This window comes from Heliconius melpomene, chromosome 20 (assembly GCF_056956725.1).
Source record: "Heliconius melpomene rosina isolate 202511_hmr_F chromosome 20, ASM5695672v1, whole genome shotgun sequence".
Taxonomy (NCBI): domain Eukaryota; kingdom Metazoa; phylum Arthropoda; class Insecta; order Lepidoptera; family Nymphalidae; genus Heliconius; species Heliconius melpomene.
Window position 1 is genome coordinate 11,916,141 of NC_140408.1, and position 288,358 is coordinate 12,204,498.

Consider the following 288,358-nt stretch of genomic DNA (forward strand, 5'->3'; position numbering starts at 1 on the left):
GGTTGTTCTCATCTTGCTAATGGCGAGTATTTGCATAGACACAATCAAGTAGCCAAGATAATACACCAGCAACTTGCTCTTCAATATGGCCTTGTAGAATTGGAGGTGCCTTACTACAGGTACAATCCCATGTCTGTTCTTGAAAATAGCTGTGCTTTGCTCTACTGGGATCGGTCTATTATTACTGACAGGTATATTGTTGCCAATAGACCTGATATAGTACTAGTAGACCGAGCGGCGCGCCGCGCAGTGATTGTTGACGTTACTATCCCACATGATGAAAATCTCGTGAAGGCCGAAAAAGAAAAACAATCTAAATATTTGGACCTAGCCCATGAGATTACCGCCATGTGGGATGTCAATGCGACTATCATTGTGCCGATAGTGGTTTCGGTTAACGGTTTAATAGCGAAAAGCCTCGACCAACACCTTAAGAGGCTATCGCTTAGCTGTTGGATCAAGAACCGGATACAGAAGGCAGTATTACTTGACGGCGCGTATTGTGCGGCGGTTCCTCTCTCTGGAGCCCTAGCCACCGATGGCTTGGACCCTTGTCCCGCCCTCGGAAGTGTGGTTTTTTATATTTTTAAATGTATCTTTTTTATAATAATTTATATTTAAAAATGTAAAATTGATTCGCTTATTTAATAAAAGTATATTCTGTATTAATTATTTTGTTTGAAAAAATAACTTTTTCATTTTTGGCACAATCTCTTTTATTTTAGTGATGTATTAGGCTTTTGATTGTTTTAGGCTTTTATAGAGTAGTAGTAAAATGTGTTCATTTAAAGCGGTGATGACAAAAATTGAATATACCTATATTTAAAACAGATTATTAAAAAAGGTTTTTTTTCAGCTTCACGCTGTATCCCGTATGTAGCAGATACTAGAGGGAGCCTAGTTTTAGGACATTTCGCTCCTCATTATTCGCCGAATTCATTGATTCATTGATTTGTGTGGCAGAACTCAACGCCGCCCGTGCCTTATTGTCAGAGAAAGGAAATGAAAATATTAAATATTTAATTCCCCCAAGTGGGAATCGAAACAACAACCGTTTACACTTACACTCTTGTGCCCCTTGGCCACGACGACGATCTGTGTTATTATCATGACATAATATGTATATTAGTAGCTGAGGCCAGTTAGTAGCCGAGGCAAATGGTTGTCGGTTCGATCCCCACTCGAAGAAATGAAATATATATATTTTTTTTTCCTTTCACGCTGATGTCGAGGAAAAGCGCGCGAAAACCACTCAATACACAATGCCTCCAGAATTCGGTGGTAAGTGGAGAACGGAGTGTTTTAACACTAGGTTTCCTCTGCCTAACCTGTGATACAGCTGTGTGCGTGATACAGTGTGAAGCTGGTTTTTTATTTTTTATTTAGTAGTTTTATATTTTATTCCTTATACAATGTAAATTACTTAAAAAATTTTACTCAATATAGTATTTCTTGAAATCTAAACAGATTATAAAATTTTAAAGATTTATATTGGCATTATTTGCATCGTAAGATCATTTCCCATTTTCACATATATCAGCAGTGTTGTCAAGAAACTTTGTGTTTTACTCTATTTACTTACCAAAAAATTATGCGGCGTTAAGTTCTGCCAAATAAGACAATACCGTCTTAATTTTAATACTACATTATCTCTGTCTACTTTGCTATCTGTGGAAAAAAATCAAGAGTCTATTAAGTTCCAGAACGTTTGGATTAGAGGTCAGAGCGATTCCAAGCAGCGCAGGTTCAAACTGCAGGTTTAACCTTATTTTTTCCTAAATGTAGAATTACACTTTAAAACATTATAAAAATATACTTTTAATATATCAATAACATTTAATCATATAGTATACACTATCCATACTATTATAAATATAAAAATATATATATTTAAATTATATTGACAATTTTCTTTCAAACACAATGATAATTGACGTCCAAGAGTTTGAACTGGTGACCATTACATGTCAAAATGTCAAATTAAAGTCTATTGAACATAAAGTATGTAAAGGAAATGATTTTAGATCGAAACGGTCAGTTAAACCCGCGTTTCGCTATAAGTCGGACGTATTTAGTGAATTATAATCTATAAGAAATATAATATAAAAGGTAAGATTTATTATTTTATAGGGTTATTCTTTTCTTTTTAGAAATTCTTTTTTTTTTGGTGAAATTCGCTTATAGATTTTTTTTTAGTAAAAAAAATATATTTTTTAATAAACCATCAAATAAATATGTAATTTTTAAACTATAATATAATAATCAATAAAAGTGTAATATATATCTATACAAAAATATATATTATTAATTCTAACAAAATACAAAAAAAGAAATAAGAATCATTGAAAAGTAATAAATGACAATATATATATATTTTTCTAAAATACTACATTAGATTACTTTATATTCAAATCCTTGATACATAAAAAAACGATTTTGGCATACCACTATCCTACATCTTGCCAAATTTATAATATATTTTTTTTATTTTCGGAATTTAAAAAAAAAAACGTTTTTTATGTAATACATTTTTTATAGAATATTTATAAACGCATAGTCATTAACGCGTGTTTTTTTAAATTGTAAATTATAACAAACATTAGCATTTGACTGAATGTTTAATAAATAACTTAGGTAAAATAATTAAAAAAAAGATTATAGAGTCGATAACTCAATAACAATTCGTTATTTGTTGATTTTATTTATTTTAACTTCTCGCTGTATCCCGCATATGGTAGAGTTGGCAGAGGGAACCCAATGTTAAGTCACTGCGTACTCATGTACCGCCAAATTTTTGAGATATTGTGTGTTGAGTGGTGAAACTCTACGCCGCGTTTTGTTAATAAGAACGAGAAAATGAAAATAATTCATTCCCTCGCGTAGAAATTGAAACCACAGCCGTCGCAATTAAATATTTTTAAATTATATAAACAATAATTAATTAAAAATATTATTTTATTTTTATTTTATTTCATTTTTATAATTATTTTTAGGAGGACCTAGTATTACATTTAGTTCTTTATATTTCTTTAAATTACTTTTGGAAAGGTCGGTATAGAGGAACATAACACCGCCTTTAATGGAATAAGAGGGAATATTAAGTTAAGGTATATGCACATATTAAAAATATTCTTTGAATATACTTGAATAGACAACCTTAATAACCAGAAAAGCTAACAACATAAAAAAGCTCTAAAAGTGTACAAATAATTAAAATACAGCTTTTTGTTTGAAAATAATAGTTTTGTTTAGCAGCAACGATTTTTTTTGTTTAAAAAAAATTATCCGTTTAAGAGCTACGGTGCTTTCTTTGCACGTGAATTACAAAGGAATCTTGAAACGAACACTCGTTGCCCCGAACGGGATCGAACCCACTGTCTCTTTTAATAGTCATACCCGTAACAAGTTATAACATTCTGTTATATTCCACTACATAATACTATTTGCATAATAAAATTTGATTAAACGAAAAACCTTGATCTAAGATCTTTTGTTTCCGCTTCAATACGTGATGTTGTTTTAAAACGTTTTTTTTAACTGTATGCAAAAAATTCAAGATTTTGCTAGAACTGTTTAAATGATCGAAGGTAGCGGATTCGATTTTGATGAGTTGGAAATTCTTTATAACTCAAAGGGATACGACGTGAAACAAAAGAAACGGTAAGATGATTATGTATGATGAATACATTTCTAAAGATTCCACATACGTTCATCAATATTATGTGTTTTCCATAAAACAATAATTGATAGTAATTAAATAATCTGAAGTGGACTTGTTTGAATTCGCTTTTTTTATAATCTGGTTTTTTAACATATCATGATGAAATGAATGATTCCTGTTTGTTATTTTCCATGTTTTTTTTTTCGTATTGGTTGATTCCTTATTTAACAACAGTCGGAACGGACAACAGTCCGTTCACGATTTTCGAGACATTTATTGAGTAGCGGACTTCAACGCCGTGTTTTTTATTTTGACGACGGCACCGTCTGATCAGTCATCAGAGACTGAAAAATTCCTTATTTATTTTAAAAAAGAAACACTATTTTCTTACATTCTTAATAAATTCTTTTTTTCGCAAGACCATCGCTGTGGGACGACGTTTGACTATAAACGTGATAATTGTGAGTTCGATTCCCTCTTGGGGCTAATTACTTTTCTTACTGTTTTTCTCCCGTCTGCCCTTCTACAGATTGAACCTACTACTGTCGCCGTTTAATCATATTCCAATGCTATGATACTAAAATATTTATAAACGTTTCTATAAAAAACATATACCTAACACATTGCATAATAACATTTAAATGTTTCTAAATAGATCTAAAGTGTTAAATCAACATCGCGTTTTTTATATACATTTACAAGTTTTTATATGAAGAAAAATTATTAATTTACTCGTACTATATATGACAAGTGTTGATTACGAGAAATATTTTTGATTTATTTATTATTCATGGTATGTATAACTGAAGGGTTTGTTTAGTCGTACGCGTTAATCTTAGGAACTATCTGGAGATTTACAGGATTTTTTTTAAATTGAACCAGAAATTGAAAAAAATCTTTTTGTATGAAATAATGTATTTTTCGTTTATTCCGCTTAGGTAGACAAAATGCGACGTTGAAAGCAGCTAGAAAAGACTAAATCCAAAGCGGGAATCGAACTCAATCCTCTGTCAAGTGTCCAAAGTCTAGAAGAATCTATAATATTGAAATCTACGTATTTAAAATTCTACCGGATGTCACACTCGCGGTTAAGTTTAAAAGTTAAATAAATTAAAATAAACTTAATATTGATTTTAATTAACGCCACTGAATGCAATTCGTTGCATATGGGCAGGGGTTGACTGTGAACGCGATGTTTGTGTGTTCGATTCCCGTTTGGTGGAACGCTTTTAATATTATTTTTTTTAGTTTATGATATTAATGGATATGATAAATTTAATTATAAGTTAATTTGTTACTAATGTCAATTTAGTTTTTTCCTATTTTCTTGCCTCTGGTGTCGAGGAAAAGCGGGGCGTAGAGTTCCACCATTCAATACGTGAAATGGTGAACATCAGAATTCGAAAAATGGGGAACGGATTGTATTAAAACCAGGTTCCCTCTACCTACCTTATGTGTGCGGGATACAGCGGGAAGTTAAAAAAATAATTCAAAATAATTGAAACGATCATTATAAAAAAAACGTTATTGAACTTTGATCGTGATGAAGGAAATAAATTACATACTTAATATATATAATATATTTTTTTACAATTCACATCGCAAACTCCAAGGTGGTTTACTTGTAGTAAATTAATATAAACATCTCTATAGCTCAGTCGACTGACTGACTAAAACCATCACTACAATGTCGTCAAGGCGCAGGGGCAGAGAAGTGTGATTGTTAACGCGACGATTGTGGGTTCGATTCACACTCGAGGGAATGAAGTATTTAATATTTTAATTTCCTTGCTCTGTTAACGAGAACGGAAACTGGGAACGGAAGTGCCTTAATGGGAAACGAAGTGTTTTGATACTAGGTTCCATCTGTCTAAATATTTCATTACCTCGAGTGAGAATCAAACCGACAACCTGTCGCATACAGTTATAGTCACACTTTGTACCTACCTGTCTGTGCCTCTGTTAATAATGTTAAAAATGTGAAGTTATTTTTGTGTTCTTAGAAACAGTCTAAAAGTCTACAGAAATAAAAATGCGGACGAGAATTATGAATACAAAATTTTTTGTAAGTCCGTAATATTGTACTTCTTTAGTATTTTTTACCTTATTAATTATTCTACCTTATAAATAACTAAATCAATAAATATCGTATAACAATAAAAATGCTTAGTAAGCATGATAACGTAATTAGCAATGTTTTTCTTATTGACGTCATTGTAGCGCAGTGGAACTGTGTTTGACTGTACGCGAGACGGTTGTGGATTCGATACACACTCGGGGGAATGTAAAAAATAAAGGGTTACCTGAGTGACTTTCATCATAAATATTTAACAGACAACGCACATACGAAACGCAATCTAAAATGTTGAAATTGTGAATGTGGGCACGTTTGGTCGACGAGGTCCTAGAGGAGCACTAAGAGCTATAGTGGCGCGGGGTTCATGCGTGCGATTGTGAACGCGATAGCTTGTGGGTTCGATTCTCACTCGAGACCTCGAAATATTTAATATTTTCATTTTCTCGCTCTGGTAAAGATTAAATAAGCAAAACGCTTTGTTCTCAATTGGATCAAATGGATCAAAAATAGCGAACGGATTGTCCTTATACTAGGTTCCCAAATTCTATCAGCTAGCTTAAAACTTATATAAAAAGAAAAAACACTTACAAATTAATATAAAAAGAAAAATAACTACAAGACTATATATAAATAGGGACCAGTTCTAATCTACTTACGGAAATATTGTTTTTATATGAATTAATGAATATCTGACAAAAACATGACGGTAGCCTTTGCTATGTACTTGTACGTTGCTTATAAAAAACCTATTAAATACTGTATCAATTCTATCTATATAGCGACGCGTTGGCAAAGGGAACCTAGTGGGAAGTGGGGTCCCAACAGCAACACTAATATTGTTGTTTTTATTTATATATAATACATAAGTACATATATTGTTTTGAACCCGTGACCTATGTAACCTATAGGTCTAATTTTATTAATATTTATTATTCACATCAAAGTCAAAAACGGCCCGCATAGTAGGGTAGGTAGAGAGAACCTAGTGCTACTACACTACGTTAATCACGCACCGTTATCGCCGAGTTTTTTTGTTGATTGGCGGAACTCAACGTCGAACTTTGTCGTACCTCTCCATAGCATGGTAAATGCAAATTATTTCTAGAATTTTCTTATTTATGTAGAAATAAAATTAAAAAATGATAAAACTTTGAATTTTGCGCAATGATGTTTATTATGTAAAACAAAAAATAATGTTGACTGAATTTTAATTAGAATCCAATATTTCTTCGATTTATTTATTCAGAAACAAGTTTTTATGATTTTGTTTTGAAGGTTAAAAGAGCAGGGTGTCAAAATTAAAATATTCTTTTATACTAATCATATAAGTAAAGCTAAAAAGTTCGTTTGGTTGAACGCGCTAATCTCAAGAATTGTTAATTAAATTTGAAAAAATATTTTAGTTTTTATATAGAGGAATGCTATACGTTTATAATGCTTTATTGTATTGCCTTAATCATTTCTATATAACCGACTGTACCTGGGGTCATATTTACAGTACGGTCAACAAGTCGCGGCCGCCCTGTAGATGATTGCGTGGATTTGGGCTTAGGATTTTTCTTACTTTTAATTATTTTCATTGCGAGTGAATAATGCTAAAAAGAAACTCTAACTTGAGGGCGACAACGACTTTTTGACCGTACTGTACCTCACACACTTAGAATACGTCCCGTGTCATAACAACACTGAACGAATAGATATTTCCATTTGACCACGGGATCTACTTATTTTTTTAAATGGACAACAACTGTGTGTTGAGTGATGGAGCTTAACGCCGCATTAGAAATAACATAGTAGGTATATATAATCGCTTAAAGACCTATTCTTGTTGGTTTACAAACTCTGTCATAAGTCATAAAGAATACTACTTATTGCATCAATAGAAGTACACTTAAAATAACTAACATTTTTCTCATATACATATTTATACTATAATTATCATAATATTATAATTTTATCACAAACTAGTTCGAAAGTATGGTTTTTCCTACGAAATAATGATTACAAATTTAAGGTTCCCCTAGGGCACCTAGTGTGAAATCATCGAGAGACTGTCCCACAACCAACGCACAGTTTTGAGACATTACAAGTTGAGTGGCGGTATACAACGCCGCGCTTTGTCTTGATAGCAGAATGATGAAAAGAAAATGTTAAAAATTTCATTGATTAGAAATCTTCATTACCTCGAGTGGGAATCAAACCCACAATCTGTCGCGTTTACTGTCCTACGTGCCGCTACGCTACGACTGGCATCAATTTAAAAACATAATAACTGTAGTAAAAAAATACAAAGAGCAATTTCATAAGCAAGTAGTTTGTAAGCATTGTGTGTGATCTGATATGGAACGCGTACCGACCTTACTCTACAGATGGACAGATGGACAGACATTGTTCGCGCTAATCTCATAAACTACTGGTTTTAATTGAAAATATTTTTTTGTATCAAATAATCCATTTATCGAGAACGTTCTATAACATTATGAGTTAGTTATTTAGTTTCGATGTAACCTACTGTACCTCTGTATAGGAGAAATCAAACAATAGGTATCTCTGTTTTACGTTGTATCCCTCATGGCAGGGTGGGCAGAGGGAACCTGAGAATCTATTACTAATACACTGGGTTCCCCATTCAGATACTTCTGTTCCCCATTTTTGACATTGCGTTGCAACACCGCGCTTTGCCTGGTCGTCAGAATCAAAAAATTAAACTATTAATTATTTAATTCTAACGAGTGAAAATCGAACCCACAATCGATACGTTTACTGTCCAAAGCTCGAGCACCTTCACTCATACATATGTATTAGACTATTTATTGCTTATTTTATAAAATTCATAATAATATTAGTAGAAAAAACAAAAAATAATTAGGTCAAGTATAATTCGCTTAGATTTCACAATGTGCACATTGCCGTGCGAATATTTTATATTTAGTGATGTGACGTCACACGTGCTTATGATACAGATTAAATATTTAAATGTCGTTTAGAAGCAAATCACATTTACATATATTGCATAGATTTATCATAATTTTATTTTCTTATACATTTTATAAGATAAATATAGTGAAAATCGGTTTGTTAAATAGCTTCATTCTTAATTTACGCGGCGTTGACTTTCGCCACTCAATGAACGGAGTGATTTAACTTTGTTTCTTCCGCCTATACGGGAAAACTAATGAAGCAGAAGCTGCTTTCTTCACCTTTCCCCATCAATTTTACATTGACCCTTCAATTCGATTTTCGCTTTATTTTTTTTAGCATCATGTTGTATCCCGTATATCACGGTAGACAGAGGCAACCTGGGAACCTAGTGTTAAGACACTCCGTTCTCCATTAAAAAAGTCCTGTTCACTACTTTCCGCGGAATTGTGTTCGTGTTAAATGGCAGAAGGTTGTGGGATCAATTATTACTCGTGGAAATGAATTATTTTCATATCCACGCTCAATAGAAGAAAATGTACGGCATTGAGGTATGCCATACAGACGCAATATCTAGAAAATTGGGCTTTGCGTGGGGAACAACTTGTCTAAACACTAAGTTTGTAGGAGGGGGAAGACCTTCTCTGTCCCCTCCCTCGAAATACAATATGAATCTAAAAAGTAAAATACTTTCATACTAATTACAAATAACTGTTTCAAGGCCATAATATCTAATGTAACATAGTATAATTAGCAAATTTACTACAATAAACTATATAAAACAATATAAATAGAGGAAATAATTAGACTAACGCAGCAATGTCTCAACTCCTAACCTTCTCTCTTCAATGTCGATAAAATCGACCTTGCTTGATTGTATTTGTATTGTAAAGGAAATGAGTAAAGACGAGTTTAACTTTAAATCCCATTTTAAGAAATTTTCCCTTGGGAATGATTTTTTTGATGTGTTCTTTTTGGTAACAAGACAAAACACTTGAGCAAGCGTTGAGTACCGCCACTTAACACGCAATGTCTCGGACAATTGTGCGTTGTGCACCGTGCGTCGTAACACTAGATTCCCGCTTGCCTACCCTGCTATATGCGGGAAACAGCGTGATTCTTAAAAAATAATTTAAAATATATTTCTGTTATAATATAATTATTAATGAAATACGTAGCACAATCTTAATAACATCAATATGTGGTCCACATATACAATGCACAGCGTAGAGTTCCGCCGCACAGCTCACAACATCTTCCTTATACATTGCAACAAAATATTCACCTATTATTTATTTCCTGTATTCATTCCAAACAAATTGAACCAGCGACCTTCGTCTTTAAAAGCTTGTCTAAACTCTAATGCCTTGCAGAAAACATATAATTAAATGATTTTATAGTTTAAATAGTGGGACCGGTTCTTCGGCCTTTGAGACTGATTACTTGTTAATGACCTAGATACTAACTTTGTTTTCTATAAGGAATCAATGATATCTAAAGTATTTAAGGATATTTCTTAATGCTGTTTTAGGATAAATGTTTATTATATATAGTAAAAAAACAACGAAATCAATCTCAAATATCTGTCCATTTTCTTTAGATTTACGCTGAATCCCCAAAATGGAAAGGTAGGCAGAGGGAACCTAATGTAAATATACTCTGTCCCCGATCACCCCACAATTTTCGTAAATAAACGTAAATAAAAACTATTATGAACTGATTTCTACGAAACTTGGACTACGTTTACTGAAAAATTATTTAAGTCTGCTTAATATGTAAATACGGTGATATTACGTTTCTTATCAAATAAAATATAAAATGAAGATCAATTTTTTCGATCGTGTCCATTTTTTATTATTTTAGTCATGGAATTTACATGACTCTTAATAAACCTAAAGAAAAAAAACCTATTAGCTTAGTATTAAAAAAGTATAATTAAAAAAGGTTTTTGACAGATAATTAAAAAAAATGATGATTATTTATTTTATGATTAATAATTTGTTTGTAAATAAATGTAAAGACTTAGCAGTAATTATTTTAATTATTATCATTATTTTTTAATTTCACGCTAAATTATTTAAGAAAACGCTTTTCTTTCGATATTTTTAGTTATAACAGCAGCTTCGTATCCGCATATAGCAGGATATGCCTAGAGTACATACTGTTCCCCACATTAAGTTGTATCTTCGAGAAATTGTCTGTTGAACGGCGGAATTCAACGCCGCTTTATCGGCCAGAGCGGAGATATGTAAATAATTTAAAATACAATTAATCCCATGAGTGTGATTGAACCCAACCTTCGCGAACCAAACGAGTCGGACAATGTCACACTGCGTCACGCTACAAACGACGCCCGCAAATATCAGTCTTAGTCCAAAATAGAACATTTAATAATCAGTTGCTAATAAGTACACCATACCCTCTATTACGTAATTGAATAACATAATATAATAAAATTGTAACTCGTCGCTGTCTGTACATGGAAAACATGAGAATGTATCCATCCATCCATCCATCAGCCTTTCAACGTCCACTGCTGGACATAGGCCCCCCTAATTCTCGCCACTCCGTCCGGTCCTGCGCCCTTTGAATCCAGCGGATTCCCGCTGTCTTCTTTCTTGTCTTCCACTCCCACTCTTCCCGTGGAGATCGTAGGAGGCGATGGAGGGATAATTACCAGAATATGTGCAGCAGCGTCTTCTTGTGCAACAAAAAAATAACTACTGCTGTCACCAACACGCAGTGCCAAGCGTGGTGACTATGGCAATAAGCCCCTATGAGAAAGTATACACAAAATTTTTTTTTTAAATTTTTTGGCTGTTTGTGGGTTTGTATGCGAAATATCAGAAACGAGTTAACACGTTCAGTGCGGCTTGAGAACGATTTTTGCTTACTTATAAACTTCACGCTGATGCGCGTTGTTACCTATGTATATAACATGGGGCCGCAAAGATCTCAAACGCACCAGCTGAAAGTTCTTAAAAATAGGTTCCACGGTGAACGTGGTCAGTAGTAATTTGACAAACTTCCCTTAACATTAGTGAAGTAGTGTTTGTTTTTTTTTTTTTTTTTAAATATCTCAATAAAAATAGTATCTCACATGACAATATTGTGTTATTGAATTGGCTCAAATTAAAGTTTTCAATATACATTTTCTTTAAATTATTACATTATTAGATCACGGAAGTAATTCAGATGGGAAGTGATTCAAATAATTTTCTGTACTAGTACCAGGAGATGAAAATATTTTAATCCTTTGAATCATTGTCATCATACTATTCAATGTAAATATAACTTTATCGCTAGAATGACATGCCGTGCCATAAAAACGTTAAAATATTGCTAAATTATAATTTATACTTCGACATAAATTATAAATACGAGTAGGAACACAATATGGCGAATCTGTTAAAACTAGTTTTTTTTACCGGTTATTCTTTAGTTTATCTCAATTAATGATGCCGGGTTGTGAATTCAATCCCCATATTTTATTTATTTTCCTGTCTTGGCTCTGGTAGACGAAGCACGGAGTTAAGTTCCGCCGCTCATCAATGAGCTCGACAACGGGGTGTCTTATGACAATCTGTTTCTCACATTCAGCAAAATTTTGCCTGGCTACTAGAGCGAGGAAATAAAACCCAATTGATTCCCCCGACTGGGAATTGAACCCACAATCAACGTGCTTATGACAATTGTATATTTGTATTATAATAATATCAATCTACAATGTGATCCGAGCATTTTATAATAATAATGCTAAATTAGTGTTCCATAGTTTACCACAACGAGCACGTACCGTATTCAAGTATGAGGAAAAAAAAATGTTTTAAACATGTTTTTTTTCTACACGCTCATATTTTTTTTTTATTGTACTAACACGATTATCATTTTATTATATGTTGTTTTTTTAAATGTTATTGTTAGGCCTTCATGTTGTTTATGTTTTTAATTTGAACCTATTATTTAGTGTCTACAATAGCGATCATATCCATATGTTCAATTTTTATTTGGGTAGAACAAAATAAGGCGTAAAGTTCCGCCACTCAAGCTGAGAATATCTTGAAATATGGTGGAAATTATAGAATGGACAAGGGAGAAGTGTCTTGTTTCAAGATTCTCTTTGCCTGTTCTACCACGAGTATATGCGAAGATGGGATGCTATACAGCTATCATCTTCAGCTTCAGCTTCAGCATCTTTCAACAAAGATTTTTTCATATTAGTTCATAAAAAAAATCTACCTTTCTCATCGGTATTGGCTATATGTAGCATGGACACAACTGACATTATATAACTTGATAATTAAAAAGTATTTACTTGCAATAACTTAATTGATTAAATAATATTTTTATTTAGATTTCTTATTTATTCAATTTCATAAAAATAGGTAGGTAAAGGTGATACAGAATGACAACACCTGTTTTTAACGAGTGTTTTTTTCCCGCATAGTTCTTGTAAACTGCTGAATATTTATACTTTTTAATACGTTTTTATTAGTATCGGTCATATGTATGTTTGTTTGTATATTTGTAATGGAAACGTCAGATTAATTTAAAACTTTGCTTAGGATTATCAAGGACTATTACTATTATTTATCAAGGACCGATGTCAATACAATAATATGAAAAAAATTGGCCAAGTGCGAGTCAGACTCGCCCACCGATGGTTCCGTACTAATTTACGTATCAGGGTATTTAATTCATGTATTGCAATATAATAAGGAAACTCAAATTCAAAATAAAAAATAGAAAATTCAAATTCAAATTAGATTTTTGACAAATTTTATTTTGAATTAGTGTTTTACGAAGTAGTTAAAACTGTGGTTTCATTAAAAGTGATGATGACAAAAACACAGTGCAGATACGCTGTAAGTGACGCTGGTAAAATCGTATTCAAAATAAGTATAACAATCATCATCATCATCATCAACAGCCATCTTATGTCCACAGTTGGACATAGGCCTTCCCCAATTCTCGCCACCACACTCGATCCTCAGATTTTCAGTATAACATATTACCAAATAATAAAACGATCCCTCAACCATCGCAAGAAGCATAGTACATCCCACATACGTCATAATGACGCAAAATCTAATAAATTTCCAGTTCTTTTTTTACATAAAAAAATAATTATGTGTATAAACCATTGTGGGTAGGAAGGTATCTATAGTCATTATAAAAACTTGCTGTCTCAAAGCGATTTTAACTAGTTTTGAAACAGGTATCGGAATGTGAATTCTAACGCGTTTTTTATACTTATTTATCTTCCTAACATTTTTCTATACAATCCTTTTTAAAAAGTCTCAGCGATTCTATTTGTAGTTAAAAAACCGGAGAAGCACGAGTTGGGCTCGCCTACCGAGGGTTCCGTACAATAATTGGTCATAAGAATTAACAAAATATGTATTGGAATATACACACCAATCCTTTTCTTTCTTGCTAGCTGCTAATTCAAGTCTACCAGAAGTATCCTATTTCATTCCTTTCATAGTGTCGAAATACGTGTTTTTGTAGTATATACGCTCATATCTTTTTTTAAGTAATTGTATAAATATGAATTATTCAGGAAATCAAGAGACCGTAGACTTGAGTATATAGTTTTAATTTAAACTCAATATCTCAAAGCGTTCCTGAGATAAAAGCTCTTGACAGATAGACAGACAGACAGGATGAACGGGTATAAGGGTAAGGGGAAGTAAGGTTATAAAGATTCCCTTTTTTGCTTAAGAGGTACGGAACCCTAAAAAATATGAATAAATATCTTTTTTTGGTTTTTAACTGACTAACTATTGAGGCGGTGAAGTCCTTAAGGAGTGTTATGTTTTTAGCGCTCTCCGCTTTTTATCGCGGTGTTATTTTCAATAATTTGAATTCAAAATTTATTTTTTCCTTATGGAAAGAAATTAATCGATTTTATATTAATTAAAAACTGAGAGATAAGTTAAGAATTTACTTTACTTTGTTTAAATTAATTATCCATATGATGATATCATTTGAGCAATAATTAACAATATCTAAAATACTAGCGATTTTAAAAGCTATACGATTTTTTATGATTTTAAATTATAATAAAAATTTTGAACGTTCTTATTTATATAAATATATAATTTTAAAATCTAATAATATTTAATAATAGTAGATTGATTGACAGACAACGCACAGACGAAACTACAAGACTTAAAAACGTTCACATTTGTCATGTAAGTTAGGCAGTGTAGGGAAACACTAATGAAGGAGAGTTCGAAGTGAGAACAAAGTGTTTTAGCACTAGCTTACTTCTGCCTAGGACAGACACTTGATATGTCCAGTCTGGTCCACCGTACCGACCACGGCGGATCCTCGCTTCAGTACGTTTACCTTGTACTTTGTTTGTATAAAATTTAAATTAAATATTAATATGTATGCGTGTAAATACACTCTTAGATCGTTTACCTCAATATTTATATTATTACACATATTTTAAGTTATGATATTTCCTTGAAATACTTTAACCCTAGATTACTAACTTTAAGTGGTTTAGAGGCTGTTTAAGAGTGTTTATTGTTAATATTTATATTTATATCAACTGCTGGCAGGCCAGTCGTGGCGCAGGACATCAGCTGCGACTGTAACACTTACTATTGAAGGCCTCTGCGCCACGACTGGCTCGGTCTTCAACAACATGGTTCACTTAGTCGCTATTTGATGGATTTTTATCTGATGAACTGTGTAATCAATAATAAATAACATTAAATATAAATAAAATAATAATATAGACGAAAAATGTACAAGCCACGAATTACCAAAGTTGGTTTGGATGGCGACGGCGCTCATGGAGGCATTGCGTGTTGAGTGGCGGAACTCGACGCCGCGTTTTGCCTCGACACGACACCACAGCGAAGAAATGAAGAAATATATATTACACAGATATGGCCTATATTTAATTATATAATGTTTTGGTTCACAGAAAAATGAATTATTCACTAGAAGAGTCACCGTTAACTCGAACAGATCTAACAAAAAACAAAATGAACAAGTGGTTAGACGCGCAACGCAACGGCGGCGCTTCTGAGGTGGACGTCTACGGGAAAGCCTCAGATAAGCAGATGAAGGAACTTGACAATGTTAGGAAACTAAGCAAGGAACTGCAGGATAATTTACATGTAAGTTCAGATTTTTTTTGTAGCTTCACACTGTATTCCGCACATAGCAGTAGGCAAAAGGAACCTAGTGTTACGACACTCCGATACGATGGCGAGGAAACGAAAACAATTCATTCGCCTAGTGAAGGTTCCCTCTACCTACCCTGTTATGTGGAAACAGGCGTAAAACGACTGTTTTTTATTTATTCAATTATTGTACTAAATGAATAATAATTTAAAATATATCTACATGTATTATGCAATACATAAAAGAATAATATTGTAACTCGTATATTATTTTTTTTTACTGCATGCTAGTTATTACGTTTTAAATTTAAAAACTATTATATTTCATGAAACTTTAAAGTCTCATTGATTTCGGTGTCATTCATTGTAAAGATTGAATAAAGATACGTAGTAGACGGTGAAGGAACGTTGGTATTTGCCAATGATTGGATGGCTAATAAGTGGGGGTGAATTCAATATTATGTTATTTTTTATTGGGATTGTCAAAGCTGCAATTTGTCTTTTTGGAGAGAGAAAATTAAGAATTTTGTGTGTATTGTTGGTTGTGCTGTGTGCGGGATACAGCGTGAAGGTAATTTGATATGTCCTTAAGAAACTATTAATAATTTTGTAACACAAAAAATTCCAGGAGCTAGAAAACTCAGTCCGAGTAGCTGATTTGGAGAACCAGGCAATGAATCCCACCGCCCCACTGCTGGACTTCTCCGAGGATCACGAATTCGTATCCGCTAACCATCTCGACGATTACTATTCACAAGAAGACCAAAACGACGCTAAGGAAGCCGAAAAGCAAAGACTGACAAAGGGTAAAGCGGCTAAGACAGACATACAAAAGTTTTATAAGGATCAGTGTATATTTTTGACTGGTGGTACTGGGTTCTTGGGGAAAGGTGAGTGCATGGTTTAATTGGTTGATTCATTTGTTGTTTTTTTTTTAATTTAGGATATTTTTTTTCCATTTTATATTTAGGAAGTCTCATAAGAATTACTATGCGTATTCAAATGGAATTTAGGTATTTATTTTTTTTTTTTTATATTAATCCAATTTATGATATGAAGATCAAAAAAATTACGTAAAAAGACCTTATTACCTGTTATTAGACAAATGCTAAAACATCGGATATTAACGGAAAAATTTAGAACAATCTAAAAGTATTATCGAGATTACATTGAATTTGTTTTACTTAACCACTTAAGTAGTTAGTGAGTCAATTTATCTAAATAAACATGTGTTTATAATTATTTATGTATGAGTTGATCCGCGCGCCTTCGCCCGCTTGAAATACACGAAGATTTTTTAATATATGTATTTATAAAATTATTTTTTCAATATTATTAGAAAGAAAATATAAACCTAAATTATTAAAATTAGCCGATAAAGAATAATAAGTAGGCATAAGTAAGGGAAATAAAATTCTTAATATATAAGCAAGCGTAACTAAAGGAAACGATTTTCCAGCGGCTTCGCCCGCTTGCACTACATGATTATTCATTTAATAAACAGAGCTGACTGTTGAAATCAAATGTCAAATTGTCAAATGTGTTGATGTCAATGAATAATTATTTAATTTACTCCTCAGAAACACCCTTAAACGTTAAATTATTATCTTACCTAAATTAACCTAATTATCTTTATAAATTATCATTAAAATATATTTTTTTTCTTTTTACTGTCTTAACGAGATGAGCTTCATATTTTTCAGTACTTGACGGAAACACAGCGGAATACTAGGGATATTTTTTAATATTTTTTTACACACAGTAGGGTAGGCCGAGGGAACCTAGTGCTAAGACACTTCGTTCCCCATGTTCCATCGGTTTCCGGTACCATTGCGTGTTGAGCGGTGGCACTCAACACCTCGTTTTGCCTCGACACCAGAACGAAGAAATGAAAATATTAAATATTTCATTTCCTTGAGTGGGAATCGAACTTACAACCTGTCGCCTTGACAGTTACATGCTTGTGCGCCTGCTCTACGACTCTGCCTAATATTATATTATAATACCATATATTATATATGAATGAGTAAAATGGTTTGGAAAATTGTGTTTTTTTTTGTTCTACGAAACTCAACAACCTCCTAAGTAAGGAGGCTGCATGTGTTTGAAATTGTTTTTTTTTTGAAATTTGCGTTGTTTGCCTTTTTTTTAATTTGTGTGTGTGTGTAAAAAAACACGAAGTTTGGTTTTGCTGTTATTATTTTAAAGCTTTAACAGCAAAGTGGTCTAACTTACAAAAAAAATATCGCGTTAGTTTTAGTAATAGTTTTGGTATTTAATCTTTTTTCAACATATCGATCTGATGATATGATACTTTGCGTTTTATTCTGATATTCTTTTAAAATGTATGATTTTATCATATTTATTAACGAATTTCATTTAAGAAATGAACAGGTTTCAATATATCGCCAACCACTAGAACTTCAATAAACTTTAAATGCCGCTTAAATTTTCTAAACTACTCTATTCATTTAGTTTTACTTCTATCACCATTGTTCATGTCGATTATATACAGTTATTCAGAAAAAAAGTAAGGGGTCATTTTAACTAAAAAAAGGTTTTTGTTAAAAAAATATATAAATAAATATAAATTATTTGAAAATGTAAAGTTACGCCACTTTAGCTAAATATTATCGAGTGTTTTTGTGTTTGTGTTTCTCTATTTTGGGGGGTAAGTTTATTTTATTATATTTCTTAATATATGTATATGTACACATATATACATATATTTCCTATAAAATGAAGTTTAAGAGAGAGGGGCTTTATTCTTTATTTTCTTTACTATCTATATACCGCTTTATAATATCTAATAAACTGTTGCACATGTTAACCAATTTTTTTTATTTTTAACATATCTGAATTTGAACCTATACTTTCCGGTCCATTTGAATAAAAGGATCAAGAGTATTAACTAAATAAGATATACGAGTATATGTCTGTAAAAAACGTATCTAAAAGAATGTCGTCGTTGGCATAATAACGTATACCTTAGTAGCGTAGTGGTAGCCTATCGACATGAAGTACAGGTTCGAATACCGATATGCTTAAAGAATTATATGCATGTTATTGGTGATTGTTTTTTATGTATATTTATATATATAGTACTAAAGTGCCCTTAATTTTTTTTTCAGATGGAAGAATAAGCTTGAAGGCTAGTCGTGTCGTGGAAAAGGTGCTTCTGTAATGTTTTTTGTCTATTTTTAATTTAAAAATATTTATACAAGGTGTTTGTTAAGAATAAATTATGATTATATTTTAATGTTTTCTGTTTTATTTACTGTATTAAAAAATATGAATCCATTATTTCTTATATAGTGTTGTACTCATTTTTTATTCCTGCCCTAAACTGATAACTTAAAACCCTAACAAATAAAAATTTCAAAAGTATGATAAATGTAGTATTTAATGTTTTTGTTTTATTTCAATCGTATAAAAAGACTAAAAAGCAGGTAAAGAAAGCCTAGACTTTTTTTTTAACATAATAAGATACATTCATAGATTAATTCAGTTACTATATTATCTTTATAAATTCCATAAAGAAAAAACATAAAAATCCTATAGAACTTGAACATGGATTATGATCCATATTAGCGTTGTTGATGATATTTTCCGTCCCTAACGGCATCTATGGAGCTCATGAAAATAGTTTCTAAATAATAGACCGCTGGTCCCTGCTTTTCAAAGATTGACATAGCAGAGCAGGCAAAGGAAACCTGGAAAACTAGTGTTAAGACACTCCGTTACCCACTTTCCGCCAAATTCGAGGCAGTACATGGTGAGTGGTGGAACTGAACGCCGCGCTTTGCCTCGTTACCACAGCGAGGAAATTAAAATATTATTAATTTCATTCGCCTCTGTGAGACACGAAACGAATCCACAACCGTCGAGTTTAAGACCTGCGCTACGATGGCAACAAATACCTTAGTTCAAATTCAATTATTTAAATGTATTTTATATTTCGATAGTTGAAAATTTCACGATAAAATTTATGAAGTAACGGTTTTTATAGTCTTGCGGTGACATATACAATTGAAAAAAAAAACATAAAATTAAATAATTTGACGTTTTATAGTCAAAAAGGGAAGTAAGAAAAAAGTACTTCAGACGGTGAAAAATAAATTGGTAAAGTAAAAATGTATGATTCCGGCCAGGAACGAACTGGCGGCCTTCTGCGTGTAAAGCAGATGTGATAACCACTACACCACGGAACCCCATATATAGTACTTTAAAAAGATAATAGTCATTTCAATAATAACAATGAGTAAAAAATATTTTTAGTTTTTATTATTTTTGCCGAGAGGAAAAGTAAGATGACAGTGATAAGAGTGGAGTTTCGTAATTCTTTTATCAAGCAAACATACGTATATGTACCTACATAACCTTTAAAAAAATATTAAAAAACTAAACTTATTAATTTAAAACTATTAAATTATTATATATATTTATTATTATTTAGTTTTTTTTAAACTTAAGCAAAAATTTCATCTGCGGGTGCGGCGGGTGGAGCTGAGCGAAGCTATGTTGCGCAAAATTTTGCGAAATTTCTGCGAAGATTTTGCGAAATTTTCTGTTACTTGGAATATATGTCAGTATAAATTCTCATTTTTCGAGATTTTTCCTTTATTTTTACTGCAACTTTACTTTTTCTCACTTTTGAAAAAATCCAAATTTCATAACTAGTTAGGTCTACGGGAATTACCCATCAGTTTCGATTAGGTACGCAGTGAATAAACTTGGCAAACTTAAAATAGCGGGAGTATGCATTCATTTTGTATGAAATTAATTACAGAGGTATAGAGTGTACAAATAACCAATTAAAATATTATAAATTATTATTGTTACAGTTATCATAGAGAAATTATTAAGGGCATGCGGAGAGATCGACACTATATATGTATTGGTCAGATCTAAAAAGGGTAAAGATCCTATGACAAGGATTCATGAGATGTTGGATGACTTTGTAAGTATAGCGATATATTCTACCTATCTTATCTTACCTTATCTTATCCTATATCATACAGGTAAAAGTTTTGGGGGATGGATATCCGTTCCATTTTCACGCAAAATCCACTGAACAGATCTAAATTTAACTTTACCAGCTGGTAAAGCCACCCCTGGCTTCTAGGGACTGTAGATATATGATATTTCAGCTTAATACCTCCACATCCTCCTCAACCTCCACTCCATATCTTGAGATAAATGCTCTTGACACACAGTCAGATAGAAAAACTGACTGACGGACAACGATATAATGGTGCGGCTTATTTTTTGAGGTACTGACAACGTTTGTAATTTAGTACCTTTTTTCTATTTTCCAGATCTTCCACGCGGCACACAAAATCAATCCAAAAGGTATACACAAAGTGGTGCCAATTGTAGGTGATATGGAGCTTCCCGGTATTGGTTTAAGCGATGAAGATAGAAGATTACTTGTTTCCAGAGTAAGATAACTTACATGCTAATCTCATAAGCGGGTTAACCGATTTAAATGTAGTTTTCACTATTTTATTTTGTCAAATTTCTCTTAACATTGATGTTGGTTTTATTTCAATCATATCTTTGTAGGTTATTTAATAAATTTATGATAACTTAATAACACTAAGTGCCCATGAGACTGTCTCCATTCCAGGTAACAATAATAATAAATTCAGCGGCCACTGTGAAATTTGATGAGAAACTATCAATAGCAACGGGGATAAACGTGAAAGGCACGAAGGAAGTGATAAAACTAGCTAAAGAGTGCAAGAATTTGATAGCCATTACCCACGTGTCGACCGCATTTTCCAATACGCACGTTGACTTTATTGAAGAAAAGTAAGTATTTTACAAGCAATATTATGTTTATTATTAAGTAGGAATAAGTATGTAGTGATAAAACACTGTTTTGTATGTTTTTCTTATTTTGAGTGGCAAAACATCACGTTTTATATGTTCGCTGTGATAAACCACCTTCACGCTTCTTCAACATGCAATATGTTGAGTGGCGCAACTAGACCTTCTGGTCTTGACGGACGGATCGACAGACAGACATTCGGACAGATAAACAAAGTAAATCCATAATAGTTCTGTATTTTTCTTTCTAGGTACGGAACACAAAAAAATATTTAAAGTAATACATAATAAAAAATATTCTACATTTTTCAGATTCTATGAATCTCCTATGTCAGTCGAAGCATTGGAAGCTGTGTCACAGTTAGATGATAATGTTATAGAATCCATCTTACCAGCGTAAGTTTTTTATATTATTATAAACATAAATCGAACCCAAAACGTCTTTTTTTATAGCTTTACGCTTTGCCTCATAGCAGAGTAGGCAGATGGAACACGGAACCTAGTGCAGAGATACTGCGTTTTTCATTAAGATACTTCCGTTCCTCAATTTCCGGTGAATTCCTGAAACATTGTGTGTTGAATGATGGAACTCATTGCGTTTTGCCTTGTTACCAGAGCAAGGAAATGAAAATATTAAATGTTTCATTCCCTCGAGTGGGAACCGAACCCACAATCCCCGTATTTAAAGTCACATCCTTATGCTCCTGCGCCCCCCACATTTTCTAACATATCTATACTTATTTTTATTCATATTTTTCAGTCTCTTAGGTAATCGTCCAAACACATACTGTTTCACCAAGGCAGTGGCTGAAGAAGCAATTAGGACGTATGGAGAGGGAATGCCCATATGCATCATTAGACCTTCTATAGGTATTTTTTAAAAATTTCATATTAATATATATACATATGTTTAGATTTTTTTTGAGGTTGTTGTGGCGCTGAGGCACGAGCGAGAGAATGCAAGCGCGACTGGCTGTGGACTCGATTCCCACTTGGAGAAATGAAATCTATACATATAATAAAATTATAAATAATCGCTATCTGTACATAGAAAACATGAAAAATCTGTTTTTATGGCATTCATTTATGAATGTTTTTCTGTGCATTTGTGCAAGCTAATCTCAGAAACGGCTTAACCGATTTAAATTCAGTTTTCATTATTGTGTTTTTGCTAATTTCTCACAACATTTAGTGTGCGTTTCATGTCAATCGGATGCCATATATGCAAACAAGTAATATCAATTGAAAATATATTGTTTGACAAACTTGCAACAAACATTTCATTAAATTGGCCGAAACTTTAGTTTTCAATCAGTTCAATTTATAAGTTAATAAAGTATATAAATATTATAATTATATTAGATAGGCAAATGTAATAACGAAATATATATATTTGTTATAGTAATATCTACATATGAAGAGCCGGTGCGAGGATGGACGGATAGCGTGTACGGCCCCACTGGATTAGTTGTTGGGATAGGAACAGGGGTACGAGTTTAATGATTATTTTTTGTTTATTAAATTAAAAAAACACACATACATCTTCAGTGTGAATCTAGTGTTTGAACTACGTTTTGCATGCAATTCTCTTTGTCTTATTACCAGAGGAAGGAAATGAGAACAATTAATTCCCCTGAGTGGGAATCGTCTAACAGAGAATTTTTTTTTAATCAATTTTTTTCCTGTATTTTATGAATTGTATAGAGAATACAGTGATGAGTCACTCCATTCAGCAAATTTAGTCTCGAACATTGTGTGATAGTATAACAAAATGCAAAAGTAATCTGGCGAGAAAAAAATAATTTATTAATTATTGACTTACTTTACATGTTTATTATTTATTTATTTGCCTTTCTTTGTGTTTCTTCCAGGTGTTGCGTACCATGTATTTTGATGTCAATAAGGTGGCTGATATGGTGCCCGTAGATCTAACTGTCAACGCTATCATAGTCTCCGCTTATCAGACCGCTATGAATTTTAAAGAGAAGTTAGTATTATAAATGTTTTAGGTATTTTTTTTTCAACTTCACACTGTATCCCGCATGTAGCAGGGTAGGCAGAGGGAGGCAGAGGGAGACAAGTGCTAAGAAACTTCGCTCCCCCCTTTTCGCCGAATTCTGGTGGTATTGCATGTTGAGTGGCGGAACTCAACAATGCTTTGCCTCGACAGTAGGAAATAAAAATATTACATATTCAATTTTCTCGAATGGGAAGTTAAAAATATATAAGTATATTTTTTTTATTTTCAGTCAAACATCTGACATCCCAATTTACAATTTCGTGTCAGGAGCACAAAATCCACTAAAATGGGGTGAATTCATAAAATACAACATGAAATATGGCATGGACAACCCTACAATAAAGGCTGTGTGGTAAGAAGTTTGTAATCACTTGTTTAAATAAAAGAACAGACTAAGTAGTGTTACTTTCTGTCTAGTCTGCTATTTGCGGGATAGAGCGTGATAATAAAAAAACGAAACAGATTAGCGCAGGAAGTATTCCGTGCCGTTATCAACTAACATGGGAAAAAAAATAGGTTTTTTAGTATTTTTTATTGCTATATTATAAGCGCCATTAAAAATGCATTATCTGTTGTCAAAATTTCTACTGTCCAACTATCACTGTTCATGAGATACACTTGGTGACCGACGGGCAGACAGACAGGCAGACGGACCGACGGGCAGCGGAATCTTAGAAATAGTTCGTTTTACTGCTTGAGTACGGAACCCTAAAAATGGCGTTGACAAGTCCTACAATACAGGCTGTGTATCACTTGCTTAAATAATAAAAAACGGAGAGATGTTTCCTCTACCGTGATTTTGTAGCTGACAAATGTGTATACTGTACATGGTTTAAAAGTCTTATGGTACGTTTAGACTACAACAGAAATTCCGACATTACTGTCTGACAATAATGTAAGACATTAATGTACGATCCGTTTACACTTGAAAAGGTTTTCTAACGTAAATAACGGAAATATTGTCGGAGCTGTCAGCAACATTGATTTTTTTAAAAGCCAGTTTTAAAATAAAGCTAATTCATATGTAAATATAATTTCAGGTACTACGGTTTGACACCAACAAATAATTTCTATATTTTCGTATTTTTGGATTTCTTCCTACATTACTTGCCTGCGCTGTTGATGGATGTGTTCAGTGCTGTCACGGGAAAGAGACGAGTGTGAGTATAAATCTACGGGATTGAGTTTCACGCAGTATCCCGCATATAGCAAGGTAGGCTGAGGGGAGTATTAAGACACGCCGTTCCCCACGAGCTGCCAAATTTCCGAGACATTTCGCGGAAGAAAATTACACTGTAAGAATATCGTGGAAGATGGTTTGATTTTTTTTTCGGAAAATGAATGATTTTCACTTTCTTCCTCTGGCAATAAGACAAGCGGTGTTGAATTCCGCAACAGGGCGTCTTGACACCTTGTATATGCGGGATACAACTCAACCTTATATTCATATAAGTAGAGAATTATAAGAGATGAATTTATAACTATTTTAGCTAAAATGATAAATAAATAAATTAAAAATATGGTTTTTTTTTTCAGAATGCTAAAATTCTATACAAAACTAAGAAAATTAGCCAACATCATGTTTTACTTCTCGACCCAACATTGGAAGTTTAGCGACGAGAACGTCAAAGATATGTGGAGTTCGATTTCTGCGCAGGACAGAGCGGTGTTCCCTTTTAGTATTGGTGAAATTTCATGGGATTATATGGCGGAGACTTTCTTGTTAGGTAAGAATACTATCAGATTTTCTATTCGTAATAAATAGAAAAAACTGTTGAGCTTCGCCACTCAACGCGTTGTCTCGAAAACATGTCCAAAGATGATATATTAACATTTTCATATGTAATGTTCACTATAATGTTTTGTTTTACAGGTTTACGAGTATATTTGGTGAAAGACGATCTATCAACGATGCCTGAAGCAAGGAAGAAGTGGAGAAGGTATGTGTAGCTCCACGCTACAGACAGAGAGAACTTAATGGAAACTTAAATAAACGTACATCCTGGTCCCCAAGAATCATATGGTCCAGTGAACTTTCGTGTTGCATGAAACTGCAATATAACACCGTGATCTATCAGAGCGGGAAAACGAAAATAATTTATACATAATCTTATTTAAGGTTGTCGTAGTGCAGAGGTACACTGACCTCAAAACTAACTAGACTTGTAAATTGTAATTAGGGGCTGTCCATTAATCACCTGATGTTTTTTTTAATTAAGTAATTAAACTACAGCTCGAAGTTAAAAGTAATTTAATGTTTTTTTTTATTTCAGGCTATACTATCTTCATCAGTTGGTGAAAATCACAACTTTATGCTTAGTATTATATTTAGGTTATTTATTATTTAAAACATTGTTCAGTCTTGTTTTGGGCTAGATATAAGTAAAATATGTAAATATATATAAATGCTTCGTATAAGGCTTCGTCTGCTTGAATTTATTGTTATCATAGCCAAATTACCTATACAAAATCTTTTCATAAATTGTATATTTCTGGAAATTTCACCGAAATTCGTTCAGTACTTTTCGAGTGAAAGTGGAACAAACGTTCATCCTGATAAAATTTCACATTTATAATATTAGTGGTATTAGAAGTATTTCTAAGCTAAAATAATTTTCTTTAAAATATTTGTAAATTTAATTTCAACATATTATGTTATAAATATGCTCATTTTGCCTATTATATAGTTAACTTAGCTGTAATTGTATAATAATTACATATGTAAATAAGTTATTAAGAGGGAAGGATATAAGGTAAATTATAATAGTCGCCCTATAGGGTATTATAGCCTATATATTATGTAAGTTTGTATGAAACCCACATAAAGCAGGGTAGACCTCTGTCCTCCTCTGATGATGGGCGATACTTGAAGAACGGAGTATCTTAACTCTAAGACAGTCGGTTTTTCAAGTATCGCCCATGTTCGAGACGCTGAGTGATAGGCCTCAACGCCGCGCCGTCTTCTTACCAGGGCGAAGAAATGTATTTTTTTCACTCTCCGGAGTAGTAATAGAATCCACCACTGTCGCGCTTACAGTCATTTCTTTTATATTTTAAATATTCATTTATACATTAACACAATAATTTTTATATACATATATGTATTTAATTACACAGCGTTTTGTGTAGATATTATATTTTTGTATCATAAATTTAGATAATTGAACGGGTAAAGTTATTATTTGAAGTAGTAATATTTAGTAACACAGTTCTCCTGTCATTTTTTTGTAAAAATAGAATGGTCATTTTACATACGATTTTCTGAATTCTTAGACATACTTAAATGTGTATAGCTATTGAAATTTGTGTAATATAAAGTGTGATGCTAAATGTTTTTTATTTGTACAGATGTAATTTATTTTCCATTTCTTTATAATAAGTCTCGTTAGGTGGCGGACACTCATTTCTGCACTTTCCAAGGAAATATCGAAGCAAAATTAAATATTGATGCGTGTTGAGAGGCGGAACTCAACGCCGCGCTTTGCCTAGTTACAAGAGCGAGGATTAAATAAAATATTAAATATTTCATTCCCTCGACTGGGAATCGAACCTTACAATCGTCATCTTTATCCCTGCGCCAAAAAATATTTATTAAAAACTATACTTTTTTTTTGACATTATTTAAAAAAAAAAACACTTATTTCATTTATAAAAGCACTATATTACCTAATATACAAATACAACACATTTTCATACATTCACTATCAATATTTATAACATCGATAATAATAAATTATCTAAAATGTCTAAAAAAATCTTATATTATACATTTATAGGGAAAAGAGCTATTATTTACACACTTACCCACTTTTCGCAAAATTCTGGAAGGATTGCATATTTGCGCCAGAATTCGGCGGAAACTAGGAAACGGGAGTGTCTTAATAGGAACGGATTCTCCTAATACTAGGTTCCCAGGATCCCTCTGCCTACCTGGCTGTGTGCGTAATATAGAGTGTAGCTAAAAAACACAAAAAAAAAGAAAAATAATCACACAGGATTAAATATTTTTTTTTATTTTCATTTATTTTTTTTATTAAAACATCTTTAGTTTCATTTTCACACTTTCTTACGCATACAGCGCGGTAGGTAGAGAGATAGTAGTATCAAGCCACTCCGTTCTCCGCTTTTAACCCGAATTCGAGATATTGTGTGTTGATTGGCGGAACTCAACAAAAAAAGTTTATACTCTTTTTCCATTAAATAATTAAAATTTTTAATAATCTTACTACAAATACAAATTATATTATTTATATTATATTATACATCTATGTATAAATTCTCACATAAAAATCACATTTTATAAATCAATCAACTAATTGTAAAGAAATGTCAAAGGTAAAATAAAATAAAATAACATAAAAAACTAATATTACTAAACTGAAAAGTTAGTTTGGTATTTATTATAGTCTTTTATTCATACATAAATTATTTTACTACATGTTAAACATCTTATAATACAATGTACCTACATATATCATAGTAACGATATATACATATGCTATATGCTATATTATGATTACACTTGCATACACTTAAAAAATATAGGATAAAAGGAAGACGACACTATTAGTTATTTATAAAAATGTCAAGTCTTTTATTTTTCAAATATTCTATTAAAACTTAAAATTAGACTTTTTATATGAGAAAGACTTAAAATAAGACTTTTTGAGCAAAGAAAAACGATTAAATGGAATAATAGGATATCGTGTCTTCATAGACATACTTGAAAGTAACAATGAAATTTTTTTTTTTTAAATTCTTTCAAATACCGCTGTACAAAATTATTAATGACTAGCGGCCGACTCTTTCGGTACTATATTCATTTTAAAATCACAGACAATTCCTTCAATTGTATTTATGTGCATATATATTGCATTTCTTTTTCACAGAAATGTTTTTCTTTAAAAAAAAAATATCTTTTCATACGAATGCATTAAATACAAATACATTATAGAGTGGTGTCTCGCTCTCTTGATGTCAAAATAAACACTAGGTGTTAAGTACTATTTTTTTTAAGGTTTACATAATTTTATAATATGACTTATTGTAATATTTACTTCTTCAAAAGTAATACTAATTTGTTTCATAATTTGTAGTAGTAGCTGTCAAACTGATATTTTTTCTCCTTTTTTTTCTATAAATAAAAATATATACAAAAAAATTGTACTAACGTACTTTATAGTAATTGGACCTTGATACCAAATACATTAAATATTAACTAAATAAATGTACAACAAGTAAATTATAAACTAAAAAGCCGTCTGCATAAACTATATTAATATATTCAGTAACACTCGCACCAAGACAAATCCAACGACGTATTAGTTATCAGGAAAAGTTACAAGGAAACAACAGAACGGAGATACATACATACGCACCTATCACATAACTCTCCTCTTGGGCTTCGATGTAGTCGGTTAAAAAAATTGTTCGACATGTTCTTTATGTTTTTTAAATTATAATTTCTTGAACCCCACGTGATGATAAAAAAGCTATTAATTATTTTTGTGCTATTATTTGACAATTTTATATTTTTTTTATTATTGCCAATTCAAAAAAAATGCCAGTTAAAATTATTGGTATAAAAAAAATTAAAACTAATGAAACAACAAAAATCCACAACATACATTCTTTTTTCTTCCTTCAATTTAATATTGCCATTTAAAAATTCTCAATGTTTTTGACGACATATTTTTTTATTAAAACAACCTCAAATTTTAAAATTCCTTTACCATTATAGAATCAATGCTCATGGCCCATTGTCAGTAATACCGGCAACATCGCACCTACAGCTAAAATAACGACCTCACATAACGCTAGCCCGCCAAAACCCGCAATTTTGTTTGGGACACCATCTTGTATTGGCAAGAGTGTGTGTGTATGTGAGTGCGCGTGGGCGTTTGTGTGAGTGAGCTCTGGTAAAACGTGAACTGTTGCTACGTATAGAAACGTACCTGCTGAGAATAACATGGCGATACCTGTAAGGAAAGTTGTGTAATTAGTAAATATTTTATTTCAATAGTGTGTAAACGCGACGGTTGCAGGTTCATTACCACTTGAGGGAATTAATTATTTCATTTCTACGTTCTAGTAGATAAAGGATCTTTGTGACTCAACACGCAGTGTTTCTAAACACTTAGTTTCTTAACGCTAGGTTTTTACAGCGTGACATTTAAAATAAAGAATCAATGTGAAAAACCTTTAAAATGGAATAAATTGTATAGAACAGAGATAACGGTAAAATTATTTTATTCACTCCACTCTGATATGTAAGAGTAACGCATAATTTTTATTGTCACGCTGTATCTCGCCTATACCAAGAATAGGAATTTAAATAAATAATTGCATTAAATATCTTCATTACATTAGAAATCACTCTATATATTTTCAAAATTAAGACATTGAAAGTGTATTGATATAAATTAAGTTTTTTTTCCAAATCTAACCATACCATTACATACCATAATCTCCAAAAAAAAAGTATCAAAAATCCATATTAAAACACTAAAAATATAGAAAAATATTTCTAAAATAACAAGTCCAGCTCAAAGGACCAACATTTTTTATACAAAAATAATTAACAAAAATTACCTGTAGCATTAAAATCGCTCAGGGTCTGCTTACTTTCGTTACCTATACCAAAATAGGTGAGCAACGCTAATAATGGCGCCGAACACGAGAACACTAAAAGGTGTTTACGGATACGATTCCTGAAATTACAAAAAATAATTAGCTTTTTAGTAGGCAGATAGAAACTTGGGTTAAGACATTTCGTACCCCACACAACACCCAATTGTTGAGACATTGCGTATTGAGCTCAACGCGAAACTCAACGCCGCCCTTTGAACAGTTACCACAGCGAGGAAATTAAAATAATTCATTTCCCCGTGTGAGAAACGAAGCCACAACCGTTTACCATTTACACGCTTGTTCTATTGGGTCACGACGGCCTCTTTTATATATATTTTTTAAAGTAATTCAACATTTATTACTTTTAGAAAGCAGATAAAACTTGGCCATTAACACCTTGCGATGCCATTTTCATTCATAGATAAATTAAAACGGCATCTCATCGATCTCAGAGTTAAGAGCGATTTATAAATACGTGCCTTAGCCATTTCACTTTCAGCATACTTTTTTGTGATAAATTATTAAGTAGGTTATGTAAACGAAATATACAAAAAAGAAATCCATAATGTCCTGATTATATAATTTTTTGTAAAATAGCGAACCGCCACTAACCTCTCAAGACCGGCGTGCATCAAGAACGTGACAAGGCCGAAAGCTGCGGGTGCTTTATGTAGCATTATAGCTAGAAATACTATCATTTCTACATCAGCATGAGACGTTGTAGCTGCGGCGCCTAGGGCGATACCATCGGCTGAAAATTATAAAATTAGTAATATTATGTTACGTTGTTATTATATATTTAAATTAGTAATGTTATTATTATGTTTGTTCCAATTTCACGTAAACACTACTTAACAGATTACTCATACATCGAAATAACATATAGGCTAAAGTTTACAAAAGCCAAATTATACAAAAGTTTTTTTATAATTTGGTTATAGTATTACAATAAGTTTAAGCGGGCGAAGCCGTGAGTGGATCGCTAGCATGATAATATAATATACAAGTAATATATCTTTTCACTCACCAGCAGCGTGTACTACAAGACCAACTGTTGCAGTGATATTTTTCTCTGCTGGATTACTCGCGTCGTTGTATCTTGATGACATTTGATCTACCAATAACATGAATACAAAACCTGAAAAAAATATATAAAAAATATGGGTCATGTGTTCACATGCGATTTGTTATTTGAGTTACTTCCCGCTCTTTTAACACATTTTCAGACATTGCTTAATAAATGGAAGAATTTAACACCGCACTTTGTCTTATTAGATCGAGGAAAGAAAATATAAATAGTAACATTATCTCGGGCGGGGATTTAAACAATACAGCGGAGACTCAAATATCTAAGATCCAATTTTACGGATTCTGTATTATCCAGACCGTCAATAAGGTATAGGTACATGTACAGTTGATGCGGGACATTGGATTAACACTATAAGTATTAGGGGTGTTCATTTTTTTATTATATAGCTGATAAAATCACTAATTTGTTTAGAGAGCATATTTATTTGTTCATTATTTATAACAACTAAGTGTTGTTTTTGCGCTTTGAACACGACTAGCGATCTAATAGTACTAATTACGATCGTAAATTCATATAATTAAATATGGCCGCTGCGGACATGTTGCTATATAAACATATTGTACTAATAAGAAGACATATAGGGTAAAATACAAGTTGTATAAAAAGAGCATATTGTTCATTCACATTCACAAAATAAAAATATTTGCAAATACTCCTTGTAAATATTACAAAAAATATCAGTGTTTCACCACTAGAAATGGACACGGAGGTGAGGACACCAAGTTCCAACCAACCAAATACCAAACATGACTTTCAGCACTTTCAGCCCCCGTGTATGCAATTTACTTTTATGTATCTATAGTCAATTTGCCTTGTTACCAGGGCCAGGAAATGAAAATATAAATCAATAAGTTATTATTATTATTAATTAACCAAAGACAAGCTCAGAGACAAAAATGGCATGGATTATCAAAATCTATGATGGAATAAAATTAATTAAAATAAAACAATAGAAATTAGTACTTACCTAAAACTAAAGAAATTCCAATGACTGAATGAAGGTCATCATGTCCACTCGGTTCAGGAGTATAATCCTTTGTCACCATAACAGTTCTTTCTGAGAAAAGAGCTCTCACTCCTTCAGGTATTATAACTGCTAACGCTGTACCAACTAAAAGGCCTGCACCAAATACCGTCACTTTTTGGAGTTTATCCTAGAAAAAAAACAGATCAATTGAAATATATTTAAAAAAGGCAACTCCTGCATAGCAGGGTGGGCAAAGGGAACTCACTGTCAAGGCAAGAACCACCCAATTTTCGAGAAATGCGTGACGAGTGACGGAACTCAAATCCGCGCTTTGTCTGCCAGAGGGAGGAAATGAATATAGTTAAAGATCAAGCTCAAACCATCGCGTTTATACTGAGGTTTACATTTATAACTTATAACTTGGTTAAAAAAATATTTTATAATTGGGCTTAAAGAAAATATTACATAAAACAGGTTCATGACAAGTTACAAAAGTAATAATTACTAAACACTATATAACTTCTAAGATAAAGAGAATACATGTAATAATTGTTTACACAATACAAAACAGCTGTTAAATACAATATTATATTTATATATTATTAGGTGTTATATATATAGAACTTTTGCTTACCTCCGACATATTCACATTTAAAGGAATACTTCCGGCTACGTAGGAGCCGATGAGCATAACTAAAGCAAGTAAAACCAGGACCCAAGTACCATCCATTTTAATTATATGAAAAACACCAAATTATAACAAAAAGTACAATCTTAAACAGCTAGACAGTTAAAATAGACATACAATTCATATATTATTCATGATTTCTCAAATGTTTTTGTATGTTTATTAGGTTTTTCAATATATTTATTGTGTAGATAAACTCGAAACTAGAAAGTGTCCAACATTTGACAACACGACAAATATGTTCTAATGACAATTTGTCAAGATGACAGCTGTTCTGTATTTTTCTTCTTAGTATGCGTGCAATACAAGTATAAAAAAATTATAATATTGTCTATGATTAGTTAACAAGGTATTATGTATAGGACATGTTGTAATAAGTAAAACGGGAATTTAAAAAATATAATATATTTAATTTAATTAAATAATGGAAAAGCATTTTTTATGAAATTTAACCAGCCATATATTGTGATTTTAAAAAAATATATAAAATTTATAAAATTCAAATGTATGAATCCGCTATCATTACATAAAACACAGGGATAGTTATGCTATGTAAATAAATTATAAGTTTCATACGTATTTAATAAAATTTAATGAGGTTAAATATTTCTTCAAATGTAAAAGCTTTTTAATGTAATATATTAATACAAATGACTCACAAATCACTATTAAAGTCGAATTTTCCTTCCCTCTAAAATTATTAAATCGTAACAACGTGCATTACCAAAGGCGATTCATTTAAAATGTTCTGGCGTGTTACTTTGTGTGTTTTTTTTATGATCAGTACTGGTAAGAGAATATGTACTGTTAATTATAACATTTTTTATTTTTTTTTAATAATACTAAAATATTATCACTATAATAGAAATTGTTAATCTCACCTATGTGTAGTAGGTACATACATGTGTAACTAAACATTTTATAAGAATTTTAATTTTATTTATAACAAAATGCAAAACATTTATGCATGAATGAATCTTATTTTTTTATTCTTAATTCGAAAAAATCTTTTCCCCGCAGCTATAATATGATTGCTTTACAATATGTTAATGATGAGAAAGTAAAAGTTTTACCTACTCCTACCTCTTTTTCGTACTCTAAAATGTAATGTAATACATAACATATGTCCTTTTAGGTTCTAGTAATATGGAATTCACAAAGACATTACAAATAAACTATAAAGATAATGAAAGCCTTCAAGTCACAGTTAAATTTCAAAATCCTGTAAACTATGTCAAAAATGCGGTAATAAAATATGCAAGTAAGTGAAATTTATATTTAATCGTAATAATGATAAAGCCGACCTGGGCGGCTTCGCTCGCTTGAACTGTATGAATATTTATAAAATAACGCCGAATAAGTAATTCGCCGAATAAGAAATATTTATAATTCAACGTCGCGTTTTACCTCGACACTATTTTTTTTTATATTGGTGAGCGTTGATGCGATCTACGGTGGTGCATGCTTGCCTAGCAGATACCTATTCACTCTGGTTTTGAAGACCCTCATATTGTATGTCATAGGAAATACAGATGCCGGCAATGAGTTCCAATCTCTCGCAGTGCGGATGAAGAATGTAGCCTCAAAGCGTTTCGTTCGTACGGTAGGAATTTCTACCATGTACGGATGGCGTGAAGCTGTATTCCTAGAAGTTCTTAGGTAAAAAGGGGGAATGGAGGGAATTAAGCTATGCAAATCAAGGGCACACTCTACACTAGTCTACACTAGTAATATAAATTTAAATAAACATTTCATTTCCCTGAGTGGGGATCGAACCCACAACCTGTAAACGCTACAGTCATCATTTGTGCCATTGCACCATGAGTGACCTCACAAATTAATTAATCTGACTATTATTACTTTCCAGGTACTATTGCTACCTGCAAATTAGATTCGGGAGGCCAAAGACATCTTAGCTTCAATTTGTCGAAACTTATATATAACGAAACAGAGGTCATAGTTAATTTTAATGATAACAATAACAACAAAATACAATCCAAAATTTTAATACAACTTATTTATAATCCTAAAAGAAGTAGTAAGTTTTCTTCGATTTAATTTAAAAAGTATAATTATTTCGTTCCTTCATTTAGGGGACAATGTTTGACTGTAAACTCGTAAACTCGACGTTGTGGCTAATCCACATAAGATGAGTAATGAGGATTTTCATCTTGAGTAATGAGTTACTTTCATTTCCTCGCCCTCATAACAAGACAAAGCGCAACGTTGAGTCCAATATAAATTACTCGAAAATTTGAAGGGGAGAAGGAGAAGTTGGTCCATCCATTTCTCCTCTTCAAATTTAATTTAAAGAATTTAAAGAAATGTTTAATTACTTCAGTATTTTGTTATAACGGTGGCAGTGACAGCGCTTCTTTTACGGGTCCAGCATATAGGCTACTTCAATCTCTTACTTAACTTAATTTTTAAAAATAATCAAGATTGAGATTGCTTCAGAAAAGAAAGAAATTATCGTTGAAAAACACAACGCATTTGTAAAAATACACACTCTTACGCATCCTCTTTAATTAAAACGAAGAAATAAATATATTTTGATTATTTGCATTCCTCCCACTCAGAATCGATCCAGTACGGTTGCTTGTAATTATTCAATTTCTTCGCTTCCTTTTTAATTGTAACATATATTTTTTTGTTTAGAAGAACCACATGAATGTTTAGTGCACTGCATAATCAATTTTGACATAGAAAACGTTTTACATGATAGTCAATCGACACAAGAAGGTAAACAAAATGAAGAATATGTAAAATATAACGTTAATACGAATTTTATAGGTTGGTGTATATTTCAAACTATTTTTATCATCTTTTTTATTAACTTAACAATAGGTTCTCATGTTCCCTCTGCCCTCCCTGCTATGTGCGGGATACAAGTGAAGCTAAAAAAATATATTTTAAAAATATAAATATTTCTCCTTTTACCTATTATGATTCTGTTTTGGTGGAGCCTAATGGCAAAATTATGGGTTCAAATAAAGTGTGAGACGATTTTTTATATATAGTATAGTATATATATAGTATAGTAGTATATATAGTATAGTAGTAGTATATAGTTAAGAATATCCTTCAAGCAATCAGCAGAAATGAATAAGTTCTCACTTTGTATTTTGCAAGCCTAGGTCACAGTTGTATAGATTAAAATAAGAATATAATCAAAGTCAAGTAATTTTATTTATAAAAAGTTACATGCTTAATTTTTTTTGTCTTCAAACATAATTTCCCACCGGCTCACTAAAGTTAATGCCTCAGACCTGAGAAATGCCGGCGAAAAAAATTTAGCGGGACTTTTTTAAATCAATTATATACAAATTCAAATGACGAGCTACCAATTATAATTCTTATTTTTATATATCAGGTAATCTATTCTTATTTGTTCTTATATTTCACAGAAACTGAAAAATCCAATAATCGGCAAACCGGGTTGCCTCGTATAATAAAATTATTTCCAGACATACGTACATATTATTACTTTCCCAATACAAATTTAACTTTAACGTGTAATGCTTCTAATTTTCCATTGGGAAATTCAAGTCTTGTTTTATACAAAGGTGAGTTGAATTTTTTTGAAAAAGTTTTAAACAATTGTAGGTGCAATTTTCACTGGTGGAAATATATTTTTTAATATTTTCTTTTCCGCTCTGGTAACAAGGCAAAGCGCGGCGTTGAGTTCCGCCACTCAACACGCAGTGTTTCGAGATTTTCGCAGAAAGTAGAGTACGTTTTGTGTTAACACTATTTTACCTCTGGCTACTCTGCTGTATGCGGGTTCAATTTCCATTTCAATCAAATTTATTTATGTATAGGTATCTACCCACTTATATAAAAATATTTGTAAAAATAAAAAAAAATACACAAACAAATGTAGGTACACAAAGGTGGTCTTTGGTGGCTAAGTTTGATAAATATTTTCAGATTATATGAACAAAAATTATATGAAGATAATCCTTAGCCGTACTTTAAAAAATACATTGGAGTATAATTTAGATTTAAAAGAAGAGAACAATTACTTTAGTTTGTTTTGCGCAAAAGAGGAGTATAAATCGAATAACATTATATTTCAATTAAACGGTAAACCATCATTTATATATTTTCATTGCTTTAGATAATTTCATTTATTTTTAACAATTTTAAAGTGTTATTCTATACTTATGAAAGAAGAATACTTTTTAGAAAATGTATGAAAATTTGAACGTAGCGAGAGAATGGCTTAGCGGTCAGAGCGCTTGGATGGTTTCCAGGAGGCTTCATATCCCGCTACTTTCAAATTTTAATGTTTTCTAAAAAGTAAGCTAATTTATTTATAAAAAAAAAAGTTAAAAAACAGTGTGACGGATTTACTTCTTATTTGCTTTGCCAATGTAATCTCGCGATCAATCCAAATATAATAAAAAAATCGGAGAATTTAACATGAATCCACAATCGTTAAGTTTAGACGACAATATTAATTAAACATTTTTAGAAACATATATTGCTAGTACGACCATAACTGAAGATAACGAAGACATCAAGAAGTACCTCGCATATGCCTTAGAAGCGTTGCTAGCAGTGATTGGAATATTATTATTATCTAATATATTATTGTACTGGCGAAAGTCACGCGCCGCGCATAGTGCTACACCGGAAAATGATGTTTATACCTACGTAAGTTTTAGAATCTGTTCCCCTGTTCTCTTTTCGTATTTAGAAAAATCATATGAGTAAGCAGAGGGAACCGATATTTTTGTCTTAATTTTTCTGTTGAAATGAGTTTCTTGCAAGTATTTATGCTTGATTTAATAATGGAAGAATCTATAATTATAGCTTACAGTCAAACGTATTCAAACTTTGTGCTTGTTGGTATTTATTGTTCTATCAGCATTGTTTTGTATATATAGTATTCAAATATATACTGTACATTTGAATGTACAGCAGCCCATCTCATCGTCCTAGGGCAGACACACGCCATCTTTAACTACTTTTCGTATCAATCTTATCTAAAAAATATTTATATATAAGTACTTCACAAATATTTCACTTTATTAATATAATTATAACAAGGACTAGATAGCCGCTGCATTTGACTAACAACTCTTTTGAACAACTTTAATTATGGTAATGATATTCTCAATAAATTAAAAAAAAGAACAAGAACAATAAAGGGAACAGACGACATAATATGTCCGTCGTAAACCGTGTGTTTAAAATATATATAATAATATATTATATTTTTCAGGCTACTTCTCAATTGACGTATGCTCAACTGCAACTCAACGCACATGAAGGAAGGAATAGGCAGGTGACTAGGAACGTACCATACGCAACAATAGTTGGTGTTCTTAAACCTAAGACTTAAATGTGAAATATGACAACATGGACCTACCTACGTATATGAAAATAGCTTTTTAGAACAGATTTATATAAAAAAAATTTCATAAAATAAACAAGCCAGACAGAAACCAAGACACTGACTGATAGCTGCTTAGTTCTATTTTTGACATTTTAAGGTGGTATTCCACACTTAGGCAAAAAATAAATTTTAATGTAGTTGGAAGTGAGGCCGTAGCTCCTTGGAAATCATTGTACATAATCAACTTCTAATTTCGTGATGATGACCTCTTGTTACTATTTCAGTAATAAACTAAATAAAGAGAAAATCAAATTAAATTAAATCAGCTTCACGCTGTATCCCGCAGCTGCATAGGCAGAGGAAACCTCCTAGAATGCTGGAGATATATATTAAATAAAGAGATTTATGTTAATTCCTTTTTATATTCGATAACTATTGTAATATAAGAACTTTGTAAGTAGGTAATATATATTTTAATATACTAATATATAGTTTTACATAATTATACAGTGTTTTGTCATCACCAATTTAAATGAAACTACAGTTTTAACTACTCTATAAAAGCCTAATACAATTAAAATAAAAGAGATTTTACCAAATAAGCAAAATAAATAATAAAATTATCGTTGTAATACACCGACGTTGTCAAGGACGACGCACGCAGACAAACCTATCACAGGGAAACCGCCGCACACGCCTCGTTCACGAAATAGAGTCGTGGTCGTCTATTGGCAGAGAAGTTCAAAGTTGTTTAATATTTAGTAGTATTTTTGTAGTAGTATTTACTTATTGGTATCTATTTGTATCTGTGTCACACATACAGTAGGAATAAACATCGTGAAATGGAATAAAAAATCCTACGTCTAAATTGTTGACGTATTTTAATTTTTTTTTTTTTGGTATGGGTTTGAAATATTTTTCCCTATATCCTGCAACTGTAAAAGAAACGCAGACGCTTCCACGTGTACACTGCCGCTTTCGTAGAGCTAGTATAATAAATATGCATTTTCAAGAGGCAATAAATATAAGACATATTTTATTTATTTAGAATGATCTAATTCTATTAAGGCATTAAATATATTTTTAGGACCACTGTCTCTCTTCTTTTCCTATACATTCTGTGGGCCTTAAAAGTTAGAAAATAGTAGCATTAAGAAAAAATATAAAAATACTCAAAAAAACATTAATAATAAAAAAATATAAATAAAAAAATATAAATAATCGGAAGCAGAACGTTACGCAGTGCACGCAAAAAAAAAATCATAACGATTTTGATTCCCATTCATGAGGAAGAATTACTTTCATTTCCTTTCCCTGGTAACAAGAAAAGCGCAGATGAATATTTTCCCACTCTACACGCAATGTCTCGGAAATTAAGTGGAAAGTGGATAACGGTGTTCTAACATTAGGTTCCATCTCCTTACCCTGCTATATCCGGGTATGCATCGTAAAATTAAAAAAAAAAAACAAAATGTTGTGGCAACATTAACATTGAAAACGAACCGTCAATGTCAAATTGTCAATTCAAAATTGTCTATGGGAGAATTTTGACGCACGCGGAAGTGATCATAACCAGTTTCCTTTTCCTAAAACATTTTCAAATATATTATTATATAGAACTACAAAACTTTTACTTAATAAATTTATTATACCACAATTGTATTTCAAAAGAAGAAGTAAAGGCGTGTAAAAATGGAAGTTACAGATATCAATGATTTATTAAACGTAAGAGGAATTAAAATGGAAACAGGTGATGGTAATTTTCCAGAAGACTCTGAATGCGTTGAAACTGATCCTTTATCAATAATGCCGCAGTATGTAACTGAATCAGATTTAGGTAATAATTAACTTGTATTAATTGATTATATATAAATGTAATTTTTTAGGTAAAATAAACACTGGCAGATTTGTTATGAAAGTTTGTTAACATGTAAACTTTAATGTTTACATGTTAACAAACTTTCATAGCAATAGGAAAAATATTAAGTTCATTATATTGCAAAGGCTTTTGACTTTGTAGTTTGAAATTAAATGTATGTTATTATTTATTTTTTATTAAAACTATATAAAATTCAAATAAAAGGACTTTTTTATGATAATATTATTAAAAATATGAACTATTTGCTTTCTAAAAGATTATATGCTATTAACCTGAAACGCTTCTTAAGTTATGTTTAATGTTTAAAAAAACCAATTACATCAGAGAGAATCTAATCATAAAATAATTTTGTCCCTATTTTTCCCCAAATTTTGGAGACATTGCACTTAGAGTGGTAAAATGCGCAACTACAAAGGGGGCCGAGCCCAAATGAGGATTGAACCCACAAACATTGCATTTACATTTTAAATATTATTGTTATTAAAGAAGAACAATTAAGATTAGTAAATAAATAATACTAGGTGCAAGGAGGTCACTAATTATAAAATTTATTAAATTTTTCAAGGGCTTTTGCAAGGGGGTACGGAAATTCTAGAAGCTCCTCTAGCAGTCTTCACAGATACACCTGATGATGATGATACTATGCAAAGTACTGATTCCAGTGGTAGGTATTAGTTTTTTTCTATTTTTGAGTTAGATATAGAGACATCTACTGTTATATATTCAAGTTTTAGCTATGTTTCAGGTTTTCATAGTTTTTCGTTTAAATATAATTATCATCATTCCCTTAAATGAATAAGAAGTATGAACACATAACCATTGTATGTAAAGGTTAACACTTAATGATTAAAATTATGTATTACGTATCAACACTGATAACATATGATTATTACTATATTATGCAATGCATTTCTTTTTCAATTTCTCCTTTGTTGTTTATAAAAAAAAATCCCCCTAGTAGTAATGAGGTTGTAGAATCCACACCATCATATATACAGGCAGACAGTGCCCTACTGCACTATGATGGTATCATCAACTTTTATATATTAAAAGCTAGTGATGCTACATTCCTATAAAATAAAGAATTAGCAGAGACTGCTAAATACATGCTTACAAATAAATCTATAGGATTCAATTGTTTCTAGAAGAAGTTATAGTGCAATTGATGGATATAAGGACAAGATTGTCTCGACTAAGATCAATGTTAGAGAGAAGATTGAATCTGGACCTATCGGACTATACCTTTTGGTTGCAAGATGCTAAAATGGTGAGGTTTATCACATTTTAATATAATACATTTTTTTTCTATATTATCCTTTTTTTTATTCTCCTGAGTGGGAATTGGAGCCATAACCATTGTGTAACCACAGCCAGGCCTGACAGTTAAACCTTTGATTTGCTGATGTTTACTATTTAATACTAATTTAATTCTCATGTACTATATATGATTATGTTTTCTTTATCTAATTAAAGAATAAAAAAACTAGAAACATATTAGAAAAAAGATGAATGTTTGTTCCACTCTCACACAAAAACTATTAAACAGATGTAGGTGAAACTTTACAGTAATTTAGCTTGCACTTTAGAATAACACATGGACTGCAATTTATCTAAAAATTTTTTTATAGTTTGACTATAATGTAATTGTTTTTTTAAATATATGTATGTATTCTTTTTAATTACAGTTGGAAAACCACAAAACATTAGTGGAACAATGTATCCGTGGTTCGGGAGTGGTTCAAGTGAATATCCAAATAAGAGCATCTCAAAAGAAAATCAACATAATGGATGTGCTCAAACCCGACGAAGAACTGCTACAATTACCACCAGAGGATGACTGTGAGTTAATTAGTGGCAGCCTAAAAATTCTTATTTCTCTAATTACCTGCGTTTTTCTGGTTAACACTGAAATTATTAAGGTTGTAGGTACTGAACCTGGAGAAACTATAATCTAATAAATAATACAAAATAACCCCAAAGTATACAGGGTGGAAGAGGCACCGCTCCTTTTACTGAAACTGCATATAGGGTACAAAATTTCAAATCCAGAACTAAAGAAATTAATCAAGGTACCTCAATTGTTTGGACATAGGATTTTTTTAAATTTCACGATTTTTATCCATACCTGTATTTCGTGTGACCCATACATACGTGTGCGACGTTGCCGCTTTGACAGGTAAGTGTGTGCGTGCTTATGGTATACTTTACAAATGGCGTTTTATTTTAAAACGATAATTTTATTATTTATTTTGTTTGAAAAAATTCCTTTGTCATTTTTGGGAATTATTTTTTCCTGAATTATATTAGCCTTTTATAGAGTAGTTAAACTGTGGTTTCATTTAAAGTGGTGCTAACAATTCCACCCTGTATAATGTTTGTAAATGTTTAATTAATAATTTATTTGCAAAATTAACAAACGACGCCATTGTGATGTAGTGCCACAGTGTATGACGACGCGGTTGACGACGAATTTCTTTATTTATATACAGATTAGTGTTTTAAACTAAAAAAATACACATTTTTTCCTCCGTATTTCCTTTCAGACCCAGAAGACAATGGTCACCTACCACTACCGCTACCGCTGCCGCAGTCAGACACGGAGCAGCCGCACGCGGCCGCGGTCAAGTGGGTGGTGGACGCGGCGTTCCGCGCGGATCACAGCCGCGCCAGGGTGCCCGACGACCCATCTCAGTGGTAAGACACGCGGCTTCGCCCGCTTCAACTTTTTTTGTTTTATTTAATGGAAAAGACAACGGCGTGGAAGGAACTTATTATATTATTGCCAAATCATACATAATGCTTGTAAACGTTTACTTCTGGTGTATAAGATATATTACTGTAGGGTTTCAGCTAAATTTCATTGGTCTGTTGTTTTAGTCTGAAAATGCAACAAACATCCATACTCGTAAATTTTCATATTTATAGTATTGGTAGGAAATTTATTTAAATTGAAAGTAGATGTCACGTTACATAGAATGTTATATGTAAAGATTGATATAAAAAATAACGTTCTTAGCAATAGTTTTAGTGTATTTATTAAAAATAAATATAAATATTTTATAAAATAGAAAATAATTAAAAGCTCTGGCTATCAACGCGATGATTGTAGGTCGATTCCCACTCAAAGAATTATTATTTAATATTTTCATTTCTTCGTTCTAGTAACAAGGCACAGTGCGGAGTTAGCTCCGCCGCACATAGTTCCTTGCAATTGGCGGTACGTGTAAAACACTAGGTTTCTTCTGCCTTCGCTTTTATACGTGAGATACAGTGTAAAGCTATTTTATTTTATTATTATTATTTTTTCAGGTCAGTGCAACACGTAAAACTCTGGATACAATGGGCGGTACGCCAGTTCAATCTCATCGGTATTAAATTATCCGATTGGAATATTAGTGGTACAGAACTGTGTAACATCACTAATGTTGATTTTAAGTGAGTATTATTTTGTATGTTGTTTGAGTAGGTAGTGATTTGACACGCCAGTTTTTTTGTATAATGTTGGATTTTTTTTTTGTTAAATATATATTTTTTTAATTGCAGAGATAAGGTACCCTCAGATCCAGGTGACTTATTCTGGACACATTTTGAGTTGCTCAGAAAATGTAAATTTATAGGTAGGTAGAATAATAATATTATTATTATAATAATAATATTATAAAGTTAAATGTGCTAATCTCCACAACTAATGGTTCAGATAGAAAATAAAAGTGTTGTTAGATAGTCCATTGTTTTTGAACTTTACTGTGTTACAGCTGTGTGTTTACACAGCTGTAATATTACTCAGGATAATATTTTAATTTTAGTATTTGTAATTTAATCTATACGAAGATAGTATTTTTTATCTTTTTCTTTACAGCCGTAGTACAAAACGAAGAACAACAAGGTATATTAGAGAAAGATACGTTAGTGTTGCCACAATCTGCCATTAAAAAGAAACCGAAACAGGTAAATATTACTTACGCAAACAGCAGGGTAGGCAGAGGGAACCCAGTGTTAAGATATTCTGTTTCCCACTTTCTGCCGAATTCTGGAGGTATTGCGTGTTAAGTGGCAGAACTCAACGCCACGCTTTGCCTCGCCTCCAGTCACATCCTTGTGCAGCGGCGCCATGACGGCCTCATATAATTAATTAGTTAATCAAAATTCTTGTTAATCCGATTTTTAATAAATTCATTATATAATAAATATTTTAATGTATTTGTTTCTGAAGGATTACATTATATAAATTATTTCATTAATTTATTATTATGAATAATTTAAGTAATTTAAATTGTGGCTAATAATAAATTTATCTATCATATTTTGAATCATTCTTCAAATCAGCTTGTAAAAAGGTTGTTTTATATAGATTATTTTAATTTAAAATATATAAAGAATAAATATATATAAATAAATCTAAATTTATATATATACTAGCGGCCCGCTCGCGGTTTCACCCGCGTGAACTATGTTATTATTAATTTCTGTCTCCATGACTACGTCCTAGTGACGTCTATGCAAAATTTGACACTCCTAGCATTTGTAGTAACGAAGTTTCATACAAACTTTCGACCCCAAAAACAACCCCTTAGAAGTCGAATATTGCAAATTCCCGTCTTAGCGAGCACCTACGTCCTATAAATAACTCCTATGCAAAATTTGAGGTTCCTAGGACTTGTAGTTCCTGAGATTTCGTGATGAGTGAGTGACCTTTCCATTTTATATATATATATATATATATATATTGTGAAATTTATATATATTGTTAGAAACTATTGGAAATATTAAATAAAGTGGGAAAGGTAATGAATTAAAACAAGGCTTCAAATAATTATTAAACAACCAAAGGAAATTATCTAGCTGTCTAATAATAATATCTGGTTCTAAAGAATCCATCGGGCAGAGTCGTTCTTATATAACCTCTATGGTCATTATTTGATTATTTCTAACAAAATATATTGTGAATAATAATAAACCGAATAAATCTCGATTCCAGTTAATAATAAGACCATCCAATGACGAAGATAACTATCAATACGTGACATCGCGCAACGGCAACAACGGACAAATACAATTGTGGCAATTCTTATTGGAATTGTTGACGAGCGCCGAATATTTTGATGTTATCAGATGGCATGGTTGGTAGTGGGTTCATTTATTATTAGTTAAATAGTTAAAAAAAGTATGGCAATGGTTACGGGTTCGACGATCACTCGGGGGTATGTTTATGTATAGATTGTTTCATTTGCTCGTGCCTACAGACAATTATGTCTAGTTCCAAACCTACTTTACGTAGCAGCATAAAAGAAAATACAGTTATAAGTAATAAATAATTTTACAAAAGTTGAATATTTATATAAAAAACTAGATCCAGCAACATTTATATAAAAAAATATAACATTTTTACTTACAGTCAATGTGAGATATACACATAAACAAATAAAAAAATCCTAATAAGTCTACTTACATACAAAATTAATGTTTATTCTCAAAAAAACCTTTTTTTTGCTTATATGTGATTGTTTTTGCTTATATGTATTTTTTTTATATTTTAAGGTACAGAAGGTGAATTCAAACTTCTAGAACCAGAAAGAGTGGCGAGGCTATGGGGCAAGAGGAAACACAAGCCCGCCATGAATTATGAAAAACTATCGAGGGCCCTACGTTACTATTACGACGGTGATATGATTGCCAAAGTTGCTGGGAAACGGTATATCTGTTTATATCATATATCAGCTTCGCACTGTGTCCCGCATACAGCAGGGTAGACAGAGAGAACGTAGTGTTAAGACACTCTGTTCATCACTTTTCAGAAAAATCAGAAAGTCAGTAACTGTGCAATAAGATGAATAAATATATGATCAAATTGAAAGTATATATTCATATCATTCATCTTCTATCTTATTTTACAGGTTTGTATATAAGTTCGTGTGTGATTTGCGGCAATTGCTCGGTTACGGTGCGGGGGAGTTGGCTGAGTTAGTCAAGGAGGTCTATGATGAAATGCAACACGAGAATGTTATTGTGCATTAACGTTTAATTTACCACTGTGAGTGAGAGATAATGATAGAAACAAAATATATTTAGCTTAGCCATACATCAGAGTATCTAGTATTAAGATACTCCGTTACTCAAACGCTGTGGCAAAGCGTGTGATTGTAAATGCGGCAGTTGCGAGTTTTTAATTTTTCTATCTGAAACAGGCGACGAAGATGAGAAGCGCGGCGTTGAGTTCCGCCACTTAACACGCAACGCTTCAAAAATTCGGTAGAAAGTGGGAAACTTTTTCGGGATTGGAAATGAAGTCTTTTGTCACAAGGTTCCCAGGTTCCCTTCTTTTTAAGGTTCCGTATCTCAAAAGGAAAAAATGGAACCCTCTTAGGATCACTTTGTTGTCTGTTTGTTAAGACCATCTAGAGACCGCGTGGTGGCACCAAGCTTACATTAATTCAAATATTGAAGTCTACTTCTAATTGAGTTGAGAGAAAAAATCAAAATTCTAAGTCAACGCAAGAAAAGATAAGGGCGTTCATGCATCGTTTTTGTTGCATTTTATGTGAATATTTTTCTCGTAAACCTACAGCTTTCTCGTAAACCTACAGCTATGATATTTGGCACAATGTAAGATCTTATAACACAAATAAAGGAAATAAATCCGAAAAGTGAAAAATTTAGATTAAATAAAAACTATTACAAATTTATAATTGTACTTAATTTCATACAAAATGAATGCATACGCCCCTAAAGATTGCCAACATTTTTAAGTTATACTTCCTCTTTACCAAAAATTGATGCCTTCAGTGGACGAGTCCGACTCATATTTGATCGATTCTTTTTTTTAAATTTTCACATATTATTGTTATGAAGGGTTAAAGTAGTTGTTTTTTTTTTAAATAATCTAGTTCAGTCTGTGCATTGTCTATCAATGACTCGGTGCTCGATTCACACTTGAGGGAATATATTTAAATTTAGTGCATGGAAGAGTAAGTCTTTATTTAACTCTAAAAGAAAGTGTTTATATTTTGTATTACAATTAGAAGAAAATATTATATTAAAATTTTGTATAAAGTTTATTATTGTTGTTAAATTATTGTTTTTTATTTACTTTCCTTTTCCTTTCTATTACATAGTTATATAGTATACTAGCATACTCAGGCGGCTTGTCCCTGCTTGAATCATACGAATATTTATTAAATATATTTATAAATTATTTTCAGACTGGGGGGTAAATCACATGTGCGGGATGTGAGATCGTATGTATGAATGTGTGATTGTATGTGTGGATGTGAGATCACATGTGTGAATTTTTGTTGTCATTTTTCCATGGGATATTTTATCATTTTTTTATTAGGTCCAGTTGTATTAACTTAGCTTTGTAACTATGTAATAAAATCTAAGAAATTAAATTTGGCCCAATTGTATCATCAAGTTTAATACTTGCCAGGTATTTGTAGCTTAATATAATAATGGTGGTGGCATTGCGCAGATTGATCAAGTTTAAGCCATTATAATTAAAATTGTATGATTAATAATTCATGCAATTAAAAATTTTATAGCTCCAGGTACATTCCATAACATTTGCAGCAATTGGTGTAGAAAAGCAAGTTTTTATTTTTTTTTATGTTCTATTTAGAAAAAATAGTTTTACAACATAAATTGTTACCTAAAACATATTTTTTGTGTGCACTAAAAAGCCTTTTAATTATAATTTGAATATTTGAAACACATAATAAATATGTATGAATAAAATATTAATTACTTAAGGCCGTATTTTTTGTCTTATTTTTTTATATTGAAGCCTTAAGTTTGACCTACGGTGGTGCACGCTTGCCTAGTATGTACCTGTTGAATCTGTTTTTGAAGACCAAAATAAACGTGAACAAACTAATTTAAATCATAAAATTCAGAAACTATTCCATTTCATAGTTAATAAACCACGTTTTGAGTTGTGTGTTGAGATTGGGTGTTCAAAACCGCGCTTGCTTAGTGGGTAAATGAAAATAATTTTCGATTTGACATCGATACTACAACTTTTTAATTAAACAATTATAGATATAATAAATGAAAATATAACGTATGCTTTTTTTGTATTATAGAGGCCATCGTGCCGCAAGGACACAAGAGTGTGACTGTAACGTGACGGTTGTGGATCTGATCCCCACTCGAAGGAATAAATGATTATTTATTAATATTTACACTTCTTTGCTCTGGCGGCAGGGCAAAATGCCGGCGTCGCCGTCGTCGGCGCCTCCAAAAAAAATTCAGCGGAAAGTTGGGATCGGAGTATCTTAACACCAGGTTCCCTCTGCCTACCCTGCTACATGCGGGAGACAGCGTGAAGCCGATTTAATTTAATTATTATTAATGTAACTCTTGAACCGGATTAGTAATCGCGTATGTAATTAGTATTCAGTATACATTTATGCAGTGGCGGACTAACCCCGTCGGAGGCCCGGGGCGGTGTCGCTGAATGAGGCCCCCTCAACACCCCCCCCCCCCCGTGTAAAAAATTTTTATATATAATTTTTTTTTCATGTACAAATTAGTGTGTATGCTTACTTCGTTTACATTTTGTAATGAATGTTTCCAATATAGATAATAATTTGTCATCATGAGCTAGTTCACACGCTATAGTAATATTAGTTCCGCGTAAATAAACTGACATCCCAGGACCTCCAGACCTACGTCATTTTAGTAAAGCTGAAATTTTGAAGATTATACTACTACTTGAAAATGAGGCCCTTTCAAAGATAGCGCCAATTTAAGGTACACACTCACCTACGTTAAAGTAACGACGCTCGTATTTAAATATGTTTTTGAAAATAATGTAAAAAAATTTTATTATAACCAAGCCCATTACGTTGGCTTTACTCTTGCCAGACGTCCTAAAGATTGATTAATATTGTGACAAAATACGTATACTTCTACTTCTTCTTGGCATTAATCCCGGCTATTTCCAGGGTCTGCCTTCCTACTCTACCTACTCCGTTTTGCAAGGTGTTAAGTGCCTCGGTGGTGAGTCCATTGGCTCTCATGTCCTGCATAACAATATCCAACCAGCGCTTCCTTCGGCGTTCGATAGGTCTCACTCCAGGGGCTGAGATACCATGGCACTTGCATCCGCGTAACGTCAGGCGATGCTCTTGGAGTTTATCCGCTACGTCACGGACTCCAAGACTATCTCGAATTAATGTGTTACGATTGCGGTCATACCGTGTTACGCCGTACATCCACCATCTATAGCATCTTCATTTCCGTGATGTGAAGCTCCTGAATGTGCCGAGATAGTACTGGCCAGCATTCTTTACCGTATAAAATAACAGATATGCTCTTGTATATCAGCCGTCACCTCTGCTAGGAAGTCAGTCTGCATCGGTCCATTCGGCTACTTTTTTCTTCGGGGTGACGTTAAAGTCCAGAAGAAGACGATGTTGGGCCGTCAGACTTTCGCCTGGAATTATTTTACAGTTAGTTACTTTGCCCATATGACACCGTCTGGTCAATAAGTAGTCAATTTGAGTTGAGTGGGACCCAATTTATACGTAATAAGGTGCTGAAAGTTCTTTTGGAAGAACGTATTCGCGACGGCCAGATCAGACGCAATATAGGTTCTCAGATTATTTTCTCCCTCTGTATTACGAAAATCCAGTAAGAAAAGTCGAAAGTCCGTATCTAAAACCCCCGTGAACACGTTCATACGGCTCAGCAGCCTTACTGACGTGACCGTTCAAGTCTTCCCCAACAACAAACAACCATTTCGGTAGACGGTATAGCAAGTAGAACCTCTTCATTCTGCTTTCAGAATGACTCTTTTTTGGACACGCTACAGCCGGCCTGCGGCACATAGGCACTATTTTAGTTTGTAGTTACGTCTTCAACCAGCACCCTTATACGCAACAAGCTATTGCAGAGACCATCAGCTTCAAGAATCCAGTTCTGAAGCTCTTCAGAAAGAGCTACAGCCACACCGTTTTTACCTGAGGGGGACCCGGTGTATATAAGCTGGCAAACCTGTCCGTTATTGCGGGACTTATTGCCCTTCCAGCAAGCTTCCTGGAGGAAAGCACAGTGGACCCGAAGTTTTATAAGTGCATCTGCGAGTTCTCTGCATCATCCGGTTAGAAAGCCAATATTCCACGTTGCAAAGCGGAGTTTCTGTTTGGATACTAGCGTTTTAAGCAGTGTTCGTACTTGACACGTTGTTGCGTTCCATATTAGAGGCGGATGGCGCTTTTTAAATGGAGCAACTGCCATTTGACTTCTAAAACCACTTTGAGAAAGTACGCTATAATTTTACATATATTATTTATGGACTATTTTAAGACCCCTTATAAGCACCCAAACCGATCTGATGGCTCAAACATCCTCCCAGACAGAGCAGAGATGTACCTTTATTTTGCGCTACTTGTGGAAGGGCCCCACTTTCAGGCTAGTGAGTACACAAACTTTTATAAAATGACGTCGGTTTGGAGGCCCTAGGAACTTGAAGTAAAAAAATACGAAACTGGATCCACAAGCAAACTAAATTATTTACATTACACACAGGCTGCACTAATCCTTGTACCTTTTTGTTTATTTGAGGCCCCCTCCAACTTCAAACTTCCTCTTAAGTAGATACTATGCGTTTTTTCAAAGGCTTATTTAGGATTTGATCAAGGGAATTTGTACCATTTGGAGGCCCCCCAGGACCTGAGGCCCGGGGCGGACCGCCCCCGCCGCCCCCCCCTTAGTCCGCCACTGCATTTATGCAAACCCGACGCGACGTGTGGAATACTTCGCAGTAGGCACTCAGCGGGTACAGTTAGACTGACAGATATAAGAATGACTGACGAGAGGCCTACTGTAAAACTTTAATAAAAAATTGGCCAAAGGCGAGTAGGACTCGCATACCGAGGGTTTCGTACCAATTTCAGCGTCAGCTTCATTTATACTGCAAGTTGTGCCTTTTCACTAAATTTTATTATTGTACGTACGTACGGAAAGAATCCTATAATTTTTGATTTCACGGAGAATTTCATACAAAAAGTTGCAAATTCGAGGCATAAACCCTCGTATCTTTTGATTGCGATGACTTAAAGCTTGATTTTTCCTTTGATTGAAGACCGTAAATCGTATTTGCTACTTCCACGCGATCTCGAGATAAATGCTCTTGACTGACGGAAATAAAGTTACATAGTTTATTAGTTTAGTTTTTTTACCTTTGAGGTACGGAACCTTAAAAAATCTTTTTTTCAAACGTTTAAAACTAAATATTTGCAATTAATTCCATTAAAGAGTTTCATTTAAAATATTTAAAGATCGAACATCGAGGATCTTATAATTTATGTATGTACATATAGCTTTGTATGTCTCATCCAAACCACTTTAACCGTACTTTACTTTCAAGAGTCCTTCACATTCTTTCCTCGTTTCAAAAAGCTTACGTAAAACAGTCATTTCTGTTACTACAATACTAAGTTTATATTTCCTTAAAAAAATTGACAAAAATAAATAAATAATTGTATTAATAACAAGAGATATATTTATCACAGTTTATTATGCAATAATAATTATTTAACCGAAACGACACACCTCACGGCTGTCATGGCGTAGCGGCGTCGGGTTATTGGTACGATTCCCATTCGAGGATTCTCGATTTTCTTAATATTTAATATTTCATTTTCTCGCTCTGGCGAGGCAAAATAAGAAGCTGAGGGTTCCGTACGAAATTGGAGGTCTCGAGCTTTTTCATGAAATTCGGGCTAAGCTTAGCCAGAGCTGGCGACTTTCATACCAAATGTTGCCCCCCCTTTTAAAGCTATTATGTTTCAAAATTTAACCATAAATGTATAGTTTTTAGATCTTTTCCGGACTAGTACTATCTGTAGTTGCTAGCAGCCAACTTTCATAATTATAGGTCAATCGGAAGTAGGCTATGAGTTTTGATTTCTTTTATAATGTGGATATACGTGTTTTTTACTATTTGAGGCTATTATTTTTTACAACAACAACAAATGTATAGTTTTCAGATTTTTTCCTGAACTCAAGTTCCCTTTATAGTGTCGAAATACGCGTTTTTGTGATAGAAACGGCCATATCTTTTTTTAAGTATATATATCTACTTGAATTTCAACTTGATATGTCTAAGCGTTCCTAAGGTAAATAAAGGTCTTGACGGAGAGACGGACGGACTACAGAGTGATCTTATAAGGATTCCTTTTTTTTCAAAAAGGTAAGGTAAGGTATTTCCAATTGCGTAAATGCAATGCATAGTAAACAAGTTTTATTTTTTTTTGTTTTGAACATGATTGACTTCACCGAAGTGGATTTTTTGTAATTATAACTACCTACCAATCTATAACTATAAAAAGTCCACGCGTCAGAACTTTTTTTTTTTTTTTTTATAAATATACTACTTGCATTGCATTGTTATACAGGGTGGAATTGTCAGCACCACTTTAAATGAAACCACAGTTTTAACTACTCTATAAAAGCCTAATATAATTCGGAAAAAAAATAATTCCCAAAAATGAAAAAGTTATTTTTTCAAACAAAATAAATAATAAAATTATCGTTTTAAAATAAAACGTCATTTGTAAAGTATAACATAGGCACGCACACACTTACCTGTCAAATTGGAAACGTCGCACACGTATGTGTGCGTCACACGAAGTACAGGTATGGATAAAAATCGTAAAATGAAAAAAAAATCGTACGTCCAAACTGTTGAGGTACCTTGATTAATTTCTTAGGTGTGGGTTTGCCCTATATGCAGTTTCAATAAAAGAAGCGCTGCCTCTTCCACCCTGTATATGTGACTTCATTAAAAAAATAGAGTATTCCCCGCATACAGCAGGGTAGGCGGAACCTAATGTTAACACACTCCGTTCTCCACTTTCCGCGCAAATTTGAGACATTGCCTTGATGCCAAAGCGAATGTGAATGTTTCCTGTTGTCAAACGATGAGCCGCTGATCCACGACAGAATTAAATTTTTATTACACGTATAATTTATTTAACTCTATATAATTGACTTATCTTTGTATTTATTATTTTTTTAACTATTTATTATTTAATATGACGTTATTAGCTTCTACGAAAACATATATCTACCCGTTCAAAGGAAAATTCCGTTAGGATTGCCGTACATTGTGTAAATAAAATTGTCGTGGCAAAACGTTCTGTAAACGCGACGGATCTGGGTTTGATTCATCGGGACAATGAATCATTTTAATTTCCCTTGCTCTGTTAACAACACAAAACACAGCGTTTAGTTCCGCCTCTCAACATTGCGTATGTCTCAAAATTGGATATCAACGCCTCGACTTGCCTTGACACCAGGGTGAAGAAATGAAAATTTTTATATATTTCATTTTCTGGAATGGAAATCGATTACACATTTGTGCCAAGAGTGGCCTTTTCCCATTTATAATTAACATAAATTTATACAAAACATCATTCATTCATAATTAATCTGTAGTTAATACCATATTTATACGTCTTTATATAATTAAAGAATTTAAATATGCTAATACATATACATCTGTATAATACATGTACGAAGGTCCTGACATTTTACTATAAATTTTTATAGTAAAGAGTTTTGTCATTCCTCCGCTTGCTTGATATCGTACTCTGCAAATACCAGCGACGATGTATCCCGTTTATAGCAGGGTATACAGAGGGAACCTAGTGTTAAAACACTCCGTCTCTCACGCCCAATTTGAGGAACATTGGAGTTGGGTGACCGAACTCAACGTCTGTTTTGTTTTGTTATTAGGGTGAGGGACGTCCAGACTGCAACATTAAATATATACAACATTAATATGTATAAACGTAAAATTTGTATAATTTCTAAGTCAAAAACCCCTAAACACAGGCTACAAATTACACTAATTTAATATTCTGTTGCATATAAAATAGAAACAAAGGGGAAAAAAGCAATTCATTCTATTTAACATGCAAAGGTCGACGATAGTTCCAGAAACTGAAATAAATTAAAAATAATTTAAATCGTGATAGGTGCGTTTATATTTTACATATTTGTTTTAGTTTTAAATTTTATCCTGTATTTAGCAGAATAGGAAGGTAGGCAGGCACCTGGCTCTCTTACACCATGGACCGCTTCGCTTTGACCGGTTTTTATTTTTTTTCGAACCTGAGGTACCCGAACCTGTTGACCCTGTTGACTTTTACAGCAACACCGGGTGGGTAAGGAAGAGGGTATTCTATCCCTGAAAAAATTAGCAAGCACTGGCTCCTTGAGACGATGTCTACGACGGCATCGACGACAACTACTTGCATAGTTTGTTTATTTTCTAAATCTTTTTGTGGAGGTTTCAAATTATCAATAATGTACATATAGGTAATTATTTAATCAGATCGGGAACATGGATATAATATAAATAAAAATAAACATTCTTGTTATTTAATAAATTATTCTACGAATGGAATGTAACCCTACATCTTTGATATTTACAATAAAAAATAAACTTGAAACAACTAAAAAGCTGCAGGGAATTCCCTTATTGAGTTAACTCACTTCTTTATCTAAAAATAATCTTTTATATCGTTAACCGCAAATGTAAATTATATTCGTGTACAATATACCTTTTGTTATTTGCATGTAATAAATTATATATACTGTAAGAAACTATTGGAAATATTAAATAAAGTGGGAAAGGTAATGAATTAAAACAAGGCTTCAAATAATTATTAAGCAACTAAAGGGAATTATCTAGCAGTCTAATAACAATATCCGATTCTAAAGAAATCATCGGGCAGAGTGACGTTAGCGATCCTTTTCTTTAGGTCGCCGTTGACAGCCCATAAAGGTGCCAGCCAGTAATTAGCGTTTATATTGGCGTGACGAAGGGGCACAAGTGTAGGCCTGTAACCGCGACGGTAACGGGGTTGATTCCAAATTGGGGGATGATATTTATTTAAATTATTTTCATCTTGTATCTTTGTCTTATACAAAGCACTTGGCGGCGTTGAGTTCTGTGAATAAATTTGCAATGTCGCTGTGGAAAACGGGTAAATAATAAAGAGCGGATCTACAACGGATATATCTATACGGATAACGGAGGTAATAATATAATAACCTTCAAACGTTGGTTTGATTAAGTGAAAAACAATATGATTAATCAAATATGAGCCGTAGTGGTGTTAAGGTCCATCGGATGACTAAAAACGCGAAGGTTGTTTGTTCGAATCCCATTTATTATTCGAGGCCTTATTATTTACCTTTCTCGTCCCGTTTACAAGAAAAAGCGTGACATTGATATCTCCTCTCAATGTCACGAAATTTGGATGGTGGGTGTAGAACGGAGTGTCTTAACATTAGGTTCCCTCTCCTTACCCTGTTATATGCAAGTCGAGCGTGAAGCTGTTATTTTTTTATGTAAAATTATATATATTACATAAGAAGCCGTCGTGGTGCAGGCGCACAAGCATGCGACTGTAAATGCGATAGTTTGTGGGTTCGATTTCCACTCAAGGAAAAAAAAAGGAATGAAATGTTCAATATTTTCGTTTCTTCGCTCTAGTAATGAGGCAAAGGGCGGCGTCGAATTCCGTTATTTAACGTAATGTCTCGAGATTTATCAAAGATTTGATACAAAACTGAAAATAACGAGAACTCATGTAGTTCACATACACGGGATAAAGCCGCGCGCAGCACTAGTTTTATAACAAACTAGCTTTTACTGGCGCCTTCACCGCCATGGTTTGGTATAAAATGGAAATAGCATGACATGATGTAAGTGTGGGAGGTAACTTATCACAGGTACCTACAGTGGCTTACAGCGAAACGATTAACGTCATATTAAATATACTTAGCTTTTCTTAATAAATTGCTATTTAAAACAAAAGCAAGTTTTAATTCGAACCAACATTAAAAAAAAAACAAAGTCGTCAGCTTTATAATATTAAGCATAGACATACCTATATATATTATATTAACATTATATCTTACAATATTTTTACTTTTTTTTTATAAATAAATAGAAAAACTTTAATCTAATGAACATATCGGCCTTTGCTGTAATTAGTTAAATATTAAATGCCATTTCGGCCTTAGAATAAATAATTTAGTCCGTCAAGGTCCGCGATGATAGTGGGTTAGTATCAATATCAATATTATAAAGCTGAAGAGTTTGTTCGGTTGAACGCAGTAATCTCAGGAACTATTGGTTGAAAATATGAAACTATTGAAAATATTCGTTTTCTCTAAATTCATTTGTCAAGGATGGTTGTAGGTTATTTTTTTGTTAAAGTTTCGATTGTCACTCGTAAGAAAGAAATATTTTCATTTTCTGCGCTTTTCATACGCACTGGTAACGAAACAGATCGCGGCGTTGAGTTACGCCACTCTACATGCAATGCTTTCAGAATACGGCGGAAAGTTAACATTATATCAAAATTACTTTTACTTCATCATGTGTAAAAATATTATATTATCTATAGATATTTATTACATATATTTTGTTTTACTTATCTAAGTTTGATAAGACACGTTAAAGTTAACGTATTTTTGTAACTACCTTATTATACCGTGATAAGAAAATCTCATCCAAGCTCCCTTTTTTTTCTCCAGTGGGAAACAAATGTTAAGAAACTACGTACTCGACTGTCGAATTTTTGAGACATTTGCGTGTTGGGTGGCGTAACTCAACGCCGCATTTTGTCTATCAGAGTAGGACAAATGAAAATAATTTAAAATGTAGCTGTGAATCGAACCTGCCACTGCGTCATAATGACGTCGTATAATTAATTTTAGTATTTAAATAACAATATTGTCCATTATATTACCTGTTACTTTTATAAACTGGTTTCATTAAAAGTTATTGAACTTATAAAAATTGTATATCACTTCCTGATACAATGCATGACTGTCTAGATTTATTAATTTACACATTCTACACTTTCTACGAAAAAAAAGGAGAGTTTGTTTGGTTGAACGTGGTAATCTCACGAACTATTGGTCGAATTGAGAAATTCTTTTTGTATCTAGTGTAGTAGTCCACGTACCAAGGAATGTTATAGGCTATAATCGATATTTAGATATTATGGTGGATTTGGAATATCAATTTCAAATGTTGTAAATACGGAACAGCTTCCGTTGTTTTTCATGTAGGAAGTCACTGTAAGCGACACTTAATGGCACGAAAATTGGAGGGCGTCTGGGGAATAGAGTGTTTTAACATTAGGGTCTCTGTGTCAACTCTGCTATGCATATAAGGAAGTTATTTTTAATTATACATATTTACTGTATAAACTGAAAAATTTATTTATATTGATTTTTTTATTATTGTTTTTTTAAATTACTTTAAATGTTAAAATTACCGGTAAGTTTTACTGACCTAATTACAATTAATACATTTGCAATTAAATAATTAATTAATATATTATTGCTACCTTATAATTTCATTGTTTTGGCTATATGATGATTAATTAACAATAAATTACAATTAAAGGCGAAGATTGTGGATTGGACTCCCCATTGGGAGAAATAATTATATTCATTTCTCTTCTTTTCTCACTCTGATAGACGAAGCTCGTCGTTGAGCTATTATTTAGGTATTCACTGGTCAATATCTCTCACATTATTAAATATTAACTTAAACTTAATAACTTATTTAAAAAAAATATGCAGCAGAAAAAAATATAGAAAAAATCTTGAACGTTTATTGGATTAAAATTCTAGAATAAAGAAAAAAAACCCAGAGAATAAATAGCTAAATACAAGTCCAATAGAAAGGTGAATTGAAACTATTATGTTATGAAAAGTGCTTATTTATATACATTTTAAATTTTAAAATCAATATCCCCATTGTATTTAAATTATATATTTATACATAAACATATTATAGTCTATTTATTTTGAACTTTTATTTATGTAGGGGAAAATCGGGATAGATGTGCCATTGGAACACACGCTCCACTCTCTAAAGTCCTATTCACAAAAAATAAAATTGCAAATTGTAAATACGTTATTTACTAAATATTATGTACATTCGTCCTCTTTTAAAACATTTTCTACCTTAGTGCAAAAGAGAAGAAATGAATATATTATTAAATAGTAATTCTTTCTCAGTAGGCATAAAACCACAACCTTCGCGTTAGGTTGTTTAGCGTTAGTATTAATGTAATAAATGTTGATAATTATTGCTTCCTATCACTAGGCACCTAGTGTTAAGAGATTCCGTTCCTATAATATATACAGTATTCAAGAAGTGAACCATCTATCCCAGTTTTACCCTAATTATAAAAATATACTAACATTTACCTGCGACATAAACAACATCAATTTCAACTATCAGTTCCTGAGATTGGCGTGTTTAACCAAACAAATTCTTCATCTTTATATTATTAGTTCATAATTTACCCCCTTTATAGTTGCTCTTTATATTCGTAATGACATTATAATACGGTATTAACAATATTTCCTGGTTCAAAACAATTTTTTAATTATATATTTTTAATTGTATAGCTTAAAATTGTTTATTTTAATTCTTTTTAATATGGATCGTCGCAGTGCAGCGGAATAGCGTCTGGCGGTAAACGAGACGGTTGTGGTTTCTATTCCACTCAGGGTCTGAATGTTTGACGGTGCCTTGGGAACGGAGTGTCTCAACACTTGGTTTCCTCTGCCTACTCTACTGTGCAGGCTACTGCGTGATTCTATTTCATTTGAAAAAGTTTATTTTGCTACAATAATAAGTATATACGTTGTCTTTTAAATAATTAAGTCATAGGTCGGGGTTGTATTTACTGAAGTAACAGTATTTATTATAATTTATTTGTTAATTGTTTAAATAAATAAGTAGGTAATAGTAAGAAAACATAAATTTTATTATCGTGATAATGTTTTGACTCAAAGCTTTTAAGGCCGTTTTGGCACAGTGGCTCAAGCGTGCGACTGCAAACACGAAGATTGTGAGTTCAGTCCCATTTGGGGGAATGAAATATTTAATAATAAACATATTATATATATTGATGTATCGTATATAATAGTAGGAAGAAGGAAGTAAAGAAAACGATGTACATAGAATATACTTTGATGATTTTAAAATGATAACAATTTCGATGATACATTATTTTACTATTACTGTCGCTAGAAACCTATACGTAACGACATTGTTGTTATACATCTTCACACTTTTTCCGCATAGGCAAAGGGAGCTTAGTGATAAATCTCTCCGTTCTCCACGACCCGATTTTTATATCAATGTCAGATACATCGAATATTGAGTGGTGAAACTCAATATCGCAATTGGCTTCTTACCATAGCAACGAAATGAAAATGAAATCATTCCGAGAGTGGTAATCGAACCCGTAGCCGTCGCGTTTACACGGATTGCCATATACGGGATACACCATGAAACTAAACAGTGATAGTTTCCGAGGCAAAAGAGGTACGTAGAGACCGTAGCGTATAGCGCTCCGCTGTGCTTGTTTATCCCGCTAGGGATGAAGCGGGAAGCGAAAAAAGGGATAAATCATGAAATAAGACTAACAATTTAACTTTCTATTGTTTTTTTAACATGGTAAATGGACATTGGCGGTGGTTTGTGGGTTGTGGTTAGTTTTTTTTTGTAAAGACGCTCCCTAACCCACTAGTCGGTAAATTTTCTAGACATTGCGTAAAAATCCATATATTTCAATGAATTGACACATACGTGGTCTTACCTCTACAATAATGTACCCACACGCCGCCGTTTAAAACTTTATAGTGAAAGTTGCACCATATTATGTTTAATCATTAATATTAAGATATTGTAGATTACATACGATATAAAGAAATTTCCATATAATAAATTTTCCATCTATGGAGTAATTTTCAAGACATTGCTTTTTGTGTGGCGTAAAAGAAAAAACGATACTAAAGCCATTTTAAAATATAAACGAGATAAATCACCCGTTTACCTTCTCTTCCTTGTATTTTTTTAATGTACGTACTTTTTTTAGTATTTATTTTTTTTACTTAATTGTATTAATATTTAGATAAAAAGAATCAATAAATAAAAGCCTTTAAGGCGAGTCAGTTTGGAATTTTGTTAATTGTCATATAAGGCATACAACCTTGATACAATTATGTTAAAATTTTAGAGGTTGATACTCAAACTGAGTTCTGTATGTTAAAAATATCCTATACCTAGGTTCCCTTTACCTACCGTAGTAGAGTAGGCAAAGGGAAACTTAAGACACTCCGTCGTCGACATTGCATGTTCAGTGGCTGAACTCAACGACCCTCATTGCCTCGACACCAGAGCGAAGAAATGAAAATATAAATGTAAATAAATATTTTATTTCCTCGAGTGGGAACCGAACCCAGAACCATTGTGTTACAGTCACACCCTTCTGCCGTTGCCGGCCTCAACGGAGCATCTTAACACTAGGTTTCCTATGACTAACCTGTTATTTACGAAATACAACGTGATGAGAAGTAAAGATAAAACATAATGCTATCAAATCTTGTATCATATTAAAAGAAATAAGTACCTATTCAATTTTTTCAGAAGCTTCACGCACAGATGATTTTAAAAGTTTTTTTTTATTTATAACAGTTTAATTGTATAATTATTGTTTTAAGGTTATTAACTTACAGTGTTCTATTTATATGTATTTTTGTATCTTTTTATACCTTCACGCTATAACCCACATTTCTATAGCAGGGTATGCAAACGGAACCTGATGTGGAGACAATACGTTCCTCAATTTCCATCCAAAAGAGATATTATGAAGTCGCGGAGATAAACGCTGTTTTATTGTCTTATTACCAGAGAGAGTAAATGAAAGAATTGCTTATTCTTCCCTCGAGAGGGCATTTCTATGTTAACCTACTCTATGCTGAGTTTTAAGTTAAAATATTTTATGAATCATTTCAAGAACTTTAGTTGCAAGCATTATAGAAAAATCCTTCAGAAATGAACGTCTTTGGAACAAAATTTTGGTAAATAATTTTTTAAAGGATTAATATTAACAATTAATTGCTTTTTTTTGTTTTTATAATCATATTACCATAAATTATGGAAAATTTTAATATAACTCATACGTTAGTTTAATACACCCATTAATATAAGAGCATTATCAATTGCAGCACGCACGTTTTCTATGAGAAAATTAGAAAATTATAAAATAGAGAAAGAAACAAAAAAAAACTAAATTTAAAATGTTATGACGTTATAAATAGGGAGAGAGGGAGAAAATGATATAATCCTACAAAAGAAATGTTTCTTCATTAGCTCCAAGGGAGGCACTCTAGTGTTAAGAAACTCCGTTAAAAAGTTTTTTATTTAAAGAAATATACTTAATTTTTTATGTTGTATTGTTTTTATGTTTATGGAAAAAATATATACTTGTAAATTATCGTAAAAATATGTAATTGCCTAATTTATTGATGATATTTTTGCACAAAACAAAACAATTTAATATCCTTTATTTAATTATATGATAATTATGTGATTAATTATTTTTGATATTCGTAATTTTATTTTTTTTAACAAAATTAGGTACATTCATTACTTTTCACGAATGTTCTTCGCTTAGTTGGGTAGTACAAAATTTTATCAAGAAAAAAGCAAGCGTTAAATTTTACATGGCTGTCTTCCGTCTGATGGCAAAGATGATAGTAGCGGATTCGATTTCCATTTCGAGAAAATGAATTATTTTTATTTTCTTGCTCTATTAAATTGAGTTTCGCCACTCAACCCGCAACCTCTCGAAAATTGGCCTCTGCCTACCGCATAATGCGGAAAAAGAGTCCAATCCCTCCGCACTTCACTTCTTCATCCATTTAGTGACTTATCCTGTTGGTGGACCTAGAAAGTAACCAACACTACTTTAAGAAGGAAGAGTTTGTACTCCACCGCTACCTCGTACGTCACACTCACAATGCAATATGCAAAGGAATTATATAATTATTATTAATTAACAAAATATATACTATTATGACGTTAATGAAATATTCCTTTCTGTATACATAAAGGTCGTGAAATTAAGAAATATAGGTGTTTATGATACAATTGTACAGTAGTTGACGGTAAACCGTCGGTAACGGACGCGTGACCGGCACCCTTGACAATTTTACGTGTAAAGTGATCTTTTTATACTCATTTATATAAATTTATAGTGATTTACAGTGTCTCGTGTGCCAGTTGTTTTACGGGAATTCATTTATGAATAAGGTAAAATATTATATATATATTTTTTAATATTTCTTTTGTATAATTTATTTATTTTAAAAAAAATTATAATGTTATATAAATTATATATATTTTTTATATAAATAAAATTAAATTTTTTATTTATATTTAATGCTTAAAATGTATATATTATCATAAAATTATTAAAAATATTTAACTTAATTTTTTTTTATAAAACTGGTATATATACATTTAATTATTTTATTATTTTGGTGGGATTATATTATTTTATAATTCTGGTGAAATATACATTTAATTATTTTATAATTTTTGTAAGCAATATTTTTTAAAATGTATATTATATCTTGATAAAAATAAACGTAACAACATTTATTTTCGAAAATAAAACGTTAATACTCGTATTTCCATTTTCCTCGCTCTGGTGTAGAGGCAAAGCCCGACGTTCTGCCACTCAACACGCAATGCCTCCAGAATTCGCCAGAAAGTGGGGAACGGAATGTCTTAACACTAGGTTTCCTCTGAATTTTGATTTTTAATATTTATGAACCGATGATAATAAAATAAACCCCATAGATAAGCTTGCCAGAATACAACAGTGAAAACCGCATTTAAATCGGTTAAGCCAATTCTGAGATTAGCCATAACAAACGCATAGACGAAGAGTAAAAAAATTAAAAAAAATGTTTTGGGTTCTATTATGTTAATAGAGGTCCCCAATAACATTTCTTTTTTAAATATCTTCCAAGTACAGACCCGCCTTTTTACGACTTTTTTATAATCTGTAGATAATTACTTACGACAATTTATTGTTTAATACAATGTCTTAACCTTAGTGTTCGTTACGACTTCGTAAAGTTCATAATTTTCCATAAATATAAAATAAATAAAAATTTATCGTGTAATAAAAAAAAACATAATATATTCTACAAATATTTACATTGTATAAATAAAACATTTTTGAATGAACACAAATTTATATTCAATAAAAAAATCTATTTAGCATAAAAAACTATTAAAAAAAATAGTGTTACGTATTTTTGATTAGTGATCCGTAATATTTTTAAAGCCAGCACATTACTAGGAGCGACGGTTGAGATTTCAATTAGGTACCATATACATATAGCACTACGCAGATTGGGCAAAGGGAACCTAGTGTTACGACACTTCGTTTCCAACGTGTTATTTTATTACCAGAACGAGGAAATGAAACTAATTAATTATTCCAAATGGAAATCGAACCTACAAACGTTGCGTTTGCAGCAAGACGTCGCGTCGGCGCGTCGGAAGCTAGTTATATGAATTAAATTTACCATTTAATTACTAAAAACATTTAGAAATGACAAACAAATGAATTATGTAAGAAAATTAAATGTAGCCTAAGTTGAAATATATTTAAATCAAAAGGATCTAAATATTAATGTTAGTAGATAACGTTAGCGTGCTTGAAAGCCTAAATCGATGGAATCTTTTTGAAGTTAGTAAATTATATCTTTTTCCCGTAAATATATTAGGTACATACCTACATATATATCTTTCAAAGATGACATATGCATATTTTTTTTTTCCAACCATTAATCTTCTAAGAAAATGAACTCGTGACCCGTGTTATAATGAGATTGGTGTTACCTATTTACGATAGATAAATATTAAATTAAAATACGTAGTCATCAGGTATATTTTATTATTATCTTTTGTAAAGTTAGTAATTTAAAATTGTTAATAGGAATATATATATGTAAATTTATTACTAGCTATCCATCACCCGCAACTTTGTTGTTGAGACGTAAAATGGAAATTCCCATTATTTTCCGTACCCCTTAAGTAAGTAAGTGCTCCCTTACACTCCCTGACCTACCTGCAAATAATTTTCAATTTTTCTAAGTCTGTTCTGAAATTCCTGAAATGATTCCATTTATTTATTTTGATTAACATTAAATGAGGCAAGAAGAAATAGTCATTCGTCACTTTCCGTTCAATTTAAATGACAAAATTAATTAAACTCAACGTCGGGTTTTATCTTATCAGTTTTTCCTATTTTCACATAGTCGGAACTAGATTTTATTATGTACAAGCATATGCTTTTCATTTACATAAATGATTATACATAATTAAATGATAAACTATTTTTTAAGAAATAAATAATAGTTATATTAAATTGAATATATTTAAATATTGCTGAAAAAGATATCACTGTTTAGTGTTTAAAACTGATTCCTAGATCCAAGTGAGCTTAGCAAAACGGAATCCAATAAATGATATATGAAGATGTAGAAATTTTGTATATAACTTGTAATTTCACCTCAGGCGTCACCACTTAACACGCAATGTCTGCAGAATTTGGTGAACATGAGGAGCAGAGGGAACCTAGAATAAATACTAGGTTCCCTCTGCCATATGCGATATAGAGCGAAAAGCTGAAATAAAAATACAAAAAAACGTAATTACGTAAAAAAAAATACATTATTTGAATTATCAACATACAGTGAGTTTCATTTGTGGTTTTTAAATACATCCTAACGATCTGGTCGAGATAAGAAAGTATTGCAAAATTGGTTAGAGACCTTAAACTCATTCTCAAAGACAGCGTCGTATCCTGTTACTTGAAATTTTTCGTACGATCTTTTATCAGTCATTTTATTACACAATTTTCAATAGTCGATTGATTAACTAGTGATTAAAAAAAACAATAAGTTTCACGCGTCCTGCATAGCAATTCTGCTATTTTGCCTATTCAGGCAGAAAGTTAGAGCCAATACACTAATTCGTTCACGTTCTCCACTTTTGTAATGATGATGACTCATTCCCTTAAGTGAGGATTGGACGTACAACCATCGAGTTTGCAGTATGATGTGTTCCTACTGCGCAACGATTACTACTATACTTACTACTATAAAGTATTTCATTAGTAATTTTATTACTCGATTTTGATTTATGAGGCCGTAAACGCGACGCACTCTAGGGAATTTAATATTCTCATTTCCTTGCTCTGATAACGAACAAAGCGTGACGTTAAGTTCCATCACTCCACACGCTATGTGATCAACGGAAGAAGTGAATGGAGTGTCCCAACACTAGGTTCCTATGTTCCCTCTGCCTACTCACCCTATGTGCGGGTTACGACGTGAAGCTAAAAAAATATTACCTATTCCATTTTCGTTTATTAATCAATTTAGTTAATAAAAAAAGTTCTATAACTAGACAAAGTAAACATTTATTTGTTTTAGTTTTACTCGTGATAATAGGAAAGTTGTTAAGAGCTTTAGCCTCGATAAAGCATTCTTGAACATAAGGAAAACTAACAATTAACTTAAATATGTCTATGATTTAAATCAAACATAAATAAAATGGGTAAATATTTATGTTTATTTATATGTATTTATTATATATTTTTTACGTTAGTAAAAGTTGTAGCCTTAGTATTAAAATTACAATAACCCACATATAAGCAGGGAGAATAGAGTTGAGACACTCCGTTCCCTATTTTCCGGCCAATTTTCAACCAAATTTGTAGATACTGCTTTTAGTCTGGTTTTAAGGCACTTTAAGTAACATTTTTGTTATAAGCTTCACGTAAACCGTAATATGTACCGTATAGGCATGGTAGGGAGAGGGAACCTAGTTTTAAGCTGCGTATTCAGTGGCAGAACTCAACGCCGCGTTATGTTAAGGAAAAATTTATTTTCTCTTTCTATATTATTAGATTCGAATTCAAACCATAAGGTATTTCAAGACATAGACTGCGTCACAATGGTGTAAATATTAAACTATTTATTAGTATTTATTATTTAAATACTACCGGTCTAGATGTCTAATATATTCATACATCTACATCTAGTTTCTAACTAATATAGCAAGAATGCAATAGTTCCGTCTGCCTATTATGTGCAATATGTATTTTATAAACATATACTAATATTATTAAACTGAACTGTTTGTTCGTATTTTGACATTATAAACGGACTTAAAATTATTACGGTACTTCCGGTTAACCTAAAATTCTAAAATTGACAACTAGCATCTATAGGTAGCTTAGAAATTTCTGAAACTATACATTTGTGGTTAAATCCTAAAAAATAATAGCCTTAAAACGGGGACAAAATTTGGTATTAAAGCCGCTAGTTCAAGTGAATACCTCCACACAAAATGAAAGGGCTCTAGCTAAGCTAAGCCTGAAGTTCAAAAAAAGCTCGAGACATCTAATTTTTGTACGGAACCCTCAGTGTGCGTGCCCTACTCGAGCTTGTCCGGTTTTTTGACATAGGTCACTATTATTCTATTTAGGTCACAAATGCAAATTAATAAAAAAAATACATAGAACTAACAATATGTTTCTTTTTAGTTTCACGCTGTATCCTGCACATAGCAGGTTAGGCAGAGGGAACCTGGAAACCTGTTATGACACTCTGTTTTAATTAAGATACTTTGTGATAATATCAAATATTTCATTCCCCTGTGCGGGAAGCAACCACGATGTTTGCTCTCCTATGTCACGACGCCCTCTTCATCAATATGGTGAATTATAAATATATATATATATAATACAGTTCCATATCTTTAGGATGTAAACCTTGATATTTGATGAAACCAGATTGAAAATAAACAACTTTTTTTGTATTTAATTGGGCAAGGACAGGTCATTACATAATAAATGTTTTAATGAACGCCCTGTAACGCACTTGATGGGATGTCTGTGGGTTCGAATTTACATTGGATTTTTTAACCGTAATTTCAAAAAAAGGAAGTTATTAGTTTGACATTGCGTGCCTATGACATATTTTGCGGCATATAAAGGCTATCGTGGCATAGGGGCACAAATGTGTGATGGGTGTGGACTCGATTCCCACTCACTAGCATTTACCTACAGCTTCGCCCGCGTGGTCCAATGGAAACAACCAAGAGATTTGTAGGTCATATGATACCTTTTAAGTGCTACGTCATGTAATATTTCCAACAACCTTCCTCGATAAATAATTTATTAATTTGTATCATAAATAATTAATTTCGAGACAATTCCTGAGATTAGCGTGTTCAACCAAACAAACACTTTTAGCTTAGCTTAGTTTTATAGTATTACTATAGAAGTAGAGAAGTGGAATGGAATTCGAAGCCATAATAATCGAGAAGTCCTCGATGTCTTATTACTTATTAGTAATTAATGCATATAAGACCTAATTAAAAAATCATTATATAGTATTCCTATATATTTTTATTTATCGTCACGTAGGCAGTTAGACATTGGTATGATATACGTCACGCTATTCAATTATACTATGAAAGCCTCTTCTTTATAGTTTAATTAAGTAGCAAACTATTAATGTGATGGGTGTGGATTCGATTCCCACTTGGGAGGATTCATAAATTTTTATTTTCCATTTTTTTCGTTGAGTTCGGCCATTTAACAGACGTTATCTAGAAAGGTTACGTTTTTTTAACTTCGCACTAAGGAATTAAATATTTAAACGAAAGAAAACTTTTCTTACTAGCTTTTATCTACTGTTTTGCCCACCTAATCATACAGGTTATGCAGAGGGAACTCGGGAACCTAATGTTAAGACATATACATTTTCCATTTCCATTAAAACCCTTTCGTTTCCCACTTTCCGCCGAATTCTGGAGGCATTGCCTATTGACTGGCGGAACGTAACGCCGCGCTTACCCTTTAACCAAAAGCGAGAAAATGACAATATTACATATTTAATGCCTTCAAACGGAAATCGAACCACAACCTGTCTCATTTAGAGTCACATTTGTACCTCTGCGCCTTGAATGTTCTTAAGTAATAATTTAAATAAGTTATTATCGTGTCAGTCTCATACTATTTACTATTTGCATGCACAGTTCTAGATTTCTAAATCAATATCTTAGTAGATCATCTAATATTAATACATTCACTATTGGTAATACAAATTTACATCATTCTCGGTTATAATAGTTTTGACATGCAGTTTTGCTTTACTAACTACTAGCGACCCGATCGCGGCTTCGCCCACTTGAACTATACAAATATCTTCGTTCTTGAGAGAGATCTCAAGAACGAAGACGCAGGTACAAAGTAGTTATTTGTAAAGAAAATATCACGATTCTACAACTGATTTAATTATTTACGTCAGCAAATATTCTCGAGTGCATGTATTTTGCATAATTCCTTTTAACGCGTGTTTTATTAACCTTGTTTAAGTTCTTTATTATAAACACCCTTATGGCGCAGTGGTACAGTGTTTGACTAAACGCGACGGTTGTAGGTTTGATACAAATCAGGGAATCATTTTTTAAGGATTCCGCACCCAAAAAGGTAAATCGGGAACCTAGGAATTCTAATATTCCGCTTATCCGTCCCTCTGTCTATCACCAGGCTGACCACCACTACCACCACCATGCATCTCATGAATCGTGATAGTTGGTGTGTTGAAATTTTCACAGAAAATTGTGTCACAAGCGCACAACCCAACATGGAGATATTGCCTGTTGATTTTCGAGACATTGCGGAACTCTACACTGCGGATTGTCTTGTTATCAGAGTGAGGAACTGAAAGTAATTCGTTCCCATGATTCTGCGTGACGACTGGCTCCACTCCTGCATATTGTATTTTTCTTGAAGTGGAAGCTCTTTGTTCACATCTCACGACATCGCCCCCATACAAGTATAACAACGTTTCATAATTAGTAATTACCATCTCTGTGGAAAAATTGTTGCCAAGAACGATTACTTCATCGATGATACACAGCAGGATAGGCAGAGGTAACCTAGTTTAAACTACTTTTCGTTCCCCACTGTTTGCCGAATTTTGGAGGCACTTCGTGTTGAGTCGCGGAACTCAACGCTGTGTCTTGATATTATTCTTTTATATTCTAAAGAGTTATTTAGTAAAAATAATAAAAAAGCATAATAATCCCTCTACAATTATCTCATCTCGATCGGCGTAGATTTAAGAAATGTTTATAATTAAAAATATTTGAAATGCACATACAATTATTATAAAATACCTTTGTAGTGTAGCGGCACGTATACGCGAAGGTAATAGATTCGATTCTAACTTGGTAGAATCAATTGTTTTCATTTCCTCGCTCTGGTAAGAACCAAAAAGACCTAACCTACTTTCTAGTAACTTAGAAAAATTTAGAATACCTAATATTTATTTAGTATCTAATTAAGCAGCAATTTCTGTTGAAATGCATAATCTGTTACCTTACCTCATACTATGAAGTAAACGCTATTAACCATTGCAAAGAACTTTCGCTTATAAATATTAAATTAGAGTAATTTTGTTACAACTTACCGATAGATAGAAACAGCTAGTTAATAATTGGGTATGACATGACAAACTCTACCTACCAGAGGTAACTGCAGAAATTCAAGATCCACATCTTGGAAAAGTGGACTATCTAAGACGGAAATAGAACTTTATTTCAACTAGTAGTTCCTGAGATTAGTACGTCCGAACAAACAAACTCTTCAGCTTTATAATATCAGTATAGAGTGTAGATATAGTCCATCGTAGCTCGCGTTCCTGCTGCGTGGAAAATAAGGTAAAAAGCATAAGCTTAATTTCATCCCAAAAAAAAGCTTTCCTCTGTTACTCCATTTCCCATTTTCGAGGAAACGGAAATTTATTTGCCCAAATGGAAATCGAACCCACAATTACGTTTTCGATTTTTTCTTTATTCACACAGTTCCAATAAACATATTTTTTGCACTAACAACATACATATATTGATTATATTATTGTCACCTAAGAATTGACTGACTGATTGACCTTGCGTGTTCTAGTTTTATTTGGTCACGGCCGAGGTCGACACCTTACACGTTGGTGGAATTGTAATTATCTAATATATATATATAAACTTTTGTTTATATTTTTTCTAAATAACAATTATGCAAGGTTACGATACCTTGAATTTTAAGGATACATTTAGATTGGCGTAGTAATGTGGAAAGCAGTTGGTCTGTGGCTATTCGAAAAATCTTATGCCTATCCCAGAATTTTAAGTAATAAAAAACTACTCATATAGAAAACATATAAAAATTTGAACGTAGCAGGACTAAAACCCGCGCCACCTGGAAATCGACCAGGCGCTTTGACCATACGTTCTCATCAAGTTACGTCGAAATTATTATACGTTTGTTACAACTTATTTTATGTTGAACAGAGATGCTCTGTAGGGAGATTTTTACAATCAACACTCCTGCTGCCGACGACGTCCTCTCAAGCAGCAGAGTACCTTCTTCTTCTCTTAACCGGTATCGATGTAAAAGTCCATACGTACTAATAGCCTTAACCTCAAATTCGAAAAAAAATGAATAAAATGACCTAATTTTTGTCCCCCAGATGGAAGTACATACAAAAACAGACATCAAAAGTGACAAGCACATCATGGACAATATAGAAGATTCACAGATACAGAAGACGTTTGCAGGCTCGACCATCTTCTTGACCGGAGGTACTGGCTTCTTGGGAAAACTTATGGTGGATAAACTACTGAGGTTAGTATTCCAAAAATATTTACTTTCATAATACGTTTACAATTACAAAAAAGATTCCCGCTGTATCCCATATAGCACGGTAGGCTAATGGTATAGGGAACTTAGTGTTAAGACATTCCGTTGCCCACTTTCCGCTTGTTGAGTGGCGGAACTTAACGCTGCGCTTTCCCTTGTTTTCATCATTGTTACAGGAACGAAAAAAAAAAGAAAGATAGATGCTAAAACTAAATAGCTCCCAATTTTCTTTTTTATTCTCTATGGCTTACTAGTCTAAAAAGTTCCACTATGCAGGTTTTAGCTCCTTCATAAGACCATTTCCATGATTTCATATACTTGTATTATCACTTAAGTTACACATTAAGCTAACTTTCATATGTTTATTAAAAATTAATTATTTTTTTTACATTTTATTGTAAAAGTCGACGTATAAATAACATGTTAATTAATAATATAGAAAAACCAGCTTCAAGCTGCTTAAGACACTCCGGTCCTCACTTTCCGCCGATTCTTTCGAGACGTTGCGTGATGAATTGCGGAACTCTGCTGGTTTCTGCCTTGGTGCCAGAGCGAAGAAATGAAAATATTAATAAATAATATATTCTGACTATTTACAACTGTCGCGTTACAGTCACACCTTTGTGCCTCTACGCAACAACGGCCACATTATATTTATATTACCAGAATTAAATAAAAGTTTTTATAATTGTACAAAAAAACGAAGCGGATATAGTCATTTAATAATATTTATAGAGTTTGGTTGACGAGTTGTGGCCTCTCTGCTAGGCATTTTAAATATTTGCGCATTGGCCACTTGCGCTTGGAAAGGAATGGAATCGTTAGGGTACATGGAAATCGTAATCTTACTCAGTAAATCTTAGTCGTGGTTTAATAAAAATTAAGAAGTATCCATACGCTTTCATTAAAACATGGAAATCGCTTAATCGTTTACGGAGCCAGATTGGCCGATGCAAAGAGCATCTCGTGAAATGGGAGTAGGCACTGAAGGATGAATCAACCTGTGACTGTGGCGCCACAGACGATGGCACATTTACTCTCCTGCCCCAAATGCCCATTCACCTGCTCATATGACGACTTGATTAAGGCAACAGATACCGCAGTCAACATGACTAAAAAATACTGGCAAAATATGATCTGAATTGTCCAAGCATTGACACGAAGAAGAAGATTATAGATTATAATATGGTATCAATTCTTGTCATAAAAGGGAAGAGCACTATTATATTTCTAGTAATAGTATATATCTAGTAGTAGCATGCTATGCTGTCATACAATAATGGACTTAAATGGACAGAATGTGAAGAAACTTGTCTTTACACTATGTTTATTCTACTTCCAACCGGATGAAAAATAAATGTCCTTCAACTTAGGGACAATTAATTATATTCTTAAAAAAAATATTAATTTCATTTGCTATATATATGATAATCTTAACATATTTACGTCATAGAATGACAAAAATAATTTTTTTTATAATTTTATGTACATACCAGATGAGTATCGTGGCGCTAGGGCACAAGTATGCCACTGTAAGTGTGACAGTTGTGAGTTCAATTCCCATTCGGGGAAATGAGATATTTAATATTTTCATTTTAACGCTTTCATAACGAGTCAAAGTACGGCGTTGAGTTCCGCCACTCAACTCCTATATGTGTCTACATATGTTTCATATATCCCTGATTAAAAAGTATACACGTCCAAGCGTACAATTAATAAATAATGTACGTTTTGACCCCCAATTAACCTGCTTTAGAAATTAGTAAGCAAAAAATAATTAAAACCTGTATAAGTAATTGTTTACGTAAATGTATATAAAATACTAGCGGCCCGCTCGCGGTTTCACCCGCGTGAACTATGTTATTAATAATTTCTGTCTCCATGGCTACGTCCTAGTGACGTCTATGCAAAATTTGAGACTCCTAGCATTTGTAGTAACGAAGTTTCATACAAACTTTCGACCCCAAAACCAACCCTCAGAAATCGAATATTGCAAATTCCCGTCTTAGCGAGCACCTACGTCCTATAAGTAACTCATATGCAAAATTTGAGATTCCTAGCACATGTAGTTTCTGAGATTTCGTGATGAGTGAGTGACCTTTCGACTTTATATATATAGACTAGCGGACCCGGACGCGGCTACGCCTGCTTCAACTATAAGAATATTTATTAAATATATTCATGAAATTGTTTTCAATTTTCAATAGAATTAGTAAGAAAATATAAGCTTAAATAATCGAAAAGAAAAATAAGTAGAGACATATTATTAGAAAAAAATATCTGAGTTATTGGAATGAATCAACAAAAGGATTAAATGTAACGAAAGGATAGGTTATTCTTAATATTAGAAAAAGTACCTAAAGTTTTCCGTGTGTGCGTACATATCGACTCTATGAAATAAAACATTTCTCTCTATTAAATAGGATAATTTTAGCGGGCAATATCAAATACAATAAGAAGAGAACCAAAGTGTAGTTTAAATTAATTATAAATAGCAAATAATTACATAAAAATTAATAGTTCGAAAATGTATGAAAATTTATAAAACCGTCAACGTTATCAGCCCGTTCGCGTCGGTCATACTATAGCGCCCGTAGGCTAGGTCATTTGGAATCAGTGACATCTCCTTAATTATTTATTAAAATTTTATACAGTAAACTATAATTTCAATCAAGGTTAAATGCTAAAAGTGACTATTATATTTATTTTCATAAGGATCAATATCAAAATGACGCGGTAACGGTTGCGTAGCGACGCGACGGTTGTTATTAACATGGCAGAATAAATTGCACGTCAATTTAGAAAGTACTTTAAAATATATTAGTATATATGTGTAATGTAATGTTATATAGCCTATAGCACTTCTGAAGAATGTAGCTTTCATACAAAACAAAAACATAGTAAATCGGACCAGTAGATCCAGAGATCTTAGCGTTCAAACAAACAAACAAACAAACAAACAAACAAACAAACAAACAAACAAACTCTTCCGCTTTATTATATTAGTATAGAAGTATAGATAAACTGTCTTGGCGGCGGGGTTACTGTAACGCGACAGTTGTGGGTTCGGTCCCCACTCGAGGAAGTGAAATATTTATTTACATCTATATTTCCATCTATATTTCCAAACGGAGTGCCTTAACACTACGTTTCCTCTAACTACTTGTTGAAAAAAAAAAAATGGATTAATCCAGAATCTTTATAAACTAGTGTCGTAGGTACGCAACAAGTACACTACGTACGTCGGTTAACCGAACTATTAATAAAAAAAAACACAAATATTCACATCCTATTACAAGTCCTAGAATAGTCGATACTATAATATAATTAATGGTAATTAATAAAAACATAATTATATTTAACGTTAAATGTAATTTTATATTATGGAATGTTTTTTTAATTATAATAAGAATTGAGGCAGACGCGACGTGGCGCTATAGAGCTGTTTCCAGGGTTTATATCCACTCGAGAAAATTAATTATTTTCATTTATAATGCACAGCGTTAGGTTCTGCGAATTAAATTAACCACGTGATGTGTTGAATTAACCACGTGATGTGTTGAAAGTGGGCGGAAAGTGGCGAATGGTCACACCTTAGCAGAAAGCTTAGGCTTTTCAGTGAAGAGGACAAGAGATGGGATTTACAGAAATTTCTACAGAACGAAAGGCAATGGGGTTTTATGTTTTTGGACAAAGTTATATCTTGGTTTTACCTACGGCTTCGACCATAGGGTAGCCGCAGCTATCATAAAAGCTAGTTCCTTTTAGGTACGAGTATATATGACAAACTTACGAATGCCTATAAAATATTTGTTTACATGTCCAAGGCGAAACTTGTATTGTTGATGTATGATGTCATACATCCTTTAGATATTTGCTATCCTTTAGATATCGTGGCGAAGTGGACTCTAGACGCGATGGTTGTGCTAAACAATAAGCTTTTCTTCTCTGAATCTAATGTTAAGAAGGCGTTCCCATTCAGACCGTTCCCCACTTTCCGCGGAATTCTGGAGGAGGAGAAATTGTTTACCTACTGACCAGAATCGAATACAGAATCCATGTCGCCACGATTGGTCTTAATGAAATATATTATAAATTTTAGCTCTCCACACTAAGTCTTAACACAATTAGTGTTCCTTTCCTTTCCTTTTCCTGTGATAAATCAATGGTTTAGTTAATGCGGTGTTTAGTTCCGCTAATCAACAAATAATGTATAGAACTCCATTTGAAACAAAAGAATAGATAGGATAGATTAATAAAAAAAAATACTTTCAAATACCAGTAATAAGTATCTACTTCTTTAAGTCATAAAATAAATATGACAATTGTGTGTGAAATGTGGCAGTTGATATAAAACTGTCATTGGTTCTTAAAATATTTGAGTTTTACTCGTGCCACGGAATATAAAGGAGAAAATGAAAAAAATAGAAAAAAATAGAGATACAATAAAATACTATGAATTTTAAAAATATTGTTATATTGTGTATCTTCACGCTGAATCCCGCATATATCAGGATAGGTAGAGGAAACCTAATCAAAACACTCTGTTCTCCACGCACCACCCAATCATGGCGATGTTGCGTATTTATCTTGTTAACAGCAGTTTACCTTGTTAACAGAACGGTAATATGTAAATCGAATGCGGAACCTTCGCGTTTCTATTCCAACGTTTGTGCCGCTGCGCTATGACGGCCTCGATTATATATTTTTTTACCAATTAATCAATATTATTATGTACTTTTACATATTTTATATAATCATTTTTATTATATACACACTATTTTTAATGTATAAAAATATATTTTATATTGGTTTTTACTTTAATGTTTATATTATTAAATATTTACATAAGCTCAGCATTGAGTTCAGCCACTCAACACCCAAACCCTCAAGAATTCAGTGGAAAGTGGGATATGGAAGTGTCTTAATGGAGGTTCTCAGGTTCGCAGGCATACAGCGAAAGCAAAAAAACTCTTCAGTAACAGAGTGACTGGTGTAGGGTAGGTATATTAGAAGAGTAGGGAAACAATAAGAGATCCCTAAATTCCGACGGGAATAGGAAAAAAGAGAATGTGTTACAGTTCAAGCAAACAGAAGTCGCGGGCTACAAATGGTCTAGTAATAAAATGTTAGAATCATTTCAATTCTATTCAAGTGTAACCACACGTGTAGAATAGTAATGTTACATGATGAAATCGAAGAAATAGGGCCATCGACCTTCAACGCTTTTTTATTTATAAACATCTCCCGCATATAGCAGGGTAAACAGAGGGAACCTAGTGTTAAGACACTCGGTTCGCCTCGCGCCGCCTACATATATTCGAGACATTACGGAACGGGTTTCAACGGGAAAACAGAGGATTGAAGCAGTATATACAGTAAAAAGTAATAACTGTAATGCGTGATTGGGTTGGCGTCACTGTTCCACTGCATCCAGACGAAAAATGGAGAAAGGAGTGTTCTAATAAATGGATTATCCCTGCCTACCGTGCTGTGTTATTATAATGTGTTACGAAAATTGAAAAATAAAATCCCGATCTTCGATAGCATATCTATATATTTTAATTGACACATTCATAAAATTTCCATAATGGCAAAATAGTTTGAAAACCTTTAAAAATTCCTTCAATTCTTCTTCATTCTTCATTCTAAAAATATTTTATTTTTGTTGCCCAAGTTGGTGAAAATAGTGATGCAAGATTTTTTTACATAGGCACAGGTAAAGTTAAAAAAACCTATGAAGAATTATACTTAATCAGTTACACGCTCTATCCCGCACACAGAAAGGTAGGTAGAGGGAACCTAGTGTTAAGACGCTCCGTTCCCCTGAATTCTGGAGGCATTGGGTGTTGAGTGGCGCAAATCAACGCCTCGCTTTGCCTCGACACTAAAACGAGGAAATGAATATAAATTTAAATAAATATCCACACCAAACGACCACCCATCCTCAAACCTCCTTGATCCACCGTCACTAACCTATTACGTTACATTTACATTACATTTAATATAACGTACACAATGAGCTAACTCAATGCCATAATTGTAGGAGGAAAAAAAATCATTTATACTACAACAATTAAAATACTACTATACATTACAATACTACAATAGTAAACAATAGACAACTATGACGTCACTTTTGTTACTCATATCTGATCTGAGCGAACTGTGGTTCGTTCCTCATTTTCGCCGAATTCTACACACACTTCACTCTAGTCTCACTCAACACAAAGCCGCTCTTTGTGTTGAGTGAGACTAGAGTGAAGAAATGAGAATATAAATTTAAATATGAAAATAAAAATAAAATATGAAAATAAAAATAAAATATGAAAATAAAAAGAGGATTTTATTGATACTGCTTTTTTTGCTCCCCATTCATTGTTTTTTCAAATCATGGCCATTAGAGCGAAGTTGATCAGGTCCAGTGTAACGGCGTCTAACTGTTAGGAAAATGGTAAAATGCTTAGGTATATTTTAACTATTTTGATATCTTCAAAATAGCAAAGCAAGGTTTTGACAGGGATCGCAACCAACAAACATTCGTATTCTTTCAAACAGTATTCGTTCTGGGGTGGGTACGGACCACCCGGCTCCCCCCCTTTCTATGCCCATGCTGTTTACCTTTTAAATGTGACGCTGAAAAAAATCTTACTATTAAGCTTTATCTACTTACAAAAAAATACGTGTGACAGTTTGTTTTTCATAACGTGTAAAATGATTTTCTTTCTGTGGAATAACAATTAAATAAATAAAATAAAATGATTATCAAATAATTTTATTTTGCAATATTTTGTATAAAAAAACCACTTAGCGTTTTAATAAAAGTTTATTCTTCATTTTCGGATATTAGCGGGTCTATAATAATCCTCTTTTATAGGTGTTAACTAAAGAATATTTTAATAACTAATTATTATGAGGCCCTCGTGGTGTAGTGGCATACCCGTGTGGCTGTAAACACGATGGTTGAGGGTTTGATTCCCGATCGAGGGAATGGAGTGTCTTAACACTAGTTTCCCTCTGCCTACCACACTATATTCCACAGCGTGACACTGAAAGAAAAATAGTACGTAGCGCAATGGAACGGCGTAGCATGATGAGAGTAATTTATTTTCATTCTTCAATTTTTTCCCGCATATAGCTAGCGGGCACAGAATATGACTGTAGACGGTTCTAGGTTCGATTCCAACGTGAAGAAATAAGTTATTTTTCAAATTGCGGTATCGAGTTTTGCTCAACAAGCAATAATTCGAAAATTTCAGCAGAAAGTAAGGATAGGAGTGCCGTTAATATTGGGTCCCCTCTGCTTAACCTGCTATGTACGTGAAGCTTCAAAAAATACAATGTTTTTTATTATTTATTTATATTACGTCGTTAACTTCTGTACGATATTGTTGCAATAATTCCAAACATGTTCCATTGTATTATAATTTATTATCTTTTAAGTATTACTTGTGTTTAGAAGTCGGTTTTATTATTTTTACGTTATATTTATTTATATTGTATTATTTTAAAATATTACATATCTTTTGTAGCCTCAACCTCCACCCTGCATTTTCGCCTACCAGTCTATTTCAGTATAGCATAATGATTCCTCCCAGAAAACCGAACCCATAACCAGTAGTAAAGATTGTTGCCGACTCTTTCAGCAGAACTACCTTCCGAAATAGTGGAGAAACGTGTTCATTCGATAATTCAAAAATGCTTGCAAATTTAAAATACTTATTTAATCAAATACACTTTATTTTATTAAATAAATATTTTAAACTTAAATTTAAATACAAAACAGGTCGCCCATCCACTCAGCCTATCTTAACTTAACTGTGAAAGTAACCTATCGAGTCCATGTTTAGAATATTTATTAAATCACGTATTATTACATGTATGTACGTACACACATAAATATTGTAACTTGCGGTTAAAATCTTTCTAAGGAATGTAGAGAAAAGCTATTTCTATAAATATGATCCTCCTCAAGGTTCGCCTCTAGACTAAACGCGGCGTTAAGTTATGCCACTTAACACGGAAATTTGAAAATTGGGCGGACACTTCGTAGTGCTATCCTATCCTAGAGATAGTAATCCTGTCCTGCTATAGGAGAGATGCAGTTTGAAACTATTAATGCGTTTATTTTATTTTTTATTTTACAGATGCTGTCCGAAAATAAAAAAGCTGTATTTATTGACGCGACCAAAGAAAAATAAAGAAATAATGAAGAGATTGCAAGAACAGTTCGATGATGTTGTAAGTATTAACTAGATTAGTGATTTAGTGCCAATACACTCCGTTCTTCGTTGTTGAAAGGAAATTGTATGTTGACGTTACAATCATCCTCTGAGTGAAGATCGACCCCACAACCTTCGCATCGTAACATAACTAAAGTTTCAGCCAATTCAATAAAACGTTTATTTTATATTTACAGGAATTTTATTGAAGAAAAAGTTAATATGGGTTTAATTTTTTATTATATAAATAAATTTAAATAAAACAATCACTAAATTTGAATGGAAGTTTGTCAAAATAAAATAGTCAAAATTATACTTAAAAAAATAGGTTAAGCTTATTCTGAGGCCCAGTCAAATAGATAAATAAGGCTTTCTGCAGGCAGGTTTGCCAGTAAATTTCAATTTATTTAAAACATATTTCGTCAGGGTAAAAAATATCTACAATCACATTGACCCTATATCAATTTTTTTAGCTTCACGCTGAACCCCACATATAGTAGTGTATGTTCTCCAAATATTAAGTTTAAAATAAATACTTTTTTTAAAAAAAATATGTATTTTATTTTAAGCAAAAGCATTTCTTTTACAGCTCTACGACAAGTTAAGAAAGCAAATGCCAGATTTCATGGAAAAAATTGGCATCATCCAAGGAGATATGGGACAACCTGATTTGGGTATAAGCGAAGAGGATCGAAATAAGATTATTAACGAGGTATGTTGTACTAATTTTACTAAATTTCTCCGCGCTACGCTCTCCGCATCCGCCGGAGGAGTCGCGTCCGGTTCTCGAAAGTGAACCTAGGTCTCGTTCTGCCTCTCTTACCCACTCTTGCCTTATTAATCCTTTTTTTGTCATTCTCTGGACGTGTCAACCGTCGTGCCACCTGAGCAAGTTCTTCTTTATTCTCACCGTAACATCCTCGCTAGAACCTGCCATTCTGTTTCTTCATTTCGAATTCGATCGGGTAGCTCCTCTTGCTCCAGGTGACACTCTCTCCCTCTTTTAATAAGATCCCGGCGTTGAGTTCCGCCACTTAATAAGTAACGTTTTGAAAATTGGATGGAAAGTGGGGAACGGAGGCTTCCTCTGCATACCTTGCTGTATGTGGAATACTGCGTGTATATTTATGTATATGAGTGACAAATAACTATTCTTCCGACGATTAATTAATATCCACTTAGATAATATAATAGCAATAATTAATATTCACTTAGAACTTGATTGTTGCAGTAATTTGTTTATTATTGCAATTTTGTATTATTACGTTTTTTTTCTAAATATAAAAAAGTTGCACTTTTTGTTTGATTCTCACATATAATTAACGTCAAACGCAATCTATCTTGTTGGAATGTCTAATTTATTATAAAATTGAATGTAATATATGAGTAGGTACCTATAGCTTTTTTATATCATAAAGTTATTTATATGAGGCCCTTGCTTCTTGTGGCGCAGCGACACAGAGAGCGGCACTGTCTATAAGCGCGACGGTTTCCGCTTCGATTTCTACTCGGGGAATTGAATAATTTAATATTTTCACTGTGGTTGTTACCAGAAAATGAAACGTTCAGTTCCGCAATGCCAAAGTTTGGACGGAAAGCGAAGAATGGAGTGTCGTGACACTAACTTCTATGGAGGATACAGCGTGAAACTAAAACAAACAAATATTAATATTTATATCAATATTTGGGGGGCCTTGTATAGCAGATGGTAAACGGATATAATGATTTGGTGCAACATTGATTGTCGAGGTCGGAATGCTGAGAGTTGATCGAAAGGTATAGATTCTGTTCTTGCGTCATGCAGAATAAAAGAACTGAGTGTTTATTTTTTGTTTTTTAATTAAACATCCTTTCACTAAAATTAGTAGACCTGGCATTGAGACAGCAAATAATACTATACTTTTGTAGATTAATTTGTCTTAACTCACAGTTAGCCTTTGTTTCACAGCTTCACGTTTTTTCCCTCATACTCATAGCAGGTTAGGCAGAAATAATCTAGTGTTTAGACACTCCGTTCTCCGTATTCTGAGTGGCGGAATTTAACCGCGGTTTGTCTTCCGACGGACAAATATCCGTCCCCACGACTGACAAGAAATCTAGACAAGATCATATTATTTCATACAAAAATATTTAAATTACAGGTAGAATTCATCTTTCACGGAGCAGCAACAGTACGTTTTGATGAAGCACTGAAGACAGCTGTGGCCATCAACGTGCGGGGAACTAGGGAAATTTTACTATTGGCACGTTCTTGTACCAAATTGCGTGCCCATGTGCATATTTCTACGGCTTACAGGTAAAAGTTTTAAAAAAATAGGCTTCACGCTGGATCCCGCATATAGCGAGATAGGCAGAAGTAATTCAGTGTTAAAATACTCCATTCCCCAAGCACCGCTAAACTTTAGAGACATTGCTTGTTGAGTGGCACCACGATGGTATGGGTTAGGTCATGTGGTAAACATAAAGTTTCTATGCTCTTTTAAATCGTAGAATTTACTTGGACACCATACAAATGAGTTTGAATTCATCCATTCCACCATGTTCAATTTTTTTTTCTTACAGAGGACGCATTAAAAAATTTTTAAATTCTTTTTTTTCTCTATTTAAACAGAAAGTAAATAAATATTTCATATATTTTATTTTATTATAGCAATTGCCCGTTGAGAGAAATTGATGAGAAATTCTACGATAGTAACTTCTCCGGAGACAAGCTCATCGATCTTGTGGAGAACATAGATGAGAAGACCTTGGACAGTATTACACCGGGGTTAGTATGAATTCTTACTTCACCCTTGGCACCCTTAAAGGATCCCTTTTCATCTGTTTGTCCGTCTGTCATGCAGCCAACAGTACTTGCTACAGACGGCTGAAATTTGGTTACTTTCTTAAGGTACAAGAAAAAACACAGGATTTAGCCTTTGTAGTTAAAGCTAATGAAAATTAAAGTATAAATTAACTTTGCATAAGCTTTCTATGTACCTACAATCATATTGAAAAATCATCATCGGTGTGTATTCGCTATTTTATTAAGACAGGGTCTTTTGCAGGAATTCCATTTAAAATTTTGAAGATTCCTCCTTTTTATATTGGGTTTTTTATTCATATAAAAAAAAATTCCGTCCGAATGCCGTCTTAATGCAGCGGGTTAATGTGTGTCTACAGGGTGGAAGAGGCAGCGCTCCTTTTACTGAAACTGCATATAGGTTAAAATATTTCAAACCCAGAACTAAAAAAAATTAATCAAGATACCTCAACAGTTTGGACGTAGGACTTTTTTTTCATTTCACGATTTTTAACCATACCTGTATTTCGTATGACGCACACATACGTATGCGACGTTGCCGGTTTGACAGGTAAGTGTGTGCGTGCCTATGTTATACTTTACAAATGGCGTTTTATTTTAAAACCATAATTTTATTATTTATTTTGTTTGAAAAAATAACTTTTTCATTTTTGGGAATTATTTTTGTTTCTGAATTATATTAGACTTTTATAGAGTAGTTAAAACTGTGGTTTCATTTAAAGTGGTGCTGACAATTCCACCCTGTATAGATACAGCATTTCTCTCCCGTATATAACAAGTATATGCGACGTCAAGCTAAAAAAATATATAAATTAATATAAATTACGCATTATTTCCAGGTTGTTAGGCGAATACCCTAACACATACGCGTACACGAAATCGGCAGCCGAGGATATCGTACAGAAATATTCTCAAGGTCTGCCCGTCGCTGTGTTCCGACCATCTATAGGTATCTATATATTATGCAAATCTTTAGTAATATTTTATAGCTGAAAAGTTTGTTTAGCTGAACGCGCTAATCTCAAGAACTACCTACTATATGTACTGTTTCAATTATTTATTTGCTGGGTGCAGTGGAGGGTGTATAATATTATATTTATAATATTATATAATTATACATACATTATATGCTGACATATATATGTTCAAATAGATTTTGTTTTTTTTTTTAGTGATCTCAACAGCACAAGAACCCGTTCCAGGTTGGATAGATAATGTGTATGGACCTACTGGAGTAAGTATTTTATATGCATTACAAACATATAAAAAATACGTTTCATTAAAAAAAAATAACAAAAAAGTAATAATTCACGCTGTATCCCACACAGTAGGGTAGGCAGAAGTAACCTAGTGTTACGACACTTCGTTCCCCACTTTCTGCCGAATTCCGGAGGCATAGCGTGCATTTCTTTTGATGATTTGTTTTACGTATAAAAAATCTATATAAATTGTCTAAAGAACTTGAGAGGTTTAAGGCCATCGTGGTGGTAGATTCAAACACCATTTGTGGAAATTTAACTTATTTTTATTTAACCACTGCGTTACGTCAGGATAACAGAGAAGATAACCTATTTTTTTTTTATTTTCCAGGCAGTAGTAGGCGCAGCGGCAGGCCTTCTCCATGTGTTACTCTGCAACCCATCGGTTATAGCAGATTTGGTTCCCGGAGACTTCGTAGTGAATGGCTGTATAGCAACCGCTTGGAAAACAGCAAGAGACTATCCGGGAAACCATGAAGAAGCTCCAGTGGATAACTTGCCAATGACTTATAATTATGTTTCTTCGGAGCAAAATCCTTTGACTTGGGGTAAGGAAAAATGTAATTTAAATTCCAAAGATTTTTTGGGACAATATTTTGTTTATATAAATAACCATACAGAGACTAGTAATATAACTAAAGATTATAAAACCAAATAAGGAGTAAAAAAAACAGACAAACGGTTAAACTGAACCGAGTGAGGGATATAAGCAAAATCTATAAAAATAAATAATAAATTCTCAAAATCAGTCAAAATCCCTCAATATAGGAAAACATCTTTTATTTCAGAAATGTTCATGAAATATTCAGAAGTGTACGGACTGAGAGTGCCGTCGATGCAAGCGATATGGATGTACCTATTATGGCTAACACCCTCCACCGTTATGTACAATTTCTACTTTTTCCTCCTCCACTGGATACCGGCGTATATCATAGATTTCTTTCTTATGATTATTGGGAAGAAACCAATGTAAGTATAGAGGGAACGGGTTAAAAATGTTGTCTTTTAAGTAATGATTTTTCTACTTCATTTTATTATTGAGTTACTTGTTCTTTCAACGTTCAACATAGAACCAGTATTTGTGATGTATAAATAAAATTTTCTAAAGAATCATTTAATTCATACAAATTCACTCTAAATTTTTATTTAGACCAAGATGACGTAACTTTTAATCCCATTATACAAATTTACACTTTTTAATTTCAGTTTAAAAAAAGCATACGTCAAAATAAAGAAATTCTCCGCTGTCATCGGTTACTTCGCTCAACGGGAATGGAAATTTCACAACGGAAATACTCTAAAACTGTACAAAGAAATGGATGAAACGGATAAGCAAATGTTCAACTTTGATATGGAATCTTTAGTTTGGGAAGAATATTTCCAAGACTATGTAAAGGGCGTTAGAATATATTTATTGAAAGATCCCTTAGACACAATACCTCAAAGTCGTAGAAAGCATTTTAAATTAATGTTAATACATTACTTTTTACTTTCTCTAATATGTTTTGGACTATTTAAATTTGTATGGTTTATCGCGAAATTGTTTATATAAGCATTACGTTTACTTATTTTTAGGCTCCAGTGTGACTTTTTTCAATCGGTACAAAGGGTATGTTGTATGACAGTGTTAGCAGGTTCAATTTGAAACCCGTATATAATGGTGTGTTTTGGTTTTATTTATACAAAGATGTACTCGTATAATTTAAGTAATTATGTTAATTAAGTGATGACATAGTTGTGTATATTTTTAGTATAGCTCAATAGGTTAGTGTTGTCAAAGAAGCGAGAATTTTATAAAGAATTATGATGAAGAAGTTCAAGGGGCTGATATACAAGAGCATCATCCGACCGGTTATTTTATACGGCAGCGAATGTTGGTAAGCACTACCTCGGCACACTCGGGAGTCTCACGTCACGGAAATGAAGATGCAGAGATGGATGTGTTGGATGTCGTGATGCAGGACATGCGAACCAATGGTCTAACCACTGAGGACGTCACAGAGAGTGCAAAGGAAGATAATAACGTTATGGTCAATGGTCATGGTGGCTTCAATCCCCACTCAGGCAGATAAAATGTTAGGATAGTCTATAGATATATTTGCAATGACTGCATTAAGTTAGGTTCGAAATTATTTATCATTTTTTATGTGTAAATACAATATTTTTTAAATATAATCATTTACTACATTTTAATAATTTTTCTGTATGTTTGTTTTGTTTTTATTATTATTATACACGAGTAAATCATTTCTCTGTATTTTAATAACGATTGGTATAAAAAATGTAATGTCATGTCAATATATATTTTTTTAAATTTCTAAGTGTTTTTTTTTCTAATAATAATCACAAGTAAGACAATGTCTCGGTCTTAATAATTTTTTGTCATAGATAGAATAATATTTCTGTATAAATGTAGGTAATAAAGTGTATCGGAAGAGTTTTTCTTTTTTTTTTTATTTTATGTATAAATGCTCGGCCACTCGCAATCTGTTTGACTGAAAATGCAACTTGGATTTAAGTTCACTCATTTTCATGTCCTTGCTCAGGTCAGAAGACAAGGTACCGCGTTGATTTTTGCAACTCAATACGCAATGTCTTGAAAATTGGGTGGAGCGTACGGAGTGTCTTAATATAGGTTTCCACGTTCTGTTCTGTTAAACGCGGGATGTAGTGTAAAATTAAAAAAAATCCATTATTTTCCAATTCGTCACTTACTATAAATTTAGAGCAATTGTATATTTGTCTAACCGTACTATAAAAACCCATAAACTACGTCAAACATTACCTATCACTTTCCAGCACGACAGCGTCAAGAGATCGCATGTCCACGGCATTCATCTTTCTTTCATCAATATAAAACATTTTTGTGTTGTATCAATGTAAAACTAAATTGACTGACTGGTTATTAAACTTAGATTATGATCAGACAGAGAACCTATTGATCGTATAGCTTGATACCGATGAAGCCATCATACGTACGCACAAACACATTACCACACGCACACACACATCCACACACGCACACACACGTCCACACACGCACACACACATCCACACACGCAAACTCACACACCACACATAAACATCATGTACATCGATCACTCTAATAATGTTTTGTTTCTTGTATACCTTTTTATTTTATTTTTTCTTTTAATTAATTATTTTTTAATACTATTATTGCATGCTTTTTTAATTATTACTTTTATCATTTGTTATATTTTAAAGTTTTTTTTTTTTTTTGTAATTGAACTCATATTGATGATAGTAATTTGTGAATGGATGCTTGTGAGGCGGGCGTTAATAACTGCCACACAGTTTGTAACTAATGCGGTTATTATCGTTACAAATTGTTTTTTTGTAATTTTGTTTATGAATAAATTATATTATTATTATTATTTCATTCTTCTTCTGTAATACCCACGTTATGAAAATAACAGCGTCGCGTCGGTACCAAAATCAAAATCTAGTTTCAAAGTAATAAAAAAAAATCAAAATAAATAGACTTATGTTTATGTATATATATATAATTTGAATACAATGAGAATATTGTCTTTAAATTTTAAAATACTAGTATATAATATGCGATTTTTAACGTAATTTTTCTTTATTCTAGAATTTTAATTAAATAAACCTCACCTTGAACTATTTGTTGTTGCATATTTTTGTTAAAATAAATTGTGTTTATATTCCCGATAAGTGTAGGTGTTTTGGTCTTCGATAATTATGGCCGCCATTATGAATGCCCCAAAATGGTATATTAAGGCCTCGGCCAATATAACTCCTGTGAGCCTTTCCGCAACACTGTTTATGTTAACACTGTTCATTGTGGAATTTGATCTTATCGTTTCTTGTGCAATTAAAAGTGATCTTACTCCAGTTATCAGATCACCGTCGGGGACGAACTTGTAGATCACCCAGGTGCATTTACCGCAGCCAGGAACACCATTCATCCATTAGATGCTCGGTGGCTCCCAATGCTCCTAGATGCGTGTTGAACTGTTGGAGGTTTGAATGGTGTGTGCTAAGTATTTCCTATAAAAAGGACAAATTATTGATATATATTTTAGGATAATTTTGACATAAAAATATTTTTTTATTAATATTTGTTCGTCTTGTACTCACAAAACACAGGTAGTGAAATTAAGAAATATAGATACTAATGCACAATTGAATCATAAGCACTGCCTTTGATACAATTGTATATTAGTTGGCGGTAAACTGTCGGTACAGGACGCGTGAACGGCTGTCTTGATAATTTTACGTGTAAAGTAATGTTTTTATACACTTTTATATATATTTATAGCAATTTACGTTGTCTCGTATGCAAGTTTGTGAATTAATTTACGAATAAGGTAAAATATTATATATATTTTTATTTGCTTTCTATTATAAATATTTATTGTAAAAATTAAAAATAAATGTTCATAAATTATATATATTTTTTAAATATTTAAAAAAAATATATATATATTTTTTATTTATCTTGTCATTATTTTTATGCTTTTAAAAAAATCATTAATTTATACATATACAGAATATACCATTTACATTTTTTTTATTTAAAATATTTAACCCAAAAAAATTTATATAACTGAAAAAAAAAATTGAAAATAGTAATATTTTTTAAAATATATATTATTCACATTTTGTTTTTTACCTTCACGCTGTATGCCACATATAACAGGGTAGGCAGAGGGAACCTAATATTAAGACACTTCATTCCCCACTTTCCATTATATTTGTGGCGGAACTCAACCCTGTCTTATTAGCTGAACGAGGAAATATAGTAAGTAGTGTCTAATATTGAAATGAATCTCTCGTCAGCAACGTAGTGCTTGCAATTTCTCATTGACAAAATATCTCTTTCCTGCCCAACCGGTGTTGCTGTAAAGGCCACTGGGCTAACAGCATTAAAGTACGAAACATAAATTAAATAAAATGACCTTATTTTTGTCCATTAGCTGGAGGTACTACAAAGTAAATCAGATATCAAAAGTGACAAGCACATCATGGACAATATAGAGGATTCACAGATACAGAAAACGTTTGCGGCATCTACCATCTTCTTGACCGGAGGTACTGGCTTCTTGGGGAAGCTTATGGTGGAAAAATTGTTACGGTTAGTTTCCCAAAAATATTTACTTTACATAGTATAAAATAATTACAAATGATGCTTCACGCTGAATCCCGCATATAGCACGGTAGGCAGAGGGAACCTAATGTTAAGACACTCCAATAATTTTACTATACGTGTATGGTTCGTTCGAGTCGTGGCAGCCCTGAAGTTAACCACGCTCCTAAGCCACGCTCCTAAGCTAACGATAAAGTAACTTTTATATTGCAAAGAACAACTCTTAAGATGTTCTTTTCAGCAGAACTGCCTTCCGAGCTAGTGGTAACCTATTACAAAATGCTTGCAATATGGTATTTGAATAAATAGTATATTTGAATTTAAATACAAGGTCACTTATGCTATCCTATCCCAGAAATAGGAGTCCTATCCTGCTATATACGGGCGTGAAGCTTCTTTTTTATTTTGTGCAGATGCTGTCCGAAAATTAAAAAACTATATCTCCTGACGCGACCAAAGAAAAATAAAGAAATAATGAAGAGATTGCAAGAACAGCTCGATGATGTTGTAAGTTTTAATGACTTACTGTCAACACACTCCGTTCTTCGTTATTGAAGAACATTTATTGAAGAGAAATTGTATGTTCAACATAACGTAATAGCGTAACTCACCACTGCATTTTGTTCTAGTAAAATGAAGAAATATTAAGGGTTTGCCAAAATACGATATTAAATATAAAACTGTACTTAAATAAAAGTCTAATCAAATCAAATTAGCTTCACGCTGTATGCCGTACTCGGCAGGGTAGGCAGAGGGAACCTGGTGTTAAGATACTTCATTCCCCATTTTCCGATGAATTTTGGAGGCAGGACCAGGAGTTTCGCCGCTCAATACGAGTGGCGAAACTCAATGTCGCGCTTTGCCTGGATACCAAAACGAAGAAAAGGAAACAAATTTAAATAAATATTTCATTTCCTCGAGTGGGGATCGAACCCACAACCAATCGCGTTTACAGTCACATTTTGTGCCTACTTTTGAGATTAGCGTGCATAAACTCACATACAAATAGACATACGTACAAAAATAAAAAAATCTATTACATTGATACATTTCCTAGTATTAGGTTTTCTTAGATATCTTCCATGTACAGACGACGATGCCAAGCCAAAAAGAATCCAACCAAAAAACAAACAAAGATTATTGCAATTGCCTATTTGCGACCTCTCGGACGCCCAAGGAAGCGCTGGTTGGATGTCGTGATGCAGGACATAAGAGCTAATGGTCTAACCACCGAGGACGCAAAAGACCGTGCAAAGTGGAGTAGGTTGAGTAGGAAGGCAGACCCTGGTAATAGCCGGGATTAATGCCAGGAAGAAGAAGACTAATTGTTTACCTTAGCATTTAGCATAATCGTTTCATTTACAGCTCTACGACAAATTAAGGAAGCAAATGCCGAATTTCATACAAAAAATTAGCATCATCCAAGGAGATATAGAACAGCCTTATTTGGGTATAAGCGAAGAGGATCGACACAAGATTATTAACGAGGTATGTTATACTTATTATATTATTAGCTATTAAAGCTAACAGCTTTTACCCCACATGGGGTAGCGAAAGAGAAGGAGCGTTAAACCTTATGGTATGCAGCTACACCTTTTCGCCTCGTCCATCATCACTGACGTCCATCGTCCGCCGTGTCATCAATCTCTTCCTATACGTCTTCCAGGGGACCTCTCTCTAGTATCAACGATTCCGAGTTGTCAAAGGTCAACCTAGGTCTCCTTCGATTTATCAACCATCTGAACAAGTTCTTCTTCATCCTCACCGTGACACCCGCGTTAGTAACTGCCCTTCTGTAAGGATTCGGTCGGATAACTCCGCCTGCTTCAGGCGACTCTGTATATCCTACGTCTTGGTCAATTCAATTGTTTGGTTGCATCTCCACAATTTGTAATTATAATTATTACAATATTATTTACACGTATGCAAAGGCGGTCTTATTGCTTTAAGCAATCTCTACCAGACAACCTTTGAAACATTACGGATAAATTGTAATGAGGAGAAAGGGGACAACGTCTCAGTGCAAATTTTATGAAATATAATTAAATATTATATAATATATAATAAACTAAGTCAATAATATAAAATAAACTTACACAAAATGTGTTTAATGTTTATATACTTTACACATACATAAATACATACATATATTGAAAAACAATATATACTTACACATATATACATACATACATAAAACGTACTGAGTATATATTTGTAGTATAATTTATCTTTACTCATAAATCATAATATCCTTTTGCTTCACAAGAAACTCCCTCTCTGCTTTGCGCCCGTATTTGAAACTTTGCGTATTAAGTAGCAGAACTCATCGCCACGATTTGTTTATTGAAATCGAGACCAAACTATATTATTAAAGACAAAAATATCGAAATTTCAGGTAGAATTCATTTTTCACGGAGCAGCAACAGTTCGTTTTGATGAAGCATTGAAGACAGCTGTGGCCATCAACGTGCGGGGAACCAGGGAAATTTTACTATTGGCACGTTCTTGTACCAAATTGCGTGCCCATGTGCATATTTCCACGGCTTACAGGTAAAACTTAAAAAAAAAATAGCTTCACGCTGAATCTCGCATATAGCGGGGTAGGTACTTACAGGGAATCTAGTACTAAAACATCCTATGCACCTCCAAAGAGACATTGCGTGTTAAATGGTGGACCTCAATGGCGCTTTGTGTTGTTACCAGAGCAAGGAAATGTAAATAATTTATTCCTCCGAGTGGAAATCGAACCCACAACTCTCATATTTACACCACGACGATATAAGTTAGGTTAAATTTTAGGTAAAAATAGAGTTTCTGTAGTTTAGTATTTACTTCCCTTCCATTCGTCACGGAAACTCTTTTCATTTGTTTTTTTTTCTGTATTAAAATAGCTTGCTATATAACTATCTATATAATTTTCAGCTTTAGGTGTATATAATATACCCATAGTCATATTATGTATTTTTCATTTAGCAACTGTCCATTGACAGAAATCGATGAGAAATTCTATGATAGAAACCTCTCCGGCGATAAACTCATTGATCTTGTGGAGAGCCTAGACGAAAAGACCTTGGACAGCATTACACCGGGGTTAGTACGAACTTTTACTGGTTTTCATAATTTATTATTCCCCTGGTAGTGTATGCATATTTTATATACGCATACACTACCAGCATAAAGAGTGCACGAAAATGTGATCATCATACAGTTATTTAATAATAGAATCTGTTTACGTAGTAGTAAATTAATGAATTAGTAATAAATAAAAACAACTAAACCGATTTAAGATACTAATGCTTAATTTTACAACATTTATATCAACAAGTATGTGACCACAATAACTCACGTACAAGGGTGTGACTGTAACGCAACGGTTGTGGGTCCGATCTCCACTCGAGGAAGTGAAATATTTATCTATTATTATAATATTTATCTAAAATTTTTATTTCCATTTCTTCGCTCTGGTGTCGAGGCAAAGCACCACTCAACGCCTTCCGTCCAGTGGCCGTCTTATCCCAGCGGGAAAATATGTGACTGTAAATACAGCGGGATGCAGCATGAAGACAACTAAATATAATTTAATATAAATTACACACTTTTTCCAGGTTATTAGGTGAATTCCCTAACACATACGCTTACACAAAATCGGCAGCTGAGGATATTGTACGGAAATATTCTCAAGGTCTGCCCGTCGCTGTATTTCGACCGTCTATAGGTAAATTTATTTATTTAATACTTAATTTACCTAATTTATTTATTTTATACCAAATAATACATTAAAAATAGAACTTTTTTCAGATGATTCTTCCAGGTAAACTTTACAATAAAAAAAAACAAAACACGCATGGGTATTGGTTGGTATTTAATCCATCCAAAAAATGATAAATTATTTATATATGGAGGCCGTCGTGGCGCAGCGGCGGAAGGGTGTGACTGTAACACGACGGTTGTGGGTACGATCCCCACTCCAGGAAGTTAAATATTTATTTACGTCTGGTGCCGAGGCCAAGCGCGGCGTTGAGTTCTGCCACTCAACACGCAATGCCTCCAGAATTCGGCAGCGAGTGGGGAACGAACTCTTAACGTCTTAACACTAGGTTCCCTTTGCTTACCCTGCTGTGTGCGAGATACAGCGTGAAGCTGATTTTTTTTTAAATTATATATATTAAAAACAGAAAAGTACCAAGAATATACCCCTGTGGGGACCCCTATACTGACTAATGACTCGGGAGATTTATTGCTATTCAAATCAACCCACAGAACCGTGTTAGATTAATAAGAGATCAGAAGATTTAGCGCACGTTCAAACGAAAATTACGCTGTTCCCTGTTTCCATCCCTTTTAAAGAACCTTCCTTCGGCCTTCCCTGTTCGTCCGTTCTTTTATAATATACATAATATGTATAATATATGCTCAAATTGATTTTGATTTCAGTGATCTCAACGGCACATGAACCCGTACCAGGTTGGATAGATAATGTGTACGGACCTACTGGAGTAAGTATTTTATATGCATGACGATTATAGAAAAATTCGATTAATTTAAAAAAAAAGTGTTTTAACCTATTAGATTAGATCTCCTTGTAGCGACATAGCATCTGTCTATAAATACAACAGTTGTGATTTCGATTCCCACTCGAGAAAATTAATTATTTAATATTTTCATTTCCCCCAACATGACAAAACGCAACATGCAACTACTATATATGGACCATTTATTTTGAAAGTGGTGTAAGTCCATTTTTGAGAAAAATGAGCTATCACGTAATTCATGCTTAATTTAATGTAATTTTTTTATATATAACTAGTCCGTGTTTAAACACGGACTAGTTATATATAAAAAAAAGAAATTAATTTCTCAAAAAAAAACCCACATTTTGAACAACTTAAAATCGGTCGGTAAATGAAATTGCATAATCATCGACATACTAACCTTTAATTTTCTCGAAACAAAAGAAAATGGACTTACACCACCTTTAAAATAAACGGTCCATATGTATGTACTTATTAATAGTAATAAATGTATAAAAGAACGATATAAATTAATCGAGGTTTTATAATTATTAGAAAATTAAATAAAAGGTGTATAGGGATACATGGGATGTTACTTTATTTTATTCCCCAGGTAGTTGTAGGCGGATCGGTAGGCCTTCTCCGTGTGTTACTTTGCAACCCATCATTGATAGCAGATTTAGTTCCCGGAGACTTCGTAGTAAACGGCTGTATAGCAACCGCTTGGAAGACAGCAAGAGACTATCCGGAAGAAGGAGCTCCAGTGGATAACTTGCCAATCACTTATAATTATGTTTCTTCGGAGCAGAATCCTTTGACTTGGGGTAAGGAACAATTATTTGGGCAGTTCGAGACTAGTAATAAAACCAAATAAGGAGTAAATAAAAAAACATTAAATAGACAAACGGATCGGAGATCGATAATTGTGGGCTAAATTTTAGGAAAAAATGTTTCTTATATGTCGGTATATCAGCAAGCTACCTATAGATTTCTATACGGCACCTGCCGGTTACGCCACTGTTAGGCGCGTCATCAATTCTTATTCATTCTACCCTATAACTTATTTGTTAATGAATATATAAAAGGCCGCACGGGCATTGTACGAGCACCGGGCAGTTTTGGTTCTGGTGTACCTCGGAGCACTACTCGTGCTCTGACACTGGCTGTCCTCGACAATTTGGATAATTAATAAACTATATCTCTATTTTCAGAAAGTTTCACGAACTATTCTGAAATGAACAGACGGAAAATGCCATTGATGCAAGCGACATGGATGTGCATATTTTGGCTAGAGCCTTCCAAGTTTCTATACAATTTCTATTTTGTCATCCTCCACTGGATACCGGCGTATATTATAGATTTCTTTCTTGTGATTATTGGGAAGAAGCCCATGTAAGTATATAGGGAACCGTACAGTATATAACAAAGTCAACTACAAATATACGAGGTGTGTTCAAAAAGTAAGGTGACTTTGTATTTTTAAGAAAAAATATTCATTTATTTATCAATATTTATGATGTCCCCTTCAAAGTAATCCCCCTCAGATACAATACACTTATGCCAACGGTTCTTCCAATCGTCAAAGCACTTCTCATAAGCACTTTTCGGTATAGCCTTGAGCTCTTCCAGCGATGCAGTCTTTAGCTCTTCAATCGTTGCAAATCTCCGTCCTTTCATAGGTCTCTTTAGTTTTGGGGACAAGAAAAAGTCACAAGAAAAAGTTATGACCCTTTTGAGTAAATCTGGGTCGTCGTTGACGTCATTCAACAGTTCTTGAGCGATGCTCATGCGACGGTTCTTTTGGTTAAAATTTAGCAATTTCGGAACAAACTTCGCTGACACACGTCTCATGCCCAAAACGTTAGAAAAAATTTCATGGCACGAGCCAAGCGATATACCAACATCCTCAGCAACTTCTCTGATAGTGATTCGACGATTTTCCAGAACAATTTTCTTCACTGCTTGAACGTTTTCATCAGTTGTTGACGTGCTTGGGCGTCCAGAGCGAGGCTCGTCATTGGCATCTTCCCGGCCATCTTGGAAGAGTTTGTACCACTTGTAAACATTTTTTTTACTCAGAACAGTTTCACCGTATGCCACTGTCAACATTTTAAGTGTTTCGGAGCACTTTATTTTATTTTTTACACAAAATTTGATGCAAATCCTTTGATCCATATTTTTCGATAGCAAGAAATCGCCGAGCACGCAAAACACTTATAACCTTTACGCCTCTCCCAACCAAACAAAAAATGCTATACACTTGAAACTTGGTACAGATGTTCGGGAAGAGTGTACCAACATAACAAAATAAAAAAATCGATAATCGAAAGTACGTTGCCCGCCAAATTTGAAAAGTCACCTTACTTTTTGAACACACCTCGTATATATAAAACAGAACACGATAAATACAAATTTGGAAAGAAATATTAAGTAAAACAAAGGAAGTGGAAAGCATCGACTGTTAGTTTTATAATATGACAACAAGGCGGTAGGTATAAATATTACGACACCCTACCGGTTCAGTCGACGGCAGCGAGCCCTTTCATATAAATAAACTAAATACGAATAATTACTACAAAATATATAAATCTATTAAATGTATGTATATAAATGATAAATAAATAAATTAAAATATTGAAATATATAAATGTCACATATTAAATAAACTATAAATATAAATAATAGTTCCCTAGTTCAATCTAGGAAATGAATTATTAGTTATTAATATTTTAATTTCGTCGCAACAAGGCAAAAGCCCGGCATTGAGTTCCGCCACTCTACACGCAATGTTTCGAAAAATTTGGCGGAAATAGGCGACTAGGTCTATTTGGTTCCCTCTGCCTACCCTGCTGTGTGCGGGGTACAGCGTGAAGCTAAAGGCTATTCTAGGCGTCTAACTTAGCTATGATCAAGATGACGTTACTTTAAATCTCGTTTAAGATTGACACACTTTAATTTCAGATTAAAAAAAACATACGTTAAAATAAAGATATTCTCCGCTGTCTACACTTACTTCACTCAACGGGAATGGAAATTTCACAACGGAAACACATTAAAACTGTACAAAGAAATGAATAAAACGGATAAGCAACTATTCAATTTTGATATGGAATCTTTAGTATGGGAAGAATATTTCTATGAATATGTAAAGGGCATTAGAATATATTTAATCAAAGATCCCTTAGACACAATACCTCAAAGTCGTAAAAAGCATTTTAAGTTAATGTTAATACATTATTTTTTACTTTCTGTAATATGTTTTGGACTATTTAAATTTGTATGGTTTATCGCGAAATTGTTTATTTAAGTTAATCCGTTAAGTTAATTTTTAGGCTCCAGTGTGATTTTTTCAATGATGAAAATGATGTTGTATGACAGTGTTAGCAGGTTCTATATGAAACCCGTATATAATGGTGTGTTTTGGTTTTGTTTATACATACATGTACTCGTATAATTTAAGTAATTATGTTTATTAAGTGATGACATAGTTGTGTATATTTTTAGTATAGCTCAATAGGTTAGTGTTGTCAAAGAAGCGAGAATTTTATACAGAATTATGACGAAGAAGTTCAAGGGGCTGATATACAAGAGCATCATCCGACCGGTTATTTTATACGGCAGCGAATATTGGTCGGCATTACCTCGGCACACTCAGGAGTTTCACGTCACGGAAATGAAGATGCAGAGATGGATTTGTTGGATGTCGTGATGCAGGACATGCGAACCAATGGTCTAACCACTGAGGACATCACAGAGAGTGCAAAGGAAGATAATAACATTATGGTCAATGGTCATGCATGTAGTGGGACAGCGCCTGACTGTAAGCACGATTGTTGTGGGTTCAATCCCCACTCCGGCAGATAAAATGTTAGGATAGTCTATAGATATATTTGCAATGACTGCATTAAGTTAGGTTCGAAATTATTTATCATTTTTTATGTGTAAATGCAATATTTTTTAAATATAAATATTTACTACATGGTAATAATTTTTCTGTACGTTTGTTTTGTTTTATTATTTTTATATACGAGTAAATCATTTCTCTGTATTTTTATAACGATTGGTATAAAAAATGTTATGTCATGTCAATATATATTTTTAATTTTTAAGTGTTTTTTTTAATAATGAGCACAAGCAAGACAATGTCTCGGTCTTAATAAATTCTTGTCATAGATAGAATAATATTTTTGTATAAATCAATATGTTAGAGTTTTGGAAGAAGCGAGTTCCAATCCTACTATGCTCAAATTTTTATACGGAATTATATTTTTTTTTTCAACTATACATTGAATTTTGAATTAACAATGTTGTTTAACCAAACGTGGTTTAGCTACCATGCTAAAACAATAATATTTAACTGAACTGAACTCATAATTCATTATAGTGTAGGTTACCCTTAAGAGATACACATATACTGACTTTTTTATATTCCTTACGAGTAAAGGCTATGTAACATTGCAGTGTATTTCTTAGTGACCCTTACGTAACAGAATGACAATAATAATCGACGATGTCCTTTTGTGATTTCAAAATAACCATGTTGTTCAAGTTTATATGGTACACACGATACTAAAATATAAAAAACTTTATAATTTTTGTCCTTCTATTTCATTAAATTTTTTTAATAAATAAAAATTTAAAAATATGATTTATTAAGTACAACAGTATAGATAACCATATTTTCCAAATTACACTTAAATAACATTAAATTAAAAAGAGGCAGTCGTGCCGAAACTAGGGAACGGAGTGTCTTATCACAAAGTTCCCTGCCTACCCTGCTGTGTGCGGGATCCCGCGTGAAGCTATTTAATTAATTATTATTTGCACTTAGGTATGTTTTTTTTTATATTATATATATATTTTTTTATATTTAATTTTTTTTCTCTACACTGTGGTTGCCAGAAAAATAAGTGACTCAGGCTGAGGTTGTCATCATTACAATTATTTTTTTTGATTCCGGATGACTGTAAGCAAAAGAGGCGAAATGCGCGCGCTTCTTTGTGTTATAAAAATACTATAATGTAATGTAGTTAAAGTCAATCTATAAACTACGTAATTAAATGTACTATTGAATTGTTTACAGGAATAGTCAACTGTATACTGTATCTTCCTGGTGTGGCGTCAACCATGTTAACTACTGTATTAAATATAAATGAATTCTGATTTTTGAACTATTGTATTATCCACAATAGATGAATTAATTTATAGCATTAGCGTCACATTATAATTTAATTTAAAAGAATATTCAGAAACAAAGAGTTCAATGTGAGGAAGTGCAAAATAAAAATCTAAATCACAATAAGTGTATATTATAATTTTTAAATTGTAGTCAATATCCCTATTGTATTCAAATTATTCATTTAAAAAAAATAAAAAAATGTAGTCTATTTTTTTAGGTCTAAGTAGGTCGTGAAATTAAGAAATATAGATAGATGTTTAGGACACTACAGTAGCTGACGGTAAACCGTCGCGTCGCGTCGGTAGTCGATGCGTGACCGGCTGCCTTGACAATTTTTCGTGTAAAGTGATATATTCATTTATATACATTTACAGTGATTTACTGTGTCTCGTATGCAATTTTCGGGTTCGGTTCTTTATTTAGCAATTTTTATACGAGATTTTTTTTATGAATAAGGTAAAATAGTATACATATATATATATAATTTTATTCGTTTTAACAAAATAATTATTGTAAAAAAAAATTAAATAAATAAATTAAATAAATGAATTTATTTAATCTATTTTTTTCTATATTGCCTATAAAAAATCATGAATACAAGATTTATGCTATTTACAATATTTTATATGCAGTTCTTTAAAATATTTACCAAAATTTAAAAAATATATCGTTTTTGAAATTATTATTTTTTTAATTATATATTATATATTTTTTTTCTACAGCTTCATGCTGTATCCCGCACACAGTAGGGAAGGCTAAGACCTCCGTTCCCCATTTTCCACCGAATTTACAACTGTCGCGATACAGTCACACCCTTGTGCCCAAGCGTTACGACTTCCTCAAATCGGCCGCCTAATAAAAAGGATAGTGAATGCCAAAATTATTTATAAATATATTTAATTTATTATAACGATAATAATTTGTATATGCATCTTTATAAATTGTTATATTTATTTTCGAAAATAAAACTTATTGTATTATAATAATTTACAATTATTGTAAAATAATTACTTACGACTACATATATATTATTTAATACAATATCTTAACCTAAGGCATTGACTAATAGTCCTCAACATTTCAGATTTGCTAAAATAATGTAAGTCTGGGATGTTGTGATGTTGGGATATTAGTAGTAGAACGAAAATGTATGAAAATGTATATAAATTCAAATATTATATTTCATTTCCTCGGGTGGGGATCGAACTTCACGAATTGTTCCGTATATTGTATGGTAGGTACAGTAAGTGTTCAGACACTCCGTTTCCTACTCTCCGCCCAATTTTCCGAGATATTGAGTGTTGAGTGGTAAAACTCGCCGCTACGCTTTGAGGATTTGAAAATGTTTCATTTTCTTGAAAATTAAAATAATCGGACCCACAATCATTGTAGGTTAAAACTAAAACGACCATCTCCCAGGGACTCAGTATCCTCTTCCCTACCTAACCGGTGTCGCCGTAGGGTTAACAACATTAACCTGAAGTATGAAAAAATACCTTATTTTTGTCCACCAGATGGAGGTACAAATTAAAACAGACATCAAAAGTGACAAGCACATCATGGACAATATAGAGGATTCACAGATACAGGCAATGTTTGCGGGATCGACCATCTTCTTGACCGGAGGTACTGGTTTCTTGGGAAAACTTATGGTGGAAAAATTGTTGAGGTTAGCTTGCAAAAATATTTACTTGACATAACATGAATCAATTACAAATAAAGCGTCATGCTGTATGCCGCATAAAGCATGGTAGGCAGAGGGAACCTAGTGTTAAAATACTCCCTTCCTCCATCCATCCATCAGCCTTTTAAGGTCCACTGCTGGACATAGGCCTCCCCCAATGCTCGCCACTCCGTCCGGTCCTGCGCCCTTTGAATCTAGCGGGTTCCCGCTGTCTTCTTAAATTCGTCGGTTCACCTGGTTGGAGGGCGGCCTGTACTCCTTTTGCCGAGACGTGGTCGCCATTCGAGGACCTTTCTTCCCCATCGGTTGTCGGTCCTCCTGACAATATGGCCTGCCCCTTGCCACTTCGAATTCTGTCGCGTAGAGAAATACCTAGCATAGCTCTTTCCATCGCTCGCTGAGCGACTTTTAGCCTGTGGATAAGGCTTGCGGTGAAAGACCACGTCTCAACGCCATACGTTAACACTGGCAACATACACTGATTGAACATTTTGACTTCAGGCACTGAGGTATACTGGACAAGAAGATATTTTGCAGTTTCGCAAACGCTGCCCAGCCGAGTTGGATTCTACGAGTGACCTCTCTCTGAAAGTTGGACTTACCCATTCGGATCACTTGTCCCAGGTAGATGTACTCGTCAACAACTTCCAGAGGTACGCCTTCAACAACGACCGGTATGGGTGTAACATGGACGTTAGACATGATCTTTGTCTTGTCCATGTTCATCTTAAGACCCACCCGTTGTGAGGCGGTATGGAGGTCCCCTAGCATGGTACTGAGTTCCTCCAGAGACTCTGCCAAGATTACTATATCATCGGCAAATCGAAGGTGTGTTAAGTGTTCGCCATTGACGTTAATACCATGGCTGTTCCACTCCATCAGCTTAAACACGTCTTCCAGTGCAGCGTTAAACAGTTTCGGGGATATTACATTCCCCTGTCGTACTCCGCGCTGCAGTGGAATAGGTGCTGTTCTTCCGTCGTGGACACGGACTGACATGGTCGCGGCTTTGTATACACACTTCAATACTTCGATGTATCGATAGTCAATCTAGCATCGTTGGAGAGATTCTAGTACCGCCCAGATCTCGATAGAATCGAAGGCTTTCTCATAGTCCACATACGCAACACATAGCGGCAGGTTATACTCCTCGGTCTTCTGTATGACCTGCCGTAGCGTATGTATGTGGTCCATGGTACTCTAGCCTTTTCGGAAACCGGCTTGTTCGGGAGGCTGGAAGTCGTCAAGTCTGCGCGCGATACGATTTGTAAGAACCGTTGAAAAAAGCTTATAAATGTGGCTCAAAAGCGCGATAGGTCTGTAGTTCTTTAAAAGAGCTCTATCGCCTTTTTTGAAGAACAAGACCACCACGCTGCTACTCCAATCTTCCGGAACAGTTCCGCTACTGATGACGGTATCGAATAATTTTTGTAGCACCACTAGGAGGGGTTTACCTCCAGCTTTTAGTAGCTCTGCTGTAATACCGTCATCACCCGGTGCTTTGTTGTTCTTAAGCTGATTAAGGGCTCCTCTAATTTCGTACAGGCTGACGTCCGGAATATCTTCGGTATAGCGTCGGGTCAATTTGGCTCTCTTGTCATTCACCAATTTGGGAACAAGAGGTTTCGTGGATTTATATAGGAATCTCCCTTCCTCAATTTGCGCCAAATGTCGATCGAAAATTGCTACAACGGGGTGCAGCGTGAAACTAAGTGTCTATTTTATTTTTCAGATGCTGTCCAAAAATAAAAAAGCTGTATCTACTGTCGCGGCCAAAGAAAAATAAAGAAATAATGACGAGATTGCAAGAACAGTTCGAGGACGTTGTAAGTAACCACTGCTAACACACTAGGTTCTTCGTTATTGTAAAGCGGAGAAATTAACATTTTAAAGAGACACAATCATTTACAGTAACTAATTTTCAAAGGAAATTTGAACAGCAATGACAACAAGTATGGGCAGACTCGACCGGATTATTACCGCCCGGCATTTAAAACTCGCGTTAAGTAGTGACTTTATGCCACTGCGTTTCGCATTAGAGAATTCCGGGTTCCGGCGCCCACTCAGGAATATGATAGCGGCATTTGGAAAAACCTACCCCAGATGGGTACCAGCATCTCTGATGCTGGAGAATTCCTCCTTGAATCTTCAAGATCAGGCTGTTCTTCGAATTCTGGGTTGGGCACAGTACTGTGCTACACACAAGGCAAACAAAGTGTACGCTACATGGCAACCGCTACCATGCTTAACGTGGACTTTCTAACGTCAGGGGTCTAGTTCCAACCTGAATGCCGGCCACCACCACATTGAGGTGGCATGACTGGCCTTGTTATTTCTGACGGAGACTCAGATTTTCCCGACCGAGCGACACAGCCAATCTTCAATACAAAATAGAACATAATTTACACCTCATGCCGGGGTCAATCTCCAATTCTGAAGGTTGGGCGCTGTCAACTATTTAACTCTCTATTGGCTCGAACGATCGTGTCCGAGTCTACTCTTGCCTGTACAGTTCCTACAGTAGTAATGCAGAAACGGGTCGACTCGCGGAGCACATGCAATCGGCTATAGACTATATATGCTCTCACTGGTTCCCTCCATCTAGGTCTTGATACTTGTCGTTTTTTATGCGCACTACTTGTGTTACACGGGGTCGTGTGCGGCGTTGATTATTAACCGTCGGCTGCCTTGTCTTTTTGTATAAAAATATTTTCCATGTACAGGCAGCGATCAGTCACAATTTTATGTGTAATGCGTAGTATGTACTTGTATAGATTAGAAATTGGCAATAATCTTTATTTTCAAATACATATTATAATAAGTATTAAATTTCGCATTTAACATTTATAGAAAAACTGGCTTTCATCACGCGGGTTGGCCAACATATTCCCAACCTTTCTATATTATAGTGGCCCTAATTCTATTATTTTAGCTCTATTTCTTCACGCTGTATTCCGCATAAACTAGTGGAGGCGGAAAATAATTAGTACTAAGTCACTCTAAATAATTCATTCGTTTTCTATACTATATATTATGTTTAAAATATAATTATAATATAACACTAATTGTTTACTTTATATATTTCATGTTAAGCAAAATCATTTCATTTACAGCTCTACGACAAATTAAGGAAGCAAATGCCGGACTTCATGGAAAAAATTGGCATCATCCAAGGAGATATGGGAAAGCCTGATTTAGATATAAGCGAAGAAGATCGAAATAAAATTATGAACGAAGTATGTATACTTATTTTCAAAACTTATAGCTTTGATCCTACTTGGGGTGGTCAGAGACAAGGAGCGTCAAACGTTACAGTCTCTACATATCTCTTTAGTCTCATCCACTGACGTCTAACTTCCTAATGTCTTTCGGAGTTCCTCATGTTTTTGATGTGATCTTCGTCCAATATTATCGATTCTGTGTTCTCAAAGGTCAACCTGGGTCTGTGAAGAGGGCTAGGTTGACGCAATTAATTGCGGATTCGGTCGGGAAATCCTCTTGCTTCAGGCGACTCTGCACATTCTATGTCTTTGTCAATTCAAGCGTTTGATTCACACGTTGTAATTATAATTATTACAATATTATTTACAACAGCAAAAGTGTCATTGGTTAGAACCTAACGTTGCAATTTGTCTAGGGAAGCGGACAAATATTGCAGTGCGCACGACGGATGATAATGACAAAAAATCTAGACAAAACCATATTATTTAATACATAAATCTAAATTTCAGGTAGAATTCATCTTTCACGGAGCAGCAACAGTTCGTTTTGATGAAGCACTAAAGACAGCTGTCACCATCAACGTGCGGGGAACTAGAGAAATTTTACTATTGGCACGTTCTTGTACCAAATTGCGTGCCCATGTGCATATTTCTACGGCTTACAGGTAAAAGTAAAAAAAGATTCACACTGTAAGTTGTGCTTTCAGATTCAGTGCTTGTAACTTAAGATAATTATTGTTAACATTAATTGTAATTACAAAATTTTAAAAATTTAAAAAATTGTAATTACAAAACTTACATGAGTTTTGTATTTTAAATGAAGTGTTATTCTTATTTGGTTCATACTACGAGTATAATAATATATACAGGGTGGAAGAGGTAGCGCTTCTTTTGTTGAAACTGCATATTGGGTAATATATTTCAAACCCACACCTAAGAAATTAATCAAGGTACCTCAACAGTTTGGACGTAGGATTTTTTTTTCATTTCACGATTTTTATCCATACCTGTATTTCGTGTGACGCACACATACGTGTGCGACGTTTCCGATTTGACAGGTAAGTGTGTGCGTGCCTATGTTATACTTTACAAATGGCGTTTTATTTTAAAACGATAATTTTATTATTTATTTTGTTTGAAAAAATAACTTTTTCATTTTTGGGAATTATTTTTTTTCCGAATTATATTAGGCTTTTATAGAGTAGTTAAAACTGTGGTTTCATTTAAAGTGGTGCTGACAATTCCACCCTGTATATCTCACTTTTTTAGAGAATTTTTTTTCAAAATTAGAACTTAGGGCAATTCTAATTACCGTTCATGTGAATTCAAATCCCGCTATGTTCAAATTTTAATATTTTTCTTTCCTTAGTGAAGACAAAAAGCATTTAAAAAAAATAAAGTTCTATTCGGTTGCTTTTTTTTCTTTATTTAAATACTTCAAACAGACTCTTCTCATCTTTGATTTTAGATAATGTAATATATTCGTTATTCAATATTTAATACGATTTTTATTTTAGCAACTGCCCATTAAGAGAAATCGATGAAAAATTCTACGACAGTAACCTCCCTGGCGACAAACTTATTGATCTTGTGGAGAACATAAATGAGGAAACCTTAGCCAGTATTACACCTGGGTTAGTATAGACTTTTAGTGCATCCATCTGTCTGTCAAGATAATTTATCTCGTATCGTATGGAAATATCGTAAGTTTAAATTTACAACGAATGTTCTAGCTTCTAGTTTATGCATCGTTATAGCTGCATTTTGCATGAAATTCGGCGCACGATCTAAATCTATAGGGCACTATCCCGTTTATAAACAATTTTGAAATTTGGCCACGTGACAACTTGCAATTCAAATAAAGGAAAAATCCAAATAGTGAATATCTGTAGATATTTCATAGAAAGCAAATTACAAATTTACAATTGTAGTTCACTTCATACACTTCCCGTTAAGAATATATCTTCTCTATCTTGAGATTATATTTTTTAGTAAGTCCGATTAAACTAATTACGCTATCGACAAATGTATCCTTTGTCGAAACACTTGATATTACTATGACTTTGTCAGGCAGTCTTGTGGGATAATTGGTCTCTCTCTCTTTGAAATACATAAGATGGTCTGTCTCTATAGTTACTTTATCCTCTCCTTCTGGTCGGATTTACATAAGCCCCGAGATGTGATTCTTCTCCTCAAGCTACGCTTGATGTTCGCCAAGCCGTAGCATGCGTCCGTTATACGTAGCCAGAAACAATTGGTGTCGATGGCCTACCATAGACAGGAGATTGTTAGCACGCTCTGTCCCACTCTTACCAGAGTCGACACCTGGACTTGGAATAGCGGAGCGACCGGCAACAGAGGGCCATTGTGTGTGTACCCTTGAGGATATTGCCCGTAATCACCACGAGGAGCAGGAGTATTCTTCTTCACCCAGCGGAACGTGAACATGTTCTTCTTGACTATAGACGCAGTGTTCCACATACAGCGTATGGTTAGAACATATATCATTTAATATAAATTACGCACCTTTTCAGGTTATTAGGCGAATTCCCCAATACATACTCGTACACGAAATCGGCAGCCGAGGATATTGTACGGAAATATTCTCAAGGTCTGCCCGTTGCTGTATTCCGTCCGTCTATAGGTAAATTTATTTATTACGTCATTACCCGACAATACATACATAAAAATAGATGTAATGATTTTCATTTTGTGCAAATGCGGCCTTATCACAGATGATTCGTCCAAGCAAGCATCATTTCATAATTACGTGGAACCTCTTTCCGAGTACGTTGGAAACATATAGACGGTATGTTTTTATATCGTATTTGTTTTAAAAACGTTAACCGCTTCCGATTTCTAACAATATTATATTTATTTTATATTTGTTACGAGTCTTAGTCTTACGGATGCAGGGGGCCAAAATATCTAAGTGCCCTCAAACTGTCAACCTCACCTGCCCGTGGTGCATCATGCTGATCTACGAATGAGGCTCTGACGACCGAACGATGGCGGTATAACCATCCCATCAGCCAGGCTTCAAATTAGGCTGGTGACGGGTAGTGTGACCAGTGTAAGTGGGCCAGGCCCTGCGCTCGCCAATACGCATTTACAAAGCGTGGCGAGTAAGGGCAACACTTCCCATGTCAGCACATAGAAAGAAACGGCCCCTACTATTCCCTACTATCGTGGTGGGATGAATCGTAAATTTAAAATAACTTATAATATTATCGTCCCTTCGTCTTATACATATAATATATGTTCAAACTGATTCTGTTTTCAGTAATCTCAACGGCGCAAGAACCCGTACCAGGTTGGATAGATAATGTGTATGGACCTACTGGAGTAAGTATTTTATATACTCGTACGTATGAAAAATATATCAAAAATACGTTTAAATAAAACAAGTGTTTTAAACTTATTAGATTAAGGCCGTCGTGGCGTCACAGCGTCTGATTGTAGACGTGCCGGTTGTAGGTTCGACTTTTACTCAAGAGAATGAATAATTTTTAACATGACATCGGCGTTGAGTCCACGCCACTCGACGTACAATATCTCGAAAATAGATAGAAAGTATTGGAAAGGAAAAATGAAAAAAAAAAACGTGAAGCTAAAAAATATATATTAGGTATCTTTATCACCTATAATGAAAATAATAGAAACTATTTTTGAGTCCAAAGTTCAAATCAATGTTTATTTTTGCGAAATTTTAAAAAATATTATTTCTATGAAAATGAGGCATGCAGACAGATTGTGATATAAGCACGACAGAGAATGTGGGTTCAATTCCCAATGGAGGATAGGAAATATTTTATATTATATTAATTTCTTTTCTCTTGTTACAAGGCAAAACGCGGTTTTGAATTCCGCTACTCGACACGTAATACTTTCAGAATCCGGGGAAAAGTAGGGAATGGGAGCGGAGTGCTTTAACATTAATTTCCTTGTGCCATTTGCTGACAGTCTGAGTCCTTTATGGTTTTGCCTAGCTCTGAATCCTCTTAGCACTATGTTAGAAGATTCAGGTTTAGGCTTTCGTCTTCGCCGGGGGGGTAAGGTCATATCTCACTTGCTGTACATGGATGATCTGAAATTATTTGCGTCAAAACGTTCTGATCTTATGCGGCTACTAAAGGTAACTCAAACTTTTAGTAGTGATATAAGAATGGATTTTGGCGTCGATAAATGTGCTAGCATGCATGTAGTGCGGGGGAGTGTGATAAGATCTGATAATATTTGCATTTCAGATTCTGTTTCCTTCAGAACTCTTGGTGAAGGTGAGACTTATAAATATCTTGGAATGTCTGAAGCATTGGGTATTGATGAGCGGAGCATAAAGCAATTGGTGAAGGAGCGTTTCTTTAGTCGCCTGAAAAAAGTGCTTGGCAGCCTTTTATCTGGTGGCAACAAGGTGCGTGCTTTCAACGGTTGGGTTATGCCGCTTTTAGCCTATACTTTTGGCATTGTAAGATGGACGCAGACTGAGTTAGACTCCGTAGATCGCCAAATACGTAAATTGTTGACGACATACCGAATGCACCATCCGCGTTCGTCTGTAATGAGACTGTATATCCCGCGTGAGTGTGGAGGTCGTGGCTTTTTGAATGTCAAGAACCTCCATAACCACGAGGTATGCAGTCTTAGAGAATATATTCTCAAGATTGACGTGGATATGCACAAGGATGTGGTAACAGTTGACAAAGGCCTTACTCCTCTTTCCTTGGGCAAAGAGAACTGGCGTCGGCCTGTAGTACTTACTACTTCTGATCGCATGGCTGTATGGAAGAGCAAGGAGTTGCATGGTAGATTCCATAGAGCCCTAGTGGGCCAGGACGTGGATACTGCTTCATCATTATCTTGGTTACAGTTCGGGGATCTTTTCGGAGAAACTGAAGGTTTTGTCTGTGCAATTATGGACGAAGTTATCAAGACACGGAACTACCAGAGACATATTATGAAAGATGGCACTATCGACATCTGCCGGGCGTGTCATCGACCTGGGGAGTCCCTCAGACATATTGTCTCTGGTTGTTCTCATGTTGCTAATGGTGAGTATTTGCATAGACACAATCAAGTAGCCAAGATAATACACCAGCAACTTGCTCTTCAGTATGGCCTTGTAGAATTGGAAGTGCCTTACTACAGGTACAATCCCATGTCAGTTCTTGAAAATAGCTGTGCTTTGCTCTACTGGGATCGGTCTATTATTACTGACAGGTATATTGTTGCCAATAGACCTGATATAGTACTAGTAGACCGAGTGGCGCGCCGCGCAGTGATTGTTGACGTTACTATCCCACATGATGAAAATCTCGTGAAGGCCGAAAAAGAAAAACAATCTAAATATTTGGACCTAGCCCATGAGATTACCGCCATGTGGGATGTCAATGCGACTATCATTGTGCTGATAGTGGTTTCGGTTAACGGTTTAATAGCGAAAAGCCTCGACCAACACCTTAAGAGGCTATCGCTTAGCTGTTGGATCGAGAACCGGATACAGAAGGCAGTATTACTTGAGACGGCACGTATTGTGCGGAGGTTCCTCTCTCTGGAGCCCTAGCCACCGATGGCTTGGACCCTTGTCCCGCCCTCGGAAGAGTGGTTTTTTTATATTTTTAAATGTATCTTTTTTTTTTATATAATAATTTATATTTAAAAATGTAAAATTGATTCACTAATTTAATAAAAGTATATGCTGTATAACGTATAAAAAATCGACATAAATTGTCTAAATAATTTGAACACATTAAGACCATCGTGATGGTACGAGATTGAATTGGGGAAATTAAGCTTATTTTAATATAACCGCGGTGTTAAATTAGGATAAAAGATGTTTTTTTTTATGTCCCAGGTAGCAGTAGGCGCAGGGGTAGGCCTCCTCCACGTGTTACTCTGCAACCCATCAGCAATAGCTGATCTGGTTCCCGGCGACTTCGTAGTGAACGGCTGTATAGCAATCGCTTGGAAGACAGCAAGAGACTATCCGGGAAACCATGAAGAAGCTCCAGTGGATAACTTACCGATCATTTATAATTATGTTTCTTCGGAGCAGAATCCTATGACTTGGGGTAAGGAATAATTTAATGCAATTTTTTAGGATAATTTGTTTTGTATAGGGTAATGTTGGATACAGAGTCTAGTAATATAACTAAAGTCAATAAAACCAAAGAGGGAGTAAAATAAAGAAAAAAAATAGACTAACAGTTGAACTGAAGCGAAAAACTCATTATGTTTATCTAATATCTCATAATTTGAAGTTTTGAGTGGTATTATTTATTTAATCGTTAATTATATACACGGGGGAAAAATTGTATTAGACTTTTATAGAGTTAAAACTGTGGTTTCATTTAAAATGGTGCTGACAAAAACACTCTGTATATGTATCCCGGTCTTACGAATAAATAGACAATTGATATTTTTCAACTTCAATTTAAGTCAAAAATATAGAGGCTGCCATGACACAATAGTACTGCGTCTTACTGTAAACGCAACGTTGTGAGTTCGATTCCCACTTGAGGAAATAAATTATTTCTTCGTTCTGGTACCAAGAGCAAAACAAAACGCGGCATTGAGTCCCGGCAGTCAACACGCAATTTCTCGAAAATTTGGCATAAATTGAGGAATGTAGTGTCTTATTACTAAGTTCCCTTTACCTACGCTCGTAGTTACGCACGGGATACAGCGAGAAGCTAAAAACAATAGTCAAAATCCTCCAAAATAACACAATATCTCTAATTGCAGAATTATTCTTGAAAAAGTGTGAAGTGCACAGAGCGAGAGCGCCATTGATGCAAGCTACGTGGATGTACCTATTTTGGCTAACATCTTCTGAATTTATGTACAATTTCTATTTTTTCGTCCTCCACTGGATACCGGCGTATATAACAGATTTCTTTCTTGTGATCATTGGGAAAAAGCCAATGTAAGTATAGAGGGAACCATATCGAATTTTGAATATATTTTTTTATGAATTTAAAACGCGCGGAGCGCGTGCCAAGTTCTGGGTTTCAGAACTGGCGAGCAGCACCGTGTGTTATTTTACACGAACCATTTGAAGCCACTTTTTACCTATTCGTAACTCAAAAACTATTCCACCTAAACCTATTATATTTGGCTCAAATATTTAGACCCCCTACCTGTATACGTGCATAAAATTTCATAAACACAGCTCAAACAGTTATTCAGATAATAACGTCCAAAAATCGTTAATTTTTAGGGGGGTGACTGACCTATAGACCTTAATGTTAACCAAGTTCCAGATGACCTGGAATGGTGAAATTTAGCATCCGGTTAAGTAATTGGGTGTATGTAAAGGAAAAAATCCGAAACTAGTATTTTTTTAATATTTTCTTATAATTTTTCAATAAATAGATTTAATTAGGAACATTTACTTATAGCGCCTGTAGTGAAAGCATAGCAATCAAAGTTCATGATAATTGATTTTTAGGCTTAGCGCCTGCCAACAAAATAAGAGCAATGCATTATTTATATATGTTACTTTAATTTATGTCACACGTTAGTAAATATTTTATTTGTTTTGTAGACTAACTTCACTTTTACTTACGTAAGCCATCTAAAACAACACGATGCTTTCAAGTATATTCTAAGATAAGATATGTCTCCATTTGTAGCTAAAAATGACACTAATTTATTTCCTGAGAAAGCCTGCCATCATGTGGACTTCAAGGGATTCACGTAAAAATATACAAATATAATAAATGGATTAACATCCTTTATTATTATTTATTATAATTTAAACATATGTTTTAGTACTTATTATACTAAGAGTATTTGCATATTCGATTAACGTATTTGATATTAAATTATTATTACAATATTTAAGTACTAAGTCCTATATAAGATCCTATAAGGGTTCTGTTTTATTGCTTTCGAGGTACAGAATCCGAAAACAGAAAAAAAATTACACTAAAAAATAAATATAAAAAAAAATAATTATATTGATAGAAATATAAATAGAATCTGAATAGAATAGAATTTGAATACATCCATTTATATCGATGTAAATTAATTTGAAAACTAGCCAAGTCAGATATTACACATAAATAAAGTCTCCAAGTTGTAAGAAGAATGGGCATTTTCAGTTGTTATAAAATAATTTATATTGTTAAAAATAAATTTCAGGACTGACCATTGAACTTGGCATACATTTACATCTCACTTCTTTTATCGCTGAAAGCATACGTTTTATTACAGAACTTGGCTTTCATTTTACATTTATGTTTTTGATGGGATTATTATTTTACATATAGACTTTTTCTACTTTATTTTAAAATTAAATTTACTTGTTTTCCGTTGTTCCGAAAATAATTAGTACCAGTGTTGTATCTATAAATAAAAAGTTTTAAAGCATCATTTCAAAAATTTGAGAATCATTTCTTAAAGTAATTTAAGTAATTACTAACTAAATAAAAAAGAAGCAAAATGAATCATAGTCATTTCATTTTTTTTATTAGTAATTAGTTACTAATTAACATTAAATTATTCAAAAAATATATTATCCTAGTCTAACTTAATTATGACGTAATTAACGTCCCGTTACAAAGGTTGACACTTTAATTTCAGATTACAAAAAACATACGTCAAAATAAAGAAATTCTCCGCTGTCATCGCTTACTTCGCTCAGCGGGAATGGAAATTTCACAACGGAAACATTTTAAATCTGTACAAAGAAATGAATGAAACGGATAAGCAAATGTTCAATTTTGATATTGAATCTTTTGTATGGGAAGAATATTTCTATGAATATGTAAAGGGCATTAGATTATATTTAATGAAAGATTCCTTAGACACAATACCTCAAAGTCGTAAAAAGCATTTTAAACTAATGTTAATACATTACCTCCTACTTTCTTTAATTTGCATTGGACTATTTAAATTTGTATGGTGTATCGCGATTTTTTTTATGTAAGTTATTCCGTTAAGTTAATTTTCAAGCTCCAGTGTGATTTTTGTGATTGGTATAAAGGGCTTGATGTTGTGTTAGCACGTTCAATATAAAAGATGTTTGTCATATATAGTATATGTAGGTAATTATGCTAATTTAGTGATAAAATAGTTCATTTTTAGTTAGTATAGTTCAATAAGTTAGAATTTTGGAAGAAGCGAGTTCCAATCCTGCTTTGCTAAAATTTTTATACGGAATTATAATCATTTTTCCAACGTTGAATTTTAATATAATATATTATTTTAACAAAGTATATTATACTTTTTAAATTATATAAATATTCATTTAAACTTCAATTAATCCAGTTACTTTTAGCTGTTCACTAAATCTTGGTGTTTTATTTAAATTATTGAAATTATTGAAATCTTGTAATTAATGTTCAAATCGTCACTACTATTGCATGTCATAGCTCCTAAATTACACAGTACCTATATCGTATTTCTCTCGAGATGCTTATCATCTATTATAAACTTTACTTCTACAAGGGTACTAAGAAACATTTTGTAATCTATTTTACATATTTAGAAATGAATTCAATTATTTTTAATAATAAAATGCGTCTATACTTTGTGTTTAATTTTATTCGTCATTCCTGTCACCAATGATTCAAAGTTCTTGTAAATTCAAATCTAATTCCTCGATCAGTCTCTGGTACTATGTAGTGAAATTATTTACAGATATTAAATTTGTTAAGCCGCCAGCTTAAAAACAGTGTGCGTGCTCAGTTGGTATGGGTATGTCGAATGAATGATTGACGAAAAAATAGCAAAAGAGATTTATGGTGGAAAAGTGAGTAAAAGAGGTAAGGGAGAGAGGTTGAAATTCGAAAACATAGTATCAAAGATACTGGAGGGAGGTCACTTAAAAAGCACCCGGAGGCACTAGGGGCGTTAGGGTAGGGCGAGGCTGGGCGACCGCCCAGGGGCGCCGGATAGAAAGGGCGCCGTAGACGCTCGTTTAGGGCGCTTTGAGCAAAGATGTATTGGGTATTTGCTGCCCGGTGCGGCTTAGGGGACTTGATGTCCTTTAAAATGGCCTAAGATCTAAAAAAAAAAAACAAAGTCATCGTCGTCTTTGATATCTAAAAAAAAAAACAAAGTGATCTTAACAACTTTGAAAATAAAATTGCAGAAAACATAGACTTTGAATGCCTAATAAAAGAGTTCGCAGATAGAAAGGCTAGAAGAATAATAATAATAATAATAATATAATACTTTATTGCACAAATAAGAAGAGAAAAAAAAAATACAAATCATTAGAAACACGATTAACAAGTGTGCAATGGCGGCCTTATCACTAAAAGCGATTTCTTACAGGCAACCAAAGAAAAACGGAAGGATTAAATTTAGAAAAGAAGGCAGAAAGGTGCAAAAAGTACATAAAATATATAAAAACCAATATTCAGAGAACACAAAATAGTTTAATACATTTATACATACATATCTACATATATACATACATATCTACACAAATGCCTACATATATACATATATACATACATACAACAATTAAAGATAAATACATATATAATTATAATATTGTCGTTTTATGAATTGAGTTGGAGATAGTAAAGTTTAAGACGTCGTTTAAAAATCCCAATTGACTGAGACCGTCTTACTTCCAGCGGCAACTTATTCCATAGCTTTACTGTTTTAACCGTAAAAGAGTCACTATAGCATTTCGTGTGGCATAGAGGAATTTCGAGGATATGGTTAAGGTGGGAACGGAGGTTTTGGGAATCGAAGGTGTCTGACCCCAGGAACTTAAAACGCTCCTTGAGGTAGGATGGTGTAACAGGATTGAAAAGGATGCTATAAAGAAGAGTGAGGGCATGCAAGTTACGCCTGTATTCTATTGGCAGCCATTTCAGTTGACTACGATACTGAGACACATGGTCATGTTTCCTTAACCCAAAAATAAATCTAATTATAAGATTTTGCAGACGCTCAAGTTTATTTAGTAGTTGCTGGGACAGATCTAAGTAGCATGTATCAGCATAGTCTAGGATAGGTAGAAGGAGAGCGTGGGCAAGAGAGATTTTAGTCTTTAACGGTAAGACGTTCTTCCATCTTCTCAATCTACCTATGGTACAAAAGACTTTACGACTAAGCTCAGATACCTGAGACGACCAGCAAAAAGAACCATCCATCCTGATTCCCAGATTCCTAACACTCTCACTAACCTCCAAACAAACATTATCATAAAAAATTGAGGGTAAAGGAGAACGTAATTTAGACAATTGTTTAGAGCTACCAAATATACACACCTGAGACTTGTTGGGATTGACAGAGAGCCCAAACGATTTACTCCAGGAACTAATGATTTGTAAATCTGAATTAATTTCACTAACCGCATTTGGTATATCGTTTACAGCTGCAGTTGTGTAAATTTGCAAGTCATCAGCGTAAAGGTGGTACGATGACGATATGAGTTGAGTGAGAGTGTTAATGAAAATGGAAAAGAGTAATGGTGATAGTACACTACCTTGTGGGACGCCAGCGTTTATACTGCAAATTGATGAAGCTTTTCCATCAAGCTTGATACTTTGTCTGCGTCCGTGTAGGTAAGAGGAAAACCATTCAGTAGCTTTCGAGGAGAAGTTAATAGATTTTAAAATAGATAATAGAACATCGAAGTCAACTGTGTTAAATGCATTAGAGAAATCCAGCAGAACAAGTAAAGTCACTTGCTGGTGTTCAAAACCGCATCTTATATCGTCGCAGACTTTATTTAGAGCTGTAACTGTGCTGTGCCCAGGACGGAAACCAGATTGGAAAGGAGATAGTATGTTGTTATTGTGTAGGAAAAGATAGATTTGTTCGTGTACAATGCGTTCAAGAACCTTAGATAGGAAAGGCAGTATGGATATAGGACGATAGTTTGAGAAAGATGCTGGGTTAGGTACTTTAGGAATAGGGATCACAATTGCATGACGCCAAGCATCAGGGAATTCGTTATGAAAGGGAAAAGTTATAAATATGGCACAGGACAGGAAGAATTGAGTTAAGTGTAAGAAGAATCATGCGTCGACTAATATTATCAAACCCAGTAGCGTCGGATTTAATTGACAACACATGCTTGCGAACCTCCGCTTGTGAAATAGGAGAGAAAAGGAAAGGTTTTGTTGCAGGATTAGATTTTGATGACAAGGAGTGAAGGGTTCTTGCTTTAGTATTATCAGCTAATACATTGACAGAGGTAAAAAATTTATTCAGCGAGTCCAAATCCGTACAGTTGTTTAAGGTAGCTGAATCATTGGTGCGCCGGTCCCCTATTCCCATCGCGTTCAGAAATTTCCAAGTTTTTGCGGGATTGCTATTGTCAATAGACGAGAGAATAAAATTACGTCGTGCGTCTCTGCAAGCCTTGTTACATCGGTTCCGTAGTGTTTTGTACCTTTGCAGATTTGCGTCCGTAGGATTTTTCTTGTATTTTGACTTTGCAGTATTACGTTTGGACATAAGCAACTTGATATCTGAAGTTAACCAAGGAGCGGGGAGATGTTTTATTTTAACAGGCCGGAGCGGTGCGTGACTATCAAAAAGCTCTGTCAAAATTGAATTAAAAATATTCAATTTGTCATTGATATTACCGGCACTAAATATACAATCCCAGTCAATACAAGCAAGATCGTTCATCGTTCAACTGTCGGCTTCCGTTTTGGTGGACGTATTTTATATGACAGGTAGACAAGGTCGTGGTACGAAAACGCATCAGCTGACATTTGACCAAAGCTTGCAACACGTTCTGTTGATGATACAATCATGAGGTCTAACAAGGAAGGCGCACAGCCAGGAAAGAAGTGGGTAGCGTTCGTAGGAAAAATATTTAAGTTGGCACTGTTGATAATATTTTTTAATCTATTCGTACGAAAGTCACTCTTAATCAAGCATGTGTTGAAGTCACCCATTATAATGGAGTGATCAGCCCCTGGGGCATATCTATCTAACAGATCCTCAAAGTCATCAAAGTAGTTTATATGTAGGTTGGGACTGTAAAATACACCAAGTAAGACTTTGAGAGTGCCAAAAAGGACTTCTATTAGGATATGCTCCGATGAGTTTGAGTAGGCAGAAGGAGATTTGTGTAATATTGAGAAAGGAATGTGACTGCGGAGGTAAATGGCTACTCCCCCTCCACCCTTCTCAGTCCTATCATTGCGTATTAGGTGAAAACCAGGCAGGGGAAATGCAGTAGATGGCAAACCTGGCTTAAGAAATGTTTCAGATATTAGAATAGCGTGGATATTTTTTAAATTAAATGAGTCGAGCAAATCTGTATAATGCGCCGGTAAGCTTTGCGCATTGATGTGCACAACATTAAAATTTTTAGGGAAATTATTAAACTTGTTTTCAAGGATGGAGCTAAGAGGATCCGAAATGCTATAGAGACTGCAATCGGAAGCTGTCGAATCACAGTGGCGAAATGAATCATTATTTGTACCACTGAAGCTGCTATTACTATCCATAACGAACAATAAATAAATAATTAAAATATAGATGCGCAATATATATATATATATATATATATAATTGTAAAATATATAATTATAAAATATAGAAATATAATATATATCAGTATAATAAATAATTTAAATTGTTAAAAAATTATATAAAAATACTTATACTATATTGATATAGATAAAAAACAAAATAAAAAATAAATAAAGTTTAAGTACGTTGATAAAATAAATAAATTTATATATCCAAAAACTTAATTCACCTGTCAGCAGTGTTTTGATATTCAGAAAAACAAGAGAAGAATATATATATATATATATAAAATCCAATTATTAGCGTGTAAAGAACCGGATTTTAGTGAGAATGCTTGCTACATAATCTGTGGTGACAACACTGTCAGCTGTCATAACAGCGTTTGTTTACAAAGAAGTGACATTTTATTAGTTTTTGTCATTGTTTATTTTTTTAATAGATGGTTATTTCGTTGTACCCATTCCCTTTTTTGTATATTATTAAAATGTAGTTAGGGGGCGCCGAAAAAATTTCGCCCAGGGCGCCGGTAGTGCTAAAACCGGCACTGCCCGGAGGGCATGTATGACAGTGGACGAGGCGCAAGAGGTATGTAAAGACCGTAGCGTTTGGCGCTCCGTTCTCTATGACTACCGCGCTAAGTATGTAAAAAAGAAAGGAGTAAAGTCACGCATGGGCCACTAGTACTTAATATTTTCATGTGTATTTTCGTATTTTCATGTGTTGCGTCAATCATGTTAATTAGTGAATTAAATATAAATGAATTTTTAGTTTTGAACTATTGTGGATGATTTAGCGTCACAATATAATTTATTTTAACCAAAATATTCAGGAACAAAGAGTTCAATGTGAGGTTTATATAAATAAAATTCTAAAATATAAAAAGAAATACAGAAAATAAATAACTAAATCCAAATTACAATAAGCGCATATTATACGTTTTAAAATGTAGTCAATATACCCATTGTATTCAAATTATATATTTACGTGAACTACGTTATTATTTATTTCTGACTCCCTGAGTACTTATGTCCTATAAATGACGTTCATGCAAAAATTTGAGACTCCTAGCATTTAGTAACGAATGACAAAGACAAATGTCATTAGTAACGAAGTTTCATACAAACTTTCAACCCCAAAAACAAACCCTTAGAAGTTGAATATTGCAAATTCCCGTCTTAGCGAGCACCTATGTCCTATAAATAACTCCTAAGCAAAATTTGAGATTCCTAGCACGTGTAATTTCTGAGAATTCGTGATGAGTGAGTGACCTTTCGATTTTATATATATAGATAACTAGCGGCCCGCTCGCGGTTTCATCCGCGTCAACTATGTTATTATTAATTTCTGTCTCCATGACTACGTCCTAGTGACGTCTCTGCAAAATTTGAGACTCCTATCATTTGTAGTAACAAAGTTTCATACAAACTTTCGACCCCAAAAACAACCCCTTAGAAGTCGAATATTGCAAATTCCCGTCTTAGCGGGCACCTACGTCCTATAAGTAACTCCTATGCAAAATTTGAGATTCCTAGCACATGTAGTTTCTGAGATTTCGTGATGAGTGAGTGACCTTTCGATTTGATATATATAGATAGGCTGGGGCAGAAGTATTTTCGTATTTTGAATGTATTATTAGAAAAAATCAAACCTCTTTGGCTGTATTGAATGTAACGGGCTGGTTCCCGCCAATTTTAAAATCTTTTATTTAACTTGCAATGTATGTATGTGTGCTGAGGTGAAATCTTTGAGCTCAATTTTAAACTAGATATCTTCAACTGATTGAGCTGAAGCTTTGTATATACGTTTAGTTTTTTTTAAGCTTACATTTGCACGCTTATGTCCTACTATACTATATATACTATACACTTAACAATGGGGTGTATGCACTAATTTTGTAAGAAATCAACTATAAATATAAATAGTTTGTTTCGTTGTGACATCTAAAGTTCTAAAGTATACGATAATTAAGTAGACCAAGTAGTAAGACTAAGTATACGAAAAATATTCGGCCATTAAAATAGTTTTAAGGTATACGCACAAATTTAGAAATAAAAGAACGCCCGACCATTGTTACATCGTAAATTTTATAAGAGTCTATCGCGACGATGAATCTTAATTGGGTCGTGAAATTGAGAAATATAGGTGTTTAGGACACAATTGTACAGTAGTTGACGATAAGCCGTCGGTAGCCGATGCGAGACCGGCTGCCTTGACAATTTTACGTGTAAAGTGATCTTTTTATATACATAACACATTCCTCATAATTTATGAAGAAGGTAAAATAGTATATATATTTTTATTTGTTTTTACATAATATTCATAGTAAAACAAAATAATTAATCTTTTTTTAAACATTTTTTAGATAATTATTATTTTTTATTTTATTTTTTGCTTACAAAAAATACAAGATATGTCATTTACAATATTTTATATGCAGTTTTTTTAAATATTTAACCCAATTGAAAAAAATATAATATTTATAATATATTAAATATATTTTTATTATCATTTTTGAAATTATTATTTTCTTAAATTATCAATCTATAGATATATATAAAATCGAAAGGTCACTCACTCATCACGAAATCTCAGAAACCACATGTGCCACATCTCAAATTTTGCATAGGAATTATTTATAGGACGTAGATGCTCGCTAAGATGGGAATTTTCAATATTCGACTCCCAAGAGGTTGTTTTTGGGGTTGAGAGTTTGTATGAAACTTCGTTACTAGGAGTGTAAAATTTTGCAAGGACATTTCTTATAGGCCGCAAGTGCTTACTAAGATGAGAATTTCCAATATTGTTCTCCTGAGGGGATGAAATAGGGGTTGAAAGTTTGTATGGAATTTTTTTTAAATCGCCAACGATTTTTATAAGGTTTGAAATTTAGACTCTTAAAAATATTTCATTGAACACGTGTTTCATTGTTTATTAGGATTCACCCTCTAAATTGACAATATTTTCATAAATGTATTAAATAAGTGTTCATATAGTTCAAGCGGGCGAAGCCGCCGAAGTTCACTAGTACATTATTAAATAAAACGTATTCTATTATAATAATTTGGAATTATTCTATAATATTTACTTACGACTATTTATAATTTAACACAATGTCTTAACCTAAAGCGTTGACTAATAGTCCTCAAAATTTCAGCTTTGCTAAGATAGCGTAGGTCTGAAATGGTATGAAAATTGAAAAACGTCAATTAAACGTCGTCTGCTCGTTCGGACTTGTCATTGCGTAACCTCCTGAACCATGCGGTTCGTACTCAATGCGTACCATCAGTGCTATCTCCAAAAGTTTTTATTATAAAGTTCAAAATATTAAATTTAGACTTTATAATAAATATGTGAATCAGCTTAATGCCGTCTCCCGCACACCGGAAGGTGTGTGGCAGTGGGAACCTAGTGTTAAGGCACTCCGTTCCCCACTTGCCGCCAAATTCTGAGGTATTGAGTGTTGAATGGCGGAACTCAACGCCGCACTTTGCCCCTACACCAGAGCAAAGAAATGAAAATATAAATTTAAATAACTAGGTATTTCTTTTCTTCTAGTGGAGATCGAACACACAACCAGTCATTTGACATACATTCACACTTTGTGTCCCTGCGCGCGCTATGACTGTCCTCTACTGACTAATAAATATAAACCTAAATAAATAACTTCACGATTTGTCCCGCATATTGTATGGTAGGTACAGTAAGTGTTCAGACAGTCCGTTTCTTACTCCCCGCCCAATTTTCCGAACCGAACTTTGAGGATTTGAAAATGTTTCATTTTCTTGAAAATTAAAGTAATCGGACCCACAATCATTGTAAGTAAAAACTAAAAAGACCATGTCCCAGGCACACCGTATCCTCTTACCTACCTAACCGGTGTCGCCGTAGAGTTAACAACATTAACCTGAAGTATGAAAAAAACTTACCTTATTTTTGTCCACCAGATGGAGGTACAAAGTAAAACAGACATCAAAAGTGACAAGCACATCATGGACAATATAGAGGATTCACAGATACAGGCGATGTTTTCGGGGTCGACCATCTTCTTGACCGGAGGTACTGGTTTCTTGGGGAAACTTATGGTAGAAAAATTGTTGAGGTTAGTTTGCAAAAATATTTACTTGTCATAACATAAAGTAATTACAAATAAAGCTTCATGCTGTATGCCGCGTAGAGCATGATAGGCAGAGGGAACCTAGTGTTAAAACACTCCTTTCCTCACTTTGCGCCAAATGTCGATCGAAAACTGCCTCAACGGGGTGCAGCGTGAAACTAAGTATCTATTTTATTTTTCAGATGCTGTCCAAAAATAAAAAGCTGTATCTACTGACGCGGCCAAAGAAAAATAAAGAAATAATGACGAGATTGCAAGAACAGTTCGAGGACGTTGTAAGTAACTACTGTCAACACATTAGGTTCTTCGTTATTGTAGAGCGGAGAAATTACATATTTTAAACAGGTACAATCATTTACAATAACTAATTGTCAAGGGAAATTTGAACAGCAATTACAACAAGTATGGGCAGAATCGACCGGATTATTACCACCCCTGGTATTTAAAACTCGCGTTAAGTAGTGACTTTATGCCACGCGTTTCGCATTAGAGAATGCCGGGCTCCGGCGCCCAACTCCACTCCTCTTAGGAATATGATAGTGGCACTTGGAAAAACCTACCCCAGGAGCGTACCAGCTCCTCTGATGGTGGAGGATTCCTCCATGCATCTTGAAGATCAGGTCGTCCTTCGAATTTTGGGGTGGGCATAGTATAGTACAGGCAAGGCAAACAAAATGTACGCTACACGGTAACCCTTGCCATGCTTAACTTGGGCTTTCTAACATCAGGGGTCTAGTTCCAACCTGAATGCCGTCCACCACTATCTTGAGGTGGCACGACGGGCCTTGTTATTTCTGACGGAGGCTCAGATTTCCCCGACCGAGCGACACAGCCTATCTTTAATACCCCAGCTACAGAATAGGACATAATTTTATACCTCATGCCGGGGTCAATTTCCAATTTTGAAGGACAACTATTTAACTTTCTCTGTGACTCGAACGATCGTGTCCGACTCTACTCTTGCCTGTAAAGTACAGTAGTAATGCAGAAACGGATCGAGTCTCGGAGTACATGCAATCGGCTATAGACTATATGCTCTCACTGAGGTCTTGATACTTGTCGTTTTTCGTGCGCACTACTTCTGGTATTACACGGGGTTATGTGCAGCGGTGATTATTAACCATCGGGTGTTTGCCTTGTCTTTTTCTATAAACATATTTTCCATGTACAGGCAGCAATTTAGCATTTAACATTTATAGAAAAACGGGCTTTTTGCACGCGGGTTTGCCATCACATTCCCAACCTTCCTAAATTATAGTGGCCCTAATTCAATTTTTTTGCTCTATTTTTTCACGCTGTATCCCGCAAAAAGTGGTGTAGACGGAAGATAATTAGTGCTAACTCACTCTAAATAATTCATTCGTTCTCTGTTCTATATGTTTGTTTGTATCTATTATATTATGTTTAAAATATAATTATAATATAACACTAATTGTTGACAGCTCTACGACAAATTGAGGAAGCAAATGCCGGACTTCATGGAAAAAATTGGCATCATCCAAGGAGATATGGGAAAGCCTGATTTAGGTATAAGCGAAGACGATCGAAATAAAATTATTAACGAAGTATGTATACTTATTTTGATAACTTATAGCTTTTATCATACTCGGAGTGGTCAGAGACAAGGAGCGTCAAACGTTACAGTCTCATCCACTAACGTCTAACATCCTAATGTCTTCCGGAGTTCCTCATGTTTTTGACGTGACCTTCGTCCAGTATTATCGATTCTGTGTTCTCAAAGGTCAACCTAGGTCTCTTCATTGCGGATTCGGTCTGAAATCCTCTTTGGAACCCAACGCTGTAATTTGTCTACGGAAGCGGACAAATGTCCTATTATGCACGACGGACAAGCATGACAAAAATACAAAATCATATTATTTAATACAAAAATCTAAATTTAAGGTAGAATTCATCTTTCACGGAGCAGCAACAGTTCGTTTTGATGAAGCACTAAAGACAGCTGTCGCCATCAACGTGCGGGGAACTAGAGAAATTTTACTATTGGCTCGTTCTTGTACCAAATTGCGTGCCCATCTACATATTTCTACGGCTTACAGGTAAAAGTAAAAGAAAGGTTCACGATGTGCGCATGAGTAGGTATGTACCTTTAGATTATGCAGTATACTCAATAGTTATTCATTGTTTAATATGATTTTTATTTTAGCAACTGCCCATTAAGAGAAATTGATGAGAAATTCTACGACAGTAACCTCCCTGGCGACAAGCTTATTGATCTTGTGGACAACATAAATGAGGAAACCTTAGCCAGTATTACACCTGGGTTAGTATAGACTTTTACTGTATCCATCTGTCTATCAAGAGCATCTATCGCATCAGCATCGTGTGGAAATATCAAGTTGAAATTAGCAACAAATATTCTAGATCACAGTCCCTTGGAGCACAGATAAAAATAAGCTTCTAGTTTATGCAAAAATTCGGCGCGCGATCTGAATCTATAGGGTACTTACTATCCTGTTTATCATCAATTTTGAAATTTGGCGGCGTGACAATTTGCAATTTAAATAAAGGAAAAATCCAAAACCTAATATTAAATTTGCCGACAAATGTAGCCCTTGTCGACACACTTGATATTTCTATAACTTTGTCAGGTAGTCTTATGCACCACAAACCTAACCAATTATCTCAAGTCAGTACTTGAGATAATTGGTCTCTCTCTCTCTCTCTCTGAAATACATAAGATGGCCTGTGTCTAAAGTTACTTTAACCTCTCCTTCTTTTCGGATTTAAATAACCCTAAGACGTGACTCAGAAGGGGAATTCGAGGAAGGAGTGATCTTCTTGACCCAGCGGAACGTGAACATGTTCTTCTTGACTATAGACGCAGTGTTCCACATACAGCGTATGGTTAGAAAATATATCATTTAATATAAATTACGCACCTTTTCAGGTTATTAGGCGAATTCCCCAATACATACTCGTACACGAAATCGGCAGCCGAGGATATTGTGCGGAAATATTCTCAAGGTCTGCCCGTCGCTGTGTTCCGTCCGTCTATAGGTAAATTTTTTTATGACGTCATTAAACCCCACAATATATACATAAAAATACAAGTAAAGATTTTTAATGTGTGCATATGCGGCCTTATCACAGATGATTCTTCCAAGCAAACTTTAAAAAAATTAAAAAGGTGGCTAATGACTTTACCAAAATTGGTGATGATTATAATAAAATGAAGAAAGCGTAAGACCACCGCCCCGCCCCTACACCCTGTATTTCTACCAGACCGCTTCTTCAGCAGTATTTGTTGAGCCCTCCGGGACGTTTGTGTATGGTTATTTTAAGGTACTTGTTACGCTTGTAAATATTAAAATGATATTAGAATGGTGATTCTTGATATTGATTGATTGGTGAGATCTATATCCTCGTTGGATCGAGCTCACCACCGCAAATTGACCTATATGTTAGTAAAACGCGTGCCACACACCCGCAGTAGCGTCTCGAGTGTTTTCTGTGTTCAAACAAGGAACCATAGGCAGAGACTACAACATATACCGGAGTTCCAGGACATAAAACCCCCATACCCGTACGAGACGAACGGACATACACCAGAGCTGGCACATAAAATACACACTTACTAATCTCAGAACCATAGTTGTATACATTATGTCAACGACCAACGCTATACAAGCATAGTTTACGCACCGCGAGCGCACCACGAGACGACTTCAGTCACGACATACTTAGATAAGGTCGTTATAACAGTTTGCATAAGCACATCATGTCAGCCTCCGTAACGTCCAATAACATTCAATATTGTCATTTTGGTCAAAGCTTATTCTAATAGCATAAACAAGACAGCTATGGGGTTTGAATTTCACTCAATAGATGTTTTTTTTAACATATTGAATTCCACCACTCCACACCTAATGTTTCGAAAATTAGGCGGTGCCTGGGGGACGTTTTAAGGAACTTTCCTTCTGTCTACCCTAGTATATGCGGAATACAGCGTGGAGCTAAAAGTTATATTATAATATGTATACCGTATAATATGTGTTCAAATTGATTTTGTTTTCAGTAATCTCAACTGCGCAGGAACCCGTACCAGGTTGGGTAGATAATGTGTACGGACCTACTGGAGTAAGTATTTTTTATGTATGACAAATATTTGGGAAAAAAAATATTTAGCGGCGTTAGGTTAAGATAACAGAAAAGAGATTTTTTTTTATTTTCCAGGTAGTTGTAGGCGCAGGTGTAGGCATTCTCCACGTGGTGCTCTGCAATCCATCAGTGATAGCGGATATGGTTCCCGGCGATTTCGTAGTAAACGGATGTATAGCAACCGCTTGGAAGACGGCAAGAGACTATCCGGGAAACCATGAAGAAGCTCCAGTGGATAACTTGCCGATTACTTATAATTATGTTTCTTCGGAGCAGAATCCTATGACTTGGAGTAAGGAATATTTAATGCAATTTTTTAGGACAACTTACTTTGTATAAGCAATGTTGGATACAGAGTCTAGTCTAGTAAAGTCTATAAACTCAAATAGGGAGTAAAAGAAAATAAATAAATAGAGGAACAGTTGAACTGAGGCGACTACTCAGTCCAGTATGCTCATCTAACATCTCATAATTATTTTAAGGTTTTAAGTGGCCAACGACGAGTTCGATTCCCACTTGGGTGAATAAATTATTTCCTCGTTCTGGTAACAAGAGCAAGGCAAAACGTGACGTTGAGTCCCGGCAGTCAACACGTAATGTCTCGAAAATTTGACATAAATTAAGGGAACGAAATGCATTATTACTAGGTTCCCTCTGCCTACGCTCGTAGCTATGGACGGGATACAGCGCGAAGCTAAAAAATAATCAAAAGTCAAAATCCCCCAAAATAACACAATATCTCTCATTTCAGAATTATTCATGAAATACATTGAAGTGTACGGAATGAGAGTGCCATCGATTCAAGCTATATGGATGTGCCTATGCCTGATAACACCTTATGAATTTATATACAATTTCTATTTTCTCGTCCTCCACTGGATACCGGCGTATATAACAGATTTCTTTCTTGTGATCATTGGGAAAAAGCCCATGTAAGTATAAAAGTACGGTTCGATACGGTTCGTATCGAATTTTGAATCTTTTTTTTAATTATTATTTTACATATAGACTTATAAATAAAATATTTTCTACTTTATTTTACAACTAAACTTACAACTAAATTTATTAGTTTTTTGTTGTTCCGGAAACAATTAGCACCAGTTATTTGTGTTGTAACTTGTACCTATGCAAACCTATGCAAAGTTTTAAAGCATCATTTCATAATTTAAGAATCATTTCTTGAGCAAAATGAATCATAGTTATTTTACAATTTTTTCTTTTATTAGTAATTAGCATTAAATTATTCAAAAAATGAGGCCGTTGTGGCGCAGCGGCACAAGGTGTGACTGTAACGCGACGGTTGTGGGTTCGATCTCCACTCGAGGAATTTACATTTATATTTCCATTTTCTTCGCTCTGGTGTCGAGGCAAAGCGCGACGTTGACTTGTGCCCCTCAATACGCAATGCCTCCAGAATTCAGAAAGTGTTGAACGGAGTGTTTTAACACTAGGCAAAGGGAATGCCTACCCTGCTGGTGCTGTGTGCGAGATACAGCGTGAAGCTGATTTGATTTGATTTTTTATTCAAAAAATTTATTATTCTAGTAGTCTAACTTAATTATGACAAAGATGACGTTGAAGATTGACACTTTAATTTCAGATTAAAAAAAGCATACGCCAAAATAAAGAAATTCTCCGCTGTCATCGCTTACTTCGCTCAGCGGGAATGGAAATTTCACAACGGAAACACATTAAATTTGTACAAAGAAATGGATGAAACGGATAAGCAAATGTTCAATTTTGATATGGAATCTTTAATATGGGAAGAATATATGGAAAAATACGTAATGGGCGTTAGAATATATTTATTGAAAGATCCCGTAGACACAATACCTCAAGGTCGTAAAAAGCAGTTTAAACTAATGTTAATACATTACTTCCTACTTTCATTAATTTACATTGGACTATTTAAATTTGTAGCGTTTGTCGCGAAATTTTTAATATAAGTTTTCTGTTAAGTTAATTTTTAGAATCCAGTGCGAATTCCTCAATTGGTATGAAGGGTTTGATCTAGTATGACAGTGTTAGCAGGTTCAATATGAAAAACGTTTGTCACGGTGTGTTTGATTTTATTTATACACATATACCTATTATAAGTCATTATAATAGTTAGTGATAAATTAGTTGTGTATATTTTTAGATAGTCTACCTCAATAGATTAGCGTTTTGAAAGCGAGTTTAATGAGGAATAACCACTAAATTTAAGTTTACTAATGACCTAGCTTAGTTAGAGTTTTTGTTATATTGTTTTTTTTATATTTTAACATTTGAGTAAACCTGGACTAAATAAAAAAGTTACATAAAAGTTTTAGAAACAGTATGTCTTTGTTTACATTTTGTCTAATGCCAAATGAATAGGGTTTAAGATTATTAGGGAGTAAGATTCAAACATAATTGAATTCAAAAATTTTCATTTTTTTATATGTATATCCAATATTTTTTAAATATAGGTACATCGACATATTTCTTTTATATACATACATAGCTTCACGCTTTATCTCTAGTCGGGTAGTCGCAAAACGCTACAGCCTCTACACACCTCTTTCACCTCGTGTACTGTTATCAAACTCTTCATACGCTACCTAAAATGTCCCTGACACTCTCCCTAATCTCCTCGAGTTCGCCTAATGGAGCTGAGGATACTGGCTCGTATGCCGCTAACAAGAATACTCTTGTTATCCCCAGCTTGCAGCGAACCCAAACCAGCCTCGGGTGATCACTAACGGTTGATCCAACCGCTGCACTATTGCTTATACTATTGTCATATAAAATATTTTTCTCTATTTTTTCCAATAATTGGAATAAAAACTGTCATTTTGAATATTAAGCAGAAGACAGTGTATCGGTCTGAATAAATTCTTGTGATACATGGATATTTTTGTATTAATGTAGATAATAGTGTTTGCAGAGATTTTCTTTTTTATGTATAACAACAGGTCGCTTTTGGAGTAGCGGCGTAGTTCTGCCACTCAATATGCAATTGGGCAAAGTGAACGGAGTGTCTTAACATTGGCATTAAAACAAAAAAAAAATGCTTTCCAATTATTTCCTTAGTGTGCTGTGAAAAATTGTATACTTGTCTAGCCTGAATAAAAATTCATAAACTACAGTTAAAATTTCATTTTCCGCCACGATAGCGTCAAGAAGAAAAATATACTAATCTATATATATAAAAGGACTTGTCCTCACCGACTGAGGTAAGACGCACGCACAGCCGTAACCGCTGTGCGTAGAAACTTGAAATTTGGACAGATGTTTTCTTTCGTAATCTGGACATCCACTAAGAAGGGATTTTGAAAAATTTTAACCCTAAAGGGGTGAAATAGGGGTTCAAAGTTTGTATGGAAAAAAAATTAAATCGGCACCGATTTTTATAAAATTTGAAAATTAGATTTTTAAAAGTATTTAATTGAACACGTATTTCATAGTTTTCTAGAATTCTCCCCCTAAGGGTGCAAATAAGGGGTTGAAAGTTTGTATGGAAAAATCTTTAAATGGCCACCGATTTTTATAAAATTTAAAACTTAGACTCTTAAAAGTATTTAATTGAACACATGTTCTATGGTTTTCTAGAATTATCCCCCTAAGGGTGCAAATAAAGGGTTGAAAGTTAGTATGGACAAATTCTTAAATCGCCACCGATTTTTATGAAATTAGAAATTTAGACTCTTAAAAATATTTAATTGAATATGTGTTTCATGGTTTTCTAGAATTCACCCCCTAAGGGCGCAAATAAGGGGTTGAAAGTTTATATGGAAAAATCTTTAAATCGCTACCGATTTTTATAAAATTAGAAATTTAGACTATTAAAAATATTTCTTTGAACATGTGTTTCATGGTTTTCTAGAATTCACCCCCTAAGTGAGCTAGCAAAGCTGCACGCGTCCGCTAGTCATATTATATAAGATTTTTTTAATAAAAGCAACCACGAGTCCGTTTCAAAAAACCGAAGTAAAAATGTATTAAAATCAATTTAAAACAAAAAAATCATAACCTAATAAATAATAGAAAGCAAAAAAAAAATCAAATCAACTAAAACATAATTTTATTAACATAAGTTATTTTAACACAGTCTAATAAAAGACATACATATAAATAAAATGATAAAAAAAAACAATATTTTCTTCCATTTAATTATTCACTGTATCATTCAATTCAAATTTTGTTTTATGTACTTGGGTAAATTGATTTTTTTTTTCAATATTAAATAATTTTCTGACTGAAATATCTGAAAAATATTCCATAAAATATAACTTTCATTATTATACGCATAGACAATTATCAAAATTAAAATAAAATTCTAAGTTACTATAAGAAAGTAGTAAAGAATAATGATAAATAGTATTGTAATAATAATAATTAAAATAAGCATAAGTTACAAGAAAGAAATAAATTACATTATCAAAACAATTGAATTTGTAGTTATTTTTTTTAATAATTGCATTCACTTTTTTCCTTTTACTTTATTTGTTTATAGTTTCTGACTTTTCTTTACATTCTGTCAAACATGACAAATAATACTAACGAAAGACGAAATTAACAAAAAAAATATTCTTTCTACTACTCAAATATATTATATCGTATTACAAATCTATTAAAAAAATTACAACCTAAAATATCAACAAATCGGTATAATCATTAAAATCAATAAGTAATGATATATCATTATATAATTCATTAATTATATACAAAGCATCAGTTAGTAAAAATTGGCAAATAAAAGAAGTATTAATATGTACATGTATTAAGAAATACATTATTTAATCAATTTATTCCAACAAATTCCAATAAATAAAGTTTTTGTGCAAAAAAATCATAAAATCATCAGGAAACGATCACACTTTGGTATTCTTTTTTCATCAACAATAATCACATCATTTTATTATTATTTATTTATTCAGTACAATCATAAAATAATATAACTATTTTGTTTCGATCAAAACATTTATTCCGTATATATTAATATACATATACTTGTTTTTAGAATTTTTATGACAAAATATATTAATTATTAAATACTAAAACAACTCACTTTTTCATTTTCCGATAAAAAACGGAGTGTAAATTTACCGAAATATTCTCATGTTTGCAATATACACTACACTGCATTAGATGTAATTTTATTATAATAAAAGATTATTATAATAAAATTACATCTAATGATAGTTGAACCATGAACCTACAACCACTGTGTTAACCAGACTAAAAAAAACAAATTAATCAATATATTTTGTCATATTAAAACTAAAAACAATTGTAGTCATTCACTAACGGTTATAGCCAGTCAACCGTTTAGATACGGTGTATATTATAATCTATTAAAACAGTTATAATCTTTTAAAATCTGTTTTAACCGTTCTTAATCGGCTATAATCAGTTATAATCGCTCCCAAAGGCTGTAACTGGTTATAACCTACTATAAACATTCATAATAATTAATCAATTGATAGGTTATAACTGTGCCTAGTCAGTGATAATGATTAATAACCAATTATAACCACTTCTGATCGTACTACATAACCGAACATTGCGAATCCTGTGCGGGGGGTGCGGTAAACCCTTCAGGGGGTACAGAAATGTCTCCCACTAATTCTGTGGGGGGTTGACCTAGGTCTTGCATCTGAAATAAATAAAACAACTATATTGAATTAATGAAAAAAATATTGTGTTCTTTAATTTCATGCTGTTTTTAGATTTGCAGGAGCAAATCTAAAAACAAACACTGTTCTAAACTATATAAAGCGGCAGTTCTGGTTTCGATTCCCACTCGGGGAAACTAATTATTTAACATTTTCGATTTCTCACTCTCTAACAAGACAAATATAGGTAACATACATATAGTATGAAGCTAAAAAATATGTATATTCTTCACACCTGTTGCATCATTTTCAATACAGATTCGAATCTTTTCCTTTTCACATCTTCTGGATCACTTTCTTGTTCCGGTTCTAATTCTGCGCATACTTTCTTCATTAAGTCTTGTTGTTTTTCAAACCTATAATTAAAGTGGATAATTATTCCATATATGATTTTCTGTTATGGATAAAATGAATAATCATTTTACTATTAAATTAATGGAATAAATTTTAAAATCATTTTCTATAGGTATAATATAATTATAATCTTTAGGCACGCACAGCCGTAACCGTTAATGGTAGAAACGTAAAATATAGACAAATGTTTATTTTCATAATGTGAACATCCTCTAAGAAGGGATTTTGAAAAATGTTAACCCTAAAGGAATGAAATAGGGGTTGGAAGTTTGTATCAGTAAATCTTTAAATCGCCACAGATTTTTTTATAAAAAAATAAATTCAGACTTCTAAAAATATTTCATTGAACATGTGTTTAATGGTTTTTTAGAATTCACCCCCTGAAATTAATTTCATAAGCATATTTAATAAATATTCGTATAGTTCAAGTGGGCGAAGCAGCATAGGTCGGCTAATGAATATATTGGCCAAGTTAAAAAAAATGGAGGCTGCCGTGGCACATGGTTCGTTCCCCACTCAGAAGAATGAAATATTTCACATTTCCAATTCATGCCTCTGGTAACTACCTAACTAACTAACTAACTAACATTATACAAAGAGTAGTTTCACCGCTCAAAAATAACTGAAAAGAAATTGTTAATGAATGCGGAACTGAGTGTCTTAACACTAGGTTTCCTCTGCCCACCTTGCCATACGGCGGATAGAGCGTGAAGCTGAAAAAAAAAACTACTTACCTTTCATATTCACTCTGTTCTATTTTCCCTTTATTATCTTCCAGCCATTTTGGATACTTATCTACTAATTCCTTCAAAGATGGATACAAAACTTCCTTCGATAGAAGCGATTGCATCATACCTTGCATGAATGGCAAAAACATGTTGCCTTCCTGTAAAAAGAAATAAAAAAATAAAGTCACAAAAATTCTGCAATGAGTGTGCTTAAATGCAATTTTTAATAAATAACAAGGAAAAAATTATATTTTTATTAACCTCATGCTATACCCCGCAAACAGCAGGGTAGACAGAGGGTAACTAGTGTTTGTTCCTCTCACATTGCCAAATAGAGGCATTACATGTTAAGTGGCGGAACACAACTTTGTCTTGTTACCAGAGCGAGGGGTTTTTTCATATATTTAATTATATATTTACATAAAACAAGTATTAAACAAACAATTAGTCCACAGTGTTAAACAAAAACAGTGTTAAACTTAAAAATACTTCAAATACCTGATTCCCTTCACCAAGATTAAAATTATTGAACATGTTCGCTAAGTCCGCTTCAGAAAATGGCGTCTGTAGATTTTCCGAATTTGTGTTCAAATTTTGTAGCGTTTGTGATATGGCTGCGGAAACCTGAAGAAAATAATGATAGTTAAATATAAAAGCTGTTGTTCGCAGTAGCATAGCATGTGACTAAAACTTACTTACTGAGTAAAATATTTAACATTTTAAATTCCCCGTTTTGGTCACACTAAACAACTCAGCGGTAAATGGGGAGCAGAGTGTTTTAACACTAGTTATGGAACCTAGTGCTATGTGCAGGATACAGCGTCAAATTATAAAAAAGTATACATACCTCGTCTATCTTTTCCTGTGAAGCAGGATCGGTAGGTGTAGGTTCATTGACATTATCTGAAGGCTTCAATACTTGGGCCGCTGCCTCTGAGAAATTAAAGAAATATGTTATTAAAAACTTCAATCAAATGGGAATAGTTAGTGTTACACATTATCTATTTCTTTCATTTATCTTAACATGACGTTGCATTTTCTCATAGTTGGAATAAGGGCCATGAAAACAGAATAACAATTTTGGAGGAATTTAGATGAACAAAATACCATATAGATACAACTTTATTTATGAACCGATTTAAATAAAACAAAAATTAAATATTAAGGAAAGCTTGCAAAAATATAATAGTGTAAACAGGAATTAAACAGTTAACTTGTTTCTGAGATAAATGTGAACAAACATACAAATTAATTTGACTGAATGGGAATCAATACAGTGAGGTGACGATGGCCTCCATAAATAATTTTAAAATAATCATATAATTTAAAAAAAATATATTAAAAAAAATTATACATACCTGCCATTTTTGAAAATGTTTGTGCTATTTGCTCTTGACTAATTTGATCCTCTGAAAATAAAGAAAACAAATATTTATTTATAACATAATTTATCATGTTACTATTAATGACCCACATGCAGCTTCACCTATTTAAACTTGTATATTATAGCCAGATTATACAAATTATTCACATAAATTGTAGCCCTTGTGTTACATTCACGCTTACGTTTTTTTTTATTTTAGCTTTATGCTGTATCCCCAATGGAACAGGGTAGGCAGAGGGAGCCTAGTGTTAGTAACTTAAGACACTTTTTGCCAAATTCTGGAGGCATTGCGTATTGCGGGCTGCGGCGAAACTTAGCGAGGCCCCAAGAATTACTTTGAATTTATATTTATGTTCTGGCGCTCTGATAGACGACATGCGGCACCTAATATATGTACTCGTTTTTTACCTGGAACACCACTAAATCCACCCAATATGGCTGCCATATTACTTTCAAACTGTGCGGCGGCCTCCTTAATAAACTCTTCACTCCACATATTTTGTTGTCCACTGTCTTCTGGTTTAGAATCTTGGTCCTTTTTAGTCATGTCTTGTAAGGCACCTGTAGGAAGAAATATCGGGAGAAATTAATGCTGTATGCAGTATGCCACATACAGCAAGGTAGGCAGGAGGAACCTTGTGTTAGGACATTTCTTCTCATTCTCCATAAACTGTCCAATTTTGAAGGCATGTGTGGCGTAAATTAACACCTCACTTTAATAATTCATTTTCACTCAACTGGGAATCAAACCCACAACCATTGCTTACAGCTAAACAATCTCATATCACAAAATTCTTTCTGAATGCTTAATAATGGAAGGAAAGAGGATAAAAAATATATATTTTGAACAAATTACTAAGTGATAAGCCTCATTAGACTTTAGGCATTTTATCAATATAAAATGTTATCAAATTTGTAAATAAATATTATTATTATTGTAAAAGGAAATTATAAATTTGTGTATTTAGATAGGACTTTTTATTCTTTTTATTATAGATAATTTGCTCTATTTCAGTGAAAGAAAGAAAACACAATATTTAAAAAACAACTTTATGCTTCATCTCCTTATAGCAAAGTAGACAGAGGGGACCTAATGTTAAGATACTTCACCATATATCACCCAATTTCCAGATATTTAATTCAATAGAGTTCTGTCACTCAACACTAAACACCATATCATACTTCGTTTTATTACCAGAGTGATGAAAATGAATTTATTCCACCAAGTGGGAATGAAACACATAACTGTCATGTTAACCATCAGACAAAGTTTACAGTATGTTATAATACTGTGGTTTCATTGAATTCAGTTTAGTTGTTCTTGCATGAAAGTGCCACAAACACAATCAAATATTTATTATTAGTAGCTAAGAGCATAGCGTTAAACAGAGAAAATTTTGTTATATATCACTGTAGGATAGTATCTGACTGTAAGTTGGTTGCAGGTTCGATTTCCATAGATGAGATATTAATATTTTTTTTATTGTGATTGAATAAAATAAAAACGACAAATAAATAACACAATATGAGTGTCAAAGAGGAACTTTGTTTTTATCTATTATTTTAAAGACACAAAAACAAAAGAATATAACAAAATAATATCTTATATGTTTAGCAACAAAACTAAAGATTTTTTATTTAAAGTATAAATAAATATAAAATATAGCTTTTAAAATAATTCAAACACAATAATAATTTAGATTCAATACAAGAAATATACTATGTAAATTGTTACTTTTCTCTTCTTTAATTTTTTACTTATCATCATAGAGTTCAAAGTTTACATAATTTAAATACTTTAAATTTATTAATAGTACAGAACAAGTAGTGAACTAAATATATGATATATAATCTTTTTTGGAACCAAAGTGGTTGATATTAAGTTCTTTCTCGTATATGTAAATAATGGTAAAGAAGGACAATTATAATATTAATAATAGAATAAGTTGTGTAACATATTTATTTAGGTTATTTTAAACTTACTATCCAATAAGTCGTCGAGTTCGGGGTCTGCGTCGTTTTTCTTATTGTCAACATCTTTATTTTCCGACATTATTTAATATTAATTAAATAATTTATACTACAAATTAAGTTATTTAAAAATAAGCCCCGAAATACGTACTCTTTGATTAGTAAAATTTAATTGACATTGATGATTAATGACTATTGTTGCTAGATAGAAAAAATGTCACAAGACTATAAGCACAGATAACAAACTTCTATTTGTTTTAAAACATATATACGTTTTCTTTATATTAATATAAAGAGTGATGTAAATATTCTGTATAGTGATCTTTTTCCCGACTGCTAAGGAAGGGTTATGTTTTTCGCGCGTTTCTTGTATATATGTATGTATGTAATATTCTTTATTAAAATATTTTTATTTTTTTTTATTTATTTATTATAAATTTATATACATTTTTTAAATATATTTATAATTCTAAGGTAATGAAAATTTGGGAAAATTAATTAAAAAATCTAATAAATCTTAATTATAGAGATATTTTTTGGTTTGGTGGCTGGACTTTACCTTTGAACTATTCTCTATAAGTTCGTGTAAACGGTGTTTTTTTTTATTTTTCGGGGTAATTTTAATGTTTGTAAATATTCTGAGCACCAGAATATTCTGGGATGAGCACGGTCCACCCGGCTTCTCTTTTCCTATATTCATACGTGCACTAGTAGTGGTGCGTGTTATTAAAATGGCAAAAAGAAAGTCGCGATAAGAAACCTCTTTTGATTAAAATTAAGAGCTGCTCTTTTTACACGTTTATTAAATACTTATTTCATATTATCGACTAGAAATCACACGCTTAGTTCCATGCGCTACGATTGCCCATTTACCTTAAGCGGCTGACATTCAGTAAAAATACGATAGGCGTGGTACATCGAGTTGCTTTTCTATAACATAACAGTGTTTAATAAAGATCATCTTATATTTCGATCTATTTCTATGACACAGAATCAGAAGCACATGCGTGTGACTATCAACACCACATTTATTGGTCCAATTCCTACTCGAGGATTACAATATTAAATATTTTCATTTCTTTGCCCTAGTAACGAGGCAAAACGAGGCTTTAAAGTACAAAAGTAATGTAAGCGGAAGGATTTTATGAGACGAATCATTTTTATACTTTATATTATTTCAATATGAAAGTAAAAATCTCAAATGTGAGCTAAAAAAGTTGTAAATGCTAAAAAAATTACATAATTGTCCTTTAAAGTTTTATTTTTTCTACGTTCCCTACCCTTTTACAGGTAAAATATGAAATAAGGTTTTTTAATGTGAAATAAAACAATTTTTTAAATATATCATTACATTTATCTTGTATTACACTTAAATGTAGGTATTTATCTATTTGTTTATTATAATTAAAACTAGTTTTGGTAAGTTATGGTCATGACAATGTCTCTCCAGGGATTGTAAGTTTTTACAAAATTATTGTTTATACTTATAGATGAAATATTAATAAAATCATAACCGTAGTCAGAGTAAAATTATGATTTTTTTATAGTAAAAGTCTTAATATTTTACTTGATAATTATGTGTAAACAACATTCAATATCATTTTAATGTCTAGAAATAGTGTATTGCAAGAACAACTTTAAAGTTAAAATATGTAATTTTGAATGTAAAAATATTTGACTGAGTAGGAATTCAATTGACAACTGTATTAACTTGTACTAATATCTAAAATCTGGCAATATTATTGTGCTAATATTAATGCAACCTAATATTTTCGTATAATTTTCTTATCATTTTACAATGTTGTTCTTGCAAAGCTCTAAGTGATATAATTATGTGTTCTAGACTAGAAATTGAAGGTTTTATATATCTATTATTTTTAAAAGGAATACTTTTCTTTCATTTAGACGAGAGGCCAGATTTAGAAATAAAAATATGGATCACTAAAATTACACCTTTTTGAGCATTCTTACGCGTCGTGCATTTAAAAATAAATATTTCTACTAAAATTTTTACACAGATAAAATTACTATTTGATTTAGTTATACGCGAGAAAACATACGAGTACATTTCATACTACTAACATATATTATTTTATCATAATAAGTAGCTTTTGATAGGTACATATTTTTAAATCAATTCTCGTCAATATTAAACGACAATATAATTTTTATTATATGGCAATATTTTACATACTTTATTTAAAATGTATGGCCGTTGGCGATTTTAATTTAGAAGTGACTGTTACGATATTATATATCTTTTGGAATATATTAGGTATGTTTTGCTTATAATTTGGTAAAACTTACATTAAATTTCGTGATTTCAAATACGTATAAAGATTACTTATATTTTTTCAAAAAACACTTCGTTTTTCATACGTGTAAAATTGAGTATTTACAAGGTTATCTTTCATTTATTTTATTAATATTTAACATTGAGGTCTTGTGTGCAATGACAAAATTCCTATCGCAGACGCCCAGCTAGGAATCTAAAGATATAATATCCTGTGGCCATTTGGAATAATTTGTGCACCCAATATAATCTGAAAAGAAAAAGTACAGGAATTTAATTTAATTAAAATATTTTACGGTATTCTTAATTAATAAAATCTATCTACTTTTTTTTTGTTTCTATATTCTATTCTATTCTATCTATTTTTTGTTTCTTTATTCACGCATCTGCCTACTCTATTATATACGGCACACTGCAGACAGTATGTTAAGCAGAGGAAATCTAATATTAAGATATTCCGTTCCCCAATTGACACAAAGAGAGATAATTTCTAATTTCCGAGATAATGCGTGTTGTGTATCTTCAACGAACAATACGGGTAAGTTAAAAAATATATAATATTATAAAAAAGCCTTAATGTTCTCCAAGTTTGTATCAAATCTACAACAAACACGATTTCTCTAATTGGAAAGGAAATAAAAATTTCATATTGGATTGAAATTAAATTAATTTAGTAAAAGAAAATATTTTATATGAACTTTCTCATTGTGAATATGAACGTCTCATTGCGTTTAATGTAGATGAATCCTAAGACATTCATATTAAAATTGCAAAAGTGAAACAAAAAAAACAAACAATTATTTAGTAATATTTAAAAATACCTTTTCAACTTATTCCTAGCTTGCGGCAAAGATTCAGTACTATCCTTCAATATAAATCGTCTTATACCAAGCATATAAGACCCTATATAGGACTCCCAATTAAACTCTCCCGGCCAATGAGCAAATGTGCTGGCATCACTGGCAACACTCGCCTCGTTGTGTAGAGACGTCAATTCTGAGACACCGAATTGCCATTCATGATTGGCAAAATACTCTCCTGTGGCTGCCGCCATTTTGAAACGTCTTGCCAGTTTCATCATGCTGAAAAAAATTATATTCTAAAACTTCTATTGTTTATTACTTATTTCCTGGGTAGTAAGTAAGTGGTAGTCTTTTGTTTTTCAATTTCTGCCAAAAATACTATTGTGCTATATTATATTTATAGTTGGTGTAAATTAATATCTCTTGTAATCTGCATATCGTAATTATATTCAAATAAGTACTTAGGACTACTAATTATACAAAATGTTTATAGACATTATAGCTTACGTGTTGTAAATTGAAGTAACATTTTATTAATTTCCATCTTTGGTTATAATAAAGATATAACATAATAAAGAAAATGAGAAACTAATTGGACTTACATAGCTTTCCTTCCTTGAGCCCTCAATAGTAAGTCGTAGAAGAAAGCTGGCAGGAAATGGCAAAAGATCTCCCAAAATGTATTAACAAATCTCGATTCCGTGAAAGCGAAATTTGGATACCACATGACGTATCTGTAAAATAAGTTTTTAATTAGCAAAAAAATATTTTAACTTGTTAATTTTAGATGTACTTAGTAAGTCAAATTTCATTAAGGAATATTTAAGTATACGTATATTTTTTTAATTTCACGTTACCTGGGAAGCTAATGTTAAGGCACTTCGTTCCAATTACGATACTGTCGTTCCCAACTTATCGCCAAATTCTAGAGCCAACGCGTGTTGAGTGACCGAACTCAACCCCGCGATTTGCCACATTACCAGAGCGAAGAAATGACAATATTAATTTTCTCGAGTGGGAATCGAACTCACAACCAATAGCTTGTGCACCAAGACTGGCTTCAATATAGAAAATATTTTTATTCAATAAAAAGTCACGCGTTTCCCCGCATAGAATGGTTAGGCAGAGGAAAGCAACACTGAAGCAGCTGTCAATGATTAAAAACTTACTTTGTAGGATTTTCTCTTGCCCATTTTAAACAAAGCTGAGTGAAATGACCCCACTGTAGCGGGTTTATAGAACCTGACGTTACATTGTACACGGGACAACGGCCTGGCCTGTAATAGACAAAGAAAAAAATACTGTAATAGTTCAAATATTTATTAATACAAATTAAAAAAAATACATAGTGCAACTTGAACTTAAGCCTCTTGGAATCCGTCCAAGCGCTCGGCTCTCTGAGCCATACGTTCTTCTCGAGTATAATATATATAATTTTCAAGTTCCATTTCTTTTATTTCAATAACATTGTTAATTTTATTTTCTTTAAATTAATAGTAAAAAGAAATAATTGCTAAATGGCATAGATACCGTATTTGACTGAGCTATAAAGTCTTATTCCGTACGTGCCTTTATAAATAACTAGTGGACTCGGACGCGGCTACGCCTGCTTGAACTATAAGAATATTTTCGCGTCGGTCATACTCATACTATGCCGCCCGAAGGCTATGTCATTTCGAATCAGTGACATCTCCTTATTTATTTATTAGAATGTTATACAGCAAACTATAACTACATCTATATAAAATGCTAAAAGTGACTGTAACATTTATTTTCATAAGGATGAATATCAAAATGTCGCGGTAACGGTTGCGTAGCGACGCGACGGTTGTTATTAACATGGCAGAATAAATTGCTTGTCAAATTAGAAAGTACTTTAAAATATATTCGTTTATATGTGTAATGTAATGTTATATAGCCTATGGCACTTTGAAGAATGCAGCTTTCATACAAAACACAAACAAAGTAAATCGGACCAGTAGATCCAGAGATCTTAGCGTTCAAACAAACAAACAAACAAACTCTTCCGCTTTATTATATTAGTATAGATAAAAATTTGTACTCGCATTTTAAATTAAAGTGGTTTAAATATTACTAGATATTTTTTTTGAATAATTTTAGTCTTCTTTTTCATAATGTCCGAATATTCACTTACTTCTTCGAACCCTGTCTCCAAGCAGCCAAGATACAGCTGTTCACCACCATGTCAACAGGCACCAAGTCCACTACATACCGCTCGCGACAATACCCCGAACGGTAGGTGCCACGAGATATTTCCATTATAATACCTATAACATTTAAAATTAGATGTTTCACGATTATTATATTTAGAAGGTTAGTACGAGTTCGAATGCGTATTCTGAATTTCACTAAAAATAAGGAACAGACTCTCTTCTACGCTATTATTTTTAAAAACTGTATTAAATGACAATTATTTAAATATAACTGATATTTGAAAAATCACTATACAAAAAGTTGTATAAAGTAAACAAGCAAATAGAAAGGAGCTGATTACCATACAGATACACCGAGTGGGAATCGAACCTACAACCAAACGTTCACACTTACTCCAACTACACTGTGGTTTATACTTGACCGTAGTAAATACTAAATAATAATTAAATCTAAATTACCTGTAACGCCATAAATATTATCTATCCATCCTGGGAACGGCTCTTGGAAAGCAGCTGTCACTGTAAATATAAAATAGTAAGTAGGTATGTTATATATATATTGAAAAATATATTTTTGTCGATTTGTTTTTTCTTTTAACTTCACAATTTATTCCTAGCAGTGTAGCCAGAGAGAACGGAGCGCCGAATGTTGCAGTCTCTGCATACCTCTTTCGCCTCGTCCACGTCTGCATGCCTTCTGGGAAGTCATCATGCTTTACATGACCTTATTCCAGTATCTTCAATACTGTATCGAAGGTCAACTAAGAGCTTTCCCAGAGCGTTTCACCTTACTATTACTATTTCCGACATTCTAAAAGTCACTTTTAAAAGAAAATTAAATTAAATTTTCAAGTAAAAACACAAAATAAACCTAGTTTCTAAAAATACATATAGTTAAATGACCTCGCTGTATTTCATTTTATGGGAATCGGTCCATATGTCGATGATCAATACTTATGCATATTTAAATACTTTTGTTACTTTGTTACGAAGTAGCTTAGTTTTATACTAAAGAAACTAGTTACCAATGACTTTGGGTTAAAATGCCCTGAAAACTTCATTTAAAAAATATTTTTACTCTTCTTCATTTAATATAACAAAAAAAAATACAGTCGAATTGATAACCTCCTTTTCTTACAGAAGTCGGTTAAAAACAGGCTACATCATATAAATTTAAATATATTGATTCATACCAATATATTAAAAAAACACCATCTATTCATATAGATGCTTGAGTAAGACTAGCGATGCCAGATGTCACAATAAGAATGAAGAAGAATATGTTTGGGTTAGATTTGGCAGATTGAAGAATTGGCGAAAGAATGGCTACTACCCCGATAGGAATAAATCATGAACAAAAAATAAACTACTTACCAATAGAAGGTCTTACTATGCAGATGGGTAGTTCCGTGTGGCTGTAAACTATTGACTCTGCTAACGCCTTCGTCAATGTATAGGGGTTGGGATGTTCACCCTAGAAGAAAATAAAAATCGTAAAATTAAATCAGCTTTACACAGTATCCTGTACATAACAGGATGTTAAGCAATCCGTTTCTCCCTTTCCGAGGAATGTAGCATCTACAGGTAGTAAGTACTAGTTCAGGAACAAATCTAAAAACTATACATTTGTTGTTAAATCCTTAAAAAATATAGCCTTAAATGGGGGGCAAAATTTTGTATTAAAGCCGCGAGTTCTAGTGAGGTATCAAATGAAAAGCCTAAGCTAAGCCTGAATTTCAGAAAAATCTCGAGATCTCCAATTTTTGTACGGAACCCATGCTGGGCAATTTCGAATCGGATTTGTCCAATTTTTTATATACCTACTTCATATGTAAGAGAACAATGACTTTACTTTTTACTCATTTAATTGAATTGACCTATATAACGTTTCTTATAAAATTTGATTGGTAGTTCACGGACGGTATTTAACAATAATTGTATCGGGAGACAGTACAAATAAAATGCGTCAGCAGTCTGGATTCCGAGTGAGTTCCTTGCTTTTTTCTTTATAATATTATGAAATATTAATTTGCCTGACGGAGAATAAGAAGAAGCGGTCGTAACTTTTACTATAGAGGATAAATTATTTCTAAATATATAATTATTCCAGATGCAAACATTATTCAGCTTCACCATGTTTCCCACACAGCAGGCAGAGAGAACCTTGAGTTAAGACCCTCCGTTCCCCACTTTCTCCCGAATTCTGGATACATTGCGTGTTGATTGGCAGAATTAAACGCCGCGTTTTGCCTCGACACCAGAGCGAAGAAATGGAAATATAAATTTAAATAAATATGCATCTCCTCGAGTGGGGATCGAACCCACAACCAGTCGGTTTTACAGTCACACTTTGTGCCCCTGCGCCACGACTGACCCCTTATTATTAATATTTCAAAATTTTAGTTTTAGTTTCGATGTAAAAATTCAAAACTCTATAAAAATATCGATACCAACTAAAGTTGGCTTCCTTAGGTGTTTGGTCGCTATTTCAGATACAATAATAGTAAAGTAATAATTGAAACAAAATTTGTTTGCAATTGAACAATTTATCTAATAGTTATATTTCCTAATCTCGAACTGATTAAACATAAAATTAAATGCAACAAAAAATAAACAACCTTATCGTAGATTTGACATGCTTTCTATTATTTATAATTAGAATTTAAAAAGTTACAAATAGATCTTAGCGAAGTCGTACTTTGTATAGTGTATATAGTATATTGGGTTCGATTCCCAATTGGAAATTATTTATTTTCATTTTTTAACTTCAATTAGAACGATTTCGCCACTCAACTCGTAATTTCTCGAAAACCAGATTGTCATAACTCTAGGTTCGCACTGCCTACCGGTTACAGGAAAAACTGCTTTTTGTAACGTGAAGCTAATAATTTTCTATATATAGTATGAAAGAAAACTATACAAAAGTTAGTCCCTATCAAGAAACTCTCTCACTCGGGCAATATATATATTTAATATTTACATTTTCGTTACACTTAACATGCACTATCTCAGAATTCAGTGGAAATTGGGTAATATAAGTTTCTTAATAAAGCGATTCAAAATCATTGATTTGAAAAAAATTAACATATAAAGAACACATATCTTAATTTTTTTCAAATCAGTAATTTTCAGCACCAAACGCTATGGTCTTCGCATTCCTCTGTCACTTCGTCCACTGTCAGAAACCTGTGCCACCAATGTCATTTACCATAAATGCCCTTATAAAGATCCTAATAAACAGTCGCTTACAAAAGTTGAGTGGAGTGGAGAATAAAAAATAAAAGATACTCCTTAAAGCAGAAGAAAACAAAGACTTTGCCATTTTACCTGTAAAGATTCAGCAATTATATCAACAGTTTCAGCGGGCAGCATCTTCGCGCATCTCACTATACTTTCAGGGTCATAAGGAGGTGGGTACACTCGTTCTTCAATATAGCTCTTGGGCGCGTTGCTGTATGCTGTGGATACATGGACTAGTGCCTGGAAGATAAAAAATAGTTTAAAATTGTAGTTTTGATGGTAATATTATAAAGAAAAAAGTAGCAGAGAAAGAGAAAAACGGGAAAACGTGAGGTATACAGGTCGTAAGTTGAGTTTGTTTATATACGTGGAATCAGTGAGTGTATGATAATATGAGAATTTTTATAGAGGAGTGCCCGAATGACAGCCATTGTAGTCATTTGTAAAATGTTGAATAATGAATGCTTTCACCGGACAACGTACTTTCCCCACGTAATCAAAACCTACAGGGTATTTCCCGATGACCTAGTTTATGAAATTTGTCAAAAAATAAGAAATTATTTTACTTATTTATTTTACAAAAAAAAAAAAAACGATTACAAACTTATATTTATAGTTCAAGACATACATAACTAATGTATATGCCTTAAGTTAGTCAACTTTTATAAGTCGTACTTCCCTCTGCTCATTAAATTGAGACAGAATCTCCGGTGGGCGAGTCCAATTTGAATACGACGGGTTTTTAGTTAGTAAGTTTTACCTGTAGAAAAGGCATGTCTCCAGCTAATTTTAACAGTGTAGCTGTGCCCTGGACGTTTAAAGTGGCTGCAGCGTGCAGTGGCTCAGTAAATTTCACAGTGGCAGCTGAGTGGAACACTGTATGACATCTCTTCAGCAGCAGTTGCTGTCCTGGACTAACGCCAAGATTTGGGGCAGAGACGTCTCCAGTTATTGGATACAATTTGCTTAACCGTTCTGGCCATCTAGATCTTATACGATCGAATACCTATAGAATAATTGGTATTAATAAATGTTGTTGTAATGATCAGATTATGACGAAAGAAAAAACAGTTGGAAGTTAAAATGTGTGGACAATCGATTTTTCCCACGATTGCTTAGAAATTCATGAATTCCCTACCGTACTGGACGTTACTTAGTCAAAATACAATTACTATTCTTGTGCTCGAGAATTTTTGTTTTTTTTAAAGAAATAACTTGTTTTTTCCTATTTTTTCGTAAATCATTAATAGAAAGAAGGACGGGATAAAAACATATACATAGGAAGAAAGCTTTTAATTAAATTTAGCTTTTAATGAAAAATTATACAAACCTCCCGATTAGGAGAAGACTTACCTGATTTTTTAAAAGTTCCTTATACCTTTGATCCACAGAAAGACCACGTTTGGGGCGCATCAGGACATAAATGGTATCAATTCCTGGACAGCTCCTGAGGAGTTTCTCCAAAAGAGCTTTTCCAACGAAACCGGTGCCACCTGTCACAAGTATGACGGAGCCCTTGAAGTAGTCAGCTATCTTCTCTTCTTGAAAATTCTGATTGAGATCTCCAAGATCATTGAAATTCGGTAGCATTGGATTATTACCATTCAGATATTCCATGTTTTTCCTGAAATTATATTATAGTTTGAATAAAGCACAGAGATTGTGTATAAGTATGTCGCGACGGTTTCCCATTTTTCTCGGTTTGGTAAGAAGACAAAAGCGTGGCGTTGAGTTTTGCCACTCAACACGCCAAAAATTTGTGTTGCTCGGAAAACGACTTATCTCAAAACTACCCTTTGACAGCCAATAAAAAATGCATAAGTGATATTTCAGTATTCTAATTGATTTTGGAATAGAATCTTTAAATATATTTAAAAAATTAGTTAAACATTATTATTTGAAGGATGATTCACCTTGAAATGACATCAATATGTACAACTCATTGTTATAAATAGTATTATTATATATATTAGTATATTATAATGGTATGTATTTTTTCAAATATATATGTATTATGTTTATGTATTAGAATTTACTATGACATGTAAGTTTATTTACACCACCCACTCTATTTTATCACAGATTTCCTAACCCAAAGGTTGTCTGGTAGAAATCGCTGATTAGCGATAAGGCCGCCTTTTGTGTGTCAATTGTTATATTTTTGTCGTTTTTATACTCTTCTTTTTCTTCTTAATATGTAATTGTGCACAGTAAAGTGTAAATAAATAAATAAATAAATCATAAAAGTTATTAATACTTACAAGTTCTCTATATTCTCGCACATTTTGCTGTTTTCTTTGTTGCTTCCAGTTAAAATTGTTTAACACAATATTCAATTCTGTAAAAAAATATTAAACTATTATAAATATTTGAATAAAAAATAAATAGAAGATTAACTTCACGCTAGTTATTCGTCTATGAATGAACTATTCAATAGAAAAATATATTTTCCATTGGAACCAGCAGTGCCTGAGATTTGCACGTTCTACCAAATTAAATGCAGATTTATAATATTAGCATAGAAGTATAAATACAAAAGGAATAATCTATGAAACATTACTATTATGAATTATTAGAAAATCGTAAATAATTAAGTTATATAATTATTTCGACATATCCATCTCTACTTGCCTTGGCTCATATATAAAGTTTCGAACGAAAGTAGAGTAAGTAAATAAGTATATGACATATAATATTACGTCTAGTAATTATGTAATTAATACAGTTAATAAATACGTAATATTTACATACACATCATTAATCTATACTAATATTATTAATTTTAAGAAATAAATCTTAGAAACTAATGGTTCGAGTGAAAAATGTAATTTTAAGTTGGATAGCACCATTTATCGAGGTAGGCTATAGGTTACCTAGGGTATTACTAGACTATAGGTATTTTAACCCTGTGGTCAAAGTTACCTCATGGTTATGTAGGGACATAACCGTACTACTGTAAGCTGTCGTGGGTTCGATTCACGCTCAAAAAGACTTAATATTTTCATTTTCTTGTTCTAACAACAAGTTAAAGCGCAGTGTTGACTTCCATCACTCAACACGCAATGCGTCAAGAATTCCGCGGAAAGTGAGGGAGGAATATATTAACACTAGGTGCCCGGGTTCCCAGCGATATGATACAGCGTGAAATTAAAAGAGAGAAAGTTACCAGACACTTCGTTATAGACATTAAGGAAAAATGTAAAAAAAGAAATAAACGAATCTAATATAGGCACTTGCTGTATAATTTGAATTATTAAAGCACGTGATGGTCAGTCAGTCAATTATGAAACGTCGTGTTCATTATTTACATCAATGATTTTCAACCTTTTATTTCTTTTTGTGGCACACTTTCATTGATTTCAAAACTTGATGGCATACAAGGAAAATATTGTTAAGTTACATGTTTAATTTCACGCTGTATCTTGCACATAGCAGGGTAGCCGGTAGGCAAAGGGAACCTGGGTACCTAATGCTAAGATACTTCCGTTCCCAACCTTCCGCCAATTTTTATTGTGTGTTGAGTAATGGAAGTCAAGGACACGCTTTCCCTTGTTAATAGAGCGAGGAAATGAAAATATTAAATATTTCATTCCCCCGAATGGGAATCGACCCTACAGCCACATGACGTTCTTATTTTTTTGTAATTTGAATTCGATAATTTATCTATAAATATTGAAATTAAATACACAACCTTTAAGATTTTAAGAAATTAAAAAGGGGAACTATTAATTTTATCAAAAGTATTTTAATTTAACGCAAACAAAAGATACGATTATTTATGCATAGATTGTGTACATTTTACATGAAATTCGCCCCGTAATAACAACCTATAGGGTACTTCCCGTGGACCTATAGTTATGAAATTTAGCATGAAGTGAAGTGAACAATTTCATAGAGGCAAACATAAACTTAGTAGGTGTATTAATATGGTAAAACAATATTCATACAAAAGGTATAATATTCATATAAATAATATAGGTTTATGAAATATATAAAAAAGAGTGCATACGCCCGCAAACTTAAATTTGTCAACTTTTATAAGTTGTAGGTACTTCCAGTTGAAAATCTTGATTGTAACGAAATCCTTGGTCGTCAATTCCGACTTGCACTTAATCAGTTTTTTTCTATTGATATTAAATATATCTATAATTAGGAATTTTTTCATGATTTAATTAATAAAAAACTCACCTGCATTTTTGCGACAGTTTTACAAACACAAAATAATAATAATATTAATTTCATTAGAAAAAATGGCATACTTTATAAATTATTTTTACTCAATTTATTTTGAATAATTTTAATAATATATCTAATATATATTTTTTAAACACAAATCCTGTCCGAAAAATAAACAAAAAAAAAAAGAAAAAACTTACCAAAAAATACTGAGAAAAAAACTTCTTTTCAATGCAATTATAATATATTTAAAATATATTATATTTTTTAATAATATAATTATTTATATACAAAAATCGCGTTAGAGCATACCGGCGGCGTACCGCCCTGCGTCGCGCTTGGGCTTTCACTACGGTAAAACATTCACGTAATGCGTTACAGAGCTGCCCGGAATGTACATCTCTAGAAACGGGTAAAAAACGCAGCGTTTTTTACTTTGAGGCTAAATACTTATAGCTTTTACATGTTTAATCTGCGTAGTCAAATAGGAATAATTAAAAGCATATATGTCCGGATTGTTGCAGCACCCAGTGTCCCAATTTCTAGCCCAAAACACAAAGGGACATTCACAAGATTTCTTACACACTCAAGATTTGTAATGTGAAAAATATTAAAACTTGAAGTTACATTATAGTACTTCTCATAAAAATATTCAATTGAATATTTGAAAAAAAAACAGCTTATCGTGAAGCATGGCCTCCGACGCCCCGGCCGGCCGGTACCACCGCGTTATGCTCCACATTTTAAATCTGAAATATCGTCGAAAATGTTCATTTAATTATATAAAATTGCTTTGAAAATAAGCCTTTATTTCTTGTAAAAATTAAATGACAAAAAAGTGTTAGTGTTTACCATTGCGGAGTTTTCTATAGATCTTTTCAAAGTGTACAATACTAAGTATATTAATTTGATAAAGCTCGTAGAGTTCAGTCTGCGTTTGTAATGTAAGCGGAAAAAATGTATATACATACGATATCACATTAGAAACCTCAAAAATAACAGTATTTCTTTACAATTTAATGGATGATATTATACATATAAACCTTTATCTTGAATCACTCTATCTATTAAAAAGAACAGCATCAAAGTACATTGCGTGGTTTTGAAGATCTAAGCATACATGCGAAAGATAAGATAAGAGACAGCGGAAAGTGACTTTGTTTTATAGTATGTAGTGATGTTTGTTATTTTAGCAACTTTACGCTGTATCCCGCACACAGTAGAGTAGGCAGAGAGATTCTAGTGTTAAGACACTCCATTCCACATTTTTTTTACCGAAGTTTTCGCGCAATGCGCGTGTAGTTTTGGAACTCAATGGCGGGCTTTTCCTTAGTACTAGAGCGATGAATATTAATCAAAATCAACAATAATTCATTTCCTCGAGTGAGAATCGAACCCACAACCATCGCAGTTATACTTTTGTACCCCTCCGTCACGACATTTTCATTTTATTTTTATTTGTATCTTTAACGCAGCGAGCGGGTCGCCACAAAATTATCACCCGTGTATATACAAACGTAATGCGTAACATTTAGCAAGCAATAAATTACTAAATAAGAGAGACATGTCATAGTTTGCGTTAAGAGTACTTAAAAATTAAGAAAAAATATAAAAACTAAAATAATATGTTTTTTATCAATATCCCAATCTTTAATTTGACTAATATTACACATATTTTTTTTATATTATAAATTGAACAGCTCTTTTATTTTAGTTTTATTTTGAAACGTAAAATTACGTTAAGAATATTACACAACTTTTATCTGATTCTGTAATCCCGCACAGAACAGGGTAGGCAGAGAAAACCTGGGAACTAAGAGTTAATTCACTCCGTTCTCATTAAGATGCTTCTTTTCCCCATTTTGCGCCGATTTCTGGAGGCGGAATAAAGAAGAATTCAACGCCACTAGTTAATACCCTCTGCCTATAGAAAATTAAATTTAACACTGCTCGGGATGCTTATATATGTTAGTTTTATACGCTCACGCTATATTCCGCAAATAGCAGGAAAGACAGAGGGCATATTCTCCCGAGCGGAAAACCCACAACCGCCACGGTTACAGTCGTACGTTCTTTTTTCTTTTTTTTTTATGGAAAAAACCAGGCAAACGAGCGTACAGGACACCTCATAAGGATGCCATCGCAAATGATCACCGCCGCCCACGACCACGTGCAGAGGAGCTACAGGTGCATTGCCGGCCTTTAAGGTGGAGATAGACGCGCTTTAAGAAGGTACCCATGTCGTAACGACCTGGACTGCAGGTAAGCCATTCCACAGTTGTGTGTCACGTGGAAGGAAGTTCGAGGAAATTAAATATTTATTTAAATTTATATTTCCATTTCTTTACCGGGTGTCGAGGCAAAGCGCGGCCTTTAGTACTATTGGAAAAGAGCGCGTATAAACAAACAAATAAACTGATTAATAATTATATATCGTACTCTTTACATTTACCCCAGAAATTTTACTTACAACAAAATTTGCCCCGAAAAATTTAAAAAACAATATTTATATAATAAATAACAAATTGCATCAATAACTTTCGTATGAGCGGGGAACGGAGTGTCTCAACACTAGGTTCCACTGTCCACCATGTTATGGGGGATACATCGCTAAGCTAAAAAAATATGTTGGCTATCTAATATAAGCAGTCGCTTTCGTTTCAATAACATTATTTACTTCTCACAACATATTATTTAATACTTAATGTAGCTATTATGAAAATTTCCAAATTCCTTTATAATATTATGTTTAGGTAAGTAGGTGGGTATATAAGATTTTGTCACACCGGATTTGAATCTGGGTCATCTCACTTAAAGACGTCAGGCTGTCTACGTATTTGTTATGTAAAAAAAAATATCTGCCGCCTGACACAGTGGTAGCTTTTGTGGCATTTTGTTACATTGAGGTAGATATAAGTTTGATTTTAAAATAAGATACGTTGAAAAGTATTAGTATTACAGCAGTGTTTGACTGTTGCGACTGAGCGTGATGATCGTGGGTTCGACGGTCGTTCGGGGTAATGTTTATGATAAAAAAAATATATAAATAAGCTCTTCAAAGTATTAGGTACTTATGAACAAACAATTTTACTTATAAAAATCCAGTAAGATGGCGAGTGGGACTCTACCATCGAGGGTCCCTTTTCAATTTCAGGATTGTAGGTCAACGGAAAATACAATTACAAAAGTTGACAGTTGAAAAGTTGAGTTAAGTTGTTTTATTTGTACTTGTTTTTTATTGTTTTGTTTGTTTTTTATCTATAATATAAATTTTATCTTGGCGTTTTTTTCTACTGCAAGTTCTCACTTAATTTTTGGGTACGGAACCCTAAAAAGGCGGAGGCAACTTAATATTAAGGCATTTTGTCCACCACTTTCGTTTCCATTCAATTTCGAGACAGCATAATTGTCGGAACCCAACGCCGCTACGTCTTATCAGAGTTAAAAAATTAATTAAATATAAATATAATCGAACCGACATCCAACGTGTGTCAGTTACAATGAATGACCTTTTTTAATTGAAAAGTTTATTATAACTGTAGGCTTTCATAAGCTTAATGCTTTATCCTGCTTTTAGCAGGGTAAACGACGGAGTGACTTGCTCCGTTCTTCACACAATTTAAGAGACATTGCCCTTTAAGTGATAGAGTTTAGTGCTTTATCTTGATAGCACAGCGAGGAAATGAAATAAAAATATAATTCCTTCAAGTGGATATCGAATCCGTAACTGTTATTTTTACGCTCAGACGGTGTAATACGGTGCGTCTCTGTAAATGGACATAGTTGCTGAGATTTGCGGCTTCAACTTATCAAATTCTGGAGCTTTATAATTTTACTATTTCTACAGTACTTATATTTCTATAGTATACTTCTGTATAGATATAGATAATAAGTCTTAAGATACTCATTTTTCCACTTTTCATTTTATTTACATGCATAATATGTATATATAAATAGATATATTAACACGGTTATAGTAGTTAGCAATGTTTGTAGGAAACACGCTAGGGCGGTGAAAGTGGTTGTGCTTCATTACTTTATTTGGCTGCGTGTTTTTTGGTTATCGATATCGATAGATAGATTTTAAATATTTTCAGTAAGCGTACAAAAATGTACGCTTTTGTAAATTTTCTTTCCTATTTACGGAATAACAATATGTTAAGACGTTTTTTTAGCTTCACGTTGTATCCCGCACATAGCAAGATAACTTCACTCTTGAAGGTGCGCTGCTCGGTCAATTTCCACTGTAGTGTTTACTGCTTGTACAAGCCTATCTATGGATTGTCTTATTTTTAGCATAGCTAGTTAATATTTTACATATAAATAAATACCACTCATTCAATTATTACTTCCACGAAAAAAAAAGAAACTCATTAATATATATAGTTATTAGTATGCGGTAATGTAATTGATAACAAGACAAAATGTGGCGTCGATTCTGTCACTTTCTTTGTTGTGAACTTCACGCTGAATCCTGATTATAGCAAGAAAGGCATCGAAAACACAACCGCCTCAACATAAAATATCTTGACAATTGAGCATTAAATAGAATACGAATCGTCATATATAAAAAAAATATCGATATTCGACCAATCATACGCACAACACTAACAAACAAGTCCGCTTATGACCAATTATGTAGGTAATGTTACGTCACATTACGCTGCTATTCGTGCCATCGTCGATACACGTTTACACGATATCTAATTAAGTAATCATTTTATATATGTATGCATTTATATTTGAGAATGAGGCCGTCGTGATGCAGTGGGCCAGCGTGATCTTGTCTTGGTGGTTGTGAGTTCGATTCCAACTCGGGAGAATTTAAATTTTTATTTCAATTTCCTCGTTCTGATAGCAAATCAAAAATCAAGCAATGAGTTCCACCACTCAAGACACAATTCTCGAAAATTGGACGATGATAAACGGAGTGTGTCAACACTAGGTTCGGCTGAGCATTGTTTGTTTTTTGTGATTAAATGATTACTTAGTTAGTCAAGCAAGAGTATCAAGTTTAAAAAAACAATTTCACATTTTCTCGCATGTATCTCATCATCTACCGTCGTGGGGCCGTCGTGGCGCAGAACCAGAGCGTTTGACGGTGACGGTGATGGGTTCGATTACTACTAGGGGAAATAAATTACTTTCATCATTCATGGTTCTGGTAAAAAAACAATAATTGAGCGGTGCATAGTATCTTATGCTTAGTATCTTAACACTTAGTGTTTAGACATTTTTCCATTGCTCGCTTGTCGAGATATTGCATGTCATATGGCCGAACTTAGCAGTGCGCTTAATTTTATTATCAGAGCGAGGAAATGAAAATAATTCATTATCTCAAGTGGGAATTGTACCCACTGACCGTTTGATACCACCTCTTTTATATAAAATAACTTTATTGAGAACGTAAAATAAACTTTCAGAAAGATCATTTTTCCAAGAGAGAGTTCATTTTTTGGGGTTCACTTTAAAAACAACGCCATCTAGTTTAATATAACTGTACTTTATATATCTAACCATAACTGATAAAAATTATATTTGTTTATTTTTTACACTAGATGGCGCTGCGTTCGTAATTAGTACTTTGAAATTTAGTTACATTTATTCTTTTTTTCTATGTTTTTTTTTTTATTATATATAGCATTTTGAGATGGAAATTGAATTTAAAAGTAAAGTTGAAAATTGTAATAATATTTTAAACATAATATTAGCGCCATCTACTGACGAGTAGAACTGAAGTTATAAAATTGAGCAATGCCTAATAGTAATTTGCGTAATAACAATAGTATTGTGTGTATTGACACTATTTTACATTATTATAAATTAGCTAAAAATGTAAAAAAAACGTAACAAACGAGTTAAGCGATTTATATACCGTTTTCACAATTATCTTTTGGCAAAATTTCCTTAATAATAATTAGTTTCAAAGTTTTGTAACAATTTAAAAAAAATGCTCGACTAAGTTGCTACAAAACTACAGTGTTATTGAAATGGCTGAAATTTTAGCCTTCAGTGTAAAGATCGGAGAATCCTTAAAATTATTAGAATTACACAATTATAGGTAGGAAAGAAGAACATCCTCATCAGGTGATTTGGATACGTCGAGATCAATGATGGAAGGAAGGCTAAAAATAATTGTATTTTCATTGAAAACTCGATTTTTGTGGAGCCGTAATTAAAAAATAGTACTTTGCTAAGCGCGGCGTAGAGTTCCGCCACTTAACAAGCAATTACCCCGAATTCGACAGAAAGTGATAGCATAGAAAGTGATAGGATAGCAGAGTGTCTTAACACTAGATTCCGAGGTTGTTTGAGTGTTTAATCTCATAAGGAAATGAAAAGATATAAGAAATAAAGCTAATCTAACATTAACTAATGTTGAAATTAAATTACAAAGTAGAAAAAAATAATCAAATCACAATCAAAAAAGATAATTTATTTGTTTATTATGTTTCGTTTCAGTATAATAATTATATTACAACAGTAAAAAGTATATTAAGTAATAACATTTATATTATTTATAATTGCCCCGGTAATGAAGCAAAACCAAAGAATTCGGCGGAAAATAGAGAACGAAAGGTTCTTAATGGGAATAGCGGCTTATAAGTCTAACATTAGGAGGGAACTCCGTGTTTAGGGCACTCCGTTCCCCACTAAAATGTTTTCCGTGTATGTTAACGAACAAAGGCAGAAACTCTGGTGCAAACTCCCGCAGCCAAGGTCAGTTGTACTGTTAACATTTGTTCAAAAAGTTTAACATAAATTAAAATAACTTAAGATTTAAATAAGTTTGTTTTATATTAAAAATATTTTTTGTTATACTTTTTCTACAAATTAACAGTATTTAACCGACTCCATAAAAAGAGGGGATTCAAAATCCGACAACCGTCATTCACAAGGCGATTTTTTTTAACTGAAAAAACGTAGGTACTTTCGTGATACACTGTTGCCAACAAGTCAGGATCTAGCGACAGAATAATGATGACAATAGAAGACAGCTGTTCAAGGATCACGTAATCGTAAGTGTGTTTTCTAAATATTATATTCACTTAGCTGCTGCGGAACTATAAAATTATTGTAGTAAGCTGCTAAAGTTATCTATCTATCTATCTAGTCTATTTTCGATATATTTTCGTCGGTACTAATTATCCCCGGCACTTTCCCATATCATCTTAATATATGTAACCCACTGTATCTGTAGAAGAGTAATGTGTTATTAAGAAACTGTTATTTATTGTTATTTGAATACGCGGCCAAAGCCGCCGGTAAAAGATAGTATTACGATGTCCATAATTTTATACTCAATGATTAATAACTTTAATCTTATCATTTAAAATATTTTTTTAACATACAACAAAATTTTTAAGGTTCCGTACCTCAAAAGATAAAAAGTGAATCACCTACCTGGAAAATTTAATTTAATTTCGCCTGTATGTGCGACTGTTAAGATAATTTTCCTCTAGATCGCGTGCAGGTAACTAGTTGAAATTAAATCAAATATCTAGATTTACAATCTCTTAGTGCAAAACACGTGAAACTCCTAAGTTCAAGGCAAGCAAAAGATAATATTGTTAATGTAGTGTTAATGCCGCATTTCATAAACCAAAACCTATATAGGGCTTAAAATTATGAAATATGCCAAGATTGAAATTTTTCAGTACAGTTAAACAGAAATATCTAAAAATAGAAATTTATAGGTACATCACAGAAAAAACCTACATAAAAACTTCAATTTGCAGTCAATTTCATACACAATAAGTATTTACCTGCAAATCTAATTATGTGAACTTTGTTATAAGTACTACTCGTTGATCTTACTTGACTTACTTACGTGCGATTGGTACAAAACCCTCAGTGGGCGAACCCAACTCGCACTTGACTGATTTTTTACATTTTATAATTAAAGTAGCTTCCTTTAAATTTTTTAGTTTCCGTATGAAATTTTGAAACCAAATGTATAAAAGGGTTCTATTATTATTCTTAAGTTACGTAAAAATAATGTCAAGGCAGTTTTATAATAATAGTTTTTTCACCTTCATGCATTTCCCTTAGTTGTAGTATGATCCGGTGGGCTCCTTAGTAAGTACCTTTTGAGTGATATTGGCGGAACTTAACCCTGTGATTTATTTACATTACACGATTGCACGACAACGTCAATCGATATACGATAAACCTAGTTGAAACGTCTGAAATTAATAAGTGCGACCACCGATATAGAACAAGCAAAGTAACGTTCCAAGATAGTTATAATTTTTAACAAATAAAATCGACATTCCATAATATCACCCCTTTCGATAAAAAAAGAATCATCAAAATTGGTCCCGCGCGAGTTGGGCACGCTCATCGAGGGTTCGAACCGATTTTTAATTTCGAGAAAATACTTCAATCCTGACATACAGACGGACACTATCACCCACGATATCATATTCAAACAAGTTTGTAAATAATATTATTATACATATCCAAGAAAGTTGCAAAAGATACGCTTTTATGCTTTCGACATATGACACTATAAAAATAACTATTACTATTCATTATTTATTTATGTACTAATTTATATCTAATTGCATACTAAAAAACTGTTATGAATAAAGATATTGTAGCTTGTAGACTTGTAACTGCTGCCGATCCACGCGCGGCTTCGCCCGCTTAAACTTATTGTATTTATTGTAACCAAATTGTACAATTTTTTTACTTAAATTATAGTTTATATAGAGATAGTAGAGATAACAGATTGCAATATATACTAAATCTAACAATCAATTTACCAATTGAATTGTATGTTAATAAATAAGATTAAGTACACATTTTGAAATTCATCATTGTTAGAAATTACCTAAATTGCCTACTGAAAATTGATTATTTTACTAACTTCGCGCATGCCAGTAGGAGGAGGCTAAACAGAGGAACCTTTTTTTAATTAGACCTCGTATTCTGTATACAGCAGAGTAGCAAAAGGGAACCTAGTGTCAGGTTCTAAGGTTCCGTTCCTCACGCACCGAGAAACTCAATACCACGGAGAAATGCAATTAATTTGAGTATATTTACTCATAAATATAACAACCTGCTTATATTTTTATTGTTATGTCTTATACTTTATTTAGTTTTTTTTTTTACACTGAATTGCACACATAGTAGAGTAGGCAAAGGGAATCTGGTGCTAAGATAGTCAATTCTCCATTTTTCTCTATATATTCAAGATATTACGTGATGAGTGGTGGAACTGAACGCTGTTATAACTACGATAATGACACTTTATTCACAATTCAAATACTTATAATTGACAAAATACTTGTTCACATGATTTATTGACCCTTCGTACTGTTAATAATTTGTTTGTGGTTTTTTCTTGTGTCCTTCCCTAAAAGCATAAGCTATAACTGTATAAGTACATACATTGCTTAACAATCACAGGTCGTAAAATGTAATTAACTATTGCTCAAATCGCTAAGCCGTCGAGTAATTGAGCGAATTGTGGCTTTTAATTTACATGTAAATATGGTTTGTATGTTTGTTTGTATGTATATTAATCGTTTAATTAACTTTGTAGTGGATAAATATATTGAAAAATAATTCATAACATTTTTTTATTTATTCCACAATCATAGGCAGATAGATACCATTATGTGTTGAGTGGCGAAACTCAACGCCTCACTTTACTTCACTACTAGAGCGAGGAAACGAAAATATGAAAAATATAATTCTCTTCAGTGGGAATCGAACTGAAGGCTATCGAACCGCTACGACGGTTTCTAATAACTTAATAAGTAATAACCGAACTACGTACATACATAATGACAATGAAACTACGTATACATAAAAAGGCGATTAGTGACGTGACTCAAACGTCTTTAACGGAAAACCCCCCGTCATTAGGCTATGAGGCCATCGTGGCGCAGTAAGCTGTAAATACGACGGTTGTGAGTTCGATTCCCGCTCGGGGATAAGAATTATTTAATATTTTCATTCCCTCGCTCTGTCAACAACGTAAAATGCACCATTGTATCCCATTGTATATAGCAGGATAAACAGAAGGAAGTAGTGTTAAAACACTCTATTCCACATCCGCTGTCCAATTTTGGAGATATCGCGTGCTAATTGGTGGAACTTAACGCCGCGCTTATCATATTAGTTTCATTTACAGTCAGACGCTTTGCTGCTGCGTTACGACGGCCTGATTCAAGATCTGTTATACAAAGAAAACATTAATAAATATTAATCATATAAGGATTTCATATTAGATTTTTTTGTCGTATTTCGCAGCAGGATAGGCAGAGGAAACCTAGTGTCAAGGTAGTCCCTATTTTCGTATCATTGCGTGTTGGTAGAACTCAACGCCGCAGTTAGTCAATTTACCAGAGCGAAAGAATAAAAATTATTCATTCCCTCAAATAGGAATCGAACCTATAATCGCCGCAGTTAGCCGCTGTCCCGCTGCACCATAACGGCTTCGGGCTACGTATTAATACTTTCTGTTGTTGAATCATAGTATAAATGCATTAAAATAATTTACCATAAAGGTATTTTCCCTATAAATAAACCAATTGCGACATTAACTTCCGTTACCTAACATGCAATATATTTCTTTTTATTCAGCTTCACGCTGTATCCCGTATATCGCAGGGTAGGCAAAGATAATCTAGCGGGAAAACATTCCGTTCTTCATGCATCGTCAGAATTCAAGATACATAGAACACAGAACAGAGGCAGAGTACTGGAATGCAGATTGAACCAACCGTTCCATTGAACGACAACTGCCTGATACATGTTTAATTAATAAAATAACAAAAATTGCTTACAATTATATTATCTTAGCCTAATACATGGTTAAAAACATTACGCTTTCATATACCAAGTGATACAAATGTTATAGATTTTGCTAGGAGGTATCAATTACACGAGTCTAATCTCAAGTGGTTTACTAGTAATCTCCGAAAAAGATCCACTATTCAGATCCTGGCTCCATCATCACACCAGATCGATGATACCATATATCTAAGCTACGTATAACTGTGATGAAGATTAAAGAGATTCATGAAGATACAATCATTATTATATAGCAAGGTAGGCTGAGGGAACATAATCCCACTCCATTCCCCACTTTCTGTCAAATTTCCTAGATATTGAATGTGGAGTTGCGGAATTTAACAATTTGCAGACAGAATTGAAAATAATTTCCCCCGAGTGGGAATCGAACCCACTGCCTCTGCGCCACGACGGTTTCAAGGAAAAAGAATATAATGTAGGTAAACCTATTTTATATAGCTAGTCTTAAACGTCAGTCATATCGTGTTAAGTATGCTAAAGTATCACTTATTAGTTCAGGTCATTCTGCCTCCAGACACTGCACGTTGCGGACGAATAAAATTATAATTATAATAATTATTATAGAATTATAGAATCATCGTCGTATTCAAATATTATATTATAGTCATAATAAAAAAAGATTATAGTGAAAAAATAGTGTCGATTTCTTTTATAATTTTGTATGTGGTTTGTGATATAGTTGTAATTCTGAGGGTAAGTAGATTTTTTTATTTTTTTATATTATTATATATTTCTTTTGATATGTGAAATTATTTTTAAAAATCTTATTAAAATACTCGTATGTAGTACGTTCAAAATCTATAGATATTATTTAGATGATGCCAGCATATTATTATCTTTATAAATATAAAAACACCTTCTTTTACTTACCTTCTTTCAATACATTTTTCATATATTTTTTTAATTATTAATCAAATTAAATATAATTGTAAAAAAAAAAACAATCTTGTATAAATTACGCACTTTCCATTATTACATTAAATTTTAAACTTTTGAAAGTCACCTTATTATTAATTAGTTAATTAACATCTTAATTATATTATAATTATTGAGTTACTTCACAGTCATTATAATCATATATAATATATCAACTTGAAATGTTTGTTAATAGGTTTTTTGCCTACTTTTTGTAATAGTGTACAATTTATATTTTTTTATTAATATCATTGAGGTAAAATTATTAAGATTAAAATTATAATTATTATATTATACATTTAATGACGGTATATAAAAAAATTAAGTTAACCTTGAAATATGGTGAAATTTTGATCGTATAATATTTGTTTTGGTAAACCATTTAAAAGTATACGTATGCATTCACGTTGATTGAGATATGTTACGAAATTTCATATCGAGTGAGTTGGGGATAGTGCGATCAGTTTCAAAATTAAAATAAATAAATATAAAAATATAGAATTGTGTTTTAAGTAAACGAAATAGACTTTCGGTATCTAAACAAAGCACAAAACAGTTTCAGGTTTTCCTGTGTAACACTCTAAACTGAGGGCATCTAGATCTGAGCACCATAATTTTTTTTAGACATTCCATGTTTAATGACGGAATTCAACGCCGCATTACGTCTACCAGAGGGGGAAATGTAAACAAATTAATTGTTATCATGCCTCCGAATAAGGATTTAATCAATGAAAAATTAATATTAAAATTAAGAAAAAAAGCAAAACAAAATTAAATTTATCAAAATAACGCTAATATTACCTCCTTTCCTATAAAATATAAATTAAAGTAATTAATTTCAAGTGTCCAAATAGCCCCGTTGTTCCCATCGGCGATGGTCTCAAGGCGGATCAGTTTATTGCGTAAAAACACGTTACAATATTTTAGTCATGACTTAACAATAAGTTGGGCCACCAGCAGAAATACCCATACATGTTGTTGCCCTTGATTTTGCCTATCTGTTGGCACACTAAAGCTTAGATTTCAATTTAATTACGTTACATCGTGGGATAGAAAAACATCGTGTTAATTAATCTGATATTTCTGTACGTTTCCAAGATTTAGCGAGTTTAGTGGTGGTTGAGTGGGTTCACGCTTTACACCGCGCATAGCAGAGTCGGCAGAGGGAACCTGGGAACCTAGTGTTAAGACACTGCGTTCCCATTGAGATACTTACGTTCCTCACTTTACGCCGAATTGTGAAGGCATTGTTTATTTAGTGGCTGAAGTCTACGACACACTTTGTGTCGTTATCAGAGCGAGGAAATGTAAAATAAATAAATATTTCAGTTCCGCATATTTATTGTCATTGTTATTTCATTAATTAAAAAATATAAAAATCTATAATTAATTTAAAAATATAATAATATCAAAATAATCTATACAAGTATAGTATATACATATCATTAAATTGTAACTGATCGCAGCTGTGCATTGAAGATATATGAGAAAATTAATAGAAAAGAAAATATTATTGGGGGCATTTAAACATGTAATACAACACAAAACAATGATTTTCATCATTTTTGTTTGTTTTTCAGTTTTCCTTTTAGTTTCCTTTGTGATTTAAATCCAATAATTTAAGACATTTCCCTTCCCCGGTGTTTGTTTTATTTATTTCGGTTCGTAAATAAAAAAGCTTTACTAATATAAAGTATTTTGTTCGAAAAAATTGCTGCAAAATAATTATTTGTACGAATACTGTCTGTTCAATAATTAATTAGAGTTCAAAGGTAATTCAAATTAATATGCATTATACAAATAATTCTGTAATTCTGTATTTTTAATATAAGCACCTAAATGAAGTCATTGTTGCCGTGTCTGAAAACGCGATGGTTCAAGGTTCGATCCTCGCTCGGGGTTACAATTATATTTTACGCTAGTTTTGACCCATCGTTTCTCCCCTCTAGTCGCATGGAAATAATTAAGAATTGTTTTTGTCACATAATTCATTTTAAGTGTAATATTTATCGATAAATCCAAGACAATTCAAACCACTAGTTCCTGAGATGAATGCGTTAAGACAAGCAAACTATTAAGCTTTACAATATTTTAATAGATAGATTATTTTAATTTCTCCGAATGTAATACAAATCTAGGTTAATTCATAACCGGATGACCTTAGCTGCGTCACGTGTAAAAACATATAACTATCTAACATCGCGCTATTGATTGCGAAAGTTTGAAATTTGCTGTTAAGGTGAAACTACCTGCCCTCAAGCCTCTAGGCTTAGATGACCTTGTTGAAGTGTTGAGGTCGTAGGTTCAATTCCATTATGTACATTTCTATTTTTTATATATTATACTAACCTCCCGCTCGCGGTTTCACCCGCGTGAACTATGCTATTATTAATTTCTGTCTTCATGGCTACGTCCTAGTGACGTCCGTGCAAAAACTCCTAGCATTTGTAGTAACGAAGTTTCATACAAAGTTTCGACCCCAAAAACAATCCCTTAGAAATTGAATATTGCAAATTCCCGTCTTAGCGATCACCTACGTCCTATAAGTAACTCCTATGCAAAAATTGAGATTCCTAGCACTTGTAGTTTCTGAGATTTCGTGATGAGTGAGTGACCTTTCGATTTTATATATATAGATATATATAGATATTCTTATACAGAGATAACCGAAGCGTTATTTGTTGTTGTATACAATATTTTTTAATGTATAAAAAAATGTTTGAATGAAAGATAGATGTAATTTATGAGATGTAATTTATGTAATTTATGAGATTCTTTCTGTCTTTTGTTATTACAAATATTTTTAGATTAAAGAGATACTGCGGCGTTGTGCTCCGTTATTGAATATTGTCGAAAAATGGGAGAACGGCGTATCTTAAAAAAAATTTTCGGACGTTCAAATTAAAAAATAAATAATACGTAAGGGCGTTAGAGGTTAATGGATAAGCATATAAATTATTTAAGTAAATAATAAAGAAACTAATGGACGTGACAATTTTTGTTTACTGTGGAAATATTTACTTGAATAAGATAAAATGATACTTATACGAGTTAAGTATTATAGTGTTTTACATAGTAAGTCAGTCAGTCATTTAAGTTACAATGGAACACGTAACCTAACGCCTGTCTTTGTCATTCCGTATTGGAATTATACAAATAATTTAAATATGAGGCCGCGAAACACGACGGTTGTGAGTTCGATTTCCACCTAAGGATAACGTCATTCAAACAAGCACGTCGAGGAACAAAGTGTCTTATTTTTCAATTTTTCAAAGTTTTCTACACAATTTGGTTTTAAACTAGACCTGCATTATTATGTCTATACTGAAATCTTCAAAAATATTAAAATTTTGCCTAGCAGCGACAATATGCGAAAAATTCTAGAAAAATCTTCCAATTTAAAGTCAACGCACGTTTGGACAGACGAACAAACAGCCAATGTAAATATACACATAGGATTTACACTGTCATGGTCACTATATTATATAATACCTACTTCTTTATTTAACTTAATAATTTGGATTGTATCATATTACGTTTTTTTTGCTTCACGCTGTATCCCGCATATAGCAGGGTAGATAGAGGGAACCTAGTGTTAAGATACTCCATTTTCACGCACCGCTATTGCAAGTTAAATGGTGGAACCAAAGCGAGCAAGTGAAATTATGAATTCCTCCCAGTCCTCGCTTACAGTCCGAGGCTGCCACTGCCACAGGATGGCCCTCATACGGCGGGGGTCACTCAACACGCAATGCCTCCTGAATTCGGTGGAAAGTGGGGACAGGAAGTGTCTTCTAACACTGGGCTCTCAGGTTCCCTCTGCCTACCCCGCTTTAAAAAACCTATCGCAAGCACGAACACTTTGAATCGTTGCTTTTTGATAGTTAATACGTATCGTAATTATAATACGAAAATGACCGTAAGTTTCAATAAAATTTACATTTTGTTTTTCGTTGTGTTTACATAAATTACGGGGTTAAGTCCCGTCATTAAAAAAACAATAATTCAGCTTAAATAAAAAGCGAAAAAAAATGTATGAATATTCCACAAGTTGATCTATTTAACATTAAATTAAAGGATAAATAACTAAAGACCGGGTTCAGGGGCACCAGCGTGTCTATACAAAATACGACATGCCTTTAAATAAATTTAACCCAGCGGGATTTGATATAGCGCCGGCTGGTACCATCTAAGATTTGGACAGTTCTCTTTCAAAATTTTGTTTCAAAAATACTCTTTTGATTCGAAGCCGCTACTTTCGTAATACATGACAGTGACATTCATACGTAACCCGCTATTACATACAAAATTGGGCAACGAACTGGTATTTTTGATGAATTAACGAATTTAGTTACTACATATTAAACATATGTGTGTCAAGATCAGAATTTATATTAAAGGGTTTGCACAATATCTCTCGTTTTAAATTTAAAAAAGCAATTTCACGCTGTATCTCGCAAATAGCGGGATAGTTAAGGATAGGTTTTACCTGCGACTTCCCGCACATAGTAGAATAACTAAGAAAAGTGAAAACACTAGTCACTGTTGTTTGATTGTTTGTATAGTGGTTTACAGCCTTTTCGATAAATGGACTATGTAAATCCAAAATATTTATTCACTTCAAACCAATACTTCCTGAGATTAAAGTGCTCAACCAATTAAACTATTAAATTAATTTTTTCCCATAAATATGTTTAAAATATTTTATTATTCCATTTATATAAGATCTTGATAGCGGACAGTATTTTTATCAAAAATACGGAAATACTGTGGTTTTGAACCCCATTTTATATTAAAAATAAGTCAATTTAAACTACGCCACTATGACTTTTCATACTTGTATGCGCTCTAAATGGACAGAAAGAGTGTCACATCACTAGTCAGTATTTCATCATTAAATGAAATGCAACATTCTAATAAACTATGACACGTGAGTAACAAAATCAAAAGATATTAATAACACATTAATATTTAATATTAGAAAAAATATTTTAATGTGTTATTAACTATTTATTTAATTATTTTCTAGTAATAAGATATTCCTTATCCCACTTTTCGACGCATTGAGTGAGTGGCGAAACTCAACCTTGTTACCAGCGAATAATACATTAATAAATAATAATCATCACTCTGATGGGGAATCGAACCCGCAATCATCGCATTTACACACTTGTATCACTGCGCTACTACGGCCTAATAGATTATTTATTTTTTACAATAATAAATCACGATGACGCTTCAAAATAATTTATTATTGAAGAATGACCTACATAACTGTATGAACTGTGAAGTTATTGAAATGTAAGCTTATTAGTACAGTGGTGAGTTCTAAATTTATATAGATATATAATTTAATTAAATAAAAAATAAATACCTACAATAATTAAATTAATTTAGTTAAATAGTTATAAGAAAATGTTTCTAATTAAACTAAAATATAAAGAAACATTAAATCTACGGCGTTAAGTTCCACCATTCAAATATAAATTACAAATATAACTCCCCCGTGTGTGTATTGAACCTGTAACCATGTCATTTACAGTCAAACAACTTATACTGGGCCGCGATAAAGTTTTATATATTATTTTTATAGCTTCACCTATATACTATATATAGCAGGCTCTATTAAGGCATAATTAAGTGGCGGAACTCAACGCCGCGGCGGTTCACTACGCCGCGGTCAACTTATATATTTAGAAGTTGTCATAATTGAACTTGTATTACTTCTATTGTATTAACATAGAAGTACAAAAGTACTAGTAACAGTATATAACTATTACGGCAAATTCCCACGCCCTACTACCGCTACCGTTTTGTAAGCAATGCTAAGGAAAAAACATGACTGTATGAATGTAAATCTATGTAGGTATAGATTAATATACTAATATAATAAAGCAGAACAGTTTGTTTGGTTTATCGAGCTAATCTCAGGAACTGTTGGTTCGAATTGAAATATTATTTTTGTCAATTTATTAAGGAAAGCTATATCAAATTATAATAATCATTACCTGGGGTACTAAGAAAGTTTGATACCTACATTACGTACTCTTAATAATTTTTATTGGACAACGCACACAAACCACATACTTATACGCATAGATTCACGCCTTATCCCTAGCAGGGTAGCCAGAGAGAAAAGAGCGCCAAACGCTCTTCATCAACCTCCTTCATACATGCCCTCCGGCTATCATGCTTTTTCTTCCTTCCTACCTTTCTCCAGTATTCCTACCTTCCTACCTTCCTCCACTGTGTGTTCGATGTTCAGTCCAGATCTAACTCTGCCTCTCTTGAAACTCTTTTTTCCTTCTTAAATCTTTTTCGCTATTCTTTCATCACAGCTAAGGCACAGTTAACTCTGTTATCAGTAGAAATATGCCTAGCACATCCACAACACTGATTCTAATATCTTTCCACTTTGCATTCCGTCCTTTCTTCGTTTCCTTCAGATACCTAAACCTTTATTTTATTCGCGTTCAGGCTTACACCATCATTTTCATACCCGCCTTTCAAGCCACAGGTAAAATATAGTAATATAACAAGGCTGAAGAATTTGATTGTTTTAACGCGCTAATCTCAGAAACTCTTGGTTCAAATATTTTTTTAATGTATTGGATAGTTCATTTATCGAGGAAGTTCATTCAGTCCACCATTATCATCCAGTCCATTTATAGGGTATATGGGAGCATAACAACGATTAACATAGCGTTTACCGTTGCTATGTAACCAACTGCACCTGCGGTCGGAGGTATTTCCGGAATTTAGAATGTCTTGAGTCATACACCATTTATCGTTAATTCCTTTTGATGAAGGGGACGAAGCCCGCTGGTGAAGAATGATAGAGAAACAATAATAAATATTTTTATTGTAGTTCGTAGGAGGATGTTAAAATTTTGTGAGAAGGGTACAACTGTTAATATAAAGGAACAGCATCGCTGTCAGTTGCAAATACAAAGTGCGGCGTTAAGTTACGTCAATTAAGAAGGAATGTTTTCTATTGGTGCGCCATCTCTCAGCCATGTGGATAAATAATGAAATGTTTTTAGGGGGACATAATTTTAACAGATTTTCATGAAATTCACGAATATTATATTATACTGTTTAGCCCATAGCAGGGTGGGCAGACAACCTGGGAACCTAATGTTTAGAACACATTCCCCAGTATCGTTGAGATTGACCTTTACCTACTTTCCGCGGAATTCTGGTGTATCCAACGCCACGCTTTGCCTCGTTACCAGAATGGAAAAATGGAAATATTTAATGTTACATTTCCTCGAGTGGGAGTCGAGCCCAGAAGCCTTGCAAATTTGAATCTATGCTTGCTTCTATTCGTCTGGCGATTCAGTTAACTTAGTGTCTCCTATATAATTATATTCACATTCCATCGCTAGATCATTAATTGTCTCATACGAGTAGTTTTATAGGTAACACCTCTATAGAAAGACTGTTATAAAGTAACTACATAAAAATGTTTTTGCTCAGTATGTATACATTTTATTTAATAGTATAGAACTTAAGATTTGGTTTGGTTTAATTTTAAGAACTATTGATTCGAATTTAATTTTTTTTTGGATTATAGTCAATTTGTCCAAGGAAGAGGCCGTCGAGGCGCAGTGGTAAAAGGGTGTGACTGCAACGCAACGGTTGTGGGTTTGATCCCCACTCGAGAAAATGAAATATTTATTTACATTTATATTTTCATTTCTTCGCCCTGCTATCGAGGCAAAGCTCAGCGTTGATTTCCACCACTGAACACGTAATATCTCCAGAATTTGCCGGAAAGTTGGTAACGGAGTGTCTTAACACTAGGTTTACTCTGCCTATCCTACTGTGTGCGGGATACAGCGTGAAGCTGATTTAATTTAAAAAACGTATTAATTGAAATTTAATGCCTATCATGGCTCAGGGTAACAGCGTTTCACTGTAAAGACGATGATTATTATTTATTACTAGGTTCAATTTCCAAATGAGGAAAGTTTAATTAGTATTAAAAATAATTTCCCCAATCAGGCTAAATTAATTTTTAGACCTTAAATTGCACTCAACACACAGTATTTCGGCATAAAATGGAGAACAGTATCCTAACACTAGCTTTTTTATCCTTTCCTGCTCTACGGGATGCAGCGTGAATATGACGTCTTTAATAATAAGTCGTTGCAACTCAGCTGCCATACTTGATTCTTTGTTTACTTAGATATACGTACTCATACATACATACAATACAGTTGTCATGTATCAAGGGTGTTGTTCTCATAAAACGTGTTTAACATGTCAATACGATTTTATAAATCATATATATATATATATATATATATATATATATAAATTTAAATTTAGAAAAATTATTTATTTCTTCAATATAGAATAGGGAAAATTCTCCGATAGATTCTCCGGAGACTGACATGCAGTGACGATTCACTGTATGTGATTACTACATAACGATGTGCAGATGTTAAAATAAACATAAAAAATATATATATTCATTGGTAATGACGCAACTTTTAATAGTTATCTAACGTAATGCCTCTCTTGTTTGCATAAATAAACGATTTAAACGTACGTACGCCCATATATACATATTATATTTTTTATATATATATATATAGGTAGATAGACGATTATTGTGGTCAGTGTTGCTCAGTTAGCCAAACAAAACAATGTTTAAAATGTTCGGACGTTGGAAGCGAAGTGTCTCAACACTATGTTTTCTCTGACTACGCTGCTGTATTCTTTTTTTTCCCGCCCAATAACAGCAGTGTGGCAAAGCGCGGTGCTAAGTTCCGTGACTCAAGTCGCGATTTCTCGGATTGCGGCGATGCGTGGAGAACGGATTGTCTTAAATTAAAAGAACTGCTGTTAAGACTCTTAACACTTTTTATTGAAACTTATATAGAAAATGGTATGATAGATGTTTTTGTTAGCTTCAAACTCTATCCCACGCATATCAAAGTAGGCAGAGGGAACCTAGTGTATTTTTGTTGGTGTGTTGAAATAAAAATATTAATTATTTCAGTGCCCTGAGTGCGTCATGACAGGCAGTGTGATAGATATATAGCAAAAACATTAATTTAAGCAAAAATTATAAATAATTACCTACTTTAATGACAGTGTAAAGTAATATAAAAACTTTATTATACTTATCATTATAATTCCGTTTCTTTCATCATATTTCATTATTTTCGATTAATGATAAAAGTCATTTGAATAATTGAACCAATATAAAACAAAATATATTCCTTATAATATTAATATATACCTACTATATATATTCTATACTAATATTATAAAATTAAACTTTGCTTTGGTTGAACGCGTTTAATCTCAGGAACTAATGTATTGGAATTGAAAGATTATTTTTTTGTTGAATAGTCTATTTGTCAAGGGAAGCTATGCAAATTATATGGCTTAAATTGTTTCGAACCGATTGTATGTACGGTCGGAGTCTCTCTCTATCTCAACTCTTATTTACTTTTACTTTTAACCTTTACTTTTTCTTTAGGTAAAACTATTCTTGTCATCAAAGTCAAAAGTTAAATGCTAATTTGTGCTAATAATTAATATTAACACTTTTAACTTTACTCGATTTTTTGCTTACTAATTAAACGATTGTTGTTAAAAAACAACAAATCATCATTAAAAAAGTCATCTTTTAATTAATAAAAATATTAATTAAAAGATTACTTTTAGAAATAGGCCCTCGTGTCGCAGTCGGATAGCGCATGAGTGTAGCGTTGATTCTGGGTGAGGAAACGAAAAAAGAATCGAACCCAGAACCGTTGTATTTAGGGAACCTTGTAGAACGTATATACGATAATAAAAACTTCACGATGTAGGCAAAGGGAATCTACTATTACGACACTCCGTTCCCCACTTACTTCCGAATTGTGGAGGCATTGCCATTACCAGAGCGAAGAAATAGGAATATATATACCTAATAGACGTAAATAAATATTTTACTTTCTCGAGTGGGGATCGAGCCCACAACTGTCTCGTTACAGTCACAGCCTTGTGCCATACTCGATAATAAATTAATATATTTATGTAAAAAAAGTTAATTACTTGTTTCTTTAAGTATTTTTTTATAGGATTAAATATATAATATAATTAATAAAATAAGTTTAGTATAAATTAATGGAATATTTATTTTTTCTTAAGATTACAAAAAAAAATTCTTCGCACGTCATTGTATGGCGTAGTGATTATTTACCGTTCGCCAGTTTGTTAATGAAATATTACCGCCTACCAGAACTCTTCTTCTTCCTCCTGGCATTAATCCCGGCTATTGCCAGGGTTTGCCTTCCTACTCAACCTACTCCACTTTGCACGGTCTTTTGCGTCCTCGGTGGTTAGACCATTGGCTCTCATGTCCTGCATCACGACATCTAAGCAGCGCTTCCTTGGGCGTCTCCGGGTGACCTAGCCGGGAGGTCTCACTTACCGCCTACCGGAACGAGCAAAATAAAAAAAAATAATACAATAAATAATAATTATTCCCACGAGTGGAAATTGAACCCCTAACCACCGCATCTAAGTCACTGTCACTGGTTTATTACCTCATGGTTTCGTCATTTCTCATTTCAATATTTGTAAACTAAGCGACAAAGTATTGTAATATGAGTTGCTACATAGTATATCCGTTATTGGTTAATATAAATAAACATAAATAATCATAAAATGCTTGTAAAATTGTGTGAAATTCAAATAAAATATATATTCTATAGTTCTATACTAATATTATAACGTTGAAGTTTGTTTTGCTGAACACGTTTATGTCAGGAACTTCTGAATGGAATTGAAAAAATATTTCTGAGTTAGAAAGAAGGTACCCAAGGGTTCCCTTTGCCTACCCTGCTGTCTGCGGGATCCAGTGAGAAGCTGATTTTTTTTTGAGACATAGAACTATATATAAATGCAATGTGTCGAAAATTGGGTCTTGTTAACCGAGCGAAGAAATAAAAAAAAAATTCCCAGAACGGGTGTCGAATTCACAACCATCGCACTTAGAGTCCGACTCTGTGCCGCTACGCCACGATGTTATAGAACCCACTACAACTTTAATAGTCTATTTAAATACCATGTAATCATATATATTATATCTTTGCAATGTGAATGTGGAAATTTAGGAAAGAAATGCCAAGGCTTTTTGTTCTTACAACATATTTTGATACACACGTAGTAATGTTGGCCCTGGTGTTTATATTTTGGTTAGATTGGTTTTTGGTAAGATAGAGCTTGCAGATTCAGTTCCCATCCAGTACAGAAGCAGAGTATGCTACTCAGCAGGCAATGACTCAACACTACATTCCTTCTTCTATATGCTGAAATTCACACTTTTAAACTTCATATTTTTATGTAGAAAAAGATATCATGCATAATTATGACGTATGTTTTATTTGACCATAGATAGAATTATCGTCCATTAATATCCGTTTTTATGTAATATATGTACAAATAATAAAAAAGTACAGATAATTAATATAAACTTATTTATTTTTTAGCAAAAAATAACCTTAAACCTCTTCTATACATTATGAAAAACTTATAAAATTTATATATTCATCATGCAATATCTTGACAATAAGGCGATGTGTGTATAACGAAGTGTCTTATCACTACATTCTCTCTGTCTAATTTGGAAACGAATTGGCTACATACATACGCAGATACAGAGTGAAGCTAATTAAAAATAATAATTTGTTTGTTTCAGAACACAAAATGGCGCCATCTATTGGCGTACCAGAGTATTATGTTGGGAAAAACATCTTTATAACTGGAGCTACAGGTTTTATGGGAAAAATTTTAATAGAAAAATTACTAAGATCGTGTCCAGATTTGAATAAAATATATTTTTTGATGCGACCGAAGAGAGGACAGAGTGTTAAAGAACGACTTGATGATTTTATTAACTGTAAGGTAAGTTTAAACTGTTCAAAGTCAAAGTTAAAGTCATAGTCAGATTTAGGATCAGAGTCAAAATTGAACTCAGATTCAGATTCAGAGTCAAAGTCAAAGTAGAGTTAAAATAATTTTCTTCAAAATAAAAGTTACATGATTTTTTAATGTTAACATTTGACCATTTGATGGTAAAACAATGTTACTTATTTCTGCTAGTCAACGATAGATGGCGCTAATAGACCACACAATAAATATAACAAATTGCAGAAGAGTCCATCGTGGCGCAGAGGTCCTTCACTCTGAAAAATAAAGCCACAACACGGTGTTGAGTTCCGCTGCTTATGACGCAATGTCTTGAAGTGTCAAGCCTCCCTCAGTGTACACTATTGCGGGATGAAGCGTGAATCTAGAAATAAAAAATATTATTATTTAAATTGCAGGTTTTCGACAGCCTCCACGACAAATCACCCAAATGTTTCGACAAGTTACACGTAATATCTGGAGATATACTTCAAGATGACCTCGGTATTTCCATAGAAGACTGGGATTTACTCCAGAAGGAAATACAGATTGTCTATCATTGCGCTGCTTGTGTACGGTAAGTTGTATTTCAATTTTATATTTATTATTGTCAGAATTTTCATTTTCTCCGTCTACAACACTTCATATATGTACAATGTCTCGAAACTTAGCGCAAAAAGTTAAGAATAAAACACCTAGGTTTCCTCTGCCATGCTATACTAAATGCAGGATATAGCGTAACGGTAATTTAATTTAATTTTTAATGTAAATTAGAAGATTGACCATAAATTTGGGAAGGAGAGAGCAGAGTACGTCAAACCCACCTCAAAATAATCTGATACCTTAGAGCTTTTAATAAACATTAATAAGCCCAAACAGCGAGTAAATGAATATAAGTTATTTCGTATTATAGTAATATTTTACATATTTCCTTTTTAGGTTTGATATGTTTATACGAGATGCGGTAAACATGAACACGCTGGGCACTATGAAAGTATTGAAGTTGACTGATGGAATGAAAAAACTTGAGGTAATTGTTAAAACTAATATTTACAAATGTATGAAAAACTAGCGACAAGTAGCCTAAATAATTAAAATGTATAGTCTTTCAACTTCCTAATTTTTAGTATAATTTATTTTTAAAATATTTTTTTCTACCCACATTTTTATATGTTTGCAAAGTACCAACATTTTAGGGATAGGCGAGTTGGAGCCGCCATAGTCACTGTGTTATACAGTCAAATACTGTATTATTGCTGAGTTAAAACTAACATTTTTTATTAAAGAAATAGTGTTATATATTAAAATAGATTAATAGTGGAGAACGGAGTGTTTTAGCCTCCGTCCAGCCTGTTTACCCCAAATACCTAACTAAAAATATACTTATTAATATTCTTTCTTCCACTCAGGTATTTGTCCACGTCTCCACAGCGTACTGCCGATGTGAAGTGCATACGTTAGAAGAAAGGTTATATCCGGCGAATCACAGACCGCAAAATGTCATGGAATGTATCAAATGGATGGACGATGACTTGCTTAGTTATTTACAACCGAAGTAAGTTAATATATTCATATATAAACAAAGGATTTTTTGTAGGATTATTTTATAGGATTTATCCTCAGTCTGTCTATATGCTTGTTCGTATACGTGCGTATCTGTAAGTTTTTTTTTTTTTTCAAGAACGTGGTTGTTACTCTATACCTTATAAGTATTTTTGATAGATAGATAGATAGATCTTATTGTATAACTAACGGAAAAAGCCGAAAATTGGTAGTATGTAGGAAAATCGGTAATAATACCTTTAGCTTCAGTAGAAACATAGTGCTAAGACACTCCGTTGTTCATTTATTTTTTTAAGAAAAGAAAATATTTAAAGTTCTAGACTGGGAGTTGCCAAGACAGCCTCAAAAATAAACTTTATAATTTTTTTTATTTTATAATTAATTTCATTGTTAATTATTTATTTCTCTATTTTACAGACTAATAGAGCCTCAACCTAACACGTATGCATACACAAAATCTCTGACAGAGGACCTTGTATCACAGCACGTTGGAAAATACCCCATAGTGATCGCGAGACCATCTATTGGTAACTATTATTTTAAAAGAAGTTGTATTACCCTAATTTTTCTGTAGACCATAAAGGGTTAAATCACGTTACCGTTCCCCTAGAAATTTTGGGACATCCTATGGGATCAACATCCATTTGGGAGAATGAATTACTCTTATTTCTCCGCTCTTTATTGAATTTCGTCGCTTAATAGACAATGTCTCGAAAATTGGGCAGGCAGGATGCGTCATCAAACTAAGTTCCTCTGACCTATCCTGCTAGTTGCGGGATACAGCGTGAATTTGAAAAAATCAAAAAATTGCATCATGGTTCACTTAGTATGTCTGATTTCAATAGATGTGGGTCCAAATTTGTTTAAGAGAATTAATAATATTTCTTTATATCTATATTTTTATTTTATTCCAGTGATTGCTTCACATAAAGAACCTCTACCTGGATGGGTGGACAATATGAACGGTCCTACTGGTCTGTTAATTGGAGCTGGCAAAGGTAAGTTCAAATGAACCTTGCTTCATTAGTGTTTTCTTAGTTTTACGCTATTTATCCCGCACATAGCAGGATAGGCAGAAGGACCATGGGGACCTAGTATCAAGAAACTCTGTTGAATTCTGAAAGTATTCTGTGCTGAGTCGTGAAACTCAACGCCGCGTCGTTGCCAGAGGATATGGAAACTGGAATATAATCTCAGGAATGACTAGTTTAATTTGGACATCTTTTCGTGTAAGCTAGATCATTTATCGCCATAATCTATATGATAAACCTGAATTTTTTTTTTTTCCAGGTGTAATACGCAGTATGCACTGTAACGACAGCTACTTGGCGGACGTGGTGCCGGTCGACATTGTGGTCAACGCGTGTATACTACTATCATTTATTACAGCTATGGAAAAGTAAGCTATTTTGTCATTTTTGTAAAATCTTAGTCAAATAGCTTAATGAATAAAAATGGCTTAATTAAATTAAGAAGATTTAATTAAGCCATTTTTTTACTCAAAATTCATAAAATGTTGGTAGTTGACCCTACGTCCTATAACTAAGCTATCACCAGCTCTGAAGGCATTTCAGCTGAGAAGAACACCAACTCAATTTATGTAACCTATATATTATAGTTTTAAAAAAATAAATATTTTTCTGGAATAGGACCGAAAGGAAACAGTTGAATGATGAAAAAAATCCTTTTGTTTACTTTAGAAAACAGCTTGAGAGCTGTAAATTAATAGTCGACGAAGTATATGTATAAGACTAAATATATTTTTAAAAGAAGCCACAACGGCACAGCATCTGACTGTGAACGCGACCGTCCTGAAGTCTTTTCCCATTCGGGGATTGGTTTTCAATTATCATTGACTTACACTGATAAGACGAAACATGTTGAGTTTCGCCAAACAACATGTAATTACTATAATGTTGGGAGATGCGTGAGGAAGTGATTTTCTTAGCAAGAGGTTCCCTCGGTTTCCCTGCCCTGTTACTGAACATAGATTAAAGCGAAAAAATAAAAAATATATATTTATATTTTTTCAGACCGAAGGAAATCAAAATTTGTAATATAACGCAGTCCGGATACAACCCAATAACTTGGGGAGAAGCGTTAGATATGGGTATGTACTATTATAAATTAAATATTTAATATTAAATTAATAAATTAGTTATAATTAAATTTAATTATAATTAATTTATATAAAAATTTAATTATAATTAAATTATATTTATTGTTAATAGTTAAAAGTAATATTAGGGAGCAATTCATACAAAAAAGTCACATTTGTTATATGGGAGCCTCCTTAAATATTTATTTTATTCGTAATTCTCAGTAAATATATCATCTGTGAAAATCTGTGAAAGTAAATTATTATAATTTCTATCAAGTGATGTGAATAATTTAGTTTCTTGTAAAATAGAATGTAAAAATAATGATTTATATCATTTATTCAAAGGTCGTGTCCACGTCCAGGAATTCCCCTTCTCCGTCTGTCTATGGTATCCTGGGGGATCCCCTAAAAGTTCTAAGGTTCATCATTTAATAGCTGCCTTCTTCTTTCACCTGTTACCAGCTTACCTTGTGGATATGATGTGCGTTTTAATGGGGAAGAAGACTTTGTAAGTTTTTTTTGATTTATTAAGAAATAGTTATAAATTAAACTAAAAAAAATATTTTAAAAAGATATTTAGATGAAATTCGATGAATTTATTATAAAGTAACATATTTCAATTTCAATGCCTAACTGATTATAAACACGACGGTTACGGATTCGATTTCCCCTCCGGCGAATGAGATATTTTCATTTCCTCATTCTACTCATTTGTTACTTGCCTTGAAAAACCGCGGTGTCTTCAAAAGTTTACTGCAATTTTTTTAAAAGTTTGTATATAATTGTAAATACTGTTCATTCCATAATAAATGATTATAATAAACTATAATAAAAAACTGTAGTTACATAAATGAATAATCTTTTTTTATTCTAGAATAACTTACAAATACTTAATTGAAATTAAAATAAATTAATTATTCACAGAATAAAACATGAAGTGTTAGTTTCAATGTCAGTTTTCAAATAATATCCTACTAATATTATAAATGTGAAAATGTGAGGGCGGATGTTTGTTCCAATCGCACGCAAAAACTACTGAACTAATTTGGAAGAAACTTTACAGTTTAGTATATAACTATATATTTTTTATAGCATGATCAAAATTCAAAAGCGAGTGAACTACGGTCTAGAAGTACTTCAATACTACACAACCAAAGAATGGTTCTTCAAGAACGACTACTTTAGATCGTTACCGAGCTTAGTGTCGAAGGCTGATAATGAAACTTTTTATACGGATGTCCATGTGAGTGTTTCTTTTTTAATTATAAAAATAAGTTAATAATCTGTCATTTTTTTAGCTACACGCTGTATGCTGTATACAGCAGGGTATTTTTAGGTTCCCTATCCCTATAGGGAACCCAGAAACACCCATCACACCAACGAAAATTAGGCGTTGCATGAGAAACAGTGTGTCTTAGGTAACACTAGGTTCGTTCTGCTTTTCTTGTTATGCGAGAAAAAAACGTTACCCCCAACGAAAATACCCATATGTTATTATTGTGTGGATATGCGCACAAAATTACTATAAAAATTTGTATCGATTTTTTTTCCTTCGAAAGGTGACTTAATCGAGTGTTCTTAGCTATGATTCAAGAAAATATGTTCAGCCGTTTGAAGATTGTCGACGTTTTTCTAAGTGTATATTTACTTTTTAGAGCTTTTTTGTGTCGCAAGTTTTTAATAATCAATTATTATTCCTCAGGATATCAATTGGAATTCCTACCTAAGAAATTATATAAAAGGAGCTCGAGAATATTGCTGTAAGGAAGATCCCGCTACTTTGCCACAGGCCAGGCGATTGCAAAACCAGTAAGATTTTTTATCAGGCTGATCGACTGATTGATCTTAGAATCAAATTTACACGCTGTATCCCGCACAAAGTGGGGTAGCCATAACCTGGAAACCTAGTGTTAATATACTCGGTTCCCATTAACACACTTCCCTCCCTTATTTTCCACCGAATTCTGGAGACATTGCGTGTTGAGTGACGAAACTTACTGCCGCGCTTTGCCTTGTTACCAAACATTTCGCTCCCTCCAGTGGGAATCGAACCCACAATCTATCGAGTTGACAATCACACGCTTGCGTCCGGCACCACGACAGGGCCATACGAATTTATTATATAAATGCAAAGGGATTTAACTCACTATTACCAACTACCGCTTACTGTACTACAAGCAAAACAACAGGTTTTACAACTATTTATTCACCAATTAAGTCTGACTGAATTACACACTGTATTATAATTTGTTAACTGCTAATAATATACCCCAGATTCCACCGTTTATTTTTAGGGTTCCGTAGTTTTTAAGGAAAAAATGAAACTCTTATAAATTCACTCTGTTGTCCATCTGGCTGTCAAGACTCTTCATCTCAGGAACTTCCAGTTGACCTAGAATTATGAAATTTAGTAGCCAGCATCTATAGGTAGTAGAGTTCAGGAAAAAAATTAAAACCCATAAATTTGTGGTTAAATCCTAAAAAATAAAACCCTTAAAAGGGAAGCAAAATTTGGTATTAAAGCCGCTAGTTCAAGTGAGATATCAGATGAAGGGTCTTTGGCTAAGCTAAGCCTGAATTTCAAAAAGCTTTTTGTACGGAACTCTCGGTGGGCAGACCTACTCGCGCTTGTCCGGTTTGTTTTATTAGACAAAAAAAACCTAGAAATACATATTATTATCATTCTCCTCAGTGGATCGAACCTACAACCATCGTGTATACAGCCTACTAATATGATAAATTTCTATATTATAAAATAATATATTTCATACTAAGGATTTTTTTTTGTTACAGATTATACTATATCGACAAAACAGTACAGTTCGTCGTCTACACTTTGATCGCTTATTTTATATATTATTATATTATAAGATTTTTTAGTTAATTTTAATATTATAAGCTAGATCAATAAAATAAAATAAATTTAATTAAGGGCTATATTACTAGCTGATAAATTTCTGTTAATTTATATGATATTTATATTATAGAAATTCATTAAAGAAAGGTTATGATTATGTATTCATTGATTTAACAGGAAGTTATCAGACGGTTGTAAAAAAAAGGGTTTTACTCATTTAATTGTATTTTTTTAGTGTTTCGGTGTAATTTGTATCTATGTATATAAACACAAACTAATATTCTTTGTTCTTGTTATTCTGTTCATAAAATATATATCAATATTGTGTAAAAAAAAATCTCCTTTTTTATTTGTTTTACTGATTTTTTTTTGTATTTTCAAAGCTGCTATACTCAATTGTCTATTTATATACGTATATTTTAAAACATAAATATGATTTCCATGCGGGCTTCTTTGATTTTAGAATAGCACTTTTTAAAACAACTTTAGCTTCCTTCCTTTTTTGAAACACACTGTACATATAAAAATAAAAACAATAATAAACTATAAATTAATAAAAAATCTTTACTTTATAATTATTTATGAAATAAGTATTTTATTCACACACTTAAGTAATAATTTATATTTTCATGTACAAGTCCTATAAAACTGTATAACAAATTCAATACATCTTGATAAGAACGTATAGCTTAATTGTCTTGTCAACTCTTAGACATAAACAAGAGGCCCAGGTTCATATTCTAGTATGTTACATTATAAATAATATTAATTTTATTAAATAACTTTAAATAAGAAAAATCAATCGAGTTTGTTAAATATTAATTTCTTTTCTCATTTTAAATGAAACTTTAAATGAATGGCGCCGTAAATGTAATGTCAAAGTAAATGAATGTAAAAATAAATATAATTATGACATGTGGACATGTTCAAACCTTGTTGTTAAAAACTTTAAAAATGTGTTTTGGTTTGTTAAATAATATAATTCAGATTTTTTTTATTTTAAATAATAAATTTAATAATTGAAGTCATAATTAATATAAATATCGATATGACATGTGGACATCTATGTTATGTATAAAATATAGTTGCTTATACAGATGTAAACAAATAATTAATAAAATAATTTGGCTTGATTACTGTCTTGAGGTAGCAGACGAAGTCACGGCCAAAGATTAGTTTTAGTAATAAATATGAGTTACTACAAACATTTTTTTTTTGAAATAATAATAATATGTAAAAAAAATTATATATATGATAATGGTATTTTTGTGTTACAAATATATAATATGATGACTTTTTATAAAGTTTTATTTTTTAATTTTAAATCATCCAAACATTTTTAGTACCAACTTCACCCTTTACCTATAGCTGGATAGTCAGAGAAGAATGGAGTGCCAAACACTACGGTTTCTGCATATACATGTACGTCTTTCGCCTCATCCACCAAATAAACCCACATGTATATGCATGTGGCATGCATGCATGCCCTCCAAATGGCGGGGATCTTGCTTTACGTGACTTTTCTCCAGTATAATTGATAGTGTACTCTCATAGGTCAACCGAGTCAACCTACCTCTTTCCACTTACTCTTTCTTCATAAATCTTTCTTCACTCATTCTCTCGAAGTGAAAAAAAAGGTATATACCCCGACATATTCTGCCAAACGAACGAACATACTATATCAAAAATGTTTCTTATACATATCTACATATGTATATAATTTTATGCAATAAAACGTGAAATAGATGTTCATTAAAAGTTCACGTTATTGTTAGTATCATCAATAGATCGGTCAAATAAAGACGCGTTTTGTTGTAACGGTGAGTTTTTAAATTGATTATAAAAAATAAGAATTTAATTATTTATTTTTTAATTAAATTTTTTTGGTCGCAAAAAACTAATATTTTTATTGTTTTTTAAGCTTCTTAACGTAGCTATCATTGTTCGTCATCATCATTTAAGTTAATTTCGTAACTTTCGTAATTTCGTTCCGCCGCTCAACAAGTAATGTCTCAAAAATTGGGCGACGACTGGGAACGAAGTGTCTTAACTCTATGTTCCCTTCGCGCCTTCCTTCCTTCTAAATACGAAATACAGCATAAAATTGTATATGCTTATGTATAAGTATAATAAATAATTTAATGTAATTTCCACATAATGAAAATAAGTTTTAATAATAATCCTCATTTGGAATCGAATCCGCTACCTTACATTAACATTGTATCAAAACCACATATTATAATCGCTAAAGGCAAGTTTCTTTATATAATATCTAGAATTCATCGTAATAGTTTGCAATTAACGTTAACGTTGAAAGTTATACTATACTAGTATATTTTACTTTAAAGTGTATGAACGGTATGGCTTTCTTTACTATGTCAACGATCGTGGGTTCTAATTTGGGGCGATTTTTTTTTGGATTAGAAAAAAGAAAAAGAGAAGACGGAGTGGTACAATGTCTGACTGTATTTTTTTTTGTCTTGAAAATTCTGCAGAGATTGGGGTAGTTAGTGTCTTAGTGTCTTGACACTAGGTTCCCTCTGCCTACCCTTCCTTAAGATACATACATACATAGCTTCACGCTTTATCCCTAACGGAGTAGTCAGAGTGAACGGAACGCCAAACGCTACGGTCCTTAAGATACTCAACTATCCTTCCGTTTTCATTAAGACAATTCCGTACCAACTTTACGCTGAATTCTTGAGGCATTACGTGTTCACTGGTGGAATTCTACTCACCGCTTGCCTGAAAATAAAAATATTAAATATTTCATTTCCTCGAATGGGAATCGAACCCATAACCTGTCGTGTATACAGTTTACACGCTTGTGACACTGTACCATGATGGCCTCAAGAAAACGGGAAAACGAAAACTATTTATTACTTCGAATAAAAATCGAATCTCTCTATCTAATTAGAAAAACTCTAATTAAATCAAAAACTTTAATTAAAGTTGTATACATTTAACAAGTATTATATGAACAAAAAGGGTCAATGATTGATAAAAAAATGTAGTCATTTTTGATAATTTCACTGAAGCGTTGAATGATATTGCCGCACTTGGGAGAATGATAATTTAAATTATTTTCATTGCCTCAAACCGGAGTAGCATTACGGGAACGGAGTGACATAACGGGAACAGAGTGACTTAGCACTAGGTTCTCTCATAAAACACTCGGTTCTTCGCTCTCTCCCCATTTTAGAAGCATTTTTGCTTTGCCGTGATACCAGAGCAAGGTATTAAAAATAATAAATATTTCATTTCCTCGAGTAGGAATCGAATCCACAACCTGTTAACAGTCGCACGCTTGTGCCCTTATGGGCACGACTGGCCTCGACAAATACATAAATCCTGCTATTTTCATATTACTATTACTATTTATGTTTCAAAGCCTTATTCATTTTGCCCTAATAAAAAATACGTAAAGTAATTTAAAATGAGAACAGAAGGTAGGAAGGCTGAAACTCTTATTTTTCTGAGGTGGACTCTTCTAGAGTATTATAATATATCTCAACTAATAGTAATAATAATTAATTTAATATAGCAAAAATGTCTGATTACACTTTAAGTATATTTTTTGCTCAAATTACTCGTACGATATTATGTTCCATTTTTTGTAAGGCCTGTTTTGCTTTGTGAAAACAAATTACAGCGTTGAGTTCCGCCACTCAACACGCAATGCCTCTAGAATCTGGCGAGAAGAGAGCAGTGGAGTGTCTTAACACTAGGCTCCCTCACCAAGTTATATGCAGGATACCGTGTGAACCTAAAAATAAATACATAAATATTGCAACTTTAATTAGGGCCGAACTAATTTTGACAGTAATTTTTGTCAGCACAGACGTCATCTACCGCTTTCAAACAACGTTTAAATTTGCAATTTAAATTTGAAAACATCCGTTGTCTATTATTTGGTAATTAAAACAATAAAATACATATTCAATTTGACAATGTCCTTAAAGATTATTTAATGAAACTCTTTAACTCGATTAATCGCTTATAAAGTAAATATTAATCCCGCATACAACAGTTCCTAACTTTCCGTCTTATTCTTTGAATAATTGCGCTTTGTAACAGAGCGAGGAAAGGAAAATATATAATTATTTTCCCCGAGTAGGATTCGAACACAACAGCTGTGTGCAGTTACTATACTGTGCCGTTGCACTATGACAGCTTTATTTCTTTTTAGCATTATATATTCTTGATATCACACTGCTATATAAAAGTCACTTATAGAAAACTGTATTACGGTTAAGCGGGCGAAGCCGTGTGCATGTTGCTACTGTAATGTACATGTTATATTACATGTTTATATTATATCTTGATCCATATCGTCGTCCATAATAGAGGTCGCTACATCGCAGTAGACACAGGATTGACTGTGAGCGCGATGGTTGTGGGTTGGATTCCCACTAAAGGAAATATTTTTTTAATTTCCTCGCCCTAGTAAGTTGGCGTTGAAGTCCGCTATGAAACGAAATGTCTCAACTCGTGGTCTCTTGTCTCTGTCTGAACCCACCATCGCTAGTAACGCTAACCCATAATCAGGCGAAGTACCGCTGTATGAAAAGTGATTTCGGCGTTCAGACGACCAGAAGCACGGAGTGTTTTAACACTGTTGGCAGGCTCTCTCTATCTACCTTATTATGTAAGAAAAAAAAAAACGAAACTAATTAACTAAACAAATATATTTGAAACTTTTACATTCTTAAGTGTCAACTTACGAAAGAAAAAAAAAATATGTAGCACTAACTTTAAATTCCAACAAGCAAGGGTTCTATTTCCATTTCATTCAAATTTTATTAATTATACATTTTCTAAAAAAATACATATAAAAACAGCAAAAGTTCAAAGAGTTCATTCTCGTACATAACCCCCGAACTGAAATGCTTACAAAAAAATGGACATACGTCGAACGGACATACCTATGAAATATTTGTTGTATTGCGAAAAATTGGCTCGTCACGGTGATTGAAAGCGATTACACTGATATATAATTGAAATGTGTCGATATATTTTTTTTCCTGTACTATTTAACAAACACCGACGTTTATATTATAGATGCTAATGCCGATTACAAAATTCTTAGCGTATTTTCTACAAATAATGTCGAAGTAAGGCCTATAATTACGCAGGGCCATAATGGAAGTGTATTTAGGAGAATAGGTTAAAAACTAGGTTCCCAGGTTTCCTCTGCCTACTCTGTTTTATATAAATCAAATATAGATACGCCAAGTTAATAAATATGAGATAAAGTTATTCATAGAAAAAGAAACTATTCGTACAGTTAATTAGTGCTATCGATTGCAGATGGAAATAATTTAAAACTTTTATACATTAATAATTTCGTTGACTGTTCGTAAAACCAGTGTTTTAAAGCATGATCTCTTGTATCTCGCGAAGTAAGCAGAGAAACCACTTTGGAGACTCTTTTCTGCACTTTCCGGATCCCTTTAGACTGATGAATTAATTATTTTCTTTTTATTAAATTTAAACAACTCTTTGACTGGAGATCAAATCTTTAATATGATATATTTATATTAATATTATAAATGAGGTCTTCGTGGCATAGGAGCATAAGCATATAACTGTAAATAAAACTCTGGCACCGGCCCAAAGCTGGTTATTGAGTTTCGCCACTGTACCAAATGCCTCCAGAATCCGGTGGAAAGTTAAGAATAGAAGTGTCTTAATGAGTGCCTTAACATTAGGTTTGCAGGTTTTCGCGTGAAGCTTAAAAAATACAAAAATTGTTACTATACAGAGGTAATATACGTTTATTATTATTGTTTAATTTCAGTTCAAAATGCAACCCTCCGTCACGGAATACTACGAGGGGAAATCTGTTTTGATAACAGGTGCTACTGGATTCGTTGGAAAGGTATCTTATCAGACTATAAAATAACTTGACAGTATTTTAATGTATTACTTACTCTCTTACCAAAAATTATCAATTTCTAAGAGATTCTTTTTATAAACGTATTTTTCTTTGGAACAATACCATATTTATATTTCACAGACCTTAGTCGAAAAGTTACTGAGATCCTGTCCTGGAGTAAAAACGATATACCTGTTGATGAGAAAAAAGAAGGGAGTGTCCAGTCAAGAGAGAATCAGGGATCTTTGCAGTAATATAGTAAGTGCAATAGTTTCTATAAATTCGGCGGAATTTTTTAATAAGGAAATGGAATGTCTTAACACTAAATTCCTTCTGCCTATCCTGCTATGTGCGGGATACAGTATGAGGCTATAAACGTTAGATTAAAATTAAATCTAAATTCCCCAGATCTTCGACCACCTACGTGAAAAGCAACCTGAAGCTTTTGAGAAAATTAAGCTGGTTGCTGGAGACATATTAGAAGAAGGGTTGGGCATATCCAATGATGATCGACAGGAACTACAGAAAAATTGCAATATTGTCTATCATAGTGCTGCCTGCGTAAGGTGATTTATTTGTTTTTTTTTTATGTTAGTACTTGGTGCTCTATGTGTTATTTTATTTTTCCTACTAGTGGGCCCGGACGCGACTACGCCCGCGAAAATATAAGCCTAAATAACTAAAATAAGTTAAAAAATAATAATAAGTGGAGATTTATTATTAAAAAATATCTGAGTAACCGAAATGAACAAACAAAAGAAGTAAAAGTACCTAAAGTTTGCTGTGCGCGCGTACTAAACATTTTTTTATAAATCATCTGCCCGTTCGCGTCGGTCATACTATACCACTCGTAGGCTAGGTCATTTGGAATCAGTGACATCTTAATTATTTATTAGAATGTTATACAGTAAACTATAATTTCAATCTAGTTGAAATGCTAAAAGTGACTATTATATTTATTTTCATAAGGATGAATATCAAATTATAGAAATCATCTAAATTTTGTTAATGTATACAAATCTATATCGGCGCGCGCCATGTATGGATTAAGCAAACTCACTTTGGGTGACGTTTTCTTAAAACAACAAACTTTGCAAGCTGTTGCTTAGCAACGCGTAGCGACGATTGTTTCTAACATGGCGGAATAAATTGTTTCTCAAATTAATTATTTTAATATATTGGTATATATCGAAAATATTACAAATATGAGAAAAAAAAGTATCCTATATTCATCCCGGGACCCTCAAGTATCTCTATATGAGTATTTTATCACAATTTAATTAGCGGTTTGGCCCTGATTGCGTAAAGGACAGACAGACAGACAGACAGACAGACAGAGTTACTTTCGAATTTATAATATAGGTATGGATTACATTTTTTTCCGCGAAATAAAAGTAATTCGTTTCCCTGATTCTTTTTTCTAAATTAACCAATAACCGTCGCGTTTACAATGAAACTTTGCCACCGCGCCACTACGGAATATAAAAAATAAGTTATGGCCCAACTGGGTGAATTATCACGAATTTTAATGTTTTTTTTTATCATTTTCAAATTTGCAACAGCGTTAACTTAATTTTAATATGTTTTTTAAATTTTTTATTTGGCATTGGTTTTTTTTCTACAAATCATGTTGACACTTTCCAAGGACGTCTTAAAAAAAAATATACGTAGTGATGTGCAAATATAAATATATTTACATGCGTAATATATCTATTTACATTTTTTTTCTTTTTTGTATAACAAATTGATGATCTTTGCTTGAATAGTGAAGGGGATTTGTTTGTTTGTTGTGATTTTACGTGTAAGCCGATCATTATTAAAAATATTTTAAATATTTATTGTTATATTTTTCAGATTTGACCAAAAATTAAAAATTGCTATTCACATAAACACCGTTGGAACTGAAAGAGTTCTTAAATTAGCTGAAACAATGGAAAATCTAGAGGTAAATACTTTTTTAGGGTACCGGAGTCAAATGACAAAAAAATCTGCCTTTAAAATTCCGTCAAGTCCGTCCGTTCGTCCATCCGTATGTCACAGTCATTTTACTGACAATAACTGACTATAACTGGTGTTGTATGCTGGTGTTGGACAACGGAGAGTAAAATTGCAAAAAATTAGAATATAGAAATTAATGAAAATTTTAAACGGAACTCTTCGTAGACGAGTCTGGCTCTTGGCCGGGTTTTTTTATAATAAACTGTAATCCCATAATATTTGTTATCTCCTTAGAAGCCCCCAATTATCCACAAAATATTTAACCAGCCATTTTTAAATTGATCACTTAAATGATATATAGAGTGACAAGTCACTACAATTTTCATAAATATATGTTTTTATCATTTCAGTCATTCCTACACCTTTCGACAGCGTACTGTCGATGCGATTTGCCAGTGCTAGACGAGTTCCTCTATCCTGCAGTCCACGATCCTAACAAGATTATGGAGTTAGTGGAATGGATGGACGATGATACTCTCGATTTTTTGGAGCCTAGGTATTTTTTTTAACTTACCCCTCAGATTTAGATAGGTGATTTTTTTTTTACAAAAATGAAAAAATTACAATAAAATTCACTTATCAATGTCTAATAAATGTTAAATATGTGATAAGTGACAGCCAGGTAGGAGTTTGTACTATTGCGATTTGTTTTAAGCTATAGTGTAATAGAAGACCTCGCTTAGGAATATGTCACTCAAACTGCTATAAGCGGGATAGAACGAGAAGATTTTGAGACATTTTATAGAATTTTTTATACCTATAGATTATTAATTATTTTGTAATCTTACAGGTTAATTTCTTCAGAGCCAAATACCTACTCTTACACAAAAGCAATAACTGAAGATTTGGTAGCCGAATACAGCCCCAAATTGCCCATCGCTATTGGACGACCTTCAATTGGTAATTCATTCACATTAATATAGGCTAACCTGACAACAAAGGCAACGATCGTGGGCTCATTTCTCCGCTCTCTGCAACAAAGCGGGTTGTTATAATCAGGGATTACTATTATTAGTAATCTCAACTTTGAAACCTGATTTAAGTCACATAGTAAAAAATCTAAAACCATTTTTTGAATACGTCCTTTCTATTTATAGTAACTGCATCCTGGAAGGAGCCCATGCCAGGGTGGGTGGACAATCTAAATGGACCTACAGGCCTGTTAACTGCTAGTGGAAAAGGTATATGTTATATATAAGTGGGTTACATTAAAACGATCATCGTGATGTAAATTAATATAGCCTACTATTTCAACTAGTATTTCCTGAGATGAGCGCGTTTAAACATACAAACTCTTTATTACATTAATAACTGACTTTGTACGCATTTAAAGATATGTATAACATAGGTAACTAACGAATATGTATTCAAAGTCAGTTTAATTTTCTACAATAACTTTTTTAATACACATTTTTGTCATATTTCCTTTATAACGAAAGTATGACAAGAAGACTTTATTTACTAAAGTTATAATTTTGTTTCAGGTGTCCTACGTACTATGCTCTGCAATCCGTCTTATACTGCAGACGCTGTTCCCGTAGATGTGGTGGTCAACGGATGCATATTGATCGCTTATTTGACAGCTATTGATAAGTAAGGTTTAAATAAAAATACCTTTAAGTTAATAAAAATACGAGTACTACACAGAATTCCGCCGTGATTATAAGCGCGACAGTTATGAATTGAATTCTTACTCGAATTAATTGTTTTCTTTTCTTCGTTCTGCTAACGGAAAAAGTGCAGTGTTAAAAAAATATTTTTAAAAACATATATATAGTATTCTTATTATATAACCACCCGTACCCAATGGCAAATAAATAAGGTTATCACTGTTTTTATGGTACTAGATAATACGAATATGTATAGATTAATATGTTATTGATAGTATATTATATATTTAAAGCTTACAGTCATAAATTTTCATTCTGAACGTTAAAATGTATATTATTAAAAGATTCCATCCACATTTGTTTATTTCAGACCAAAGAAAATGCCGATCTACAATATAACCCTGTCAGGAGTACAAAGGTTAACTTGGGGAGAAATTATTGAATTAGGTGAGTTCTTTTATTTATACTTTAACATTTAGGTAAGACGATATCACGATACGCGGGATAATGCGTGAAACAGATTTTTTTTAATATATATTTTTTCTTTTTCTATTCTTCAGGTAAGCACTGGGTTTTGAAATATCCTTACACAGTGGCTCTGTGGTATCCCGGCGGAAATATCAAGTCGAATCGTCTATACCATTATACAATGGTATTTTTAACTCATTTGATACCGGCTTATTTGATAGATATGCTCCTGTTTTTATTGGGAAGGAAGACGTTGTAAGTATTTCTTGAAAGATTAACAAAGTCAAAAGCTCGACATAGATTTCTTTTAATCAAAAATAGAGCGAATATTTTGGGAACGTAGTATCTTAAAATAAGGTTCCCTCTGCCTACCCTTAAAAAATATTATTAACGAAACAAAATTAACATTATCGTTATGCATGTTGGATGGCGAGGTTTAGCTCGTTACCAGAGAAAGGAAATGAAAATATTCAATGTTTTAATTGTCCGTGATGGAAACAAACTCAAATTTTATTTATACATTTTTGGGAACCTGGCATTCTGGGCACTTTACATTATGCACTAGTCCGTGGTCACGGGTAGTCTAGTCCAATTTTAGTGGTTCATCTAAAATAATTACATTTGTGTTTTGTTCTCAGTATGGTCAACGTATACAAACGTATCAGCCACGGTATGAAAGTACTCCAATTCTACACAACCAAGGAATGGCACTTCAGAAATAGTAACTTCCTCTCATTAAAGAACAGAATAAATAAAAATGAGAATGAGATATTCTATACAGATTTATCGGAATTAAACCTCGATGCATATTTGAAGGATTATATATTGGGCACAAGGAAGTATATTGTTAAGGAAGACGAATCAACCTTGCCTAGAGCTAGAAAATTGCTTAAAATGTAAGTATTTTTTCAATCTATATCTATTAATATTATAAAGTTGAATTTTTAATGGTTGCTTGCGCTAATATCAGTTAATATCAGGAATATTGTTGAAATTGTGTGTCTTAGTTCGAGGTTCCCTCTGCCTACCTTGTTATACCCAGTGTGAAGCTAAAAAATATATAAATATAATAAATAGTTAATATAAATATTTTAAAAATGTATTTTTTCCCTTCCAGACGTTTCGTAGTCCACGTGATAACAATAATGATAACGCTATCACTGATGGCGTGGTTCTTCTTTTCAATATACAAGAAGTTTACCATCGCATACTGAAATATGGGACCTTATTTAAGAGTTCGATTATTTTTTTTTACGTAACAAGTATATAAGGAATAATGGATGACTAAATTTAAATTTTCATATGATAATAAAAAACACAAAAATACTTTTTTTGTTAATTATTTTTATAATTTAAACATATTAATTACCCTGTCAAAGTATGAAACTTGACTGCAAACGCGTCAGTTGTGTGTTCGATTCCCACACCGGAGAATGGATCGTTTTTATCCCCTTGCTCCTTTTTTTAAGTTTATCCCGCATATAGCAGGTTATACAACACCTATATGAATTGTATGTATGTGAATTATTTTAATTTCTCCGCTCTAATAGACAAAGCGCGGCATTGAGTTGTCTCGAAGATTGAGTGGTCCATAGTAAACAAAAACTATATATAAAATTAAATCAAGAATAGTAATAGAACCGCGTTGGGCTCTAACTCGCCAGTCTCTCGTTTGTGTCGCATAGAAAACGAATATTCAGCAACAATTGATATTTTTTGGGAATCACTCCATAAAATTAGGAGTAAACTGGCTTATAAAGTTAAATAATAGTATTATATCGAATCTTGTTGTCACTTTTTGCAATTTAGAATTTACTTTTATGCAGTTTTAGTTGTAAGGACAAAATTTTTATTTTTTTTTTAGAATGTGATTGTTATTAGATAATCTTTTTCTCACACATAAATATTTGCATTTGGAGTTTATCGTAATAAACATATGTATAGTTCTTATTTTTTTTAAGTATATATATACCAAACTTACAAAGCTATACTACCTACCTACCTACCTACCTGTACCTATGTGATAAACCAAATAAATAAATAAATCAATCAAAATCAGGTTGACGCTGTATACTGCACATAGGAGGGTAGGCAGAGGGAACCTAAGTAGAGTAAACACACTACGTTTCTCACTTTCCGCCGAATAATAGAGGCATTGCCTGTTGAATAGCGCCACCACCATAGAAAAGAATAAAAAGTCACATTTTGTACCCTAGCACCACGACTGGCCTCAATTATATAATAATTTAAAATTCAAAATTCAAAATATTCTTTATTCAAATAGGCAATTATTATAAGCACTTTTGAATCGTCGAATGAACATATGAACAAAAAGCTACCACCGGTTCGGAAGGCAGTTCTGCTGAGAAGAGCCGGCAAGAAACTCAACAGTTGCTCTTTTCAAAGTCAATGGTATATTTTACTATTACATTTGCTGGCAGCTATCGAAAATCCTTTAAATGTATATATTAAAATTATTTTCAATTGCCAGCTCTAGTAAAGCCCGATAGCCACTGCAAGCGGAGAGGGACCATTAATGACTACGTTGAACTCGCAAAAGATATATATTTTCACTTTATTTATATTTATATTTTCACACATACAACATTGTTAAGATAATCCCACTGGGTTCCCTCTGCCTACTCTGCTGTGTGCTATATATATATATATATATATATATATATATATATATATATATATATATATATATATATATATATAAACAAACAATTATATTTATATATATATATATATATATATAAATACATTATATAAATATAATTGTTTGTTTTGTGTCTGTTGAAGTTTTCAACTGAAACCATCATGGTTAATGAAATACAACCTGGTGACAGACGGACAGATAGACAGACGGGTGAACAGCGGGATCTTAGTAATTGGGTCTCGTTTTACTCTTTGGATACGGAACCCTAAAAAACAACAAAAGTTCAGAACAATCTTTTATTAAAAACTTAATATAAAATATAAAACGTTAAAGCTACAGCCATTACAAAAATTTACAATAACATACAAAGCTTATTACAGAATACACTATAACAATCTCTTACATATTTTAAATGTCATTCCACACTATAAAATAAACGTTTCCCATTTGAATGTAATAGCTAGTTTAGTTATATACAATTAATATTCTTTATATTTTCAAAGAAATATGAGAATAAAATATAAGTAGAGCCATTTCTCCATTTTGATTTAATATATGTTTTTATTTAAAAATTAAAACACATAATACTGTTTATATTTAAAATAAAGTTTAAAATTAAAGGCTCTTTTAAAGTTAGAGGCCTTTGCATTAATAGCATAAAATAATCATGATATAAGTAATTACTTTTTTAATTACTCATTAAACTAAGAAAGTGTTTTCTATATATTATAGCTATTTGTAGTCTTAATACACTTAACATTCGTACATACACTTATATATAATCTTTTATTGGCATATAAAGTTTAGAGTCCCCTGAAGAATTACTGGAACTATTTTGGTACAGGAGAAAAAAAATAAAAAATGTTACCAATCGTTACGCAAAGTCTAAAATAAAAGTTTTTTATGTTTTTTTATTCCACCATGGGTTTATGAGTTATTTCACTCGAACCAACTAAAAAAGTGTAGAACGTCGAGATCCATCCACTGAGCCAGTAGAAGATGAGAGCCCAAAATATAAATCTGGTCGCTAAGTCTACAAACCACATGCTGAAAAAAGAAATGAAAAGTTGAAATAAAAATTACAATAAGATATTTTTATAGATCATTATTATGTGTGCGGGATACAGCGTGAAGCTGATTTCTTAAAATTATATCTTATAGCTATTAATCTATGAGTTTTTAATTAGCTTCACGCTCTTTCCCGTATAGCAGGTTAAGATACCTAATGTGAAATATTCGCCCGAATTCGATCCCGGTCGGTTATTAGCATAATATGTTTTTTGTACTATTTTAAATTGTTTTCCTTTTTCCAAAGATTGTGAAATTTAAAAATTTAAACTATTTGCTTACATTAGCATATGCCTTCTAGCTGCCGGCAAAGTGTCATCGGTCTCCTTCAGAATATATATACGAGCAGCTTTGATGCAGTCCTCGAAGTATTTCAATATGTCCAAACCTATTTAAAATATAATTTAATATTTTTTAAATAAAAATAGAGAATGAATCACTTTTTGAATTTAAATTAGTGAAAACCACATTAAAATTCTTTGTGTAGGTTAAAAAATTAAAAGGACAAATTTTAAGGGGCTTTGGAAATACAATTTTAGAAAACCTTTAGAAATTTGAACTAGGTACTGACTACGAGATATGAATCCGCGCATCTTGGTAAAAAAGGTCCAAAAATTCGTGGGTCAAATCCTTGAAATTTTTATACATTTTCTAAATTAATATTTTTATTTCTACGTGTTTAATAACACTTTAAAATGTTTAAAACTTTCAATATATTTTTTTGACGCATAGGTATATCCTATATCTTATAAAACAAAGTCGCTTTTTGTGTCTGTCTGAACTTTCTAACTCTTCTTCTTCTAAACCACCCAACGGATTTGAATGCGGTTTTCACCATTAGGTCGAGTATTTCTCAGGGAAGGTTCATATATAGTTTATTATTTGTACATTCTTATGTAAATTTACATAAATACGATAAATGTGTATAAAGTCCTACCCGCTGAGACACTTTGGCGCATGCGCTGCTTTAATGGTAAATACTACATGAAAAAAATGTACTGGAGTATTGTTCCTCTTAATAAGATCTACAAAAAAGTCCGCGATGGCATATTCGTATCTTTTAAGAATAACGTGTAGTGATCATATTTCTGTCTAAAAATAGTAATTTCAATATATTTTTTATTGTGAGGGATATTTCTCCATAATGGTATTAATCTTTATCCTTTAAAATACTTTATTAAATTTCTACGTTAAACGAAGATAAAATTTGTTTTTAAACTATTTCGAAATTGCGAATAGTTTTAGAGAAAAACGCATTTAATTATTGACACATCACGCCGTTCACACATCAGCTGTATCGAGTCAAGTTTCACTTATCCCTTTCAGCATATAAATAAGTATATTAGTTACGTTGGCCATTTAATGTAGATCAAAACAGTCTCTTCTGTTTTTTATTTTAATAAGTACTTTAGAAGTTGTTACAATATCAAAAAAGCGAGTCCGCCGCGCCCGCCTGTCTTACACGCATTGGTGGTTCAGTGGTAGAATGCTCGCCTGCCACGCGGGCAGCCCGGGTTCAATTCCCGGCCGATGCATTCTATTTAATTTTCGTCACAGGCAGCCACGTAGTGCTTGCTTTTCATCAGGGACAGAATACCCTCTTCAGCATTAACCACAAGCTCGAAAAAAAAAAACCCGCCTGCCTTTATAGCAACGAAGATTTAGATGCGTTTGCACGTATTGGATAATTCGAGTTGAATGTATTATTTAATGTCATTTAACTATCTAAAAATAGTAATTTAAATATATTTTAATAAGTACTTGAAAAGATTAGTAGCACAGATTTAAAATTACGGTACCTACTAAAAAATCCTTGCTGTGTAAAACAATTGAAAAATCCTTATTGAAACTACGAAAATGCGGGTTGCATTAGGGTTTAATTAATTTTCACATTATCTTAAGTGCTTTGCAAACATACATTATATGAATAATCCAGTAGTAAAAGCGGGCGAAGCCGCAATAGGGTCGCTAGTTTAAGTATAGGTTATTAAGATTAGGCGATCTCGAAGGTCTTTTATAATGAAAGTTTACCAATCGCGTCAACTTTGTAGTCTCTCCTTTCTTTGGGATTTAAACTTTTTCTAACAGTCTGAGCGATGTCAGATTTGAAATCCCATTGGTTGTTCGTGTAATATTCGAATACGTCGAAGCCTTTGCTTATACGGCGGTGTACACGCATTAGGCTGTAAAATAAAATAAAATAAAATAAAATATTAGCTATTGTAGGATAAACTTGGATAACTGCCCATATTGATAAAATATGTCAACTAGAGAGTTTTTAAATAAAATTATAGATTTTCTTAATTAGGTCTCTTTTTTCGCACTTTTTATTTTGGTACAGAAAAATAGTAATAAGAATGGCGTATGTAGGCATTTCCGGGCCACTTGGCCACCCTCTTTAATTTTTGACTTTTTTATTGTATGACTTTTTTATATGTTTTGTGTATTAAACTTTTGAATTCTGCGTCACACTACTCTGAGGTGGGCATAGCCATTTTTCGAGACAACTCAACCTCGCACTACGTCTACCAGAGCGTGGAAATGGAACTAAATTAAGTACCATCATTCAGGGCGGTACGATTGGGAACGGACTGTCTTAACAGTAGACTTTGAAGATATATCAAGAAGTAGATTTTTTTAAATAAACACTTACACTGGCTTATAACCTAAACAAAATAGTAGGGTGTCAATAAGTATAGCTGGGATCCAGTGGAAGAACAACGCGCAGATGTTGTGGTACAACCTGGAATGTTTCATAGAACCGCCTGGATACCTGGAAATATTTTTTTTGTGAAATATGAATAAAATCATTAATATATAAGCCATAAGTATATTTATTCATTTGTAAAAACAATTCACGGTTTCACGGCCGTATCCTACTACACTCGTACACTAATTATGATGCACATGAAATGCATATTTTTACTATATAATGTATAATCATATTTGTTATAAAAATATGTATAAATAAATGAATATTTATTTTTCTAATCTTAATTAGAGATACGAAATACCAAGACCAAGAGCGAAGAAGTGGAAATATAAGTTTAAATAAATAATTCATTTGCTCGAGTGGGGATCGAACCCACACCCAGAACAACTTACCAAACAACACCGTTTAGAGGCACTCTCTTCATAATGATCTCTCGCCCAGCATCAATCATCTCGAGCCATGTCACTTTGATTTCGGCGGATGAGGTGAAATTCACTACAGTTCTTTGTGTGTCACTGAAATTTTACAAAATACATAGGTAAATAAAATAATTTTAACGTACCGGGAATTGAACCTGGGACTTTTAAAAAAAAATTCTTACAAAGAAAAAAATAAATGATATTCACACTTAAAAAGAATTTTGTGATTACGTTTTTAAATAACATTTAACATATAGAAGCTCTTTTGCCATCTGATCATTCTAAGCAAATTATTCTATATTTTTTAGTATTAAAAATCTCTCTAAAGAGATACTAACAACAAATATAACCTTGCAGCAAATATATAACAATTTTGATGAAACTTGATAATAATATATGGCTTAGTCGTAGAAGCGCTTGGGTAGTTTCCATCAGTCGCGGATTCAAATTCCACTATGTTAAAATTTTTATATTTTACATAAAAATTATATAATATATATAGATAACCTAATTAGTAGTTAATACAGCAAATTACCCATTCTTAATATAATTCCAAGTGCATATCATAATGCCGTTTATAAAAACATCCACTGGCAAGTAGTCGGCGTAGCTGTTGCTTTTGCAATACATCGTCCTTATAACTCCTTTACCAGCACCTGGAAAATTATATATATTTTTAAATATTAAGTAAAATTACTTTTTAAAAATTTTATATTCAGGTCTAACATGTAGATCTGAGTTCAATTCCCATTCGAGGAAGTGAAATATTTAAGCAACACGCGGTGCCTCCAGGATTTGGCAGAAAGTGTGGAATAGCTAGATTTTGAACATAGAAATAAAGTCGCGGCGTTGAACACCACCAAGTCACTGAGTATTTGAAGTCGTAGTTATAATTTAGTAGTACCTACCAATTAATAATCCAGTTGGTCCATTTATGTTGTCAGTCCAACCTGGTAATGGTTCTTGCCAGATAGGTATCACTAAAAATTCAATTATTCATTAAATCTTCATACGCAAAAATGACAATTAGTATTTAATTAACATTAAAATTTAAATAATATGTAAATTTAACGGATTAAATGCTAAATGGTAACATTAAATACAAAACATTGTATTAATTAGGTTTAGGCCGACGCGACGCAGTGGCTGGGATGTGGGTTGCATTTCCATTCGGGGGAATAAAATATTTTCATTTTCTCACTCTCCTATCGACGCGCATTGCTTAAAGAGTTCAGCGGAAAGTGAAGAACGGAGTATCTTAACTTAACACTAGGTTTCCTCTACCTACTCTGCTATAATATATATAACAGTTGAAAAAAAAGATTTCGTTTAGTTGAATGCTAATTCATTTAATTTAATAAAGTTAATTAATAATAAAAACAAAACGCCGTTTAAATACTGTGAAATTTTCCAACTTACCTATAGATGGTCGTAAGATAATTACTGGTATATGTTCCATCGCTTCCACCGCCAGGGCTTCTCCTAAAGCCTTTGTAAAGGCATAGGAATTTGGCAGCTTACTTAGTAATCTGAGAAAATTAGTTATAAATAATCATATTTTCATATAGAAGCCATTCGTGTCGTATATTTTGGATCCGATTTCTAGTCGAGGGAATGAAATATTTAACATTTTCCTTTCTTTGCCCTGGCAATGAGCAAAACGCGACGTTGAGTTTCGCCAGAGCTCGACGGAAAACGGAAAACGGAAGTGTCTTAATAGAAACAGAATGTCTTAAAACTGGATTTCCAGGTTTCACCTGCCTACTGTCACTGGACCAGACTTCCAGCTTATATTGGACTTATATTCTTAGCTATATTTAATTTGGTGGTAAAAAACTTACTTAGGGGTAATTGTAGCTATAGTCTCCTCATCCATCCACTCCATAGCGTCGATTATCTTATGTGGGTCCGCTGGCGGTGGATACGGACGTTCTTCTAGAAGCTTTTCATGCAAATGACAATAGGCAGTCGATATGTGGATGAATAACTGTAAACAATTAAAAATATAATAAAAAATAAATTAATAGAGCATAAAAATGTTTTTAGATAACGTATAATATTTTGAACGGTATTTGAAGCTGCACCTCTTGGATGTCGTCCAAACGCTCTGACAACTGAGCCTTACAACATAAATAACGACGTCGCTTAGAGAGAGAGTTTGAGTTTAAGAGAGAAAAATAGAAGTAGCAAAAATGATAACATTTTAAATACCCGGTGAAGTGTGTGCGGAATGAGCATTACCAAATATTTTTCATAGATAATAATTTCTGTTTTATTTTGGATTGTAAGTCAGTGTATAACGTAAATTCAATATACGAGTAAAATTCCAACAATAAATAATTGAGAATTTTTATTTAAATTTATTTATTTATAATTTTATTTAAATTTGAACCCGATAATAAAATATATATAAAAATCACCTGTAGGTTTTTACACTTCTTCCCTAACTCAAAAACGAGTTTTGTTCCACGTACATTAAGTAACACTGCCTTTTTAAGTTCCTCGTCGAATCTGTAATATAATTTATATATAAATAAACAAGATTTAGCTTTACGCTATGTCCCCCATACAGCACGGAATGTAGGGAACGAAGTGTCTTAATGAGTGTCTTAACTCTAACTTTCCAAATTCCCTCGCCTACCCACACATAGCAGGATGGACGAGGGAAAGTATTACGCGGTGTTAATTTCCGCCAAGACGTAATGTCTCTTCAAATTGGGTGAAGTGTGGGAAAGGTGAAAGTGATTTAACTGTAGGTTCTCTCTGTTTACCCTGCTATATCCCCAACAGAGGAATATATAAGCCATGTCCTTAAATACGCAGGAAGTAGTTGAAATAAATTTATTAAAATTTTATGACATGTCCAAGTGAATGTTAAGCATTTTTATGGAATAAAGATATTTTGACTTGACTTTGACTTTGACTTTAAAACAATATTCTAGATATCTATAACCTTTGTTTTACAATCGGTTATTAACTTTATAATAATTCTCAGTATCTCACAGCAATAAGTTACTCAATGACAAACATATAATCTTTAAACACGCGAAAATACCATTAGTAATTTACAAATATTAAACTTGTTTCTTAAGGCTAAGCTTAAAATTTTTATAACAATTTAAATAAAACACAGGAAGTTATCAAATTAAATAACATATTAACTTTAAATAGTTTTTTCTCACGTCACTGCCATATTTTGAGAGCTCTTCGTAAATCACTATTCTCTACTTGAATAATATGACTGCATCAAGATAGAAGGTTATCAGTAAAATTAAATTATGTTTTTTTGGACACTTCATTGTAATTTTCATTGATAGTAGTTATTTTCATTGATAGCAGTAGAGCTGAATAGTTTGCTTGAAAATGACAATTTTTACTTTTAATAACGAAACAATTCCTACCTGATAGTAGCAGCAGCGTGTATTATAATATTGACGTTATCAATGATCGTCTGTCTGTCTGCTTCACTGATAGCGAGATCTGGTGCAGACGCATCTCCGTTTACGATCTCCAATTTCTCCAGTAAAGGTTCTACACCACCTCTTAGAGATCTGAGTTTTCCAAATAACTGTAATTTACAAAATAAATTAGATTTTTTAAGTAGCCAGAATTTTCCCATTCACCTCGTCTACTATCATCACCTTCCTCATACATGCCTTCCAGGAGATCCTCTTTTTACGTTAACATATCACTATGATCAACACAGTGTTCTCAAAGATCAATTATGTCTAAACCCTGCTTCTCTTATCACTCATTCTTGCTTCATAAATCTTTTTTTGCCTTTCTTTCGCCACTAATACTTTCAACATGCACGACCACTTCAGACGTTTTTTCTTCAGTATTATCGTGACATCACTGCTAGTACCATTGTGGGTATCGAATTTCGTTAGCTAAACTGATTCCACATACATTCGTAACTTTTCGAATATGTAGGATATATCTATTTCTATATGGAAAGACAAAAATTATAAAAAAACACTATTCTATTTTGAATAACTATCTATACCAAGACAAACAAACCCAATATAAGGTCACTGGTTTTTTGCACCATTTTTTAAACATTTCGATTTCGATTCGAAAGCCAATGACGCGCTCTCGACATGACGCGACTCCTGACCGAGTCCAGAATAAGTAAGCAAATTAATTTTGGCACATTCACAGTCAGATGCTATTCCACCAAGACTTCCTCAATCTATAGAAATATGTTCCCATAGTAAAAATATGCAAGGAATCTTAATAAAGCATTTCAAATACAAGCTAACGAACGATCACGAAATGACCTAAATACTTAAACGTCGCTATTGCGTTAGAATCCTAGAATGCGTTAACTATTTTTGTATTATGATTATTTTTTATGTTACCTTTATTTCTTATTTTTTTTAAATGTACTTCTGACTACAGCGAAGACGGTAAAATAATTTCATTTCCCCGAGTAGGAATCGAACCCACAAGCTACACTTTTGTAAAATTATAATTCCGTAAAATGTTTGACAACTCCATATAAAAAAAACTCGTGTTAAGTGAAAATTTCGTACTAACATTTCTGAGTCATACAAACATTAGTGCTCTGTTGTAAGTGAAGTTGTGAAATAGTGAAATAACTAGTCGAGGGCACTTTACCAGCACGTTTAGGAAACCTCTGGACTTTTGGAATTGCGGCATTTGTGGTTTTATACATTCGTAGATGATCGTAGATTCATATAATAAATACATTATGTTTCACGCTAATATACAATCCTTAACACTACCTAGTATTAAGATAGTCCAAAGGATAAGCATAAGGAAACGTGTTAAGACACTCCATTCCGAACTCTTTACCTAATTTTTCAAATCATTGCACGGATGCTGGTGAAAATCTAAGCACTTTGTGTTGTCACTAGAGAGAGGAGATGAATATAATGAATTCTCCCTAGTGGGAATCGAACCCGCATTTATAGTCACGCTGTGCCCTTACACCACGACGGCTCCCTCTACTATAATAATTAGATATACAAATACACTAATTACCTCATCATTGAGCATTTCTTCGAGACGCTGTTTAGGAGTTTTACCTTTTTTCGGTCGAACAAGCAGCATTATTTTTCCAATATCTGGACATTTTCTGAAAATAGATTTTTTTTTTGAGTTTACACTCGCATTATCAATTAATAAAACGTTTTTATAATATTTTTTAAATTTTTATTATTCTAAGCTTCACACTGTATATCACATATAGCAAAATAATCATAGAGACCTAGGAACCTAGTGATAAAATTCTCCGTTCCTATCAGGTCCACATCCGTTCTCCATTTTTCACCGAATCCTGAAGGTACTGCATGTTGAGTAGCGGAACTCAATACAGCGTATTTACCTCTTTACCAGAGGAAATTAAAATAATAAATATTTAATTCCTGTTCAGTTAGAATTGATCCTACACCCGTCTTGTTTAAAGTCGGACGCTGGTGCCCTTGCGTTAACGATTTTATTTATTTATATATTTTCGAACTTTTTTTTTTTCTACGGCATGTCGGTGTTTATTTTTTTTTAATATTTATATAAATGTGACGAGAATTATATTATAATATACCTCAACAGCTTTTCAACCAGCACTTTGCCCATAAACCCAGTACCACCAGTCACTAACAAGTGCAAGCCGGTGAACGTCTCAGCTATACGGTCAGGCATCGACTCCAACTCGCTGGACGAGTACCCTTCTGAGGCCATCGTGGAGTCTGAAAGAAGAAAAAATATTACATGATAAACTAAAAAAAACCTTAAATTATTTTGTTGGTATTTGTGTTGTCTTAGCCAGAAGAAGAAAAAAAAGAAGAAAGTCCGGTAACAACGCAAAGAGCGGCTTTTAATTACGAGAATTGAATATAATTTGGGGAAGTCCTCCTAAGGAGGAGTTAAAGAGTCAGAAAGCAGGCATTGATTCCAGCTCGCTGGACGAGTACATTTCTGAAGGCAGAGGCCTACAGCGCTATTTGTATGCGATAGAACGTGAAGCTAAAAAACACATTGAATTTGAAAAATAAATGTATAGCATTTTCATACTATTATGTAAATTAAATCTTGAAAGCCTTACACGCGTTGAAGTCTTTTACAATAACAAGTAAGCTATGTGTATTGTATAGTCCAAAGTGAATTTTGTTTTTCCGAATGAAAAAGGAGACCAAAGAAAATTGCTTTTTCTCCCGAATGGAAATTGAACCCACAACCATTGCGTTGTGAATCATGCACGTTATTACAAAATCATTAAAAGTATTCTAATTGCGTCATCCAGTCTGTTATTGTAAACAATATTGTGACGACAATACATTGTTTCACGTGTAATTTAATTCTGATGAACGTCTGGAGGTAGCGATGCGTAAGCAGACAGGGGTCGCGAGTTCAAACCCATGTGGCTTATTTATTTAATTATTTTGTTATGTTTTCCTTAAAACTAAACGTGTCACATTTATTTCAAATAAACAAAAATATTTTTTTGTTCTTCTTACAGGTCATTTGAGGAGGTTGTAACAGTACATTTGTAATTGTGAATTGAAATTCCTCATGAAGGCCACAACTCTACGAATTAAATGTATTCATGTATTTAAAAAAAGATTAGGTCATCGTAGCGCAGTGGGACAGCGTCAGAATGTAAACAAAATGGTCATGAGTTCAACACCATCCAAAAGAATTAATTATTTATATTTAATCGCGCTGATAATATAAAACGTTTTAAATTAGGTAGAAAAATAGAGAACACAGTGTTTTGAAACTAGGCCCACTCTGTAATGGATATCGGAAAAATGGGTCACTAGTTTCTTACAAAGTTTAACAGTAATCTCGGTATAGGTATCTAAGGCTGCCGTCCTTGAGAAGTGAAATGAAGGAACAGAAAGTGTAAGTGTACATTACGAGTGCTGTATTTTAGTATCCTTAGCGTAGATTTAGTTAAATTAATTAATGTTAGGCAACAGTTAGTTCTATTAACCAGTTGCTTTAAACTATTTCTTAAGCTCGTATGTAGGTACAAAATATCTTAAGTGTATGTCATAGATATGCTTATATTTTCATAAATGTAAAAACTCTTAGAACATTTTTACAGTTTAAAACATATATACTTATACTTTTTTTACAGTTTCACACTACACTCTTCATACAATAGATAGTCAGGAAAAATCTTGTCATGAATGGAAAAAGAGTCTACATAGTGACGATGACCACAGCGATGCGGTTAACATGACTTCATGCCTTCCGAAGCATGGACAAGGTCACCTGCAAGCCCATCTTGCATCTGACCGAAATATATGTTGCTTAATATAAGTAATCTGTTTCAAAAGTCACTTAACTAAATATTTTGAAGCAGTTGTTAGGCGGTTGTTTCTGTTAATGCGACGGGTATTTTTTTGATCCCCAATCGTCTATTTCGTTTATTATCGTTTCTAAGCTTTGATAAATAACGCGCGGCGTTGAATTCCGACACTAAGCACACAATGTCTCGGAAATTTGGCGGAGTATCTTAACACTATTAAGACAAATATCTTTTCTTTTCACTTTTTTCCTCAATTTCATTTTAATTTTACAGACATTACGCTGTTGGCACAACGACGTTTTGGCTTACCAAAGTGAAAAAATTAAAAACAAATTTTGTTTATGAAATTAGACATTACAGATTATTATATTAGTTCCTAAATTGTACATACGAAATCTACATATAAAAACCTCTCACGCTTGACATATTTTTCTATTACTGCATAATTATATAGAAAAAGAAAAAAGACAACAATGAACTCAATTCTTTGGAACAATGCAATATTATGTAAGCGCATTTACATTATCTTTCACCTTGACTCTTTTATTTTATTTTTCATACATCTCCCGTATATAGTAGAGTACTAAATTACTAATCTTTTAATGATGTAAAAATAAAGTATGTAACTTTATAATCATCACCTTTCTAATTTAAAAAAAATTGAGAATGGCTGGCAACGGTTGCCTAACATCGATCTTAGTGGTGTGCTATTGCAGAAGCCTATATATATCCAGCAATGGACAAAGGCTGTTATAATTAAAAGTTGTTTATAGTTATTTTTTCGATCAATTAAATATGGTTTTCCTTTATATAATTATTATATGTCAAAGCGAAACTGTAGTGGCGCAAGTGTAACAAGCCTAACCGTATATGCCATGGTTCTAGAGTTATAACTCCACTCGAGGAGCGTTCAAAAGTTTTAATTTCCTCTGTTCTATAAAAGCATCGATGGTCCATGGTAAAGTATGGAAAGTGAAAAATTGCGAATCTATTTATTGCTCTTTTGTACTAATAACAAGTGTAGTTTTAATTGGTTTTTCAAAATTTCAATGGTGTCTGCATGTAAAAGCAAAATTTTGCGTTAAGTTCCGCAACTCGACACGCAATGGTTGGAAATTAGATGAAAAATTGTAAACGAATTGTTTTAACATAAAGTTCTCTACCTATCCCGCTATATGCGGAATAAAGCGTGAAATTAAAAATATTACAGTATACCATTAACACCAACCAGCCACTGTCTAAACGAAACAAATCACCTTGATTACAATCATTATAAAACATGATACGTTTGTAATAAATGAAGATAACGTCATTGCACGTTTCTAAATAAGTCGCCAGGTCGCTATAATAACAGAAAAAAAAATTTCCATTGTTTTCCTCTAATCTAAAGACTTGAAATTACCATATTCTCCACATTTGTAATAGTTTTAGAGACCGAGGAAATTAAAATATTTGATAATTATTACTATTTTACTAAACTTAAATATTTTTTGGTAACATAGCTAGTTAAGTGGCAGAACTCAACACGCCTTTTCTTATTACCAGAAAATAAATTCATTCCCTCCAGTGGGAATCGAACCTCAACCGTCGCGTTAACAGTGAAACACTGTCAACGACGGCAGCTATAACCATTATAGTATCATCAATGTCATTATTACGCTTCTCGTGTAAAAGGTGTCTTATTACAACAATAATGTTGTAGAAGTTACCAAATATGCTTATCTAAATGTTGAAAGATAATTTTTGAAGATAACTTCTTGTATACATAGTAGAGTCGTGTTTTCATTTAGGCGTAATTGTGGATTTGTGGCCCAAGTTGAGAAATATTTATTTAAAACCTAGACTTAAGGCACGTCCTTCCACACTTTCGAGACATTGCGTACTAAGTGGACACTTTGAGTTTTCGTAACTCACTTTGAGTTGAGTCCAAGTACGAGTCTTGCTACCATAAGCATAGATATGGAAATAATTCTTTCTCCCGAATGTGAATCGAATTCATATTCATCGCGTTTATAATCACACTGCTATGCCCTGATGTCTTCACTTTCAAAGGTTTTGCATATTAATTAAAAGAAAATCATTTTTTTATCTTTTCCTTTGTATTGGTTTTGCGTACAATTAAAGTATTTCTATCCATTTGTTTATCTATCTATCTGTTCATTCATTTATCTATCTATTTATCCACAGTTCGCAATCTATGATTTTAGTTGCGAAAAGTCAAGGATATCTATATACCTAGTATTACATACAGTTAGGTAACACCGTGTCGCGCACGTATAGGGCATGTAGTCGTTACATAAGGATTGACTGCGACATACTTTGGTCGTTTGTAGCTTAGTGGTGCTTAGGATGATAGTTCTCAGTTCATATTTTGTTTTGGAATTTAAAAAAAAATAATGATATTTTATATTAGCTGTATTTTTTTCTTATAGGGGTAATTTTAAAGCAATTTTGTGGTTAAAATGAGTAAAGGTCTATTTCAAAAAATATATCAGGCTAGTTTGCCTTATTGACTCCTTAATAAAAAATAATTAATTACTAAAAGAAATGCATATAGACACATCTGTGTAATATCAGTAGTTTCCTGAACAGAATAATTAGTCAACTTGGTAGAGTCAATAAACTCAATTCTCTCCATTTCGCAAATAAAAAGAAAATAAATGCTTAGAACTTAAAAAAGCCTTGTTAGTTTATCTGTCACCTAACTTACTAGATGGATTTGACATAAGGACAAATAGGTCAGTCTATTTTCTCTGTTTAGTACAGAAATATCAACGTTTCAACGATAATATTATAAAGCTTAACAACGTGTTTGCTTATATAGCAACTACTGGTTCAAATCCATTTATAGAGATCGCTTCATTACATTAATGGTTTCCTTGTAGACGTTAACGTTAGACCACGCGGACCAAGTCACAGGTAGAAGTATGTATATTATTAATACTAAATAGTAATAAGTACCATTGGTGGAGCAGGGCTATAAGCGTGCGACAGTAAATGCGATGGGTTGTCGGTTCGAATTTCACTGGAGAAAGTGAAATATTTCATATTACCATTTCCTCGCTACGATTATGAGGCAAAGCATAGCGTTAAGGTCCGCTACTCAACACGCAATACGTCCAGAATTCAATGGAAAGCAGGAAATGGCGTGTTTTAGTACCAGTGCTCCAGAATCCCTTCACCTACCCTGCTATGTGCGTGATACAGCGTGAAGCTAAAAAATAATTTTAAAAAGATCATAATAAACAGAAATATACGTTCTTTCGACAGTACGATAAGCAACAGCAAGGCATATACCAACTATTTGAACAAAGGTATCTAATTATCAATGAATGTGTTAAGAATTAGTAAATCCTTCGCCCAATATGTAAAGTTACCTTGGACATGTCATCATCCGCGCGTCCCGAAGCTTTCTCTAACGCAAACTCAAATAACACGTTCGTGCTAATTTTATTTGTCAATATTGACATTTATTATATGAGATTATATTATAAACAAGCGGCCCGTTCGCGGTTACACCCGCGTGAGCTATGTTATTATTAATTGCTGTCTCCATGACTACGTCTTAGTGACGTCTATGCAAAATTTGAGACTCCTAGCATTTGTAGTAACGAAGTTTCATACAAACTTTCGACCCCAAAAACAACCCCTTAGAAGTCGAATATTGCAAATTCCCGTCTTAGCGAGCACCTACGTCCTATAAATAACTCCTATGCAAAATTTGAGATTCCTAGGACATGTAGTTTCTGAGATTTCGTGATGAGTGAGTGACCTTTCGATTTTATATATATAGATTATTTTACTAAATTTACGTTTTATTAATAATGTTTATTACATGATCGTAGTGGGTGAGCGTGTAACTGTAAGCGAGGGTAGCTAGTTCGATTCTCGCTTAAAATAATCTCTCTTTCCGTCCAATATCAAGACATATAGTTTTTTGGTAGAAATCAACTCCGCTCTTTCAATTCAATGAATGTCTTAACTCTAATTAGATTAAGATTAATAAATTTTATATGGGTAGAATGTGAAGTTCAGAACATATCACATGGTTTGATTTAATTTATTTGTAGAAGTATGGGATTAAGAGGAAAAAGAAATTATTTTCTGAAGAAACCTATTGAGAAATTATTCTCTTACTAAGACGGTACGTGTTAAAGATGGAACTGAACCCACAACAACCTTAGATGATAACAAACACTGCTTACTGTGCTATAAAATACAATAATTACATCATTAAAGTAACAGTAATTTCTATTATTAAACCTATTGTAACGCCTTGCCTTATCAATTTGACAAGTTGTGTTGAAATAGCCTTGACCGTTTTTATTTGTTGATAATATCGACACCAATTCGACACCAATGAATGTCAGTTCGAATCCTATTGACGAAGCGATTGTATTGACCATATTTATATTATAAATATATATATCATTTATAAAGCTGAAGGGTGTGTTGGGTTGATCGCGCCAATATCAGGAACTATTGGCTCGAATTCAAAAAATCTTTTCTAATTCGAGAATGTTACAATTAAGTATAATCTAATAACCCATCGATTACCATTTTTTTCCCAGAATCGTATCAGAATTTTTTCATCTCGGCAGAAAGTGGGGAACGAAGTGTTTTAACACTAGGTTCCCTCTGCCTACCCTGCTGTATGCGGGATACAGCGTGAGGCTGATTTTAGTTTTTTCATTTCCTTACTATGACAAGAGTAACAAGACATAATAAGGCGTTGAGTTCTGCCACTCAACACATACATTTGTCTTGATTATTGTCGAAAATTTGAGCTCTGGCTCTCAGTTAAGTTCTCCTAAGCCTAAGTTCCTTTTGACTAGTCCGGTATATGCAGTATATAACGTAAACCTATAAAAATATATCTAAAATATATTACTTTCATTCGTATTTTATTTAAATCTAACATATCTTGCCACCCATTATGTAAAAACAACACCAAGTTATAAATTGTAATGAATGAATAACCTCAGTACACTTCTTGTACGTGTTCCGAATTTAATTCTTATGTCTTAAGTTATCTATATTTATAGATATATTTTGTATGTATTCTGGCTCTTCCGTTACTGAGTGACAGATTGAAATTTGTCATGAAGGTAGGCTAAGGAGTATAGGGGAGCATTAGGAGATGATTTCTCGAAATTCCTACCGAGACGAGAAAAACGTGATTTACCTACTAAGTCCATAAAATCAAAATTGGGACTAAAACAAAAACCTTTGAATATTATGTCGGTATACACGCGTTGGTTGTCTATTAATAATAATTAAAATAGTATTCCGTGTCTTATTAGACAAAGAAAGGCCTGAAATGACCCAACATCGAACGTTAAGGACATCGAATATTGTGGTAGGTATTAATGGTTGGGGATTCAATTCCTTCCCCCTCCCTAGCAAGAGATTATTAATCACTAAACACTGATTGTTACGAATTCGTAGGCTCAGTTCCAAAAATATTTTTATATGTACGTATATAAGTGTGAGATATATTTACTAGTATTTGCCGGTAATTTAAAAAATATCAATAAATTCATTAATTTTATTATTCTATAAATTTTGAAAATTATAATATAACTCCACTCCTTTTAAAGCATATTGAGCTGAGAAAACATAGTGTCAAGACACTACGTTCCCCAAATCTCCATAAATTTTAATAACATTGCGTGGTCCAATACATACCACAAAAAACTTAATAGCGTTGATTTTACACAACTCTCGGTGCGTTACAGCTAACAGGATGTTAGTTATTTATAATGAGGTCACTTCGAGGAAAATATTACATTTTTCAATAGCGCAAGTAACATGGCGCAACGGCTTGGATGTGGAATTGTGTGACAGGTCGGAGGTCGCGGGTTCAAAACTATTAAGGGTATAAATAAGACGTAAGATACTAGATATATTTAATATCTTTTACCTGAGGCTTAGCTGGCGTGGTCAAATGGATTATTTCTATTACGATTAATAAGAGTTGTGTGTGTTAATGTTAAAAGATTATGAATTCAAATCCCACACAAAGATATTTCTATTTTAATAACATAATTATAATTGCCAGCCAGCCAGTCGTGGCGCAGGAGCCAGAGTGTGACTGTAAAACCGACTGGTTGTGAGTTCGATCCCCACTCGAGAAAGTGAGGAGCGGTCTCTCTTAACACTAGGTTCCCTTTGCCTACCCTTCTGTGCTGCGGGATACAGCGTGAAGCTGATTTCGTTTTTAATTTTAAATATTTTATTTCCTGGACTTTTAAGGGATTATTTTGGGGGAATAGACAAAGTCGGCAAAGTGCTTTGTACCATATGTAAACAAAATTCGAACCCGTGACATTCGTCATGTAAAACAAAGAATTATTTTACAAGTGTCCATTTCAGAGCTGAGCTAAAAACTTATTCAAGCATATCGTTACTTCATATCGTGGATAAGTTGCAAAAACAACACTAACACTGTGCCGGTCGGTTAACTGGCTTACTTAATACTTACTTAGTACTTACCCTAACTGACTTTACTTACAAAACCCTACTAATATTATAAGTGTGAAAATTTGTAAGGATATTTGTTCCATTTTCAAGCAAAAAATACTGGACGGATTTAGATGAAACTTTAACATAGATAAAAGATCAATATGACAAATGGAATGAAATGGAATATAAACACTGTATAATTTTTCTATAATATAAAAGCGAGCGAATCCGCATGTCTGTTGGTAGTATTCTAAACAAGAATAAATTGTAAGCCATAGAACAGGTAAAGATTTTGTATAATTTGGCTAAGCAGGCGAAGCCACGTTTGTGATCCTAGTATTAAAAAAAATATTATGCATTTTTTAAGTGCCTACTTATATTTTAACGTAAATTAGATTAGAATTTGTATTATTATATTTAATTTCATGGCATATGATTATCGTGTAAAATGTAATTATAAAATTGTTTGTCTTTAAAAGTTGCCAATTTTTTCAATATTAAATTCGTTATATTAATTTAATGGTTGTGAGGCAATTGTAACCTAGTGGGAATTTCAGTTCGCAACCACTACTGAACACGGACATTGCGTGTGTTTGTGACCTCGAATTTAGGTGAAAAGTAAAGAGTGTCTTGACACTTTATTCTACTCTGATGTAGAAAACGGATATAATGAGAATACTTCTTAAAATATAGAAAAAATTAACACATCAAAAAATTATATTATAAAAAAAAGTTACGCTATATACCGCATGTACCATTGTAGACAGAGAGAACCTAGTGTTACGACACTCCGCATAATTTACAACGCATAATTTTGGAGACATAATGTTACTAAAACAATGATGATAAAATGTATTATAATTTATAAAACAAATTATATTCGTATGTAGATTTGTACGTGACGTGATTTAACTTCCTTCTTAGAATGTGTACCTACAACAATGTATAAATAATATATATATATATATATATATATATATATATATATATATATATATATATATATATTCTGGGGATGTATTTTGAATGGAATACATTTTTTTAGTTTCACTCCAGTTGCCAGAGCGGATAAATGTAAATAATTAATTCCCCACAACTAGGAATTGAACCCACTATCGTTGCATTCACAATTACAAAAAAACAAACACTAACCCACTGCGATACAATGACCTCAGTATGTTAGTTTAATTTTAACTAATTAACGTTTAGTTATTATGAGAATTTTATGCAAATCTAAAATTATTCGTATACCTATGAATAATTAAATTATTAAAATAACTTATGCTAATTTTATTGTGTTTTATATTAGTTAAACTAAATTTAACATGAGAAACTATTGCAATACATATAATGTACAATTGTACATTCACACTGATTAACACAAAATGCCAGAGAACGAAGGGCTAGGCAGAGGGAACCTAGTGCTAAGAGATTTCCCCATTCATCGCCGAATTTTCCAGACATAGCGTTTTGAATGGCGAGAAAATAGAAATAATTTTCCATGGAAATTAATCCCACAAACGCTGTATTATACATTTTTGTTTTATAAATGAAAAATATATGTAATATAAAACTAAGTTCTTAATGTGGATATGGAGTGTTTTATATTTATAAAATATATACACATACATTTGAGGCCAGTCGTGGCGTAAGGGAATCGGGTTCTTTTACGAATTATAGACATATTACTAATACTTTATAACCCCAAAGTAGATTGAACTTACGATGCCGTTAATTTTTGTTTCTCTACTTCATCTTCATCTAAATGCACCCATATAACCCAAAACTAAACGCATCTTTCTTAACTTCCCTTCGGTTAAAAATAAATAGATAATATATATATTAATATTATTGAATAAATGATATATAATTTTCATTAAGAATATTATTATTTTAAATGAAAAAAAAAAAACCTTTGGCTATCAATTGAAAGTATGAACAATGTACAAGCATAGTACAAAAAACTGAATCTCGCAGTCACTTTACACGATTTTCTATTTAAATAACTAAAAACGAAAAAACTATTTATTATTACGTTTACCATTTAAAATACTACGTAGTAATTGATAATAAATAAAAAAACAATTAAAACCTACCTCTACCTACAAAAATATTACTCGGTAATTAAAAAATGAGTAAATATTGTAAAATTTACTTGTAAAAAATATTACTCGGTAATCAGTAATTTAAAGATAGGGTAAATAATATAAAACTTACCTTTAAAAATATTACTCAGTAAATGGAAAACTAAACGCGTGTTACTTACAGCTCGAAGAAAACTACACTGAAGTAAAATGATCGTTGCAATTCTACTTCGCAATGATTGTTTCTTAACTCTGTGCTATAAGTAAAGTACACTTTGTAATGACAAATTTGTACTAGATTTTATGTTTGATTATCCCGCACATAGCAGGTAAGGTAGAGGAAATCTGGGAACCTAGTGTTTAGTCACTTCGTTATAATTTGCTAAATTGCTTAAAAAGTTTATTTTTATTATCATTTTGTTTATATTTACCCCTTACATGTTTAAACGGAAGCAGAGTTGGCTAAAAAACAATCACTGTATTCTTCAGTTTCTATTATTAAAGGGTTTGAAGCTACAACCATTGCGCTTTTTTAAACATATTACATTATATCATGACATCATATAAAAAATGACTTTTAATAATAGTCTCATTACTATTATTAATAATTCACAATGAAACCTACCTTAAGTAGGTACTGTACTTTCTAACAAGATATAGGTACATTTATTAAAGGAAAGAAACTTATTAGTTAAGCCATATAAGGCACACCGTCTGACATTAAATGTTACGACTGTGGATTCGATTCCCACTCGAGGAAATGCATTAATTTAATTATTTACGCTTGGCGTTGATTTACAGCACAAGCAATGACGCGAAAAGTTGGCGGTGCGTGAGTGTTTTAAGCCTAAGTTATGCCTGCCTATTCTACTTACTATATGTGAATATAAAAAATAAGATCTTTACGTAATATTTTCGTCTTGTTTACAATTTTTTGTAATATCTCAATCGAGATTTTATAGCAAAAAACCCAAGTACGTGAAAACTAAAAAAAATGTTAAAAAATGGTACCCGACTGTTAAACCTATTATTATTTATGTTATTTCTTAATTTTAGGTCTTAACTAACATGGTTCACGAGATACAGCCTGGTGATAGACAGATAGCAGAGTCTCAGTAATAGGGTGTGGTTTGGGTACGGAACCCTAAAAAACAAACAATACAAAAAACATTAATAACTTTATTGATTTATTTTTTACATAATCTATTTAACTCTAATTAATACTAGAAAAAAAAATACTACTGATACTTTTTTAATATTAAGAGTCCTGCTATTCACACTTATAACTATTAATAATCGATATATATTATCGACATCGATCGATTTTCGATATCTTTTTCAAATGTTAGTTTTGACATTTTGTTTTTTTTTTAAATATTTTATTATAGATAAAATATGTAAAAAAAAAATTACTAAACATTCGAATATTGTGACTGTAACGCGACGGTTGTGGGTTCGATTCCCTCTCGAGGAAGTAAAATATTTATTTACGTTTAAATTTCCAATTCTTCGCTCTGGTATCGAGGCCAAAGCGCAGTGTTAAGTTCTGCTACTCAACACGCAATGCCTCGAAAAAGCGATTTTTTTTAGTTTATTCCTCAACTTAATTTATGGTAAAAATCGATATATCATAATATAGATATGTTAACACTGTATACATCGATATTACGTGCAAATAAAGATACATTATGTATTTCGAATTGTAATACATTTGCTACAATTTATTTAGTAACATTTATAATAACAGTTAACTTAGTGAGTAACCTTTTTATGTACATTTAACTTCATTCCATACAAATTTCTCTAATCTTTTATCTTCAGGCAGTAATTGATTTAATTCATCAATATCTTGTAGTGCCTGCAAAAAAAATATTGTTATAATTTTTATTAGGTTTAAGACAGAGTACGGCCTTGAGTTCAACCAATATGTTTGGCTTTAAAAAAATTAATTTTAAATAAGGATTTCTACTTATACTATTTACAATTTGACTTTTGTTAAAGTGACTAATTGCACACAAAATGGTTGTTGGTCCAATTCCATTTTAATCGATTCTATGAAACTCGAAACTCTATGTTCCTTCCACACTATATGTAAGGTACAGGTCGAAACTATTATTTAATTTATCATTTTTTATATAAAAAAAAAACTTACGTGATTCAATAAAGAATTGCATCTTGACAATTGATGGGCAATCTCTCTCACTCTGGAGAATCTCTCCGCGTTTTTTGCGTTACTTCTCTGTTTTTCCACTGTTATTGCGTATAGGCGGGATACTTCCGTGTCAGCCTGCAATATGAATTATTATTATTTGGAAATGAAAGACAAATATTTTATTTCCTCGAAAGGGAATCGGACCAACAAACTGACCTGTTACAGTTGCACAGCTTTAATATAAATAAAATTAGAAAAATTAGACAGACAAGAGACACAAATAGCAAAGAATTAAAGATAAATACCTCTTTAATCTTATTTGCCAAATATATTTCTTCAGCAGCGAGAGGTTGAGCGCAGGCTGCTAAGTGCGCTTGTATGCGTGACGTCATTCTGATCCATGGTTTTGGGTCTAGACCTGAAATTAGACCGAAATTGAATAGTAATTCTAAATTTTTACATAAATAAGTGCAAAATATTAATAAATATTTTGACATATAATATAAACATTATAACATCCGTTGCGAACTAGTATGTAGGTAATATGTTCCGCCCTACCCTTAGAGCGTGAACGTAAGTACATTTATAACACCAAAGAGGTGAATTACAATTTAAAATAATTGTATTAAAACGAGTATTTGATTGAAAAATGTCCAAACTGAGTGTCCAAACATTAATTTCTTTACTCATCTATTACCTTCCGATACTTCCGGATCTCTTGCGCCTGGAAGACCTAAAGTTCCGCGCATTATTGGCAAAAATGTTGGTATTTCCTGCAAAATAAAGTTTTTTTATTAAAATTTTAAATTAAATCAATATATTATAATATTTGAGGTCGTCGTATCGCAAACCACAATCGTGGTTTTGTTTTCCAATTTAATATTTTCATTTCGTCACTATAGTAACAAGGCAAAGTGCAGCGTTGAGTTCAGCTACTCATTACCTAATGCTTCAATAATACGGCAAAAAGTGAAACAGAAATATCTCTTAACACTTGGTTCTGCGCTGCAACAGCCTTTTTATAAAATTAATATGGATTCACACAAATGTGCATTGAACCTGGGACCTTCAGCATACTATATTCACCTGTAATCTTCTTATATCCTCGTCTAATTGCGTATCAGTCGCGTGTTTCACTACAATTATGTCTCTTGCCCTTTTGTTCCTTCTCGCTTGGAGGCTAAGTTGCCTTTTTTGTAGTAGAGATTTTTTATCATTCCTTTGTTGTTTCGCTGAATGTTTTGGTGAATCTGTATTGAGAAACAAAATTATAGCTAAAAATGTGTATAATATTTATTAATAATTAAAGTAAAATTCATATTTTAAACACTATTTTAGTCTATTTTTTACTTTTGTGAAGTTTTTACTAAATAATAAAAATTTATACAAGAAAGAATAATCTGAAATTTGCTTAAAAGGTCAGATTAAGATTAAAAATTAGTAGTAAACTATTCCTGTAAAGTTTATTTACATATTCCATGACATCTCTGATTAATATATAAAAATATACATAATAATATATTGTGGTAGATAAATAAAAATACAAATGGATATAATGTAGCCACAGTAAAACAACCTGTAATAGTAGTTATGGTTCAATTGATTAATTATAATATTTTTTTCTGTTCTAATAAGAAAATTATGGTGTTTCCCTCTGCCTACTCTGCTATATATGCTATGGTATACAGCTTGAAACTAAATAAAAGTAGTAACATAATAATGTTAGTTATCAATACTGAAATAAAAATATTACCTCCAATAGGCCTATCCACTGTATAAGATATGTATGGCAGTTCGGAATCAGAACACATACTTGCTCCCGGTGAATTATTGCCACTTGGTGTTGGATCCTGCCTTCTTGTTTCTAATTAAATATTGTAAAAATAATATACAAATATGACCAACATAATGGATAATTAAAGAATTGATTGTTAGATGAGATTTTAGGTTTCGATTCTGCCATTCAACAAGCAATGAGTTTTAAAGTGGAGTTTTATATAAATATGTATATTTTAAAATATAAAAATTAAATGAAGTTGAAGTAGTCCAGAAAACATTTTATAGAAATTACCTGGAAAACTGGATGTAGCTATGGTGTGACCTCTTCGTACTGGCGGAGCTCTTTGAGGCTGTTTCTTAGGAGGCATAGATTGTTCGGAACCCATTATTGATGTTTGATTATTTCAGTCTGTAGTATAAGTTAATTGATCAACAAAAGCATAACATTTCAATAATTAAAAGCTTTATAATCTAATCATCCTATTGAAATTATTTGTATTTATGACACCAGCAATTCTCTTGTAGGAAAACTATGAGGGGACGAATGGATAGAACGGAATCAATTAACATTAGATTTTTTCTATATACTATTTTCTCTATATACTATTTTCTCTATATAGTAGCATATAGTAGTATATGCAGGACAGGAATAGAGGAATAGACAATTAAATGTATTTAATGATTACTATCTAATTTGTTTGAACATCCAATGAAATTATTAACTGGTCACAGTAAATTAAAATTTTATTAAGCAAAACAAATGTTCTGTATAAGAAAATTATCTATAGTTACTATACTTACACAGCGAAAAACTATTTGATTTTGTGTAGTTTACAAAACAAGCACCTTTATAATTTTACGCTGTAACTTTTATAAGTTGACTTAAGAAATTATTATTTTATAAGATTTTCTAGTCGATTATTTTTCCGTTTTCATATACATTTACATAAGATTGTTAGATTGACAATCTCCTCCTACCCCTACTACAATGACAAGTATTGATATTTTCGAAAACGTCTAGAAATATATTAACTATAACGTATATAAGTTATTACTTTTGTCAATAAATATCATAAGAATGTCTAAATAATTAACAAAAAAACAATAATTACATATTTAACAATTTTTTGTTGTGTTTTCTTCAATAAATTTACACAGAGATTAATATCCTAGTATCTATACAGATAAATAATTAATTAAAATATAAAACATGACACGTAACATGACGTCTTATGTCACTTTTGGCATAATTTATGAAATTATGACATTTAGTTTGTGTACGCGAACATTCCGCACGGAATTGTATATTTAGAAGTAAAATATTCTTATGTTTAATATTAAATATATTAAAAATGGTAGATGAGGGCACACGGAAGACTTTAAGTAGTATACCCTTGTTAAAAACTAAAGCTGGGCCCAGAGACAAGGAATTATGGACGACACGTCTCAAAGAAGAATATCAAGCTTTAATTAAGGTATATTGAGTATTTATTTTAATTGTTTTCGTGTAAAAATGTATTTAAAATCTAGTTGTAATTTAATTGTCTATTATATATGTAAAATGTCGAAATTCTACAAGAACCAATCAAAAATGTTAACTTTCACTTCCTGTGTTTTGTAATTGTATACATAATTATTATTGTTCTAATAAATTTCAAGAATTTCTATTAAAAATTTAAACTACTTTTTTAATAAGACATCTAGTCTAGTCTTAATGAAAAAATAAAAATTTACAGTTTAAATTTTAGATAATAAAATGTTAATTTTATTCTAATGATATTTTTATATGTATATAAATATAGAACAAACTCTATGTCTTAGAAATTAACCTTGTACATTATTAAATACAATACTATATAAATTAAAAAATCATTAATATTATTACAGTATGTACAAAATAATAAAGAAGCTGACAATGACTGGTTCAGGTTAGAGTCAGACAAAACTGGCACAAAATGGTTTGGCAAATGTTGGTATGTGCATAATCTGCTGAAGTATGAGTTTGATTTGGAATTTGATGTAAGTATATTAAAATATTTCCTCACTGCAAATTCAAACATAATATGTACAAATTAAATAGGTGGCATTTACTTGAATTACTAACTAAATTATATTTATTTTACTATTCTATCTATTTTTTAGATACCTATTACATATCCAACTACTGCACCCGAATTGGCATTACCTGGTCTTGATGGTAAAACTGCAAAAATGTATAGAGGTGGTAAAATATGTTTAACTGATCATTTTAAACCCTTATGGGCGAGGAATGTACCGAGATTTGGTATTGCACACGCTATGGCTTTGGGAGTAAGTATTATTTTTGTTAATTGCTGACAATACTGACAATACAATACAAAACAAGTTATATAAATTGAATTGTACTAAAACAACGATTTTTTAAATTTTTGTCTGTTTGTCTGTGCGTTTGTATTCGCTAATTTTGGAAACGGCTGAACCAATTTATATGCAGCTTCCACTATTGTATTTTGTCGAACTTCCCTTATAATTTCACCAGATTTTCGCATTTCAATCACCTGATTTTCTTTGTTACCAGTGCAAGGAAATGAAAGTATTAAATAATTCATTCCCCCGAGTGGGTATTGGACCCACATCCGTTATGATATGACGGCCTTAATATTTTATTTAAATTAATATTTTTATTATTTTTTCAGCTCGGTCCATGGCTTGCAGTAGAAATACCAGAGCTCATAGAGCGAGGTGTTGTCAAGTATCAAGAAAAATCTGACGAAGCAAAGTGAAGCCTTTTGTAATTTTGTAAATAATAAATGTATATTATATGTTTTATGTTTTCTTTTAACTATAGCTACATTTTTCCATCTCAGATTTTTTTAAAGTTTTGACTACTGCTATTTTGTTGAAATTATTAAAATGAGTGGAAAAATTTATGGATAAGTGAGTCAATAAGTGTAGTAAACTGTGAATACATCACACTATTTTTAGTGCACAAGGTTTAGGTCCGTTTAGATAGCGCTTTCCGAATTAATATTTAATAACTCTTAAGCGAAGAACTCAAGATCGAGCTCAGTGGCGTGCCATTGGAGAGGCCTATGTCCAGGCTGGACAGGCTGAAGATGATGATAATGAACTCTTAAGTCAGATAAGGGGAAGGTCTTATATTAATATACAAGCTTTAAATTAGCTCACACGAAAATTCGGCGGAAAGTGGAAGTTGTGGAGAACGGATTGTTTTAACGTTAGGTTAATCTCTCTCTGCCTATCCTGAAATATGCGAGAAACAGCGTGAGGATGATAAAAAAGGTAGATTGGGCAGAGGAGCACTGAGAGAAGAGAGCTTGAAATTCCTACGAGAACAAAGAAAATTGCGATATTCCATTTCACGCAAATAAAGTTACGGGCGACGGCTAGTTTAATATATTTTCAATTCAAATTTATTGTATCATAAAAATGGCTAGTAACTTATATTATATATTTTAACTATTGTGCACAATATTTTTCACAGGTACTTATATGTTTATTTTATAACGAAAAAATTTTTACACTATTTGAAAAAATATTTACCTACGTGGCGCCGTGCAACATGGCTAACGAGGTTATTGTGGATTCGATTTCTACTTGGATAAGTAGATTATTTTAATTTCCCAGCTTTAGTAAGACAAAACGCAGCGTTGAGTTCCGCGACTCAACACGAAGAAAATATTGTTTTTACATTAATTTCTTTCACACTACTATGCCGTTTAAACCGTGAAGCTGTACAGGAAAAAAAAGTTAGCGTAGCGTTTGGTACTCTGTTCCCTCTGACTACCCCACTAGTGATACATCATGAAGTTAAGTTAAATGATTGCTAGAAGACATGGAATTTTGATTGTCAACTAAGTAAAGTGATAATATACAAATAACCACAGAGAATGCAAATTACAACGGCACAACGTCCCAATAAAATATTTAATTTTCTTGCTCTAATACATAAGATAAAACGCAGAGTTAAGTTCCACCACCCAATTCCTCAAAAATTGGGCAGTGTCAGAAACAAAATGTTTTAACCCTAGGTTCCCTCTGCCCATCCCGCTATATGCAGAATGCGTGAAGCTAATAATTAAGTATAATATCTATTACAAAAATGTTATATTTTCAGAATGCGTCGCAATATTTTAGTTCTAGCACTGGTATGCTTATTGCACTACAGTACATCACAGCCGACACCTGTAAGTTTTATTTTCTTTATTACACATTTAAATATAGCTACTAAGTTACGACAGATCGCCGCGTTTAGTTCCGCCACATACTTAAGTAATACTCACTATTTTAGAATCAGATGGAAAGTAGAAAGAAATATGTTGTTACTAGGTTCTCTCTCCTTACCCTGCTCTAAGGGATAAAGTGTGAAGCTGTGCAATAGATAGGTATACTAAGTTAAGAAGATAGTGTCGGGTCACTTAGCGTTCTTTGAAACATTTAGTTTTTCAATTTCTAATATTAGATCGCAGTCTCTTTATCTTATTATTATATTAAGTATGTGTAAATGAAACTGGAGAGTTTATTCTACCTCGCTCTGGTAAGATAAAGCGGCGTTTAGTTCCGCTACATAATACAATAACATTTAAAATGCGTAAACTGTCATGTAATATGCACATTTTAAATAACAATTTAAATTTGCAGGAAACGGAAGAAAACGCTGCGGTATGTATAAGATAAAAAAATAATTTTAGGTTTCTTTATATATATATAATTCAATAAGTTACGTTTTTTTTTAAAAAAAAATTGGAAATTACTTACTTATTGATCCGAGTGGCAGTGGTGTACCTACCTTTGTTTAGATTGTTACCCTTTGGTTTGTTTTTAAATTTTGTTATTATTACATTTTTTTTACTAGTTTCTTATATTATAGATAACAGAAACAGAACAGAAAAAAGTGCCGGAAGCTAATGTGGTACGTATAAAACTATTATAGTCGACACTAATATTAAAAAGTTGAAATTTTTCTTCGTTTAAACTCGATAATTTTGGAAACTAACAATTAACATCAAAACGCTGTACCCACACACAGCTGGGTAGGCAGAGCACACCTAGTGTTAAGACACTCCTTTCTCCACTTTCCAACGACTTCCGGAAACATTGCGTGTTGAGTGGCGGAATACAACGCCACGCTTTGCCTCGACACCAGAGCGAAGATATGAAAATGTAAATCTAAATAAATATTTCATTTACTCGAGTGGGGATCGAACCCACAGTGAGTATTTAATATTCAATGTACAGATATATATATTTACTAGTTTCTTATACTATAGATAACAATTTTTTTTACAGAAAAAATTGCAGGACAAAGAAAGTGATGTGGTACGTATAATAATACTAAGTAAGTATATAATAATCGAATCTAATATTGTAAAGCTGAAAATTTTCTTCGTTTGATTACGCTAATCTCAGAAACTACTAATTAAATCTTTAAAATAAAAGGATTAAAACTCACAATTATATCTTTTATTATATCTTTATCATATCTTTTATTATTTTTCTCCGCCCATACTTTTAATGACTTTTATGATTGAAATGAGAGGTTAGAGCGGCAAAATCTTAACATATAGATATTTAGATTTATAATAAAAATAAATGGCTCTCGCAGTTCTAATAACCTAATAGGTATTCAAAATAGGTTTGAGTTCGCTTAAATCAATAAATTTTTTAAATGTTAAAATATTCCAAAATTAATCTTATTTTAATAACAATTATTTTTACAGACAACAGAACCGGTAAAAGATGGCGAGGTATGTTCTTGCTACGAGTACTTTGCCTTCTAGAATAGAAATTACACAAGTACCCTCTGGCACCTGTGGTTGTGTCATTTCTATTCCGATTTTTGGCCAATTTAAGTGTTGATTAATGCCTTCCTTTTCTATGAACGATTCGTCTATGTAGCTTTAATAGCCTAAGTTTGTTTAAATTCACAAGCGATAAGTTAGGTTTCGCTCATGCCAATATTATTTATATATTTTTTGTATTAATATTTTTTTTACAGACAGAAACGCCAAAAAATAATGATGTATGTATAATATTCTTCTATTTTATTCAATGCATATTAAATTAGCAACTCAGCTTCACGCTGTATCCCGCACCTAGCAGGGCAAGCACAAGAAATCTAGTGTAAAGACACTCCGTTCCCCATTTTCCGCATAATTCTGGAGGCATTGCGTTGAGTGGCAGAACTCGCCGCGCTTTGCTTTCACACCAAAATATTTAATATTTTATTTCCTCGTGTCAGTCGCCCATGATCCCATGATCAGTCTTGTTTATCGTCACACGGTCGTGCACCTGCGCCACGACTGGCCTCTTTGCATATTAAAGTGATATATTAATATTAGTTTTACTATTAATATATCTCATATTTTTTCATAAATTTTTTTACAGACTAAAACTGATGTATGTATTGCATTATACCTTTACATATAAATTTAACTTTTCTGGAATGTAAAAAATATTCATCTTAAGAATTAAGTTTGCCCATATTGAAAATAACATTTTTTAATTAAAATTAATAATTAATTTCACAGGCGGCAACAAATGGTGTATGTATTTCATCGTAATTATTATATAAAAATATTTAATAAAATTTAAATAGCCATTCATCCGTGGTACAGGGCTACAGCATCTAACTATAAAGCCCGAGTTCCACCGCGAAAGAGAATTGAGCGGGCAATACCCCCTTTTAAATAAAATAGGTTTACATTCCCACCAAACAAGAATTTGTTAATTTCATCTCTTGTATTTATTCGTTCCGCTTCTTAGAAATGAGCGAGTTAATTTCATCTCTATCTCTTTGTTCAGTCTTTTCCGCTATCTATTTATTGGTGGAAATATAAGCATACAGTTCCTGAGAGTTCAACGTAGTCCTTGTTGTCCCGGTGCGGTGGAAACCGGCTTTAAACATGATGTTTTTGTTTTCTGTGTACCCTCTGGGGAATATATTATTTTCATTTTCCCATTGTAGTAAGGCAAAGTGCAAGTTTCTTAAGGTCTCGAATTCCGGTGGAGTATGGAAAACTGAGTTTCTTAACACACTAAGTTCTATCTACCCAACCTTCTGTATGTGGGATAAAGGAAAGGAAAACATTTAAAACCATGATCCTTTTTTTTCAAAAGGTAGAAATTAAAAGCATATTTCTTTATAAAAAAATAAAATTTATATTTTACAGAAGGAGACAGCAACAAATGATGTAAGTATTACATTGCACCTACCTACTTATAATTTGAAAATATAAGAATTTAATATTTTTCGGAAAGCACCAATTCATAATCCTGTATAAAACCTTAATTAAACCTTAATTAAATATTAAAGAACGTATGCAAAATTTAACCGTAGCAAGACTCGAATCCGCACCTCTTGGCAACTATTGGCAACTAACGCCCAATGTTAATAATGTATCTCCTATCTCCAGTTAACGTCAATCATGGATTGTCCGACATGTCTATCCAATCACTAACCTGCATGCCATCTTCCATCTCTGTCTATTTCAATCTATGGTTGCAATTTATGGATTAGGATTGATTATTACTTATTGGGCGTAAGACAATAAAAATACCTATTTATTTTTACAGACACAAACGACATCTGTTAATGGTGTATGTATATAAAAATATATAATTAATTTAATAACGCCAGTCCAATTCAATAGTAATCTCTAGTATTTAAGAATGTCACATAATTTTTCTAAGCAAAATAAAATAAAAACATTTAGAAAAACCATAAAATTAAAATAGTTAAGTTTATTTATTGTTTAAAATAAAACCCTTTTAGCAATATGCGAGTACAAATAAATAATTTTTACATTGCTTTTAATATGTGAAATTATAATAACGAGAACTAAACTCAGAATTATCCTTGAGCCAAAATTATAAGCTATTTAAAATCTGTTTTCTTTCATACATGATATAAGTATGCTATTTAAACTAGAAATTACTAGAACTAGGTTTTAATTTCTAACAGAGATTCAAGATATTTGAAATGCCAAATTTCTAAGTCTATTAATTTCGTCTGCCTGTGGTCTGTCAGCCATTCAGTAATTATATAATAATATATATTTTGCACTTTTATTAATCGAATTATCGATTATATTCGAAATAAGATTCGAAATAATCGATTTAGAATCCTAGAATATTTATGGCGTCTCAAGTTTGTTTTTTTTATTAAAATAACAATTTTATTTTTATAGACAAATGCCACAGAAAGTGGTGTGGTAAGTATTAAATAATACATTATATATAGTAGTCGTTGTTGGGTTCGATGCTCATTCGGGGTAATGAGTTATTGTCATATCTTCGTCCTAATTAAAAGACAAAGCACGGCGTTAAGTTTCGCCACTCTACACACAATATTTCGAGAAATGTTCGGTGTGTGGGGAACCGTAGTGTTTTAACGCTATGTTACCTTATTATACATATCTCATAGATTTATTTTACTATAATGTTACCTTCATATATGTGTGTCTTAAATTATGATTTTTTTAGCTTCACTATATCCCGCATATAACACGGTAGGCAGAGGGAACTTAGTGTTCAGACACTCTGTATTCCACTTTCCCGCTCAATTTTATTTCAAACATATCTAATGCTTATTTTCATATTCACAGACGATTGAATTTTCCGTGGGTCCCACAGAATATATAAAAAGAATTCCAGTAAGAACTTAAACTACTTGTTTGTTTTTCCATCCCGGTGCATAAAAATATAAACTTATATACATGTAACTATATTCTATTCACTATGGCATGAGACAAAATGTAAACAAAGAAATCCTGTTTCTCAAACTTTATTGTGCTTTTTTATTTCTATTTAATTTATTTATGCACAAGTCTTAACAAAAGGTGACTAAACTATGAGAAATCCCTGGAATTAATCCTTAATCTTTATATTAAGTAATCAACAAATGACATAACTATATTAAACTAATATCATGAAAATAAATATATATATTTTTTCAGATTGTAAGTATTTTGTGATAATTATTATTTTCTTCATTTCATGGCATCGCAGCAACAGTTATAAAACAAAAAACATTGTGTGCTGCTATTGTTTCAAATTTGGGCCATAATTTCGTTATACAATTGAATTCTAGGTCTTCAAGAAACTAATACCTATCTGAGTATCTTTGAGTGTAATGGCTGAGGCCCTCGTGGCGCAGCGGTACAAGCCTGTATGTAATGCGACGGTTGTAGATTTGATTCCCACTCTGTAGACAAGACAAAGCGCGGCGTTGAGTTACGCCACTCAACATATCTTCAAAATAACTATAATTGTTAAAATATATGTTTCTTTATGATTTCATAATAATTATTGCTAGTTGTTTAAGGTCTGTCCTAACAGCTAGTTACAAATGTTCATTTCACATTACAGCCTGGTGCAAGTATTATTTTTGTTAAATTGCTACTTTACTTTCATATACCAAAATCATTGATTTTTGAAAAAGTATTATATAAAATTAAAATATTAATTCCGGCCGTATCACCTTCGTAGCTCAGTAGTCACAAGCGTGAGGTTCCGATTCCCATTTAGGGGAATCAATTATTTACAACTATTTTAATTTTTTCCCTTAACACGCAATACGTATAGAATTCGGCGGAAATTAGGAAACGTAAATATCTTAATGGGAACGGAGGGATGGGAACCTTATTGGGAACCTATTCTGCCTACTTTGCTATATGCGAGATACGGTGTGAAGCTAATAAAAAAAAAAAAACACTTTACCACAGTGTCACTGCGTAACGAGAGGCCCAATATCGAAGTTCAAGTTATATGGAAATATTCACTTTCCAAAGATTAAGGTAAGTTTTTCTTTTTTCCTCATTAATTATAAATATTCACATATCCTCGGCTTAAAACAAAGGGGGCAGACAGAGAGAAAGTCCCGGTGACTTGGTGGCTGGTGAAAGACCGTTCAAATACCCTTCAAGATTGGTTATTGTTGCTTAAACAAAACTGAAATAAAATATTTCATTCCCCCGCGAGGGGATCGAATCCCCAATCTGATGCATTTGTAGTCAGCAGATTTACCTTTGAATTACATGAAACAGATACGTTCGTGTATAGGTTTTTTTTTTATTTTTCAGGGCTAATTTAGGATTAATAACATTTTTAGGATGGACACAAGACTTATGGCACAAGACTTAGGGTTGGAGCCACCCCCATTTCCTACGCCAATGGCCACTCAACATCCTGTTTTAACGCTAGTTTCTCTGTACTTAACTATCCTATACGGGAAAAGGCGTGAAGCTGAATAAAAATATGGTTTTGGTATATTTTATTCCTTGTTTACAGGTGACACCAGAGAGGTACGTGACTGTACCCACAGAGCCGAGCTCCACGGTGTGTCCACCTTGCGAATGCCCCGCTTGCCCTTCACAAAATGATTTGTTTTGAATATTATAAATATTCCTGAGTTTCACTTTGACTTTTAATTTATTTTTCCTAATTTTATATATTATAAAATGTCTGCCTCTATTTAAATTCAATTTACTTGACTGCAGGATACAAAGGAGTGTAATGTTGTTATTATCAGATTAATAAAATAAATGGTTGTACACACGATGCACAACTACTGATTTTATCAGCATGATATTCAGGAATAGTCTGATTTTGTATTGAAATGTTTTAATGTTTTAATATATCTATACCTACCCTACTAACATTATAAAGCTGAAGAGTTTCTTTAGTTGAGCACACTCTCCAAAATTAGTCGTCTAAAGGCTCATGATGAGTGTACACAACTTTGATTATTCTCATTTGGCTACGAGGGCAAGAACTAGTAATTATAAAAAAAACAGTATTAAAGAACATTTTAAATTATATATTACCTATTACAAAACAAAATAAATAACTTAAAAATTAAAACGAAGTTCTAGACTCACTTCTTTTCAGTGTTTTCATACAAGTCGAGCCATTACTAGAAGAATACACAGAAGCTTTAGACATGTGGATTAAATGGACCTCTTTGTTTTGGCCAGGATCAGAGGATGGACCTGGCTTAGACTTCTTATGTAGAAGAGATAAAACATTTTTGATAAAACTTTTAGATGTTTTACTCGAAGACGGTTTCACGTCATTTGAATCATTTGAAAAGGTGTATTTTGATATATTCTCACCAGCCATATAAATAACACCCCTCTCTGACAAGAAGTCGTCGATAGAATCGTTCGAAAAATATGCTTGGGCACCTTTTTCTGTAGAATGTGTTTTAACGATCTTTTTAGTTACCTCACTGTTGAAACATTCTCTAGAATTTAGGTAATTTGTGCCGTTAGTATAATTATAATTGTGACATTTAATTTCCTTTTCAGAAGAAATATCTATGTCTGCGTTATCATCTTCACAATTCTTATTATTTTTTTCTTCAGCCTTAACAATATTAACAACTTTTGATCTATTTTTATTTGAATCTTTAACTTCATCCTCAAACGCTACTTTAGTTTCATTAATTTTAGCAGGCTCTTTGTATACGTTGTTTTGGATATCTTGTAGTAATATTTGATTATCAAAATTGTAATCATTCGTTACTTCAGATTTTATTCTCTTCCAATCTCGTCTATTTAAGCATTTAGATAGAATATCATCTGACATTGCCATTTTTAGATGGCTATTATCTTTATTACATGCTTTATAAGATTTAATTTTTTGATCCGTATTAGATTCATTGATATATTGGTAGTCCATTTCAGTATCAATATTACTAGTGCCTATCAGAGGAGTGGTGATAGAAACGTCTTGTCTATAATTAAAGAATTTCCTAACAACCTTCTTATCTTCTAAGCAATTACAAGTTCTGGATAAGCAATACATCATTGTACAAATCAAAACACATTGCACAGTGATGACTAAGCTTAAAATTATTAATGTCCATTTACTATTTGTAAAATGTCTTGTTAAAATATTCTTGATCTTATTGGCTTTTAAGTAAGTTTTGGTTTGTAACGCTTTGGCTTTTGAAGCTAATGAATATTCATCAAGAAGTTGTACAGTATCAATAAATTCCGTTACGTTAGGTTCAAATTTTCCTATAATGAATATATCTTTGCCCGTTCTATGTTTCCTGCTATTATCCAAGCTTTTTATAGAATTTACGTCGTCTTCAGTAATAGATTCTTCCAAACAGGTATTTGTGATAGCATTGTACACGACTGAAGGATAATCTGAGTCAGAAATACAAGCAGGTACGTCGACGCATCTTTTAAATTTTCTACTGAAATAGGATTTCTTCCCATTGTAGTGTATTTCACAGTTTACTGGTTTGCACTCGTTAAATGGATCTTCGTCTACATTTGTACAATGCCTATAGTAACTTGGAAAATTATAATTTTTCTCTTGAGTAGTATCAAAACTAAATTTTAATACATTTCGTTTGATTTCCTCTCTGTCTGATTTGGAATCGACATATACAATGCATTTTCCTTTTCGATCAAACACATCTAGTAGAGGTGCGACGAGTTTTAATATTTTCAATGTACCTAATAAAATGGTATAAATTAATTAAAATAATTTTTATCTTACTAGTGATATTGGAAATTCTATTTAGCGTTTCTAAAGTTACCAAGGACGATTGGGTAAATGATTATTTATTATTTACATTGTGTTTTAATCTAAGCAAAATCAAAAGAACGAAACTAATTGGTATCTAAGCCTCGCCAAACAAAACATTTAGTAAAAAATCCTTTATGAAATTATACCTTTATATACAGTATCCGTACAGCCGCTTAAAATATTAACTGAGTCGCAGTCCACATCTTCATCTTGATAGAGACAACATTTGTATGGCGTGATTTCAACATCATAATCGTTGCTTCCGGAAGTATTATTGATCTTAATTAGAAATATTAATCCAATAGATGACGGCTCAGGAGCAACTAATCCCTCAGAAATGACTAAATCAGAATTCTTTTCACTTTTATTTCCATAAAAAATTGTAAAAATTAAAAAGACACATATGTAAAAATTCATCTGTCATAGCTTATCAAAATGTAAACGTAAAGAAAACATGTTATGACAGGAATGATCTTTAGCGTTATGGTACAAAGGTACGTGTCGTTGATTTTAAACTTACCAAATTGAATTACCTAAGGTTTTTAACATGATTAAATTTAATAACATGATTAAATTTAAACGTTAGTTATTTTTTTTTTCTAAAAATGTTTTCTTTCCAATTAAGGTTCTCATTATTGTTTAAAAAACTGTTCAAATGTGAATCGGTCTCGAGGACAGAGGATTCCGTATCAATTTTAGGATTGTATGTCAACGGGAGATACAATTTATGAAAGTTGACAAATTTAAGCTTGCGGACTTATGTATTCATGTTACTAGTACATGAAAGTACAAATATAAGTTTGTAATTTTTTTTCTATGAAATATCCATAAATTTTCACTTTTTATTTTTTTCTTTGCTATACAAGTCTTCACTTTATGCCAATTTTATAGCTGTTGATCCCTATAGGTGTTGATTACGCGGCAAATTTCATATAAGCTCGTATGATTGCTTTGACTAGGAAGTTTGATTTCGTCTGTGTTCCAAAAGACTGTAGATATTTAATATTAATTTCAGATAGACAAATCCACGAAATCTAGATAAGATTAACCGTGGCAGACATACAATAATGTGATGCAATAAGAGTTCCGTTTTTTCTTTTTGTACGGAATCCTAAAAATAGAGCCTGTAAAAACGATGGTTGTTGGTTATATCCATTCGACGGAATAAACTGTTATTATTATTATTAGTAGTAGTAGTAGTAGTAGGGCATGCATCGTTCAGGTCTTTAACACACGTCATGTCTCAAATTCAAGCAAAAAGCTTACTACGGACTGTCTTACACTAACTAAGTACTTGTCCTTTTACTATCCCTTACACATGATAAACGAAACTACCTTTATGCACAATAAAACAAATTGAAAGTTCAGAGTGAAAGTTAGTTTAATTTAGTACAAAGTTAGTTTATTTTACAAATCAGTTCAAAAGCTGAAAATACAATGTGTCAAAAAAATCCTGTCATGAACATTCAATCGAACTTCTTCTCTTTGGAATATCATCGAAAGGTGGAAGTCCAAAAATTTCTGGACGAAAGTCCATTAGGGATCGTAAGACCAGTGTTGCTTGACGTGTTTGCTCGCGATCAATACGAGGATGAGGTGTCATTACTACCTATAAACAAAAGATTTATTATACTTATGGTTGTCAGATAAATCCATTTAAAGTGTAATGTGTGAAATTTTCAACATTGAAAAGATTATAGCTCAAGTAGGTGTTTTTTTATTATCCCGCACATAGCAGGTGGCACTCGATGTCTCGAGTTCGGATAGAAAGCAAAGAAGGTGATAGGTGTCTTGGTACGAAGTTCTCTAGTACCATTCTCCGCTTTTTCCCTACCCAGCTGTGTCCAGAATACAGGTGAAGCTGGAATAAAATAATCTACAGTTCTCGTCGTATTACAACCTGCATTCCAGCATTTTTGGCAGCTATCACACCGACTGCTGAATCCTCGAAAACGAGACACTAAAACAATATTTTTACTATTACCCACTGTATTTGGAAAACATTTAAGATAAATCAAAATTAAAAATTGACTCTTCATACATGCTTTGGTTTTGGTTTGTCTGAAAATCGAGATGCCGCAACGAGAAAAATATCTGGATGTGGTTTCCCTTTGAGAACATCAGGGTCAGTTGCACAGACCTACGATATATTATAAGATTGAAATAAAACTTGCATACCTATAAATCTCTACCAATGACATATTATCAGATTAAATAATAAATATGAGGCAGTCGTGGCGCAGCGGCACAAGAGTGTGACTGTAACGCGACGGTTGTGGGTTCGATCTCCACTCGAGGAAGTGAAATATTTATTTACCTTTATATTTTCATTTTTTCGCTCTGGTGTCGAGGCAAAAGCGCGGCGTTGAGTTCTGCCATTCAACACGCAATATCTCCAGAATTCGGCAGAAAGTGGGGAACGGAGTGTCGTAACACTAGGTTCCCTCTGCCTACCCTGCTGTGTGCGGGATACAGCGTGAAGCTGATAAATATGAACATTTCTCCATGAAATACGATTATACAAATCAGTCATAGCATTATTTAAAGTTATTTGAAATTTTAAGAACTATTTATAAAATAATTGACGACTTATTTCCAAAAACTAACTTTATGTTTAAACAATCCAAATAGCTTGGGGCGTGCGGTGGCGTGAAGTCTGACGGCTTGCTTAGTTGAGTTAGTTGCGAGTGCCATCGGTGTATTGTAGTCGTGGAGATGAGTTAGTAAACGTTCAGCTCCTGGTGAGTACAAGACTTAGAAGACAAATAAACTATGATCGACGGTCATATTTTTATGCTAAATTACAGCAATTTTCACTAAAATTAGTAAATTTAGTACCTCTCTGTAGCGGTGCACTCGGTAACAACTTTTGACACAAATCAGTTAATTGTGTCTCGAACTCGTCCACTGATATTGGCATTTTAAGTTCATCTACAACTTTCATACATATATCTCTATCGGTTGCTCCATAAACCTAGAAGAAGTGAGATTTAAAGGAAATTACTTGCGCCGATTTCTACTTTATGTTTATTTTATTGAGATTGATAAAAACTGGCTAAGTGCGATTCGGACTTACGCACGTAGAGTTCTGTATCATCCTATATCTTATAAAACAAAGTCGCTTTTCGTGTCTGTCTGTTATTCCTAACTCTTCTTCTTCTAAGCCACCCAACGGATTTTGATGCGGTCTTCCCCATTAAGTCGGGTGTTTTTCGTAGAAGGTTTATATATAGTTTATTATTTGTACATTCTTATGTAAATTAACATAAATACGATAAATGTGTATGAAGTCCTACCCGTTGAGACACTTTCGCGCATGCGCTGCTCTAATGGTAAGTACTACATGAAAAAAATGTACTGGAGTATTGTTCCTCTTAATAAGATCTAAAAAAAAGTCCGCGAGAGCATATTCGTATCTTTTAAGAATAACGTGTAGTGATCATATTTCTGTCCAAAAATAATAATTTCAATATATTTTTTATTGTGAGGGATATTTTTATATAATGGTATTAATCCTTATCGTTTAAAATACTTTATTAATTTTCTACGTTAAACGAAGATAAAATTTGTTTTTTACAATATTTCGAAATTGCGAATAGTTTTACAGAAAAACGCCTTTAATTGTTGACACATCTCGCCGTTGACACATCAGCTGTATGTTACTCAAGTTTCACTTATCCCTTACTCTCAGCATATAAATAAGTACATTAGTTACGTTGGCCATTTAATGTAGACCAAAACTGTCTTTTACTGTTTTTCATTTTAATAAGTACTTTAGAAGTTGTTACAATATCAAAAAAATCCGTGCTGCGAAACGGCTCGCCACTCGCCATGCGTCCGCCGTGCCCGCTTGCCTTACACGCATCGGTGGTTCAGTGGTAGAATGCTCGCCTGCCACGCGGGCATCCCGGGTTCAATTCCCGGCCGATGCATTCTATTTAATTTTCCTCACAGGCAGCCACGTCGTGCTTGCTTTTCATCAGGGACAGAATACCCCGCAGCATTAACCACAAGCTCGAAAAAAAAAACCCGCCTGCCTTTATAGCAACGAAGATTTAGTTAGATGCGTTTGCACGTATTGGATAATTGGAGTTGAATGTATTATTTCAGCGCGATGTATTTGGTTTCATATTTTTGGTAGTAGTTATTAGTAGGTAGGTCTTTGTTTATAATTTCTTCCGTTTAAAAATAGTCATTTAACTATCTAAAAATAGTCGTTTAAATATATTTTAATAAGTACTTAAAAAGATTAGTAGCACAGATCTAAAATTACGGTACCTACTAAAAAATCCTTGTTGTGTAAAACAATTGGAAAATCCTTATTGAAACTACGAAAATGCGGGTTGCATTAGGGTTTAATTAATTTTCACATTATCTTAAGTGCTTTGCAAACATACATTACATGAATAATCCAGTAGTTAAAGCGGGCGAAGCCGCAAGAGGGTCGCTAGTTATTTATAAAACGGTAAACACCCAAGTTTCTTATAAATAGGTATGAGCTCTTTTAAATATTCAATTGTCTGTCACTTTTCATTAGATACAGCCTGGTAATAGACGGAGATATAGGCAAAAGGGGTTCCGTTTTCATTCGGGATCTATCTAATAAACAAATCTATATAGATATTTATAAACTTTATAATGCATAGACCAAGTGCAATTCTCACCGGAATTCGAAACATTGCATGTCGAGTTATTTCATGATTATTTGACAGCCTCGTTTGGATTTTTCGGAGCGACTGGAGACTGAGAGATACTCGAGGAAGGTCACGTGAAAAGCATATGGACCCCCCGGAGGGCATGTATGAAGAGGTTGATGACAGTGGACGAGGCGAAAGAGGTTTGCAGAGACCGTAGCGTTAGGCGCTCCCGTCCCCCTCTGACTACCGCGCTAAGTATAAAGCGTGAAGCTATGTATGTATGTGTATGTAAATGTGAACTATTGCGTTTACAATCAGACGGTATCTAAACCACCAAGATAACATTGCCAAATATTCTTATATTATAAACGGCATCATGACGATCACCATGCGATAAATTATTAAAAACTTAAGAAAACTTACTTTAGCTTGTAAATCTTTGGTATATTTCTTGTTGTATTTTTCACAAATTTTCTCTATTATCTTATGATACATAACTTCAGAATCTATGAAGTAAATGTAATTAATATTTTATATTAAAATCTGTATATTATATATATATATATATATATATATATATATATATAGTTATTATAATATAATATACTTAGCCTACCTTGTTATGTACGATACATCATGAATCTGATTTAAATACCTAAATTACCTACTTACTACTTAATTAACTCTTATCTAAGCACTAAAAGCGTTGTTGGTTATAAATAATCGGTATTTAAAGGTTTAATAAATGTATTAAACATTTAAATATCGAATATTTACTAGTTACTTAAGTATTAATATTTCGTAGCTTAGTATAATAATTAGTACAAAATCTTATCGATACAAATAAACGAATTGTTTAATTATAGTTACCCAAAATCGTCCCATCCATATCAAATATACAGTGTGTTACTTTATCATAGCATTTCTTGTAACCGGCTCCGTTATTGTACGAAAATTCTTCATATTTTGAAAACACCCTGTAATTCTTATAATCTGAATGTTACGGTGCATATTGATGTGCTTTTTGTGTTCTTTGTTAATGGCGATTACATTTATTGTATTGATTTGGTTTTTTTAATGGCCTGATTTTGCGATTGATTTGGTTATTTCTTTATTTGGCATAATGGCGTTGTTGTCAAATTTAACATTTTTCGTGTTTCTTTTTTGTTTCCTTATAGATAGATTATATTATATAATCATCAACAGCCATCTTTTGTCCACTGCTGGACATAGGCCTTCCCCAATTCTTGCCACCACACTCGATCAGTGATCACTCGACTCAGCTCTTCGGACCCATCCGCTTCCCGCCAACCTCTTTATGTCGTCGGCCCATCTGACAGGGGGTCTTCCCATGTTATATTGTAGTAGGTATTTAATAATAATGTTTCAAAATATTCAGGAAAATAGAAAAGAAACTATCAACAACAAACATTTTGGACTATTAGTTGATAGATAAGTATATTAGTTGATAGAATTAATAAACAATCAATCATTTTGCAGAGAAACTCGAGCTTACAAAATATAACCGTTACGAGCACACAAATAGTAAATACTTTTTTTTTTATGGTAAAAGGACAAGGCAAACGAGCGTTCGGGTCACCTGATGATGATCACCGCCGCCCACGAGCCCGTGCAATACCAGAGGAGCTACAGATGCGTTGCCGGCCTTTGAGGTGGAGATAGACGCGCTTTTTAAAGGTACCCATATCGTACCAATCTGGAAACACTGCCGCGGGTAGACCGTTCCACAGTTCGGTGGAGCGTGGAAGGAAATTTCTACGAAACCGCACAGTAGTGGAGTGCCACGTATCCAGATGGTGTGGATGATATTTAAGTTTGTGACGTGCTGTGCGGTTAGAAAATTCGGCGGCAGGTAACAGGTAAAACAGTTCTTCAGAACACTCACCATGATAAATGCGATAGAGAACGCACAGCGAGGAGACGTCTCTACGCAGAGCCAAAGTGACAAGCCTTTCACAGCTTACTGGGTCCTTAATGATTCGAACAGCTCTACGTTGTATGCGATCAAATGGGTCAAGCTGATACTGATACTTAGTACTTCACTTCAAATAGAAGCCTCGAAACGCTTACAACACGAATTAGATGTTTGTATTGCTTTTAAGTGGGTATCCTACGCTTATTTTTGCTACATTTGCTACATTTTATCATTGCTACATTCTAAGCTACAATAAAATGTTAGATAAAAGATGAAAATCAGAACTGAGTGTAAGTATTTGGAAGAAATTGGATGAATTCAAAGTTACTATAAACTATGTTATTCATTTATAAACTTACTAAAATACCAAAGATTTGTCTAAACACCTCTTGGTGGTGGCTTATAAAATAAAAGACAACCAATTTATTTATTTTTTATTAACTGCATTCACATATAGCCAAACTCATTAAAAGCACGTTACAAGATTAGTATTTACTACAACTTTTTATAAACGTTACAAATAAAAAAGTATTATATTAGAAAAATACGTCACATAGATCACTATAGAGGGAGCTTTTCCAAAGTATTTTTATTTTTAATATTTTATCTTTCGTGTTGGTTAAGTCTTCTCAAGCTTGTCACATCCATTCCGTAAATGGAGAATGTCGCAGGTTCTTCGAAATGTACCTACATTATTTTAGAATAATAATTATAGAGTACCATTTTTTGTAAATATAAATTATAATCTGATATTTTTGTAAAAATAAAATAGTTGTAATAGTTTTTTTTAGATATTTGAGTTCTATTACAACAACATTGTTAGGTATTACAAATTAATAGACCATCTACTGTAAAACTGATCTCACAAACACATGCATATAGCCTAAGATCCCAGGGCCTACAGACTTACATCATTTTAGCAAAGCTGAAAATTTAAGGATTTGTCTAATATGTAGTTCGAACGGTATGCGTTCTTAGTAACTTGAGGGAATGAAAATATTTAATATTTTCATTTTTTCGCCCTGGTAACCAAGAAAAGCGCAATGCATCGAGAATTCGGAATCGAGTATCTAAATCTAATAAAAGAGTTACTACCTCCTTGACTTCTTCCGTGTCTTTCTGCGCTTCCCCGTTTGACTTGTCAGCGATGACGGTGATCTACAAAGGTACGATATTAAAGTAAGCCGAAAATATGAATTACAGTAAATGAAGCACATCTTATTTCCATTTAAAATGAAGGACTCACTTAATATAAACAAATAAATTAGACATGTGCATGTCACAAGCACACGCATAAGTCAAACATGTCTGAAGTGAAGTTTTTTACTGTACATTTCCTGATAGTAAATTTTCTGGTAAATTTCATGGTACGTGGACGTGGCACGGTGGCCTCTATTATAGATAGGTATATTATTAACTAGTAAGTTAATGAAAGTCATAAATAAACTCTTCACCTCTTTAGGATCCTCAGGTTCTGCACTTTCCTTCACAACAGGCGGTATATTTGGTCCTAGTTTTTCAACTAAAGTTCTGACCTAAAATAAAACATTATTCAAAAATATTTCATGTATTTTACAAATTCAATTTATATCCATAGGTACGGGTAGCTGCCCGTACCTACACAAAATGTAATTTGGTATTTTGTTACTGCGGCCATATTGGATTAACAGAAATATTATTTATTTTTTATTTCATTGTCATCAGAACTGAAGTGGTAATCCAAGTTTCTCCTCAATGGAACACTGTGAAGTGGGTCAAATTGAGCTTGCAAATATTCACATTCGCATAAAGTTTTCAAAAATAAATAAGCAAATACATATATTATTTATTATACTTACAAATTTTCAAATTATCGTACATAATGTAAAAAATATTCCCCAGTTTCCGCCGAATTCTAGAGGCATTGACCAACGCCGCGCTTACGCGGCTAAGCCAACAAAAACGAAACAATTAAAATATGAATTTAAATCAATACTTAAAACAATAATTAACACAAATATGCATATATAAATATAATAAATAATACATAAGACTAACATTAGGATACTGCGAGAAGCACGCCCTGGCACGTCCCCGGCACGGCGGCGCGACGGCGCGCCCGTAACGGTCGCGGTCGTCCGGGTCGAACATGTAGTAGCCTGTCGTAACAAATACATATACATTTGAACACAGCGTGGACTCGAACAACCCGTATTTATGAAATTATTCAACGTTTGTAAAGTAAATAAGCACAGCACAATATATATGCACCGTTTATCTAAACAATTTTGAAGCTTTGATCAAAAGTTTCCTTACCTCTAGGCGTCCTGAACAACGCTACAGCGAAACCACCATTAGTCTCTAACACGCCGACACGCTCTTCACGGAAGAATTCCGTTACCTATAATAAAATCATTATTTTGTTAAAATCTAAACTACTCGATACAATATTTTTTATTAGCTTTACGCTGTATTACGCTCATAATCCGAATCGGCAGAGGAAATTCTGGGAACCTAAGACATTCCCATTCCATTAAGACGTTTCTGTTACCCACTTTTTTAATTCTGGAATGCACTACGTGTTGAACTCTTAACTCTTACCAAAGCGAGTGGGAAATTAACACACAACTTGCCACGTTCAAAATTGTATGCAGGGTACAAGCTTCCAACACCTGCGCCATGATTGGCCTAAATAGCTGTATTTTTTTTGTAAATGAGTAAATATTCATTTCAAAAAGTAAAGATTAAATTTATTAAGGAGAAAGATATCTAAAGTAATTTATTAAAAATAAAAATAAAGTAATCTATATATATAAAAGGACTTGTCCTCACTGACTGAGGTAAGACGCACGCACAGCCGTAACCGTTGATGATACAAACGTGGTATTTGGACAGATGTTTACTTTCGTAATCTGGACATCCACTAAGAAGGGATTTTGAAAAATTTTAACCCTAAAGGGGCGAAATAGGGGTTGAAAGTTTGTATGGAAAAAAATTTTAATCGCTACCGATTTTTATAAAATTTGAAATTTAGAGTCTTAAAAATATTTCATTGAACACATGTTTCACGGGTTATTAGAATTCACGATTATTACGGGTTATTAGAAGCTGCGCGCGTCCGCTAGTAAATAATATAACTAAAACAACTAACCTGGTTCTCAAGATCCGTATCCACGACCCCCGTATGTCGCGGACGGTATACAACCACGCGACACACGCAGTTGCCCGGCGTGTAGAACTTACGTAGAACCTGAGATTAACACACTCTATTTTAAAGTTTTTATTATATTATTCAATAAATACATACATACATTACAAATTCACAGTTCATAGTAGTATAGTAACATAATTATGGGAACGGAGTGTCTTTATAAGTACTAGTTTCCCAGGTTCCCTCTACCTATAATAATAGTAGGGTACCATGCGCGTGAAGCTAAAAAATAAAGTTAAGAGCGCTAACCACAATCAAAGAGTCTCACCTGTACAATGCTTAATATCTTGCCACCAGGCCTGTAATGCAGGTAGCTGTCCTGGTAGAGCTGGTCCCCGCTGTCGAGCACCTGGTCTAGGGTGGAGGAGCACCAGCGACACACGTCCTCCACGCGGGACATCGCCACCGCCATTATTGAACATGCTAACGCCTGTAAAATAGTTTAATTGTTAGTTAATTAACTTCTTTTTTTGGATATCACATAACGAGTAAGTATTCAAGTTCAAAATAAGTATTTTTCTTTCCTAAGTGTGTAATAACATTTTAAAAACTTTTAAAATATCCTAGTTTTTGACTATTACAATATATAGTATATATGATATCTCCAAAATTGCATAATGAAGGAATATATGGATACCTGATTCCCTCTTGAAGCGTAGGGGAACTTTCTACAACACATGGAATGCTGCGCAGAAAGGAACTGGCTACCGTCATGAAGTACCAGCCATCCACTTGTGTTTCTTTGTCCTGTTAACAAGCGATTATACAAATTTCAATTTTTATTATATGTTTTTTTCTATCACTTTGCTTTACAAGGCATTACGTGTTGTGTGGTGGAACTCAACCCCGCGCTTTGACCTGTGTCTGAAGTGATTAGTTAAAAAGCACTTACCTTTTAATTTTCCTTCTTCCTTGTCTCTCATCTCGGAAGCTCGTACCGCATCTACACATGTCGCACTTCCTGGAGGATGTTTTCTATCGCCTTCTGAGGCGCGACGCTTTTTACCATCTATCGCTACCTGTTGTTTGTTAATGGAGATTATATTAAAATATATAAAGGAACGGCTTGTTATTAAATGTATATAAGATAAGCATACGGTGGGAAAAGTAGACCGGTTCTCCCAAAAATATAAAATTAAAATATTTCAAGAATAAAAATATTTCTAGAAAGCCCAATGGGCTCTATTTGAGGTGTAAATACATGGAAAATAATTTACAAAGGAAAATCATAACACAAAAGATTTACTTGTACAACATAAAAAGAAAATAGGATAAAATCTTAAAAATGCTCGTACGAAAAGATCTCAGCCATAATATTCTAATACCTAATTTCTCAAGTAATTATTCTACTTCTTAAATATTGTTTTTATGTTTATTGTTATTATTTTGATAATTATATCAACAAATACTTAATCTACAAATAATCTTCGTTCCAAAATATCTCATCGATAATGTACGAGTAATATTTTTTCTAATTCCAAATAAACTGATCTTACTAGCAAACAAAAAAGCCAACAAATAAGACACATCCTAAGATGTCATCCATAAAGTCCAAAACAAGTTCCCCTAGTTCCAATTAAACTAACCTTACTAGTAGCAGGTACTAATTTGACCCCTGGCGGAGCTCGCACTAGTGGAGGTTCAACTCCACCCAACTTCTTAATAGGTTGTACTGTCACCGATATGGCATATAGTTGGAAGTCATGCTTTGGTCGTTCCGTTACTGGTATGTTTTGTAGATATCTGAGGGTAAGAAGTTATTTTAATTTATTTTATTACTATAATGAATATAATGTGTATTTTTTGTGTTTTTTATAGTTGAGAGTTCGATCTTTTTAAAAGGTACCTACAAACAATTTTTTTTTTCCAAAATATCAAATTTGTTAGTGAAACACTGAGAGATTGTATTGGCAATTTCTTTTATTAATATTAAAATTGGGTAAAAATAAAAAAAAAAATCTAACACAACTTACGCAAAAGCCATCATTTTGGCAGATGTGAACGTCAGGACACACGGTGCACCATCGTCCTGGTGACAAAATGATAAGAATTTAAGAACTAGCAATGGCAATTCTCTGTTTGTAAATTATAAAACCAACATATGTCGCATACTCCTAAGAAAACGTGTGTTCAGTTATCTTAAATCACCCCTAAATCTCCGAAAATCCCCAAGAATTTCCACCAAATCAGACCTGAGCGTCGATCCTCAGTCCTGTGGCGCCGCAGGAGTGCGGCTCCAGCATGTAGAAGGGCGGGTTGCCGTAGCGCCACACCGCCACCGCGTGAGGCGCCGACCACAGGATGCCATGCGAGTGGCGGCTGAAGAAACGCTCTAGAGCGCATCTGGTACAATACAATGTTTAGTGTTAAAAAAAGTCTGCTTATTCCTTTCGATAAGTTTTATGATAACTTCACACGAAATTTCAGCTTCACGTTGTATTCCACACATAACAGGATACGGAGAGGGAACCTGGAAACCTAGTGCCACTCAGTTTCCTATTAAAACACTTCCGTTCCCCACTTTGTCAAATTCTGAACCATTGTGTCATGTGTGTTGTGTGGGGGATGTCAACACTTATAAATTCAAATGATCTTGAACCCACACATCTTTAAACATAGAGTTCGATTAGATAAATAAAATTATACCATAAGTATATGAGAGAAATACAGAGGGAAAACAATACATTTACGCTTTTAATAATGCTAACTTTTAATAATAAGCCCTCCTTGCCAGGTGCCATTGAGCAAAAAATATCAATATGAATAACCGAGTTTCAAACAAAATGTTATACTAATTAAATTTTAAATTTATTTTATTATTATTAAGGTAAGTATAACATAAACATTATATTTCATTAAAAACACAACTCACTTAAATTAAACTAACCTGACTGTCATCTCCGTAGGTTCCTTCTGTTCCAGTTTCCCGCTGTATATTTGCTGTAAGTCGTATCGCACATAATTCACTCCCAGCACGAATCTCTTTAAAACCTGATACAATTCAATCACAACTTGTTACTATGTTTAAATCTTACATTAATTATATTTTTGTGTTATTTACTGGAGTTTGCTTTAATTGATATATATATACAGGTATAGATATATACAGATGGATGTATAAAGATGAAGCTGATAAGCCACTTTCTCACATAATATTCTTACCTGTAAAGGCAGAAGAACATCCTCTCCCGGTCTAAATTCATATCCCAAAGATCCCAATGAAGCTGAGAACAGGTGGCCGGCACTCGCCATGATGTCATCTATAGTGTTCCTTGTCCATAGATGTGGTTTCCTAATGTGGGACATGCATACACCCACTATGGCACCGCATGATGATTGGAGGAGAGCGTCGCGAGTAAATCTGTTCGTTTTGATTATTAACTTATCAGATATTATTAGACAAATTGCTACTATGAGATAAATACAAACAAGAAAGTGCTTTTTTTTCATAAAACATTAAGTAATTAAAGAACATGTGTATGTAAGGAGGAACCAGTCAGTCAAAAGCTTAAACTTAAAAAATATTCCAAAATAAGTATCTGAAATAAGCGAGGAAAAAAATGGCTTATTAACATACTTGACTAAATCTGCTGGTCTTGATCCTCTGAGGATGGTTCTGCCTTTTGCCATTTCAACATAAGCTGTCAGTACCTTTTAATAAACAAAATTATTTAGTGATTTAACTTGTATTTTATCAATAAGGATTGGTATTATTGTTAAAACATCTTACTAGGTATTTTACTCGTACCTAGCAATGCAAAGCGCGGCATTAAGATCAGGAGAAAAGTGAGGAACGGAACCGTTCTAATGAGAACAGAGTGTCTTAACACTAGGTTCCCAGTTTTCTTCTGCCTACCCTTAAATTTACACAGCGTGAAGCTAAAAAATCTTGTATCTATTTTAATACGTCTAAGATTATTTTAACATATAAATGATAAATATTTATTTAATGGCTTACTTTAAAAATAGCGAGTAATCTAATTGGGAAAAATCATTATACGATTTATAATTCTTTTTAATTTTAAAAATATCCATAATATACAATACAAACCTTGCACTCATATCCTTCATCAGGAACAGCGGCTTGAGGAGTGACAGACGCCGGAGTTTTAGATAACTCCCAAGTCACTTTAATTGAAGATATACAATATCTGCAAAATTTAAGATATTAGTAGGTGCTGCTAAAAAAGGCTTTTTCAAAGTGCTTATTAGGAAGATGATGTAGAAAAATATGATTTCTTTTAATCCACTACAAAATTTTACTAATTCTACTTACACTATAAATGTGAAAATTTGTAAGGATGTTTGTTTCAATTTCACACAAATACTACTAATCAGATTTAAATGCAACTTTACAATAATGTTACTTATACAGAGGAGGAGAAAGATTCTATGTAATTTGGCTATATTATAACAATACACAACTTCCAAAACTACACAGACAACCAAAAATATCTGACCTATTAGATCCAAGCCTGGCCAATTTCTCCAAGCTTGCCTTAAACGTATCTGCCAAGATATCAGCAGTAGTTACTACTACTAAGGCAGCTGCTCCTCCAGGAGAAGCCACTACTCCCGAGGGACCCACCCCATGGGGCTCCCACAGACAGAAGGATTTGTCATCGGCCCCTTGCCAGATACCAACGCAATAGTCTTTCGAGCAGAGTATTCCGTACTTGTTCTATTAGGATAGTTATTATAATTTTTTATTTTTATTATTTATTTACATTATTATCATAATTTGATTTAACGTTACATTTATCTGTTTAATGGTAGATAATAATAGCTTATCAAATAAATATTTTTCCTACTCAATTTTAAATTTATTTTCCACGATCTCACTAAATTGCAGAAGATACGTAACAAATTAGCCTAAAAGCCTTACGGAAAAAACTCCAAAGTGCATTATAGCACAACGTTGTCCAAGATTCTTTCACTTAATTTTTTTGGCAAAAAATATCGGCAAATCATTTGTGATGATTGCAGTAACGAGTCACTCTGTTTATTAGTTCTGGTGAATCCAATCCAATCCAACCAACGCGCGTGTAAAATCAAACATTATAATGATTATGTGATATAATATAATAATGATTATATTACATAAATAAATATAACGCACCGATTCAAAAAACTTCGATATGCCTCTCTTCAAGTTGAGCACAGAGCCGGTGTCTCCGGCCTTGATGTCGCCCGTCACTACGTTACTGTCTATGTCTAGTTTAACCTATAATTGATATTAATTAATTAGTCTAGTTGAACGATACTCTTTAAGGAGTTTTTTTTTAAAAAAGAATATGAATAATAATAATAATCAAAATAAAAGTTCATGTGAAGGTTCTGGGTTCGTTTCCACGACCCTTTTTATTTTTATCCACTTGATTTAATATTTTTATTTCCTCGCTCTGATAACGAGGCAAAGCGCTGCGTTGAGTTCTGCCATTACAAAGTCGACGAGATTTATCCCACTCATTTATATAAAATATTTAAAATATATTTGAGAAAGGATGTTTGTTCCATTTCCATCCTGAAACTGCAGAACAGATTTAGATGATTTTATACAATAAGACAGCTTATACATCAGAATAACACAAAAGATGCAAATATTTTGTATAATGAGCTAGTGTTATTATACACCATACTTACATTAAAACTAGTAACATGAAAATCTGGTTGTATCTCCCCTGGCGTCAATTTCGGGGGCGCAGCAGCTCTCGGCAGGGACAGGGTGTAGAGTCTGTCACCGTACTTGAGGATGGCGTCCAATAACTGAGGCTTCCAATATATGTAGGGCTCGATGTGATCTACTACTATGCCCATTGCTGCGTTTGCTGCATCCTGAGCATATTTGGTATAACTTTGGTCATTTATATTTAAGGGCATCATGACGATGTTGAAATATATTAGGATGCAAGCAAAAGAATAGGAAGTGTAACATAAATACACTTTTATTTTGTTTCGAATAATATGAAATTAATTTAAAATTCTTAATTTACAGGATGTCCCGTAATAGATAATTTTGACACTCACACATACGAGTACGTAGTGTGATCTATGGCGCGCCAAAATAAAAAATAAAGATATTTCCGAGGTAGTCCTCAGAAACATCTTTAGAAATTATTTCTAAGATAAGATTTTCTCGCTTTGGTCACAAGATCAAGTACCTACGGCGTGAAAAAAATAAATTATAAAAGCGTTAGTAAATAAATTATATCAATCGTTTTTACAGTGCTATAACATTCTTCACAGAGTGTAATAATATTATTTTAAAATGATATTGTTATGTTTCCGGATTATCCATTTATTATAGAAGCCTGTAAGAAACTTAGATTTATAAAAAAATCTAATCAAAATATTAAACAACAACCACAAATTTTGATACAAATACCAACAAACCTGACGATCTCTATTAGGTGTATCCAAAAAGTAATTCTCGTTTTGAGCCACTCTGCCCCTGACAGATGCTACCGCCCGAGACACTTTGTTGAAATACTTGCCGAAGGCCGCGTCGTCCAACGGTTCTATTAGAGTTTCACTCTCTAAGGGGAAAAGAATGACAGAATTATAACATCACCAAAGGAAAATCTATTCTTATTTTTTTTATTTATTCCATTTCCCATTAGACAAAACACAGAGTTGATTTGCGCCACTGCCTTTTTATTTTTCAATAATTTTTCTCCTGAGTCGGACCGATTCGAACCCACTACCGTCGTTTGACGTACACTTGGCGTATACATATGGATTATTATATCCTAGTTAATATATATAAGTTTATAATTTAAGGTCATATTAACGCATTGGGACAGTTTCAGTTTACTCGTCCATTATTATACATTTTCTTGATTGAACTATTTTTCCAGGATAAAATTAAATATAGACAAGACTTTAGATGTCAATTTTTCTTACATTTCTAACATTTGAAAGTGTCTCATATAACTGACGCGCTATCAACTAAACGTTTCGTATTTTTTACTTCTCTCTTACGGTAATAAAAACATTGTTTATCTTTAGATTTCTCTCGCATATGTATAGCAAATTATATAGAGAACCTAGTGTTAAGCCACACCATTCTCCACAAACCTAAATTCTAATACATCAAAATCTTCTATAACTACATAAATCAGATCACCTTCTTCATCAGCAGCTTCATCTTCACCTCTAGGAGTAGTTGCTTTTCGTTCTTTTAATACCGATGTCAGTTCGTTCGTCACTGTAACTGGGTACAATTTGTACGGGGCCAGACATTGTTTTCTATCGAGGCCGCCTTGAAGTGCTAGTTGAATAAAAATATTGTATTAGTTATAATATTTATTAAATTATTAATCAACATTCAACGACTTTATCGAGTTCGAGAGTCTCAAAGAGAATATCGAAAGTGAAAAACAGCAAATGTTTTTATTGCTCTTTTGAATTATTAAGAAGCGTTAATGATTTTTTTTTATAAAGTAACTTATATTTATACGTTTTTTAAGTGTTTATTATCGAAAATTCTCCTTGTTAGTATTTTTGGGACCATCGATTTGTTCATCGTGCATTAAAAATAAATATAAATCTTTCAGCTTACAGCCATGAAGCACTTTAATTAGCAATTTGTATATGAATGCTAAATACCTATATTAAATAAATAAAACTTCAAACAATAGAAAAAAAAACAAACTTTCGACAATTCTCCATACGTTTTCTTTTTTTCTATCCATCTCATTTTCTACTAATAATATTTAAATTCATAACAAGCACTCACTAAGCTTATCAATAAACTCCCCGGGGCTCGCAAACACCATCAAAGCGGGGCCAGACTCCGGCGGTACGAACTCTGGCTCCGGTTCCGGTAACGCTTCACCCTCTATAATTATTGAAATAATCGTTATATCATTCTATATTTTTGTAGCAAAAGTTATGATTCTATAAAATAAATACACCAAACACTCGTTTACCAATCTTGACGTAAATACCTAAAGTTGATCAATATTAGATTTACGACAAAATAAAAAAATGAAAACAAATCATTAGGTACAAAAATAAGCAAGCACTAAAATTCGGTTTAAAATTGGGCTTACTGGGAACGGAGTGTTTTAACACTAGGTTCCCAGATTCCCTCTTCAAACTGAACACAAACACGTGTCATTACTCGTAGAATAAAAGAACAATTAAGCAAGTATTCACCGGCACCGGCTTCTTCATCTTCTTCATCACCACCGCCGCCTTCACCCGCCATTTCATCTTTGATACGCTGGATTCTAAGTTCATCACCTTGAAATAAAAAAAATGGAATATTGTATAATAATCGAGCAGAGTGTTTCTAGTTTATATTACCAATATACTGCAGGCAATATACAGCGTAATCCATTAACGGAAATCCAGATTCCTAACTTTAAAAGGATAAAATCTTAACACTATACTTTATTAACACGTCCTAATCTTATCATACTTATGTTGATGATGACGATAAGAGATATGACTAACCCTTTTTAACCCTCTGCGCGGTCAGCCGTCCCCGCATGATCTGGGGCGCGGGGTCGAACGCGACCACGACGCCACCGGCGCTCATCCACACGCCGAGCTGGTGGTAGTCGCCCACCAGCAGCGAAACCGACGTGGGCTTGGTCGAGTCGTACCACTGCTTGAATAGGGCGTCTTTGATTTCTGGAAGTTTGTTTTAGGGTCAGCAAAGTTATTTGTATAAATAAAATAACATCAATTTTAAAAACTTCGCTAAGCAGGTTCATACAAATATAGTTATTATTTAGACTAGAAGACTAATTTAACGTTTTAATTATAATTTATGAAATATAGGTCATATTTCCATAAGGGACATTTACTTCAATTTGGTCCAACTTTTTAAAATATTTCTTAACTTTGCTACTTAGTAAAGATATTTTCTCACGTTTCATGGGCGGTTCCTTTACTTCCTCCTCTTCTTCACCAAGCTCTTCTTTTTCAGCAGTTTCTTCTTCTCCTCCTTCCTGTATATAATTTATTATATTATTTGTAATCCATTATATTTTGTAATTCAAATAAATTATTGATCTTTAATAGCTCATTTGTTCAAAAGATTAGTTTCCAAAATATTAATATAATGGTAGACGTGAAGTTAACTGTAAATTGCTGTGCAGCTTTTATTTTAGTATTTATTTCTACTACTAACTAAGAAAGTCTGCTTATGTTAAAAAAATCTCTTGAAAACGACACGGAAAATATAAACAAGATTATTTATCTTTCTTTCAGGTAAGGAGGCAAAATACAATCAAACCTTACCCCAGCAGGTTCATCGGGCAACCTCAAAGGCAATCGTATGGGTTCACCGAGTTCTATAGAAAAAGTGTTTGCACCCATCTCGAATTTCTCCGTTAAGTCTTCTGGCTCTATTTCTTTACGTCCGGTCTTTTTAAGGTGATTTAGGTAATAGTCTGCTCCGGCGTCTTTTATAGAAAAAAAAGCATATTTAAGAGTGACATTGGAATTTAGAAAATTTATTTTTACTGATTAACTTTTTGTTTAAATGATCTGACCTTCATATCACGACCTGACCTGATGACCTCAAAAAATAAGCTAAGGCTAAGCATTGGATCTAAATGTATCTAATTTTCAATAACCTTATTATTGGATATACTCGTATAATATATACTTATAATGGTGGTAGTAATAAATTCACAATGTATAGGAACGATATCTATCAAAAGAATAAAAAAGAAAAAAATTAATGGCGCAAAATTGACTTCAACCTATTATATAAATTGTACATGAATATTCTTCAGAAACTCTCTCACTCCATTAATAAAAAAGTAAAAAAATAGAACCAACCAAGGAAGTTATACATATGATCCTGATGCATATGCGGTGGAGGTACTGAATCAGTTGCTGCGGTAAACGCCGCAGCCGCCGGCAGAGCTAAGGTGCGACCTGCCATGTCTTCTTGCTATATGTAAAAGAATTACTAAATTATGTTTTTTTTTTTTTTAAGGAAAAATTTTGGATTTATGATATTTTTTTTAATTTTTATATAATTAATTTGTTGTATTTTATAAATTTAATATAGAAAAATATGAAAAATATTATTCGAAAATATTATTAACTATGCATATTTGACAATAAATGACTGCTGAATGAAAACTCACAGGAACAATAACTACTCACCCCAATACCGGCTTTCTCAGCAGCTTTCCCGATGGCCGTGTTCTCCCCTCGAGGCCCCGGCATCACCGCCGCCGTGCCTTTCGACACCCACTCGAATGCTTTACTCTAAAAGGCAATAACAAAAAATAATGGGTATGAAAAATTATTTAACCAAAACCAACATCATAGCTGTGGCTCTTAAACGGTGAAATGAAAAAAGTGGAGTTATGAAAAGAGAGCATAGCACAAAAAAATCACATACTTAAGAAAAACAGTTACAGTTCCATATTAAAATGAAACGGTAAATACAATGGTTGTCAATTCTACTATTTTTGAGGCCCACCACCCATGAACCCCATGTAAATGTTAGAAAACTGGACATTCCATTCAACACCAGGCATATTGCGGCGTGAAAACACCTTCCTAACCTCCAATTTAGTCTCAGGAGCGCCAATCATAGCGTTCAATTTGCTCGCATTAACTAAAACCGGGGATAAATTGAAGCTGTCATCAGCGCCGGGGGATAGATTTCCTAATATAATATCTGCTAGGTCCTTTTCAGTTCCTTTTATTCTTATCAGACAGGCGGCTGCTCGGGGATCATCTGATGGGTGACCTGATGACAAAAATAAATAGAAGTATACTAATTATAATATTGCAATTTAGTTTATACCTGACCTAGAAAAAGAATCAAAAATTGTCTAAAAGCTTTGTTAACTAAACGAAACACAAACATTAGGTTCCCTTCGCCTAATCCTCCTAATAATTTGTAATCCTCCTAATAATTTGTACTCTAATAAATGTCATTTAAAATTCAGTGCACAAATATGTTACTTAAAATTACTAAGGCAAAATAACAATTCATTCCAGAGTGGGAATCGAACTCTCAACTATCGTGTTTACACACGCACAAGCTGTGCCGCCGCCTCACCCCGTTACCATTCTGATCTAAAATAATACAAACTTCTTACCATATTCATCACATCCGTGAGGATCAAAGAAATAATAACTATTCTCGTGTTTCCATATCGCCGTGGATCCTCCGCGCGCTGTTAGCACTGCGTGCGTATTTTCCTTAAATAGTTGTTTGATGGAGTCCTTTAGGGAGAGAACACCGGAACCTGGTTCTGGATTGAGTTGACCTAGAGAGTTTCATGAGCTTTTAATGTTGTCTTATATTGTACAGAATTTTTTTGGCGGCTCAAATTTTTATTAAAAGAAGGAAGTTCAAGATGTTTATTCGGAAAAGTAATAATTAACATAATTTAAGTATATATTAATGACATGGAACAATTCACAGTTGGCAATTTTCTTCTTCTAATTTTAAAATATTGAGCACTATATTTGGTTACGTATTTTAAATACACTTTATTTATTTATAATTTCATCGTTTATAACTATTTTTACTATTTCTTTAAATCAAAATCACAGATTTCACCTTATCCAACATTCTACCAAAAATCAACCCAAAACCCAACTAACCACTATAAGCACTGTCCATAACATCAGTCTCAATACAATCGTACTCAGACACCCTGAACCTGTTGAGAACGTCGCCTGCTGCGAGGGTTCCTGAGGTACTTGTTTCTTCTTCTTCACCTTCTTCGCCACCCTTGGGAGACTCGAGAGTGATGCCTAGACGATCGAGATGCTCCATTGTGTTCTGATAGAGGATGTCGCCTCGGACTAGGGTCTATGAGAGTAAGAAAATTAGCTTTAGGAAAAAAACCATAAAATTGAGTTCATTTTTAGGTAAATTAATTTCGGTTACATTATTCCACATCAAGAAAAGATTTTGATTTTAATAAGAAAATACGGTTATGAACACATAGGGGAGGTTTTTTAACTGAGAATCAAAATAAAGGTATACTTTAGTGATCGAACTGCGTGCAGTCGAAACTTGTTTAAATAACCTTATATCTAAATACTATCTTTAACTTCTAAGTAGACGTAGGAGATAAATAACAACCAACAATAATAACATTTCAAAGATGGTCTTACTTCATCAATATCATCCGGCGTCCACTCTGAAGGCTCCAAGACATGTGACATGGCAATAGCTGCAATAGAGGCAGGTGTCGCTTGTTTTCCACGATGTTCTTCGGGAAAACGAGCATCTGCTTCATGGAAGTGAGCTCGGACTATCCAACGATTTGGGGCTACCGCTGTAAATTGAGATAAAAGAACAATCATAGAGTAAGAAATAGTGTTAAGAGTGTTAAGACACTTTGTTCTGTATAAACATATAATTAAAAAAAACTGTTACAAGTAAATTGACAAAAATTATTACCATTAAATTATAAATTTACATTTAACATTTAAAGATATTAATTAAACACTAACGTTTCAACTTATTGACGGGCTCAGGCAGTTCACCAATCTCAGTGACGTATACATCAGATATGCTGAACGGTTTGCGTTTCATATCCGCGACACTATCTAGGAAGTGTTCGCAGAGACGCGACACTCTGTCAAAATACAGGAGGCAAGATTTTCCGCCTTCACGGAGACCTACCTAAAATTTATTTCCTATTATTTGTGATCTTAAAAGTTGTAAGAATAATAATGTTTTTCCAAGCTTTATAGTTTATCTCGCATATAGCAAGTCCATTCAGAGGGAACCTAAAGGAAGTTAATGTTAAATAATAATAAGATACTACGTTCCCCGCGAACTCTCCAATATATATCTATATTTTTCCTTTAAAAAAAGTACTATGTCACAAAAATTTAACAAACCCGCGACCTAACTTTTTCAACTTATTTAGTAAAATAATTTATATATTTACTTACTTTATACCCATATCTGTCCGCAGGCCAGGGATGATAGACGTAATATTTACCACCCTCGTGAAAAATACCCACTTCTAGTTCACCAGGAATCTATGATATAAAAGTCATAAGTATATATTAATTTTAGCGTCACTCTAATTCCACACATAGCAGGGTAGATAGAAAACTTAGTGTTAAGACACTTCCGTTCCCACTTCCCGCCGAATTCTGGAGACATTGTGCGTTGAATGATGAAACTCAACACCGCACTTTACCAGACCAGAGGATACCACACCAGAGGAAATCAAAATATTAACAATTTCATTGCCTAGAGTGGGGATCGAACCCATAAGCTGTCGAGTTTACAGTCGCACGCTTGTGTCACTGCACCACGGCTGGTCTTAATTATATATTAATTTCAGGCTAAATTACCCAAACCCAACAAGTAAATGCCAAACATTTTTACCTGTAAAATCCCACTATCAGATTCCTTAAAGAACGCCTCAAGTCCACGACACAGGTCAAACACTTTCGGACTATTCGATATTAGTTTACCCCAAACAGCTATGCCTCGGTCCTAAAACAATTTTTTAATACATTACTTTAGCCTCGCTTGTATTTTTTAGCTTCATACTGTATTTCGCAAATAGCAGGGTCGACCCTAGTGTTAAAAGAAATCCATTCCCCACCAATCCTTAAATTTCAGAGATATTGCGTGTTCCGTGGCAGAACTTCGCGCTTTGTCCCATTAGCAGGGCAGGGAAAATAATATCATACAATATTTATATAATTCCATTGTTTTCAATAAAAAAAAACCTAAGTCCTACGTCCATGATCATGCCTAGTAAGTTAGAACACTCTCTTATGATAATTAAAAATCATCCCATTCTTTGGGGAGCTACAGTACCACTGAAAGACGTACATGCACACAAATATATCAAACTTCTTTTCGACTAGGTGCTAAGTGAAAAAGCATAGAATTAAAACATTATCATACTTTACGAGTGTATTCCTTATCTCGTATTCTGAATGTATCTTTGATTTCTCCTAGCACTAATCTTCTTATTGGGCCACCTCGGTCTAATAGAGATTCCTGTAGACACATTGGATGTTAGCCTTTCTTTAAGCACGTATTTACAAAATGCTCTCGATTTTGAGGTCGATCTCGAGAACGATCTTAAGAAGCGGTTTCTAGGATTGAAAAACGTCGAGAGCGATTTATAAATACGGCCATTAGAGAGTTCCTTGATAAATGTACTATCCACACAGAAATTCAAACAGAAACAATTTTACAATTCGAACCAATAGTTCCTGACATTAGCGAATTGAACCAAACGAATAAGTCGGCTTTATGTTACGCCAATATACCAAGATCGAACGCCGAATTCGAGAAATCGTGTATCGAATGGCGCAACTCAACACCGCAAATACAGAGTCAACATCATACAACTAACTCTATACAAGTTGTATCCTAGATCCAATGTCTCGTCTACGACATCCTCGTTCCACGCTCTGGCGCGCAGTCTCAGCAACATGGCGAGAGCGGCGACACAACACGACACCCCCGTAAACGTTTTAAATGTTTGATATCTAATTGATAAATGGTATTTTAAATATTTATATTATAAATTTTCTTATTTTATTCTGAATATTTAAAAACTTTCTTATTAAACTTTTCACTCTTATAACTTGGTCTCCAGAATAAAAAAAAGAAGTGGAGGAGTGTTTTAACACTGTCTCCCTCTTTCTACGCTGCTACATATGGTATACGTAGGGGAGAGCGGGGCTAAAAGTTACCGAGGTAAGTTGTTCCGATGGAAATAATTTCGCGGGGAAAAGTGATAGGAATATTTGGTAAACATGTAGTGAAATGCAATGTGATAGCGCACCCATGGCCATCATATTGAACAATCCAGCAGTACCCGAAACCAATGGAATAACACACAGGTGTCGTTGGTGCACTATTGTAAATATTTTCGCATTTGATATTTTTGGTCTGTCCCACAAATTTTAACGATTAGCCTCGAGTATCTCAGTGTTTTTTTTACATATGTTATCTACTATTTCGGAACACTATTTGTAAATTACTTATGTTTCCCAATCTTGTTTATATTTAATTTTTTTTCAACACGTGTTTTTGGGACTAGATGTTCCCTTTTTTTGGGGCATGTTGTGACCTCGGAAAAACTTTCGTCAACTCATTTGTACCAATAATGGGGTGTAAGTATTGTAACTTTTCATACAAAAAAATATTGTAATTTAGTAACATACGGACTTATGCTCGAAAATAAACTCGAGATTATGTGTCATATGAGTTGATGCAAAAAGCAGCGGATGTAGTTTTCAAAGATTGCATGAATAAGATAAAAACTGTTACCAAAGAATTATATATACATATTGAGCGGGAAAAGCTAAAGTTATAAAAACTTTGTTTATTATTATGGTTTAACAAAATCAAAATAAGTTTTATTTTATTTAAAATTATCTTTACTTTTTAGTTCGTTGTTTTTCGGTTCGGTTATTTTTTATTCAAAATTAATTCTTTTTACGATTTTAAGTGATAAGTAACCTTAAAAGGATACTTCTTAAACGAGTGTTGGTTGTGATGGTAATGGTTGTTAACGAGTGGTTGTGATATGTAAAACTTGACTCAATTAGGTATTATTTTTGTGGAAACTAACATTTTGGTATATTGACAAGAAAATACATAAAAAACATTCGGGTGAATTGGGAACCTCTCTCTTTTTTGAAGTCGGTTGAAAATGAAAGCATCTTTTTTGATGTTAGTTGAAAAGAAATGCAACGATGGGGAATTTTACTTCTGACAATAATTTTAACAAAGTTTTCCCTTGTAACTATTCCAATATAATTAAAATTTACCAAACAAAAACTATTTTTCTCAATTTTGACCGGATTTTATAATCGAAACCTAACCAAACTTTCATCAAACTATCCTTGAAGTGTATCCTTTTAAATAAGAAAAGAATCATTGGAATAGGTTGGCGTGATATTGAGTTATTCGTAATTTTGTCGCACACGTACCAATACAAATTTAATACTTATGTGATTTTTTCATAGATACCATTGTCAAAAATAGACCAAAAAAAAAATTTGGTTCCCACATGGGAAGCACTACCTTTCAAATTAAAAAATCATCAAAATCGGTTCACCTAATCAAAAGTTATGAACTAACATACATTAAAAAAAACAGTCGAATTGATGAATCTCCTTTTCTTACAGAAGTCGGTTAAAAAAGATTTGCTTTTGCGCCTAGTGATTATTAATGATACTGTTGATTATTCCTTAAATAAACAGGCTTTGTTCGATTATTTATTGTTTTTTATTTTGCAAATAATAGCTTTAAAAAATATAGTAACAATTTATCCCGGTCTGTTAACAACTTGCCCCAAGTCGGGGTAAGTTGTTACTTTCCGACTTCAGTCATAAAAAAAATCATAATAAAAAAGTCTTACAAAGAATACCCCAAATTACTGTTTTAATTGCAAGTCTAGATATGTAAGTTGAATTTGATTATATTGTATAAATACTGAAATCAAGTATTCGTAGCAATATTTGAGGTTAAAAAAAAATCGGAACTTTTGGCCCCGCTCTCCCCTACTAGCATTAGTTTTATTATATACTGCTGAGAAGTTTTGACCAAAAAAAATTAATTAGCTTTAAAAATAATTTCTTTTACACTACTGTCTCACCTATAACTAGCCATATGTCTGGTGCCTCTCAGTATCCATTTACTAACGTCAATCTGTTTGTATTGCGAGTGGAAGTTCTTATCGGCTATCTCCACCATACTGTGTAAAACTGTCTCTGATTTCGGACGGGGAAGCATATCGTCTCTAAAAAAATTTAATTTGTGTGTATATTGTTTTTATTATAATATTTTTTATTTTTTCAAATATTAATAATAGTATTTCATATTTTGTTGCGCACCACTGTTGTTGAATTGTTTTTAAGAGAAACATATTCATATAATGGAAATGTAATATATTTTTATATAAACTTTATGTATCCAATAGATACCTGCTGGTGTCTATATATGAGTAAAAATATCTTAAACTTTGTATTTAAAAACTATTTTATTAAAATAAAATACAATTATTATTAAAACTAGTTCTTAACTATAAGAGTGCTGGTAGTGGAATCCGCCTTATCCCTAAGGTTGGTCGGCTTTAATACAAATTCGGGTGTCCCCACCCCTTTGGCTCGTTTCCCACGATGCTTTGTTTCTCATGGAGTTATTATATGAAATTCCCTGGAAGTCGGAAATCATCGAGCCTATTGTCATCGACATCCAAATGTTCATCTGCCCCAACATGTGCAGCAGGGTTCTCGTAATGCTTTTAAAGAACTTTCTCTCGGAGTCATAAATCTACCAAGGGCCCACATGCCGTCGGGCGCTTGTTTTATATTTATTATCTTTTATTTAAACCATGTGTTACAACAATGTTAGACTAGGTTAACTGTCCCCCTCCAAATTCGAAGTACATGTTTCGAACGAAACCTGGATCTGAGAATTTAAACATAAATTAGGCATATCAATATAATAGTAGTTATAATAGTTGTCAACCATATTATACTATGTCGTGATTTTCATAGTTAAATGTTGGAATTTCATTTATTCTCCATCTTCATCAGCTGTAATTCTTTTTTTTTTTAATATTTCCTTTGCATATTAATGTTCTAGTTCAGTATAATCTTCGACATCATATATTTCATTTCCATTGTATGCTATAATTACCGTTCGCATTATAGGATAGGGACAGGGAAGGTTGTATTGGATAAAAGGTACAATATTTCATATTTTCTATATACTACTTTACACAATTAAAAAATTAATATAAAAAATAAATCAATAAAAAATCAAATTAAGTTTACAATACAATCTAGTATTTACTAAAACAATTTTATTTTAATATGTTCTAAAATAATATGTATACTTTGATATCTGTGATTTACATCTTTCTAACTTATGTATAATAATTTTTATTTCTAACTTTTATATATTTATTGTATAGCACTTTCCTTCTAATATTCGAGTAGGTTTTACTACATTTTCCGAAGGGTCTAACTACTGGAACTTATATCCGAAAGAATAGAGGATTCTGAAACAATTAACTCCTCTACGTGATAAATTTTTCCATTGCTTATTTTATATTTATTATGCGGTTCTATACTTAAGATTTTGTATGGACCCAGAAATCTTGATTTCGTTTTGTGCCTATCTACCATTGAATTTTTTAAATAAACCTTATCATCTATTTTAAATAACTTTGGAGGCTTAATTCGTTTATTCAATCTATCATTCCTATAATTCTTTTGTTTCCTACATAATTCACAATTTACGATATATTTCTTAATAATCTTTCGCATATTTTCAAAATAATATTTTTTCCGTAATTGCTTATAAACACTTTTAAAACCTGCATGTTTATTATTTAATAAATGACACTCTTTAATTAAATGTAATTGTTCCTCTTTTTTATCTATCTCTATTAAAAACTTAGTATATCTTATTGGCTTAAACTTACTATGATCAAAATATTTCCTATATATTTCTGAAACTTTAAAATATAATTCTTCATTAGGAATTATAAACGCATATTTTTCTTTACTTAAATATTCTAACATAAAATTTTTAATAACTTTTTCCTCATTATTTGGTGGAATATAAAAATACCACATACTTTTTTCATATTTCGCGCTTTCGTTAGGTGCACTTTCAAACACTACACGTCTTAAACATTTCGGTGGATAATTGTTAATAATTGGTATGCCACTTTTTTTATCGGTATTACTTAATATTTTATTATCTGAAAGCAATGAATTGGACCCTGTATTTACAGTAGAGTCCGTTTTACATGGTGTATTGTCTAACGATATTTCCTCACCACAATGAGATTGTAATGAATCCGAACTTGTCTGGAATATTTCAATTATATTTAATGCATCTGCAACTTTATTTTCTTTACATTTCACATGTTCTATACTATGTGATTTTTTGTCGCGGTCGGCAACTTCGCGAAAATTTAAATTATTATTATCAAAATTATTTTCATGGTGGAATACTTCCTCAGCAACAATACCTTTCTCTAAACTGACCTGACCAGGACGTAATGGAGGGGCTGATTGCATTGAAACATCCCCCATTTCCTGCGGGATCCTATTTGTATTAGGATGATATTGATTCCTTTTAAAATAACTATTCTGCGGCCTAGTAAAAAAAATATTTGCATTCGGAATCCATTGATTTTTATTATGGTTGTAATTATTATTATTATAAAAATTATTATTATAATTATGTCGCATCGGAAAATTATTCGATCGCGATGTAGACGGATTAATATGTCTCTGGTTATAATTATAGTTCGGTTTATATTGTGAATACCCATTTTGATGTACATTACGCGGCGGCGGTAAAACACTATAAAAATTTTGTTTAAAGTTGTCATATCTCCCTTCTGCTTCTAATTGCAATATTCTAGTTGCCGTTTCATTAAAATTACAGTTAGATACATATATTTGGTCATGATACGGTAAACTATTTCTTAAGGTGTTCTGGGCGGTATTTATGTACGGCTCCATTACCTCATCTACTAAAAGTTTTTCACTATATTTATCTAATAATTTACTTCTAATAAAAAATAACTTTTGTTTTAATTCGAATATTAAATCTTTATATAAACCTTTTCTCTTAACATTTCCTAACTCTATTAATAACGTATTTAAATCTCTATTATCTCCGCATTCTCTTTTTAATGCTAATTCTATATTATTCCATTTAAAATCATGCTCAATCATAGATATTGATATAGCAGCTTTAGATTCTAATTTACTTAATAATAACATAACATTTTGTGGTGTATCTCCACCCACTATTTGTAGCCATTGCTTAGCACAGTTAATATAATTATATAAAGTAAATGCATCGCCCTTATACGAAGGGACGAACAAAAGTAAGGTTTTTGGATCCATTGTTTAATGTAAACACGGGACTCTAAAATGGTAGGACGACTAACTCGCTCTACTTTCACTACTCTCACTATCAGAAGGAGAGTGAATAACACTACTAGTATTCCTATAGCTATTATATACAAAAGTTAGGAGTTTCAGATGGGAAGGAATGGTGACAAAGATAATGCTACTTGGTACTTACAGAATGCTCACGACGGCAGCTTCCTTGATCATTTTCTTCCACTGATAACAGTATTTTTACGTATTTATTTGGTTTCGTTGCCTAGCCATAGTCTTGAGAGACTTCGCGAAACTTTTTGCGGAATTACTTATGATTGCGCGTTTTGTTCACTTAGCTAGGCCCCACGTTGGGCGCCAGTAAAAATATCTTAAACTTTGTATTTAAAAACTATTTTATTAAAATAAAATACAATTATTATTAAAACTAGTTCTTAACTATAAGAGTGCTGGTAGTGGAATCCGCCTTATCCCTAAGGTTGGTCGGCTTTAATACAAATTCGGGTGTCCCCACCCCTTTGGCTCGTTTCCCACGATGCTTTGTTTCTCATGGAGTTATTATATGAAATTCCCTGGAAGTCGGAAATCATCGAGCCTATTGTCTATGTATGTACGTACCTGCCATAAGAATGCCCATCTGTTTTTGGACAATATAGAAAGAAATTTTCGCCGCGTAATTGCATTATTTGTTCTGTCGTGTATCCGGCAGGAGGTCTCTCGGGAGGTATGGGGAGTTGCGGGGGAGGCTTAAAATTAAATAATAATGCTTATAATATAAAAAAATATATTAGATATTAATAATAGTTAGATTTTTTTATTATTATTTTAATACCTCCAGAATTCGGCTGAAGCAGATATTGGAAGTGTCTTAATGACAACGTCGTGTCGTAATACTAGGTTTGTAGGTTCCCTCTGCCTACCCTTCTTTGTGTGGGATACAGCATAAAGTTTAAAAAAACTTACTTCTTTAGGTGACTTTTGATAGAAATCCTGTACTTTTCTTCTAGCAGTTGCTCTCGAAGTTGCCAAACTGACAGCACTCAAAGAGCCAAGTGGGTATTTTCCCTATAAATAAATACACACGGTTACATAGGCCAAGTGGAGAATAATAAATAAGTAAAAAAAATGTAATTTACATTTTTAAGCTTTTTTTTTATTTGCAAATTTTACGTACCTATATTCCAGTTTAATCTGAGCAGGAGCAGGGGCAGCTCTAGCTCGTGTAGCGCCCGTGTGCAATGAAACCCTGGCGCCCCTAGGCCTCCCCATCTATTTTATTCTTTTTATGTCTCTACGCAATCATATTCTTTGTTTTTTATAATTATTAATAATGTTAATTAAGGACTTTTCTACTAACTTCTTTTTGTTTCTTCTCAATAAGAGCGTTCATGTTCATACTCTCCCACTCACTCCTACAGTGTATCCTCAGGGCTTTCAGATCGAGATCGTAATTTGGCTCACGGAGGAGTGGTTCTATTTGCACCACCTGAATAAAAAAAAAATTTAAGGCCCATTGTGATAAAAGTCAGGTACCATTATGAAAGTCATACATAATGTATCTGCATGTTTCAAAAAATAAAACAATTTGGTCATATATAGCAATTTTTAAAGTTATTTTTTTATTATTTTATATTTATTTTTTAAGTAAATACATACAGGGCCATGATTGGTCACAATTTTTATGTGCATAAGCTTTTTTATTCTTTAAGGTAAGATTGAGTTTTGAAGAGTTCACATCGTTTGAGAAGATGAGGAATAGCCTCATTTGCGATTTGAACCCTCAACACTACCCCTGAGTACTAGCTTAAACTACAAACTAAAATAAAAATATATATATGTTCCAAAACCTCAATACTGGTCAGCGTGAGGGCAGGTTTCGGTGTACCTTTCTTGGCGGTGTCAAGATCTCCATAGTTAGCAAGGAAGTCCAATACGAAGGAAGTAATTCCTGCATACCTTAGAAAAGCTCCGGCACCAAATCTGAGGATATTTGTTAATTAGTAATGATAATATTATTTATTAAATTAAGTTTTAGCCACGCCAAAGACGCCAGTTGTAGGTTCGATTCCGACTCGACGAAATGAGGAATTGGTAGGTGGCCCTAAAATAACTAATAAAACATTAATCTATGATTTTTAAAATTTTTATGTATCTATTTGTGTTTACCAGAAACCTCTTAGTGTTTCTTTACTTATCTCACAAAAACTACTAAATATACAAATAAATTGTTAGATCTTAAAAACTTCATAAAAAAAGAAAACAATTACTTACAATTTATGAGGCTGCCCATATTCATTCAGCATGTGCGGATCAAATATATAACAGACTGTCTTCACTTGACTTCCCGACTCCGGAGATGGGGCGTGACCCCAGATGAGGAAGTGCCTGTCGCCCGCTGTTAGTATCAACATGTACGTAGCGCCTATGCGTTTTTCCATTAAGCTAGATAAAAAATAAGGCGGTGTTAAAAAACTAACAAAAAGTATAATGAAAGAGGCAAAAAAAGAAAAAAATTGTGTTTACAATATACAATATAATTTTTTTCAAGTAAGAATGCGATAAATAAATCAAGTAATAAACTATCGCAAAAATACTTTTTTATATATTTATGCTTCACGCTGAATACCGCACATAACAGGGTTGGCAGAAAGAGCCTAGTGTTAAAACACTTCCTTCTCATTAAGATACTTTTGTTCCGCACTTGGTGCCGAATTTTGGAGGCATTGCGTATAGGAACTCCTCAAGTGGGAATAGAACCCACAAGCTGTCGCAATTACTATCGAACGCTTGTGGCCCTGACTGGCCTCGTAGTGACCACAGTAATAAGTATAATACTCCGTTTCTCGCCTTCCACCAAACTTTGGAAACATTATATGCAATATGGGAAATATGCAATATGGGAAAGTCACTATGGTGACTGGCGGACTTCAACGCCGCGCTTTGTCGGCACGAAGCGAAGAAATGTAAATAAATATTTCCCTAAGTTATATTAACAGTCAAATATACTAACGCCATCAAATCCGGTTCGGTTTGAATATTGTCAGGGTGTTTAGCTAACAGCCCTCTGTCTAGTTCCTCCATTTTGACCGTATATTTGTTGTCGTGAAAGAAAAACGAAGTAAGAAGCTGACTGAGAGTCAATTGTGGTTTTCCTATAGAAATTATAATATATTAGTATTTTTTCTCTTATAGCTTCACGCTGTATCCCGCATATACCGTGGTAGGCAGAAAGAACATAGTGTTACGATGGTCCGTTCTTCAAATTCCATCCAAATTAGATACAGTGCGTGTTGACTGGCAGACTTAATTTTTCTTTATGTACTCTACTAGTAAAGAAATAATTAAAAACTATATGAAAAATTAATAATGTAACTTGAATATAAATAATAAATATAATATTTTAATTATTTTTTTACAAATAACAAAAATACACCGCAATGATAAACAATTAGCAGAGCGTGGTTTCGATCCACGGACCTCTGGGTTATGGGCCCAGCACGCTTCCACTGCGCCACTCTGCTCTACGCGATGAGTTGGGAATTTATACTTCTATATATTTGGTGAAACTATCATAAACCTATAATGCAGTATTTAACTTAGTATAAATGCGACAATTATGGGTTCGATTCCCATATTAGATAAGTACATAGAAGATAAGAAGTTATGAGTAAATAATTTTTAAAAGTTACGAAATTTCTACTGAACGCCCCGCTTTGCCACGACGCGGGCGAGCAAATGTACCTAAATATTAAATATATCATTTTCTCGAGTGGGAATCGAACCCACGAGCCTTTTCAGTCGCGCGCTTGTACCCATTCATCACGACTGGCCCCAACGACCACTCGACTGGTGTACTTAATAGAGAACACAACTGACTAAGCGGTAAAAAGCGCAAAGGAAAAAATCCCACCTTTATAACATTTCATGGCCAACATACACTGTCTATAATATCTATCGCCAGCGTCTATTAGTTCATCTACATCGTACTTGACTAGTTCCGCCGCCGTCTTTTCTTCTAAAAGTGCTCTACATATAACTGCTATACAAGCTGTTTGGGAGCCTGAAAGATTTTTTATAAAATGTATAAAAATTTGGTCGTAGCGGGATTGAAATCATACAATATGTTCTTTTCAAAGCATGTACAAAATTTTTACAACACATTTGCATTTTTAGTTTTATTATTTTTTGTTATGAAATAATGTAGCGGATTTTATACGCAATATACGACCACACTATTTATGGAGTGGGTTAAATATTTCATTCCCTCGAGTAGGAATCGAACCCACAACCATTTACATTCGCAGCACCTACAGAAAGTTTTTGTTTAAATATTTAGATATGTTCATATTTACCGCAAGCAGTAGAAGAATATTTCTTTGAATTGCATCCAATACTGCCTTGGAGCATCATCTTGTTCCTTTCCACTTGACTAAAGTTATGCCAAATCTAAGCAAACAAAAGATAAATAACATTATCTAAATATGAATAATTATCATTTTAGAGGTCCTAGTAACAATCCACGACAAAGAACGTCGTTGGCTTCCAGCACTTACCACTTCTTACTATGCTATTTACAGTCAGACAATAAACATCAATAAGTAGTTTAAAAGTGAAAACCTTACCTTTTTCAGTTTAGCACACTCATACAGAGGCTGAGTCATTTCCTCTGGAGGTATTCTCGGTAGCTTCCTTCGGCGCCGCCTTCTCTTCATGTATGGGGGTACCCATTTACGAGTTATTAGTTCTGGTAGATCTATCATCTAGGAAAATGGTTAAAATTATTTGTTTTATTAGATTTTAGGTAAATAATATGAACAAAAAAAATTATACAGAAATTAGAAAATCCTAAATATATGACAGACAAAATTTTGTCGCTCGCTCGCGATCGCTACAGTCTCAGCACACCTCCTTTGCCGTCAACCCGCACGTGCCCATCATGCCCACCCTAAGTCTCTCTCTTACCATTCACTCTTAATTCAAAATTTGTATTTAAAACTACACAAAACTTAACTATTCTTGGCATCTTCTGAGGTGGAGGTGGAGGATGCCATGGTTTCGTTGCGATATGGACTTTTGTGATCTCTGGCCATCTTCTTTTGAAACGTTGCTTACGAAGAATCGCTCTATATTCAGCTTCCCTATGGCAAAATAATGGAATAAAATATTTTTTTTGTTATGCAACATTCCTTGGTTGTACAGGACGTTGACGAGTCATGGCCTCCCTGAAGTTGAGATGTTAGTGTTTCATTCAAAATAGAATCGTACAATCATTTAAGATACAGTTTCACACTTTTCCCCAAGTTAGAATGTGGCACATCATGTGTGTGCTATAGTAGCACAGCGTAAAGACACACTCCTGTTTGCCACTTTCGTCCAAAACATTAAGGTATTCGGAAAAGCGCAGGAAATTTATAGTAACTGATTAATCCAATCCCACAAAAACCTTGACGAAGAAAGTAATAATGCATGGCGCTTTTTGCACCTAGTTCGTAAATTCTTGATAGCTACTTAACTTACTCCCGTGCAATTTGTGAGGGTGTTTTCGGTATTTCCTCCGGTTCCACGGGTTCATCTTTTATCTTAACTTTGGATTTACTCTCCCCCTTCCTATCTGGCGCGTCCCCAGCTGCTTGTGACCTGTAAGGAAATAATAATTTCAAAAATTCTAGACAAAAAATAATTTATCTCCTATTGACGCCAGTCGTGCCGCAGGGGCACAGAGTGTGACTGTAAAACGATTGGCTATGGTTCGATCCCCACTCGAGGAAATTAAATATTTATTTAAATTTATATTTCCATTACTTCGCTCTGGTGTCGAGACAAAGAGCGGCGTTGAGTTCCGCCACTCAACAAGCAATGCAAGGCGGAAAGTGGGGAACGGAGTGTCTTAACACTAGGTTACCTCTGCCTACCCTGCTGTGCGCATGTGCTGCTATGGATACAGCGTGAAACTGATTGAATTTAATTTAATCTCCTATTAGAAAATATTTTGATTAATTATTTACAACATAAAAGAAATCTTCAAGTTCTGTAAAAAATAACAAAAAATGTTGTTTATTAAACCTGTGTGTAAAAAAAGAATGCATAAATAAGAGTTGAAATTATGCTTGTGGGTAGATTCGAGTATCGGGGGAACTAAAAGAGAATTTCTTATCAGGAATTTTATACGAGAACAGGAAAAAATTGATACTGGTATTTTCCATCTATGTACTGTTTTTTAACATACCTAATAATAACTTTTAAGAAGATTACTTACTTCTTTCTATCTGCCATTATAAATGACTCAAACCAAAGATTAGCTAAAAAAAGAAAATATATTTATTACGTAAAATAACGTTTACGTGTTTTCCTCGTTTGATTTTTCAATTTTTTTGTTTGTTTTTTATTTATTTTTGTAACAACATGAAATTTTTACACATTTTTACACAAATGTTTTTTTATTGTTTTATATGTCAATTGGAAAAACCTTAAAAATTATGTTTTTTATAACTTGTTTAGGTGCCAGTATTTTTTACTATAAATGATTAAAACAAAGTAATAAACATAAAAGTAAGTTTCAATTTTACTTAATTAAATGTTTTTTAGTTCAATATCTATAATTAATTTCCATTTTAAAATTCTTGAGCTAAATTATAATTTATTTCGGTTTTTAAAAATATTATGGGGCCGCGCTACGCCAGCATGTGATTGAAATTTGACAGCGTTACGATATTGGTTTCGATTCCCACTCGAGGAAACCGGAAACGGACTACATAATTTAATTTCCTCGCCCTGATAACAATATGAAAAGTCGGCTCCGAGTGCGACACTCAATACGCAATATTTCGAAAATTGAATGAAAAGTGGAGAACGAGGTGTCTTAACACTACATTCCCTTAGCTTAAGTAGTACATGTACATGCTACTCGTGAGATACAGCGTGAAGTTAATTTTTAACATTACAAATTAATTTATAATAATGAACTGATAAGTCTTGATTAATTGTAAATGAAAAGATGTTTTTGATACTTATTTTTTTCGATTTTCATTTTTTAAGTTACAATGCTTAAGAACATAGAAACTAGTTTTGTATTAACATGCAGATTTTTAAATGATTATTATTATATTGCTTGACATTATAGATGCTTGAAGGTTGTTTCAACTTTGCGCTGTATACGATATACTAGTGGTTAGACACTCCATTCTCGTTAAGTTACTTCCCATAAATATATAGTTAACTATATTAAATTATTAATGCATTTTCAACCTTGAATTATAATAATAAATATTAATACATTGCATCAGAAACTATGACTTGCTTATTACAATTTACACATAATAAGTTTCTCGTTTTTGTTTCACATTATTAGAACATCGATTTTGTATTTATTTATCGATTTTATATCATTTATAATACCTACGCAGAACACTATAATAATTACACTACTGTTAAAGGTCTTTATTCTAGAATTGATACTTTTTAATGAATTCCATACCAATATTATAAATTCGAAAGTAACTCTGTCTGTCTGTCTGTCTGTCTTTTACGCAATCAGGGCTAAGCCGCTAATTTATTTGTGATAAAATACTCATATAGAGATACTTGAGAGTCTCGGGATGAACATTGGAAACTTTTTTTCTCATATTTGTAATATTTTCGATATATACCAATATATTAAAATACTTATTAATTTGACATGCAATTTCTTCCGCCATGTTAATAACAACCATCATTGCTAAGCAACGATTTGCAAAGTTTGTTGTTAGAAAACGTCACTCAAAATTAGCTTGCTTAACGCATCTCTATTGAAAACTGAAAATAATTTCATAAATAAGTTTAATAAATATTCGTATAGTTGAAGCGGGCGTAGCCGCGTTCGGGTCCACTAGAATATAATAAAAGAAATATCTAGCTACGAAACTGTCGCCATTAGTCTCCATTCATTAATTGATTTCTTAATAAATTTAAAATTATAATAAACTTCACATAGTTTTGGTTTTTATATCTTTAATATGTGGGAAATTAATATGTTAAATTTAAAATTAATCCGTTTATATTTGAAAATAAATGTGGCCCCAACTTTATTTTTTCCACAGGACTCTCATATAATTATATAAAATAATAAAAGATAAATGGAATAGTATTAAAAATATTTTCTTCAAAAGTACACGACTAAAAGTATTTAAAATTTTAAATATAAAATTATTTATTAAATAAAACTTAGCTAGCGAAATTTTATAATCGACCCGTAATCGATATCCTGAATGAAACATCGAACAAACCTATTCGTCATAAATTTTTAATCTGTGCCCATGTTTATATTAGCAAGAAGACATATCACTACGACTTTTACAAAATGGCCAATCTGTAACAGACGTGTATTTCTTAATTATCGATACAATGGAGCTCAACAACTTTTATCATTCTCAAGTAAACCTATTTAACTGTTCTGAAGTAACACGCGTTAGTTGTGGTGATACAGTGTGTGGTACAAACGAATTAGCTTACCAAGACTCTGGACTAAGAGAAGACCCTCAAATAAAAAACGAGGACTTCGATTGTTTTAGAATAAAGCACAAGCCCTTCCCTTGTTATAATAGATTGTGTATTTTTAACATGTTCGCGTGAACACAAATGCCTTAGCATCCTCTCAGAACCTGTAAAATATAGTGTATGTATTGTTAATAATATAAAATTTACATAACTAATAGTGATAATGAATACGATAGGTAATAATATGCGCAATAAGCGCAACCTTCTTGATATAAACAGTATGTCACTCCAATTTCCTATGTCTAACTATTCTACGGACGCCCAAAAGCAAGAAATGGAGCAAATGTACGGAGACAACCTAATGTTGAACAAATTACAACTACTACCAGATCCTTTGAAAAAAAACCTAGCAGATTCTGTAATTACAGGCGAAAAAACAATGAAACATAAGGTAGAAAAAGTAGAAACAAAAGACTATCCATCTGTTAAGCCGTCTAATAATCAGGAGACTTATAATTCATCTCGAGCTACAATAACTTATATTATGTCTGGAATTTATAATATTGTAGGTGCGTTATTCTCTTCACGCTCACAATACCAAGATTGTCAGAGTAAATCTGACGAGATGGCGCCACAGTTTTGGCAGCCTTCCAACACCGAGGTTCTAAATAAGAATGAACCACCAGATATATTTTTTAGTGATAGCTCAACAAAATTGGATGATACCATGAATGTGGATTGCAGAAGGGCGGCTGATGAGTGCCAGAGGAAGTTAGACGAGGTATGCTCCCTAATTGGTAATAAAAGTAAATTAAATACTCAAAATACAAAACAAAAACTTGGTCGACCAAAAAAGGTGTTCGTTGATCCTAGTAATATAGTAGAGGACCAGTTTGAAGATGCTTTCTGCCCTGAAATTTGTATTAGTCAACCTTGTAATATTAACATTCAATACCACAGTCCTTATAGCTATCATAATGAACAATTTGTCGAAGCTGCCTGTTGCAAAACAAAGTCAGAAATAAAAGAATCCATGGATATTGTCAAAGACTTAACAAATGATGATAAAAATGATTTAGTAAATGCAGATTTAACTAAAACTGATGATATAGTATCTGTATGTGATGATAAAATGAATAAACTCAAGTTGTTGCTACAATCTAAGATTTGTAAAAAAAATATAGAATCAGAGCCTATAGTGATTCCAGAAGTACCTAAAGACAACATATTACAAAGTTCTAATTCTCAAGAGAGTGACTGTTTCAATGAAATTTCTGGAAGATTCTTATCATCATCGATAGAAAGTGAAGATTCCTTCCAAATAGTCTTCACAGATGAACCACCAAATCGTAAACGATTATCATCAGATTGTGATTCAGAAGATTCATTTATAGTGTTCGACGAGAACCCTGATTCATGTTACATGTCAAATGATGTTTTTGGTGATGGTAGCGATGAATCTGATTCAGATGAATCAGATGAGCCTGGTAATTGTAAGTTATTACCTAGTTTCTCCAGGACTTTCTGTGATTTAACAGATAATAGCTTATATATACATGATGAATTGGATGAAATGGATGGAATGGATGAAGTGGATAGTGGTAAAGTGAATACTTTGGATGATTTAAAAGAATGGGATGGTAAGGAGAATAAAGGCTTGCTGTTGGATGCTAGAAGAAAAATAGAAAAGAAGAAGTTACCACCTAAGAAGGTAGGCTTTTACTTTTTTTAATATAAAATAGTTTTACTATCATTGAAGCTGTTTTGACACAGTGTAACAGCATCTGACAGTAAATACCACAGTTGTGGATTCAATTCCCAGTCTTGAGAGTTTTTTTATATTATTAAAGTGTTTATATACCCCACTCTAGTAATAAAGTAGCTCTAGAATATAAACATATTAGGATTGGATAGGATTGTGTCACAAATTTATTTCTATCCCCATACATCATTGTAAAGGAGAAATATGCCTAGATAAAAACAATTATCAGTAAAAAAACAGATTTCATAGTAAAATATGTGTAATATGCATGACTCATATATAGTTAGTTTTAGTACAAATACTTGTTGTGTAAATAATAATAGGTAGATTGTTTGTTTGTTTATCCTACAATGATGTTATTGAATGAAGTATGATCCTGTTTTTGTTTCATAATTATTATTTTATTATACTTACACTATACAGGGTGGAAGAGGCAGCGCTTCTTTTATTGAAACTACGTATAGGGTAATATATTTCAAACCCACACCTAAGAAATTAATCAAGGTACCTCAACAGTTTGGACGAAGGATTTTTTTTTCATTTCACGATTTTTATCCATACCTGTATTTCGTGTGACGCTCACATACGTGTGCGACGTTTCTGATTTGACAGGTAAGTGTGTGCGTGCCTATGTTATACTTTACAAATGGCGTTTTATTTTAAAACGATAATTTTATTATTTATTTTGTTTGAAAAAATAACTTTTTCATTTTTGGGAATTATTTTTTTTCCGAATTAAATTAGACTTTTATAGAGTAGTTAAAACTGTGGTTTCATTTAAAGTGGTGCTGACAATTCCACCCTGTATACATAGATATAGTATGGGGCCAACATGAATGCTAACAATGCCATCTAGAATTATTTTAATAGCCTCCTTTTGTCCATTTTTTGTAAATTGATAATAATAAAACTGTTGTGGTGCAATGCCCAGTCTCGCCTATAAACCGGACCATTGTGGATTCGAATCCCACTATGGGGACTAATTTATTCTCATTTAATTTAAAAATTCTCTTTGTTTGACCAGGAAAAGAAAACAAGTCATTCTCTAAATGTGAAGCTTAAACATAAAACAAAACAATGTAATTAATTACCAAGTAAACTTATGTTATTTGTTTACTTAATTATTTTATCACTTACTTCTATAATGAAGTGCACGACTAAGAGAATAGTCTCGTATACAGATAAGGTAGTGATTGCCTTAACCTTATTTTGCTTATAACTTAACTTGCAGTTACATTTCGTCATCTATTTAATTAGTTGTTTTTTGTTTTTTGAGGTGGTTGTGCGTTTGATTTCCGTTCTGGAAGAATGGTTGTATTTTAATTACTTTAATTTTACATTGTTAATACAATGCACGGTGGAAGGTTCCACTAAACATATGATGTTTCAAGTTCGGATGAAAAATTAAGTACTGTTTGTTGTCGACAGTATATTATCTATGCGATGCTAACATTTTTTTTTAAATAATAAAAAATCTCCACTTTTCATTCATTGTCTATGGTCTCGCAGTAAAATATCATAATAGAGATATTAAACAAAAATATTAGAAATTTTTACGTAGCACTTGAACCTGCTCCTCTCCTTGATCACCCCATAACTATCCGTAAAGAACTGAAATTATGTGCATATTATATAGCTCAATTTACTAACTGTCTTAAATGTATATCAATGCTAATACTACCAAGCCTAAGTGCATTTATGGAGGATAACTATGGGCTATGGTATATAACAAAAGAGTTGCCTCATACACTTAGAATGTGTCAAAACAAGGTTCCCTCTGCCTCAGATCTGTATGACACAACTTAATTTTAGGACACTGGTCCACAATTTCTGCTCAATGTTCGGGACATGGGTTGAGTGATGGCACTGCGCCATCCTTTATCTACCAGAGCAGGGAAGTAAAAATAATTAAATACATGTATCATCCACCCGAGTGCGTATCGAACCCACAACCATTGCGTTTACATTCAGACGACTGCGACGGCCTCGACAATTGAAACTTATAATAAAAAAAGTTTTAAGTTTTATCAATATTTCTTTCGTTATCTCCCAAATTAGTGAATTATCTCTAACATATATTGACAACGCAATGTGGCATGACAGAGACAATTAATGCTTTTATTACCGATTTATGATTTCTTTTAAAACTCACTTTTATATTCTGATGTTATGGTGATAGATAGAGTTATTAATGATATTGGCTAATCTCTCCGTCTCCCGCGTTTAGAATGTTTAAACAACATTAAACGCTGGATTATCTGTCTAATCGGACTGATATAAGACAAATGGCATTCTCAGAATGTAAGTTGTCTAACTCAAAATGCATATAACTTTTTATTTCGATTGCTAAAACCCTCAATGAGTATCTCTTACCAACCTATTTTTCCATAAATTATATATATTTTTTGAATTATTTCGCTTTTATTCCTAAGGCTATGGCTAGCTATACCTACTTCTATTATAAAACTCAAAAGTATATTTGGTTAATCGCGCTAACCTCAGAAACTGCTGGTTAAAATTCTGATTTGTATTGAATAATTAATTTATCAAGGAATATATTACATTACCTTAGTCGTTTTGAAATAATTAACATATAATAGTAATACTTTCCATTTGTCCACGCGGGCGAAGCCGCAAGATAAAGTTAGATATAATATTAACCATACCTAATTTTAATTAGGCATATCCTACTGTCACAAAGATATTATTTTGTTTTTGATAGTATATAATAATTTAGTCATATATTAATTTGATATCTTATCCAATACATTGCGTTTATCATTCATTAATTGGAACTAGCTTTTTGATAGTACGCTTGGCATGTTATATTAAGACGCAATGAATATAGTGCGGATAAATTTAGTTAAATTCACGCATCGCCGCAATGTGGAATACACTGCGACGTTATGTTCCGCCACTCAACACCCAGTATCGAAAATTGGATGGAAAGTGGATACAGACAGAGGACAACCTCTGCAAAAAAAATTCGTGATAAATGTGATGGTGCGTGGAGAACGGAGTGCCTCAACACTAGCTTCCCTGCTATACGGGAAAACAAGAAAAGCTGATTTTTGGCTTTTGGAAATTATTTATTTTATATATCAACATTTAAGTTTACCGTACTAATATACAACAAAAAACTAATTATCCTTCAAACATTTTTCCTTTGACCTTGCACGTATACTTTGCTTCACGCTTATGCAATAGAATATATATTTGAATAATAAAATTATCACGCAGGTGTTTAACGCTGTCGTGGCGAAGGTGAGACGTGTAAAAATGCACGTACGTAAAGGTGGTTGTGAGTTCGAATTTACTTAGGGTACTATTTATTATGACTATGTTATTCCGCGGTACCTAACGCATATAGAATGTGTCATCCTTTTAGTTATTTCCATTTGACCACGGGAGCGTAGTCCAGGAAAACCAGTTGCAATGGTTTTTTTTTCAAAATTTTAAGGAAAAGAAAACCTCATGATGAAATGGTTATATATTTTCTGAGTTATATTTTTAGATGTTGCAATTTGAAGTAAATAACCCACTTAATAGGAGAAAATAATCAAAAGTAAGAAAGATCCTAAAAGCAAGTCTGCACAGCCGTCTACAGCAATCTTTAGGACGACCATACTGTAGATAAGAAGTGGGCAAATGAAAATAATTATTTTCACCGAGCTTTGCTATCCCCACTAGCAATTCCACTTTTCGCTCTTTACACGCTATGCTTTATTAGGTCAGAGTCAGAAAAGGATTTTTTTATAGAAATATTGCATTCTAAGTCTAACTCAAACCTGCAACTATCGCGCTTAACAGTAGAACACTGTTATACTTCTACGTCATCATAGGCCTTCATCGTTGGTAGTAACAATATGTTTACATTTGAAATTTCCCGAGTGAATAATATTTATCATCTGACTAACTGGGAGGGATGACCCCTTTCATAATATATAATGCATGATGTGGTAGTAAAGCAATGTTTGTAAATTGTTGTGTAAATATATGATGCCATCGAGCAGCAATGTACGGTGTCTCACTGTAGTCGTAGACGGTGGTGGGGTCAATGCCTACCAGGGAATATTTACGTTTAAAATAGGATATTGTGTTTTTAAGCGAAAACTGAAGTTGTGAGGGGAAAATATATGTGGATTGTGTGATATTTATCTACTCGTACACTTCTAAAGTAATTTTATGAAACTGGAGAGTTTGTTTGATTGATCGCGCTAATGTCGGGAACTACTGGATAGAATTGAAAAACCCAATTAATTAAATATTGTTAAATACATAGTCAAAGGTAGTCAATTCGATCTCTACCTAGGAATATCTTATTTTAGGTTTTCACTAACTTTATACCCAGAGACATCAATTAGCGTTAAACTAACATTAAATCGGTGCACTTGTACCCATTTGCACTGACCAAATGTTATGATGATGATGATTAACATCAGTGGGTCATCTACTGAAATTTATTAGATTATTTCATCCTTCCTGACTAATGCGTGACGTGGCTAAATATGTAATAATAAATGTAGTTAAGTACAGTACGGTCAACCAGTCTTGGCCGCTAGTAGTTACTCGTAACGTTTTTTTTGTTTTCTTTTTCGTTTTAGTTTATTGATTTTTTTATATATTTATTTTATTTATTATAAACTTTCACCGTTTATATTTTTCATTTATTATTTAAATACATTTCTCACGAACAAACTTTTATTGCAACATTTTAACTTTATGTTTCATCAGTTTAGTTTACCGCATTCTTTTTTTATACTTTTAAGTATAACATTGTTTTGATTAAATGTTATCTTCTTGTCCTCTTATCTATATTGTATTAATATCAATATGCGAAATTGTAACATACCGTCATTGTCAACCGGGGAGGTCGTTATTCTGAACTTTCCGGATTTAAAATATGAGTGGTACTTAAATATGAAACCATTAAGGAAGTAAGTTCTACGAAGTAAGGCTCACGAAAAGGGAAATCCCCATGTTTCTGTGGTTAGTCTAGTCTAGTCGGAATTATCTATCTCTTTTTATCTTGAGCGGTTTGTAAAGTAAAAAAAATTTTCCGTCTCTTTTTTTTGACAGCAATATTTGTATTAATGTCAGTTTAAATTTATTATTTATGCAAATCATATTAAAAAACTATTTCTTGTATTATTATCTTCTCGCTCTACCCCGCATATAGCAGGGTAGGCAGAGAAAACCTGTGAACCTAATGTTAAGACACTCCGCTCAACACTATTACACTTCCGTTCACCATATTCCGCCAAATTATTAATATTCTTGAGGCATTGCCTGTTAAGTGGCTGAACTCAATGCCGCGCTTTGCCTAGTTACCAGAGCGAAGAAATGAAAGTATTAAATATTTCATTCACCCCTGAGTAGGGATCGAACCCACAACCATCACGTGTACAGACGTACGCACCCCATTAGTGTAAACCATAGGTATAAAAAAATATGAAGTGTAATTTAGTGAATAAAACAATAGAAAATTGAGTCTCTGGACATTCTTCTGTCAACCAATTAAAAATTACTTGCTGAATTCTGGTACCAATAAAAAAATCATTACTCTGGCGATTTCATTTCCTTTGTACGAATTCCTAGTGTTTCTTATCAATTTTAGTGTTAGGTATGGCATTTCTTATCAGGCATACATTTTTGTTATACTATTTATAAAATATATAAGGAATTTTTAGTTTTACTTACTTATTGCATGTTTTTGTTCACAATAGTTTTGGGTTGGAATTGAGCTATCCGAAATTCATCACTTATCTAAAAGACAACGTCGTTAAACATAAAGTATAAATACACTATGCAACTACCCTCTAAAATGCCAATAATATCATGTTATATTTTTAGCGTAGTCATTACTGCGTGAATTTAATAAAATATCCACTTACTACAGTTCGCGTTTATTGCCCAAAGAATATACAGGGTGGAAGAGGCAGCGCTTCTTTTACTGAAACTGCATTTAGGGCAAAATATTTCAAACCCAAAATTAAAAAAAATAATCAAGGTACCTCAACGGTTTGGACGTAGGATTTTTTTTTCATTTCACGATTTTTATCCATACCTGTATTTCGTGTAACGCACACATACGTATGCGACGTTTAACAGGTAAGTGTTTGCGTGCCTATGTTATACTTTACAAATGGCGTTTTATTTTAAAACGATAATTTTATTATTTATTTTGTGTGAAAAAAAAACTTTTTCATTTTTGTGATTTTTTTTTTCCGAATTATATTAGGCTTTTATAGAGTAGTTAAAACTGTGGTTTCATTTAAAGTGGCGCTGACAATTCCACCCTGTATATAGGTTTTTTTTTCTTTTAATTTAAAAATGTTGTCAAGGAGACGCGATCATTCAGCCACATAGGGCTATATTATGTAGTTCATTTTAAGAACAATTAATTAAAAACCTCGTTTTATTATAATGCTTAAAACCTGTTTGGTTGATTAAACACGTTTGTTAAATGTCGGCTGTATTTGGAATTCTTTTTAAAATTATAATATAAAATTTTATAGTTTTTATAATATTCAACGTATTTGACGCTCCATAGCGACCTTTGCTAAGGTGTTGTTTACCAACTTCTATTATAATTCTTCATATAAAAATTATAAATGTGATATATGTCGTCTGAAAGTAAACGCGACTCGAGTGAATGAACGAGTTTCAGTTACTCGTCCTGGTAGCCAAGACAAACCGCGACGTTGAGTTCCTCCACTTAACCTGCATTATCTCTATAATTGTGTGAAATATATATGAAGAACAGATTGCCTAAACACCAGATGTCCTGCTATTTGCGGGATAAAGCGTGAAGCTGTAAAAAAAATTACATATTCACGTAGGTACTGTGTACCAAACAATATAAACTTCTTTACGAGCACGTTTAAAGAATATGTACTTATTTGTAATAAATTTTAATACGATTTTGCAATAAATATAACACGCACTATAGAAAATAAGTGCGTTTGAGCAACTATACCATACGAAACTCTGAACTGGTTTATACTAGTTTCATTCAATGACATATTTATATTGGTATGGTTCCGTTACTGCTAATGTCACAAGACTTTTAGAATAAGTAGCCTTGATTAGTCCTATTTAGGTAATTATTTTCTTTTATCATGATAAAATACCATCGTATTGCAGTGGGACAGCATCTGACTATAAAAAGTCAGTGGTTGTGGATTCGATATTACTCGGGTAAAAATCGAACTCGTATTATATTCAATTTTTTCAACTAAGTAGAAAAACAGTGGCGGTGAGTGTTGAGGACGGCGTTGAACTATTTAATACGACATGTCTCGAATATATAGGGGTGCTCGGTGAACGGAGTGTCTTGCCACAACACAAGGTTCCCTCTGCCTACCCTGCTGTTACTGGGGTACAGCGTGAGGCTATACCTAGGTGAATTTAAAGTAAGGTCGAACGAGTATTTATAAGCAACGTAAGCTTCACGCTACCTCAATCTCAAGGCTCAGCATAGTGTAGAGTATAGCAAATCACTAACCACCACGTCTAGTGGTTAACTGACAGTGCACTGAGAGTATGAAGTTCGATTCGGCTATATATTATTTTACTCGCGGCTTCGTTTGCAAATAAAAATTTGTAAGACTTTGTATGACATAGATGTGAATATAGCCAACCTGGATAAATGGATAATCCAACGCAAAGAGGTTTTCTCAATTTAGGCCAGAAGTTCTTGAGCTAAGCATGTTCAGACAAACAAATTCTTCATTTTTAAAGTAATACTATAGAAATCGAATTGATATTTATTGTTGTTTGAGATCTGTTATCCAGAACCGTCGTTCACTGACTCGGAGAAATTTATGCTTAAATGTTAAAACATTTTATCGTCAACCTTCAAGCAAAGTATTCAACGAAATACATACGATTTCTTGTGACCATACATCAGCTGTCGTTCAAATCGGTACCAATTTAATGCCAGTTAAACTTCAATTGGCGTTTGTGTGTGCGGCTATTAACGTAATCGTAATTATAATTGCTTTGGCATACCACCAAGATCCATTATACATATTGTTCTGCGTGTTAAATTAAAAGGGGGGGCAAGAAGACGTTTAATGCCTGACTTTGCCAAATTAGATAGCTTTTGTCTGTCAGTCTAGACAATGAATTGAGTTGCTAAGTAATCTAGATATATTATGAGGCCTGGCGTGGTGCAGGGTGTGACTATAAACGTGACAGGCGATTTCGATTCCCACTCGAGATAATGAACTATTTAATATTTTCATTCCTTTGCTCTGGTGCCGAGAAAAAAAAGGCGTTGAGATCTGCCCCTCAACACTCAATGCCTCCAGAATTCGGCAGAAAGTGGGGGATGGAGTATACTAACACTAGGTGCCCTTTGCCTATTTGTTTTGTTTAATTTTATTTTTTTTAACACTACAGACACTTAAACCTAAGTTTTTGAGACATTGCGTATTAAGTGGCGGAACTGAACACAGCACTATGTCTTGTTATCAAAGCGTGGAAATCAAATGATGATGTTTATGATTGAAACTTGAAACACAAAGTTTAAACGATGATTACACAAAATCTATATTCCTTTATTAGCTGATGAAATGCATGACTCAGAATTGAATGCAATGATGTTTGCTTCAAATTCATTTCGGGGTTATGGGACCTTCCACTATTAGAAAGATATGATTATAATATAGAAGAAAATTGGAAAGCGAAGTGATCTCTCACGAGTCACGACTGGGTTCTCTCCGCCCACCACAAAAGAAAACACGGAAACATTAATTTCAACATCGACTATTTTGAACTTTATGACTGCTTGTAACAAAGGCCTGTAAGTTGGCTCATGCTTTTAAAAACATTTGATGGTAGCCAGTTCAAATTTAGCTTGGGGAAAAATATATTTACGCAGCCTTTAAAGTAGAGGGAACGGAGTGTCTAAATTCTAAATGTTCTCTGCCATATGCGGTGTATGCGCAAAAACAAGATAAACACGTTTATGACCGCTCGTAACTATACGTTTTAAGTTGAGATAACTACTGTTTACTGTTTATCTTTTGTTCTAATGTAATCTTATTGTGGATTTTTATGTTAGTGATGAAGATTTACGATGTCGGTGGTCGTCGGTTCACATTTTTTGACAAAAATAATCTTTTGTTTTTATATGCCTTTATTCTCTTTAGTTGAATGGCGGAACCGAACCCTGCGTTTTGTTTTGGCATGCCGTGGAAATGAATAAGGTTTAATTATTATGTTTCCTTTGTTTGGGATCAAAAATCGTAACGACAGGTACAATAATTTAACACGAAAAAAAATACGAATGGCACTTCAGTGTGGTAATAATTCATATATTCATTAAGTAGATTTGCATTTTTCCGGTTAAGCTAAACAACGCGGTGTTAGGTTTTACCACCCTTTACCTACGCAATGTCTTTAAATACGAAGATTAGAGTGTCTTAACACTTTGATTTCTGAAGTTACATCACTCTAGGCCACGCGCGAAAGTGGAAAAATAACGTATTTATGATTTTAGATTTGAGATGTAAATTTAGATACAAACTGACGTGTTTACCCGAGGTCGTTGTATGGTGACGGTGACGACACTAATGAGTCAGTGCACCAATGACGCCGCTATACGTAATATCTTTAAATATATCTGGACATTCTTTCAATACTAAGGTTTTTAAGATTCTTAGTGTTTTCAAGCGCTCTGATCACTAAATTTTCAAGAGGAGTGGGTTCAAATCCCGCTACGTTCAATTTTTATACGTTGCCTGAAAATAATTTGCCTAGCTAAGAGTTGCGTATGGCAAATTTCATACTGTAATCGTCCGAGATAAATTGTGACTTACATTTTAGATTAACTTGATTGAAGTCTTGATACATCGATAATTCTACAGAAATATATTTTTCAATAAGACCCAGCAGTGGTTCCTGTGATTAGAGCGTTCAACCAAACAAACTCAGTTTTAATAATATAATTATAGATAAAATACTGAACAACGGTCAGTTAGTCTTGCTCGTTATATATGTAATTTGCGTGGGTAGCTGAGAAGCCCTACATCTGTTGTCTTACCAAATCAAAGCAATTCTTAACATCTATAAATAAAACATGATTATGTTATGTTGGTAACAGTTTCTTTAATCTGATTGAACAATTCTTCTAGTGGTAGTTGTAGGAACGAAGTGTCTTATCACTTCCGAGGGAAACTCGCTCTGTCTAACTTGCTATTAGCGAGATACAGCGTGAAGCTGATTTATTATCCAAAATTTACAATATTTTTCCTCATCAAATTCCAGGTCCAATTCTCATCAGAGCCACCCAAGGTCCATGTGATGAGGGTGTGGGCATTCGCAGCGAGACAAGCCAGAGCTGGCCGCTGGGAGCGGTATGCGTTGGATCGTGAGAGGTTTAAGCGAAGGTTTGTTATTTACATTTTTGTTTTACTTTGAACGCGGCATTAACTGCCGCAAGTCAACACAAATTATGTGTAGTAGACAGGAAGTAGGGAATGAAGTATTTTGATATCAGATTCTCTCTGTCTTCACTTTTATATGAGGGGTAAATGGTAAAGCTGAAATGAAAAGTTACTTGTTTATTAAAGTAGGCAGAAAGAACCCGGTGTTAACATGAAAACGAAATCTTTCACTTATCGTCCGTCTCAGGGAATCCCCGAGAGCGAAAGAGCCTACAGTTATCACTTGTACACTAACAATTACTAAGTTCGGTACAATTTGCGCTACCAATCGTATTTAATTTCCACGTTTTTTCTATTATTTTAAATATTTCACATGTTCAAATGTTTATACGTTGTCTAAAAAAATATTTTTACTTTATTTTTCATATCTACGTTAAATAATAATATATATCTAAATAGACTTTAAATCTAGTGTATAATTCTAGATACATACAACTATGTTGAATCATCGAAACTAACAAACTAATAAAAAATGCTATAGCGGAAATATTTAATTATCTTCATATAGATCTAACTAATACGTCATAGCATACCGTTGTTTAAGAAATAGTCTTCATTGTGTCTGTACAATAACTAAGAATCGCACTCAGAGATGTCAATTACCGTTAAATTATAATAAGATCGCGCTTCACGCCTTTTCCCACATAGCGAAGTAGGCTGAGAACATAGTGTTAAGGCACTCCGTTTCTATGCTATTGTTTGTCTTGCCATAGCGTGAAAATTAAGATCGTCATCCCCAGGAATGTGAATTTAACATATGGCTATAAATTTATTTGTCAAGTCTTACATCTATTTGTATAGATTTAATCTTAGTTAAATTCCAATTAATGTCTCTTAGTGCCACTTATAGAGATAGCAGTAAATCAACTCAAGTGGAATGAAGTAGTTGGGCGTTGAGATTAGAAAGACGCCTTAGAAATGTAATCCATCTTCTTGCCAATAGCTAAAGAAAATAGTGATCTAGGTATCACTCCATTCTCCACTTTCCAGACACGGCGTACTGATTGGCGGTCCTCAACGCCGCGTTTTTTCTAACTGTACAAGGAAAATTGAGGATTTTAAAATATTAAAAAAACTCAGTGTGGATTTCGAATTCACTAAACCTTGGGAATTGGGATGTACCCAAAAACGGAAAAAAAGGAAAAGGAATTTAACTTAAATACAAAGTTTTTATTAAATAAACTTAAAGTATTGACTTCAATTTAAAATTATGTAGCTTTATTTTCTATACAACTGAAAACAATGAAGAAAGTACTCGGAAAAAACGTGGGTAAATGATGAGAAATCTTAAAGCGTTTGTTTAGTTTTCTACCAATTTCTTATTATAATTACGTGTTTCTTATTAATAAATATTTCGTTTGTTATATTTCTCGAACGTAGTACGTTCATGACCAAAATGATGAGTAACATCTACAGTTTAGACAGAGTATTGTTTTATTTTATTTTGAATTATTATTCTATATGTGAAAAAATCTAGTGTAACTTAATTGCAGCGTTGAGTTACGCCGCTCTATATAGATAATGCGTTTGTTTGTACTGAAAGTGGACTATGGAAGTATTATTTCATCGATTACCAAACCCATCACTTGGGTCGTAGTTCTTTTAATCATGACGACTTTATTTCCAATTAAATAATAAACTATTAGTATATATATCTTGTCAATTTTTTATTATTTTATAACAAATAATTTCACTTATCTACAAAATATTGCTTAAAAATCTGTAGGTATTACATAAGGTTGATAAATTGTGTAATCTAAATTTCACTGATATTTTCCTGTCGCAACAATCGGCATTACCATTTTGAAAAGTCATCGTTGATACGTGTTTAATAGTGATCGAACAAACTTACGAAATAGTACAAGTTTTACATAACAATAAAACTTGTATTATTGTGGAGAGACGATGCACAGCATCTGTGAGAGGGCGCTGTATACTTCCCTTTGATTATCCAATGATTTTCACTTCCGGTTGCTGTCTTCGACCAATCAGCGATCGCCGGAAGTCACGTGGTCTCAGGTGGTAGGGCGCCGGAACGTATAATAGGCGACACTACGCTTCTTACCTCATAGCAGATTCTCACCAGTAGCCTTAAAATGATGCTGTGCATCGTCTCTCCACAATAATACAAGTTTTATTGTTATGTAAAACTTGTACTATTATTTGGGATGTGACGATGCACAGCATCTGTGAGAGACGTGTTTATAACTCCTGGTGACCACGCACGACGCTATGTGATCTAAATCAGAATGATTGTATAAACTGATTCTGATACATTCAGATAAATTGATCTGTAAAACCACAAAAAACATGAGTAACATTGTTTTATTTATAAGCAAATTGTTAATTGCTTAATTTTTTAATTCAATTAATAATCGCTCTGCCGGAAGCTGAGCCAAAATAATCTAACTTCAATTATTAGATTTACTTATAATTTGCATACAAACAAATTTTAAAAGATGATCCGCAACTCGCTGATAAGCATGAGTAGGAAAGGAAGCTCGCATAACCGTCTAAATAATAAAGCTAGACGTGCTCACTTCTTTTGATAATAATTTAATAACCTGTAAGTATTCATTATTATTCATGAAGCCCTTGCGTAGCCTCACCTCTAAGTTACACAACAAAATTGTTACCTTTTGTAGCGTGTTTCCGGTGGTCTAGCTAGTTTCTTAATGTAGAACCTAGAAAAACATTTTTCTTAGGATGACACCACCGTCTCTAGAGCGTAATTTTCGACAGGTCACCTGTTTCACCAAAATATTTCTAAACGAAATATGATGTTAGAAGTACGAGCAGGATCGAAATGACAATGAAAATGTCGTCCGGTCTATTGGAAACCATCACCACCGCTCAGACAGCGGGTCGTAGATAGAACCGGCAACCAACTCTATACTTCCTTTTTTAACAACTATAATAAATTTATAGTAAGTAGACGCGTTCTAGAGTGGACACCACGCCTTGGCAAGCGTAATTAAAGACCGTCTTCTCACTAAATGGGGTGACGATGTCCGCAAGGTGGCGGCAACGGCCGGATGCAGAGAGCCGAAGATAGAGCCCAGCGGCGCGCCATTGGAGAGGCCCACGTCCAGCAGTGGACGAGGACAGGCTGATGATGATGATGATGAAGTAGTTACCCAAGTTAATTTTTACCTTGTAATTGATGCCATTAGTACAACATATTTATAACACTAGAGTATTTAATAGAATGCTCTATAAAATATTATGTACTTAGCCCAATAATATATTCTTATACTGGTCAAACCTTTGAACGCATTTGTAAAATTTAAGACTTGATTTCATTATCACATACTTTGAGTATTACAACTTCACAAAAGCATCAATGAATGCTTACCCGATCCGCAACCAGACCGACAATTCATGATATGAATGTCCTATCTGCTACTTAGGTACAGTTTTGAAGCAAACTGTACTTGATATACGATGCGTTAGAAAATGCGAGTTTATGAGCTCATTAGTTTTTCACAAAATTTAGGCCGACTAATGATTATATCATTCTTCGAAGTGTAATAAAGTTTTAATCAATTTTATAATATTTCAATTATCGCTTCTTAGCTGTATTTTAGAACTACAATAGTTCACTCTCTGAAATTCGCTTTTAGGAGCAACTTCACAGTGTCAAAATATACGATTTAAATACAGATGTACTCAATTTAAACGTCCGACTTCCCCGGACTTAATGATATCGTAGACATCCAACATGCTCTCTGCCATATTGGAGTTGTGACTACGTGTATACCTCGCTAGCCAGGTTCAGTTTATGCAAAACTCATGGCAATATGCAGCGGAATATCTACGTTACGCACGTGGATATCGCCAAGGTATATATTATGTAACTACCTTTACCCAGCCCTCATGTCCCATGAAGACGATTATTTTCATTAGCTTTCCTCAGCTTTGGAACCAAAGTTACAAAAAATGAATGAAACTTCTTGATAGTCTTTTTTGCAGTATTATTGATTATCATACTTTATGGTATCCAACAACTTAATAATAAAAGGTTGTTGTCTGTAATTCTCGCATTTCATATTTTGTCATATCTGACAACTTCAGTAATAAGTCGCTCAACTGGCGACATTAATTTGGTCTTGATGTGCCTTCTGAATTATTTAGCTGCCTTCTTTTCCTCCTCCTCCTGCTTCTTACTCTTGCTAGATGCAAATTTTACTTCTTTTTCCAAATACTAACATCAGTCGCCGTCGCATTTTCTAGCTGGATTCTTTTCTTCTATATGGATTATAGATTTCTTCCACTACATCAGCTTCAATTCTGATGGCTACTCGAATGCACCACAGGGATGTACGGTATCTATTATATAATACGTCAGCTATAAAATACTTTTGCCGCGGCACTCGCGGGGATGTGCACTCACTTGCACGAGGGTAATGCCAAATTAGCCCAAAGAAACTTTCGGCGACTTTTTATAATACTTGAACCCGCTATTTTAGTCCGTTTTTTAATTTAGTTTTGACACATTGCTTCTTTTTATCCATTACTCAACCATCCATATCCTATTGGTTTGCTTTATCAGTTGTAGAACGTTCGACTCGAACTATTTTCTATCCTTGCTTTCTCGAACCGCTTGAAAATTCTTATTGGATAAAGCCAGAGACGATATGGAGAATGCTCATTATTAAGTCGAAAAGAGTTTTCAGAGCCCCCAAACCATCTACACCCGTTTCCGATATACCCATAGGCAGCCTCCGTATTTCTTAACACAATTGTATACAGGAAGACACGGTTACATTTAAATAAAATTATTAACAATCATGCAACACCCTTGTACTAAGTTCTGGGCTTGTGTTACCCGTCGGCGGGTTCTCACTCCATACTTCCGATATCCGGTATGCACTGATACTTGACAATTGCTAATGTATAATTAAACGTGCTAGAGTTTCATACTCAACGCATGCTTCTCAATTTTTGATGCATGTACGGTTGACGAAGGTCTAACTGCTTCAAATAATCTTGGAAAAGGATTATTGGTGGCATGGAGGTAAATGGCTAGATGCATTCCCGCGATTAAACCGGGAAGGGCCTACGGAGCCCAAACCATCAGCCACTGCCTCCGATACGCTCAGAGGCAGCCTCCTTATAACTGCCCCCCTCCCGTACAATTGAGAGCATTAAAATAGTACCGAGCTTTTTTAAAATCTAATGTACGGATAAATGTACGGATAAACTTATATATGTCGCAGAATAAGGTGGTTGGGACCGGAGCTTGTTCCGATCCCATTTCTGATTGTCATCGATCGGTGTCACGTCAGAGTGACAGGCAACGCCATCTGGTTTTGACAACTGGCAACTATTAAATAATCCGCTTCTCTGATATATATGAGGAGAACAGAATTTTTTATATATTTGATAACTCGCTCAGGATACGCTCCTAACGAATTTATCGTATTTAAACGAAGGTAGTATATTAATGGATAATACAACAACTCCGTTTACATCGCATGACATTATGCCGAGAGCGTTAAACAAGCGATGAGTCCTCTTGCTTTTTGCAATGCCCGTTAGTTGAATAAAATTGGGCCATAACTGTTGAAAATCTGAGACATATACCTAACCTTATTGTAGGTTATAACACAGCCGTGTTCGGTAAGCTCAGAAGCCACTCAGTATTGGTATATATAATACCAAGCAATAGAACAGTATTACATGCATGTAGAAACTTGTTACACAAGAGATTCAAATGACTCACCCGTTGTCCATTTTGTTACCTTTGAATTTCACAAAAGCAAATTCTCTTGATGAGGATGAACATCTTTGCTGGAGGCCTTTCCAGGAGTAGGCCCGATATAGAAATCCGGTTCACGATGTGAAGAAATTCCACCTTCAACACTACACTTACCACAGCACTTTCACTTTTAAACGATGTTACTCTAATGGGAAATAACGACGCTATAAGGTAAGAAGCGTAGTGTCGCCTATTATACGTTCCGGCGCCCTACCACCTGAGACCACGTGACTTCCGGCGATCGCTGATTGGTCGAAGACAGCAACCGGAAGTGAAAATCATTGGATAATCAAAGGGAAGTATACAGCGCCCTCTCACAGATGCTGTGCATCGTCACATCCCAAATAATATGGTATTTTTACTTATATTAAAAAGGTAAAGAGTTTGTTTGGTTGTAATTGAAATATTTCGTTTAGGTATATTAATCGTTATACATTGTACCTGCGGTCAGTTTTCTTTGCTCCACTTCCTTGTATCAACCGTTGTATACGGACAGAAGCTACCAATTATTCCATAAAGAAGCTATTCTTATTATTCTAAATGTACATTTAATTATGTTTTATTTTACAGGGTGTTAGGGAGATAGATGCAAAATTTTTGAATTTGATAGTTTATATTATTCAGAAAATAGTAAAGTTACACCATAAGTTACAACATAACATGTTTACTTCCTTATTATTAATAATTAACATATTTTTTATGAATAATGGTTATTAATATTATCGTTGGGAATTTCTTCCATATTATAATAAATAGTTCAGTCAGTTTCAACTGATGAAAATAAACTTAAATTATTTTAAAAATATTGAATATATAAATAAATTTGAAATTAAATAAAAAACATGATAAAAAAAAATAGATTTTTATAGATAACATGATTAAAAAAAATAGATTTTTTTTAAATTTAGATACCAAATTTATATACCTTGCGAAAACTACATATCCACGTCAACATTATGTCTAAAAATTTAAAAGTGTTAATAAATAAGCTTTCTAACCAATATTAAACTCTAAAGATTTTGCATCTATCTCCCTAACACCCTATCCTGTCCTCATTTCAGGATAGCAGATGTAGAAATGGCTATATCATGGGTCCTGAAACCCCAACATCGAACCAGGGTTGTCTTCCAGAGATTCAGACCCTGGTGGAACGCCCAAAACCGTAAAGAACAAGAAGAGAAGAAACTTGAAGAAGAAAAGAGAAGAAATCGACAAGTAGTCGAAAATAACGAAACATACCCTAAAGAGAATGAAGTCAAAAGTATAGGTGAGGATATCGAGGCATTAGTTGAAATTAATGGTTTGGATAGCGTATCTAATGGTGAAATTATAAGAAATGATAATAAACCGCATATAGATATTACAGAGGAAATGCCGAAAATTATAGAAAAACTTAAAGCTTTACACATAAATGGTACAATAGTTGATATGAATGTTATAACTAACGACAATGTTACTTGATATATAGAAATAACTTAGCAAAGTCATTCTTTTTATATTGGAACTAAAAAGAACGAAAATATCGAGGTTTTTTTGCCTCAACCGGGATTCAAATCTGGGAATCTAATGTATGTTCGATGGCCTCTTTCTGATTAAGTAACGAAACGAAACGGATTTTTCCTTATTTTTAAATTTAGTTTCATCATCATCATCATCATCATCATCATCATCATCACCCTGTCCTCTCCAATGGCACGCCACCTCCAAAATTTAGTTTCATCATCAACAGCCATCTTTTGTCCACTGCTGGACATAGGCCTTCCCCAATTCTCGCCACCACACTCGATCCTCAGCTCTTCGGACCCATCCGCTTCACGCCAACCAAAACTTAGTTTGGTTTGTTTGAATTTATTTAGTTCAAAATATGTAAGGAATGGCTTGATAATTACTTTCAAAAGTTCTTAGATGATTTGGATAATGATTCTTGTCATACTGTGATAATATTAACGGTTTAACTGCAAAAATACTTTATTTTACATATTTTCTAAATATCCACCTAATAATTTGTTATTAAATATATTTATTTTATTATTTCTAAAGTAATAATATGGCTATACAAATGCACGTGTGTAAAACACATGATGTTTTGTCGACAAAAGTTCTAAATACAAGTCATACAATATGAAAGAATTAATTAAAAAAATATAAAAAGAGGTTGTAGAAAATCAACATAAAAAAATATATATACATATAAGTTGTCATATCTTGTAAAAGAATAAAAAAATATATAATTGACCAAACGTAAATTTGTAGAAGTTATTTTCACAAAAGATTTTTTGCCAAAGCTTTTATTGGTTGTATATTTTATTATAGACTAAAATCTAAACTATTTACAAAGCAAAATTCCAGTATAGTTATGTTTAAGAATAATAAGTAATAAATAAATAAAACGGGTCATTAAAAAATATATAAACTGACTGACAGATAACGCACACTACAGATAACTACCGTACCTTGAAATGGATAACTAACAGAGCGTTTAACTACCCAAAAGCGGCTTCGCCCACTTTATCTTATTTTTATATCATAGCCAAATTGTATGATATTTTTTGCATAAATTGTAGCCTCTGTGTTATTTGTATAAATTGCGTCACATTTTAGGGGGTTGACAAAATGTGATATTGTGTGACAAGATGTGGGGATGAATAAATTTCTTGATATCACTTTTCAAAATACACAAACAATTATATTTAATTTTATGAATTCCTATGGTAAATTAGGTGTAAAATTACATACATAGACGTAACAGTTTTTCTCACAAATCCAGGACGGGTATGACAGGTTAGGAAAGTTGGGGGAATCTTAAATAATATGATTTGTGTGACGTAATTTATAAATGGCCCCTATATTGTTAATACTTAATAATAGTTTAAGTGGGGTAAATCGTGCCTCGCAACGACACGATCCTTACGCTTAAATTGCTATTAAAATGCAAATTTAGAAATACATTAGGCAATAGACTTAAATACTATATATGTAATGATGGTAACTAATAACCTGTTCAAACCGGTTAGTATTAAATGTGTTTTATTTTGTGTTTTCAAGTGGTATATCTGGTTTAGGTTTTCCATTAATAAAATAAAATAATTTCAAAATTTCTAAATAAATATATGAAAAATACAACCAATTATAACTATGGCATTTTTCATTTTGGTGAAACTTCCGCCCTGAAGTTGGCTCCAGATGACTGCTTAGATTTAATTTTAGGACATTTCCTACTTTCTCTCTGGATTATTTTCTCCCCGAGTGGTCTCGTGCTCGCACGAGTAAACAATGCGCTAGCTCAGAAAGCCTAATTTAGGGCCACAATTCGTCGACCGTACTGTACACACGTCGTGGATGTTTCGAGTTAAATATAATATAAAATATATGATTATTTAAATTCCATATACTTAATATTACATAATCATTATATTTATTTTTTTATGAAAGGCATATAAGAAAATTAGCTTGGACCTAGCTAATTAAATCTATAACAATACAATGGCAAAAAAAAAGGAAAAGTTACTAGATAGAAAAAAAAACAGCCCAAAAAAGCATTTTTATCATAAAGAGACGAGGATGCTAAGTGCCTACAAAACTTGTGTATTTAATTAATAGATATTAATATATTAAACATAAATTTATATATTTTGTATAGTTTAAATACAAGATCGTACGAACATAAATGATTGTTAGCTAGGTTCTTCACGCTGTATTTCACATATAGTACCGACATTTTGCGGCGTTGAGTTCCGTCATGTTGCACGTCGCAATGTCTAAAAATTGAGAAGTGCGTGAGGAACACATTGTGTCAACACTGACCTTCTGTCTACCCTGCAATATGTAGGATACACTGTAAAATATAAAAAAACCTTTGTTAAATTATGCTTTTATTAGCACCATTGAATCGTTTATTGACATAAAGGTTTAAAAAAGTCGACTTTTCCCAAAAAAATATGGTTTTAATTAAAGCATCTCTGTTCTTACGATCTTATAAAAAAATACTTAAGCCTTTTACGAATTATCATTTTTTTTATTTTAAAAGGGATATTGACATTTAAGGATTATCTTTTACAGAATATCCAAATTAAATGTGAAATAATATATTAAATATAAATAAACAAACTAACATTGAAGTAATGATAAATTAATTTCATACAAATGTTAATTTTGCAGGAAAGAGCTTTCTAGCTGTTGTTAAATCGAGTTTAGAAAGCTTGACTTTTTTTAAAATTTTTATCTGTCATTATCCCTGTAATGGCCGAGAATATAATAGTTATTAGATTTAATATAAATTAAAACTATTGTTATTATCATATAAAATATTTGGTTAATTTATAGTTTGCTTATGTATTTATATTTATAGCTTTTACAGTTATATACTATATTAGTTTGATGATGTAATAAAAATACATTTTTTTGGTTTTATATTGATTTAATTATAAATATAATATTACTGAATTAAATTTAAATTATTGTAATATACTTTTGATTTAATTATTTTTGAACACTTTGTATGTAATCATTTGTTTGATTGTATGTAATAGTGAGTGTACTTTAAACATACTCATAATATATAAACATTTATTAAAAATAAGAAAATTATTGTATTTGTGCAATAGTTTTTTGTTCTTATAAAGTAAATTATTCTCATGTATGTACTTCAATCATAAAAATACTTACTTAAATATTTTTTTCTTTTCATTTAAAATGTTTTTAAATTAAACTTAAATATGTTAAATACAATTTTTTATGTATTATATTTAAAAATCTCCGACACAAGAAGCTCTGAAAAGTAAATAAACAATTAGAAAAACGCTTCAAGAAGAAAAAAAAATTTAGGACTATTTTCTTGAATAATGATTAAGAACAGTCTCGATTAAGACATCTTTAAAAAACCATTCGGTTCATCCGTTTAGGTGCTACAATGCCACAGACACATCGCAGACATGTAAAATGTAATATAACAACACCCCTCGGACGTACAAATTGTTTTAAAGCATTTTTTTTACTTTATATATTCATTATAATATTAGAGTACTATTTTCTGTAGTGATCCTGTAGTGAGAAAGAACATAAACATTGGTTGTCATGGAGTATATATATATTATTAAATTAGAAAATTTTGTTTTTGAATGTCATTTTATGTTGCCTCTAGTATATTTTTTGTTATTTTTTTTAAATGAATATTGTTGTTTTTTGTGTAATGTAAGCAGATTTAATTTTTAAAGTCGCTGCACTTGAATTTAGTATGTAATGTTTATGCATTATTTTTTCCTGTTTTAGATTTTCACTTATTTTGTACTATAGTTGTAAAAAAACGATATGGTAATAATTGCTTAAGGAATTTAAAAATATTGTGTATTATACTTGCATATAAATATGTATAAAATATATAGGTGTGATAATATAAGTTGGTTTTCAATTAAATTGTAAGTTGCATATACAAAATGTATATTTTTTTATTTAGTTTGTAATATCCTGAAGTGAGAAAGAACATAAATATGATAAGCTGTAGCTGTAGGCTGTAGCTTCGATTCCAACTCGGGAGAATAAATTATTTAATATTTTTATTTCTTCGGTGCGCGGCGTTGAGAGCACTCAACAGAGTGGCGGAACTCAATGCCGCGCTGTATCTCGCACATAGCAGGGCAGACAGA

The 288,358-nt window shown here is 32.9% G+C and overlaps 18 protein-coding genes, 1 long non-coding RNA gene, 2 other non-coding genes and 1 pseudogene across 29 annotated transcripts; 12 read left to right on the forward strand and 10 right to left on the reverse strand.

The window, feature by feature from the left end:
* Nucleotides 1–2,017: 2,017 nt before the first annotated feature.
* Nucleotides 2,018–26,999, forward strand: LOC146528025 (fatty acyl-CoA reductase wat-like). Its single transcript, XM_085204016.1, has 15 exons — nucleotides 2,018–2,109; nucleotides 15,601–15,796; nucleotides 16,431–16,692; nucleotides 20,647–20,762; nucleotides 21,121–21,243; nucleotides 21,432–21,616; nucleotides 21,947–22,030; nucleotides 22,395–22,504; nucleotides 23,037–23,122; nucleotides 23,506–23,621; nucleotides 23,884–24,006; nucleotides 24,695–24,814; nucleotides 25,191–25,381; nucleotides 25,528–25,594; nucleotides 25,928–26,999. The coding sequence occupies exons 2-15, from the start codon at nucleotides 15,605–15,607 to the stop codon at nucleotides 26,028–26,030; spliced, it is 1,878 nt and encodes a 625-aa protein (XP_085060142.1). The 5' UTR covers nucleotides 2,018–2,109; nucleotides 15,601–15,604; the 3' UTR covers nucleotides 26,031–26,999.
* Nucleotides 19,941–20,013, reverse strand: TRNAV-UAC (transfer RNA valine (anticodon UAC)). The gene has a single exon. It is a non-coding gene; the product is annotated as a tRNA-Val (tRNA).
* Nucleotides 27,000–27,291: 292 nt separating the features above from the next.
* Zip102B (Zinc/iron regulated transporter-related protein 102B) lies at nucleotides 27,292–33,274 on the reverse strand. The gene is made up of 6 exons (XM_085204030.1): nucleotides 32,976–33,274; nucleotides 32,342–32,528; nucleotides 31,312–31,422; nucleotides 30,897–31,035; nucleotides 30,246–30,364; nucleotides 27,292–29,632 (listed from the first exon to the last, which is right to left on the reverse strand). The coding sequence occupies exons 1-6, from the start codon at nucleotides 33,069–33,071 to the stop codon at nucleotides 29,397–29,399; spliced, it is 888 nt and encodes a 295-aa protein (XP_085060156.1). The 5' UTR covers nucleotides 33,072–33,274; the 3' UTR covers nucleotides 27,292–29,396.
* Nucleotides 33,275–33,606: 332 nt separating this feature from the next.
* LOC146528028 (uncharacterized) lies at nucleotides 33,607–39,445 on the forward strand. The gene is made up of 8 exons (XM_085205289.1): nucleotides 33,607–33,818; nucleotides 34,165–34,290; nucleotides 34,897–35,067; nucleotides 35,688–35,822; nucleotides 36,437–36,595; nucleotides 36,960–37,115; nucleotides 37,507–37,688; nucleotides 38,260–39,445. The coding sequence occupies exons 1-8, from the start codon at nucleotides 33,773–33,775 to the stop codon at nucleotides 38,377–38,379; spliced, it is 1,095 nt and encodes a 364-aa protein (XP_085061415.1). The 5' UTR covers nucleotides 33,607–33,772; the 3' UTR covers nucleotides 38,380–39,445.
* A 470-nt stretch (nucleotides 39,446–39,915) lies between these two features.
* On the forward strand, nucleotides 39,916–47,321 carry Ets97D (DNA-binding protein Ets97D). Of its 2 annotated transcripts, none has more exons than XM_085204028.1 (11): nucleotides 39,916–40,210; nucleotides 40,818–40,916; nucleotides 41,398–41,519; nucleotides 41,938–42,091; nucleotides 42,796–42,946; nucleotides 43,562–43,687; nucleotides 43,796–43,869; nucleotides 44,112–44,200; nucleotides 45,231–45,372; nucleotides 45,791–45,944; nucleotides 46,147–47,321. In XM_085204028.1, the coding sequence occupies exons 1-11, from the start codon at nucleotides 40,066–40,068 to the stop codon at nucleotides 46,265–46,267; spliced, it is 1,377 nt and encodes a 458-aa protein (XP_085060154.1). In that variant the 5' UTR covers nucleotides 39,916–40,065; the 3' UTR covers nucleotides 46,268–47,321. The 2 variants fall into 2 exon arrangements, with proteins under 2 accessions (XP_085060154.1, XP_085060155.1); XM_085204029.1 differs by having other exon boundaries at nucleotides 41,401–41,519.
* Nucleotides 42,390–96,913, forward strand: LOC146528030 (fatty acyl-CoA reductase wat-like). Of its 4 annotated transcripts, none has more exons than XM_085204022.1 (11): nucleotides 42,390–42,428; nucleotides 88,124–88,281; nucleotides 88,707–88,800; nucleotides 89,659–89,781; nucleotides 90,689–90,843; nucleotides 91,267–91,383; nucleotides 91,899–92,008; nucleotides 92,728–92,789; nucleotides 93,418–93,628; nucleotides 94,016–94,196; nucleotides 95,766–96,913. In XM_085204022.1, exons 2-11 carry the CDS (start codon nucleotides 88,172–88,174, stop codon nucleotides 96,109–96,111), a joined length of 1,509 nt encoding a protein of 502 aa, XP_085060148.1. In that variant the 5' UTR covers nucleotides 42,390–42,428; nucleotides 88,124–88,171; the 3' UTR covers nucleotides 96,112–96,913. The 4 variants fall into 4 exon arrangements, 3 of the variants coding, with proteins under 3 accessions (XP_085060148.1, XP_085060150.1, XP_085060149.1); XR_014879141.1 differs by lacking the exon at nucleotides 42,390–42,428 and having other exon boundaries at nucleotides 87,839–88,281; nucleotides 95,766–96,217; nucleotides 96,309–96,913; XM_085204023.1 differs by lacking the exon at nucleotides 42,390–42,428 and having other exon boundaries at nucleotides 87,839–88,281; nucleotides 95,766–96,029; nucleotides 96,137–96,913.
* LOC146528031 (fatty acyl-CoA reductase wat-like) lies at nucleotides 62,238–86,557 on the forward strand. The gene is made up of 11 exons (XM_085204018.1): nucleotides 62,238–62,402; nucleotides 70,709–70,863; nucleotides 79,026–79,119; nucleotides 79,690–79,812; nucleotides 81,242–81,396; nucleotides 81,751–81,867; nucleotides 82,743–82,852; nucleotides 83,076–83,137; nucleotides 83,494–83,710; nucleotides 83,951–84,131; nucleotides 84,369–86,557. Exons 1-11 carry the CDS (start codon nucleotides 62,394–62,396, stop codon nucleotides 84,712–84,714), a joined length of 1,569 nt encoding a protein of 522 aa, XP_085060144.1. The 5' UTR covers nucleotides 62,238–62,393; the 3' UTR covers nucleotides 84,715–86,557.
* Nucleotides 96,137–112,421, forward strand: LOC146528032 (fatty acyl-CoA reductase wat-like). The gene is made up of 11 exons (XM_085204020.1): nucleotides 96,137–96,217; nucleotides 99,498–99,652; nucleotides 101,400–101,493; nucleotides 102,781–102,903; nucleotides 103,399–103,553; nucleotides 104,406–104,522; nucleotides 105,423–105,532; nucleotides 106,172–106,233; nucleotides 108,740–108,956; nucleotides 109,630–109,810; nucleotides 111,472–112,421. Exons 1-11 carry the CDS (start codon nucleotides 96,215–96,217, stop codon nucleotides 111,815–111,817), a joined length of 1,563 nt encoding a protein of 520 aa, XP_085060146.1. The 5' UTR covers nucleotides 96,137–96,214; the 3' UTR covers nucleotides 111,818–112,421.
* Nucleotides 112,422–116,719: 4,298 nt separating this feature from the next.
* Nucleotides 116,720–127,688, forward strand: LOC146528033 (fatty acyl-CoA reductase wat-like; annotated as a pseudogene). The gene is made up of 11 exons (XR_014879140.1): nucleotides 116,720–116,931; nucleotides 120,291–120,445; nucleotides 120,643–120,735; nucleotides 121,903–122,025; nucleotides 122,363–122,517; nucleotides 122,625–122,741; nucleotides 123,369–123,478; nucleotides 124,497–124,558; nucleotides 124,655–124,871; nucleotides 125,331–125,511; nucleotides 126,180–127,688. The product of XR_014879140.1 is annotated as a fatty acyl-CoA reductase wat-like (transcript).
* A 1,306-nt stretch (nucleotides 127,689–128,994) lies between these two features.
* Pex19 (peroxisomal biogenesis factor 19) lies at nucleotides 128,995–134,841 on the reverse strand. 2 transcript variants are annotated; one of them, XM_085204032.1, is made up of 9 exons: nucleotides 134,668–134,841; nucleotides 133,093–133,245; nucleotides 132,659–132,709; nucleotides 132,148–132,233; nucleotides 131,799–131,924; nucleotides 131,307–131,458; nucleotides 130,454–130,574; nucleotides 130,068–130,199; nucleotides 128,995–129,992 (listed from the first exon to the last, which is right to left on the reverse strand). In XM_085204032.1, exons 1-8 carry the CDS (start codon nucleotides 134,735–134,737, stop codon nucleotides 130,092–130,094), a joined length of 867 nt encoding a protein of 288 aa, XP_085060158.1. In that variant the 5' UTR covers nucleotides 134,738–134,841; the 3' UTR covers nucleotides 128,995–129,992; nucleotides 130,068–130,091. The 2 variants fall into 2 exon arrangements, with proteins under 2 accessions (XP_085060158.1, XP_085060157.1); XM_085204031.1 differs by having other exon boundaries at nucleotides 128,995–130,199.
* A 2,179-nt stretch (nucleotides 134,842–137,020) lies between these two features.
* Nucleotides 137,021–147,696, reverse strand: LOC146528035 (putative fatty acyl-CoA reductase CG5065). Its single transcript, XM_085204019.1, has 12 exons — nucleotides 147,542–147,696; nucleotides 145,427–145,503; nucleotides 144,519–144,789; nucleotides 143,926–144,171; nucleotides 143,253–143,405; nucleotides 141,300–141,399; nucleotides 140,385–140,444; nucleotides 139,907–140,039; nucleotides 138,921–139,028; nucleotides 138,354–138,485; nucleotides 137,770–138,030; nucleotides 137,021–137,198 (listed from the first exon to the last, which is right to left on the reverse strand). Exons 2-12 carry the CDS (start codon nucleotides 145,447–145,449, stop codon nucleotides 137,120–137,122), a joined length of 1,566 nt encoding a protein of 521 aa, XP_085060145.1. The 5' UTR covers nucleotides 145,450–145,503; nucleotides 147,542–147,696; the 3' UTR covers nucleotides 137,021–137,119.
* Nucleotides 147,697–158,653: 10,957 nt separating this feature from the next.
* LOC146528036 (putative fatty acyl-CoA reductase CG5065) lies at nucleotides 158,654–178,821 on the forward strand. 2 transcript variants are annotated; one of them, XM_085204026.1, is made up of 13 exons: nucleotides 158,654–158,861; nucleotides 170,788–170,993; nucleotides 171,416–171,573; nucleotides 171,936–172,026; nucleotides 172,406–172,551; nucleotides 172,977–173,086; nucleotides 173,474–173,557; nucleotides 173,850–173,958; nucleotides 174,593–174,669; nucleotides 175,006–175,168; nucleotides 175,753–175,903; nucleotides 176,363–176,469; nucleotides 177,454–178,821. In XM_085204026.1, exons 2-13 carry the CDS (start codon nucleotides 170,796–170,798, stop codon nucleotides 177,542–177,544), a joined length of 1,485 nt encoding a protein of 494 aa, XP_085060152.1. In that variant the 5' UTR covers nucleotides 158,654–158,861; nucleotides 170,788–170,795; the 3' UTR covers nucleotides 177,545–178,821. The 2 variants fall into 2 exon arrangements, with proteins under 2 accessions (XP_085060152.1, XP_085060153.1); XM_085204027.1 differs by lacking the exon at nucleotides 177,454–178,821 and having other exon boundaries at nucleotides 176,363–176,473.
* Nucleotides 178,822–179,258: 437 nt separating this feature from the next.
* Nucleotides 179,259–188,797, forward strand: LOC146528037 (putative fatty acyl-CoA reductase CG5065). Its single transcript, XM_085204025.1, has 13 exons — nucleotides 179,259–179,337; nucleotides 183,318–183,398; nucleotides 183,537–183,653; nucleotides 183,804–183,961; nucleotides 185,250–185,340; nucleotides 185,744–185,889; nucleotides 186,184–186,293; nucleotides 186,491–186,574; nucleotides 186,878–186,986; nucleotides 187,374–187,450; nucleotides 187,564–187,726; nucleotides 188,110–188,367; nucleotides 188,589–188,797. The coding sequence occupies exons 2-13, from the start codon at nucleotides 183,324–183,326 to the stop codon at nucleotides 188,683–188,685; spliced, it is 1,485 nt and encodes a 494-aa protein (XP_085060151.1). The 5' UTR covers nucleotides 179,259–179,337; nucleotides 183,318–183,323; the 3' UTR covers nucleotides 188,686–188,797.
* Nucleotides 188,798–190,415: 1,618 nt separating this feature from the next.
* On the reverse strand, nucleotides 190,416–210,433 carry LOC146528038 (fatty acyl-CoA reductase 1). Its single transcript, XM_085204017.1, has 14 exons — nucleotides 210,295–210,433; nucleotides 199,900–200,044; nucleotides 199,341–199,434; nucleotides 197,735–197,901; nucleotides 196,754–196,844; nucleotides 196,175–196,320; nucleotides 195,753–195,862; nucleotides 195,242–195,313; nucleotides 194,869–194,989; nucleotides 194,307–194,429; nucleotides 193,855–193,974; nucleotides 193,233–193,384; nucleotides 191,484–191,589; nucleotides 190,416–191,180 (listed from the first exon to the last, which is right to left on the reverse strand). Exons 2-14 carry the CDS (start codon nucleotides 200,034–200,036, stop codon nucleotides 191,045–191,047), a joined length of 1,575 nt encoding a protein of 524 aa, XP_085060143.1. The 5' UTR covers nucleotides 200,037–200,044; nucleotides 210,295–210,433; the 3' UTR covers nucleotides 190,416–191,044.
* An 894-nt stretch (nucleotides 210,434–211,327) lies between these two features.
* Nucleotides 211,328–215,085, reverse strand: BORCS5 (BLOC-1 related complex subunit 5). Of its 2 annotated transcripts, none has more exons than XM_085205001.1 (8): nucleotides 214,894–215,085; nucleotides 214,385–214,501; nucleotides 214,067–214,177; nucleotides 213,400–213,563; nucleotides 213,011–213,086; nucleotides 212,619–212,731; nucleotides 212,314–212,448; nucleotides 211,328–212,019 (listed from the first exon to the last, which is right to left on the reverse strand). In XM_085205001.1, the coding sequence occupies exons 2-8, from the start codon at nucleotides 214,476–214,478 to the stop codon at nucleotides 211,930–211,932; spliced, it is 783 nt and encodes a 260-aa protein (XP_085061127.1). In that variant the 5' UTR covers nucleotides 214,479–214,501; nucleotides 214,894–215,085; the 3' UTR covers nucleotides 211,328–211,929. The 2 variants fall into 2 exon arrangements, with proteins under 2 accessions (XP_085061127.1, XP_085061128.1); XM_085205002.1 differs by having other exon boundaries at nucleotides 214,939–215,067.
* Nucleotides 215,086–215,343: 258 nt separating this feature from the next.
* On the forward strand, nucleotides 215,344–216,900 carry Ufc1 (Ubiquitin-fold modifier conjugating enzyme 1). The gene is made up of 4 exons (XM_085205297.1): nucleotides 215,344–215,567; nucleotides 215,980–216,111; nucleotides 216,235–216,402; nucleotides 216,768–216,900. Exons 1-4 carry the CDS (start codon nucleotides 215,445–215,447, stop codon nucleotides 216,852–216,854), a joined length of 510 nt encoding a protein of 169 aa, XP_085061423.1. The 5' UTR covers nucleotides 215,344–215,444; the 3' UTR covers nucleotides 216,855–216,900.
* Nucleotides 216,901–223,533: 6,633 nt separating this feature from the next.
* Nucleotides 223,534–224,509, forward strand: LOC146528041 (uncharacterized). The gene is made up of 2 exons (XR_014879204.1): nucleotides 223,534–223,889; nucleotides 224,383–224,509. It is a non-coding gene; the product is annotated as an uncharacterized LOC146528041 (long non-coding RNA).
* A 328-nt stretch (nucleotides 224,510–224,837) lies between these two features.
* LOC146528042 (uncharacterized) lies at nucleotides 224,838–227,055 on the reverse strand. Its single transcript, XM_085204568.1, has 2 exons — nucleotides 226,785–227,055; nucleotides 224,838–226,565 (listed from the first exon to the last, which is right to left on the reverse strand). Exons 1-2 carry the CDS (start codon nucleotides 227,053–227,055, stop codon nucleotides 224,950–224,952), a joined length of 1,887 nt encoding a protein of 628 aa, XP_085060694.1. The 3' UTR covers nucleotides 224,838–224,949.
* A 946-nt stretch (nucleotides 227,056–228,001) lies between these two features.
* On the reverse strand, nucleotides 228,002–232,628 carry LOC146528043 (putative pseudouridine-5'-phosphatase). The gene is made up of 7 exons (XM_085204569.1): nucleotides 232,550–232,628; nucleotides 231,699–231,781; nucleotides 229,477–229,612; nucleotides 229,246–229,376; nucleotides 228,680–228,778; nucleotides 228,539–228,598; nucleotides 228,002–228,247 (listed from the first exon to the last, which is right to left on the reverse strand). The coding sequence occupies exons 1-7, from the start codon at nucleotides 232,626–232,628 to the stop codon at nucleotides 228,095–228,097; spliced, it is 741 nt and encodes a 246-aa protein (XP_085060695.1). The 3' UTR covers nucleotides 228,002–228,094.
* Nucleotides 232,629–233,633: 1,005 nt separating this feature from the next.
* Nucleotides 233,634–262,540, reverse strand: LOC146528044 (uncharacterized). Its single transcript, XM_085204570.1, has 50 exons — nucleotides 262,524–262,540; nucleotides 261,785–261,904; nucleotides 261,279–261,405; nucleotides 260,890–261,027; nucleotides 260,620–260,713; nucleotides 260,178–260,327; nucleotides 259,278–259,419; nucleotides 258,539–258,709; nucleotides 258,115–258,247; nucleotides 257,625–257,753; nucleotides 257,231–257,332; nucleotides 256,886–257,013; nucleotides 252,991–253,134; nucleotides 250,735–250,870; nucleotides 250,278–250,373; nucleotides 249,747–249,857; nucleotides 249,302–249,391; nucleotides 248,855–249,026; nucleotides 248,513–248,676; nucleotides 247,994–248,204; nucleotides 247,483–247,653; nucleotides 246,940–247,127; nucleotides 246,533–246,637; nucleotides 246,200–246,314; nucleotides 245,654–245,817; nucleotides 245,283–245,361; nucleotides 244,862–245,041; nucleotides 244,562–244,648; nucleotides 244,140–244,241; nucleotides 243,528–243,671; nucleotides 242,795–242,937; nucleotides 242,045–242,236; nucleotides 241,521–241,625; nucleotides 240,862–241,082; nucleotides 240,453–240,552; nucleotides 239,979–240,052; nucleotides 239,564–239,762; nucleotides 239,289–239,392; nucleotides 238,594–238,744; nucleotides 238,375–238,430; nucleotides 237,988–238,144; nucleotides 237,294–237,420; nucleotides 237,039–237,148; nucleotides 236,670–236,831; nucleotides 236,342–236,440; nucleotides 235,507–235,591; nucleotides 235,249–235,349; nucleotides 234,666–234,746; nucleotides 234,307–234,369; nucleotides 233,634–233,898 (listed from the first exon to the last, which is right to left on the reverse strand). The coding sequence occupies exons 1-50, from the start codon at nucleotides 262,538–262,540 to the stop codon at nucleotides 233,815–233,817; spliced, it is 6,324 nt and encodes a 2,107-aa protein (XP_085060696.1). The 3' UTR covers nucleotides 233,634–233,814.
* On the reverse strand, nucleotides 259,717–259,788 carry TRNAM-CAU (transfer RNA methionine (anticodon CAU)). Its single transcript has one exon. It is a non-coding gene; the product is annotated as a tRNA-Met (tRNA).
* Nucleotides 262,541–264,590: 2,050 nt separating the features above from the next.
* Nucleotides 264,591–288,149, forward strand: PPP1R15 (Protein phosphatase 1 regulatory subunit 15). Its single transcript, XM_085205388.1, has 3 exons — nucleotides 264,591–266,450; nucleotides 276,777–276,898; nucleotides 283,778–288,149. Exons 1-3 carry the CDS (start codon nucleotides 264,963–264,965, stop codon nucleotides 284,175–284,177), a joined length of 2,010 nt encoding a protein of 669 aa, XP_085061514.1. The 5' UTR covers nucleotides 264,591–264,962; the 3' UTR covers nucleotides 284,178–288,149.
* Nucleotides 288,150–288,358: the final 209 nt, after the last annotated feature.

Coding starts and splice junctions, on each gene's coding strand:
- LOC146528025 (XM_085204016.1), top strand. CDS start 15,605: ATGAATTATTCACTAGAAGAGTCACCGTTAACTCGAACAGATCTAACA. Junction 20,763..21,120: donor ATGAGATGTTGGATGACTTT/GTAAGTATAGCG, acceptor TCTATTTTCCAG/ATCTTCCACGCGGCACACAA. Junction 22,505..23,036: donor CATCATTAGACCTTCTATAG/GTATTTTTTAAA, acceptor TATTTGTTATAG/TAATATCTACATATGAAGAG.
- Zip102B (XM_085204030.1), bottom strand. CDS start 33,071: ATGGATGGTACTTGGGTCCTGGTTTTACTTGCTTTAGTTATGCTCATC. Junction 31,423..32,341: donor TGGAATTTCTTTAGTTTTAG/GTAAGTACTAAT, acceptor TATTTTTTTCAG/GTTTTGTATTCATGTTATTG. Junction 29,633..30,245: donor GAGCGATTTTAATGCTACAG/GTAATTTTTGTT, acceptor CTTTCCTTACAG/GTATCGCCATGTTATTCTCA.
- LOC146528028 (XM_085205289.1), top strand. CDS start 33,773: ATGTTCTGGCGTGTTACTTTGTGTGTTTTTTTTATGATCAGTACTG. Junction 34,291..34,896: donor TGCGGTAATAAAATATGCAA/GTAAGTGAAATT, acceptor ATTACTTTCCAG/GTACTATTGCTACCTGCAAA. Junction 35,068..35,687: donor TTATAATCCTAAAAGAAGTA/GTAAGTTTTCTT, acceptor TTTTTTGTTTAG/AAGAACCACATGAATGTTTA.
- Ets97D (XM_085204028.1), top strand. CDS start 40,066: ATGGAAGTTACAGATATCAATGATTTATTAAACGTAAGAGGAATTAAA. Junction 43,688..43,795: donor ATCACTAATGTTGATTTTAA/GTGAGTATTATT, acceptor TTTTAATTGCAG/AGATAAGGTACCCTCAGATC. Junction 45,373..45,790: donor TGATGTTATCAGATGGCATG/GTTGGTAGTGGG, acceptor TTATATTTTAAG/GTACAGAAGGTGAATTCAAA.
- LOC146528031 (XM_085204018.1), top strand. Junction 81,397..81,750: donor CATATTTCTACGGCTTACAG/GTAAAAGTTTTA, acceptor ATTTTATTATAG/CAATTGCCCGTTGAGAGAAA. Junction 83,711..83,950: donor GCAAAATCCTTTGACTTGGG/GTAAGGAAAAAT, acceptor CTTTTATTTCAG/AAATGTTCATGAAATATTCA.
- LOC146528030 (XM_085204022.1), top strand. CDS start 88,172: ATGGACAATATAGAGGATTCACAGATACAGAAAACGTTTGCGGCATCT. Junction 88,282..88,706: donor ATGGTGGAAAAATTGTTACG/GTTAGTTTCCCA, acceptor TATTTTGTGCAG/ATGCTGTCCGAAAATTAAAA. Junction 91,384..91,898: donor TTGGACAGCATTACACCGGG/GTTAGTACGAAC, acceptor CACTTTTTCCAG/GTTATTAGGTGAATTCCCTA.
- LOC146528032 (XM_085204020.1), top strand. Junction 99,653..101,399: donor ATGGTGGAAAAATTGTTGAG/GTTAGCTTGCAA, acceptor TTTATTTTTCAG/ATGCTGTCCAAAAATAAAAA. Junction 105,533..106,171: donor TGTATTCCGTCCGTCTATAG/GTAAATTTATTT, acceptor TTCTGTTTTCAG/TAATCTCAACGGCGCAAGAA.
- Pex19 (XM_085204032.1), bottom strand. CDS start 134,737: ATGTCGGAAAATAAAGATGTTGACAATAAGAAAAACGACGCAGACCCC. Junction 132,234..132,658: donor AACATTTTCAAAAATGGCAG/GTATGTATAATT, acceptor TTAATTTCTCAG/AGGCAGCGGCCCAAGTATTG. Junction 130,575..131,306: donor GAACAGAGTGAATATGAAAG/GTAAGTAGTTTT, acceptor CTTTAATTATAG/GTTTGAAAAACAACAAGACT.
- LOC146528035 (XM_085204019.1), bottom strand. CDS start 145,449: ATGTGCGAGAATATAGAGAACTT. Junction 138,031..138,353: donor GCTCAAGGAAGGAAAGCTAT/GTAAGTCCAATT, acceptor AATTTTTTTCAG/CATGATGAAACTGGCAAGAC. Junction 137,199..137,769: donor GCTAGGAATAAGTTGAAAAG/GTATTTTTAAAT, acceptor TTTTCTTTTCAG/ATTATATTGGGTGCACAAAT.
- LOC146528036 (XM_085204026.1), top strand. CDS start 170,796: ATGGCGCCATCTATTGGCGTACCAGAGTATTATGTTGGGAAAAACATC. Junction 173,087..173,473: donor GATCGCGAGACCATCTATTG/GTAACTATTATT, acceptor ATTTTATTCCAG/TGATTGCTTCACATAAAGAA. Junction 174,670..175,005: donor GGGAGAAGCGTTAGATATGG/GTATGTACTATT, acceptor ATTTATTCAAAG/GTCGTGTCCACGTCCAGGAA.
- LOC146528037 (XM_085204025.1), top strand. CDS start 183,324: ATGCAACCCTCCGTCACGGAATACTACGAGGGGAAATCTGTTTTGATA. Junction 186,294..186,490: donor TATTGGACGACCTTCAATTG/GTAATTCATTCA, acceptor TTCTATTTATAG/TAACTGCATCCTGGAAGGAG. Junction 186,575..186,877: donor GTTAACTGCTAGTGGAAAAG/GTATATGTTATA, acceptor ATTTTGTTTCAG/GTGTCCTACGTACTATGCTC.
- LOC146528038 (XM_085204017.1), bottom strand. CDS start 200,036: ATGGCCTCAGAAGGGTACTCGTCCAGCGAGTTGGAGTCGATGCCTGAC. Junction 196,321..196,753: donor AGAAGTGTAAAAACCTACAG/GTGATTTTTATA, acceptor AATTGTTTACAG/TTATTCATCCACATATCGAC. Junction 193,385..193,854: donor TGTTTAGGTTATAAGCCAGT/GTAAGTGTTTAT, acceptor TTTATTTTACAG/CCTAATGCGTGTACACCGCC.
- BORCS5 (XM_085205001.1), bottom strand. CDS start 214,478: ATGGGTTCCGAACAATCTATGCCTCCTAAGAAACAGCCTCAAAGAGCT. Junction 213,087..213,399: donor AGGATATAAGAAGATTACAG/GTGAATATAGTA, acceptor TTTATTTTGCAG/GAAATACCAACATTTTTGCC. Junction 212,020..212,313: donor GCAATTCTTTATTGAATCAC/GTAAGTTTTTTT, acceptor TTTTTTTTGCAG/GCACTACAAGATATTGATGA.
- Ufc1 (XM_085205297.1), top strand. CDS start 215,445: ATGGTAGATGAGGGCACACGGAAGACTTTAAGTAGTATACCCTTGTTA. Junction 215,568..215,979: donor AATATCAAGCTTTAATTAAG/GTATATTGAGTA, acceptor ATATTATTACAG/TATGTACAAAATAATAAAGA. Junction 216,403..216,767: donor CACACGCTATGGCTTTGGGA/GTAAGTATTATT, acceptor TTATTTTTTCAG/CTCGGTCCATGGCTTGCAGT.
- LOC146528042 (XM_085204568.1), bottom strand. CDS start 227,055: ATGAATTTTTACATATGTGTCTTTTTAATTTTTACAATTTTTTATGGA. Junction 226,566..226,784: donor TACGGATACTGTATATAAAG/GTATAATTTCAT, acceptor CCATTTTATTAG/GTACATTGAAAATATTAAAA.
- LOC146528043 (XM_085204569.1), bottom strand. CDS start 232,628: ATGGGAAGACCCCCTGTCAGATGGGCCGACGACATAAAGAGGTTGGCG. Junction 229,613..231,698: donor CCAAAGATTTACAAGCTAAA/GTAAGTTTTCTT, acceptor CACTTCTTCTAG/GTTTATGGAGCAACCGATAG. Junction 229,377..229,476: donor GAGTGCACCGCTACAGAGAG/GTACTAAATTTA, acceptor TGTACTCACCAG/GAGCTGAACGTTTACTAACT.
- LOC146528044 (XM_085204570.1), bottom strand. Junction 257,333..257,624: donor TTGAGAAGAAACAAAAAGAA/GTTAGTAGAAAA, acceptor ATTTATTTATAG/GGAAAATACCCACTTGGCTC. Junction 240,553..240,861: donor GCCAGGCTTGGATCTAATAG/GTCAGATATTTT, acceptor TAAATTTTGCAG/ATATTGTATATCTTCAATTA.
- PPP1R15 (XM_085205388.1), top strand. CDS start 264,963: ATGAATACGATAGGTAATAATATGCGCAATAAGCGCAACCTTCTTGAT. Junction 266,451..276,776: donor AGAAGTTACCACCTAAGAAG/GTAGGCTTTTAC, acceptor ATCAAATTCCAG/GTCCAATTCTCATCAGAGCC. Junction 276,899..283,777: donor CGTGAGAGGTTTAAGCGAAG/GTTTGTTATTTA, acceptor TCCTCATTTCAG/GATAGCAGATGTAGAAATGG.